Source organism: Pelophylax lessonae, assembly GCF_965119305.1.
Source record: "Pelophylax lessonae genome assembly, chromosome: 3".
Classification (NCBI taxonomy): Eukaryota; Metazoa; Chordata; class Amphibia; order Anura; family Ranidae; genus Pelophylax; species Pelophylax lessonae.
The window spans coordinates 594,016,567-594,304,924 of record NC_138770.1 but is presented as its reverse complement, the minus strand read 5'-3'; the positions used below and the strand labels follow the sequence as shown (position 1 = coordinate 594,304,924).

Here is a 288,358-nt window from a genome sequence, read left to right as displayed (position 1 = left end):
ACGTGCCCACAAGGTGGAACTCCACCTTGCACATGCTGCAAAGACTGTGCGAGCAGTAGCAGACCATAGTGGAGTTTCAGCTGCAGCACGCACGCGTGAGTCGCTCTGCGGAACAGCACCACTTCACCACCAATAACTGGGCCTCCATGCGAGACCTGTGTGCCTTGTTACGCTGTTTTGAGTACTCCACCAACATGGCCAGTGGCAATGACGCCGTTCTCAGCTTAACTATCCCACTTCTATGCCTCCTTGAAAAAACAATTCGGGCGATGATGGAAGAGGATGTGGCACAGGATGAGGAGGAGGAGGAGGAGGATGAAGAGGTAACATTTCAAAGGCTTTCAGGGCAGTCATTCGCAAGGGGCTCCGAGGGTGGGTTCCTGCACACACAAATGCCAGGGACACAATTGTCCAGCAGGGGCACAGTTCTGGAGGATGAGGAGGAGGAGGAGCTGGAGGAGGAGCTGGAGGAGGAGCTGGAGGAGGAGATGGAACCATGTTCACAGCAGGGTGGCACCCAGGCCAGCTCATGGCCATCACTGGTGCGTGGCTGGGGGGATACAGAGGACACGGACGATACACCTCCCACAGAGGACAGCCTTTCGTCGCCTCTGGGCAGCCTGGCACACATGAGCGATTACATGCTGCAGTGTCTCCACAACGACCGCCGAGTTGCCCACATTCTAACTTGTGCTGATTACTGGGTGGCCACGCTGCTGGATCCCCGTTACAAGGACAACGTACCGTCCTTAATTCACTCACTGGAGCGCGATCGCAAGATGCGCGAGTACAAGCGCACGCTGGTAGATGCGATGCTGCTGGCATTCCCATCTGACAGCGGGGCCACAGTGGAAGCACAAGGCAGAGAAGGAGGAGGAGGAGGAGGAGGAGGTCGCCAACGCAACCAGGGCACCGCCAGCACCTCAGAAGGCAGGGTTAGCATGGCCGAAATGTGGAAATGCTTTGTCAGCACGCCACAACAAACAGCAGCACCAGCAGCTCAGATGGAACGTCTTAGCAGGAGGCAGCATTTTACCAACATGGTGGAGCAGTATGTGTGCACACGCCTACATGTAGTGAATGAGGGGTCTGCCCCCTTCAACTTCTGGGTCTCCAAATTGGGCATATGGCCTGAGCTTGCCCTTTACGCCTTGGAGGTGCTGGCGTGCCCTGCAGCCAGTGTATTATCTGAACGGGTATTTAGCACGGCTGGGGGTGTTATAACAGACAAGCGCAGCCGCCTGTCCAGAGACAATGTGGACAAGCTCACGTTCATTAAAATGAACCAGGCATGGATCCCACGGGACTTTTCCGTACCTTGTGCAGAATAGCAATGGATACCGACCTTACCCACCCATTGTTCCATTTTTGCTCTTTCTCACTCTTTTGGGGTGTACCCTCATTTAAAATTTGTGAAAAGAAGCAGTGTTGGCTACCTCGTCCTCCTCCTCAGGGCCAGATTAACGTAGGGGCTATTGGAGCTGCAGCTCCAGGCCCCTACCTTTTATATAGGCCCCGGGTTGGCCATATTCACTGTGACCGCTCTTCTGTCACTTGTAAACACAGAAGTCTGGCTTCTATGCTCGCTTCCCCAGGCAGCACCCTCAGAACCACCCCACACAGCGCAAAGGCCTGACAAGGAGGGACAGTTGCCGATGCATGGATGTGTTTATGGGCTTCAGAGACAGCATCCCATGTTGAATTAGGCATGCATGGCTGCACCCTTCCTCCTCTGGGTGCATGCCAAGGCACGGCCCTTAAGGCCCTTCAAAATCCTCAGCACCAAGACCATGATGCTCTTAATCCGGCCCTGGTCCTCCTCCACCGCCGCTTCCACCTACACCGCCCATAGGTGTGCGCAGCCTATTGCATTAGGGTGTGCACCCCAAAGTTGAAATACACATGCATGTGTTTGCCTACATGTACATGGCCCCGATACATTACTCTCCCTGCTGGCAAAGAGAAATAGAGCAGAGCAGGTCCGAGGGAGATCTTTCCCATCTCCTCAGTGGCAAACAGAGCGATAATGCTATGTGCCCTAGGTGATTAGGGTGTGCCCAGGTCCACCCGGCACACCCTGTGCGACGCCTATGACACCGCCACATCCACCACCACCTCAACCTCCCTCCTACTCCATATGGGCCTCGTCCTTCAGAGATGAAGAACATTGTTTTATTTTTCTGTTTTTTTTTTGTTGTTTTAAGTTATTTCCCTATCCACATTTGTTTGCAGAGCACTTGCCATGCTCTTAACTACATTTTGCTGCCATTTGCAGCACTCTAGCCCTTTCCATTGGTGTTTTAGAGCCATTTTAGTGCCTTAAAGTTCAGGTCCCCATTGACTTCAATGGGGTTCGGTGTCCGGGAAAAGTTCGGTAAAAGTCCGGGACACGGACCCGGACTTTTTTTTAAAGTTCGGCCGAACCCGTCGAACACGGACATCTAGGTGTCCGCTCAACCCTAACCCCTACCCATTCACAAAAAAGTGTAGTTTTACAAAAAACAAGAGACCATTTTTGACAAGTCCTTTATTAAAAATTGTGTCCTCTCCCTTCAGGGTTTCTTCTCCTTCTTCTCTTTCTGCTGTCTTCTCTCATCGGTGGTTTAGTCTCCCTCCTCTGGTTTCTTCTCCCTCTTAGCTCTCCAGTGATTTCCTCTTTGTCCGCCGCCACTGACACGCTAAAAATAAAAAAAAAAACATGGTCTTCCTCCGATGCTGGCTGCCTACGTTGTGTCGGCTCCCGCTGCCTGCCATTTCTTTTATAGCCATGGGGTGTGGCCAGGTTTTCCAGGTGGAGAAGAAACACCGGAGGGAGAAGACACAAGAGGGAGAAGACCGGAGGAAGACACGATATTTAATAAACGATTTGTCAAAAAACATTTCTTGTTTTTTGTAACACCACTTTTTTTTTTTTTTGTGAATGGGAAAGGGTACAATGTATCCTATACTCTATCACATGAGGGGTCTGGGTTCAAAGGGGATTTCCAGATTCCAATAAGCCCCCTGCCCACAGAACGCCACAACCACCACCCAGGGTTGTCGTGAAGAGGCCCTTGTCCCCATCATCATAAAGACAAGGTGCTTCCCCTGTCCCAAAGCACTCCCCTATGTTGAATGCATGCGGCCTGGTATGGTTCAGGGGGGCTCATCCCCTCCCATCCCCTCCCTTTCCTGACCAGCTGGGCTGCATACTTGAATAAGGGTCTTAACATTCAGCTGTCAGCGGGGGACAGTTGATGACTCATTGGTTATTAAGGCTTCCCCGCCCACTCCTTAGCAACCAGCTATATACAGTGTGTTTACAGTGTGTAAAGAGAAGAGAAAAAAATGTAAAACAGAAAATGCATTAAAACTGCATGCAAAAACGCATACAAAAAGAGACTTAAAAAATGTAAAATGCACCGCAAAACGTGCCTGAAAAATGTGTCAAGTGCAGCCCACATAGATGTGAACCTAGACTGAAGGAATCCTCCTACAACCAAAGCCTATTCCATTTCTTTCTACAGAACTTACACTGATCAAGTGGTGATAATGAAGCCAGATCCTATCATTTAGCAGCCAGTTTGAGAATTGAGGGTAAGACTTTGCAAAAGTTTGCTAAAATCAAGCATGTATAGCAGGGATCTTCAATTTATGGCCCTCCAGCTGTTGTGGAACTACACGCCCCATGAGGCATGGGCGAGAAACACATTAACCTTTCAATTTATCGTCCGTTCAGCAGGAGTTTTCCAAACTCTTCCTTCGATTTTTTGGCTCAAAAACGTCACAGCCGTTTTCCATTTGTGCCCATTAACTGGACGAAAAAATGAACGAACTGTCCAAATAACAGATTTTTGTATAGTGTATGGCTAGCATTAGAAGCTGATTGGTTACCATGCACAGCTGCACCAGATTATGGACTCTCCAGTTTTAGTAAATCCACCCCATTGCATCATATGATCTTAAAGCTGGCCATAGATGGATCAAAATTCAACCAGTTCAACAAAATTCAACAGGCCAAATTTTGAACCAACTCCTCTTAAACCTGACTGCTGGTAAATTTTTATTTGATGAGCACCTGCAGCCAATCGGTTGCAGCACTGATCAGTGTAGTCGGACAGCAGAGGAGTCCCCGCTGTCAAAATACAATAGGACAGCGGAGAGGACGACTCCACTTGTATGGATAGGAGAATCTGTTCAGCCAGTGAGCCAATCAAAAAAAATAAAAATGGAGCCATCTCAATGCCCACTGCATACAAGTTAAGCCCCACTTCTATGCTGCACCCCACATACACACTGAAATCTTCATCACTTATTTCCCATAAACTGCTCCTACACAGCATTATGTTTATCACCACAGTTCACTCGTTTTACCATCCCTAACCTACCTATTCACATGTAATCCCTTTAATACACATATGATTTAAAGTAATGCAATCCTTTGCTCTTAGACTAGTGGAGCATTCCCAATAACTAATGAAAATGTACTTTTCATCCAAACATCCAAAACACAGAATTGTAAATTATTACCATTTGGGGCAACATCCATCATTTCTGATTTACAAGAAAATGTAGCAGACAAATATGCGCGTGGATTTGTGATATTCCGCAAAAAAGGCTGCCAGAGGGTTACACTTAATGTTCTCGACTATTCTGCTTTGCTGTTTGGTTCTTTAGCAACCCTGCATGTTTAAAGTATGTGTCAGTAGGGTTTCAAAATGTTATTTTTGGATGATGCAAACAATACGATACAGAAATAAAGGCCAACTGTCATTTCTGATTGGAAACAATAAATGTAATTTCGGAAGGCAGGAATAATAAAAAACATACACGAATTGTTATTGTGGGTCTCTGATCTTTGTTTTTTCTTTTTTCTTTTCCAGTTGTTAAATAAATCAAAACCCTCTTGTGGATTTGACCCGTAATCTAAGATCTCCAAAACACTCAATTCCACTTTCGGTAATCATTCATAATAATGTGTTAAAAATGATGGCCAAAGTCTTGGATACACCGGTGTAGAGGATTAGCAGCCACATTTGCTCTAAAGTAAATTTGTTCTGCATGAATAAAGTCAGCCAATATACAGACTGATGCTTGGGCTTTAGTAAAGTAATATTTATGAGTTGGGACCAGGTCCGGACTGGCAAGGTGGCTTCTCTGGTATTTAAAGCCAAAGTTCAGTAAAAATTAAAAAAAAATCAGCACAAGGGGCATTACTTACTATCAATATGATGTGCCCCTTGTGCTGCCAGCAGCTGCTTTCATTGAAATTTTCTATCCTCCAATGCTACCCCTACCTCTGCTGCTTTAATCTTCAAGTGTGGTGGGGGTTAACAGAGCCGAGGGACCTGTCATATGTACTCATCAAGGATGGTGATTATGCCTATCCTTCTGCCCACCTCCTCTATTCATAGAAGCTGTACTATATCTTCTATGAATAAAAAAAAATGATCTAAGAAATGAAGAATGGGAAGTCTGCCTCCTCCATTCATAGATCGTTTTGTATTCATAGTACAGCTTCTTAGAATGGAGGGGGCGAGAGGAAAGGGAAAAAATAGTGATCTCTATCTGCGTATTTATCTGTTTGCCTGGAGACAAACTTTAAAAAATTAATTTAGGGCAATATTCATTATTCACATCTGTAAGGTGAAGACAGAAAAAAAAGTAGCTTATGGAAGACAGCTACAGCAGTTTATACTATTTTGAATTAGAGATGTATAGAACTGTTCGCCGGCGAACAGTTCCCGGCGAACTTAGCATGTTCGCGTTCGCCGCTGCCGGCGAACATATGCGATGTTCGGTCCGCCCCCCATAAGACATCATTGAGGCAAACTTTGACCCTGAACTTTACAGTCAGCAGACACATTTCCAGCCAATCAGCGTACCTCCCTCCCACACCCTCCCACCTCCTATAAATAAGCAAGGGCAGCATCCATCTTAGATCATTCTGAAGCAGTGTGTGTAGTGAGAGTAGGGAGAGCTGCTGCTGCTGCTGCTGCTGCTGTTAAGCTAGGGACAGTTAGTCAGTGTTCCTGGTCTTGCAGTGTTCTTGGTCCACTACTGCTGTAATATCAGCACCCCAAAAAGCCCTTCTAAGGGCTGGTATTTGTGGGTTTTTTTTTTATATATATATATATATATATATATATATATACCTAGCGTCCCCAAAAGCCCTTTTAAGGGCTGGTAATTGAGTTGTTTCTTCTTATATATATATATATATATCTATATCTATCTAGTGTCCCCAAAAGCCCTTTTAAGGGCTGGTAATTGAGGATTTTTTTTATTTATATATATACATATATATATATATATATATAGTGTCCCCAAAAGCCCTTTTAAGGGCTGGTAAGGTAATAGAGTTTTTTCTTTATATATATATCTATATATATCTATTGTACACTGCAGTTGCCTGCCCGCTGTGTGTGAGAGGCCACAGACCTACCACAGACTGTACTGTGTGCACACCACACTCATTTCGGGTGGCACAGGCACAGTACCTTGCATTTTAAAAAATATTTTTTTTTTCCTCTGTCATAATTGCAGTGAGTGCTGTGTCAGGTCCACAGAGTGCACTGTACCCACTGCAGTGCACTGCCCACCACTGATATATATATACGGTGGCACAGCATCTTGTTGCAATAAATTGAAAAAAAAAAATATTTTTTATTATTGCAGTTGCCTGGGCTGCCAGTTACTGTCAGGTCCACAGAGTGTACTGTGCCCACTGCAGTGCCACTGTGTGCCCACCCACCACTGATATATAAGGTGGCACAGCAGCTTGCAAAGTAAAAAAAAATATATATCTTTTTTAATTGCAGTTGCCTGGGTGCCAGTGACTGCTGTCAGGTCCACAGAGAGTGTACTGTGCCACTGCCCACCCACCACTGATATATAAAGTGGCACAGCAGCTTGCAAAGTAAAAAAATATATATATATTTTTTAAATTGCAGTTGCCTGGGTGCCAGTGACTGCTGTCAGGTCCACAGAGAGTGTACTGTGCCACTGCCCACCCACCACTGATATATAAGGTGGCACAGCAGCTTGCAAAGTAAAAAAAAATATATATTTTTTTAAATTGCAGTTGCCTGGGTGCCAGTGACTGCTGTCAGGTCCACAGAGAGTGTACTGTGCCACTGCCCACCCACCACTGATGTATATGCCTGCAAGAGAAAAAGCCAGCCGCAGAGAAGCCGTATTCCTGAAAATATAAGAAAAATGCTGTTTTTTAGGGGTTCTGGACATGCTACAGAGCTGAAACTTGACAGGTACACTTTTTAGACCCCCCAGACACTGAATACAAAAAAATGACATGCCTGCCTAAAAAAATGCCCGCTAAATGCCTGCAAGAAAAAAAGCCAGCCGCAGAGAAGCCGTATTCCTGAAAATATAAGAAAAATGCTGTTTTTTAGGGGTTCTGGACATGCTACAGAGCTGAAACTTGACAGGTACACTTTTTAGACCCCCCAGACACTGAATACAAAAATGACATGCCTGCCTAAAAAAATGCCCGCTAAATGCCTGCAAGAAAAAAAGCCAGCCGCAGAGAAGCCGTATTCCTGAAAATATAAGAAAAATGCTGTTTTTTAGGGGTTCTGGACATGCTACAGAGCTGAAACTTGACAGGTACACTTTTTAGACCCCCCAGACACTGAATACAAAAAATGACATGCCTGCCTAAAAAAATGCCCGCTAAATGCCTGCAAGAAAAAAAGCCAGCCGCAGAGAAGCCGTATTCCTGAAAATATAAGAAAAATGCTGTTTTTTAGGGGTTCTGGACATGCTACAGAGCTGAAACTTGACAGGTACACTTTTTAGACCCCCCAGACACTAAATACAAAAAATGACATGCCTGCCTAAAAAAATGCCCGCTAAATGCCTGCAAGAAAAAAAGCCAGCCGCAGAGAAGCCGTATTCCTGAAAATATAAGAAAAATGCTGTTTTTTAGGGGTTCTGGACATGCTACAGAGCTGAAACTTGACAGGTACACTTTTTAGACCCCCCAGACACTGAATACAAAAAATGACATGCCTGCCTAAAAAAATGCCCGCTAAATGCCTGCAAGAAAAAAAGCCAGCCGCAGAGAAGCCGTATTCCTGAAAATATAAGAAAAATGCTGTTTTTTAGGGGTTCTGGACATGCTACAGAGCTGAAACTTGACAGGTACACTTTTTAGACCCCCCAGACACTAAATACAAAAAATGACATGCCTGCCTAAAAAAATGCCCGATAAATGCCTGCAAGAGAAAAAGCCAGCCGCAGAGAAGCCATATTCCTGAAAATATAAGACAAATGCTGTTTTTTAGGGGTTCTGGACATGCTACAGAGCTGAAACTTCACAGGTACACTTTTTAGACCCCCCAGATGCTAAATCCAAAGAAATTTTTTATTTTTATTTTTTTTTAATTTTTCCAATAATTGGCTCTCTATCAAAAAATTATAATTTTTAAGAACTTTTTTTTGCGTGATCCCTCTCCGGCATGCCACAGTCCAGGTGTTAGTCCCCTTGAAACAATTTTTCCATCACTATTGTGGCCAGAAAGAGTCCCTGTGTGTTTTAAAATTCGCCTGCCTATTGAAGTCTATGGCGGTTCGCCCGGTTCGCCGGTTCGCGAACATTTGCCGATGTTCGCGTTCGCCGTTCGCGAACGGCGAATTTTAGGTTCGCGACATCACTATTTTGAATGGGAAATCACCGTTGAATTTAGAAATACGTGGGCACCTCCAGTAAGGCAAACCTAACATAAGATTCTGTATATTCAGAAAAGTTAGTACCAATTCTACTCATATATGTTCAAGCCCACTCACAACTACTAGTTTAATTTTGGCTGAATTATGATGTGCTGGTCTGTTCTTTGTATGCCTCTACAAAATTCTTACCACAAGATATGCCCACTTGTGAAGTGTCCACCATTTCCATTCTGAGGATAGTTATGGAAGCATTCATTTTCTTACAGTTTAAAGACAAACTTGAGATATATTTTTGTTTTTTAAAAGTCTTTCAAAAATCAGGTACTTACCAGTACCAGTTCTTCTTACCGCTGCAGGTCCCCAGCACCGCCATCTTGGATATGGGAGCTAGCTGTGGCTTCCTGACAAACCACAGCCAGCTCCACATTGAGCATGCATAAGCTTGCATGGCACTTTCTTTTCCAATAGTTTTTTATTGAAGACAATCGAAAAGTACATACAAGAGAGAAGCATATTAAGCACCTGCATTTTGTGCCCTAAAGTATAAAACTATACATACATATATTATGATGATGAAGCTAAATGAGGAGTCAGCTTGGCCATCAATGGAATGTCCAGTCCTTGATAAAGTGAGAGTTAGAGTTGCTGAAACTCAATTGTCAATACCCTATTCATAGTAAAATTTCTGTAGCCAAAGAAGGGAAAGTCTGCTATGCATACCAAATGCTCCCAAAGTACTTAGAAAAACCATTCAATGACAAATATCTGCAGTACGGTATCATGACTGTAGTATCTGGAATGATCGTCCCTCTTAGGTGCCATTGGGCAATTACATAGAACAATGGCGTGGCACTTTCTGAATGGTCCTGCAGCCTCCTGGGACATGTGATGTGTCCCAGGAGGCAGCAGGAGAGGAGGGGGCTGGGCAAAGTGTGCCATCCTTGCCTAGGCTTGGATTACAGAAATGGGAACAGTACAAGTAGAATTCAGTACTTGCCCCCCTCCCCCAAAACAACCTGTAACTCAGTTCGCTCAGAAGGGAGCAAACTAGTGGGAATTCACTTTTTGAGTAAAATTCCATTTTAATATTAAAAAAACTATTGGATGAACCAATGAGACAAGATATTCTTGTCATGACAACCATATCCAGTGCACAGATCGTACCTGCAGTTCGTAAAAGACTATAAAAACCTGTGGACAGGTCATCCTGCAGACACCAACTATAATATTACAACATAGCTATAACAGCACTCTGATTTATAATAATTTAACTGCCTATTTACATTGGAAAATCTAAGACAGCACTCTCTGTTTCTGGTGGAAAGTACAAGTCAAGAGATTTAAGTAATGTTTGTTATAGTCATAAAGAGTGTAATGTATATTATAATAGCAAAGAGCTTTACAGAATGTTCACTTTGATCCGGGTTCTTTCCATTTCCGACTCATTAACAGTATAGTTAGACTGCCGAGTGTTCAGTTAAGTGTTACATTTGTCGCCATATTTCTGATGACTTTGTAGTCTGGTAGATTGCATTCTTCAGACACATAAGGAAAGGTCTAGGAAAACATAATTTTAGGAGGAAAAATGTGTTATATGCATAAGTATTTATAAATAGCAAGTGTGTGGCCATTCCTTTGATTGGTAATTAAGATTGGTGCACAGTAATATAATCACTTCCTGTGGCAAGGTAAGATGAAGAGAAAAGAAGCACTTAGATAGTAAAGAGCAATAATAATGCCATAAGTGTAGTACTCCAGAGCAACCAGGAAAAAAATGTCATTAGGCACCAGAAGCCGAAATCTGATTGGTTGCTATGGATGTCCTTCTTTTACACAACTATGCTGCTATTTGTACTATTAAAAACAGAACTCCAGCCAAGATAAAAAAATGAATAGTCCATTAAAAGATGAAATAACAAAACTGCAGTATATTTTTTCTGCCACTAGATGTCCTCACTCTGGTGGCCAACATCATTTAACCAACTTTCCTGACGCCAACATGGCAGCTAACATATGATATAGTTCCCCCCTATATCCACCCACAGGACCTGTTTAAATCTATAAAAGTCTAACTGAGAGCAACTTCCCCCATTCTCCTTTTTGTCCTCAAAGATACAACACCTACAGACCGTTCAGGATAAGCTCTTACCTGCTGACTATGTCAGAGTCCATCCAGCTTCAACCTCTCCCAGACGCAGTCCCACTTCTTCGGCTGCTAAATGCACCAACAAGGTGGGGAGCCCCTTCTGGTGGCCTTTTGGGGCCAAGGTGTTCTCTATTCAGTGACGGCAACCCTCTTGTGGCATGCCTGCTGTGGGGTCCGGATATAGCGGCCGGGACTGCATGGCATCTTTGTTTATCTTGGAGTTTTGTCTTTGTAAATTTTCTTTATGTTTTAACTTCCCTCACTCCTTTAGATTCTGTTTTTTTTTTTTTTTGTTTGTTATTGTGCTTTCTTTCTGGGGGTATTTGGATTGGGCTTTTGGGCTAGCCTTGCTCCTTCCCCTCATTCTTGATAGCTTGCAGGGATGCGTCCGGCTCTCCTGTCCTTTTTGGGCTGGCCGAAGCTGCCTCAGACGTGCATGTGCAGTGGTCTCAGGTGGCCATGTTTTTGAGGCCTAGAGATGCCGGCGCATGAGCGATGCGCCAGGAGGATGCGGCAGCCATCTTTGTCTAGGGAAAAGGCTTCCCTCCTTTGACATAGACCTCCTGGGTAGGAGGATGGGAGGAGGGGGGCAGAGTCTCTAATAAGGGCGCCCTATTTAAATGGCAGACACATTTAATAATGGATGCCTCTTAATTTAGGAGCAGCAGCAACAGCTTGCAGGAGTAGCCAAATCCAGGTAAGAAAGTCCTACCTCGCGGCAGGTAGTGCCTGTAAGCCAGTCATGGCATTAACATCCGTAGCAAGCGCCATGCGAGTATGGATGCAAAACTTGGAATGTGCGATAAAAAACCAGCTGCCTAAAGAGCAAATTATCAAGGCTCTTGATGAGATAAAACTCTCTGTGGACTTTGTAGGGGAGGCAGCTATAGACATCATTCAATGGTCCTCTTGAGCAATGCTTAGCTCAGTCATAGCCAAAAGAGCTTTGTGGCTAAAACCCTGGGCGGCGGACCCATCCTCAAAGCAGAATTTCTGCAAATTGCTTTTTGATGGAAAAGCCCTGTTTGGCCAAAAACAGACGGCAATCTCCAGGGTTACAGGAGGATGATCAGATCTAAGATCGAAGGGCCAGACGTTCAGAGAGGGCGACCAACCAGAGGGGTGCCAAACAGGTACTGGAATTTCTGAGGTTTCCGCTCATTCAAGGACTCCAGAAGGAATTGGGGGTACATAATAAACCTTCCTAAGGTCACAGAGAGCTAAGGCTCCTGCAGCTCCCTCAGGTACCCAGAAGTCTTTTTGATGCCAGGCCCGCCCAAGCTGCTCAAATTTGCCCAGTTTTGGCAAGATCACTGCCAAGATCGTTGGGGTCGGTCCTCAGTTGCGCAAGGCCATTATTGGCTGTTCAAACAACAGCCTCAGAATACTCCTTTACCCCCACCAAGACAACACAGTCGGTCCTGAAGTAAGCTGCTCTTCAGGAGTACATCAACATCTTGCTGGGTCAAGGGGCGATTATAGCAATTCTGGCCTGTCAAAAGTTTACAGGCTTCTACTCGCCACTGTTTCTGGTCCAGAAAAAGACAGGGGGCTTCAGACCAGTAATCGACCTCAAGAAATTGAATCGATTTATCCGGATAGAGAGATTCAAGGTGGAGTCTCTCAATAACATAATCTAAGTAATTCAACCGAGGGACTGGATGGTTTCGGTATACTTGCATGAGGCCTACCTGCATGTCCCGATCCATCAGTCATACCAGAGGTTCCTCAGATTTGCATTGGGGGACAGACATTACCAATTTTTCGGCCTATACACTTCTCCTCGCACCTTCGCCAAGGTTCTGATTGCGGTATTGACTCCACTGATGGAGAAGGGGTTCAGAGTCCATCATTTCTTAGATGATATCATCCTTATGGCCCAGAACCATGACCTCATGTAGAGACAGAGGGAGCTCCTGCTGTCCACCTTATGGACTTTCGGCTGGATAATCAATTAACAAAAGAGCCAGGTGGAGCCAACTCAGAGTATGGTCTATCTAGGGGACCTGTTCAGTATTCGGGAGGCCACAGTTTTCTTGCCTCTTCTTGCTCCCCAAGACCAGGGAGAAATTCCAGCAAGCATTGGCGGTGCCAGTAATGTCAGCATCCCAGTGCATAAGTCTTCTTGGGACGATGGCTTCATGTATCCCGATGATCCCTGGGTGCAATAAAAACTCAGAGTTTTCCAACAAGGCTTCCTGAGGCAGTGGAAGAACCAGAGTTTCTGGCGGTGGATACGACAAAAAACCCTACTGCAGCATCATCCATTAGGGCCACAACAATGGATCATTGTTACCACAGACGCTAGCGCAGTGGGGTGGAGTGCCACCTGCAAACAACGCAAGATCCCAGGCAGATGGGAATTTTCTTCTCAGAACCTAGTTTCCGACTGTAACGCTCCTGCGTTTTACGTATGATGTGGATTTTCAGCTGCAGAAATATTCCACTTCAGTAGTCATGTAGAGAAACGCTGAGACACCATTCCCAACTCTCAATGACTCATCATGTGTGGATGATCTCAATTCAGCAAGTAAATACACACACACACTCAATAAGATGTTTCCTAGAGTGACTTATGTATATAGTAACACAGTGATGATAGGCTGAAGAGACAGGTTGGGTAGAGATGGTAGATGACAGACACTTGAAAGGAAATGTTCTTGAAGTAAGATAGTAGCAGATGGGATGCAGATAGGTTTAGCAATCATGTATGGTAGTAGATGACAGAGTAGCAGGTGGACATACAAGAGAGATCAACCCAGTGCAAGAACAGGTGGTAGTAGGCTCAAGAGCTAGCAATCTTAGATAATGCAGATGTAGTAATAGTCCTTAGTATGCAGAGCTAGATAGTGTAAGCTTTAGTATAAAGGTTATAGAGGTTTCCCCTGTGGGGTACTTATCACTAATAACAATGTAGCAGAGGAGAGGTTCGGCAAGAGCGGATGATCCGGTAGCGGAATACAGGGATCCGCGCAGCGTGGTTCCGACAGCGAGGTATGCTTGCAAGCATGTGAGCTTCAAGACAGGTTAGCATCAAGGCACAAAGCAGTTTGAACGAACACATGTGAGTGAGAGCCGGCGATCTAAATAGCCATCCAGTCCGGCGCTCAGTGATGACAGCATCAGTCTTAAAGGTGTATGCGCACCTTACCAAAAGAGAATGGTGGGGCGCATACACTTATGAAAGAGAAATTAGGGTACCCAAAGGTACCAGAACATTACAGTACCCCCCCCCCCTTAAGGCCGGCTCCTGAAGGCCTCTGGAGCTGGTTTGTCTGGGTACTTCGCATGAAAATTGCAGATTAATCTAGAGGCATGTATGTCAGAGGTGTTTAGCCAGGTGTCGTCTTGGGGCCCATAGTTCTTCCATCGAACCAAGTACTGAAGTCTTCCTCTGTGGATACGAGAATCCAGAATCTCTTTTATCTCGTATTCTTCTCCACCTTCAACTTGTACAGGAGGAGGAGGTGGGATAGTAGGCCTTATTCCTTGGTCAGGAACATGGGGCTTCAGTAGCGACACATGGAAAATGGGATGTATTTTGAGGTCTATTGGCAATGTAAGCTGTACTGCAGCTTTTCCAATAAGTTTCTTGATTGGGAAAGGTCCCAAGAACAGAGGTCCAAGCTTTTTGCTAGGGATTTTCAGTCTTAAATTTTTTGTTGAGAGCCAAACGAGGTCCCCGATAGCGTACTGAGGAGAAGGTCTTCTGCGAAGATCATAGTACTTCTTTTGTTGACTATGAGCGTGTGCAATGGTAGTATTAAGCAAACCCAGAGAGTCCTTTATTTGGGTAAGATAGTCTGAAGCTACTGGGTTATTTGAAGGAAGGATGCGTGGTGGAAGAATAGAGGGATGAAACCCATAGTTCAAGTAGAATGGACTCTGCTTGGTCGTACTGTGGGTTGCGTTGTTGTAGGCAAATTCTGCCAGAGGGAGAAGATCCACCCAATCATCCTGTTGATAAGAAGTGTAACAACGTAAATATTGCTCGATGCATTGGTTGACTCTTTCAGTCTGTCCGTTGGTCTGCGGATGGTAAGGAGAAGTGAGCTTCCGCTTGATCCGTAGTATGTGACATAGTTCTTGCCAGAACTTGGAAATAAATTGTGATCCACGGTCAGACAGAAGAGTTTTTGGGATACCATGTAACTTAAAGACATGTTTCATCAGGAGTTCTGCCGTTTGTTTGGACAAAGGTAGTCTGCGAATAGCAATGAAATGTGCCATTTTTGTCAAATGGTCCACTGACATTAAGATGGTATTAAATCCTTTGGAAGGAGGCAATTCCACTATAAAGTCCAAGGACACAACTTCCCATGGAGTTTGGGGTATTGGTAGACTGCATAGTAGACCGGATGGTCTCGTAGTGTCAATTTTGGACCTGGCACAGACATTGCATGAAGAGACGAATTTTTGTATAGATGTTTTCATGTCAGGCCACCAGAATTGCCTGGTAATCAGATTAAGAGTCTTTGTCATACCCATATGTCCTGCCATAGGCACATCATGCGATAATTCCAAGATCTTGGTGCGTATGGTAGGTGGTATGTAAAGTTTGTCGTTGTAGTAGAGGAAGCCTTCTGCATCAGTATTTAGTTGTGGTGGGGGTGAATCCAAACTTATACCATGCAAAACCTCTTCCTTCAAGGAACGGACAACTCCAATAATGCGTTTGTGAGGTATTATAGGAACGGAAGGGATTTCGAAGTAGTTTTCTTCAGTTAGTCGTGATAGTGCATCCGCCTTTTTGTTCTTATCTGCAGGTGTGTAGGTCACTAGGAAGTTAAACCTTAAAAAGAATAGTGACCATCGTACCTGTCTGTGCGAGAGAGTTTTGTTAGTCTGAAGATATTGGAGATTTTTATGGTCCGTGTATATAAGTATTGGTAATTGGGTGCCTTCGAGTAGATGTCGCCAATTCTCCAGAGCCAATTTTATAGCAAGCAGTTCCTTTTCACCCACGGGGTAATTTATCTCGGGACTGCTTAGGGATTTAGAAAAAAAGGCGACTGGATGAAGTCGTGAAGTGTGAGTTGGTCGTTGGGAGAGTATTGCTCCTACTGCCATGTTTGACGCATCTACTTCCAGAATGTATTGGAGGGATGGGTCTGGATGGCGTAATATGGGAGCAGAAGTAAACCTTGTCTTTAACAGGTGAAAAGCTTTATTTGCTTCATCTGACCATTTGAATGGTTTTTTAATGCTAGTGAGCTGTGTGAGGGGTCTCACAATGGCAGAGAAGTTTCTAATGAACTTCCTGTAGAAATTCGAAAATCCAAGGAATCGCTGTAGCGCCTTGCGTGTGGTTGGTGTAGGCCAATCCTGAATGCAGGATATCTTACTCATGTCCATCTCGATTCCTGTTTTGGATATGATGTAGCCTAGAAAGAGTACCTCTTCTTTATGAAACAAGCATTTTTTCAGTTTCACATAAAGGTTGTGTGCAAGCAATCTCGATAATACTAGTCTTACATGTCTTATGTGTTCAGACAGGGATCGTGAATATATAAGTATATCGTCCAGATATACCACAACACAGACATCCAGTAAGTCTCTGAAAATATCGTTTATAAATCGTTGAAAAACTGCAGGGGCGTTGCATAGCCCGAATGGCATTACAAGATATTCGAACAATCCGTATCTGGTTCTGAATGCAGTCTTCCACTCGTGTCCATCACGGATTCGAATGAGATTGTATGCTCCTTTCAGGTCCAATTTTGAAAAATAGGTAGCTCCACCCACCTGCTCAATGAGCTCAGGGATAAGCGGTAGAGGATAGCGATCTTTTATTGTAATAGCATTCAATTGCCTATAGTCGATGATAGGCCTGAGACTTGAGTCCTTATTGCGGACAAAAAAGAGTCCTGCTGCTGTGGAAGAAGTGGAAGGTCTAATAAAACCTTTTTCCAAATTCTCATCCAAATAGTCTTTGAGATGGGAAAGTTCATCCTGTGAAAGAGGATAAACATGACCAAACGGCAATTTGCTATTTGGGAGTAGATCAATGCTACAATCATAGTCTCGATGGGGAGGTAGTGCTTGAGCATTTTTCTCAAGAAAAACCTCAGAGAGATCCTGATAACATAGTGGTGCAATCTCATCTGTCACCACAGACAGGATCTTCCCGAAAGACGGGAGGTTACACGTACCCTCGCAATAGCAAGAGAGGAAGGCCAGGGTCCGTTCCTTCCAATCTATGGTTGGTTGATGTGTGTGCAACCAATGAAGTCCCAACACAATGGGAAAGTGGGGTGAAGGTATTAGATCGAAGGTAGTGGTCTCCATATGAGACCCGTTAGTAGTGACTAGGAGTGCCTGTGTCTGATCAGTGATCGGACCAGAGGATAAAGGAACACCGTTAATAAGACTTACTGAGACAGGTTTAAGTTTAGAAACAATAGGAACTTTATTTAAAGCAGCAAAACGTATGTCAATATAATTTCCACAAGATCCTGTGTCAATCATGGCCTTAGTAGTAATCCTGTTCTGGTCCCACTGTAATGTTAAGCAAACAGAAAGGTAAGGGTTAGTGATTGAAGTTGTCAATCCCCCTAGGAGGACATGTGAACACTCACCCTTCTTTTTGTAGACTAGGGGACAGACGTTTATCTTGTGATCCGGGGATGCACAGTACAAGCAGAGATTACCAGATCGTCTTTTGGCTCTTTCCATAGTTGATAGAGGTGGGCGTATGGTTCCTACCTCCATAGGAACGGGGTCAACGGCCGAAATCCGAGAAGAACTGGATGATGGCATTCCCATTTTCTCAGCCTTTCTTTCTCGTAGTCTTCTATCTATGGTGATACTGAGTTGTATCAATGCATCCAGGGTTTTTGGCAGATCCGCTCGGGCGAGCTCGTCTTTAACGGCCTCTGATAGGCCAAGCCTAAATTGGGTTTTCAGAGATGCATCATTCCATTCTGAATCAAGGGTCCATCTCTTGAATTCTGCGACAAAGTTTTCTACAGGTCTCCTACCTTGTTTCAAGGATCTTAATTGAAGATCGGCAGTACTCTGCCTATTGGGATCATCATATAGGCTAGTGAGTTCTGCTAGGAACAAGGCATAGGAGTTGAGAAGCTGGTCGTTTTTCTCAAAAAGAGAGTCTGCCCAGGCCCGAGGATCGCCTGTTAGGTAAGAAATAATAGTACAAACCTTAATGTGATCAGTAAGGTAGGTACGGGGTTTTAGCAAGAAAAGTAACTCACATGCATTTTTAAATTCGCGATTTTTTTTGCGATCGCCTGTAAATACCAAAGGAGGATTTATTTTGGGTTCAGGGGACTGAGCAGAGGTAAGTTGTGTCAGTCTAATTACCTGCTGCGACAGAGCCTGATTGTCTTCTTTTAATTCAGCAAGTGCGTGTATTAACGCAGTTACTTGCTGTTTTAATTGTGTCATCTGAGTGGTTATTTCTGCTGAATCCATTTGTGGTTCGTTCAATCTGTAACGCTCCTGCGTTTTACGTATGATGTGGATTTTCAGCTGCAGAAATATTCCACTTCAGTAGTCATGTAGAGAAACGCTGAGACACCATTCCCAACTCTCAATGACTCATCATGTGTGGATGATCTCAATTCAGCAAGTAAATACACACACTCAATAAGATGTTTCCTAGAGTGACTTATGTATATAGTAACACAGTGATGATAGGCTGAAGAGACAGGTTGGGTAGAGATGGTAGATGACAGACACTTGAAAGGAAATGTTCTTGAAGTAAGATAGTAGCAGATGGGATGCAGATAGGTTTAGCAATCATGTATGGTAGTAGATGACAGAGTAGCAGGTGGACATACAAGAGAGATCAACCCAGTGCAAGAACTGGTGGTAGTAGGCTCAAGAGCTAGCAATCTTAGATAATGCAGATGTAGTAATAGTCCTTAGTATGCAGAGCTAGATAGTGTAAGCTTTAGTATAAAGGTTATAGAGGTTTCCCCTGTGGGGTACTTATCACTAATAGCAATGTAGCAGAGGAGAGGTTTGGCAAGAGCGGATGATCCGGTAGCGGGATACAGGGATCAGCGCAGCGTGGTTCCGACAGCGAGGTATGCTTGCAAGCATGTGAGCTTCAAGACAGGTTAGCATCAAGGCACAAAGCAGTTTGAACGAACACATGTGAGTGAGAGCCGGCGATCTAAATAGCCATCCAGTCCGGCGCTCAGTGATGACAGCATCAGTCTTAAAGGTGTATGCGCACCTTACCAAAAGAGAATGGTGGGGCGCATACACTTATGAAAGAGTAATTAGGGTACCCAAAGGTACCAGAACATTACACCGACATTCTGGAACTTTGAGCAATTTTCATGGCATTAGCCACCTTATTGCCTTACATACAGGATCAACCTGTACTGCTCCGTCTGGACAACACGGCAGCAGTGTCTTAAATACAGCGACAAGGGGGGGACACACAGCCAATCGCTTTGAGAGGGATGGAGCCAATCATGTCATTGGCACAACAACATCTCCCAGATTTGAGGGCCATATATCTCCCAGGCCGTCAGAACCTGAAAGCAGATCGGATATCCAGACAATTCAAGAATCCCAACGAGTGGGCCCTTCACCCCGAAATGTTCAATCAGATTACCCACGTCTAGGGACAATCAACTGGATCTTTTTGCCTCATCAACCAACTACAAGGTGAGCCACTTCCTCTCACGCTATCCACATCCATTGGCAGGGGGGACAGATGCCTTGACCCATCCTTGGGTTGCGCAACTGGCCTATGCCTTTCCTCTAATTTCTCTTATTTTGAACTTTCTAAAGATATTATTTGCAGAGAGTCTGACAGTCACTGCAATATTACCCTACTGGCCTCGCAGACCATGGTTCTCGCTGGCAATGGATCTCATCGTGTGCCCACCGATCACTCTGCTAGTGACTCCTCATCTTCTGTTTCAGGGAGAAATCATGCATCCACCACGACTGGCCATAGCGGCCTAGAGATTGAAAGGCAGGGGTTACAAGAATTAGGATGTTCTTCAGAGGTTATTAGAACTTTAAAGAGTTCCAGGAAAGGGTCAAACAATTCCATATACACCAGAATATGGGATAGATTCACAAGCTTTGCAGCCGGACGTCAGTTTGACCCCAGTGACCCAAATGTGTCTCAAGTCTTGTCTTTCCTGCAATCCAGATTGGATTTAGGGCTCAGCCTGAGTTCGTTTAAGGTGAAGGTTACAGCCATCTCGGCTTTTACCCAAAGGAAATGGGCAGCAAGCCAGGTAGTGGAGGGCTCCATGAGAGCTGTGCTCAGACTACGCCCTCCCTAAAGAAATAGGTTCCCTCAATGGGACCTGGCAATAGTCCTCGATTTTTAGGCAAGCCCTCATTGTGCTCTTATGGAGGATTTTTGGTTATGGGACATTACCTTCAAAATGGCTTTTGCCATAACCTCAGGGGGAAGAGGGTCGGAACTCCAAGCACTGGGGGCTATTGAATCTTATACCATGTTCTTCCCAGACAGGCTTGTGCTGAGGCCATTGGATCACTTTGTCCCAAAAGTGGCTTCAATATTTCACCTCTATAGCGAATGGGTGCTTCCAGCCTTCCCAGAAGAATCAGGCACTGACCTGCATGAACTGGCCATTCCAAAAGTCCTCAAATCCTATCTCCTGCTGCATTCAGACATTCTGACAGACTTTTCATCCTACTTTCCTGAAAATTTAATGGAAGGAAGCTTCGGCCAGAACCATCTTGTCCTGGATAGTTAAACATTTAATTGAGCATATAAAGCGGCCGGGAAGGACCTTCCGGAGGTGGTTAGAGTTCACTCAACCAGGGTGATGTCTTCTTCTTGAGCGGCACGTGCAGGAGTGTCTCTGGAAACAGTCTGCAGAGCGGCTAGCTGGTCAGCACATCATATGTTCTTAAGACACTACAGGGTGGATCCAGCAGCTCTTACTACAGAAGAGTTTGGGAGGAAAACAATTCAAGCTTCTATGTCTATTGAGTAAGAAAACCCCCCGGCTAAAAGGGATAATATAGCGCTTGCTGGTAAATGCAAATAAATATAAAATATCAATCTAAAAGCATACGATAAAATATATGCCCTTAAAATGCACAGTAAGACAGTATAATGAATATAAATATAAATAATAACAGTGGTGCCAGGTGAAGTCCAAAATAGTGCAATAGTGACTATATAATAAAAAGTCCAGAGAAAGTGCCAGGAAAAAGTGCGCGGGCTTGAGGCTGAATCGTCCAGTGATCCAGGAGATCCAATCACAAAGGTGACTTTCAAGGGAGAAATAGGATGTAAACTCACCAGATGTGATGGGTCTCAAATGTCATATGACAAAGAGACCAGTATTGCTTTAAGACCATCCAGGTCAGGGATAAGGTGACTGCTGGGCTCAGGTCCCCCTAGACCGGGATACTCCAGTTGTATGGATCGGGTTCCCGAGGTCCTCCAATTTGGATAGGGAGAGGAAAGAAAGAGGCTCCGGATGGGGCAATACCCACCTGACGCGCGTTTTGTCAGAGCGTATGAGGTTACACCTCTGTCTCTGGCTCGCTTTCTGACTTTAACCTCGGCTTCTTTAACGGATCTCTTCTGCCTGCTACCTGTCCAGACTTTGGCTACCACTTGACCTTGTCTTCTCTGCTACCCACCTGACACATAACCTTGGCTTGAATCATCTACCCTCTGTCTCAGCGATCCTAAGTACCTGCTTCATCTCACAGGTGTCACCTGCCTGCAGTAACCCCGCAGCAAACCAGCGGTATCTCTGAACCCTTTCTGCAAGCAACTCTGCAGGCGACCTGTGCGACTTTTGGCCTAACTCCTCCTGTCTCACCTCCAGGGGAGTTTGGAACTTAGCTGCAAGGGAAGCCCTTTCTCCATTGGCCTCCAGCACTTGATATCTGATAGTACCAAATACTAGTGTTTAGCAAGCTTTAGGGATTCTCTGTGTAATGGCTCTTGTAAAAGGACTGCTAGATAACTCAAGATGCATCAGTTGGCGTTAAGTAATACCTTAAAGTGAGTGTCTGATCTGTGGATTAGGATGCTCTGTTCTCCCCAGCATAAATTGGGTGTACCCTATTCCCTGTGGCAATATCATAGATAGTAGGAAGTGAATGCGGGTGAAGGGATGGAAGTTGGCTGGAGTTGGATTGAAGTTGGAAGTGACTCATCTTCATGGGCTTGTCTTTCAAGAACATTGTTTTTGTACTTATCATCTTCCCATCTGCGGAGGACATCTGCCTTTGCTAATAACACCACTGGCTAAGGCATTTCTGCTTTGGCTTACAAAGCAGGCATCTCTACTGCAAGCATTCATTTCACAATATTTGAAAGAATAGAATTCTTGGAGTTGTTTTGTAGGCCTAACATTTCAAGCACTGAACAGCTACGCAGGCCGAGACCACGTTTTCTAACATAGTCCTCCTGGGCTTTAAGAACCTTTTCAACCTCAGCGATTGCGCCTTATATTAAATATTCAACTTTATTCCTGCTGCAGGTGGAAACTATTTGACATCTGCAAACGTTTGAGTCTCAATGCAGCAGCTAATAAAGTTTCTGCAGATACTTTCTTGTCATATTTTACAGGTAAGCCGCCACAATGGCAGCTGTAATCTGTCACATCGTTGTCTAAAGTTCTATGCTAAAATGCAAATATCCCTAATGTAGAAATAATGGAGAACAGACTGAGCCTAGCAAAAGGTTAACTATTTGATATTAATGCTACCATTAGGCTCCAGATGAATATAATTTATGATATAATGATGATTCATGAGATTCTCATCTAACAGACATCCTAATCTGCTGCAATTGTTCGCTTTCGTCTTTTTCTTATGGAGCTGCATACTTTGTTACTTCCTGAGCTTGGATGTGGAAGAAACATTCACATCTAAGAAATACATTTTGTCTGATCTCATTCCTGTATTATTTCAATCTGTACATGATTCATGCAACATGCGAATAACCTCGATGCAGTGCAGGTGCTGATAATTCTGATAATCCAGTTGAGCTGTTCTTTAACCCACTGCCCAGATATAACGCAAGAGATGAGACAAAGGTTAAATGGTTGAGGTAAAGGAAAGGTGTTCATAAGGCAGGAGCTTCATTTGGCCTGTATTGGAAGGTTTTTCCTTGAATGTTTTCTGTTTTTTGGTCAGTTACAATATAATTAGGAATAGTAGAGTGACCTTTTCTTTGCCAATGCAAGATAACGGAAATGGGTCTCTTAACTTCTCTTCTTCCCAACAGCACATACTCCCCTCTCCTTGCATCGCTCTGTTTGGCCTCCAAGACTGGCAAAATGAAGTCCTGTGTAAACTCTAAACTGACTTGACAGAGTGTACACAGGGATATGAACTCATTACCCTGTCTCATGGTACAGTGGACCAACGAAGAAGCGCCTAGTACTCTTGTAAGGAAGAGGGCTGGGTATTTTTTCCTCACTTCATATCATTTAATGGAGCAGCATGGGAATGAGGAAGAATGACTGCTAGGGATGGGGAAGTTAAAGAGGAAGTAAACCCCCCTATCCTTTACAGTAAAGGAAGCTGGCATCTTAGCCTCTGTTTGAACACCAGTTGCAATGGTGCTGCACGTGTGATAAACTTTGACACAAACCATTTGATGGCTTGACAGCAACTAATTACATTAGTATCTGTAACAGTTATCATCCAAAGCATGTCTGTCAGCAGAAGGGATTAATTTTTGGTTGTTAAGGAGCCGGAACCCCACTCCAAACAAAAGAGCCAAAAATAAAAAACAAAAGGCATGAGGGCCCCCCACTCATACCAGTCCCTTGGGGTCTGCTATGGATTGGCAGGGGGGAGCTCACACCAAAAAAATGAAAATCCATACTTGACCTTCATCCGAGCAGCCTGGCAGGCCAGGAAAGGAGGGGGGGGGAGTGGTGTTCGCCATACCAAATGCCCTCAACATAGGGAAGTACTTTGCTGGGGGGGTGCCAAGGCACCTTGTCCTCATGTTGATGAAAATCATCAACACGAGGACAAGGGACTCTTCCCCACAATCCTGGCTTGGTGGTTGTGGGGGTGTGGGGAGTTACTTATAAGAATCTGGAAGCCCTCTTTAACAAGGAAGACCCCAGTTCCTGCCCTCTCCATGTAAATGAAAATTAGGTACATAGTACCCCTACTTATTCACCAAGAAAAGTCAAGCAAAATCAACACACAACACAGTTTTTGACAAGTCCTTTAAAAAAAAAAAAAGTCCCCTGGTTTACATCCATTATCGATCAAGTTGTCCAGGGATGTGGGTCGACATCAGTCATGAAGAATGATGACCACCAACCCACACGAAAAAAACACCACCCGCCCAATGTCATAAGGGTGCGGAGTCATCCGATGTCAGTGATGTCTTTGGGCGGAGACATCATTGAGTAACCCTGCCCCTTTGTTTACTTTAGCTGCAGAGGGAAGCGGATCTGTCATTCAGCCCCTTTGCTGATGTAAACAAAGCTAACATGATTTGTGGATGGGGGAGAGATTGATGAGTCACAGGATTCTCGCCCCCATTCAAAGAATCATGTTACAAACAATGTAATCAATGAAAGAGCATTTCTCAATGAAGAATGCAGAAGAATGGGGGTGTGTCCCTGTCAGACCATTGGTACTGCTGCCCTGCCTGAAGACCCAAAGCTGTTAACCATTGCAGTGCCAGAAATTCTGAGACAGGAAGAGAAAAGGCATTCCTGCAGTGAAGATTTCCCCAGGAGCCATTTGTCTGCACACCTTTGAACAAATGTCATTACCATACTTGCCAACTGTACCTTTTTTCCAGGGACAGTCCTGGCAAAAAGGAGCCTGTCCCGGCTAATTTACATGGTCCCTGGAAGCGACTGTTAATTGGGCAGAAGCAGTGCAGCTGAATGGGAGACTTATTCCAACTCTGCTACTTTGGCCTTAAGTTTGAAATTCCCTTTTTAATTTCCTGTAATTCTCTCTATATTGAGCAGACCCTATAATCTGATAAGTAGGCGTAGTGGGCGGAGCTTCATGGAAGTGGGTGCAAAGTGTCCCAGGAAATTTTTTTCAAATGTTGGCAACTATGCATTACAGGTAAAGTGATGTGACTAAAGGTGTAGGAATTTTTTTTAGTTCTAAACTTCAGCTTTATTGTAGTTTCACTCAGCTAGCAAGCTGAATTAAAGTGTTATTAAAGGCTATGTTTTTTTTTTGTTTGTTTAAAATTAACCACATAACGACCGCCAACCGCAGATATACTGCGGCATGCAGTCGCTACTGGGCAAAGTGACATAGGGGTACGTCACTCGCTCAGCCGCCTGGGGGGGGGGGGGGTGAGCGCGTGCCGCCTCCGGCGCGCTCCTACCCCCGCTCGTTCCCTGGGGAGCTAGCGTGAGTGACCGGCGGCTCCGATGGCCGCCGGTCACTTGCGATCACGAGGGGGTGGGGGTTTTTGATCCTTAGAGTGGTATGAGAATACGTTTTTGCCTCTGTCCCTATGTCTAAGAAAGCAAGGGGGTTTTTTGGTGTCTCACGCCAAGGTAATGGGACTTTATGGGCAAGTAGCATTAATACAAAAAAGAAGTAAAGATATAAATAAAAAGTTTGAATTTATTTACAATCTTTGTAGAAAACAAGAGAAATAGTATTGCATCTCAAGATGTGAGCATTGGTGTTGGGTATAGGCCCAATGTGATAAGAGTAGAAAGAGAGGATTCTGAGTGAATCCGTGACAATTGTGATAACTTGTGACATTCAATATGGATTCTTGTCTCTGTGCGTCCCAAATGTTCAGGAACCATTTAACAGAGTTTCGGCTATGTCAGCCTTTTTCAAAGGTTTCTGTCACCCAGCTAAAAAGTATAAATAGTGATATTGAATACTTCCTTTGGAAATATGCATAATTATAAATGTATCAAAGTGCTAAATAGTACATACTTGTTTTTTAATCCTGTTTCTGCAAACCAAAGAATTCAAAGAAGTTCTCTCTGCATCCTCCAAGCCTGCAGCAAGGAGTCGTAAGGTACCGCAGTCTGGAAGGATATATTTATTGTTTAATGGGAGTAATGTATATAATAAATTAAGATAACTATTGCCATTATAACGCTCACCTCCAATTCAAGAGGTGTTCATGAATCTCTGATTAGAGTTCCAATGGTGTCTTGAAAGGATCCTGGAATAATATATGTGTATATGTGTATAAGTAGGGTCATCTCCCAAATCGATAATTGTATAATTGTATATATAAGTATCCAAATCCAAACACTTACAATTGCAGGGTTTGGGTGGAGATAAGAGGGATGTGTCTCTCCGCTGCTTCAATCAAGGGATGAGCTGTTACCCCGTTCTGAAAAGTACCATTGTTTGTGTCCATGAAGTAATTCGGAACAGTAGTAGTTTGTGAGTAAAATCTTTTATTTTGGTGACTTCAAGGAAAAAAGGATAAGCACTTACATTTTGGGGAAGGTCTGAAAAAGAAATGGAAGTCCTTCACAGCGTGCAGCTCCACGTCCGTCCTGTTCCCTCTGCAGGAGGGAAGTGAGGAGGGACGCCGGCTCCCCGGCCTTATAAAGCCGTTCGTGCATGCGCCGGAGGCGCCGCGCTTGATCGGCTTTTTCCGTCAGTGACTCGGAGGCCTCGTACTGCGCATGCGCCTGGGTGATGCGCGCGCAGTACGAGCCAGTCCTGACAGTTTGGCCGCCGACACGGGATGACGAGATCAGGAAGGCAATCTGCCGTGATCGACAGGTGCGGGGGGGAGATCTTGTAGGTCCCCTTTCCTGTCTCAGTAAGACCCCTGTCACTGGAGGTGGCAGGGGTTTACCCTGCCAGGTGCAGGTTGGAAAAAATACAGGATGGTTTGCCAATGAAGCAGGATGTACATATAGATATACAAAAAAACATTTTCCATCATACCAATACGAAAAATAAGGAAAGAATAATAAAAAAGTAGTTATCCATATATATAATATTATTCTTGAGTTAGTTTTAACAGCAGTAAAAATATATATGATGCCCAGAAGGATATCCCCAAGGGGGGATGTTTGGTAAACATTTACAGGTCTGGTACACCAAAGAGAGGGGGAGGGAGGGGGGGGGGAGAAGGGGGGATGGTTTGGGCAGGAAAATAAGGACGTTTTTAATGTATTTTGATCACTGGTAATGGGTATTGCCATATTTTACCCCATTCTGAAAAGTACCATTGTTTGTGTCCATGAAGTAATTCGGAACAGTAGTAGTTTGTGAGTAAAATCTTTTATTTTGGTGACTTCAAGGAAAAAAGGATAAGCACTTACATTTTGGGGAAGGTCTGAAAAAGAAATAGAAGTCCTTCACAGCGTGCAGCTCCACGTCCGTCCTGTTCCCTCTGCAGGAGGGAAGTGAGGAGGGACACCGGCTCCCCGGCCTTATAAAGCCGTTCGCGCATGCGCCGGAGGCGCCGCGCTTGATCGGCTTTTTCCGTCAGTGACTCGGAGGCCTCGTACTGCGCATGCGCCTGGGTGATGCGCGCGCAGTACGAGCCGGTCCTGACAGTTTGGCCGCTGACACGGGATGACGAGATCAGGAAGGCAATCTGCCGTGATCGGCAGGTGCGGGGGGGAGATCTTGTAGGTCCCCTTTCCCGTCTCAGTAAGACCCCTGTCACTGGAGGTGGCAGGGGTTTACCGTGCCAGGTGCAGGTTGGAAAAAATACAGGATGGTTTGCCAATGAAGCAGGATGTACATATAGATATACAAAAAAACATTTTCCATCATACCAATACGAAAAATAAGGAAAGAATAATAAAAAAAGTAGTTATCCATATATATAATATTATTCTTGAGTTAGTTTTAACAGCAGTAAAAATATATATGATGCCCAGAAGGATATCCCCAAGGGGGGATGTTTGGTAAACATTTACAGGTCTGGTACACCAAAGAGAGGGGGAGGGAGGGGGGGGGGAGAAGGGGGGATGGCTTGGGCAGGAAAATAAGGACGTTTTTAATGTATTTTGATCACTGGTAATGGGTATTGCCATATTTTATTAATCTGTTTTGCCAGAGGCAAAACCTTCCAAAAATGGTCTGAAACTTTCTGTTTCATTGAGTCCTGGATATTTTGTAGCATTATCCAAAGTATGATCATCTGCAATTTCCATCTACCACTTGGCAAACATGTTAAAAACATACATAACAATAAAATGCCAAAAGTAACTTTTCTTGCCCTTGAGAGAATGCATATACCTCAACGTGGGGGCGATTGGAACAAGAAACTTTTGCAAATGGAGATGCGATGGATCAGACGTCTCAATGCTACAAAATATCCAGGACTCAATGAAACAGAAAGTTTCAGACCATTTTTGGAAGGTTTTGCCTCTGGCAAAACAGATTAATAAAATATGGCAATACCCATTACCAGTGATCAAAATACATTAAAAACGTCCTTATTTTCCTGCCCAAACCATCCCCCCTTCTATCCCCCCCTCCCTCCCCCTCTCTTTGGTGTACCAGACCTGTAAATGTTTACCAAACATCCCCCCTTGGGGATATCCTTCTGGGCATCATATATATTTTTACTGCTGTTAAAACTAACTCAAGAATAATATTATATATATGGATAACTACTTTTTTATTATTCTTTCCTTATTTTTCGTATTGATATGATGGAAAATGTTTTTTTGTATATCTATATGTACATCCTGCTTCATTGGCAAACCATCCTGTATTTTTTCCAACCTGCACCTGGCACGGTAAACCCCTGCCACCTCCAGTGACAGGGGTCTTACTGAGACGGGAAAGGGGACCTACAAGATCTCCCCCCGCACCTGTCGATCACGGCAGATTGCCTTCCTTATCTCGTCATCCCGTGTCGGCGGCCAAACTGTCAGGACCGGCTCGTACTGTGCGCGCATCACCCAGGCGCATGCGCAGTACGAGGCCTCCGAGTCACTGACGGAAAAAGCCGATCAAGCGCGGCGCCTCCGGCGCATGCGCGAACGGCTTTATAAGGCCGGGGAGCCGGCGTCCCTCCTCACTTCCCTCCTGCAGAGGGAACAGGACGGACGTGGAGCTGCACGCTGTGAAGGACTTCCATTTCTTTTTCAGACCTTCCCCAAAATGTAAGTGCTTATCCTTTTTTCCTTGAAGTCACCAAAATAAAAGATTTTACTCACAAACTACTACTGTTCCGAATTACTTCATGGACACAAACAATGGTACTTTTCAGAACGGGGTAACAGCTCATCCCTTGATTGAAGCAGCGGAGAGACACATCCCTCTTATCTCCACCCAAACCCTGCAATTGTAAGTGTTTGGATTTGGATACTTATATATACAATTATACAATTATCGATTTGGGAGATGACCCTACTTATACACATATACACATATATTATTCCAGGATCCTTTCAAGACACCATTGGAACTCTAATCAGAGATTCATGAACACCTCTTAAATTGGAGGTGAGCGTTATACTGGCAATAGTTATCTTAATTTATTATATACATTACTCCCATTAAACAATAAATATATCCTTCCAGACTGCAGTACCTTACGACTCCTTGCTGCAGACTTGGAGGATGCAGAGAGAACTTCTTTGAATTCTTTGGTTTGCAGAAACAGGATTAAAAAACAAGTATGTACTATTTAGCACTTTGATACATTTATAATTATGCATATTTCCAAAGGAAGTATTCAATATCACTATTTATACTTTTTAACTGGGTGACAGAAACCTTTAAAAAAGGCTGACATAGCCGAAACGCGTCAGAGAATTATGGATGAAACTCTGTTAAATGGTTCCTGAACATTTGGGACGCACAGAGACAAGAATCCATATTGACTGTCACAAGTTATCACAATTGTCACGGATTCACTCAGAATCCTCTCTTTCTACTCTTATCACATTGGGCCTATACCCAACACCAATGCTCACATCTTGAGATGCAATACTATTTCTCTTGTTTTCTACAAAGATTGTAAATAAATTCAAACTTTTTATTTATATCTTTACTTCTTTTTTGTATTAATGCTACTTGCCCATAAAGTCCCATTACCTTGGCGTGAGACACCAAAAAACCCCCTTGCTTTCTTGGTCACTTGCGATCTCCCGCAGCAGAGGGACAAAAGACAGACGACTGATGTAAACACAGCCGTCTGTCATTCTCCCTTAGATCATCACAGAGGCTATGCGATCCTGCTGTGACTTCATGACCATAAGGGTTAAAACAAGCTTGTTTCAAGTGTAAATAATGGCCAGTCTGCAAAATATACAGATGAATCAGACAACAGCAACCTAATCACTTCTATAAAGACCAACATGGGCATGCTCTCCATTTTTGCTAGGTCTAGTTTCCTGTCCCCAGAAGGCTTCATGGCTTGCATAGCCAGGAAGGCAAGCTGAGAGATGTGTAAACATGAGTTTATGTTCTTCAGGAGAGATTATATGCCTAGGCCCAGGCTTTTAGTCAGATGACCAACACAGAAAGCATCCCAGAGCAGTGTACTATATAGGGAAGTTTGACAGTTCTGACCTTCTATTACTATTTATCCATTCCAATTATGTTAGCACTGCTGTGGACATTTGAGAATAGCATTGTATATTGTAATTAATTTCCTTGGTTAATTTTGTATTTTCAAGTCTATTGCTTGGGCCCCAAATGAAATCGAACAGTGCGATTAATGATACAATATTTGGGTAAAAGTCCATTTTAAAGTGCAAGTCCTCGTGCACACAGGGTGTTTGAAAAAACAAGCTGCAAAGCCAGTTCTGACCTAAGGAAAAAGCAGCTGTAAAAACACGCTTTTAGAAGCGTTTTGCATTGGCGTTAATGTGCGTTTAGCAGCCTTTCTCTGCCCTCTTCTTTTTTCTACTCTCTTATCCAACTACTACAGCCTAAAAATGCTTGACGTGGCTTAACGCGCGTTTAGGCACGTCAGGCGTCTTTACAGCCTAACGCTGGTGCTCCAGAACGCGCTGGCCCTGGGGTTTTTTTTTTACAGCTTGAAAACACCTATGCCACGTACAGCTCCTTAAAACCTGTGTGTGCATGGACACATAGCATAACATGGAGAGGCGTTTTTAAGCAGTAAAAAAAAAAAAACGCCTGACGCTGCTAAAGTCGGCTGTAAAAACGCCTTTAGCCTAATGCACACAGGGCGTTTTTGCAGCCGCTTTTACCAGCATCAGACGTCCATGCACACACAGGATTTTAAGAGCTGTAAGTGGCATAAGCATTTTCAAGCTGTAAAAAAAAAACAGGGCCAGCGCGTTCTGGAGCAGCAGCGTTAGGCTGTAAAAACGCCTGACGCGCCTAAACGCTTGTTAACGCTGTATACAGCGTTAAGCCATATCCAGCATTTTTAAGCTGTAGTAGTTGGATTTGAGAGAAAACAGAAGAGAGCACAGAAAGGCTGCTAAACGCTAACACTGCTAAACGTGCATTAACACCAATGCAAAAACGCTTCCAAAAGCTTTTTTTTTACAGCTGCTTTTTCCTGGTGTCAGAACTGCCTTTGCAGCTAATTTTTTCAAATGCCCTGTGTGCATGAGGACTTTGAATTATGCAGCCCTGTAATCACTAATACATCATTAAATGTATTTTCTAATGCAAGTATTTACCTAAATTTGACTCAAAATAAGCCTCCTGCAGTCCCTGTACAGCGGAACTGAAGTGTAAGAGGAAGCAGCGAGGAGCCAATCAGTTGGCTTGCAAGGAGCATGTGGTTAGGAAGAGAAAGCAGTGTGACCAATGAGCTTAACACTGCACTGCTTCTCCTTTCACTGTCCAGTCACAGGCTAAGGGGTGGGTCTAGGACAACCTGGACTCAGGAAGTAGGTTGAATGATGCTGGCCATTTAGAGAACATTTAGCAGCAGAAAAAAAGTACTGAGGGGAAATTTCCTGAGTAAAAAAGAATATGGCAGCAAAAGCTGTTTTTATTTTATTTTTTTAATGGACTATTCTTTTATATCTTTTTTCTTTTTACTGGATGGCTATTTCTTACTGTGTGTATTAAATGTAGTTCATGTATCTATCTGGATTTTACTTGATTTAAGCCTCTTATAATTACCTGTACAGCAGCCCTCCATAGAAGAGGGAGGGGCAGCACTAGGAGGCGGAGCCATGTGTGTGTTGCATTTACATCTACTTCTAAGGAACATGGTAACAGCTGTAAAAGCAGAGGAATGACATCATCAGTCTGTTGTTGGCCCATCCCTGTCCAGTGTAGGGAAATGTTGCTTAATTTTAGTATGAAGTCCCGTCAACAGGCTGGTTGTTTGTCTGGCAGAACTTAGGACTGGATGGACAGCAATATAAATCCTTTGGTATGTTATATGGCCCCCATATATGTACCTCTATGGTGTATTGGTATATTGGGCTGTTTGCATGGATTCTAAAATTAACATCCCATTTCATTGTGCTGCCATTCTTGATTTATTGGAACTACCAAGCATATTTTAAGGTTCTGTGCTATAGAGATTTCAGACAGATTTCCCTAAATCCTCATTTCCCTGCTCTTGTAATTGGCTTACGTCCTCATTTTTAAAACCGTGTAGGAAGCCTGAGATCAGTTTCCATGCAACCCTTTGTGAGCTATGGATTTCTGGACAGGCCTTTAAACCAATTTATGTCCAACATATTTTGATTCACCAGAGAATGTATTCATTTTGGAGGATGTTTATTACAGCTGAAAACAAGAAATAGGAACAGACAATTAAAAAGTTATTTTAAATAGCCCCTTTCTCACCAATACTCTCTGGCACATTTGTATAAAAGTCATTATGCTGCATATTAAAAGTGCTTTGAGACTCCATAGAACCCTTCCTCAACCTTTTTTTTTTTTTTTTTTTTTTTTTACCAAGAACCCTCTAAATACTTTTCAGATATCAAGTAATCCCTGCTAAACAATACTATTATCTGCAGCTCTCAGTACATTAGCATGATCAGTAGGTTGTAGAAAGTGGTAATTAAAATAAGGAATGTGGCATACCTAGAGTATCTGGATGGATATGCTGCTCAAACATTTTCAGAAGTAATCAAAAAATGTAACAATAACTTCCTGTATATAAATGCAGAGTGTACAGAGTACTCTTAATAGGAAACAGACCCATTTACACTGCTAATGATCACTTTAGATTGGATTATGATTTTTGGCCTGGACCTGTTGATCGGTTCTGACCAAAGGCAGAACATCCGTTGCCTGTGTAATGTAAACACAGGCACAGGATATGATGTCATCTCCTCTCCTGGAGTCCTTTTCGGTTCCAGGGTGAGAGGAGAGAACATCTACCGTGAGTACAGAAGCAGCATATTGACACCAGTACACATAGGCACACATTTAACCCCCTGATCACCCCCTAATTAACCCTTTCACTCCCTGTTACAGTGAACACTATATACAGTACAGATAAAATGTACTGATCACTGTATTAGTGTCACTTGTGACTTCAGATAGTGTGAGAGGCAGTTAGTGGTAGTGTTAGTCCCAAATAGATTTAGGGTTCCCGCAATATATCCCCCAATAAAGATTTAACCCCCTGATCAAACCCCGTTAACCCTTTCACTCCCTGTCACAGTGTACACTAATTACAGTATATAGACAATTTACTGATCACTCTATTAGTGTCACTTGTGACGCACGTTAGTGTGAGAGGCAGCTAATGGTAGTTAGAGGCAGTCCCAGATATGTTTAGGGTCCCCACCATATATCCCCTAATAAAGATTGAACCCCCTCATCACCCCCCAGTTAACCCCTTCATTGCCCTGTCACAGTGTCACTATTATAGTGTACAGATCTTTTTTCTGATCACTGTATTAGTGTCACAGGTGATATCAGTTAGTTAGCATCAATTCAAGACAGCGTCAGATTGCCCGCCACATATATCTGTAGCACCCTCGAAGGTAGGTACTAGTGAGAGAGTATCGTTTTTGGCTGTTTGCCTATCAAAGGAGCAGCAGGGAAATCTATATTGCTTTCTGCCTACCGGAGAGCAGGATCTGTAAGTTAGGTCTGCTCAGTATGCTCAGTGTGTGATTAATTGATTCTAGATAGCGTTTCCACACTGGTCCAATAGGGAAGCATGTTGGACAGTGGGCAGAAACCTGACCAATGAGTACACAGGCCTTGATACAGTCCCAGTGATTGGTAGAGACAAGCTGTATCGGTGCATTATGGGATACTGTATAAAAGCCAGTAGCACATGTGCTGCAGGGTCTTTGGCTGGTGAGCAGATTCCCGGAGGGAGGGTGTCGGCTGCCTCCTCCTCTGTAGCAGTGGCACGCGGTTACAGGCAGTCGGCCTGGGGACCAGAGGAAAGGAGGTCCAGGAGAACTGACTGGAGAGGTAGAGACACTGGAGACCCTCAAAAAACAGTACAGTGAGTACAGGGGATCGTGTTTAGGGGCCTGACCTGAGGGGGGCCACCCCGGTATAGGATAGTCAGAGGACAGGTGTCAGTGTGATGAGTGAAAGTGGATACTAGGCAGGTATATTGAAGATAATGTACCTAACTAAGTTGTCTGAACAGAGACTTGACCTAAATTCATCTAACGGCAAGGTGAATCTGCAGCCTGGCTGCATCTCCAGATAGGAGTCCTCATCCATTTTGAATAGTTCAATTTGGAGTATCCCACTATTCCCTTCTCCTATCCCTATTTAAAATAAAACACCAAAAACAACTACATATCCCTGGACTGGTCATTGACTGATCCAAAGAAGTAAACTATTAATCTGTGAATGCTAATGTTGCTAACGATAACCCAGGGGGACCCGAAGGTGTGTTATCCAGCAGCCCTCAAGGGGGCAGTGCTACATATAGTAATACATTTTAACCCTTTGATTGCCAGTAACATATACACACTAAACACCTACATTACTAGTATAGTGTCTGAACGGATCAATATCTTTAACCTGATCAGAACTATACTAGCATCCCCAATAGTTTAGTGTTCCCAAAACGCAGCATTAGCAGGATCGTTCCAGACACCTGCCAGCACCTGCGTTTAGCCCCTCTGCCCCCCCCCCCCCCAAGAACCAAGAAGTACAGAATCAGCAGATTAGTGTCACTTCCAATACACGGCACACTAAACCACAGCATTAGCAGAGTCAGGCCTGATCTCTGCTATCACTAGCAGTTACATTTTTTGGTAACGGTTCAAACAGTCCTTGACAACCAGGTGCTTTTTTATCTGTGAGTCACACTATAAATTTATTGGCCAAAATGTCCAAACAGAGATACACTAGTGAAGAAGCCTACACAATACTGATCATGACAGATGAGAGCGATGGGGAAGCCTCACTGTCAGAATCAGGCTCAGTATTCGAACCTGTAGACAGCAGCCGCACACTGACAGATAGCTCTGATGATGGAGTAGTGGCCCCTGCTAAGGTCAGGCATACCTGACCCCGTCCTTCTGTTACTGAGGTGCAACAACCGCAAGGTTCTCGTATGCAACGGAGTGTCGATACTAGTGCCAACCAACCTTCTGGTGAACTGGCAAGCACCAGCGGCCTAGTACATCCTGGTCATAATGTAAAAAACTAGAAATAGCGCTTCCCTATGGTTAGTGAAACATGAATATTAAATATTAAATGAAAAGTAAAGATGCTGCAACCATCAATTTTTGGATAACCAAAAAAACTTCCTGATGCCGCGCTACCGCGTAAAGCATTGAGGTTGGTTCGGTGATCACTTCCGGTTCGTCATGTCCGCCCGTTGTTGGAATGCATTGAGGAACGCACACTGCTACCGAGCGGCGTTCACACACATCTGCTCTTTGCTAATTGAAGGTTCCGTTACTGGCACAGGAAATGTGAGTGTACGGTCCTTTGCTAAAAATTGTGTGTTTGATAAACCTTTTAAAACGTTATTGCGCAATCCTATATTTTATTCTTTTTGGGAAAATGGCAACAATATCCTGAATGAGAGGAAAAGTGTGCAGCAATCCACAGTGAACACAGGGTGACTATCAATCCACTATACATCTAAGGAGCCTGTTACAAAAGGCCTGGAGGCCCTTTGATTTCTGGTGTGCTACATTCACATTAATGGGTGAAGTAATGTCTTAAGCACAAGCACTTTTTCTTAAATAAGAAGACCTGCTCAGCAACTTATGTCACTTTTTTTTGGTGGACTTTTTGCACTTTTTTACTGCTGCACTTTATGAATTTATGGATTGGATGTATTTGTATATGTAGTTTTTTTAATTGAGCGATTGTTTGCACTTTATGAATTATTGGAATCCACATATTTATTTATTAACACTATTTATTCACTTAGCACTTATCACTTTTTGATTTGGCGCCTCATATTATTATTATTTACATCCTGGTCATAGTCAAACCAGCACTGCAGTAACACTTGGTGACATGGCGAGACCCATAAGAGCAGTTCAAGCTGGTGCAGTGGCTAGCACAAGTAGTGTCCTGCAGCGACCAAGAATTCGAAAACAGGCTGTAGAGCCCATAGTGTCCTTCCTGATGCGCTTGCAAATCCTGATTGGGAGCCCACCACTTCTGCAGCGCCCGGACTTCCCCCATTCACTGGCCAACCCGGAATTTAGGTGTAAACAGCCAATTTTACTTCCCTTGATTTTTTTTTAGCTGTTTTTCACAGAAGATCTGTACAGATCTATTGTGGACCAAAGCAATTTATATGCAGATCAATTAATCGCCGCAAATCCAAATTTGACCCTTTCCAGAGAATTTGCATGGAAATGTATCACGGTTTCCGAATTTAAAACCTTTCTGGGCCTATCCCTCCTCATGGGCATTCTTAAAAAGAGTGAGTTGTGGTCATATTGCTTCCCTGACCCAATTCACCATATGTCCGTGTTCTCTGCTGACATGGCCAGGACTAGATACGAGCAGAGTTGTATAAAGTACTCGAAACCCATACTTGAGTAAAAGTACAAGTGCTCGATCAAAAAGGGACTTGAGTAGAAGTGGAAGTGCTCTGTCAAAAAGTGACTTGAGTAGAAGTACTAAAGTATTCAACATTTTTTGTACTCAAGTATTGCAAGTAGTTTTTTAAAAAAATTTGCTACTCAAGTACTGAAAGTAAAAGTACCAGTACTGTGTTATGTAGTTATTAAAGAAGTCAAAAGTTTTAACATCATATTGTTTTTTATTATTTCAAATGCAGCTTTTATTTATACATACAGTAGCATTTATTTTCGTATGCGCTGATAATACACATGTTTTGAGCTTCATGAAACCTGCCATCTACTTTTCTGGCAGTGGTAATTTTTATAATTGTAACGAGTAACTATGCAGCACAAAAAAAAAATATTGGAGTAGAAGTATTAAATCATTGAAAAAATGTAGTGAAGTAAAAGTGGAAGTAGGAGAAAAAAATTCTACTCTAGGAAAGTACAGATACCTTTGGGTACATAAATACAGTAGTGAAGTAGTTCTACTTAGTTACTATACATCTCTGGATACGAGCAAATCTTGTGGTTCATGTACTTCAGTGACAATGAACTTTGTCATCCTCTGGGTGACACGGGATATGATCGGCTCCACAAAATTCAGCCCCTCATAAACCACTTCAACTCAGAATTTCACAGCAACCTGATTACATTTTCTGCCCGCCTTGCTTTCAAACAGTTTCTCCCCAGCAAGTGTGCCAGATATGGGGGTCAAGATGTATAACCTCTGTGACAGGGCAAAAGGCTATACATGTAGTTTCTTGGTTTACGAGGGAAAATATAGCAATGTGGTGCCCCCCAACTGCCCAGACTACATGAGGAGCAGTGGCAAGATTGTTTGGGACTTGGTGTCACCCTTATTCTGAAAGGGGTACAATTTATACATGGACAACTTCTATACAAGCGTGCCACTTTTTAGACACTTTTTTGATGTTGGAATTGGCACATGTGGCACCTTGCGACCTTATCGCTGGGGCTTCCCCCAACAGCTTGTAGATTCTCGACTTAGATGGGGGGGGAGAGAGCCTGCTTGAAGTCTGATAAATTGCTTGCAGTGAAGTGGAGGGACACACGGAATGTTTTTGTTCTTTCCTCCATTCACGCAGATACAACAGTCCAAATTGCAACAGCTACTGATGTTGTTAAGAAGCCCCTCTGTGCCCACGAATACAACCTTAACATGGGAGGGGTGGACTTCAGTGACCAGATTATGGTGCCATACTGAGTTGCCCCTAAGGCCAGACGCTGGTACAAAAAGTGTCTGTATACTTATTTCAATTGGCTCTGCTGAACGCTTATGTGCTATGCAAAACATCAGGAAGAAGTGGATCCTTCCTAAAATTCCAGGAAGAGATCATCACAGCCCTTCTGTATCCAGGAAGTGCTTTGGCCCAAATTCACATTCCAGATGCAGTGACCCGGAGAGGCATTTTCCGGATGTCCTCCCTTGTACCCCTACCCAAAGAACACCCCAGAGAAGATGTCGTGTCTGTAGCGATTGCGGATTTAGGCGTGACCAGGGCTGGCCCAAGACATTGTGCTGCCTGGGTCCGAGAATGAAATGCTGCCCCCCCCCCCAAAAAAAATAAAAAATTCACGCCCTCCAAGAGGCCCCCACATTCTATAGGACTATGAAAGCAGTCAGAGGAGTGTGAGTGTGTATGGAGTGACAGCAAGAGCAGGACAGAGCAGTAGACACTGGGCAGATGAGAACACCAGGCTTTCTACTGTGTATAGTGCCACAGTGCCCTGCAGGGCTGCGAGCATGGTACAGGAGAATGCAGTGCTGTGGGCATGGTACAGGAGAATGCAGTGCTGTGGGCATGGTACAGGAGAATGCAGGGCTGCGGGCATGGTACAGGAGAATGCAGTGCTGCGGACATGGTACAGGAGAATGTAGGGCTGCGGGCATGGTACAGGAGAATGCACTGCTGCGGGCATAATACAGAAGAATGCAGGGCTGTAGGCATGGTACAGGAGAAAACAGGGCTGTAGGCATGGTACAGGAGAATGCAGGGCTGCGGGCATGGTACAGGAGAATGCAGGGCTGCGGACATGGTACAGGAGAATGCAGGGATGCGGGCATGGTACAGGAGAATGCGGGGCTGCGGGCATGGTACAGAAGAATGCGGGCCGTGGGCATGGTACAGGAGAATGCGGGGCTGTGGGCATGGTGCAGGAGAATGCGGGGCTGCGGGCATGGTGCATGAGAATGCGGGGCTGCGGGCATGGTAGAGGAGAATGCGGGTCCATGCCCGCAGCACTGCATCTTCTGTAGTATGCCTGCAGCCCCGCATAATGGCAGGTAGTGTGGCTGTGTGTGGAGCAGTCTCACTTACCTGTTCCTAAAAGGCGCCTTAGGATTTAAAAATGGCGCTGCCCGGCGCCAAAAAAAGGACCGCGGCCGGCGTGACATGCACACTGCGCATGCGCCGCCGCCGCTCGGTAAAGTCTGTACATGTTCGGCTATTCCCGGAAATAGCCGAACGTTTTTGGGCTTTTGTGAGCGGCGGCGGCGCATGCGCAGTGTGCATGTCAAGCCGGCCGCGGACCTTTTTTTTTTTTTTTTTAGCTAGCCGAAGAAAAGAGGCGGCCAGGGGCCGCTCCTCTCTAAGTGCCGCCTGGGTCTCATGGTCCCACCGGGACCCATGGTAGGGCCAGCCCTGGGCGTGACACCCATTATTCTTGTCCCTCCTGTCCTAGCCAACCTGGTCCCTGCATCGGGGACTGTTTCCGTCGCTACCACACACTAGTAGATTATTAGTATAGGGTACAGTCTAGGGCACACTTTTTCACACAGGGTCTCGAAAGATGTTGGCTATTGCATTCTGAGAGACCCTAGCCTGAAACAGTTATTTTACAGTTACAAAAAATAAAAATAAAAAAGCCAAAAACAGTTGTCGTTTTGTTGAGTTAATTTTCTGTTCTTACTCTACTTTTCTACTCTTTCTACTTTTACTGTACTTTATAATATACTCTTATACTGTAATGTTTTATTGTTACTGTGTTTTATTGTTAACGATTGTTTGCTTTGCAGGTACGCCCATCAGCTGCAGCACTGATTTGTTTATCCTGACAGCAACAGTGTTTGCTCTCACCATATACATAATCAATGATTGTAGCGCTGTAGGAGGTGATTTCACCACCACAGTTAAAAAAAGAGCATATATGGCGAAGCAAAGGGAATCGGGTGGACACAGAGGGCAGATCTCCCCTATGATTCGCTATATATTTTCTAACACTTTTCTTGGCAAATATTTCTTTATCCACATCGATCAATGTAAATTTGAGGAATCTGCTATATTATTTTTTTTCGTTCAGCTCATGGGCTGAACGAAAACAAAGAACATTGCATGTATGCCCATCATTAGAAGTTAGTGGATGCTGGAAGGTCTAATGGTGGGCATACCACATACTTTCTGGTATTGTTTTTTTTTTTACAGCCAGCGGTAAGCTTTCATGTAAAAGCAATCCTAGCAGATAATTAGCCGCTAGACTGCTTTTACAAGCAGGGGGCAGGGACTCTCCTCCACCTCTCCTGTCCCACCGGGTAACCGGAGACATGCAGCCAGTGGTTCCATCAGCTGATTGGAGACCAGAATGGCTCCAATAATCTCTATGGCCTAAGATACAGAAAGCTACGAGCATTGCATGACTTTGGTTTCATCAGATATAAACATCGCCGTTGGGAAATTGGGAAAGCATCATATCACACCAATCTTGGTGTAGTCAAATGCTTTAAGGGCAGAGGAGAGACCTAAAGTCCAATTGACTCCAATTTTTTGAAAAAAGAGTACCTGTCACTACTTATTGCTATCATAAGTATTCCCTGTGATAACAATAAAAATGATTAAAAAAAATGAAAGGGGAGGTGTCAAAATAAAAAAATAAATAAAAAACAAATAAATAAAATAAAAATAAAACAAAATAAAAAAAAAAAAAATTCAAGCACCCCTGTCCCCCCTCATTTGCCCATAAAGGGGAATGCAAGGATCGGTCTGGTGTCATATGTAAACAGAAATTGCGCCATGCATTTGAGGTATCGCCGCGAACTTCAGATCGAGGGCAGTAATTCTTCCAGTAGACCTCCTCTATAAATCTAAAGTGGTAACCTGTAACAGCTTTTAAAAATGTATGTTGTTTGTTGCCGCAGCACGGGCATACGCAATTTTAAAGCATATCATATTTGGTATCTATTTACTCGGCATAAGATCATCTTTTATATTTTACCAATTAGGCAATATAGATTGAATTTGGGGATTAAATTTAAAAAAAGTTTGTTTTTTTTTCGCAGAAAAATTGCGTTTGGAAAATCTCTGCGCAAATACATACAAATATATAATGTTTTGGGGTTCAAAGTAATTTCTAGTAAAAAAAATAATTTTTTTCATGTAAACAAAAAGTGTCAGAAAGGCTTGGTCTTCAAGTGGTTAGAAGAGTGGGTGATGTGTGACATAAGCTTCTAATATTGGGCATAAAAAGCCAGGACAGTTCAAACACCCCCCCCTTTTCAGATACTTCCTCACTACCTATCACAGTTTTGGAGGCCCTGAAATAATCCCAAATAACCCCATTTTGGAAAGTAGACACTCCAAGCTATTTGCTGAGAGGCATGTTGAGTCCATGGAATATTTTATATTTTGCCACAAGTATCGGGAAAATGCCAACATTTTTTTTTTTTTTTTTTACGCAAAGTTGTCACTTAAATTATATATTTCTCAAACATGCCATGGCTATATGTGAAATGACACCCCAAAATACATTCTGCTGCTTCTCCTATGTACGGGGATACCACACGTGTGAGACTTATTGGCAGTCTAGCTGCATACATGACCCCTGAAAACCAATCACTGAATTCAGGCTTTCTAAGGGTGTAAATTGTTGATTTCACTCCTCACTACCTATCACAGTTTCGGAGGCCATGAAATGCCAAGATAGCACAAACCCCCCCCCCCCCCCCCCAAATTACCCCTTTTCAGGAAGGAGACACCCAAGGTATTTGCTAAGAGGCATGGTGAGAAATGAAGAAAGAAAAGGAAAATTTATTTAATTTTTTCTTTTTTCAATTTTTAAAACTTTGTGATGAAAAGTGAGATCTGCAAAATACTTAAAATGCCTCTCAGCAAATAGCTTAGGGTGTCTACTTTACGAAAAGGTGTAAATTGGGGGGATTTTGTGTGGTCTTGGTATTTCATGGCCTCCGAAACTGTGATAGGTAGTGAGTGAAATCAACTATTTCCACCCTTAGAAAGCCTGAAGGCGGTGATTGGTTTTCGGGGTCCTGTACACAGATAGATTGCCAAAAAGTCTCACATGTGGTATCTCTGTACTCAGGGGAAGCAGCAAAATGTATTTTGGGGTGTCATTTCACATATACCCATGAAATGCAATGTATCATTTAAATGGCACGTTTGTGTAAAAAAAAAGAAAATGTCATATTCCCAAAACTTGTGGCAAAATATAAAATATTCCACTGACTTAACACGCCTCCCAGCAAATAGCTTAGGGTGTCTTTTTTGCGAAAAGGGGTAATTTGGGGGGGTTTGTGCTATCTTGGCATTTCATGGCCTCCGAAACTGTGATAAGAAGTGAGGAGTGACATCAACAATTTATGCCCTTAGAAAAAAAATTGTTCAAACACCCGTGACAAAAAAATAAAATATTCAATGGGCTCAACATGCCTCTCAGAAAATTCCTTGGGGTGTCTACTTTCCAAAAAGGGGTAATTGTGTGTGTGTTGGGGGGGGGGGGGGTTGGGTTTGTACTGCCCTGCCACTTTAGCACTTCAAGAAATGAGATTGGCAGTCAGAAAGCAAAAGCTGTGTAAATTTGCATATATACACCATAGTTTGTAGACGCTATAACTTTTGCGCAAACCAATATAAATATATATATATATATATATATATATATATATATATATATATATATATATATATATATATATATATATATATATATATATATATGTACGCTTATTGAGATTTAGTTTTTTAAGAAATATAGCTAAATACATTTTGGCCTAAATGTATGACAAACATTGAGTAGATTGAAGGTTTATTTTAAGAGAAATTAGAAAATGGCATTTTTTTCTCAAAATGTTTGCTCTTTTTTTGGCTATGTTGCAAAAAATTAAAAACTGCAGAGGTAATCAAATACCACCAAAGGAAAGCTCTATTTTTGGGAAAAATAGAACATAAATTTAATTTGGGTACTGCATTGAATGACCGCACAATTGTCAGTTATAGTCACGAAGTGCCAAATTGCAAAAAATGGCCTGGTCATTAAGGGGGTAAATCTTTCCGGTCCAGAAGTGGTTAAGCTGGTTGTAGTATAAATGTACAGGTGCATCTCATTAAATTAGAATATCATCATAAAGTTAATTTATTTCAGTAATTCAAAGTGAAACGTTACACACAGTGAGATATTTCAAGCATTTTTCTTTTAATTTTGATGATTATGGCTTACAGCTAGTGAAAACCTAAAATTCAGTTTTTCAGAAAAGTAGAATATTACTTAAGACCAATAAAAAAAAAAAGGATTTTTAATACAGAAATGTTGGCTTATTGAAAAGTATTCAACACAGACTAATACCTGAGGTTTAGCAAAAAAATACCATACTAGCAACAAACTGAAGCTACACTGAACGAAGGATGCATTCCCTTAAGCACCATAAACCATAGGTATTTATAATTTAACTTTTAGTCATTCCTATAAAATGTTGTCTAGGACTGTATATATGTACATAAAGGGAGGGTGCGTTTATTGGTTGACCAATGGTGTACTCTTGATTGAGTGCACACAATGATGAATAATCAAATCAAAAGAGAAGATAGATGAGAAAAGAGAAAAAAAAAAAACAATTACTCTCTCCTTTGGGGTCTCAAATTGTGCCTGTATAGACAAGATGGTCTATAAAAATCTAGGTAGCCACACACCACTAGTTATGCTTACTCCTCTTACTCATCAAGTCAATCCGAAAGCTGCAAGGCTCCATCTCTCTGGCTCATATCCATCCTAAATATCTTCTCTTGTAGCAAGGCTATCCACTGAAGCTAGTATCTGTATGTTCACTGCTCACAAAGCTTAATGGCTGTCTGACATTTGAAGCAGCAAATATTACCTCTTTGGTCTGAATCTGAAGGCTAGAAAAGCTGTTCATACCTGCCTCATAGGGAATCTATCTCTCATAAGCTCTCTTGTCAAGCTTATCGCAGAAAATATAGCCTGTCAGAATCTGGATAGATACACACTATTAAATTGGCAGGCTACTTTTGCTTGTCAAGCCTTTCTAATATCTACTGCTCTCAAAGTAGGATGGCTGGCTAACAATTAAACTGACAAGCGTTATCCTGCCTAGTCTAATTTTGAAGGCTAGAAAAGCTGATCAAGCCTGCATCATCAAAAAACTAAACGCTATTAGCACTGGTTAAGCCTGCCAACCCTAAAGAAACACCCTCCCCACAAACCATGCTGTACCCCAAATCATGAGTGCTCCCAAAAAACTAAAACTCGACATGTTTCGCTTAGTAAATAAGCTTAGTCAGGAGTGAAAAATAAATGCACCAAAGAAAAAGATAAAGAAAAAAAAGGGAGGGGACCAAACTATCCCCACATGGTTGGAGTCAAAATGGAGGCATCCCCCTTCTTCCCTCTATTTATAGGGTATTCCCATGTTATTTCTGCATTTGCGTCATCACGTGCATCCCGTAATATGACGTCACCACGGAATCGCATCATGACGCAAAATTTCAGTGGGGAATATCACCATCTAGTGGGGAGTAACCAGAAAACAATCTCCCAATCTGGGAAAATGTCAAAAATTCCCCCAAATCTCCAAGAGACCTCTTTAAAAGTCAATATAAGAAGGCATAGAGACAATTGAGTAAGGACATATTAATATTCTTATGTCAATCTCTAAATACCCCTTCTTTGTATTCCCAGTATTCTCTAACCATTTTTAACAGTCCAGAACTTTATAGGCTTATATTCAGTTTAAAGGGGAACTCAGAATGCACAGTGCAAAACCTAATAATTTCTTGATAAATGGCAGATAAGTGAAACCCTTATTTAAACCTGTTGGCGCATGCGAGTTCAACTGGAAAATCCACCTTGCCTTTGTTTTTAATAAATATTTATCCAAATTTCCTTCTCTTACACCCAGTTTTGGTTGTTCAATGACCCAGAACTTGAGTTGGTTATGGTTCCTTACTATGCACCTACTGATATGTCTAGCCAAGGTTCTATCTCTATTAAGTGTTATATCCCCAATGTGCTCCAAAACCCGTCGCCGTAGCTGGCGAATGGTTATATATAATTTGGGACACTTGGCTGCATAGATCACTCCTTCTGAGCTGCAATTGTTAAATGATTTCAATTGGATAATTGTATCGAGCTTTGGATTTACAAATTCCTAAATTGTCAGGATGTATGTACATGCCTTGCAATGACCGCATTTAAAGCAGCCAATAAGTTGTAGAAGTGGAAGTAGATGGTTGTACTGGAATTCTGTCGAGATGGCTATGTACTAGCATATCTTTTCAATTTTCCCCCCTCCTATATGTGATTAAAAGGACACCATGTAGATTCTTGTCGTCATGTAAGATATTCCAATATTGTTTTATGATATTGAAAATCTTGCCTGACTAATTGGAATATGAGCCAATGATTCGAAGACCTGCCTGTGTGTCTCTCCTATCTTCCATTTGTCAACCAATAAACTTTCTCTGGGATGTCTTTTACCTTCTGATATGATCTTTTAAGGTCATGCATTTTATAATCCAGTGAAAACCGTTTCATTAGCAATGTACAATATAGTATGCACTCAATACTTGGTCAGGGCTCCTTTTGTGTGAATTACTGCATCAATGCGGCGTGGTATGGAGGTGATCAGCCTGTGGCACTGTTGAGGTGTTATGAAAGCCCAGGTTGTTTTGATAGTGGCCTTCAGCTCATCTGCATTGTTGGTTCTGGTGTCTCTCATTCTCCTCTTGACAATACCCCACAGATTCTATATGGGGTTTAGGTCAGTCAAATTTGCTGGCCAATCAAGCACAGGGATACCATGACCATTAAACCAGGTATTGGTACTTTTGGCAGTGTGGGCAGGTGCCATGTCCTGCTGGAAAATTAAATCAGCATCTCCTTAAAGTTTGTAAGCAGAGGGAAGCATGAAGTGCTGACTTTGGACTTGATAAAACACAGTGGACCAACACCAGATGACATGGCTCCCCAAATCATCATGGACTGTGGAAAATTTAGGATTCCACGGTCTGGGGGAAGAGTGGAGGGGCACAGAATCCAAGTTGCATGAGGTCCAGTGTGAAGTTTCCACAGTCAGTGATGATTTGGAGAGCCATGTCATCTGCTGGTGTTGGTCTACTGTGTTTTATCAAGTCCAAAGTCAGCACAGCCCTCTACCAGAAAACTCTAGAGCACTTCATGCCTCCCTCTGCTGACCAGCTTTATGGAGATGCTGATTTCATTTTCCAGCAGGGCTTGGCACCTGCCCACACTGCCAAAAGTACCAATACCTGGTTGAATGATCATGGTATTGCTGTGTTTGACTTGCCAGCAAACTCTCCTGACCTAATCCCCATAGAGAATCTGTGGGGTATTGTCAAGAGGAAGATGAGACACACCAGACCCAACAATGCAGACAAGCTGAAGGCCGCTATCAAAGAATCCTGGGCTTCCATAACACTTCAGCCATGCCACAGGCTGATCGCCCTAATACCACATCACATTAATGCAGTAATTCATGCAAAAGGAGCCCTGACCAAGTATTGAGTGCATACTAATATATTGTACATGGACATACTTTTCAATAAGCCAAAATTTCTGTAATAAAACTGCTTTTTTTTTTAAAGTCTTATGTAATATTCACATTTTCTGAGAAACGGAATTCTGGGTTTTCACTAACTGCCATAATCATCAAAATTAAAAACCATAATCATCAAAATTAAAAAAGAAATGCTTGAAATATATCACTCTGTAAGTTATGCATCTTTATAAAATATATGAGTTTCACTTTTTGAATGGAATTACTGCAATAAATCCCCTTTTTGATGATATTCTAATTTTATGAGATCCAGCTGTAAATGCATTGATTTGAAAAGGAGCTGTAGTAGCAGTGAACTCTGTGTTTGATTGTCTCCTAAAGAATGCCTCAGTCGCCAACAGCTCTTCTGTCATGTCTTTGTATCAGACAGCTTTCTGTAGCAGTACATTTACTAAATATAATGCATGGCTCTTTGGTAATGTTAGGAGTTGCAGTTGAGGCCCTTTAAATCAAGAAATATGACAGTTACTGGTCTAATAATATATTCATTTTTTTGTGTTTACATAGCACTTTTACTGTGTTCGCTCCTAAACTGTGCCTAGAGTGCATGGAAACTTCCATATACAAACGACTGCAGTGATTGATGGTACCTCACGCAGAATGCTTAATGCATGAAGCTTCACACAACATATCACTCTTGGGAAAAACAGAATAAAACACAATCCATATACAGTACAACAAATGCAAGTGTTTATAAGCCAAGAGGTGTGTGACTAGGACTTTAAAAGGATTTTATGTTGAGTATAAAAATCCTTTTTTCTTTCTCATTCATTTAGGGACAATGGAAGTCGTATACTGTCTTTATGTCCAAAAGCAGTCCAATTGAGGGGTTGAGAAACAGCAACACAGAACAGGCCCAATGAAAACTGAACTAGGGATTGCACCTCAAGGCCTAATTATGACACTGGATGAGGCTGATAACCCTGCATAACAGAGGAACCTGGCAACAGTCAACGGTGACAGATTTCTGGCATTAAGGCTCTTGTGGATTCAGACTCTTGCCTGAACAAGCCTGAGCTCATCCCTGCCCTAGACTAATATGAAAATGGTTACTATTAGAGAATAATTCCCAACTGCCATGGATCAAGTAAAACTGATCAATCAGAACCCATCAAACCGAGTTGGTCAAATAAAATTCCCATGTAGGAAACAAACAACCCACAACCTAATGTGGTCAACAAAGAACTGGGTAAGGCTCTAGTACAAACAGAAAAAGAGAGGATGAAAGAAGGTTCTAGAAAGGGACAGACCAGCTGGTCTAAATAAAAAGGCCCTGAGCCTTACCAGACTCCAAGGGATCAAAAAAGGCAAACCCTTTATCTATAGAGGTTGTTAAGACAGACAACTGTCTCCCTAGAAGAGACTTACTAAGGTACATTTACAGCACTGGACAGAACAACCACCTTCTAAACATAGTAGCAAATCCTGATTCACAAATCCACAAAGTAAAAGAGAAGCTCATAATATGGGTATCTAGAAGGTTAGTAAATGTATAGCGGAAAGGATCATCACTACTCCTGACCAGACCGGATGATTAAATGATAAATCATAGTGGGCAGGGCAAAATGCATTAGGGTGTGTGGTTTGGAGGAGACATGTAGGCTGAGGCCGCTCTGTATCATTTATTCACCTGGGCTGCTCAGGAGTAGCAGTGATCCTTTTCTCATTATATTTACTGATCCCCTGGACTGGTATCAAGAGAAGTCTGCACCCCATGTTTTGGGACACAGGGAAATGCTTTCTCTACTTTGAGTGAAACCATAAGCAATGAAACAGGTCACAGGGGTAGGCAGGAGTTGGGGTAGTCCCTTCCTAACTGGGAAGATGGATGTGACCCAGGTAAGGATGAGTGCTAAACTGTAAAAAGCCACATACAGTATCTCACAAAACTAAGTACACCCATAATATTTTTGTAAATATTTTAGTATATCTTTTCATGTAAGAACACTGAAGAAATGAAACTTTGCTACAAAGTAAAGTAGTGAGGGTACAGCTTGTATAACAGTGTAAATTTGCTGTGCCCTCAAAATAAATCAAAACACAGCCATTAATGTCTAAACCGCTGGCAACAAAAGTGAGTACACCACTAAGTGATAAAGTGCAAATTGGGCCCAATTAGCCATTTCCCCTCCCCAGTGTCATGTGGCTCGTTAGTGTTACAAGGTCTCAGGTGTGAATGGGGAGCAGGTGTGTTAAATGTGGTGTTATCGCTTTAACTCTCTCATACTGGTCACTGGAAGTTCAACATGGCACCTCATGGCAAAGAACTCTCTGAGGATCTCAAAAAAAGAATTGTTGCTCTACATAAAGATGGCCTAGGCTATAAGAAGATTGCCAATACCCTGAAACTGGGCTGCAGCACGGTGACCAAGACCATACAGCAGTTTAACAGGACAGGTTCCAGTCAGAACAGGCCTCGCCATGGTCGACCAAAGAAGTTGAGTGCATGTGCTCAGCATCATATCCAGAGGTTGTCTTTAGACAAATTACTGCTGCCAGCATTGCTGCAGAGGTTGAAGGGGTGAGGGGGGGTCAGCCTGTCAGTGCTCAGACCATACGCCGCACACTGAATCAAATTGGTCTGCATGGCTGTCGTCCCAGAGAAAGCCTCTTCTAAAGATGATGCACAAGAGAGCCTGCAAATAGTTTGCTGAAGACAATCAGACTAAGGACATGGATTACTGGAACCATGTCCTGTGGTCTGATGAGACCAAGACAAACTTATTGGATTCAGATGGTGTCAAGCGTGTGTGGCAGCAACCAGGTGAGGAGTACAAGGACAAGTGTGTCTTGCCTACAGTTAAGCATGGTTGTGGGAGTGTCATAGTCTGCAGCTGCATGAGCACTGCCGGCACTGGGGAGCTACAATTCATTGAGGGAACCATGAATGCCAACATATACTGTGACATACTGAAGCAGAGCATGATCCCCCTCCCTTTGGTGACTGGGCCACAGTGCAGTATTCCAACATGATAACGACCCCAAACACACCTCCAAGATGACCACTGCCTTGCTAAAGAAGCTGAAGGTAAAGTTGATGGACTGTATAAATACCGTGTAGCACTAAATGGTAATGAATATCAAAGAATATTCTTAAATGAATGTGCACATGAATTAAGAAACTTATTAAAAAGTGAAAAGTCCATATGGAAGTCCATAAATGAGGAAAAAATCCAGTAGTGAAAAAAAACTTTGTGCTGTATAGAAGAACCACAAGTCCCAGCATGCAGGTGGAGATGGTGCTCCTCTCACAGCAAAACAAATAGAAGCCCCCAGTGAAGCATAAAGACAAATGGCTCCTTACCAAATTATGTTGGCTTCCAAACTAATGGAAAAGCCAAATGCGTGTACAGGGGTTAAACCCATCAGGTGCAGATCATCAGAGAGGGCCTTTTGAATTGTGCTCGCAGGAAGGCACATGGGAACCACATAAATGTAAAAGGAACACAGGGCACATAGCGTGATACCATTTATAACAAAATATATTTATTAAAAGCCATTGCACTCACATGTTCATAGAAATACAGGCTGCAGCATACAATCGTCAAAAAGCCGGAACGACACGTCTGGGGGAAACCGGGTAACATGGAGCTCAACTAAGAACTGGAGCTCATCTGAAAAACACCCTCAAAGAGGAAAAACCTCTAAACAGCAGCAAGTAAAACTTTGGCCAAAAGAAGCATCCGCAGATGTCAACAAAACCACTTTGTGCACACATTCACAAAGTTTTATAGACGACCAGGTGGTCGCCTTGCAAACGTGGACCACTGATGACAAAACGGCATAGGAGGCACGAAGTGCCTGAGTAGAATGCGCCCTGACAGGGTAAGGAGGACCCTGACCCAATGGACTAATAGAATAAGCTTGAACCACAGTCTGCTTGATCCATCTGGAAATGGTTGCAGCAGAAGCAGCCAGTCCCTTGCAAGGTCCATCCGTGAGGACAAAGAGTGAGTCTGATTTCCTAAAAGACTCAGTAGCTGCCATGTACACTCTGTTTGCCCAAACCACATCCAGGGAATGCAAGGCAACTTCCTTAGGATGTTTAGGCTTAGGACACAGGGAAGGTAGCACAATGTCTTCATTCAGATGAAATTCTGGATGACCTTCGGAAGGAACGAAGGACATGGTCGAAGAACCGCCTTATCCCTGTGAATAACTAGATAAGGTGAATGGCAAAACAGCGCCGCTAGCTCAGACACCCTGCGCACTGAAGTAATAGCCACCAAAAATGCCACCTTCTGGGACAACGTAACCAGGGGAACCTCCCGAATATTTTCAAAGGGAGGTTGCTCAAGAAATGACAACACCAAATTGAGGTCCCATGGTGGCAATGGAGACCACACCGGGGGGGAGCCAAGTGTCTCACTCCCTGGAGAAATGTACACACCAAGGAGTGTTAGGCCAACGGATGTTGAAAGAAAATCACCAAGGCCGAGACCTGGCCCTTGATGGTACTCAAAGCAAAACATTGCTGGACCCCTTGCTGGAGGAAAGCCAAGACCCGAGTCACCGAAAATAAGCCAGGGTGAACCCCTAGAGACTTGCCACGCAATGTTTGTCTTCCAAGTACGATGGTAAATCTTCCTAGAAGTAGACTTTCTAGCTTTTAAAAGCGTAGGAATCACAGATTAAGAAAACGCTCTATCCTGCAGCACCTGGCTTTCAACAGCCAGGCGGTCAAAGCCAGCGACTGTAAAGCAGGATGGAAGAGCGTCCTTTAAGACAGCAGATCTTACCTGAGAGGGAGTCTCCAAGGAACATCGGCGACCAGCCGTTCCTGATCGGCGTACCAAGACCGGCGAGGCCAGTCTGGAGCCACTAGAATGACCGGAATCCCATCTGCCTCAATCCTGCGCAGAGTCAAGGCAGAAGCTTGAGAGGAGGAAAGGCGTAAATCAGATGATAATTCCAGGGAGCCACCAGGGCACCCGTTGTGTAGGCTAGAGGGTCTCAAAACCATGCCACAAACCTCTGAACTTTCCTATTGAGGCAAGAGGCCAACAGGTCCACCTCGGGAGTCCCCCACCGGAGACACAACTGATGGAACACCTTCGGATGAACTGACCATTCCCCCTGGTCCAACGCCTGTTGACAAAGATAGTCTGCCTGCAAATGTTCCACCCCAGGAATATGTACAGAAGAGAGGGCTGGAATTAACTGTTCTGCCCACCTTAAAATGCAGGCTACATCCGGAGCCGCTTGAACACTTCTAATGCCCCCTTGGTGATTGACATAGGCCACGGCCGTGGCATTGTCCGATTGAATCCGTACCGGAAATCCCTGGAGACGAACTGTCCAATGATCCAGACAAAGCCTGATCACTCAGAGTTCCAGTACATTGATTGGTAGCCTGGACTCCTCCAGAGTCCAGACCCCTATGAGCACAATCTGTGCCTAGGACGCCTCCTCACCCAGATAGGCTGGCATCCGTGGTGAAGAAGTGCCAGAGAGTGAAGCCACCAAACCAGGGACCCCTGGTTCTCTGGCTCTACATGATCAGATTGTCTATAGACTGAGGATCCTTGGTCCACTTCACCAGAAACTCCCTTTGTAGAGATCTTGTGTGAAAATATTCAAAAGGAACCACCTCAAAAGGTAGACACCATCAGGCAAAGCACCCGCATGAAAGTCCAAAGATATGACCGTCTGCTGGACAGCAGAAGCCGAATCGCCTCCTGCAACTTCTGAAGCTTTGCCAGAGGAAGAAACACTCTAGTCCTTTTTGAGGCCTATCGGTAAACACAAATAGTGAGTCTGACTTCCTAAAAGACTTCATAGCTGCCAGGTACACCTGAATAGCCCGAAACACATCAAGGGAAAGCAACACAATGTCCTCATTCAGATGGAGATCAGAGACCACCTTTGGAAGGGACGGACGGACAGGGGCGAAGAACCACCTTATCTTTGTGAAACACCAAATAAGGGGAACGACAAGACAGCACCGCCAATTCCGACACCCTGCACGTAGAGGTGATAGCCACCAAAAAGGCCACCTTCTGGGACAACGTGAGCAGGGGAATCTCCTGAATATTTTCAAAGGGAGGCTTCTGTAGAGCTGAAAGCACGAAGTTGAGATCCCAAGGCGGTAGTGGGGGCTGCACCGGTGGAGTCAAATGTCAAACCCCCTGAATAAAAGTATGCACCAGGGAGTGCATGGCCATGGGTCATTGAAAGAAGACTGCCAAGGCTAACACTTGACCCTTAACTACTTCAGCCCCGGAAAGATTTGCCACCTTAATGACCAGGCCATTTTTTGCAATTCGGCACTGCGTTACCTTAATGGATAATTGCGCGGTTGTGTGACGCTGTACCCAAATAAAATTGATGTCCTTTTTTTCCCAAAAATTAAGTTTTCTTTTGATGGTATTTGATCACCTCTGCGGTTTTTAGATTTTGCACTATGAACAAAAAAAGAGCCACAATTTTGAAAAAAAAAAAAAAAAGCGCCATATTTTTTACTTTCTGCTATAAACCAGTTCCAATAAAAAAAAATATAATTTTTTTTTTTTTTATCAGTTTAGGGCCAATTTGTATTCCGCTACATATTTTTGGTAAAAAAATCCCAAAAAGCGTATTTTAATTGGTCTGCGCAAAAGTTATAGCGTTTACAAACTACGGGATAGATTTTTGGACTTTTTATTTATTTTTTTTATTAGTAATGTGATGGCGGCGATCTGTGATTTTTAGCGGGACTGCGACATTGTGGCGGACAGATCAGACCCCTGACATTTTTTGGGGACCAGTGACACTAATACAGTAATCAGTGCTAAATAATATGCACTGTTACTGTATAAATTACACTGGCAGGGAAGGGGTTAATAATACTGGGGATGATCAAAGGGGTTAAATGTATGCCTGTGTGCTTACTCAATGTGTGTGTGTGTGGGGGTTCTGTGACAGGCACAGACAGATCGCAGTTTCAGCTTAGCTGAAACTGCTGATCTGTCCCTGCCTGTCTGAAAGAAGAGCCGCCTGCTTTGTTTACATAAGCGGGCGGGTCTTCTCTCCGTTTCCTGGATGATCATGGGAGGAAGGCGGTGATCGCCGCCTCTCCTCCCGTGGCCTGCCTCCCACTGGGTTTAGACACACGCCGCCGAAACCGCATGCACTCCAGTCACGTAGTACTATGTGACTGGATGCAGCAGAGCTGTCCTGCCACAATAATATTACGGTGGGCAGTCGGCAAGTGGTTAATGGTACTCAAGGCCAATTTCTGCTCAACCCCCACCCGTTGAAGAAAGCTCAACACCCGAACAACCAAAAAAGAGTAAGGGTGAACAGCAAGTGACTCGCACCATGAAATGTACTTTTCCACGTACAATGGTAAATCTTCCTGGAAGTAGACTTCCTAGTCCTCAGTAGTATGGGAATCACCGACCCAGACAAACCTCTATCAGCACCTGGCTTTCAACAGCCAAGCCGTCAAAGGCAGTGACTATAGCAAGATGGAAGATTGGTCCTTGGGACAGCAGATCCTTCCTGAGAGGTAGTCTCCAAGGGGCGTCGACGACCAACCGCACCAGGCCGGCGTACCAAGACCAGCTAGGCCAATCCGGGGCCACTAGAATGACTGGAATTCCTTCTGCCCCAATCCCACACAAGAGTCTCGGCAGAAGCTTGAGAGAGAAAGCATATATCAGATGATACTGGCCCCAGGGGGCCACCAGCGTGTCTGTGGCGTCTGTTAGCGGATCCCGTGACAATCCCACAAACGCGTGCACCTTCCTGTTGGGCCAAGATGCCAACAGATCCACCTCAGGGGTCCCCACCAGAAACACAGCTGATGAAACACCTCCAGATGACGGGACCAATCCCCTTGGTTAAATGCCTGCCGACTTGAGATAATTCACCGGCCAATTTACACCCCTGGAATGTGTACGGCGGAGAGGGCCGGAACAAAAGGTTCTGACCAATGAAGAATGCTGGCTACCTCCAGAGCTGTCAATACACTTCTTGTTGCACCCTGGTGGTTGACATAAGCCACAGCCATGGCATTGTCAAATTGGATTTGCACCAGTCACCCCCGAAGGTGGCCCGTCCAGTAATTCAGGCACAGCCTGATCGCTCAGAGTTCCAGTGTCCAAACTCCCTGAGCGAAGTGCTGATCCAGGACACCTCCCCACCCGGACAGACTGACATCTGTGGTGACCACTTTCTAATACAGGGGGAGAAAAGATTTTCCTTGGCGAAGAGCTAGACAGCGAAGCCACCAAATCAGAGACCTTTTTGTTTTTCCACTCAGCCGGATCGGATTGTCCAGAGACTTCGGACGCTTGTCCAATTTGGCTAAGATCTCTCTTTGCAGGGCTCTTGTATGGAACTGTGCAAACAGGACAGCCTCGCAGGTAGAAACCATCAGTCCCAGCACCCTCATGCAAGTCCGGAGGGACAACCACCTGCTGGACAGCAAGAGATGAAACGCAGTATGCAACTTCTGGAGTTCGTTCAGAGGAAGGAACACTCTGGCTAGAGCCGAGTCCAGAGTCAAACCCAGATAGTCCAGTTTCGTGGAAGGAACCAGAGCAGACTTCTGAAAATTCAGAGACCAGCCGAATTCCCTCAGAGTCCGCATAGTAATGTCCACGTTGTCCATCAGAGCAGGAGAAGACTCTGCTCGCAAGAGAAGCATCCCAGCACTGCGATTCCTCACTGACGTAGCAACATCAGCACCGGAGCCAACACCTTTGAAGACCAGAGGTGAGACCAAGGGGTAACGCCACAAACTGACCATCCCAGGGAGGGGTCTGCGTGCACCCCAAAACCCTCCAGGGGGAGGGGGATAGCTACTCACCATACCAGGAACCAGGTGGGAACCGCTCCAGACAGAACCTCCTCGCTATAGAAATGGGGGGGCTGTCGGCCAGGAGGAACGCTGCAACGCAGGCTAAGACCAGGATCGTATGCGACCTCGCGAGGCATTTAACTCGCAGGCCAGCCCCTGTCCGGTGGGGCTATGTAACAGTGGACCTAGCAGGGAGCTTAAGTCTGTGTGCGCTCGCTAGCCAAACTGGGGTGACCACTAGATCTCGATTATCTAGCCCGTCACCCAGTCCGGCAGTTGATTGCAGATCTCCCAGGAAAAAATCAGGAGAAAAAAAATCTATTTAAAAAGAAAAAATTGCCAGGACCAGAGATCCCAGCAAGGAACTAGGTAGACCCCTGACTAGGCAGGAAAAAAAAAAAAAAAAAGAGGACCTATAGCAGAGAGGGGAAGTATACCTCCTGGGACTCCCCATAGGCGTAGTCAAGTTCTTTTTCTGCCTAGTGTCCTTCTGTGGGGGGCAGTATGACCCAATGGTCAAGAAAATCATGAGCTGTGTCCGTTAACGAATGAAAAAGAGAAAGAAAAAATTTCCATTGACTCCTTTTAATCAAATGCTGTGGAGGGAGCAGGGGGCAGAGCCATGACACGTTGTGTTTACAGGCGCACATAGCCAGAATTAGGAGCGAGCCTGCAGGTATGCCACTATAGCAAGCGGCTTTCTATGGTGGCGCACAGAGAAGAGAAGGAGCCAAGAGTGCTGGTGGTAGACCCCAGAAGAGGTGATTCAGAGCAAGTATAATCTATTATTTTAACCACTTTAGGACTGCTCACGTTGCTACTACTGCAGCAAGGTGGCAGCCCTGGGTTTAGCAACGTAGACCTACGTCGTTGGATTCCCTGCTGTCTCTTCACTGCCGGAGTCGGGCCAGGGGAGGAGTGACAGCGATCACCGTCTCTCTTCCCCGATCGTCAAAATTGTCGCTCTTTTTTTCAAAAATTAAAAATCGCACAGGTGATCAAATACCACCAAAAGAAAGCTCTATTTGTGGGGAAAAAAAAGAACATAAATGTCATTTGGGTACAGCGTCGCACGACCGCGCAATTGTCTGTTAAAGTAACGCAGTGCCAAATCGCAAAATATGGCCTGGTCAGGAATGGGGTTAAATCTTCCGGTCTTAAAGTGGTTAAAAATACGCTCATTGAGAATTTTTTTGTCAAAGACATGTAGCTAAATACATTTTGGCCTAAATATATGACAAAAATTGAATATATTGGATATTTTTTAACTGTCAAAGTAGAAAAGTAAATTTTTCGCAAAATTTTCGCTCTTTTTTTATTAATAGCGCAAAAAATAAAAAGCGCAGAGGTCATCAATTACCACCAAAAGAAAGCTCTGTTTGTGGGAAAAAAAGGACGTAAATTTAGTTCGGGTACAACATTGCATGACCGCGCAATTGTCAGTTAAATTTGCGCAGTGCCAAGTTGAAAAAAGTGGGCTGGTCATTAAGCAGGAAAATCCTCCGGGGCTAAAGTGGTTAATTAAAAGTTTATCCTTTACAACCATTTTAAAGTCAACTATTAAAGGAGACCGCCCCCTGATATTTCTCTCAGTGCAGTTTCTTTTTTTAAACTTGCTGCTTACACCATAAAAATCTGATTAAGGATTTACTGCAACTCTGATAAATTTCTTTCAGCAAGTTTTCACACCTAAAGGGATGTCATTCCTGCAATAATTCAAACAAGTCTGGGATTAAGGGCATTTATGCAATGCCCACTGCTGTGTCCTATTTTCAGAATGTACAGAATAAAAGTATTTTTGAATGAAAAAAAGTGAATTTATAGTATAAATAGACTCAAACTAACAAAACGTCAGACACATACATTTTAGTAAACATTTTATATTTCATGTTTTAACAGTCTGTGGGGGAGATTTACAAATCACGCATAACACTTTTTTCATGCTATTCCTCTTCTATGTTCCTTAGTGATCATGAAAATATACAGTTGCATTTGTACCTCAGATGCATATAATTTACATAAACAATTGCATTTATTTAAGCAGATAGAACAGATTTTGTGTTGGCATTCCATATGCAACCCACTGCAAATCTCTGAGGTGGCTCTTATGTTAAAACCTTTTTCATTAAGGTGAGTATTGCAGTTATATTTATGTGCTGCTATATACACAAGAAGGTCTGTTTGGACTGTCAGTCTAATCTGCAGCCCCACGCTGTTTCCAGACGCTGAGAGTTATGTATATTGCACAGCTATTTTGTTTTCTGCTTTTTTGAAGCCTGGAATTGCTGGGTTTTGCTCTTGACAGACTTCAGCAGTAAAGAAAGGGATGGGTCTGTTTTTTTCGCAGCAGATGTTCCTGTTTTCTGCACAGTTTCAAGTCCAGTCCAAAGTGTCTTTACTGTCTCCGTGTGGTCTTTCTGCTCCCTCTCTCTTCTTTTAGCTTTTTCTTCCAAAACTCTTTCCATTGCCTTTGTCTTCTTGAAGTTGGGATCTGAAGGATCCAAGTTGTATAAATGAGAGGTGTACATGGCTTGGAATCTTGAATCGTCAACATTAATCTGAAGAAAGAAAAGCCAAGTGTTATCAAAGAACTCTGTAAAGGGTAGTACAGTTTTGCAAGGTGAAAAAAAAATCATCCTTTTTCAGTAAGGATGCAACAGGCTCTGCAGGGGAGTTCAAAACTTTTTATTTTACTAAATATTTCCACAGGAATTTCCGGGTATTAAGAACATACATATACTGACTGTATACATTGCTGAACTGGGTTCAGTGTTGGCCACAGAGCCTCAGCACGTCGTTTTCTGTGCATAGAAAGCCTAATTCAAATTGATGATCTAAATTTTGCTAGTGGCAAACCAGACCAAAGACAAAGCCCGGAAGAAACAACTTGTTTTCTTTGAGGAAGTTTGTCAGTGGATCGATTGTTTCTTTATCAACGAGATACTGACTACCATCCTGCTGGACGCGCAAAATATTTCCCAGATATGAACCCCGTGGATACAATATGCTCATCCCTCACTGTCCATGGAAAGCTATAAGTCATTAAAGTAGTCCAGATTTGGGGTGCCAGTTTTGGGCATTCCCAACGCTCATTCCCCTCCTCCTTGCCCCACTTCTTTCCCATCTTCCTTCTTGAAGATCATGTTTTTATTAAGACTTGATCTGATTATTGTTTCACGGCCTGCGACATATTTACTTGGTTCGTTTGTTACCTACTCTAATTTGCAGGCTACAAGTTTTGTTTATTATTATGCTATTGGATGTTTTTACATTCTCGGCAGCTACGTTTCAGCTGCATTTTTGCATGCAGAACCGATGTCTATGTTGGGCAAGTCTTCTACATAATCAGGACAGGAAAGAGGCAAAACCCCAGACAGCTTTATTTAATCAAAAGGCATGGAGGTGGCCGTTTTCAGCCAGATCAGTCTTATATCTGCCCTCTGTTGGAGAAATAGCCGATTGAGCATGACTGTTCCGGCTTTGTAAATCACAGTGAAGAAAGGATAACAGATAGTCCCACCTTCAAAAAAAAAAAACACCTAGTGGTAACTCGCATATTGTTTTACTGACAAGCTCCTTGTGAAGGCCTTTGTGGACTGCCTTTTGTTTACATTATAACTGCTTCGCTCTCCATACAAATCTATATGAATGCATTTTGAAGCAGGTAAAATGCAGGGTAAAAAGGAGTTTAACTGCAGGTCAAATGCACCTGAATGCACCCCAGAACTCCAGTGTTCAAGAGCTAAGATTCTCAAAGATCTAATAACCGATAAAGTATTAAATAACAATTTGCTAGGTAAAATTATGCTGTCTGTCCCAAACTCCTGGCCTGTAATTGGCTCATCAAAAACAAAAGTTGTGAGAAGATGGCAATATGGAAAACATTACCAAAGTGCGCTAACAAATAATGAACCAAGTGTTCAAAAGGTACATGGATGGTAACCGGATTTAAAAAATCATATGCATTCAGTCCAAAACAAAAGTGCAAAAACTGTGAAAAAGTCTTTCTTTTCAAATTGGAGTGAAGGTAAGGGAGTGTTGGGAGGTGGGTGGGGCCTCGTCCCAAAAGATGATCCAAAGTGATTCTCAGTGGCCTGATATACACATGTGGACACCCAGTGTTAGGAGTGGACTCTTACCACAATGTGGAGAGATGTGAGCATGTACTTGGTTGTATCTAGAAGTCCCCAACTGATCAAGCTGGCAGGGATGGCTCTCGGAATGGACCGGAACAATCAGCTGCTTCCGAAGTGGGGGGGGGATCTGTAGGCTTCCAAGCAGGGGGAGATGCCAAGACAGAGCAACCCAGAGAAAAGAAGAGGACTATAGTGCATTACCTTCAACTTTAATGATAAAACGAATGAGGGTACACTTACACATTCCGGACGAACAAACAGCAAATACAGGGCGGTCGCGGGTGTCTGCAGTACAAACCGGGACCTATGACAGCACGGCTGGCTCCCCCCGACGCGTTTCCACTAACAAGTCGGCTTCTGGGATTGGAGCTCCGGTCCATTCCGAGAGCCATCCCTGCCAGCTTGATCAGTTGGGGACTTCTAGATACAACCAAGTACATGCTCACATCTCTCCACATTGTGGTAAGAGTCCACTCCTAACACTGGGTGTCCACATGTGTATATCAGGCCACTGAGAATCACTTTGGATCATCTTTTGGGACGAGGCCCCACCCACCTCCCAACACTCCCTTACCTTCACTCCAATTTGAAAAGAAAGACTTTTTCACAGTTTTTGCACTTTTGTTTTGGACTGAATGCATATGATTTTTTAAATCCGGTTACCATCCATGTACCTTTTGAACACTTGGTTCATTATTTGTTAGCGCACTTTGGTAATGTTTTCCATATTGCCATCTTCTCACGTTTAATTCAAATTTCAGTGCTGCTTTCACTTCACTTCTCACCACTTCAGGACTGCGCACCTATTTTCTTTCAAAAACAAAAGTTGGCCTGACCTATTCTAGACTACATCTATGCTATAAAACTGGATCTGGATTGTATGCCTGCCCACCGGGGCATTAAGAAATAACTTGCATGGATCTGCCTACTATCCTTATGATATGAAGAAAACTTATTATGAAACACGACATCCTTTTTTTAAGGAAGGCAATGCTGTACTTTGCCTTATTTTAGACCAGAGTTTTGGGTGTGATTGGCTCACCTCACCATACCCTAAGAGATCATACTTTCATTTAAGTGTCCTCTAAAAGAAGGCCTATTTTGGTTTTTCTCATCTGATTGATATTGGATTGAGAGGAGTCCCCAAGTCATGAATAGCATCATGCTGACATTGTTTACCATCTTAAAAACAAATAACTCTGTGGAATCTACTGGCCCAGGATCATACAGATTTTATTTTTAAAAATAACCGGTTAGAGACTCGAGAACTCTATTACTGGATAGGAGCAGACACAAACTGTTGGCACAATGTTTTATAGCATACACAAGCGCCATCAACATTGTAAACCTCCCATAAATACATCTTTTAGGAACTGAACATAGTGATCTCATGTATTCTAATCAAAGACATACCCACTGAGTTCCATGTCCTGAATAAAATGCCTGGAGCCTTACTATGGTCATAGAACACTATTGTTCCATTTGTTAAGGTTGTTTGAGATTTAGATTTAGCCCTCAGCTTATATTTAAATGTTATCATATAAATAGTCAGTTGGTGCTTAAATTGTTCATTTAACTAATATATCAAACTAAATCCCAGCTCTGTCAATCTGCTGTAGAAACTAGCACTATCCCTACAGGAATTTCCATGCATTTAGCAACATGAATGCAAAGGAAAGGGTAGTATGTGGTGCTGGTGAGGAGCGCATTAAAACAAACCTGTTTAGCTCTGCATGGATAAAGCTCACGTTTGCTTTAACACTTTTGTACCCTTACATTCATTTTTACATATAAATCTGTAACAAAGTTAGTAGAATTGTAATTCGTAAAAAAAACAAAACAAAAAAACAAAACAAAAAAACAAAAACAAAAAAAAAAAAAAAACATTGTTTTACATGAACTATATCTTGAATGGAAAAGAAGTTGAAGCCCTCTGGGCAAGAAGAGCACTGATACAATCTTAGAAGAAAAGAAATAGAAACATAGTTTCAATTTTTTTTTTTTTTCTTAGAAAAAAATGACAATGCTGTCTGTAAGCGGTATTTTGTGGGCAGAGGGGCGCAGAACTAAACTAGACAACAAAAGCTGGGTTGTATTAGCGCTTTAGAGAAACACTAGCAAAAAACTTGGGTTGGAAGGATCTTCCCTAAATGCTAACATTGGAGACAAGAATTCATTTACCATTTATACTGAAAGTGTTTTTGGTTTTAAAGTAAAGGTAGAAAGGCAGCAGAGAACAAAAAGATCACCTTAACTTTAAAGTGTTTAATGTTCAGAAATTTTAAGTTGCATATCTAGAAAACGACATTAAAATAAAGAAGATTTCCACTAAAACATTGTCTCCCATTTCATTCTGATCCCTGTGCACAGTCATCAGTCCTCTCAGAGCCCATTTATAGGCCCAATCAGGTCCATTCAGAATTAGTTCTTCTACGATAGCAAGACATATTGTATAGATAAGATGCAACAGAAGATTCTGCCAGCCGGTGACCAGTGAAATTAAAAAAAAAAAAATGGAGGAGTAGTGGGGTTGAAGAGCTTCCTTATTACACAATTTGTGTAACAAGCAAAAGGGGTTTCCAATTTAATAGTTATAAAAACAGTAAGAACTTGAAGAAGAAGCATGCAACATTTTTTTTGTGGCTTTATTAACCATTAGGCACGGGCACCTCCCAGCCCTTTAAGAGTTTTCAGATGCTGGTAGGCTGGGGCAAGGTCTATGATCATGTGGCCATATGATCAGAAGGCAGGGATTGGGAGCTTTTCCTTAGCTGTCAGTAACTGTGCCTAGAGCGCTCAGGGCACAGCTGGTTTTGCAATGTTGCATGCAAATATGCGGCCGCTCTGCGCTAAGACCCACCTGCCGAGAGGAATGCCATCAGCGCCAACATGGTAAAAAGTGATACTGTTTCAAATAATGTAATGTACTTAGTATTACATATTACAACTGATTCCAATCTTCACTCTCTGCAGAGCTGAGGTCATCACTAGAATCTTTAGCACCTAACACATCGAAGGACGACAATAAACCGAAAAGCTCACTGACTCTAGTTAGGTGGTTCACATGAAACCAAGCTTAACCTCTGGAGGGCACCCAAGAACAGCATTTAGAGCTCAAACCCAAAAAAAGGAGCGTCCATCAGTGCAAATTTAAAAAGGAGCTCAAAACAGCATTAATAATTTAGAAGACTGCCAATGTGTTTTGAGGGCAAAACATGATCCTGCTTTATAAGGGTTCAGTAATGTTTGCAAATGTTTTAATGGGCTCAGGGAAGCAGATGCCAGTCAAACAGCTGTTTCACTGGATTAATTCTGCCACATCTGATAACCCCTCTTGTATTGAATTGTATTGTTGCTGTAGTGCCTCCCTTTATATTGTAAAGCACTGCACAAACTGCGCTTTATAAATCCTGAATAGTAATAATAATAATAATCTGATTCCTTTACAATTAGTTGAAGTAGTTGTAACTCTAACATATACCCAGTGAAATGATGGGCTTCAAGTGATATACAGATGAAAAAAATCTTCCTACATAAAGTATCTGTTTATCTACAGTATTCTCTTCTGTACAAGTCCAGAATTTAAAAACCTTGTCTAAGATGTCAGAAAAAATGTGGGCGGACAGCTGAAATTACACACTGCAGAGATCAGTGAGGCGAGCTCTGAAAGCTGATTGGAGAGAAGGGACACACCCCCTTCCATGCAGCTCAAATTAACAGAGCTTAGGCCATCAATCAGCTGGAGGTCCCTCCCCTGTCAACTTTTTTTTCTTGGTGTCAGGAAAACTTGTCAGAAGTGATTCATGCTGATAGTAGAGAAATGCAGCAGCAGACAAAAAAATGACACTTTGTGCTCTTAATTTAGACAAGTACACATTATAGAGGAGTATGCTTTGTTCACATTTCATATCTACGGTTTACAATCACAAAGTTTACGATATCTCTGGCATCCACCTGCTTCCCTGAGTCCTTTCAAATATTTGCAAATATTACTGTCCCCATTGGATGATTTTTGAATCAATATAGCGGTTTTTAACTCCTTTCTGAATATTGTCTTGGTGCTTCTTTTGGTTTAAGCTCTGAGTAGCCTAATGTAGCAGCCGGGAAGAAAAGCCACAGCGAGCAAATGGGAGAGGCAGGGATAAGACACAACTGAAAGTGTTGAACGCTGAAGATTCTAGCGATGTCTAAATCTGCAAAGACTGCAATCAACAGTCAGTAATGACACTAAAGGCCCGTACACACGTACCGATTGTCGGCCGTAAAGATTCGGCCGACGACCGATCGGCCGATTGTAGGCTTGTTAGTATGATGTTTCCGACAGCGCATTTTCGGCCGAACAGAATCTGTCGTGCAAGCATTAAAATTTTTGTTGTCCAACACCAGAACGGCCGATTGTTCGCCAGTCAGTACAGATTTCGGCCGACAGACAGCAGATTTGCAAGACTGGGCATGCTCAGAAAAGAAAAAAGACAAGGAAAGTTAATCATCACATGACATCACTTCTGCAGTCGGCTGTTGTTGGCCGACAAAATTCGTGTGCAGTCTTTTGCACTTTTCAACAGACAAGACAGCCCTTGGACAAAAGACGGCCGATCGTTCGGCCGACGATCGGTACGTGTGTACGGGGCTTTAGAATAGATGTATTTTAATATGCTTTACATTGTTTTTACAAGGACAGTGTCTATTTAATCCTTGCAGTACTCTGGGCTAAGGTGCAGCACGAGGCTGAAAACACAAGCCACATTGTATTTACTCAATGTTTTTTTAAAACTTTTGGAAAAATATTCTGGGGACAAATTCACCTGTGTAATGGCTTCCAAAAAAAAAAAAAAACACGACTACACAACATGCATGTTATTCTTAGACATTTAACAGCTACTGGCACACCTGTTGACTGACAAAGTAGTTTACCACATGGCTCTAAAAATAGAATTTTTGCAGAGCACCATAAAAGTGTAGTCATATACACCAGATGGAGATGACAATATACCTTGAAATTGTCTTCCACCAATTCTTCCTTCTTCTTCAGCCTTTTCTTCTTGCTGCGGCTCAGATTCTGCTGCTCCACAATCTTATCATAGTTGAAATGCTTCCGGTCATCCTCCACATCGTCCATCATGAGTAGTGCCATCTCTGCCTGCAAGATACACAGAAATCATGCATCTCCATATCAAAACTGCAAAAGTATCACAAATTCGTTTGAAAAGAAACTTAAGGTGTTACTGTATGTTTACCAGTAGAATATGCACGGAATTGTAGATAATCCAAAATTCCTTTGATTATGAGAAACACCCTATTCTTTAAAATACTTTGGAGATAGGCATGCAGCAGTATAGTATAGTATATAAAGATGCTTTAATCCCCTTTAACCATTAGTGCCGGTTCACACAAATGCAATGTCAGACATCGCATGGAATTCGCACTACACTGCTGTGCAAATCACATGCGATGTCTGTGCAATGCGAATTGGGACCAAATTCGCACAGGACTCTTTTTTGGTCCACACCAGAATCCGATCAAATGGGTGTTCACAGCTATACGATCCAATTGCACTGTAATATGCAAACTAATCTGGGGGTGTCGTTAACTTTGTATTGACAATCCCAGCAGTTCGCAAATGGCAGTGTGAACTGCCTGCGAGTCGGGTGCGATGCAGGAACCTGCAGTGGATTCACAGGGTTCCCACAACGCACCAATCTGAACCGGCACTTAGTAGGTAGAGATCAAGCAGTACAAAGGATGCTGGAATGTTCAGGAGCAAAATGGTGGCACTTCAACCAATAAACTGAATAAACCCTACTGCTCCGGGGAGCTTTTCTGTGCAACACAGTACTTCTTAAAAGGAAACCTGTCATGAATTTATTTGGAGGTTCAGGCTGCGGACCTCCTTCTGAAAACACTGGCTGCTTGGCTATCAAGCAATCTGTGTTTTGGCTCTGCCTATAATATATTCTGAGTTATTTACCTCGAACTAGTAGGCAGATGAGACATTCTGACATTGATAATTATTTTACCCAGTCAGCAAAACATATTATCCCAGAAAGTCAGAATGATAGCCAGGGAATTAGCATTTGCAGAGAAAGGTCATCAATAGCAGCCTCTGTATTTCTCTGAAAATTTCCCTTTAGTTCTCAGCTACTTATGTTAGTATGAAAATGTATAAAGGGCTAGACTATGCCCTCCAAATTAGAGTGTAGTTAGGACACCATGCTCCCTTACCTGGCTACAAAAGACCCTGCCAGCAAACACTTCCAGTTTGTGGTTTAAATTACCAGCTTTACTTCACTGTCTGTTCGTCATTAACAGAGCAAGGGTAGTCCAAAACGAGTAAATGACTAGTCAACTGATGTCAGACACTAATGGAGCTTTTGTTACCATGTATAATTTTTCTTATTTAGGGTAGGGTCCAAACTAGAATAATATGTAAATCCTGGGTCCAGCAGTATGCCAGTGGACCTCCTGAGCTAGGGAGTGTCTCTACTGACATCTGCCCTGTGCTTTAGTTAGTGATGCTCTGTGGCTAACAGCTATCTGAAAAATGCCTCTGCAAACACTAAACCAGAGCTAAGTTTATGAGCGTTACAAGCTTTGAAAATTCGGTTTCTTCAATATGTGCCTGCTGTACCATGTACTTGTATAAGAAAGTATCCTGTTCTTTTTGTATTACTTCCTTTTTGCGAAATCACAGGTGCTCCTGCCAGTTCCTCTGTTTTCCTATTAAAAACTAACCACACTAAGTAGGAGAGCACAATGTGGTCAGTTCTCCAACTATGCTGGGAACTCAGCCTGCTCTCTTCCAATAACTACTTGTCCTGACACTCACTCCTGTACAGCCTGTCACTGGGAAGCTCAGTATGCTGCTGCTTCTCCTCCCCCAGCTAATATGCAGCTGAAAACAAATTGAATGTAATCACTTATAAAAAAGTGCAAAAAATTGGATTTTTGACTTACCGTAAAATCCATCTCTCTGATGTTCATTGACGGACACAGCTCCTGATCGTCTTAACCATTTGGTTATACTGCCCCCTACAGGATAAGGACACTAAGCAGAAAAAAAAAAAGTCTGGCTACGCTTATGGGCAGTTCCAGGGGGTGTACTCCCGTCTCTCTGCTATAGGTACCCAGTTTTGTTACAAGCAGTGTCAGAAGAATTACAACTCCACAGTGGGGTTGGTGCTGTGTCCGTCAATGAACAGAGAAATGGATTTTACAGTAAGTAAAAAAACCTCATTTTCTCTTTTGTTCGCTGACGGACACAGCTCCTCATCTGCATAACCATTGGGACGTCCCAAATTACTGTTAAACATGAGGGGTGGGAACAGTGAAAAAGAAATTCCCAACGCTAACTATAGCCAACTAGGTAAACAGGAGCTCAACCAAAACAACTGGAGTTCACCTGAAAAAAAAAAAAACAAACAAAAACAAAAAAATACAATATACCTTCAAAGAGGACCAGGTCCTCTAAACAGCAGCCTACAAAACCTTGCGGCCAAAGTAAGCATCCGCAGATGACAACACATCCACTTTATAGAAACTTTGCGAAAGTGTGCACTGACGACCAGGTGGCCACCTTGCAAACCTGCGTCACTGACACCTGATGACGAAAGGGCCAGGAGGCATTAAGCGCCCGAGGAGAGTGCGCCTTGACAGGGAAAGGAGGAACCTGACCCTTGATGGAATAGGCCTGAATCACTGTCTGTCTGATCCATCTGGAAATGGTTGCAGAGGAAGCAGACAACCCTTTCCGAGGCTCATCCATAAGCACAGATAGTGAGTCTGATTTCCTAAAAGTCTCCATAGCTGCTAGGTACACCCTAATCGCCCGGACCACATCCAAGGCATGCAAAGCAATTTCCTTTGGATGTTTTGGCCAGGGACACAGGGAAGGCAACACAATGTCTTCATTCAAATGAAAATCAGAGACAACCTAAGGAACGACGGACTGGGGTGAAAAACCACCTCATCACTGTGAACCACCAAGTAGATTGAACGACAGGGTAATGCCGCCAATTCCGACACCCTGCACGCAGAAGTGAAAGCCCCCAAAAAGACCACCTTCTGGGACAGCGTAAGCAGGGGAATCTCACGAAAATTCTCAAAAGGAGGCTTCTGGAGGACTGAGAGCACTGGAGGGGTCAAGTGCCTAACTCCCTGAAGAAAAGTATGCACCAAGGAGTATGTGGTCAAGGGCCGTTGAAAGAAGGCCACTAAGGCTGACACCTGACCCTTGATAGTACTCAAGGCTAGTTTCTACTAAGATCCAAGCCACCGAAAAAAGATTGAGGATGAACCCTAAAAGACACACACCACACAATGTACGTCTTCCACGTACAATGATAGATCTTCCTAGAAGTAGATTTCCTAGCTTTTAACAGCGTTGGCAACACTGACTCAGACAAACCTCTATCCACCAGCACCTGGCGTTCAACAGCTAAGCCGACAAAGCCATCGTCTGTAAAGCAGGATGGAAGATTGGTCCTTGGGACAGCAGATCCTCCCTGAGAGGAAGCTTCCAAGAAACATCGGCAACAAGCCGCACCAGGTAGCCGTACAAAGCCCAGCAAGGCCAGTCCGGGGGCCACTAAGATGACCGGAATCCCTTCTGCCTCGATCCCGTGTTTTGGCAGAAGCTTGAAAGAAGGGAAGGCATAAATCAGACGATACTGACCCCACGGGGCCACCAGTGCATCCATGGCGTCCGCCAGAGGATCCCGTGACTAAGCCACAAACCTTTGCACCTTTCTGTTGAGTGGGGACCCCAACAAATCCACCTCGGGAATGCCCCACTGGAGACACATCTGATGAAACACCTCCGGATGAAGGGACCACTCCCCTCGATCCACTGCCTGCCAGCTGAGGTAATCCGCCTGTCAGTTTTCCACCCCAGGAATGTGTACGGCGGAGAGGGCTGGAACGAACCGGTATGCCCACCTTAGAATGCCAGCTACCTTCAGAGCCGCCAAGACACTTCTTGCGCCCCTCCCCCCCCCCAGTGATTGACATAAGCTACGGCCATGGAATTGTCTGATTGAATGCACACTGGACATCCCTGAAGACGATCCATCCAATGTTCCAGGCACAGTCTGATCGCTCGGAGTACCAAGGCATTGATCGGTAGTCTGGACTCTTCTGAAGAAGGAAGGATTGGCCCAGCCGAAGCACAAAGCCATCATATCAGGGACTCCTTCATTCCCCGGCTCAACCGGATCGGATTGTCCAGAGACTGAAGATTCTGGTCCCACTTGGCCAGAATCTCCCTTGCAGGGACCTCGTATGGAGCTGTGCAAACGGAACCGCCTTGAAGGTAGACACCTGTATGTAAGTCCAGAGGGATTACCATCTGCTGGACAGCAGGAGACGATTTACAGCTTGCAGTTTCTGAAGTTTGTCCAGAGGAAGGAGCACTCTGGCTAGAGCAGAGTCCAGAGTCTAACCCAGATAGTCCAGCTTTGTGCACGGAACCAGAGCAGACTTTTGAAAATTCAGAATCCAGCCAAACACCCTCGAGCTCATATGGTGATCTCCAGATTTTTCACCAGAGCAGTAGGAGACTCGCCTCGCAGAAGGAGGTCTTCCAGGTAGCCCAGTACCGCGATTCCCCATTGGTGTAACAATACTAGCACCAGGGCCAACACTTTCGTGAAGACCAGAGGAGCAGAAGCGAGACCCAAGGGTAATGCGACAAACTGATAATGCTCCTCTCCCATGACAAAGTGGAGAAAGCGCTGGAGACCGACACACATTGGAATGTCAAGGTAAGCGTCCTTGATGTCGATGGAGGCAAGAAAAATCCACCTGATGCAGGGAAGACACCACCGTGCGAACGGACTCCATTCTGAACTTCTGCATCCGCACAAAGCAGTTCAGCGCCTTGAGGTCCAGAATTGGATGCACCTTGCCTTCCTTCTGGGGACTGTAAACAGGTTTGAGTAACACCCCTGAAAACATTCTGAAGTCGGAACCATCACACTTCAACCTCTTGCCGACCGCCCACCTCAGTATTACTGTGGCAGGATGGCTCGGCTGCGTAAAATCACGTAGATCTATCCGTTTTTGTGCTCGAGGTCTCGGCGGCGCGCACGTGCTACTGGAGCTGCGCTCCTGCTCCGTCTAGACACAGCGGGAGGCGGGCCACGGTAGGAGCAGCGGCGATTGCCGCCAGCCTCCAGCGATCGTCAGAGAAACTGACAGAAGACCCACCTGCTTATGTACACAAAGCAGGCGAGTCTTCTGTCAGAAAGGCAGGGAGAGATCAGGAGTTTCAGCCAAGCTGAAACCCCGATCTCTCTGTGCCTGTCACAGAACCATTCCCCCACACAGTCAGTAATCACATTTAGGCATACAGTAACCCCTTTGATCACCCCCAGTGTTAACCCCTTACCTGCCAGTGTGATTTATAAAGTAACAGTGCATATTATTTAGTACTGATTACTGTATTAATGTCACTGGTCCCCAAAGAGTGTCAAAAATGTCAGTTAGGGGCCCGATCTGTCCGCCGCAACCCCGCTAAAAAAATGCAGATCACCGCCATTACTCAAAAAAAAAAAATTCCATAAATCTATCCCGTAGTTTGTAAACGCTATAACTTTTGCGCAAACCAATTAAAATACTCTTTTTGGGATTTTTTTTTACCAAAAATATGTAGCAGAATACAAATTGGCCTACACTAATAAAAAAAATTAGATTTTTTAAATTTTTTTATTGGGAATGTTTTACAGCAGAAAGTAAAAAATATGGCGTTTTTCAAAATTGTCGCTCTTATTTATTTATAGCGCAAAATCTAAAAGCCGCAGAGGTGATCAAAATACCACCAAAAGAAAGCTCTATTTGTGGGAAAAAAGGACATCAATTGTATTTGGGAACAGCGTCGCACAACCGCGCAATTTTTCGTTAAAGTAACGCATGTGCCGAATCGCAAAAAATGGCCTTGTCATTAACGGGGTAAAACCTTCCGGAGCTGAAGTGGTTTAAGTAAAAGGTCTTGCACCGCCATAAGCAAGCCGGGGACAGTCGCACGTTGGAAGGAAGAACCTTACCAAGAGTAACAAAACTCGATCTTGTAGCCGGACCGAATGACCTCGTGGACCCACCTGATTTGTACCAGGTAAGTCCACAGGTCCGGGAACAAGCTAAGCTGTCCCTCCACCCCAGATATGGGTGAGGGCGCACCTTCATGCTGACGGGGCCTTGTCCATGGGTCTGGAGAAGCCCACTCTTGACTTGCCAGACCGAGTTCCTTCAGAGGAGGCCCGAAGGGTTCCAATCCCTTGTCAGTCGACCCTGAGGGACGAAAAAAATTATGAGCTGAGGAGAGCCCACGTCTAGGACGCGGGTCCTTGCCCTTAGTAGACTGTGGAAGAAAGGTACTCTTCCCCCCCCTGTGAGACCTTTAATGATGTCATCCAGGGTACCGCCAAACAGGCAATCTCCTTGAAAGGGAAGATTAGTCAAGGCTTTTTTAGAAGTCTGGTCCACAGACCAGCATTTGAGCCAAAAGACAAGCCGAAGGACCACTGCCGAAACAGAGCAGAGCCACTAGGGGAGCCGCATCCAAAGAGACATCACAGATAAACTGCAGCCACTGGACCAGCTGGTCCACCTGCTCAGCAAAGGCAGGGGAGCACCACTCCCCCTCCAGGTCATGGTGCAAAAGCCTAGCCAATTCGGTCAGAGTCTGCGACACCAGGGCAATGGTGAAGAGCGGGATCAGTGTCGAACCAGCCAGGGTGTACATATTGCGGGCCACAGCCTCTGTCTTCCTGTCAGCCAGGTCCTTGAAGGCCGGGGACTCTACAACCGGAATCATGGTTGCCTTGTTTATTCTGGAAACCGGAGGGTCCACCACCGGTGGAACAGTCCACTTCTTAAGAAGGGACTCCTCATAGGGGTATCGCCTAGGAAAATCGCTTAGGTCGTCCCCACTATTTAGTTACAATTCTTTCAAAATAGGAGAGGAAAGGGAACACCTTTTACGCTCTGGATGGCTTATGAATGCCAAAGGGAACGTGCGCCTCCGCCGCAGCATCAGCTGCATCCTCCATCTTTAAGGTTTCATGCACAGCTACAATCAGTGCGTCCACCGGTGCCTTTTCGTATGCGGCTGCAGAAGTGCAGGAATCCTCCTCACTATCAGAGGATTCAAGGCGCGTGGTCACAGACCCAGCAGAGTGATCCATGTCCGCGGCAGCCAAATCAGATTCAGGATCCGATTAAACAGATGAGGCACGGAAAGACGGGGGACGCTTTTTGCCAGCCCGTCGCTCCAAAAGACACCTCCAACCGGGACACCAAGGACTCCAGGACCACAATCAGTGCATCAATGGATGGATGGGACCCCGGAGGGCCCCGCAGCCTCAGAAAGGGGATCAGGTGGGGAGATTAACTCCAAAGACTCCATGAGTCATCAGGGGGACCCCAAAAAATAGTGTAAAACACTGCTAAGGGACAACCCCCACCACTCTGGCAGCCCTACCAGTTGCCAGCCACAAAGCACCTATCGATCCTCAGTAGAGAGGGAGAGGACCCCACCAGACTCGCCACCCCACAGAAACCAGGAACTGCAGCTACAAGGAGAATCTGCGCTGCACGAACACCGATCAGGAAATAAAAAGATCCAGGAGTCAGCACCATGGGATGAGGAGGGGCTCCCACTGCCGAAATCGCTGCCCAGGGGGCTCCACTATCATGGCCGTCGCTATTTTCAATGGCAAAACCACAGAAAAATGGCCGCTGGACTACACAAACATGGCCATCGTACATTAAGCACACAGGCTACCAGAAAATGGCGGCATCACGAGGCTCCCAGGAATCCCTAGGCCTCAGAAGATAGTACAGTCAGGAAGGGGGAGGGGGCCCTGGCAGGAGCCCCCAAAAAGTACAGCCCCCTCCACAACCGATTGCCTGGCCGCCGCCGGCGCACCCATCACCAGCACAGCACCCTGCCCCCACCCTAGGCGGTGGACCAGGACACCCCACAGCACCAGCATCAGTGAAGGGGGGGGGGGGGCAAATGAGGGGCGAGATTGCCCAAAGAGACCACCAGACCAATGAGGGGGTTGCCTAACAGGAAGGAAGAGAACCCAGGGGTCCAACCATCCCATAGAGGGGCCCACGTCCACCCCAAAACCCTCCAGAGGGAGACAGTTATTTACTATAACAGGAACCAGGTGGGCACAGCTCCAGACAGAACCTCCTCTCGATCCAAATGGGGGGGGCTGTCGGCCAGGAGGAACGCTGTAACTCTGGCCGAGACCTAGTCGTATGCGACCTCGCGAGACATTTAACTCGCAGGGCCAGCCCCTGTCTGGTGGGGCCAAGTCGCAGCTGACCTAGTGTGGAGCGGAGATCTGCGCGTGCTCGCTGGCCAGACTGGGGTGACTATTGGATCTAGCTTATCCAGCCCGTCACTGGCAGTTGATTGTAGAAATCACAGGAGAAAATCCTATTGAAAAAGAAAAAATTGCCAGGACCAGAGATCCCAGCAATGAACTATGTCCTTACCCCTGACTAGGCAGAAAAAAAACTAAGTACCTATAGCAGAGAAGGAGTATACCCCCTGGGACTGCCCATAGGCGTAGCCAGACTTTTTTTTCTGCCTAGTGTCCCACTCCTGTAGGGAACAGTATAACCCAATGGTTAAGAAGATCAGGATCTGTGTCTGTCAATGAACGTAAGAGAAAGTTATTTTTATTTTTAAATCTATACAAAAACATTTTGCCTTTAATATTGGTTTTAAACGTAATGGGTTGTTTTACATGGTGATCGTTTACAATCACTTTAAGGCACCTTTAAACAGAACCTGCCATATATGAGCATTCATAGGAATGTAAATCTCTTCCCTTTCATTTTGTTATAACAGTATGTGCTTATCTCTTGGGGATTTGTATGTGTAAGCTGTTTTTTTAGTTGTATTTTCTCCTTTTCAGGGCAGAAACCTCACCTCAATGTAATGGAAGCTGACCTTTCTCCTGCTTGAGCTCAGGGTTAATAATTAAAAGGGATGTAAACCTATTCTGTAGGCTTGTACCTATAGGTAAGCCTATAAGGCTTCCCTGTAGGTAATCTGAATATCTTCTAAACCTTTACATTTACGGTGATGTCACCGGCGCGTGCGCACTAAAGGGACATTATACCCATGCCATGCCTTCAGGGCTCAATGCTGCGGCCCGTGACTCCCGTGCGTGCGTAGGCTTGACATCTTTGCAACGCGGCCAATCAGACGGCTGGAGGATGCAAACCCGGAAGGAAGACCTGGTGAAGATGGCCAGCCTCATAGTTGTATGTGTGCAGTGTGATCTCTAAGACATTGCTGCCTCTGGTTGCTATTCTTATTAGATTTAAAGTGAGGTTTGGAGATGTCACTAATGTATGTCTGTGTGGAGGCAGCCATCATAGTAGAGGCAGGGCTTTACTTCCTCATGTTAGAGCCTCCAGGACGAACAATAGGCTCTAACATGAGGAAGTCCTGCCTATACCAAAATGGGCATCTCCACACAGAGGCAAAGTGCAGAACAAGGCATTGTAAGTAAAGGGGAAGGATCAGCTGTAGAGAGACCACAGGTTACACTAATGGCTAATCCTTTGCCCTCTGCCTACTTTTTTTTTTTTTTTGGCACGGTCTGCAGTGTTAAGTTTCCATTAACCTGCTAGTATTAGAATACTTATTAAAATAATTCAAACAAACTAAAATAATCCCCACACAGACACTAAGGATGCGCATTCACGATCCTGAAACTTCAAACTTTTACTACGTCTGGCAGTGTGTGTTTGCATACTTCCACCCAAACTGACTTTGCAGTCCATTATTATGCATGTGTATGGATGATAAAAGTTTCTTTCACAGCCGGTCTGTGTATAGGTCCACAACAACCTTGTATCTTTAACCAAGATAAGTAGAATGATCCACAAAGCTGTAATTCTATCACTTCTATAATACTTAATTCAGCAGTAATACACCATGGCTGATCACTGTCAAGACCAGTACCCCTTCCTCCAAGCCGGTAATTTAGTTTGCATTCAATGTAAACATTCTCTGGCAAATGGGGAAACAAAAAAACGCAACCAGTGCAGACACAAAAGGTGTCTGACAGAACACAGCGAGAGAACATAGAAACTCTGTGTCACGTGTTTACCCAGATGAAACAAACCATGAAATGTATCATTACACACTGCGGTGGTTTTGTGATCCGCCTGCCAGTCCACAGGCATTTCACTTAATCTGAGGAAAAATAACTTTCATTTTTCTTTCCAGCATTACGCAGCAGGGTTTTTTTTTTCCCTTAACTAGCCATAAAATCCAACATACTTCACTATTTCCAGTCTAGGTTTTACACCATTATACCCTAACAAAGAGCGACACAATCAATACAAAAGTAATTCTGTAACCGGTGAGGCCCTGAACGAAGAAGAGTGGATCAGAATGGGAAACGGTCACCTACAACAGTGAATGCGCCTAAGCCATGAAGGATGAAATCTTATTGGTTCCTATGGACCCTGGATTTGCTCTGGTTGTCTTTGATTCGGTTTTTATAAATATGCCCTGTTGCTGTAGAGCCGAGGTTACAAGGTAGAAATCTCAATTACTTGGTAAATGATTTATTGAATAATCAGCATCGTAAACCAGACGTTTTTGGGATCTACTAATTTATGAGAATCTTTGCCCATTCAGGGGACAAGTGTCTCTTATGTCACCCACTCATACTCCCTTTCCTATGCTGTGCCACTACTCTGTTCATCTGTCATAGGCCTAAATCTAAACCTTGTGTCCATTTGTAATGGAGATTACACAGGGTTCATTATTTCTTCTACCCCCAAATATCAGTGTTTGGGCATGGTGATTGGTCACATAGACCATATCATTGCATTCTGGAAGTGGAGATTGTCACGTGCTCCTCCAAACCCAGAGGTACTGGGTAATTCCAATGTGTCCTATCAGCCAAGGTGGCCTGGGGAGAGCACCTGTCATGCTGCTCTGAATGACAGAATCTTTTAAAGAGTACAATTTAAATTTTGCTGAAGAAATTAACACAATTCAAGCAATTTTTTTTTTTATGGGAAACTTTCAGTAGCAAACTTTCAAGTATCCATACCCCCAAAAATCTTCTGTAGTGTTTGATATTAAAGCAGAGCTCCACCTGAAAGGGGAAATTCCGCTTTAAGCTTTAATTTTTTTTGGGGGGGGGGGGGGGGCGGGGAGGGAGCAGTTACTTAGTTCCCACTTCTCTCCCTCCCTGCAGTCTTGTGGGACATGTGACAGGTCCCAGAGGATTGCGGAACCATTCCGCTGGCAAAGTGTGACTTGCGCATGCGCAGTGCGCACCCAGCTGTGGAGCCGCAAGCTGTCACAGCCAGGTGCCCACAGTTGAAATGTTGGCACCAGGGAGAGGAGAGGGACGTGATGGTCTGGGTGACCACATCGCTGGATCCTGGGCCAGGTGAGTGTGTATTTATTAAAAGTCAGCAGGTACACGTTTTGTAGCTGCTGACTTTTAATAAACATAGAAATGACTGGAGCTCTGCTTTAAAGCATAGCTCTTGCTAAAACAAGATAACAATGAATATCCTATTAAAAGATTAAAAAATATGACCAGCTTTTTTTTTTGCAATATTCTGCTTTAATCAAGAGATTTCCTCCAAAGTACTTTTTTTTTTTCTAGATGTCCATGTTCAGTCTGATTGCCAGCATCATTCACCCCACTTCCTCTGAGCCCATCCTGGACCCACCCACCCTGGGGCTGGACAGTGAAAGGAGAAACAGGACAGAGATGAGCTGTATGTTACTCCGCTTTCTCCTCTTATTAGCCTGCTCCTTGTTAGCACATAGACCGACTGACTCCTTGTTCTACTTCTTCCTCTTACATTCCAGCTCTTCTTTACAGAAATTCCAACATGCACTATTATTAGGAAATACATTTAAGGATGTATTCACGATTACAGAGCTGCATTAATTTGTGTTACTTTTAGCTGCCTAGAGTTCAGCTTTAAGATTGATTTAGATATTTTGGAAAACTTTTCAATCCTATATAAATAAGCCTCAAACTGACAATGGACTTATTCTGAAGGGATCAGCTCATTAATAAATCTGCAGATAAGCCTAATGTTTAGTATCTGATATGCAAGGACACGTGTTTAAAACAAAATATACTGTGATTAATGTAGATATAAATGCTAATAGTAGGACATTTCGTTTTCTAAAGCACTGTGCACTAAATAGATGCTAGTTTTCTTTTCACCACTATTTCCATGTTTTTTTTTTGCTTCTCGGTGCTTCCGATTTCTACCAATCTCTTTCAACCACTTCCTGTCTACATGCAGTTGCTCCAATGCTGGTTGTACATTTTTGATCTTGTCTAGCTACCTAGTAGCAATGACAGAGGACCATGTATGCTAAGTATCCACATACACACACAGCTGATTGTAGTCTACATCAGGGATGCAAGGGGCAGGGTGACAACACAAGAACAGTCAGGAGACAGTTGTCACCCAATTACAAGTAGTGCCTTGAAAAAAGACCTTCATTACAGAATCATTATTAATTAATTATCAAATTATTTTAATAAAAGTGGCATATTTAAATTGTATGTTAACGCAATTTCAAGTTTCAAAGATTGGGTTTAGATATACTTTAAAGCACAACTTAAACACGTTTTTTTTTAATTTTTGAACATAGTGGCCGAGGATTATAACCTCCATCAGATCTCTATTGCAGTGTCCCTGCTGGAAGGGGGGGGGGGGGGTTCCATTTTACAGGGGCAGGAAGCGAGGGGTACTCTCTTCAAAGCAGACAGCAAAAAAAAAAAAAAAAAAAATTCTAAAAAACGAAAGCGCCACTTTTACAGGGGCAAACGCTAAACCATTATACTCACTCTCTGCTTCTCTTTTTCTTCCTCATCTTCAGAAGATGTCTGTTCATTCTTGCCAGCTGTCAAGTTTTTCTTTATACCTATGATAGATTCCAAAATCAAATGTGTTGACATTAGTAATAATTTTGTGCCATTTGTAATGCCAAAAACATGAGTTTATTAGCATAAATGGTTTTGAATTTTTTTTAAATTTAAAACATACATCTCAATATAGTCACATGATTGACAAAGGAGGGGACACTGAATGAAAATGCAGGTGGTTTATCACATACCTGGCTCTGGAGGAAGCACTAAATGAATATGTGGGCTTTTAGTCACATACCTGGCATTAAAAGGAGCACTAAATTCATAGGTAGGTTTTTGGTCAAAAGATTGGCATTGGAAAGATATTGGGAGCAAGGTTCTCCCATTTATAGTAGAACTAAAAGCAAAACGTTTTTTTTTTTTTTTATTTTGGATAGCATAACGGAGGACTGTATCAGGTTTTTTTTTTTTTGCCAGCTGTCTCTATTGGGGAGATTTCCTTTCACTTCCTGTCACATAGTCAAAACAGGACAAGAGGAACCTCCATGAAAAGTGAGGGAATTCTTGGTGGTCACCAGAACTAGTTTGCCCCTTTGAGGATTTTTCCATTATTCCTGTTCTGATGACAACCCAATTTCACATTCCCTCTCAGTGAGAACAATACACAGGACACTAAAGCCCCGTACACACGCAACAAATTTCCGCCGACCGGTCGTCCATCTTTTGTCCAGAGTGGTGTTTTGTTGGTTGGAATGTGCCTAGACTGCACGCGAATTTTCCCCCACGACAAAATTCTACTTCAGAAGTGATGTCATGTGTTGGTTTGCTTTCTTTGTGTTATTTCTTCTCTGAGCATGCCCAGACTTGCTCATTAGATTTTTCCCTGACGAAATCTATACTGACTGCACGAAAATCGGACGTGTTTTGACGGAGGACAAAAATTTTATAGCCTGCACACCAGATTTTTTTCGGCCGAAAAGTCAGAGTCGGTTGTCGGAAGCATCATACTAACAAGCCGAAAATCGGCAGATCGGTCGTCAGACGAAAATTCCCGGCCGAATTTCGACTCGTGTGTACGGGGCTTTAGAAAGGGTGAATCTCTTGAATGGGACACAGACCGCAGAAAAAGCCAGGTGTTTTGAATCCCTTTCCACTTCATCCAAAACCAAGTTTTGCCTTTAGGTGTAATTCAAGTCTTATATTTCAGATGTTCCAGCAAATCATTTAAGAAAAAAAAAAATCATCCCATGAAGACTGTTAAAATAGTGCTAATTGAATATTTGAGTCAGTCAGCATTAAAGAGAATCTGTTAACTTGCCTAAAGTGACAAACTCTCTTGTGAGAAAACCCCTTTTCCAACAGATAGCGACCTTTCCCATGTTGGCCCCCATGGCTCTCAGTTGGAGCCCCTAGTAATAACTCAGTTCTTTCAGATATCATGGCACATCAGATGCAATACTTGGGCATGAATGACCAAATCACCAAGCCCAAACACTGGAGGAGGAGAAAGTAAACTCTGTATAGGCTCTGAAACCAAATAACAGAAAGTTAAACAAGGCTTCGAACTCCCAACTTTGACTTGGGACACAGGGAAGCCAATTATCCCTGAATAGGCAAAGTAACAGACTCCGTAACAGTTTAAAAAAAAGTATAAGGGTGGCCATCCAAAGGGAAAGATTATCCTTCAACAATAAATCATTAAAGTGGTGGTTGTAAAGACAATTTTTTTAATTAAAAAAAAAAAAGAAAAAAAAAAAAGGGGTTATCCTTACCTGCTCTGTACAATACTATTGCACAAACCAGTTTCTTACCTCCTCTTCTGGAATCCTCCGCTGGCGCTCTCCACTCCTATTTCCTGTGTGTGCCCCCATAGCAAGCTGTGTGCTATGGAGGCTAATGTGTGGGTGCTCCTGAGCAGCGCTGTGTGCATTCATGGACAAACCCCGAGGCTCAGCCTTGCCCCCGGCTTCCTCCTCACAGGATTTGATTGACAACAGCAGGAGCCAATAGCCCCTGCTGCTGCCTGAGTCTCATGTGAGAGCAGGAAGTGAAGGGAATAGACCTGCAGACAGGCACAGAGCTGGATCGCTGACAGGCTCAGCTTTTGGCGGGGGAGGGAGGAAAGGAGGAACAGTTAGTGGTGAGGTTTTTTTTTTTACCTTAAAGTGGTTGTAAAGACTTCAGGTTTTTTTACCTTAATGCATTCTCTTCATTAAGAGTAAACCCCCCCCCCCCCCCAGTCAGTGAGCAGCGGGAGTCACTGGCTCCTGCTACTGTCAATTAAATACAGTGACAGGGGAGCAGGGGGCAGGGCTGAGAAACACAGCAGAGCTTGGGATTGAGCCCACACATGTGCCACCATAGGAAGCAGCCCAGAGCACCAGCGGGAGACCAGAGAAGAGGAGGTCAGGGGCTGCTATGTGCAAAACCATTGCACAGAGCAGGTAGGTATAACATGTTTATTTAAAAAAAAAAGGAAAAAAAAAAAAAAAAAAAGGAAAAAAAAAAAAAACATTTACAATCATGTTAATGCAGGGAATAAGGTTAAAAAAAACAAAACAAAAAAAAAAACCTGACTTAAAAAACACTTTAAATCCCCCATATTTGCTGACCTCATACTGAAAACACTAGTTAGTTGTTTGCCACAGAACTTTCTCAAACAAAACACGCAGTAAGTAAAAAGGCAAAATTCCTAATCTGCATGCTTTATCTGGTCACAGACAGATGGTATTGAAGACAAGAAGTCGTTATGACAGCCACAGTTTTTGAGAAAGGTAAGTGGTTGCAGCTTTTCTCAACAGACGTGTCCCTTAAGACAATGCAGGAATAACAGATTGTTCCAATAGTTCCAATTCTCTGATTACCTGGTTTCTTCAATTCCTCAGAAAAGTAAGGATCACTGAAATCAACATCAGATGGTATCTCTTCTTCTTTATCTTTTTCTTCTATGCTCTCCTGCAAAACATATGGTGGTAGACACACTGCATGAACACACAGGAAGCTACAGGCTGACTTTATTAAATGGTGCAAAAGAAAAAACTACACAACTAAAACAGCAGCTCAAGAACTTATGAAAGTTTTCATATAGAATGAAGGAATTTGGCAAATATAAAACATAACAAACTGTTAAAATAAATAAATATCCTGATAACCTGAGATAACAGTACCCCCCCCCCCCCAAAAAATATAATATGCTGTAAAGGAGCAAAGATTACCTAAAGAACAGAAAACCTACTAAGGTATCATATGAAAGATCAGGTCTTCTTTTACCTAATTCAGACCTGCCAAGTTGTGCAGAAGACACACACAAATCAAAGATTGCAACCCCTGTATGTATAGAAGGCTGAACTATGTTCTGGCTTGTGTGATACGTGTGCAAAACCATCAACCTGGCCTGTGTAGATCATGTAAGTTTACCTTCACAGAAAAAAATGTAAACATGGACATCAATCCCCCACGCTGTACTTCTGTACTTAACTTCGGGGTTGCCGCACAAGTGGTACAGTGATTTGAAATCCCCACTTACAGGACAGACCAAATTAATTCTGGATTCTGATTGGTCAGCACTGTCACAATGATGGTGCAGACCAATCAAAATCCTTCTGGTCTTTGCAAGTGATGCAGCTTCAGACCACATGCATCTCTGCCTAAGTGCCATTTTTTCGAAGAGCATAGCAATCTTATGTATACGGTTTAGTTTCAATTAATAGTATTGATAGATAGATAGTATTTTTTCATTCTTATATTTTTTATTGTTTTCCTTCAATAACCAAAAATATCACATACAGGGATAGTAATAATCATTCAATAACACTTTCCTTTAAATCCTCCTTCCTTAAATTGTGTGGTCAACACGTCTCAATTGTAAATACCTGTAAAACTCCATTTAAGAGCCCAAATTCCTCTTCCAGTTCTTGGAATGTCCTCAAAATCCCTGCTTCATATATTTGGGATAGTCTACGTACTCCCTTCTGTTTCCAATTACTGAAATTCTCCAATTCCATGAGCTCAATTAACCGGTTCCGGACCGCCCACCGCATATATACTGCAGCAGGCTGGCCCTCCTGCGCGAACCAATGTAGGGCTAAGTTGGTCGCGCGCAGGCAGCTAGGGACTCGATGTATGGGGCAGGCGGCTCCAATTGCCGCTCGACACCCACGATCGTTCCCCATTGAAAGAGAAGAACGGTCAGGTATTGTAAACACAGCTGACTATTGTTCTCTCTGGAATGATCACAGAGCTCCTGTGATCCTTCTATATAGGATCACAGGTCTCTATGGTCATTACATAAGCCCCACCCCCATGCAATTAGAATCACTCCCCTAGGCTCACATTTAACCCATTGATCACCCACAGTGTTTACCCCTTCCCTGCTAGTGTCATTATTACAGTAACAGTGCATATTTTTAGCACCGATTACATTAGTAATGTCAATGGTCCCCCCAAAAGTGTAAAAAATATCAGTTAGGGGTCCGATCCGTCCGCCGCAATGTCGCAGTCCCACAAAAAAAAAAAAAAAAAATTGCAGATCGCCACCATTACTAGTAAAAAAACCAAAAAAATATATATATATATAAATCTTTCCCGTAGTTAGTAGACGCAATAACTTTTGCGCAAACCAATCAAAATACGCTTACTGCGATTTTTTTTTTTTACCAAAAATATGTAGCAGAAAACAAATTGGCCTAAAATGTTAAAACATTTTGATTTTTACATTTTTTTTGGAATGTTATATAGCAGAAAGTGAAAAATAGTTGTTTTTTTTTCAGAAATGTCGCTCTTTTTTTGTTTATAGTGCAAAAAATAAAAAAAAATTGCAGAGGTAATCAAATACCACCAAAAAAAAGCTCTATTTGTGGAAAAAAAAGGACATCAATTTTATTTGGTACAGCTTCGCACGACTGCGCAATTGTCCGTTAAAGTAACGCAGTGCCAAATTTCAAAATATGGCCTGGTCATTAAAGGGGAAAATCTTCCGGTCCATAAGTGGTTAAACATCTATTATCCCAGATAGGTGTATACTCTAAGTCCTGTGTACCAATCTATTGACCTTCCATACAGCCTTGCCGACGGACACTGACCCCCCCCCCCCCCCCAAAGAGTTTGCTTCCAAGGTTTCTATAAGCGATATATGTAGGGTACATGCCAACAAGGCTCGTGAGCTATAGTAGGTGGTGTTACCCATTTCCCAGCCCCCTATTTGTTGTAGCTGGGCTGCCAGAAAAAAAGCTCCATGGATGGGGAACGGCCAAACTCCCCTTGTTTCTCAGTTACTGTAGTACTCACAGATGAACTCTAGCCTGCCCATTCCTCCAAATCAATTTACTAAAAAGACTTTCTTAAACCAAATTCCAACAGATTTCGTCCAGTTGATGGAGAGTCCCGAGAAAGAACCACATCTTTTCTCCATATCCATCACTGTGCTCAGTGAATGGTTCACATCCTCTTAAAAAAAAGAAGGACATCATCTGCATAAAGCAAAATCTTTTCTACCTCCTTCCCTCTTCTAAAACCTCTTATATCCTCTGCTGGTCTAATGGCCAAAGGCTCCATCGCCATAGCAAAAAGCAGGGGCGACAATCGGCACCCCTGTCTTGTCCCTCGGAACAGCGGAAAGTACTCAGAGGTTCTTCCATTCATTTTCACTTCCGCCCTTGGGCCAGCGTACAACAGTTTGATCCAATTTATAGAAATGGGACCAACATTAAATACCGACGGCACCAACCACAAATAGTTCCACTCAATGCTATCAAATTCCTTGACCGCGTCGAGGGACAATATGGCTCTTGATCCCAACTCTTCTGATGGAATTTGTAAACTTAAAAATAATCTCCTAATATTTAACGATGTTGATCTGCCAGGAATAAATCCACATTGGTCTGGGTAATTATAGTATGGATTATTTTAGTTAACCTAGTACTTTCGCCAATATTTTAACGTCTGCACAAAGCAAAGAGATTGGTCTATATGATGCAGGATGGGTTAGATCCTTCCCTTCCTTTTGCAATACTATGATTGTAGCCTCTATCTTTGACCCAGGTAGTTCTCCCTTCTCCAATAACTCATTCAGCACCTGCAGCAGCTCCGGTAACATTATCTCTCCATATTCCTTATAAACCTAATTTGGCAGACCATCTGGCTCTGGTGCTTTGTGGTTTGTTGATTCCCTTACTGCCTCTCGTAGTTCTTCAATGGTAATAGGCATTTCCAAAAATGCCCTATATTCCTCTGTGAGATGTGGGATAGGCAGGCCCTGTAAAAAATCCCGCATTTCTCAATTTTTCTCCCCTACCTTAGACCTTTATCGATCCGAGTAATAATTCTTAAAAATATTCACCACTTCTACTGGACACATGGTCGCCTCTCCAGTCTCAACAGACATAGTAGGCATACTTATGTTCTGGGGCCAGCATGTGTCCAGTATTTTTCTCCCTCTTCGTAATGGGCCTGTTATGAAAAAAAAAAACATTTCTATTCTCAGACTTTTTCAAGGACATTGTTGGGTATAACTGTTGTATTTCTGTCTATTTAGCCAAGTTGTCTGGTGATGGATCCTCTACATATATTTTATCCATCTCAGTCACTTTCCCCATTATACTCAACTCCCAATCCCTAGTGGCTTTCGTCCTTTGAGATATTTGCTGAATTAGGATTCCCCTTAAATAGGCTTTGAGGGTATCCCATACTATACCATGTGTTGTTCTATTGTGCCCCAAAAACTCCCTAAGTATTTCTATCATGTGGTCTTTAGGGGAAATTAACTGTAGCCAGAAAGGATTAACTTTCCACTCTCCCCTGTCCCGTCGCCACCCCAACTTTAATGCTAGGACTAGAGGGGAGTCGTCAGACAATCCCCTAGCCTCATAGAGAATGTTTGTTACTAATGGAATAAGAGTGTCATTCCCTATTGTCCTATCTATTCTAGAAAGTGATAAATGCGTACTGGAATAGCATGAAAAGGTTTGGGGCTGTTGGATATGGTTCATGCCAAATATCCCTCAATCCACTCTCTTAAACATCCTGTATAGTGGCTCTGTTCTGGTCTCCTTCCTGAGGGAAATCTATCCACCTAAATGTTCATCACCATATTAAAATCTCCTACTATTAGAACTGGCACCCTTGGTTTATCAACTATAAATTCCAACAGGTGATTAATAATTTTTTTTTTTTTTTAAAGGAGGGGGAATGTACACATTTACATGTACACATGGCATCTCAGTCAGCACACAATATATAAATATGTACCTTCCTCCCCCATCTATTTAAACCCGTCTACAAGAGGACTCCACTGATCTGTGTATTAAAATACTTGTTCCTCTTGAGTATAATGTATACACTGAGTGGTATTGATAAGGAAATGCTTTATATCTTAAACGTGACACTGCTTGCAGGAGACACATTTAACTAAAGAAACAAAGTACAGATGCTCTAAGAATTGATAGTGTCTTAAAGAGGGCTATCTTTTTCAGTGGGTCTCCCAGTCCCCTCAAATTCCATGAGCAATCCATCACCTCACCTCCCATCCTACTTCTAAATAATAAAGATATTTTCTATGTGCATAGCATGTGAACCCATCTATACATATGGGGGAAAGAGAAAAAAACAAAACACCAAAATCTTGTGATTAGATTCCAATGTAACAGGCTCATGTCCATCTTCCTTTCTATACCCAATACGTGCGTCTATTTTTTTTATTCTAATCCCCCCCCCCCCCCCCCAAAAAAAGAACCCCCCCCCCCTTTCCCCAAAATCCCCTTAGGGAAATAATTGTGGTCCCATACACCACTCGTGTGAATATCAGAATTCCTTCTTATAATAAATACCTTGTGTCAGTGTAAAAACACCTGTGACTTTCTAAACAACTACACTCTTAAATGATAACTCAATTCCAGTGCTCCTTTACATAAAAAAAGTGTTACTAGACCGATAAAGACCCTTTTGCCCCATCATGAAATTTATACCTCTTGCCTCAAAACTCACATAGGCCGCTCATTTCTTTCTAACCAAGTTCGGCTGCGGCGGGTGTGTCAAAGAAATGAACCACTCCTTGTGCTGTGACTCAGTCCAACCGGATTTGCATGGCATATTGCATATTTAACCGCCGCCTCTTGAGATCCATGAACCTCACCCTTCTCTGTACTTCCTCAGAGAAATATGGGAAAAAATTAGATTTTAACCCCATTAAACCTAATTTCTTTCATTTCTCTTGCTTTTCGCAATATTATTTCTCTGTCTTTAAAGAAAAGGAGTTTCATGATCACTGGTCTTGGTATCCCTTCCAAGACAGGGGTTCTTATCGGGACTCCATGAGCCCTTCTATGGCAAAAAAAGGGGACAGTTCTTCCTTCCCAAACGCCTCCAGAAGCCAATTTTTCAAAAGGTTTCTTATGTTGTTCCTTTCACTTTTCTCTGGCAGTCCCATTACAGTCAGGTCCATAAATATTGAGACATTGACACAATTCTAATCTTTTTGGCTTTATACACCACCACAATGGATTTGAAATGAAACAAACAAGATGTGCTTTAACTGCAGACTTTCAGCTTTAATTTGAGTGTATTTACATCCAAATCAGGTGAACAGTGTAGAAATTACAAAAGGTGGTATATGTGCCTCCCATTTTTTTTTAAGGGACCAAAAGTAATGGGACAGATTAACGATCATAAATCAAACTCACTTTTAATACTTGGTTGCAACTCCTTTGCAGTCAATTACAGCCTGAAGTCTGGAACGCATAGACGTCACCAGACGCTGGGTTTCATCCCTGGCGATGCTCTGCCAAGCCTCTACTGCAACTGTCTTCAGTTCCTGCTTGTTCTTGGGGCATTTTCCCTTTCCCTTCAGTTAAAGCACATCTTGTTTGTTTCATTTCAAATCCATTGTGGTGGTGTATAGAGCCAAAAAGATTAGAATTGTGTCGATGTCCCAATATTTATGGACCTGACTGTATGTGTATATTGTTCCTCCTCAATCTATTTTCCAAATATTCTAATTTATCACTCTGTTTCTTGACTGTTCATGGAAATATTTAATCTTCAACTCTACTGACTCTGCCTTTCAGCTCTGTAGAGCGCTCCCCTACTTTTTGTAAATCATGTCTAAAGAATGACATTTCCTCTTTTATACCTTTCAGCTGTTCAATCATTTCAGACAAGGCAGATTTGCATCCATTTACCGCCATTATTACCTCTGTTAGGGATAGCTCCTCAGTCAGTGAGGCCTCTAAAGCAGAAAGGTCAAGTGATCCCCCTGCGATTGGGGTAGAGGGCACTGAAGTTTTGGAGGGTTTGCTATTCAGACTGAACTCCTTAGGAGCGGAGAAAGGTGACAAGGATATCTTGGATTGTGACCCTTTCAGGTTTCTTTGGGAAGGCTTTGTGCAACCCGTTCCTATTTCATTGCTGTTTCCTTACTTTTTTCCTTTACTGTTCGCTGGGGCTGTGAGCTGAGGGCCTCCTGTAGCCCTGATGTATTTCCTATTTTCCTTGTCATTTCTTTTAACTGTATGTTCCAGATATATACCAGATAAGGGACTTGTTGCTAAACGTGTTGTCCCACTCCAAACAATATAAAAAAAAATCAAAAAAAAAAAAAATCGAATATTTTAAAAGTCACTTAAGGACATTTCCAAATCTGAATATGCTGAAAAACTAACAGCATCTGTGATTCTCACATTTCTTAGGCAAAAAACTTTCATGGGAATATTTATCATGCACGGGCTGTACATTTTTTTTCTACAGTCAGGTAAACAGACAAAACTACATCGTTTTAGTGCCAGTTCACACCACCGTGACACTGAAGCCAACATCCCTGCGCGACTTTATCGCGGCTTGCATACGACTTCTTGAACAGAAGTCAACGCAAGTCGTGCTGAAGTTGCCCCAAAGTAGTGCAGGAACCTTTTTCCAAGTTGGAGTGACTCAAGTTGCACAGATTAGAATGGCGTCTTCGCTATTAATAGAGTACGACTTTGTTGCATGTCAATTTGCATCAGTTTAAACCGGGCCTAAATAAAGCCTTGATGATTGGTTTCTTTGTTAAACAAAAAGGAGGGCATTTTATATAAAACTTAAAGAAAAAATATTTTTTTTTTTTTCTATATAGGGACCTGTTACATCTTCTCTGCTATACCACCCACAATCTAAGAGCTGAAGAACAGCAATTTGAAAATGTAACACAGCAAAGACAGAAATACTGTATGTGCAAGGTAAAGACTGTGAGACTTGGTGGGGATTGATACCATAACTGCTACGGTATCATGTTTGAGATTTATGAGAAAAGTAAAATAAAAAGGACTAGGTCATTCAAAGTGATTGTGCAGGTTTTTTTTTTTTTTGCGCAGTGCGTTTCTCTGCCTGCGTCTGTGCGACGACAGTCTGAGATCTTTCGATATGTTCGCAGGCACGAATGAGCTTTCTGAGGCCACTTCAACATTCCAAAACACAACGAAAACAAAGATCAAAGCCCATGCACAGCTACAGCAGTAACAAGCTTATTTTTCTCTCTGTCACATATGTTTGTGATTGATGTGCAAGGCGAGCGCCAGGCCGACATTAAAACACGTGGCAGGCGGTAGAAATGTACACAGCTTCAGCAATATGGGTTATATCTTATGCTGCATGAGACTGGGACCTGGCAATTCATAGTAACCTTTCCCAAACAAAGGCAAGTGTAAAAACATTAAATAAAAAAAAAAAAACACATTCCCAATGGATTCTCACTGATGGACAACTTTAGCTGCATCCCAAAAGTAAAATATTTGGTAGTGAAATTAAAAGAGAAGTTCGGATTTCTTCAAAAGAAAAAATAATAAATACTCACCTAGGTGGATGCAGCTTCTGTCCCCATGCCGCTTCGAAGGCTGAGAACTGAGCAATCAAAGACCTCCTGTACATAAATACATATACGTGTATATATACCTGCGCTAATGGATGTGGTAAGAAATAATAAACTACGTGAAATAATGAAAAGGTATAGGTGAGGTTGCTGCTCCTTTAATGGTGTAGTGCCTTGAATCATATATATGTGTAAAAAGGGCGCTCCCACTATGAAAACCTAATATGTGTAAACGGTAGCATAAACTCATATACACTGAACAAAATTATAAAAAACGCAAAACTTGTTTTTGCCCCCATTTTTTAATGAGCTGAACTCAAAGATCTAAGGCTTTTTCTATGTATACAAAAGGTCTATTTCTCTCAAATACTGTTCACAAATCTGTCTAAATCTGTGTTAGTGAGCACTTCTCCTTTGCCGAGATAATCCATCCGCCACACAGGTGTGGCATATCAAGATGCTGATTAGACAGCATGATTATGGCACAGGTGTGCCTTAGGCTGGCCACAATAAAAGGCCACTCTTAAATGTTCAGTTTTATCACACAGCACAATGCCACAAATGTCTCAAGTTTTGAGGGAGCGTGCAATTGGCATCCTGACTGCAGGAATGTCCACCCGAGCTGTCGACCGTGACTTAAATGTTCATTTCTCTACCATAAGCCATCTCCAAAGGCGTTTCAGAGAATTTGGCAGTACATCCAACTGGCCTCACAACCGCAGACCACGTGTAACCACACCAGCCCAGGACCTCCACATCCAGCATCTTCAAACGGTCAGAAACCGTCTCAGGGAAGCTCATCTGCATGCTCGTCATCCTCATCGGGGTCTCGACCAAACTGCAGTTCATGGTCGTAACCGACTTGAGTGGGCAAATGCTCTTGGCAAAGGAGAAGTGCTCATGAACACAGATTCGAACAATATTTGAGAGAAATAGGCCTTTTGTTTACATAGAAAAAGTCTTAGTTCATTCGAGTTCAGCTCATGAAAAATGGGGCAAAAACAAAAGTGTTGCGCTTATAATTTTGTTCAGTGTATATGCACACAATATCAAAGCTCAAAAATCTATAGAAATCAAAATCAATAAAAGTCCATCATATAGGTGAAAATTATTGCAGTTCCATCATAATTAAACTGCTGAGGTGCCAAATGCTGTAAACATAATTGGTGCAGTCCGTGCTCCCCTCCTGTGTGTCCACTCACTCACCAGCTGCCATAGATTCCCATAACAGAAGTCATGTGCGCTTTGCTAAAACATCTCAGATGCTGGGATTAGTAGTCCTCCAATGGAGCTCCTTCTTTGTGGATGCAGATTCCCTTTGTGTATAGTAAAGCGCCAGAAGGGAGGAGGAATATATAGCGTGATTCCATTTATTAAAATGATACTAAAAACACAGTATTGCACTCACTTTTGTACAAGGTAAAACAAGCATAAAAACCGGAAACTGGAAGTACGCCGCCACTTGCTGGTCACCAGCCAGACTGAAGCGTTTCGTCCCTCCCACAGGACGTTATCAAAGGCTATCTGATATGTTTAGCAAAGTGCATGATTTCTGTTATGGGAGTCTATGGCAGCTAGTGAGTGAGTGAGTACCCAGGAGGGGAGCATGGACTGCACCAATTTGGTTAAAGCATTTGGCACCATAGTACATTCATTCGGATGAAACTGCAATAATTTTCACCTATATGATGGACGTTTATTGATTTTGAGGTCTATTGATTTTTTAAGTTTGATATTGTGGTTTAAATATAAGTTTATGCTACTGGTTTACACATAGTGGGTTTTATAGTGGGAGTGCCCTTTTTCACACATATATTATTAAAGATCTCTGATCGCTCGATTCTCAGTGCTCACTGAGCAGGGAGCTGGTGACAGTTAGTCACTGGCTCTCTGCTCTGGCTCTCCAGCGCTCCCTGTCCCCTCTGGGAAGAGACAGTGATTATTGCTAGTGGCTATAACAGCCCCTAGCGATAATCACACGCAAAATTCGGCAGGCTGGTTGTACCCAAGTTGATCAATCAACTTGGTACATTCAGCCTGCCCATGCATGGTTCGAATCTCGGCCAGTTCCTGCTGAACTGGCCTTAATGCTTCAAATGCCAACCTGCTCATGGCTTCTGGAGTTCATCCACACATTAATGTAGTGAACCAGCCTACCCACTGCCTTCTGTTTGTAATCAAGTCTTCAGGAAACCAGCTTTGGAGACAGGTGAAGATTTGAATACAAGAACCTGTCCCCTATTCGGGAACCAGAATTCGATCTTGTACCCAGAGCAAATCAGTTTGCGAACCCACTCGTCCTAAATTAAGGAAGTCCAGGGTTTCTGAAAGAAGTGCAGACATCCCCCCACCCCTGAGGGGTAGAGGGGCCCCTTCATGCTGAAGAGGACTTGTCAGCAGCACGGACTGACCGGCCTTGGGCTTGCCCCAACGCTTTTTAGCTCCTCCAGAAGCTCTGAACAGCTTAATTTTTTCTTGCTCCCAGGAGGAACAAAAAAAACGCTTATGAGCAGAAAAAGAGGGACCCCGCTTAGTACGGGGTGTCTTACCCTTGAGGGATTGAGGAAGAAGAGTACCTTTCCCGCCATTTAGGCCCTTGATCAACTCATCCAATGAGTCGCCAAACGCTCTCCCGGAAAGGGGAGATCAGCTAGGGCTTTCTTAGAAGCTTGGTCAGCCGACCAGCTCTTCAGCAAAACCATGCGCCTTAAAACAATGCCAACGGTCGAAAACAATGGCCACCAGGGGAGCCGCATCCATAGTTGCATCACACAGGAACACTAGAGCCTGGATCACCTGGTTCAACAGTTCCAGCTGTTCCAGAGGAACAGTCATGGGGTCCAAAGACTCCCGCAAACCCCTAATCCATTCCGTCACCGTCTGTGAGACTAACACAGACACAAAAACCGGTTTTGAAAATGGAACCCGCCAGCACGTTAAGATGGCAGGAAAGGGATTCCACCTGCCTGTCCACTGGATCTGCAAAGACTGGGGAATCCTCCACAGGCAAAACGTTAGATTTGTTTAATCTGGAAACAGGATGGTCCACTTTAGGTGGCACCGTCCAACGGTTGGAAACCTTTTCAGCAAAAGGGTACCAGCGTTTAAAGTGTTTTGGCACCACTAACATGTGCTTAAATGCGCCGCCATTGGTCATTCACAATATCATGAAAAATGTCGGGACAAGGGAAAACCCTGTCAGTCTTTGGAGACTTCTGGGAGCCAAAAGCCACCCGCATCCCTGCCGGCGTGGGTTCATCAGCCAATTTTACAGTATCCCGTAGTGAAATAATCATGGCTTTCACCAAAGCGCGTTTCCGGGTCCTCTTCACCATCTGACTGAGAGGACAGCGACCCCTGAGGTAGGAGAGAGTCCGGGGGGTTCACATCAGTCTCTGATTCAGAGGACACCTCTATAGATGGAGAAGGCAGCGGCCGTTTTCGGCTATCTACCTTTTTCATGACTAAATTTAACTTTTATCGCCAGGCTTTCCAGCACTGCTGAAATTGCAGCAATGCGACTGTGATCCGGACTGTCCGGGAGTCGCACAGAGTGGGTCTGAGTGCACAGTTTGGGACTCCATATTGCAAGTAGCAAAAAACTGAGTAGTGTCGCCTTAAGATAGCTAATCGTGGCACTCACCACCGATTGCAGCGGTCTGCAGGGAACCCCCTTTTAACTAAACCAACAGCAGAATGTGCAGGAGTATGCCCGCAGGGACCCCCAAGTACTGTACCACCTCAGACAAACCATCCTCCTGATTCTTCCAGCAGCATGGAGAGAAAGACAGGAAACAAAAGCACAGGAAGTGATGCTGCCTGAGAAAGGTCACGCTGCTCAGCATAGCACAGGGGCTACACAAAGATGGATTCCCATACATATCAATAGGAAGCTTCAGTGAAAATGGCTGTCCCATACAAGTATATGGGGAAAAATGCACATTGCACACACTTAAGATGGCGGCGCCCATGGCCAGAACTGACACATGAAGGCCTCAGGAACCACAACAGGGACCAGCAAGCCCAAGGTACCATGTCACCCCCCCCCCCCCCAGGGTGCCAGGTGCTCCAGACACACAGCCACCGCAGGGACACACAGACCGGGCACCGGGCAGGCCAGAGGGATATCTTGGGAGGCACAAATCCCATTATCCCCAGGAGAGGGCCCACATCCCCCCAAGGCCAGTATGGGCAAGGGGGGCACATTTACTCACCATACCATGGACCGGGTGGGCTCTGCTCCGGGTAGACTGCCTTCCACCCAAAGTGGGGGTGCTGCCAGCCGAGGGGTGCGCTGCGACTCAGGGCGTTCCAGGTCATCGCGTCCCGGCATCCGCTCACAGGCTTGTCCCTTTTCAGAAAAGGGGCACCGTCGTGGCTAGGCCTAGGTCGGGACTATAACCTGCTTAGGCTCATAGGCCAGACTGGGGGGACCATAAGGATCTAGATTATCCAGTGCGAAGCCCCAGCCGGCATCGATGCTTGTAGATCACCAGGAAACTTCTTCCCTGAACACTAGCTAGCAAGTGAGTATAGAGAAATAAAAGAAAATATGCTGAAGAGATTAAAAAACACTGAGACCGGAGTCCCAGCAGGAAACCTAGGTCCTACTCCTCCTCTCGGCAGAAACAAACTGATGTGCTGGGCTGTGGCAGTGGGGGGTTATGCCTGAAGGGACAGCCAGATGGGTGTGTACATGTTAAAAGTTTTCTACTAATGTACTGCCTAGACTACTCCTGCAGGCGGCAGCATACCCCACTCAACTCATGGAGATGAGGCTGCGTCTGTCGATGGACGATAGACAAACATACTTTCCCAAGGCTAAATGTAGCCAACCAGGTAGCTTGGAGCTCAACTATTAACAGCTGGAGCTCACCTAAAAAACACCCTCAAAGAGGACAAGTCCTTTAAATAGCAGCCTGCAAAACTTTGCGGCCAAAAGAAGCAAATCTTGTAGCCGGAGCGAATTAGTTTGCGGACCCACTTGTCCTGGATTAGGAAGGACTACAGATCTGGAAAACATCGAAGACGCCCCCCCCACGATACGGGTGGGGGCGCCCCTTCACGTTGAGGAAATTTCATCCGCAGGTCTAACAGAACCCACTCTCGGTTTGCCCGGCCAAGACTTCTTGGAACCTTCAGTGAAGGCCCTGAAGGGTTTAGATCCCTTGTCTTGAGACTATGAGGGAGGAAAAGGCCACTTGTGAGCCGAAAAGGAAGGACTCCTTTCCCTTGAAAGCCTGAGGAAGAAGAGTACCCTTTCCCCCTGTGAGACCTTTAAGGATGTCATCCAAGGATGCTCCAAACAAGCGATTCCACATGAATGGAAGATCGGACAAAGCCTTCTTAGAAGCCTGGTCCATTTCAGCCTGATAATGTGCCGCAGAACCACTGCTGAAGCAGACAGTCTAGAAATTAGGGGAGCGGCATCCAAAGAGGCATCACAGACGAACTGTAGCCCTTGGACCAACTGATTCACCAGCTCCACAAAAGCAGGAAGGAGCCGTTTCTTTTCCAGGTCCCAGCATAAAATTTTGGTCCAGTCAGTCATAGCTTGTGACACCAGGGTGATGGTAAACACCGGCCTAAGTGACGACCCAGCCACAGTGAACATATGGAGGGTCAAGGCCTCGGACCTCCTATCAGCCAGGTCTGAGAAGATCGGGGACTCTTCATCGGGTATTACAGTGGCTTTATTCAACCTGGAAAAACAGGGGTCCACTACAGGAGGTACCGTCCATTTTTTAAGGAGGGACTCTTTATAAGGGTACTGCATTGCAAAATGCTTAGGAATTGCAAAGGTGTGTTGTGGGGACCCCCACTGTTTTGAGAAATGTAAGGAGTATGGCGCCTCCCCTAACGGAATAGCAATATATTGTGTAGAGCTGCCTTCAATTTAAGTGGTAATACCTAAATAAGAAGTGAGGTATATTTTCAGGCGCTGCTACTAATTACTACAAGGAAATGCGTATTATTATTATAGAGAATAAACACTTCATGCAGTCTTAATTGGATGTGACTACAACTCTGAATGTGGTTTGTCCATTCAAATGTGACATAGATATACAGCAATTATGATAAATAAATAATTGAAAATATTAAAGTGCTTGTGACAATCTGTGCTGAGATCTTCAATGATTATAATAAATAATTAAAAATATTAAAGTGCCTGTGACAATTGGAGGACCAGTGGGTGCCAAAGGTGACCCGCGCCTTCTATGCTGGATTAGTCGCATATTCCATATGTAAGGTTTCCCCGCACAGATGAAATCAGTGCATCCAATAGCGCCTTTTCATGTGCGTCTAGAGGACCGGAGGAATCATCCTCACTATCCGAGCACGCAGGGTGCATGGACGCAGACCCCGAAGGATAACTTGCGTCCACAGCGGTCGAATCAGACTCTGGATCTGAGGAGACAGAAGAAGCAGGTGAAGGCGGGGGGTGATTTTTGCAATCCCGTTTTCCCAAAACCAAATTTACTTTGGACACCAAGGACTCCGCCGTCAGTGCAGATAGTTGTTGGGCACTGCCGCCTCTGAGAGGGGGTCAGGGGGTGAAACATGTTCCATGGACTCCATGAATGAAGAGGGGAACCCACAAAAAGAAGTGTAAAACACTGCAAAAGGGACACCCCACCGTGATGTGGCACTACAAGGCCCAGCTCAGTACTAACGCTGCCAACAGCAGGAAGAGGGAGAGAAAGCCCCACAAAAGGCATTCACCACACCCATCAGGTAATAACTGCCCAAACTATATGCACAATATGCGGCTATCAGTAAAAGGAACATCGCCGTATCAGCACTTGATGCCGCCTGCTGAATCACCACCCATCTGACTCCAAAAACATGGCTGCCACTATTTGCAATAGGAAACCATAGGAAAATGGCTGCCGATATGTAGGGTATAAGGCTACAAGAAAATGGTGGCCCAGTGCAGCACCACATGGCTCCCAGAACACAAAAAAACAACCCCAACAGGAAGGGGGGCCCTGGCATGCACCCCCACCAGGCCCATCCGTCTTCAAAGGAACAATTGTTTGGTCGCCAGCGGCACGCTCCCCCCCCACCCCCAGTGCACCACCCCATGTAACCTAAAAAGGTATGTCCGCCCGGGGGGGGGGGGGGGGGTTGGGGCACAGGCCACAATAGACCACCAAGATGGGGGGGTGTAAACTGGGAGGGAGGGGAGCCCGGGGGTTCGATCATCCCAAGGAGGGGCCCACGTCCACCCCAAAACCCGCCAGGAGTAGAGGGTGGACAACTACTTACCACACCAGGAACAGGGTGAGCACTGCTGTCGACCAGAAGGAAACGCTGTGATAGTGACTCAGGCCAAACCAGTGCGGAGCTGGGGTCTGCACGTGCTCACTGGCCGGTCTGGGGGGACCCCAAGGATCTAGATTATCCAGTGCGTCGCCCAATCCGGCACTTGATTGTAGATTCTGACAGGAACAAAATAATAAAAAGAAAAATATTTGTCAGTACCAGAGATCCCAGCAAGGAACTAGGTCCTTACTCCTGACTAGGCAGAAATAAAACTGAATACCTATAGCAGGAAGTGGGAGTAAACCCCCAGGGACTGCCCCATAGGCGTGCTCAAGCTTTTTTCTCTGCCTAGTGTCTTACTACTGTAGGGGGCAGTATAATCCTAAGGTCATGATGATGACGAGCTGTGTCCGTCAATGAACTTAAGAGAAAAAAGTCAGATACCAGTTTCAATTACTTTCTTTTAATGGTTTAATACTGTCTGATCAGCAGTTTTCTGTCACATCATTCATGTCTGGTAAGTCACAAACCTTTCCGCTATCAAACATACGTGTTGCATCTCTACAGTCACAGATGGGTGAAAAGTAATGAGCTGAATCGTAGGGTAGCAGCTAATGGCTTGGTAATTTATCAATTGCAAATGGATTTATATTAAAGAACTTCAAAGGCATTCAAAGATTGAAATGTTGTATTTATATCACTGAAAGTGTAATCAATCCTTACATGATATTGTTTGGAGAACAGAGAGGCAGATCAGTTACAAATCTGAATGAATTGCCACTGAAAATTGTACTTGTAATTGTAAACAGCTCAAAATACAGAAGCCATTAGAGCCCATTCAGACTAGCGCGACTTGTCAGGCGACTTGTCAGCCTGACAAGTCGCGGTAGGTCGCGGTCCATTGAGTAGTACAGGACCCGTTCTAATAGGAGCGACACAAGTCGCTCCAACTTACAAAAAAGGGTCCTGTACTACTTTGGGGCGACCTGGGAGCGACTTGCATAGACTTCCATTATGTGAAGTCTCTGCAAGTCGCGGTGAACGCGACTTCACAGGTCGCCCCCCAAAGTCGGATCGCCTCAGTGTGAACCGGCTCTTAAAGTACAAAGCTGAAATGGACCTTGAAGCTGTTGGATGCAGCCGTTGCCATATTCTTATAGTGCAGCTACAAACAGGACATCGGTGAAAACAAAACTTATAGGAAGGACCTCTTAAAATGTTTCCTCTACCTCCTCAGATTAGCCTTCTGTTTGTTTGAAGTCTAAAGGACAGCTAATCTGCCTACATCAAGGATGTTCTCTCAGTAACATAATTAGCTGTTCTGAACACGCTTAATAGCTTGGTTCTCATGTTTGTTAAAGAACAGTCTCAAACAGAATTTCAGCTTTCTGTGGAATTTTAAGCATAGATGTAAGCTAACTTCCTGCACCTTTAGGCATTCTTAAAGTGGACCTTCACTTGTTAAATTGGACTTCCTCTCATCTGCCCCTCCCTTTCTTTTATGCAATAGCATATCTTTTAATCTTCCGTATGGCTCTCCTGGAATAGGGCTGAGGCAACAACCAGCCCCCACAGCCTTCTGGAGCGTCCACATCACACGCCCCAGGAGGCAGTGCTTCACTTAGAGGTGATGTTTGGCAGGAACTGGCAGACCTCCGGTATGTCTGTGTAGGCACATCATCTCACGCATAATAGGTCTGCTAGGTCCCAAGTACATGAAGGAGATCACACATGTGCAAACACACCACACACCAGGTCCCAAACACATGTTCTTAGTGCTGCACCAGGTCTTCAACTGGATGCATGACCAGATTTTTTATGCTCTTCAATGAATGACCCATTCACAGCTCATCTAGCTGTTCACAAATTCTCCTATTAAAGAGAAATTTCAGTTTTTTTTTCACATTTTTTGTCTACAAACACTGTAACTGCTGATTTTCAACAAACCAGGCATGTGCCAGTGCCTGGGGTCCAGCTCTGCCTTCCTGCAGCTAGTTCTTCCTAATGCTGTGGGTCCCCTGTGCTTTCATCCTGGATAGGAGTGCCAGTTGTGGCTGCCTGAGAAACCATAGCAAGGTCCCCACTGTATGCAAACTCATAAGCTGCATCGTGAATGGTTCTTCAGCCTCTTGAAACATGTGAAGTGTCCTGGGAAGAGGCAGGGCAAAGCACATCATCATTCCTAGGGGGGCATTGTGGAAGCAGGAGCACTACTCATTTCCCTGACCCCCCCCCCCCCCCCCAAAAAAAAAACATAAAAAAAAGAAGAAAAACTGTAAATCAGTTGAAGGCTGGGGGGGAGGCACTGACCCAGGATGACTTCACTTTTTCAGTAAACTTCTGTTTTAAGATGTATAATGTAGCTCAAGCCGCATATAGCCAAGAAGCGTAGGAATGAGAAGATTCTGAAGAGATGCTGGGCTACACATTGAAGGTTGCAGGGAGTTGCACATAAGGCAAGTTTACTTATAATGCAGGTGGGAGGAGGGAGCGAGTCTAAAAAGGATGTGTGTACTAAAAGTGCACTTATTCTTTCGTCTGTGGTTCTCAGTATTACTACAGTTATAACAACTTTTACACCCTTTTCTGAATGTTATTACTCAGTATTTTCGATAAGCCAACTAGTGACTAGTGTTTTTACATTTACTGGTCTTTACTCATGCCCAAAGAGTACTGTGGAAAGGATGCAGAGTATTTTGAGTATTAATGTGATGATAAAGGCTCAGATAAAAAAAAACCCCTAAAGAAAAAAATGAACATGTTATACTTACCTGCTCTGTGCAACGATTCCCCACTGGCGCTTCTGGCTCCTCCCCCTTGCCTAGTGGTCCCACAGAAAGTCACTTGCTTTAGGGGCACTCGTGCGTGCTCGCTCCCGAGCCTTGCTCTGTTTCCATAAAGCAGACAGTGGGACTGGGGGGTGGGGGAGGGGATGCCCCCCCTCACTGGCTGTGAATAACAGCAGCGGGAGCCAAAGGGAAATTATTCATACTTAAAAAACTGTGCATGACAACCAATCAGCTTCTAACTTTCAGAGTTTATACTAAACAAGCTGAAGATAGAAGCGGATTTGTTTCCATGCACATCTTCTCCAAATTCTGTCTACTTTAGTTTTAATAAATGTCCCCCATTGTGGTTTAGTCTGTATCCTACTGAAAGACTGGCAGACAGATTCAGACTAAATGACCGTGTGATAGGGACTTAGAGCACCCAAAAACCAAATTTTGTTTTACATGGAGTCTATTGGACTGAAATACCTGCTGGTTTCTTATATGCAGTATATAGAAAAAATATGTGCGCAACCAATTATGATATAATGGTAAATGACATTCAGTAATAAATCCTCTAAATATCAGATGGGTGAAAAAAAAATCAATAAAAAAAAACGTACTTCAGGCCACAGTGATAAAAGAAAAAGTCCAATTATTTGTGCTCTATTGGTGAAAGGGGATTCACAGACAGGTGCTTCAGCCAAGTGCCTTCCTGGCATAACAGAGGCTCCTTCCTCAGTCGATACCGCTTACGAAGAAACAAACTGTATGGCTGAAATCGCATCGCATTCGCACCAAAATTGTGTGCAACTCTTTTTTTGGTCTGGAATGGAATAGGATCACATAGGTGTTCACACCTATGCGATCCGGTTCCTGCACCATTTGACAGTTCGCACTGCGATCTGGGAACCGATCTGGGGGGTGTCATTAACCTTACATCAACACCCCCTGCAGTTGGCAGATGTCAGTGTGAACCAGTGTGTGATTCAGGTGCGATGTGGGAACCCGCACTGAATCAAAGGGTTTCCTCTGTCGCACCAGTGTGAACCGGGACTAAGTGCGATGATGCTTTTAAATAAATAATGATTTTACGTACTACACCATGAAGCCTCTTCCGTCACCGTTTATGTTTGAGAAAATTTACAGCGGCACGCTCTACATGGATCCAGCGGGATACATAGTAACAAGCGGAGCTGTAATCTTACTTAGGAGGAGCACACTTAAAGTGGCTAATGAGTGGAATATCTCTGGTGGCTGGATTTTGTTGGAGCGATTTAGATCTCTATCATTTAACATCCAATCCTTATGGTAAGAGGCAATCATTTATGTGGGGAAGGCACTTTGCTGAAGCACCAGTCTGTCAATCACCTTTCACCAATAGAGCACAAATAATTAGACTTTTTCTTTTATCACCGTGGACTAAAACACGTTTTTATTGATTTTTTTCCACCCATCTGATATTTTGAGGATTTATTACTGAATGTCGTTTAACATTATATGATAATTGGTTGCGCACTAATTTTTTCTATCTATTGGCAGTCGTGTATTCAGGCTTATATAATTTGCAGCACCGTTTATACTTTTTTTTTTTATACTTTAAAATATACGTGAAAATGTAAAGTGTAAACTTTATTCACACGGTTTGGGTAAGCACAGAATATTTAGCTACTTCTTATATCCACTGGCAGCCCAAGCGGTGTGATTCCACTGCTGCATTTTAGGTTTCTACCATTAACCCCTCCATAGATTTATGGGTGCTCCCACACACTGAGGTGTTCCTGCTCCAACTGTTGCATCTTGCATGAGAGAGAGAGAGAGAGGAGAGATATCCCCTATGTAATGGGCCTGAGATCTTAAAGGAGAAGTTCACCCACCTTTTGGAACATGTTCTCTCTGTATTTAGGGTGAAACATGTAACATGTTACAGCAGCTGCAGCCTCTTCCCTCTTCTTGTGACAGCAAGCGGGGATCTTCTCCCCGCGCCCTCCGTCACAATTTTAAAATATTGCGGCCATGCTGGGCTACGCCCAGACGGCCACGTCATCCTTTAAAGTGGACCTTTGGAGTGCAGGGTAAAGTTCCACTTTAAGGGCAAAATGTCTTTCTCCACTTCTAGGTTAAAATGGGTTCAATTTTGGAAATCCCTAAATATGTGTTTATTCTACACTATGGGCCAAACGCCAAGGAAGCGCAACATCCTCATTTGGCTTGTAATGGATGTGTCAGAACTGGGAATACACCCCACCACTGTAATTCACTGATACAAAAGCACCAATACAACACATAATTACCTTTTTCCTCTTCATTTTCCTTTTCACTTTTTGTTTCTGCAGGTATTTTTCCCATGGAGTTAGCTGATCATTGCCCTCTAGTTTGTTTTTAACCATCTGTTCAGCGCTTTCCTTGAGGCCTAGGGAAAAAATCAGAAGCCAAATGTTAGCTTGGAGCCAAATAAAATGCCAGTGCCTTCACTAACAAACACTGTCACCTACTGGCTGTAACTCTTTCTGCAAAAGAATTAGGCCACTCCTGAGTTAATGTAGTCAAGAGTCAAATAAGAGGTCTCATTTAAAGGTCAACTCTAGACAAACAGCTATACATATGAGAAGGCTTCTTTACTTAGCAAGCATTTGTCTTTCTGTTCTTACAGCTCTGAGACTTAAACAGCGCTGCAACAATGCACAGCCCTGTCTGGAATGGAAGGAGACTGGATTTATTTCGGCTGCAGTTGACCAATAAAAATAGGCAATGTTACTCTCCAAGCATGTGACTAGCCAAAAAAAAAAAGAAGCATTAGCTCCACTCTGTCACACAGCAGCACACGTGACTGGCTGCTTCTCCCAATCTGAGCTCTGCAATAGTAAAGACTTGGGAAGGTTGGTGAGGTCATTTTTCTTCCCTCTCCTCCAATCAGCATGTTCCTTGTTAGCATGTGTCAATGCAGGACACTTATTTGACCCCAGCTGCTTCCTCTCCCTTCCCCATTCAGAGTGATGCTGTACAGAGAATTATAAAAGGCTGAAACTAAGTCAAATGCAGACATTTGTACTTGATGAATATAAAATTATATTTAATATGCTTGGGAACAATACATATTTACATGTACATGGTATTGTTTATCTGCCTAGAGTTAAACCTTAAAATGCAGCCATCTTTTATAGTTTTGGAAATAGTAGGATAGATTTGAACAGCTCTACTTGTTCTGATGGCCGCTGTCAATGGGACAGAAAGAGTGAAGATCCAACAATGTGCAGCTGTAAGGTGACTGCTATTCAAGAGGTAAATTACTCTCAGGCCGGGTTCATATATGTGTGGCCACAGGTTTGTGCCTGGGGTCTAGTTTGTGTGTCTGTTCACCAGTTTAGGTGCGATTCAGGTCCAAATTATTATTTTTTTTAATTCACACCTAAACCGGGCCTAAAGACGCACAGGGCGACCTTGGACTTATGTAAACTGGCTTCATTGAGAGGGTGACCCTCTCAATCCGAATCGCATATATGTGAGCCTCGGTTTGTAGAGATTTCTGCTCACTTCCTGTTGAGACTCTGAAACAGGAAGTGAAGGGGAACTTCCCCAATGTGCTACAGACAGCAATAGATTGACAGGGGTTCTAAAACCCTTCCATACTCCATCCAAAACTAAAAATAAAAAATGATTTAGTCTCACTAACACTTTAAATACAGCCCAGGCTGGCAGTGGAAGACCGCACTTTATTAGACATTTAAATAATAATTGAAGCGCTAGGAAATCTGTAGCTTGAGCAGAAAAAACAAGCTAGGGGAATGACCTAAATGTATCAAAATGGCCTGGGGTGGGGGGGTTAGTCCAGGAGTCCTAGATTGTAGTGCACTTGTTAGGCAACGAGCTATAGAGCATAAGGCACTCCTAACACTGGAAAAGAAGTAGAGAGGAGCAGCGCCAATCTAAGTGCAGCAATGGTACAACAAATGTTTTGAAGAAAGTAATGCACTCCCTAGAAAGCGGATATCATGGGCACATCAGAAAGTAGCAGCCTTGTGGTGGACAGAGATCCGGAGGAGCAGCTGGAATGCGCAGTGTCTCGTTAATGGCGGCGCCGGTGGTTCCTGGGGTCCCAGGTCGGAAGGAGAGTCGCAGGAGGAAGTGGTCAGGCTGGTGTCCGGATTTAAAATGAGGCTGTGTCCATGCATGCATTCGGAGCATGCATGCTCCTTCGTTAGGCAATCTTTTTCCACCACAAGGCTGCTACTTTCTGATGTGCCCATGATATCCACTTTCTAGTAAGTGCATTACGTTCTTCAATAAATTTGTTGTACCATTGCTGCACTTAGATTGGCGCTGCTCCTCTCTTTCCCTTCATGTCACATTAACTGACGCATTGCATTACTTTCCTACATCTTCTAGCTGCCGCTGCCTGAGTGTTAAGGGACATACTGCAAAAGGAGACTTGGAAGAATGCAGTTTTAGCACAAAATAAAAAGCATGTTGGTCCAGTGGGTTAAAGAAAAAAAACATCAGAGCAAACAGAAAATGCAACCAAACTTTTTGTAGGACAGAACTAAAAAGTAAAACATACCACCAATCAGCTGCTTTGGGATACACCTTTAATTTTTTCATAAATGTATTTTCCTACAAGGCCCTACATGAACTTCAGCAAGTACAAAAAGTTCCAACAACCAACACCACAATAATATCATCATCAGCTCAAATATGACTGGTGGTTACCATGATTTATAATTGTAATTTGGAATGGTTTATGGGTCATTTAATAGGAATACACATTTCCTTTGCATCTGGTATCTTAAAAGAAACAATAAAAAACACTAGAACATAAATCAGAATTATTTTTGCTATGTTGCAATATCAGCTTAAATAGCCTTTGAAAAAGCCGGTGATCATGTATTTAATTGCATGATCTTTCGCAATGCCTCATTTAGCATCAGAGCTGGGAACATATAGCACCAGGCAAGGAAAATAAATTGAACTCTGATTACCTGTTTCAGACAGGGAAACTGGACAGAGCCAAGTGCTATATTTAGTGTTAATGAACCAATTCTTGTAAGTAACTATAGTCCTTTTAGCCAAAACAAGGTAACGGGTCTTGAGAGTAACCATACACCTTTATGTACTGGATTATAATGACTGCTACATAGCTCAGTAATTCAAACTGAGCAAATGATGAAGAGACACACACTTCATTCAAAACTAACAGAAGATGCATTCACTGGCTATTCTGTAAATTCCTAACCAGGCACCACCACCCTCCATCTCATTAACATCTATACTGACATTTTAAAGTAGATGCAAACCCAACTGAATACTATTTCAGTCTGATAATGCAGTGTATATTAAATGACTGCCAATATAAAAAAAAAAAACGGAATTTTTGTAAAATCTTACCTGTAAAATTCCTTTCTCTGAGTCCTCCGACAGTCGCCGCCTCTTCATATTCGTCACATATGGGGGTATTAGACTTTGCTCCGAAGGAGTAGCTAGGCAACAGAATATGTTAACATTAAAGCTTTTAACATATCCCACCCTCAAGGGGTGGTCCCCTCAGTCAATACCCTCCTACTTCCTGCAACCATATCTCAGTTTCAGTGGAATAGCAGTAGAGTATACAACCAAACCCCAAAAGAGGGGCGGGGGCGGCGACTGTTGGAGGACTCAGAGAAAGGAATTTTACAGGTAAGATTTTACAAAAATTCCGTTTTCTCTTACGTCCTCCGACAGTCGCCGCCTCTTCATATTCGTCACATATGGGGACGTCCCAAAGCAGTGCAAACATGAGGGGTGGGAAACGCATCCGCGCCGAAAGGCAACGCAGTCTCCGCATCAAAGAAAGGAACCTTACCAAAGGAAGGAAACCAGCTGGGCTACAGGAAAAAATAATTGCTCACCAGGAGCAACAACCCAGGAAAAGACAAAAAACCAGGGGATAAAAAACTTATCCCAACAGCCAGAGGTCCCCAACAAGGGACCCTAGGGAATTGCCGCACTAAGAACCTTGCGGCCAAAGGAAGCATCCGCCGATGCCTGAACATCTACTTTGTAGAATTTTGTGAAAGTGTGTACCGTCGACCAGGTCGCCGCCTTACACACCTGGGCTACAGAAGCCCCATGACGACAGGCCCAAGACGTACTCAGAGATCTAGTCGAGTGCGCCTTCACAGGCACAGGGGGAACCTTCCCCTGCAAAGCATAGGCCTGTGCAATGGTCTGCCTGATCCATTTGGCGATGGTAGAGGCCGACGCCGCCATGCCCTTCCGAGGACCCTCTGGAAGAACAAACAAGGAATCCGTCTTTCGAAAAGACTCAGTCGATTTAAGGTAAACCCTTATCGCCCGAACAACATCCAAAGAATGTAGTCTCACCTCTTTCGGATGTTTAGGCTTCGAGCACAGCGAAGGCAAGACAATATCCTCATTAAGATGGAATTCCGAAACTCGGAAGAGAAGGATTAGGTCGCAAGACCACCTTATCCAAATGAACAACCAGATACGGAGACTTGCAGGGCAAAGCCGCCAGCTCCGACACTCTGCGAGCCGAAGTGATCGCAACCAAAAGGCGACCTTTTTGGACAACATAGACAACGAGATCTCCCTGATCTGTTCAAAAGGAGCACGTTGTAACACAGATAAAACGAGATTCAAGTCCCAAGGGGGCAGAGGATCCCTCCTAGGAGGAACCAGATGCCGCACTCCCTGAACAAAAGTGCCAACCAAGGAGTTGGAAGCCACGGGACGTTGAAACAGAACGGCCAGCGCAGACACCTGACCCTTTATCGTAGCCAGCGCCAAACGCTGATCGACACCTGTTTGAAGGAAGGACAGCACTCGGGAAACCGAGTACGTGCGGGGTGAAAACCCCCTGGACTCACACCAGGCAAAATAGGCCTTCCAAGTACGGTAGTAAACCTTCCCCGAGGAAGACTTCCTCGCGTTGATCAAGGTATGAACGACCTCCGGGGAGAGACCCTTCTCCTTCAGGACCTCGGTCTCAACAGCCAGGCCGTCAAAGCCAGCGACTGTAAAGCAGGATGGTATATCGGCCCTTGAGACAGGAGATCGTCTCGAAGAGGTAGACGCCACGGGGCGTCGACCGCCAGATTCACAAGGTCTGCGTACCAGGACCGGCGAGGCCAGTCCGGCGCCACAAGAATCACCGTGCTGCGTTCCGATTGTAACCTGCGAAGGAACCTGGACAGCAACTGAATCGGTGGAAACGCGTACATCACAGCTTGTACTGATGCCACGGGGCCACTAATGCGTCCGACGCGTCTGCCCGAGGGTCGCGCGTCCTTGCCACGAACCTACTCACCTTGTTGACGAGACGCGAACAGGTCCACATCTGGAAGACCCCACTTCGCGCACAACATCTGGAAGACAGCCGGGTGGAGAGACCATTCCCCCTGATCCAGGGTCTGGCGACTCAGATAGTCCGCCTGCCAGTTCTCCACCCCCGGAATGTGCACCGCCGTTATCGTCGGGACATGAGTCTCGGCCCAAGTCAGAATGTCGGCCACTTCTCGAGCCGCTCGGGCACTCCTGGTGCCCCCTTGGTGGTTGATGTAGGCCACCGCCGTGGCATTGTCCGTCTGCACCCGAACCGGGCAGCCCTGCAGCCGGTCCGTCCAGCGATGAAGACAGAGATTTATCGCACGCAATTCTAGAATGTTGATCGGAAGGGAGGACTCCCCCTCCGACCAAGTTCCCTGGGCGGACAGAACGCCCAGAACACCACCCCAGCCCGACAGGCTGGCATCCGCGGTGATCACCGTCCACGAGATAGGACGAAACGACTTGCCCCCGGACACCATCGGGGACTGGAGCCACCACAGAAGGTCTCTTCTGGTGCAATGACTCAACGAGATTTGAAGATCCAGAGATTGAGGTCGCCCGTCCCACATGGACAGGATCTCCGCTTGGAGACCCCGCGTGTGAAACTGGGCGAAGGGAATCGCCTCGAAGGCCGAGACCATCAATCCCAGACATCTCATGCACGTCCGCAGAGACGAGAGCGGAACGTCCCGGAGGGACCTGACTTCCTCCTGGAGAGTCCTGAGTTTGTCCTCCGGCAGGAAGACCTTCGCCTGCACCGAGTCCAGGATCATTCCCAGGTAGGGAAGACGAACCGACGGACTCAGTGTCGACTTTGGAAAATTTATCGTCCAACCAAACTCCTGCAGAGTTTGTATCGTGACAGACAGGTCCTCCTCCAGACCCTGGCTGGTCGCAGACCGAACCAGAATGTCGTCCAGATACCCCAGGACAGAAATGCCCTGGGCCCTCAATAATGCCAGAACCGGTGCAAGCACCTTGGTGAAAACCCGCGGAGCCGAGGCGAGGCCAAAAGGCAACGCCACGAACTGGTAGTGATCCTCCGCAATGGCGAATCGAAGGTACCTCTGGTGACCCTCGAAAATGGGGATGTGAAGATACGCATCCTTCAAATCGATGGAGGCCATGAATTCCCCCGGAACCAGGGCAGCCACCACCGACCGCAGGGATTCCATGCGGAACTTGCGAACCCGCACAGAGCGGTTCAGAGCCTTCAAGTCCAGAATTGGACGAACCTTGCCCTCCTTCCTGGGCACGGTGAACAGATTGGAATAAAACCCCCGAAATCTGTCCCGATGAGACACCGGAACCACCACTCCCTGAGCCCTCAGGTCCCGCACCGCCAGGTGCAGGTCCCGTAAACAACTGAAGATTTGAGGGAAAAAATCTGCTCTCCGGCCGAGAGAGAAACTCGATCCTGTAACCAGATCGAACGATCTCCTGAACCTATCTGTCCCGCACACGGGCCAACCAGGGTTGAAGAAAACCGAGCAAGCGTCCCCCCACCCCAAAACTGGGTGAGGGCGCCCCTTCAGGCCGCACTGTTATGGGCTGCGGATCGGGACTGACCGGACTTATGTTTCCCAGACCAGGGCTTCTTTTGAGAGCCTTGACCTATGAACGGTTTGCCCTTGTAGTGCGACCGAAAGGCACGAAAGGACCCCTGAGGGGGCCGAAAAGTAGCATGCTTCTTCCCAGAAGCCCCTTTAGCCTTGGGGAAATGGGGCAAGAGAGTGCTCTTACCTCCGGTGATCCCCTTAATCAACACATCCAAGGACTCCCCAAAAAGGCGAGACCCATCAAAAGGCAGATTGGCTAAGGTCTTACGTGAAGATTGGTCCACCGACCAACATTTCAACCAAACAAGGCGGCGAGACAACACCGCCACGCTGTGCACACGTGCAGCCAACGGGACTAAGTCCAAGTCCGCATCACACAGATACATGACACCCTGGTGGATTTGATCCACCATATCCAGGGTCGCCGGCGAGGCCGAATCGGCCACTAGGACGCGCCTAAGCATCTGCGTCCAACTTGCGACAGCCTGGGCCGCCATGAGAGAGGCAAACAGAGCCTTAAGCATAGAACCAGTAATAGAGTAAGTATGACGGGCAAGAGACTCCAATCTCCTATCCGTGGCATCACGGAACACGGGGGAATCCTTTGCAGGAATCGCAGTAGATTTGTTTAAAACCGCAATTGCGTGATCCACCGGGGGTGGCACACACCACCGTTCATCAGTGGAAGGTGAGAAAGGATAACGCAGCTTGAACCTACTTGGCACAGCAAAAGGTTTGCGTAGATTGCGCCATTGTTCCTTAACAGCGCGCTGAAAATCATCATTGCAGGGAAAAACCTGCGGCGTCCTGCGTTTTCTCTGCGTCCCATAAGCCGCCAAGGCAGCTGGGGGACACACTTCATCCTGCAAACGCAGCGTTTGTTTTATGGAAGCAATCAATTCATCCATGATTGCAAGCTCTTCAGGCGAGCCAGGGGGAGAATTATCAACCCCTTCAACTTCAGCCTCCACCTCGGACCCCACTAGATCCAGGGAGGAGCGGGACCCCGATAAGGAGACTCCCGCCATAACAGCCCCATCACCTTCACCCTCAGAATCAGAGGAAAGAGAAACTCTGGGTCTCTTGGTAGACTGAGCAGCCACCAGCATCTGCACCTGAGCAGCAAGGCCAGCCACAATAGTGGCTAAATCCCCCCCTGGGGGGGAAACAGCGGTCCCCTGGCTATCCACCAAGGCGGTAGGAAATTTGCCCTCCTGAGAATCCATTGCCCCAATATCAAAATGCCAGATAATAAAGGGTTAACTGCCCCTTTAACAAGAGCGGCGAGCGCAGCCCACCGCACCACACACAAGCACAATGAGACCCCCACAGGGACAATAAAACTGACACAGGCAATGGATAAGAAGGATATAACCTGAGGAGACCCTCGCCGCTGCTGCTGCCTCGATCGGTGTACCCAGGATAAGAAGAAGTGAGGTGACCAGGGCGCTCTATTAAAGCCTATGGGAGGCTACAAGAAAATGGCCGCCATGCATGTAGAACATGCGGCCGGAGCGAGTGTAGGCAAAATGGCGCCGTTTGGCGCCGAAACCGCCGCTCCATATTACAGTAATGCACACATTTAGCCATATATAAAAAAACATGGTAGATTGCCGCAGCGATCGCTGTATAGTGCCCAAACATGCCACAAAACATGCCCCACAGCACACAGCTTCTCACACTGACAAAGCTGACACACATAGTGTCACACAGCTCCCCCCCCCTTGCAGCCCACAGCATGCAGCCGAGTGATAGGGAGACAAACAGTGTGAACAGAGGCAGGTTACACAGTCCCAGACTGACACCCCCCCCAGACAGACAGGTCCCCACATAGATACACTTACCTCATAATGGCGTGGGGGTCCCGCACAGGCGAACAAGCCGCTGCACATGAGGCAGGGAGAGTCGCATACAAGACGCACAAAATGGGGGTTAAGAAACCGCACAGCGTCCAGTGAGGTAGCCACCTCACCAATCATCCCTGCACCGAACAGGGATGGGTCGTTCACTGTGCCAGGAGCGTTACCTGGCTGAACGCTCGATGGCAGGCTGGGAAGCCACTGACCCACGACCTGCGACCAGGGGGATCAGCCCGAGACCCAGCCCGCATGATCCTCTTCATCCGAAGAACTAACTAATGCTGACAAAAAGAACAGCTAAGTAAAGGTAGAGAGAAAACTCAAACAAAAATTCAAAAAAGAAGAAAGAGTCTGGGGCACAAAGCCCCAGCACAGAGAGAGCCAGCCACTCCTGACAAGCTAGACATTGAAACTGAGATATGGTTGCAGGAAGTAGGAGGGTATTGACTGAGGGGACCACCCCTTGAGGGTGGGATATGTTAAAAGCTTTAATGTTAACATATTCTGTTGCCTAGCTACTCCTTCGGAGCAAAGTCTAATACCCCCATATGTGACGAATATGAAGAGGCGGCGACTGTCGGAGGACGTAAGAGAAAACCAGTTTTCACCTTTTTTCCATTTTTGGTTGTTTCTCAATGCTAATTGATCTCCTTCATGTCTACATATTGTATATGCATCCCTGCAATGGCTGCATGGCATGTCCCAAGGCAGGTTTCCCACTGGTGACAACAGTGGGGTATACCTGCATGAGTGTTGAAGTGGCCACTAGTCTACACTGGAAGCCCAAGATAGGATGATTAATGCAGGAGGACAACTGGGAGACAGGCACAAAATGTTGTCGCCCTTTAAAAAAAGAGCCTGCACAGGGAATCTCATGTCATGACATATTTACCAGGTATTAGGTGATGGCCCCCACTCTATTGTTGGTTGCTAGGATGCTGGCACCTAGGTCACAAAGCATGATTGGCTGCAAGGAGGCCAGATGGCACAGTATCATTAATTGTTATGTTCCAGGTGGCCCCTGTTAGACCCTCAACATGCACTCCACTATGAACAGTTAAGCTAGCCATTAGCGGTTCTTTTTTTCCAAACAGCCAACAGATTCCTCCATCCACACCCTTCAGGACATTGCATCCTATTGACCCAGCAAAATTTCGGTCAGGGTATGGCCAACTTCAGGCCCCAGAGCCGTGCCATTCTGTGCCTACAGTACATGACCATTTTCTTAAACGGCTGCCTCAAGTTGTCTTGTGGGCAGCAAAATCCTGACAGGGGTGAACTCATGACTGTTCAGGAGGAGCTAGGAAGTTAGACTTAATGCACTTCACATTAAAGCACAGTTATTCCTTAAGGCTCCATGCACACTAGAGGCTAAAAAAAAAAAAACAACAAATGGCAGTAAAACGCTGGATGAAAAATGCCTATAATCACGTTTTTGTGCCAGCTTTTAGCAGCAGTTAGGAGCTTTCAGCTTTTTTTCTGCTGGCAAATCGTTGCAAAAAAAAAAAAAAAAAGTTTTCCTGCTCCTAGAAGCTGAACCATCAAAAACGCTTGTAGACTAAATAGTGTGCATGGACACATAGGATAACACTATTTGCATTTTGTTTAAGTTAGTGTGCATGGAGCCTTAAGTGTTTTTTCCACCATTAAAAACTGAATTGGGTTGGGTTATCCTACAGATATGATGTAAATACTGCCAAGAGCATATCTTCTTCAATAGCTACCTTTTATGGTGAGCTGCCTATAAGGATGCTGTTGTGGTCTTGTGACTAACTAGCCTTCTGCACGAGCACATCCAAAATACGCTAGCAGCAATCCAGAAAATGTGCAAGGGGATCAAAGGACACACTTTCCTTTTATCTCTACAAACATCAATTAAAAATAACTTCTATTGTAGTATTTTAATCACTTGACCTCCAGGAGGTTTACCAGCCTTTATAACAAGGCCACTTTTTGCGATACGGCACTGCGTTATTTTAACTGACAATTGCGTGGTCATGCAAAGCTGTACACAAATAAAATATATGTAATTTTTTTCCCAAAAAGTAGAGCTTTCCTTTCCTTTATTCAGAAGTTTAGGCCAATACGTATTCTGCTACATATTTTCAGTAAAAAAAAAACCAAAAAAAAAACCCCAATAGGCGTATATTGATAGGTTTACGCGAATGTTATAGCGTCTACAAATTATGAGCTATATACAGGAATTTTTATTTATTTTTCCACTAGTAATAGCGGCGATCAAAGACTTAAAGCGAGACTGCAATACGGAACCAGTGGTAGTAATACAGTGCTAAAAATATGCACTATCACTGTACTAATGACACAAGCTGGGAAATGGTTAAACATCTAGGGAGATAAAAGGGTTTAATGTGTGCCTAGCCAGTGTTTGTGTGCTGCTTTTACTAGGGGAAGGGATGGATTTGAGTCCCTGCTTTGCCGAAACACAAAATCTATCCCACCTGTCAGAACGGAACTCTGCCTTGTTTACATAAGCAGAACTCAGTTTCGAGTCTCTGCCAGAAAATCAGTGGGTGCCAGTGGGCATAGAGTGCCCGGCATCAGCAGATCAGCTTCTGCTGTGAATAATCAGAGCAAAGCAGCACACGCCTCCTGTAGGCGGAACTGCAGGATCAGGCACACAGCTGCTGTCCTGTAGCAGTAAATCTGCTATAGAGCGGTCAGCAAGTGGTTAATCTGGAGTCAGCTTTGCAAAAGGAAGTGGACTGTTTTTGTGCACAAGTGGATTAAATCAGGCACCATGTATTCTACCGATTCTAGAAATATGTGCTTCTGTTATCTTTTTGGTCATCTGCAAGGAGGGCGTTCTTCCCACTGGTCACCAATGTAAGGTACATTCTTCCTACTAATTACCAATGCTGGGGCTCCTTTACCACTGATCACTAGAGTAAGAGGGCATTTTTCCTACTGCCCACCAGTGTATGAGATTTCATTGACCATCAATGTAAAAATGGCCCTTTAAATGACCAACAGTGTAAGGAGGCACTTATCCAATGATTTTCAATACAAGCAATCACTCCATTTACCACCGGGGAACTTAACGATCTTCATTTTTATATAATTCTTCCTAGACACTCCTCTGTTAAAAGGGAGCAGTTACTGTCATTGATTTACTAAAACTTGACAGTTCAAAATCTGGTGCAGCTGTGCATGGTAGCCAATCATGTTAATGTATTACAACAAGCCATGCCAATATGAAGGTATCAAGGGCTGAGCATTACGTTAAATTCAAGGAAATGTTTTTTCTTTAATATTGCAATAGGGGAACTTCTTCTGTAACTGAAAATCCAGAACCTCTTATGTGCCTTGTCCCCGGATTCATCTTTCAACAGACTGACAACAATTCAGCCAAATGGATTCCACCCATTACTTCAAATCAAGGGAGACTTAATAGCATGTTTGCAGAATATGTAAACTGAACAGTTTTCAATGTATTTGCTCAGTGTTATCATATTACTTGGATTTTTTTCATTTTACATTTAGCAGCCGATGCACAGTGACAGATCAAAGTACTCGAGGGGACCTTTTCCCCCCCCCACTGGGAGGTATAATTACCAGACCATGACTTAAATCCCCGTCCTTTTATCTGTGCACTAGGAAAAAAGTGATTAAATTAGCATTTCCTGCACTGTCAACAGTGGGGAAAGGTTTGATCGCAGGCAAGACGCAATGCAAAGAACAAAATAATACAGCTTTGCTTCTCTTGTAGAATTTCACAAAGCACATCTCTCCCCGGACAATAAAGCAACTGAAAAGTCTAATAGATTTTAAATATGTACTGCATGTTAAAATAACTAGCTAGATGATCTACACATTCTGTTCAGGGAAATTAAAGCTAAAACCACTTGTACAAAAAAATGTAATTTCCAGTACACATGGGATCCCTCCATGTGGAGACAAACATTTCCCTGTACCATAACTCCTGGGCTTTATCAGAAGAGGCAACTAAAAGGTTTTACATGTAGCAATACCTGCTGGTCACATCTGACACTTTGTCAGGCCTCATTCTAGAAGTAATCTAGTGAATGGAGGCATGGGGATATCACTTTTAATGGGGCTGACCCAAGTCAAAGTGGGAGGGTGAGGGGTAAAATTTTGTTGGAAATTCACCCTAAAATATCGATATACTTGGACCATTAAAAATGAACGCGAAACTCTGTCCAGATTGTGCACACTAAAGTATTTACATATTCTACACAAGTAGTAAAAGGACTTTATAAGTCTCAGTTATATCTGTATCAATGTGAAAAAATTCATTTTCAAATTTCACAATATGGGGTAAAGGGTTATTCTATGAGAACAGAATACTGCCAGTAAAATGTTTGGTATCGCAGTGCAGTACACATGGTAAGGCTTTACTGTGTCTTGTGGTGCATTGAAACTACACTGCCTTAGTGCAACAGGTTACCTTTCAAAATGAATAGCACCACAACGTACTGCTGCAGAAAATACGGTTTTGGCCGATACACTAAGCTACAAACAGAACTAAAAAAGTGACCTTCACACAAGATAAAGTTGTGTGTTACAGTTTGGAAGGAAGAGGAGAAAGTCGCAAGGACCTGCATACCTTGAAGTACCAGAGTCTTCACAGGGTGGGGTGGGGGAAGCAAGCATTAGAATTGGAGGGGCTCAGCTATCAAGATAACCTACTACTGTTCTCTGAATGGGATTCACAATGAAGTGATATTAAACCCTCATTCTATTTTTTTTTTTTTTTTTAAGAACTTTAAGAAGCCGATTAAGTTACTTACCGAGGGGGCGTGGCCGGCTACTGATGTGAGAGCAGCGCGGTCCCGGAGCTCTCTCCTGCTTGCCCTGATCCTTCAGTGATCCTGTGGAACCCCGAGCCGCTACTCACCTGATTCCGACGCCCGTGTACTCCTGATCCCTCGGTGCATCAGCGGAGATGGTGAAGATCGGTCCCCCTGGTCCGGAGGCGCCTGGATCCCGGCCCTCGGCCTCCCTCCTCGAGCGGTCCCAAGATGGCGCCGGCCCGCCACGGAGCTCGAGCCAGCCAGCTGCTGCTGCACGATCCTCGCAGCCATCCGCCTCTCTCTCCCACGGTGGTGGTTCGGAGCCTGACGACTCTTCTTCCCTGCATCGGCTTGAGACTGTGAGTGACCTTCTTCTTTCCTCCCCCCTGGACCCCACTGCTGAGGCAGGGGTGGGGGTAGATAGGCCTGAGCCATCCCTTGCTGCCATCATGGATGCCATCCGCCACTGTCAGGCCTCTCTCACTACTCAAATTGAGTCTGTGAGGATGGAGATGTCATTCCTGAAGCAGGATGTCCATAATCTCCGCCATAGGGTGGGCAACGCGGAACAACGCATTGGCGACCTGGAGGATGCCCACCGCCCCTTGCAGGCCTCTGTGTCTGATTTACAGAGGGGTCACACGGCCACCATTGATAAGATCACTGACATGGAGGATCGCCTCCGACGTAATAACCTCCGCTTTCTGGGATTCCCTGAGGGGGCGGAGGGAAAGACCCCCGAATCATTTATGGAAAAGTGGCTCCTTGACACCTTTGGGAAGAATGTTTTTTCTCCGTTATTCGCCATTGAACGGGCGCACAGGGTGCCGTTGCGCCCCCTGCCACCAGGGGCGCCACCTCGTCCTCTTCTCATTAAACTTCTGCATTTCCGGGACAGGGAGGCTGTGCTACGGGCCTCCAGGGAGAAGGGCCGTGTCTCCTACAATAATAATGCTATCTCCATCTTTCCTGACTTCTCTGCAGCCACCCAAAAGCAGCGGGCCTCCTTTATGGCAGTTAAGAGGCGGCTGCGTGATCTCCAGTTACCATATAGTATGCTTTATCCTGCCCGTCTCCGGATCATCTCTCAAGGCAAGGCTCATTTTTTCCAGGATCCTTGGGAGGCCGCGCACTGGGTGGACTCCTTGGGCCGTGGCTCTCCCGGCCGCCAGGACCGGCGGTCTCCTCCTAGATGAAAGACTGTCTATCTGCTGATAGTCTGGTTGGGCTCTGGGTTCGTCCTGGTGCTCTTCATGGACCCTCTCTCGCTTGATTGATTTTTTGGGACAGATGGCTATTCCCCTTTTTCTGAGGGTCGGGGTTCCTATTTTTCTGCTGGGCATTTTTGGGGTGGGGGGGCTCCCCCCTCATCTCTTTCCTTTTTATTGTTTTTTCTCGTTTGTCTACTACAGGACGAGCAGATCCACGTTTCCCTGCATTTGACTTCCTTTTGTTGTTATGGGCTACAAAGCTCTCAATTGTTGGGGTTTGAGGGCCGGGTGGGCTAGGGTGGGGGGAGGGGGTGTTTGTTACTATTGCCATCCGCAACCTGCGGGTCTTGGGGGTTTTTTTCTTTTTGGTTTGTTTGTTTGCACCATTTTGATCCACAGGGTCGGTACAGTTTTTCCTTTTTTTGTTTCTGGGGTCATGCTCTCTCCTTATGCGATACAGTTGATTTTGTTTACTATGTTCCTGTGGTCACTTTTTTTGTGTCTTATGTGTACTCCTTTTTCTGGGCTCCTCCCAGATGCTGGTTGTGCCTTGGCCCTTCGGGGTTTGCCTGTTTTTGGGCTGACCTACGGGGCGCTAACGCTGATTGTTGGTATATTTCTATGTCTACTCTACGTATAATCTCATGGAACGTCAGGGGGCTAAATTCTAAAGTAAAACGGTCTCTGATGTTTGACTATTTAAAACGCCATAGTCCTCACGTTGTTTTGTTACAGGAGACACACCTCCAGGGGTCCAGGGTTATGGCCCTTAAGCGGGCACACGTGGCGTATGCGCTACACTCTACCTACTCTTCCTATGCCCGAGGCACGTCCATTTTAATTGCCAAATCCGCTCCAGTCACTATTAAACATTTAAAGACGGACCCCTCGGGGTGCTTTGTTATCCTTGTTATTGAATATTTAGGTAAACCTTATACCCTGGTGAATGTTTATGTCCCCCCGCCGTTTACTAAGTCATTCTTTGACCGTGTTCTGGGTTTGGTTTTGGAAATGGCGGAGGGCCCTCTTATTATGGCGGGTGACTTTAACACGGTCCTCGACAATGCTTTGGACCGCTCTGGGGCTGCTTCTTCCCAACATACCCCCCTGCGCTCCTACTTAGACAAATTGGACCTCACGGACGCCTGGAGGTGGAAACATGGGGGGATTGCTGAGTTTTCTTGTTATTCGAGCTCACACCACACTCTATCTAGGATTGACCTCTGTTTGCTCTCTCGGGAACTGCTGGGTCCGCTCTCGGGGATCAGGTACCTCCCGCGGGCGGTATCTGACCACTCCCCTTTGCTGGTGGACCTTGCTTTGGGGTCCCCACCTAACTATAAATTGTGGCGACTGAGCCCTCTGTGGCTGGCGGACCCCGCGGTGACTGATCAGGGGCTCACGGAATTGAATTCTTTCTGGGCACTCAATGGACGGGAGGGGTCGGCACTGCTGACCTGGGACGCCTTCAAGGCCACTATGCGGGGCACCTTCTCGTCTGCCATAGGCCATGCTCGGAAGGCGCGTCAGACCAAGTTGGTTGACGCCGAACGGGCATTGCATACGGCTGAACGGCAATACTCTGACGACCCCTCCCCTCAGAATCACGCCGCTTGGCGGGCCAGAGCCCGTGATTTGGATCTCGTCCTTATTGAGCGCACCCAGAAAAAACTGTTATATCAGAATCAAAGAATTTTTGAACTGGGGGACAAAAACAGTCGTTTGTTGGCCTACTTAGCTAGGCCGGATTTTCAACCTTGTATCATTCCCCGGGTCACCAGCCAGGCCGGTGTCATTGTAGAACAAACTCCTGATATTCTTCATAGTTTTGTTGAATTTTATTCCTCTTTATACCGCACCCAGGCCCATTACACTATTATCGAACTTGATGATTTTCTATATGATATTGAATTGCCCGCATTGTCGGTCGACCAATCTCGCTTCTTAGATTCCCCTTTGACCACAGATGAGATTGACAAGGCCGTAGCTACGTTTGCACATAATAAGACGCCTGGCTTGGATGGTTTCCCCATTGAATGGTATCTTCACTATAGGGAATTGCTGGTCCCCCATTTGTTGAAAGTGTTTACTTGTGCTCTGAAGGAGGGACGTCTGCCACCCTCCATGACGGAAGCCCTTATAGTACTCATCCCGAAGCCGTGCAAGGACCCTCTTCTCTGTGAATCGTACCGTCCGATCTCACTCATTAATACAGATGTGAAGATTTTGGCCAAGGTCCTGGCGAGACGGCTGAATACGGTTGTCACGGACTTGGTCGGGGCGGACCAGTCGGGGTTTATTCCTGGCCGGTCTACCTCGATCAACTTGCGTAGACTTTTTACCAACCTTCAGACGACTCATGATTCTGTGGGGGCCAGGGTTGTGGTAGCCCTGGACACTCACAAGGCTTTTGATTCAGTGGAGTGGCCTTATCTCTTGGAGGTATTGGCGAAATTTGGATTCAGATCGGGGTTCATAAAATGGGTACAACTTCTATATTATCTCCCTCGCGCCCGTATCAGGGTCAATAATTCCGTGTCTGACTCCTTTCCCATTTTTCGGGGTACTAGGCAGGGGTGCCCGTTGTCCCCGTTACTTTTCGCCCTGGCCATTGAGCCTTTGGCTGCGCAGATCCGCCAGTGTGCGGCTGTTGCGGGCTTTGTGATCAATGGCTTGGAGGAAAAGGTTTCCTTGTATGCGGATGATATGTTGATATATCTAGCGGATCCATATCAATCCCTCCCCACTCTATTGTCCATTATTGATCGCTTCGGTCACTTCTCGGGTTTCCGGGTGAACTGGAGTAAATCTACTCTGTTCCCCCTGGATCCCCAGGTTCTGCCCCCTTCTCTCGCATCATGCCCTCTCCAGGTGGTAGATCGGTTTCGATACTTGGGGGTTGACATTCAACTCCCCTTGTCTCGTTTCCTCCCCAATAATTTAGATCCCTTGGTTGCCGACTTAAATCTTCGCTACAGCTCTGGTCCCAGCTTCCTCTCACGGTTTTGGGTATGTCTCGCTGGAGCCATCCCCCTTGGAATATCTCCTCTCTGACTCTTCACATGAGAAACTGGTCTCCACATATTATCGTAGGCTTTTGCATTCTAAGTCTAAGCGCTTGGCGGTGGTTGAGTCCCAGTGGCGTGAGAATGTCCCGGACTTGACGGAGGAGGTATGGCATGACGTCCTTCCTGAACAAATCCCGGTCGTAATTTCCTCCAGGGATAGAGTCATACAATTAAAATTCCTGTATAGGGCTTACTACACTCCCCTGTTCCTTCATAAAATTGGTACATTATCCTCCCCTCTCTGCTCTAAGTGCTCTGATGGTGTGGGATCCTTCTTTCACATGTTTTGGGAATGTCCCCCTATCCGTGCCTTTTGGTCAGGGGTGACGGCCTTTATAACTGATATCTCTCAATTGTCCAATGTCTGTGGCCCCCTTCGTTGTCTCCTAGGGTATGTGGATGATGAGGATGCTCCGGCCCGCACGAAACTATTTCTGCGTTTGCTCTTTTTCTATGCTAGGAAAGCTATTGCTCTCCGTTGGAAATCTTCCACACCCCCTGACGTTCCATTTTGGATCTCTATTGTTAATCAGGCTCTGCCTTTGTATAAACTGACGTATGAGGCCAGAGGATGTCCGAAGAAATTCAATAAAATCTGGTCCTTCTGGGTAGACTCTGATCTTACTGCCTCCTCGGTGTCTGACGCCTCCTAGGCGATGTCTAAAGTGCCTTCTTTTGCTCCGCATGTGTCGTTATGTATTGCTTATAATAATGTGTTACCCCCCCCTTTTTACCACGATTACTGGGTATTCTCTGTACTGTGGTTCTATTTTGTTAGATGATTGGAGAGGATGCTTTGTATGTTCTGTATCCTCTCTTTTATGTTGCAATGCCATTTTTCATTTGGTGTACTGTGTTTTGTTTGTTTAATAAAAACCTTTAAAAAAAAAAAAAAAAAAGTTACTTACCGAGTATGCAAATTCTTTATCTCCTAATTATTGCCTTTGTTCAACTTTATGCTGGCGCCATGAAAACTGGCCCAAGTTTCCAGTTTCAGGGTGGCTCCTCTCTTGCAGCATGCTATGGAGCCACCTTTGTGTGCAGGAATTAAGTTGTGTCTCCCTACACTGTGTGCATCAATAGAAAAATACAGAATCTGATAGCAAGGCATTCCCCTGCTCCTCCCCTTCCCCAAGCTAACAAGACTGTCCACTGTAAATGCTTTAATGTGAAGACCAAACGTTCAAGGAAGCAGCACTCAGATAGCGAGAGCAAGCAGCACTGAAAGCTGTAAAGTGCACATGCCTGCAGAAATGTAAAGGTTTAGTGGAGGTTTAGTTTAGTGTGTTCAACAGGTTATTCTTCCACATACAGTATAACCATTACAATATCTACATGTTTAAAACTCAACAGTCCAAATGTGTGGCGACTGCATGGATTTTCTTTTTTCCCTGCATTTTTCCCCCCCATTATTTTCAGCCAGTAATTCTACGAATAACACACTTCCTATTCTGGGCTAGCTACAGTATGCTCATTTATTTCACTGTCTACAGGGAAAGCCATGCTATTCATCCAAATCTGGGTCAAACAGGTCTTCCTCTTTTCATCTCCATTTTAAAGAAGGTGAGGGATTACAGAAGAAGAAAACATTTTCTGCACTTGCTGGAAATGTGCTTAGCCTGAAAAAAGGTAATGAATGCAGCCAGCATATCTAGGAACTGGTAAGCTGATCAATATATATCATTTTTGTTCTTAGGTTTGGTTAACCTTTACGCACAGAGACCATAGTTTTCCTATTACAGGTCTTAACTACTTGCTGCCCACCTGCCTACAATGTACTGTAGACTAGCAATGGCTGTAGGCAAAGGAACATACCCAAATGCCGCTGCCTACTCCCGGGTTTAGGGCGCACGCATGCATGACTGGTGCCCGTCTCCCGCTGTGATTATACAAAGTGGGAACCTATCAACAAGTCCCTGGCCAATCATTCACTGGGACCTGCTGATCAGCGGTGTGCAATCACATCCCAGGGCTCTGTGTTGGTAAACAACAAAGAGCTCTGTACAAAGGGAATGATCGGTCAGTTTCTCATCCCATGCTTTGCAGGGATGAGAAACAAAATTCTTTAGTAAAAAGCAGCACACTTTACACATAGTTAGGCACACTTTCAAGCCCTTGGTGGCCCCCAAATGTTAACCTATTCCCAGCCAGTGTCATTAGTACAATGACAGTATATAGTATTATTACTGATCACTGTATTAAAGTCAATGATTAAGTTAGTGGCATTTAGTCAGTTACCCCCAGCGTCAGTTAGTGTCAGATTGACTGCCGCAGTATTGCAGTTCCATTATAAGTCGCTGGTCGCAGCCATTAGTAGTATAAAGAAAATAAAAAATCCACTATATATCCCATAGTTTGTAGGTGCTAGAACTTACAAGAAATCCAATCGATATACACTTATTAGGATTTTTTTTTTTTTTTCAAAAACGTAGCAGAATACATTTTGGCAAAATTATTATTTTTTTTTTTTATTGGATATGTTTAATGGCAGAAAGTAAAAAATATTGTTTTTTTTTCAAAATTTTCAGCTATTTTTTAGTTCGGAATGCAAAAAATTAAAAACTCAGTGGTGATCAAATATCACCTAAATAAAGCTGACTTTTTAATCTGTTCTCACACTAAGTGCCTGGCTAAGAAGCCTCAGATAGAAGCTGCCATTCTTGGACTTTTCACTGTGTACCTGTTCAAAGGGGAGTAAAGCACACGTTCAGTTTTACAACTAGTAAAATGACCAACCTACAACTAGTATATAAAACCGAGGTATTTGCTGTGTGATTCTTTGACCCCAACAGCTAATAATCAGTGTTTTGCCTGCCTAAGCACCTACTCGGGTCAATACGTTTTCAGACTCCACTCCCGCAAGAGCGGCAGTTTGTTGGTGTCTGGGGTTGAATGTAAACCCCCCTATATGAAGAAAGCTATGTGTGTTAAGTTCCTTCTATTAAAGGGCAAGCAGCCCATAAACAGGTCAAGGGATCAGATTACTAGGAATCCAACAGTGAAATGTGCAATTCATTGGTTTATCTAGACTTCTCTTTAATACATCATACATACACACACATATATATATATATATATATATATATATATATATATATATAAATATAAATAAAGAAACATGGCATCACTTAACATATTTTCATGTTCACATACACTACACAATATCAGTGTCATTCAATAAGTCATTATGCAATGATGTAGGTTAGCTTTCTGATGAAATTGCACTTCTTGTTTTCAATCATCCATGTAGATGTTCCTATATATTGTATGTTGGGAGTTTAAAATATTTGGCTTCCATTTGCCATCAAGAGGAATGTATCACTTTGTATTATACTATTAATCATTTTAGGTTATATCATTTTAACCAGAGGGTGCCTTAAGATAATCATTAAAGGGGATTACTGGACAGAAGTCAGGTATATGCATGAACATTTCTCCCCCTGCTCAGACTATTTTGAAATTTTCTTCCGTATTGATAATCTCTTAATACTACCATTAAGCCTTTACTTAACTATGTGCATATGAAATTATTTTTCAACCTAGGATTAACATTCAGTTGATGATTTTTCAACATTGAACAACAGTTAAGAATATCTAGAGGGTTTCAGGACCTCATCCTGGGTAATGCAACAGTGCCTCTTAGTGGTCATTCATTGTATTACCACAAAAATAATCACATCTTCCTTTCTAAACTCCCTATGAAAAGTACTGTGCTGTTCTGGCATTTTGACCTCATCAGCATGGTGTGGCTTGTTCTGGCCAGAACATAAAATGGTACTAAATAGGGATGCCCTGAAATGAAAATTCTGGGCAGAAACAGAAACCGAAAATTCAGGATGCCCTTGGCCGAAAATTACTTTTTTCCCCCAAATGATTTTAAAATCGTTACAGCCTGTATATACATGCACCTGCCAATACCTGTCCCATAGCTGTATTACACAGGTATAGTGCCAGGGGGTAGCCAAGTATAGGGAAACAATGATGCACATCATAACACATAATATGTTGTCACTCACTGCTCCCCACAGATAGCAGGTTGACTCTTGTTCTGCTCCTGTCCTTCCTAAACGCAGCGGCCATACAGTAGAAGATGGAGGGAGGAGGTGGGTGGAGCCAGAGAATCAGTAATAGGCGTGGACAATGACGAGGAAGATCTTCCTCCGCTTTGCATGCTGGGTCCTCTTCTCGGCCTCGCTTTTCTCTCGGGACAGTGACGTCACTGGTTGCTAGACGCGAGGCGACTGGCGATTCTAGCAACCAGGCTAGCACAGGGCGGGCGAGGAGGTACAAAATGCGGGTCTCAGGAGCAGGCCGCGGCTGGTCTCGCACCATACTAGTTAAAGCTGCTGCTGCGGCGGCCTTTAATTTTTGGCATATATGACAGGCACAAAGATACATTTATCATAGAATTGTTAAATAATTATAATAGAATGTTTATTATGCTCCTCCTTTTTCTTCGTATAAAGCAATTAGAAAAAATGGATTTTTGTAAGATCTTACCGTAAAATCCTTTTCTCTTAAGCTCATTGACAGACGTAGTCTTCTTGATTCTCAAGAGCTGGGTTATGTTGTCTCCGCAGGAGTAGGACTAGGCAGAAAGACAAAACGTTCTGGCTCCACCTTAGGGGCAGTCCCTGAGGGTATATCCTCCCTCTCTCTGCTACAGGGAATCAGTTCTGTTTTAAAGCAGTACAGAGAATTTAACCCAACCCAACTCAATGATAGAGGGGCGGGTACTACGTCTGTCAATGAGCTTAAGAGAAAAGGATTTTACGGTAAGATCTTACAAAAATCCATTTTTCTCTATCGCTCATTGACAGACGTAGTCTTCTTGATTCTCAAGAGCTGGGACATCCAGAAGCAGTGCCACAAATGAGGGGTGGGATTGACAAATCAAATCCAATCTAGAAGGCCCAACCGGTGCCAAACTAGAAGTTTTAAAGGCTCATTATAAACAAAGAATGAGACTAAAGAAAAATTTTCCAACAGAAAAAACCCTCGAGGTAGACCACTGGTCTCCTCAAATTGCGGCCTGCAAAACCTTGCGGCCAAACGAGGCATCAGACGATGCCATTACATCAACTTTATAATGTTTAGTAAAGGTATGCACCGACGACCAGGTAGCCGCCTTGCACACCTGGACCACTGACGCCTGATGGCGAAAGGCCCATGACGCACTAAGTGCCCGAGTGGAGTGCGCCTTAACAGGGAACGGGGGCTCCCGACCCTTAATAGAATAAGCCTGTACTACCGTCTGTCTGATCCATCTGGAAATGGTCGCGGCAGATGCAGGCAACCCCTTTTTGGGTCCATCTGGGATCACAAAAAGTGAATCCGTCTTGCGAAACGAGTCTGTCGTTTTCAAGTATACCCTGATCGCCCGGACCACATCCAAGGAGTGTAAAGCAAACTCCCGAGGATGACTGGGCTTAGGACACAGGGAAGGTAATACAATTTCTTCATTCAGATGAAATTCTGAAACCACTTTGGTAGGAAGGATGGATTCGGACGAAGAACCACCTTATCTCTATGAACCACCAGATATGGTGAACGACAAGATAATGCGGCCAGTTCTGACACCCTGCGTGCAGAAGTAATAGCCACCAAGAAGGCCACCTTCTGGGACAACGTGGGTAGAGGAATCTCCCTAATATCTTCAAAGGGAGGTTTCTGAAGAACCGACAACACTAAATTAAGATCCCAGGGGGGTAACGGCGCGTGCACTGGCGGAGCCAGATGTCGCACCCCCTGGATGAAGTTCCGCACCAAGGAATGAGTAGCCAAAGGCTTCTGAAAGAAGATGGCTAATGCTGAGACCTGACCCTTGATAGTACTCAAGGCCAGTTTCTGCTCAACCCCTTGTTGCAGAAAAGCCAATATTCGACTAATCGAATAAGACCGAGGACGGAGCCCCAAAGGTTCACACCATGCAATGTAGGACTTCCATGTGCGATGATAAATCTTTCTGGAAGTCGCTTTCCTTGCTTCAACTAGAGTAGGAATAACTGAAGCTGACAAACCTTTGTCCTTCAGGACCTGGGTCTCAATAGCCAGGCCGTTAAAGCCAGCGATCGTAAAGCAGGATGGAAGATCGGTCCCTGAGACAGTAGATCCTCCCTGAGAGGAAGTCTCCACGGGACGTCCGCCACCAGTCTGACCATGTCGGCGTACCAAGCTCGACGAGGCCAGTCCGGAGCTACCAGGATTACTGGGATTCCTTCCTCCTCTATCCTGCGAAGAAGTCTTGGTAGTAACGCAAGAGGAGGGAAGGCATATATTAGCTGGTATTGCCCCCACGGGGCGATCAGCGCGTCTGCGGTTTCTGCTAGAGGATCGCGGGAGCGAGCCACGAATCTCTGAACTTCCCTGTTGAATCGTGATGCCAACAGATCCACATCCGGGGTGCCCCACCGTAGGCACAACTGGTGGAAAACGTCTGGATGGAGGGACCATTCCCCCTGATCCAGGGTCTGACGGCTGAGATAATCTGCCTGCCAATTCTCCACCCCCGGAATGAACACCGCAGAGATTGCTGGAACAAATCGTTCCGCCCAGCGAAGAATGCAAGCCACTTCTTTGGCCGCTCGGACACTCTTGGTGCCCCCCTGGTGATTGACATAAGCCACGGCCGTGGCATTGTCCGACTGGATCCGAACCGGGCTGCCCTGGAGCTGCTCGGTCCAGTGAATCAGACAAAGTCTGATCGCTCTCAGTTCCAATACATTTATCGGTAACCTGGATTCTTCCGGGGACCAAAGTCCCTGGACAGATAACTGACCGAGAATTCCTCCCCATCCGGATAGACTGGCATCCGTGGTCACTATCGTCCAATATATTGGCAGAAATGACTTTCCCTGGCTGAGCATCGGAGACCGAAGCCACCAGACCAGAGACTCTCTGGTCTGTTTGCTCAATCGGATCTGATTGTCCAGGGATTCCGGATTCCGATTCCATCGGAGAAGAATCTCTTGCTGAAGAATTCGGGTATGGGACTGGGCAAATGGGACTGCTTCGAATGAAGCCACCATCAACCCCAGAACCCTCATGCAAGTCCGAAGGGAAGACCAGCTGTTGGACAGTAACAACTGGACTGCTGATTGAATCTTTCGGAGTTTCCCTACCGGAAGAAAAACTCTTGTCCTGACTGTGTCTAGAATTAGACCCAGATATTCGAGCCTCTGGGTGGGAACCAGAAATGACTTTTGCTGGTTCACCAGCCACCCGAATTCCTGTAAAGAAATCATAGTAATTTCTATGTTTTGTAGCAAGGTCTGAGGAGACTCTGCGTGAAGCAGAAGATCGTCTAGGTAACCAAGGATCGATATACCTCTTTGGCGCAGAAGTGCCAACATTGGGGCCAACACCTTTGTGAAGACCCGCGGAGCCGTGGCGAGACCGAAAGGTAACGCCACAAACTGATAGTGGTTCTCCTCTACGGAAAAGCGTAGAAACCGCTGATGTCCTGCGAAAATGGGAATGTGAAGATAGGCGTCCTTGATGTCTATGGACGCTAGGACATCCCCTGGATGCAGGAAGGCTGCTACCGTGCGAATGGACTCCATTCTGAATCTTCTTATGTTGACGAAAGAATTGAGTGCTCTTAAGTCCAGAATTGGACGCACTTTGCCCTCTTTCCTGGGTATTGTAAACAGGTTTGAATAAAACCCTTGAAACCGTTCTGTCCAAGGAACGTGGACTACCACTCCTTGTTGTAGTAAATCTGTGACTGCTCTCCGCAGATCTTCTAAACGATCTGAGGATAGTCGGATATTGGAAGGGAAGAATCGCGCCGGTGGGAGAGATCGAAACTCGATCTTGTACCCTGACCTTATGACTTCGCAAACCCATTTGTCCGGGATTCTGGAAAGCCATGGATCCGGGAACCGGCGAAGACGTCCCCCCACCCCAGTTATGGGTGGGGGCGCACCTTCAGGCTTTGGATGGTTTATCTTCAGGTCTGGAGGGGGCGGGCTTTTGCTTGCCCGACCAACGACCCCTGACGCCTCCTGCAGGAGCTTTGGAGGACTTAGTTTTTTCACCCGCGGGACGAAAAAACCTCTTGTGAGCAGAAAAAGAAGGCCCTCGTCTTTGACGAGTTCCTCTACCTTTAAAATTTTGCGGTAAAAAGGTGCTCTTTCCACCCGTGACATCTTTAATGATCTCATCTAAGTTGGCTCCAAATAGACGCTCTCCTGAAAAGGGGATATTAGCCAATGCTTTTTTGGAACCTTGGTCGGCTAACCAACCTTTTAGCCACAGTGTACGCCTGAGAACCACTGCTGAGACTGATGCCCGCGCCAATAATGGAGTGGCGTCTAACGCCGCATCACACACAAACTGTAACCCCTGTATCATTTGTTCCAACAAATCTGATACCGCCTGAGGGACCTCTTCTAAGTCCCGGCGTAACCACTTGGTCCATTCAGTTACAGCCTGCGAAACCAGACCAATAGCTATTATAGGTCTGAAAGCTGATCCAATCAAGGAAAACATGGTGCGAGACATAGCTTCTATCTTGCGATCCACTGGATCTTTAAAAGACGGAGCGTCTTCTAAAGGAATAACCGTGGCTTTATTCAGTCTAGCAATTGGTGAATCCACCACAGGTGGTTCTGTCCATTTCTTAATAAGGGTTTCCTCAAACGGATAACGCCTGTCAATGCGTTTAGAAATAGTAAAAGTGCGTTTTGGCAGACGCCATTCTTCTTCGATTGGATTGCCAAAACATTTGGGCAATGGAAAAACCTTCGCCACTTTAATGCGTTTTTTAGTCCCAAAAGGGATTTCAGTTTCAGCTATTTCCGATGGAATACCCTGTAACCTTAAGGTCTCTTGAACAGATACAATGAGTGCGTTTACCAACGCTTCCTCTCGGGCTATGGCGGATGCCGAAACATCCTCCTCACTGTCTGAAGAGACAGGACCCGAGACACCAATCCCAGATGAAGTACCTGCAACTGCAGAAATGGGTTCAGAATCTGAATCCGAGGTTTCAGATAATATGGGGTTAGGCGGGGGTCGCTTTCTTGCGCCCTGTCCCTGACAAGCCACTTCCACCCGGGACACAAAAGTTTCCATAATAGCTGACAATGATTCAATTGTCAATGGGGTGCTGGAGGATCCCGCAGACCCCTCGAGGGGATCCGGAGGAGATACATGAGTGGCAGGGTCCATGTTAATACAGGACACCTTTGCCAGCAAAACAAAAAACTTTTTCTTTTTTTTTTTTTTTTTTTTGTGTGTCTCCCCCTAGCGCAATAGCGCCCCTCAGAGTACCTGCTTCTCGATCCCACAGAGAGAGAGAGGGACCCCCAAGGCTCACCAACCGATGCAGTGCAGTTTCCAACCAACTGCAGTCAGCGTCTGTCTTACACAGACTGGAAGGAGCTGTTTGCTTTTTCCCGGGTAGAAGGCGTGGCTCCGCCCCCTGTGTACGCCTTCCGGCGTTCCCAGCTCTCCACGAGGTAGCTGGGCTCACAAAACATGGCCGCCTCCATAGAAGAGACATAAGACTCCAAAAACATGGCGGCCGGCGTGACCTGAGGACATACATGCATTCGGTCTACGGCAAAATGGCGGCGGACCGCCAAAATCGTTTTCCCAGCACATCCACCTGCATCTCTGCTAAGAGGCGATATATGGATCTACAGAGGATACACTACACATAAGGTAGGATTATACCTCCTATGTCTGCTGTAATGTTACAGTCTGCTGGGTAGAGTGTTAGCTCTTAAACCAAGTCCACTTCCCACAAACACATGCTGTATTACAAGGGGGACTTGTAAGTATCAGATATATACTGACCATATATAGAGGGGCCCATAATACATACTGCCTCATAACGAGGAAAAAAGGGAACGTTTACTCACCATACCGAACCGACAGGCACCCTCTCTTCACAATACCCTCTCCACCGGGGTGGGGGTTTGTGGACCACTCCGGACGCCTCGACTCTCTGGTACCTGGCGTCCAAGCGAGACTTTTAACTCGCAAGATCAGTCCCTCCACTGGGACTCCGTCGCGGCCGACCCAGCGCGGAGCTCTGGTCTGCACGCGCTCGTAGGCAGAAACCGGGGTGACCACTGGATCTCAACATCCAGCCCGTCGCCCGGCCCCGCATACTTACTTGAATATGTCGCGGCCGACCAAGCGCAATGCCATGGTCTGCGCGCGCTCGTAGGCCGGCTGGGGTGACCACAAGTGTCGCCCAGTCCGGCATTTTTGCTTGAAGATCTCACAGGAAAAAAACACTGGAGAAAACTACCTAAAAAATGTCTTTTTCTTAAAGAAAAAAAGTCTTGCCAGGACCAAAAGATCCCAGCAAGGAACTTAGGTCCTTACTCCTGACTAGACAGAAAAAAACTGATTCCCTGTAGCAGAGAGAGGGAGGATATACCCTCAGGGACTGCCCCTAAGGTGGAGCCAGAACGTTTTGTCTTTCTGCCTAGTCCTACTCCTGCGGAGACAACATAACCCAGCTCTTGAGAATCAAGAAGACTACGTCTGTCAATGAGCGATAGAGAAAATGTATCTAATACAGTTGCTTTCTGTCACTTTTCAACTTCCCCTGATCATCTTTTATGGGGCAGATATTAATAGTAAAAAGGTGAGGTCAGAACATAAGTAATTTCTGTTTCACAAGTAATCATAAACTTATAGGTAAAATAGTCAACGACTCCGTGACAGCAGCCAGTGAATCACGGCCTGTAGTTCCTTAAGAGGAAGGACCACCTTGGTCAGAATTAAAATCAGACCTAGGTAAATCGGGGGGGGTCCTTAGGTAGTAGTTCGGACATCATCTGAACCTTTGCAGGAATTAAATGCGCACAAGAAGACTCTGAAACCTGAAAAAGACAAGCTATGTCCCCCTTTCTGGGTACCCCCAAAATAATAATTTTGTAGATCCCCTTGATGCTCATGAAGGAGGTCCATGAGGCCAGAAACCAGCAAAGATGTCCCCCCACCCCAATAATGGGTGAGGGCAGACCTTAATGCTGAAGGGGTCTTGTCTGCGGGTCTGGAGAAGCTAGCTTTAGGCTTACCAGACCAAGGATGCTTGGAACCTCCTGGGAAAGATTTGAAAGATCTATTTCCCTTATTCTCCATCCCAGAAGCATGAAATAATTTGCTAAGAAGGAGGGCCCCCATCTGCAACGAGGCTCCTTCCCTTTCCTAGAATATGGAAGGAAGGTACTCTTTCCCCCCCGTGATACCCTTAATGATGTCATCCAGGATAGCCCCAAACAGGCGATCGCCTTGAAAGGGCAGATCAGTGTGAACTTTCTTAGGGGCTTAATCTGCGAACCAATTCTTAAGCCACAGCACGTGTCTAAACACCATCGCTGAAACAGAAAGTTTGGACAGCACAGAAGCTGCATCACAAATAAACTGCAGTCCATGGACCTACTTGTTTCCTAATTCAACATAAGCAGCGGGGGACCTGCTCAGCCCCCAGGCCCTGGCACAAAAGCTTGGCCCATTCAGTTAGGGTCTGAGACACCAGAGCTGAGGCAAAGACTGACCGCAATGTCAACCTGGCCATAGTAAACATGCTGCGTGCCACAGCCTCCGCTTTCCTGTCAGCCGGGTCCTTAAAGGATGGGGATTCCTCTACTGTGATCATGGTAGCTTTGTTAAACCTGGAAACAGGAGGGTTCACCCACTGGTGGACTAGTCCACTTTTTTGAAAGGGACTCCTCAAAAGGTAACGTACAGCAAAGCGTTTGGGGACCACAAAGGGTAATTTTGGTTGTTCCCATTTCGCACAGGAAAACCTGTCAAATTGAGGCACATAAGAAAACACCTTTGGAGTATGAGGCGACTTATGCTTACCAAACGACAAAGCGACGTCCGTGGCTGCATCCTCCATGTTTAAAGTCTCACGCACTGCAGTGCCAAGTGCATCTACCAGCGCTTTTAATTCGCTACTGCGACCATGGAGGAATCCTCCTTACTACCGGACGGATCTGAGGGTGTAATATTAAGCCCCCCTGGACGGGTCGCGTCCACGGAGGCATCAGGCTCAGAATCAGGTGAGACAGACTGAGCAGGGAAAGCTTCCTCCCGGGCCTTTGCCCATACACCACTTCCACTCGGGGCACTAAGGACTGCAGGACCACCATCGGTGCAACCGTGGGAAGCTGGGGTTCCGAGGGTCCTGCCACCTCCATGAGGGGGTCAGTGGGGGAGATATATATATATATATATATTTATACTCTTATTTATTGGCGTATAAAATGCGTCGGCGTATAGCACGCACCTAAATTTTAGGAGAGAAATTTCAGGAAAAAAGCTGAAATTTAAAATAAACAGCTTTGAACTCAGAACATTGTCCAGTGCCCATAATTGCAGCCTCGCCAGCGCAGTGCCAGTAGTTGCAGCCTAGCCAGCGCAGTGCCAGTAGTTGCAGCCTAGCCAGCGCAGTGCCAGTAGTTGCAGCCTCGCCAGCGCCATTGATTCTATCTGGACACTTTTTAAAAAGTCCAGGAAGCAGCGCCGAGAGGTAGAAGGCGGCGGGCGGGGCAGAGGAGAAGGAAGGACGCACGCGCGGTCATCGGAAGTCCCGGCGCCTATGATAGACGTCGTCATAGGAGGCGGGACTTCCGATGACAGTGCGTCCTTCCTTCTCCTCGGCCCCGCCAGCCCCCTTCTACCTCTTGGCGCTGCCTTCTGGACTTTTTTTTTTCATATCGGTGTATAACACGCACTGCTGCTTTTTCCTCCATTTTTAGGAGGAAAAAGTGCGTGTTATACGCCGATAGATACGGTATATTATATATATATATATATATATATATATATATATATATATATATATATGCAAAGTTTTAGTATCAGGTTACCTTTTTTGTTTTTAAAAGTGAAAAAAAGTAAAAAATTACCTGGGACGGCCTGTGCCCCTCGGCTTTCGAGTGGTGGACAAACAAAGGCCTCCTTCGGCTGGCTGATCTGTGTGATCACCGCGGATTGCTCACCAGGGACCAACTGGAGGAAAAATACTCCCTCCCGAGCGGTGAATGTTACCGCTATACCCAAATTTCTCATTATGTGACCTCCCTAAAGAACAAGAGCGACATCACTACCTCCACGCAAATGGAATTTTGATGTCGCATGGTGGACAAGCAAAAGAGTTACATATCCTCGATCTATAACATGTTACATGATGACGAAACTAAACTACCGTACATGCTCCGCTGGGAGGAAGATCTAAATGATGAGTTAGACCGAGCTGAATGGAATACCCTAGCTCAATCCAACTTCAAATCCATCCTCAACACCTCTTTGATTGAGGCTAACTACAAGGTGTTCCTTCGCTGGTACATGGTCCCGGTCAGGTTGGCGGCGGCAGTTCGTACAGCATCCCCCGACTGTTTCCGGGGATGCGGGCAGGCGGGCACGGTATTCCACACTTGGTGGACTTGCCCAAAGGTAAGACGCTTTTGGATTCGCACATACAATTTGATCTACTCATTATTGGGAGGGCGGATCGAGGGGGGGGGGGGGGTAGTCTAAACCCGCTAAGTGCCTTATAGCTTTTATATTTACAGCGGCTAAAATTGCGATAGCCCGCTCCTGGCGCTCGCCGGTTATACCGCTGGAGCTGCTCAAAGCCAAGCTGACATGGATCATGACAAACGAACGGATGGTGGCGCTGCTCAACGATAAAATGCGCCAATTTGATAAGACGTGGGATCCTTGGCTCAGATATTTGGCAGGCCCCCATTAAGGGGGAGTGCTATTGGCCCACACGGGAGCTGGGGTAGGCGAGGTTACCCACTGAGGGCGGACGGGCCTGGGCGCGGACACCCCCCTACCTTTTTGACCCACCGCTACTAATTCTCCTTCCGTCTCTTTCATTACAATTGCTTGGTCCCTAGTGGACCGCTTAACCCCCCTTCTCTCTTCCCCTTCTTTCACCCTTTGCTTCTTCTCTTTGCTCACTTCTACCTTTTCTATTTTTGTCTTGTTCCCCCTTTTTTTTTCTCTTCTCTCTCCCTGCTTTATCGTTTTTACTCATTACAGTGCACAGCCGGAGAGCCGGTGCCCCCCCTCAGTTTAGGGAGGGGGGCCAGGGCCGGGGGTCTGGGGCCTCCTCCCTCCTAGAGCGCAGCGTGTTCCCTTGTGGGGCGCCGGAGGGAGGGGCTCGGGCCCCTGGCCAACCTGGCGGCCGATTCAGGCTGCCATTCCTAGTATTATTCTGTTGCATTCTTTTTTGTTTTTTTTTTTATTTTACACCGGCCATATTTGTGTCAATTGTGCCTTGATTTATATTATGGGACAGTGGTGTCCAAACTTTTTTCAAAGAGGCCCAGACTTGATGAAGTGAACATGTGTGAGGGCCGACCATACATATATATTATGAAATAAAAATCATCAGTGCTTTACGAATAAAATCACACTTACATAAACAGGCAGTAGAATTGTAGAGATTACACCTCCTCGGTCAGCTCCACAAGATCCTCGGTCAGCTTGTACAGGTGGCTATGTGCGGTGAAGGAGAGAAGGAATGCAGTTTTCACATTAATTCTGCACTCCCGCACAGTCGTGGGCGGCGCCAGACAGATAGAGAAGAGCGGGGGCGGAACGGGACTCGGGAGCAGCAGAGCTGCCGGGGGAGGCCAGAGGCCCCGCCCCCAAGCCATCGCATCGGCATCGGGGCGGGGATGTGAGATGTCTCAGAGAGAGATATTGACAAAAGTCAGCAGTGTCTCTGGGGGCCGTATGGAACTAAAGGACGGGCCGCAACTGGCCCGCGGGCCGGACTTTGGACATGACTGTTATGGGATGTTATGCTATCTTTGAGATATATGATTAAGCCTTATGGGTGTAAATTGCACTGTTGTTCACTTTGTTTACTTTTTGCAAAACTTTAATAAAAATATTGGAAATTAAAAATTACCTGGGACCCATTTTACTTCCATTTCCACATCCTTGTCCTCCTGCTTCTTCTCCTTTTCCTGGATGCCCTTAAGCAACTCTCTGTAACGAGCTATCTGGTCTTCATCATCCTTTGACCCTTTTTTAGACTTCACATCTTCTATCTCCACATTTTCTACAAAAGGTAAAACCATTTTTACAATCCAGTGTAAAAATAATCAATGAAGCATAAAGCAGCAATAACAAACACATTACCAAATACATTTCCCCTAAATTAAAAGCAAATCATAAAGCAATTTATATATTTTTCCAAATGTAGTGCGGTGCGGAGGATGGTCTATGTGGACAGCTTTTTGAATCATCAACCCTGTGAGTTGCTAAATGTTCTAACTTCATTAAATGTAACCATATTGCTACACTTAGAGGCGCCTCTCTTCTCCTTTATACTCTGTAGCTCCTGCTGGATTTTGCTTCTAATCCCCTTGCGGAGGCGCCATTTGTGGACGGACATTTTATGGTTACACAACTTATCACATTGCTTTAATCATTTTATATGGACTATAAACTGAAAGACTTAAGAAAAAATGGTTGTGGAATGGATCATCTGGAGTTTCCATTATTTCTTATGGGGAAATTTGCTTTGATATAAGAGTGCTTTGGATTAAAAGCATGTTTCCGGAACAAATCCAAGGTTTTATTGTATACCAAACATTAGATGTGGTGGCTGCATTAGTTTTCTTCTTTCTGACTTTTTTTCCCCTGGTGATCCTGCCAGTAACACACCTCCTATATTAGAGTGCCTCCACTGAATGAATGAGCAACAGAGACACCTTTAGACAGCAGCACTGTCAGTCGCATTGTCAGTCTGGGGGGAGGGGAGTGTTACATGCACTAGCAGATTTAGATAGACCAACAAAATGAAGCCAAACTCCAGCTAACACTTTATAAGCAGTTAGAGCAAACAGCGGTTTTTCTTTTGGCTAAAGTTTTTATATAAATAAATAAAAAATGGATCATTGTAATCACCCCTGTCAGTGTTAAATTGCTTGTCCCAGCCCTCTAACTGCTACATCTGCAAGGTGGCTTCTATTGTTGAAAAACAACAGACTTACTGGACAGATCACCAGGTGAAAGTGAAAGAAAGAAAGCCTAAAAAGAAAAAACAGATACAGCTATCACGTCACAAGAATTGGTAAGCTGCAATAAAATAAATGTTTGCTTTTGGATTTAATACCACTTCAACGTGACATGAGAAGTATGAGGGCCGTCATTGCTGTCGTCCTCCCAAAAGTGCTTGGAGCATGAATTTCTCTGGTTTCTATACATCCTGAGTGACTGACTTGGAACAACCATGCAACTAGTGAAACCCAAAGAAAATAAAAACTCCTTATCTGCATACTCAATGTAAGAATATGGATACATGCCACAGCCAGGTAAATAACATTTTCTGTAACCTACATATATTTTCTCAGTGCAGGTTTGACCAAGGCCACAGACGGAGGCATTGGCTACACCTCTACATGAGGTCTTTTAACATAGGAATGGGTGGATTCAATAAACCAACCTGCCAAGAGTTCCTCATCCTCTTCTTCACTAGAGGATGCTAAATATGCCTGAAAATCCAGGTCAAGGATCTCATTTTTTTTGAACGGTCTGTTTAAAGTGGTAACCCTTTCCTGGTCAGTCTCGTCCCAAGTCAGGTCTACCTAAAATAAAATAAAAAATATAGGAGTTAAACAAAAGTGACCACTTGTAATAATAAACCCAAAAGACTAACACTAGTGCACACATGTAATAAAAGTATAAATTCTAGTGGTATTAAAACCAAAAAAAATGTTATATATTGAAGCTTACCAATCCTTAGATGTGGTACATGCATTTGTTTTCTTTTTTAGGTATTTTCTCCCTTTGTTTTCACTAGTGATGCACTGAAATGAAAATTCTGGTACCGAACCCAAAAATTCAGGGTGCACTTGGCGGAAACTGGAGGTTTTTAAAAAAATATACATATATTTTTATAAATAGTTATATTATTTTTGACTTTTTAATGAATATCATGAATTTAAATGAATAAGAGTTTATTGTCTGACATTTTCAGCACCTTTTAAAGCGGTGTTAAAAATCCTGCTTGCTGCATTTTTGGTGCATATTTGGTCAGTGAAAAAAAAAAAAAAAAAAAAAAAGAAGACGCAACTCCCTATTGAAATGCATGGAAAACACAGCAAGAACGTATCAAAAATGCAATTGTGTTGGGTTTTTTATGCATTTTTGTAAAATCTTGGCCAAATCTTGGGCGTTTTCGGCACCTTTTTTTTCTTAAGTTCCATAATCTTCGGCGGCAGACATATCAGTGCATCACTAGTTTGCACCTGGCAACCTGGCCAGTAACACACCTCCTGTGTTAGAGATCCCCCACCTCAGATGAAGGAGAAACCGAGACACCTTTGGACAGCAGCATTGTTAACCACTTTATGACTGCTTTCATTCACAGCGGGAGTCGGGCCAGGGGAGGAGCAGCGGCGATCGCCGCTGCTCTTACCCGATCGGCGGGGATCGAGTCTGGAGATCCGCCCGCTGTGTGTAAACACAGCGGGTGGATCTCCATAGTGACAGGGAGTGACAGATCGGACTGTTCAGCATAGCTGGACATCCGATCTGTCCATGACTCACTCAGTCACCTCCCCCCCTACACGTCAGTAAGCACCAGGCATACATTAACCCCTCCCTCTCCAATAAAATTAACCCCTTCCCTGCCAGTGTCATTTTTACAGTAACAGTGCATATATATAGCACTGATTACTGCAGTAATGTCACTGGTACCCCCAAAAGTGTCAAAAATGTCAGTCAAGGGTCCGATCTGTCCTCCACAATGTCGCAGTCCCGCAAAAAAAAATCGCAGATCGCCGCCATTACGCGTTAAAATAAAAAACACCAAAAATTACAGAAATCTTTCCCTTTGTTAGTAAACGCAATAACTTTTGCGCAAACCAATCAAAATACGCTTATTGCGATTTTTTTTACCAAACATAGGTAGCAGAAAACAAATTGGCCAAAAATTTTTTAAAAAATTGGTTTTTACATCTTTTTTGGGGGGAATTTCATATAAAAAAATGTTAAAAATATTGTTATTTTTTCAAAATAAACGCTCTTTTTTTGTTTATAGCGCAAAAAGTAAAAATCGCACAGGTGATCAAATACCACCAAAAGAAAGCTCTGTTTGTAGGAAAAAAAGGACGTAAATTTTGTTTGGGTATGGCGTCGCATGACCGCGTAATTGTCAGTTGAAGTCGCACAGCGCCGAATCGCAAAAAGTGGCCTGGACGGAAGACAGCAAAATCCTCCGGTGGTAAAGTGGTTAAAGAGGAACTCCACTTTTGTTGAGAAAAAACATTTCCCTCTGGGTGATCTCTGTACATTACAAGGATTTTAACAAACTTTATTGCAGATTCCTACCCTTTGTTATTCTGAAGAAATCCCTGTGTGTCTGTATCCATGTGAGAAAGTGAGTCTAATGGGAGTGGTTTCTTAATTATCAATCAGCTGTGCACCTGCAGGGCTCTAATGAGGAAAGCTGCTGCTCCTGCTTCCCTTTAGACGTGATTTCCTATTGGGAGTACCTCACCAAATGAGATATTTTTGCTGCAGGGGATGCCTAAAATCTGACTTGTATCTTAGTGCAGACTTCTGGTAATTTGGTGAGCCAATCACACAAGCAGGGCATTCTGTGTACAGAACAGCTCCAGGTAGCCATATTGCATTGCATTTTACAGAAAATTACAGAGCTGCAGATTGAAAAGGAAAGGTAAATTTATAATAACATTCAATTACAATATGATTTGTATAGCAATTGTATACACTATATTTTTTATTTGCCATTCCCCCCCCCCCCCCCCACGAAAGTGGAGTCACCCTTTAATCAGGGGGAGCGGATTTTTAGATATACTAGCAGATTTAGATTTACTAACAGACTGAAGCCAAACTTCATATTTACACTTTAAAAGCGGTTACAACTGTTTTTTTTCCCTTTTGGCATAAAGATTTTACATAAAGCACCGTTGTCAGATGTAAATGGTTTGTCTCACCCCTATAATTGCTACATCTGCCAGACAGCTTATTCTTTTGAAAAACAACAGACTGCCTGGCCAGATCATTAGGTGAAAAAGTATAAAGAAAGGAAATGAATGCAGCCACCACATCTAAGAATTGGTAAGCTGTAATATAACATTTTTCCTTTTGCATTTACCACTTGCCGCCAAATCACATAACTGTACGTCATTTGGCTTCAAGTGGTTGTACTGGAGTCATGCCTGCAGCTGCAGGCATCACCCCGGTACGTTTTTTCCTCTTGTAATGACAACAGATGCAGCTAAGTGGCCGCCCCTCCTCCCCCCGCCCAGGCTCTCCGGTCCCACCCGAGCAACTAGCCGGCACCTCACCTGGCTGCCCGGAGACCCGAAAAAAGCCGGAATCTGCTTTGATCGGGTCTCAGCTTTGGTAACCTGGAAGCAACGTCATGACATCACTTATGATATACTTGGGAACCAATGGCGTCAGTTTTCAAAAATCAAAACGTATTCAAAAAGTTGATGTTTTGAATACTTTTAAGTGCAGAGGAGGGGTTTGGGGTCTTCGATACCCCAGATCCCTCCATAAAAAGAGTACTTGTCACATGCCCATTGCTGTCACAGGGATGTTTATATTCCTTGTGACAGCAATAAAAGTGATAAAAAAATAAAAGATAAAAAAAGGACAATGTAAAAACGAAAATAAATAAGAAAAAAAAAAAAAAAAAAAAAAAAGCGCCTCATCCCTTTGTGCTCGCGCACAGAAGTGAACGCATAAGTAAGTCGCGCCTGCATATGTAAACAGTGTTCAAACCACACGTGAGGTATTGTCACAATCAGAGTGGGAGCAATAATTTTAGCACCTCTCTAACTCTAAACAGGTAACCGGTAAAATTTTTTAAAGCGTTGCCTAATCAGATTTGTAAGTACTGTACTTTTGTTGCCATTCCACGAGTGTGTGCAATTTTAAAGCAGGACATGTTGGGTATCTATTTACTCAGCGTATTCATATTATACAAAAAAATTGGGCTAACTACATTTTTTTTTTTTATTTATTAAAGCATATTTTTTCCCAAAAAACTGCATTTGAAAAGACCGCTGTGCAAATACAGTGTGACATGAATTATTGCAATGACCACCATTTTATTCTGTAGGGTCTCTGCTAAAAAATATATATATAATGTTTGGGAGTTTTAAGTAATTTTCTAGCAAAAAAATACTGATTTTAACTTCTGAGCAACAAATGTCAGAAAAAAGTCTGGACTTCAAAACAGTAAGTCCCGGTTCACACTGAGGCGAACTTGTGAGGCGACCTGGTCGCCTCACAGGTCGCCGTAGGTCGCCTCCCATAGGGAAGCTGCGGACCCGTTCTAATAGGAGCGACACAAGTCGCTCAGACTTAGAAAAAGGGTCCGGAGCTTCTTTGGGGCGACCAGGAGGCGACCGCCATAGACTTCAATGTTATGAAGTCCGTGGCGGCCGCTCCAAGGTCGTGGCGCGCTGCTCGCACCGCGACCTCGGAGGTCGTGGTGCAAAGTAGCGTCGCTCGTATGTGAACGGGCACTAAAACCTCCAACTGTTGCCCCTTATAAATTGGCTGATTCAGTACCATCAACCGTAATCACTATTTTTATATCGCTTATACCATTACAACAGGAAATGTATTGATAGCAGGGAAGGAGAGATCAATCATATCTTTTAGTCCTTTATGAAATATGGCATACTGAAACTAGATGTGTATGTCCTTTTCCCATCTCTCAGGGCCAAATATATAATCTCGGGAGCCTATAGGCAGAGAATTCTAAAGCACGCCCCCCCCCCAAAAAAAAACAAAAAAACACTCGCCCCAAAGCATAAATTCCTTCTGCAAGTTAAAATTCTCCCCAAACAAAAATGCAAACATTCCCCATCTTCACAGTCCCAATTCCCCTCCCAGCATGTATCCTTGCCCCCCAACCCCACCTTCCAGCTCAAATCCCACCCAATTGCCCACAAATCACCCTTCCTAGCACACATCCCCAGCATAAATTCTCCCCCCAAATCCCCCTCCTAGCAAAAATCCTCTCCCACAAATTCTCCCTCCTAGCACAGGATCCTCTTATATCAGACAGTACATGACTTGATTACCCGTCCCCTACCTCCTTCAAAGATTGCTCAGCTCCCGGAAATGTGGGTAGGGGGTGGGTAATCAAGCCATGTAACATGCGATCTAAGCAGATCCTGTGTAATAAACTGTGTAGAGAAGTGCTCCACTGACCAGAGCAGGGAAAGCACAGAAACCCACCCCTCCTTCCAGCTCCCTCCTAGCTGACAATTCTCCTGTCCGAAGCTCACCCCAGCATCCCACCCCCCCAGATCCGGCCATGTACAGACGGTGGGCACCCCTTTCAGGAGGGCGCCTGTAGGCACATGCCTACAGTGCCTAATGGAAAATCCAGCCCTGCCATCCCTACAAGCCAATGATGAGCTTGCCAAGGAGCATCAACATAAAGCAGGGCTCGACAAATCCCAGGTGACTAGAAATTGCATCTTAGCCCCTGGGCTTAGTCAGCCCATTCACTGTTGTAGGGGTGCACAATTTTTAATCACTCGGCGCACAGGACATGCAGTGCTGGGCCCGGCCAGATCGTTTTTCTACATTCAGCCCTGCTGCGGGAAAGCATTTTTCAGGTGGAAGCATTTCGGTGACTGCACTGCTGCCCCAATTGCTTCCACACACACACACACAGGTAAAGTGCCCCCCCCCCATGCAGCCCCCCCGCTATGTATCCTGGGCTTCGCTTGCCCATCTGCGGGCCTGAAACTGGCATAGTGGGCACCGCAGGGTAGAGGGGAGGGAGGGAGGAGAGCAGACACACATCCGCTCTCCTTCCCATCTTGTTCCTGACCCTGAAACGACGTGTAGGTTGTCACTTTCGGGTACCGGTTGACCGTTTCCTCAGCCAGCAAGCCCAGGTAAGATTGTAATGCAGTGCGATCTGCATTGCATTACATTTAGTGGAGCACAAGGGAGACATGCAAGGTCTCTTAGACCCTGCATGTCTCATTAAAGAGAACGTCACCAAAAAAAAAAAATCACATAGGGACTTTTTGTAAAGAGAAAGTTACACCCAAGCACATAATTCTGTGCCCCCCCCCCCCAAAAAAAAAAATTGACGCTCTCTAACCCCCACATATACACACGCGTTGGGGCGCCTACACATAACACTTGTTGCATATCGCCACACATGTACACAAATTGGCTCCTAGCTTTTTTTTTTTTGTTAGCTGGCTCTTAGATTCAAAGCAAATTTGCTAAGCCCTGACCTAAAGGGATGCTTTCTTTCATGAGATAAGAACAAGTTTGCTTTAAGTATCACAGGTTCTGTTGCTATAGCTCTATGTAAGGCTCTTGCTGTCTTTGTGGACCCAGGGCAAATTTTCTACTTTGCTTACACCAGGCCCTACCTGTATGAATTGTAGCGAGAAACAAGGGGCTCTCATGTCAGAGAGATAGGTCAAATAAAATATTCACATGAGTTGTCCATACCTTGGATGTTACATTGGCTGCAGAGGTAAATAACTTGGGTTTGTAAGCAGAAAGATCCACATCTACAGCTGAGTCCTTGGGATCTTCTTCATCAAACTGTACATCATCAGGAATAAACCTGTCGAGTGCAGCAGATACACACATTTAAAAACGCAATATAAATATAAATTACGATGTGCAATATGCACTGTAGTCAGATCTGTTGAGAGATCATTTCTGATAGGATGCTATGTACTCCAGTTTACAATAAGCTTGTAAAATGTAAGCACATTATACACAAAGGAGTTAACAGAACGTCGCCATGCAAAGAGTGTAGTACATAAGCACTTGGCTGCTATTTAACACTAGACAGCTTTAATTCAGGAGAACGGTTTTTAGAGGCAATATTTACTGATAATAGCCGAGCATTATGTATAACACGAGCAACAATCCCTAGGGTCAAATTCAAGCATGATAAATACTTTTGTTCACACTTCAGTTACCGTCTTTTTTTTTTTACAAGAAAGGGTTTAGAAGACAAATACAATAATCTTATTTGTTCTGTGCTTCATACCTCCAAGGGCCTGTAACATTTACCTAGCAATATGACAGTGCCACTGCTCTATAGTGAAGCATAGAATAAATGCACATAAAAGGTTTTGGCTCAGAAAATATGCCCTGCAGAAAACCTGTGAGCCATTTTAAGAGTACAGGATGGCTGCTATTACCTTTTAAAACCCTCATCGGTGCATCTGTCTGATTTAGCTTCCCTTGCTACTGGGGAGCGGACTCCAGGCTAAGCTTTGCCTATCTGTTATTCTCCATTCTGACCTTCAGTGTTTTCTTCTGCCCAATAAAGATATCAGCGGACACATTGTTATAATACTTTTAATATTAAGCATTTGAAATAGCTGACATTTTCCGTTTACGGTACATTAAAGCCAGGGTAAGACAGATGTGATAAGACAATTCATTTGGAATTTGTGAAACTGGGAATTTCTCTCTAATAGTTAAAGCTGAACCACACCGCAGCTGAGCCCCATAAACCGAAGGACACTATGTAATTCATTTTTAATATTCAGAGCAAACTCCCCCCATCCATCCATGTCTCCATGCTTTATTTTGATGTGAAATAACGTTGAAAAACATCCCCTAGCATATCTGGCCATGTCCATTTTGAGTAAGAGAAAAATGATTCAAGTAACATTTACTTCCTGGAATCCATCTGCCCTTATCTCAGACATGTAGGCAACCCTCTCCTCCTGAAGACTCCTGGGATGTATGACATAATTTGCCTAGGCCCTGAAACCAGGAAGTAACTGAAGAAGTGTAAAATAAAATTTGAAACAAGTAAAATATGATATACATTTATATGTATTTACTAATGCTAGCAGCATAAGGAGTAAAAATAGTTCATGTTCATTGAAAGAGTGAGGTTCTGCTTTAGAATTGAGTCAATTGGTTAAATAAGAAAATCTTTAATAAAAATGTATTTGGGGAAAAAAAAAAGAATATATCAAGGAATCTTTCACATGTGCAAGCATTCTAAACACACTTGTAAAAAGCGATCTTTGGTAAGTTGATTTTCCGAGGCCGTCTAAAATTTTCAGGAGGCGATGTTGCTGCCTCCTGACTGCAGCTACCTGCATACCTGCTTTTTTAATGATTCCAAGAGAGATTTTTTTAGCAGGACCCAGATCTGTTTTTTCTGAGCAGAGGAGTCGTCCGCTGATCTCCCGCTAAGCAGAGCAGGCCGATGTTAGGTCCGTGTCTGCTCAGTTTATACAGAGAGGACACGGACACATCCTGCTCTGCTCTATGAGCCGTCATAAGTAAACAGACTGCCTGTCCGTTTACACCCGACTTCCCTCTGATCCGATCTAGTGAACAAAAAAGGGAATGGATTCCCTTCCGTTTTTTTGCAAGATCACATCAGAGGTAGTTGTGTGTACATAGACACAAGTCCGCATACATCTGACTGACCATAGAGGAGAATGGAGGGACCGATCGGGTCTGCCTTAAAAAAACGGACAGGCAGACCCGACCAAACCTCTCGTAGGAAGGGGCCTAAAATACCTTAATTGCCAGCAGAGCGTTTTTTTTTTTAAATTTTGTAATTCTAAGAACTCAATAGGACCCAGCAGACCTAGCCAAGCGTGTTGTGTTGGAGAACCCTTGACATCATGCTAAAAGAGTATGTGCTTCCAGTAAATCTGTAACTGTGGGCAGGAACAGAGCAGATGGAAAAAGGAGCAAGGGATCCCTTGACACTTGGGGTATAATGGGTTATACGGTGGTTTATATCTTGTCAAATAGGAGCAATGAAGTATAAACAGAAGGGTGAATGGATCAGTAAACTGATAAGAGAATAATTGGTGGCGGATTGGAAACCTCTTCCAAGGTCTCATTATCAATTGGACCCAAATCGGTCTCCTCCAAAACTTTCTAAGTCCGGGCTCATGCCATGGGGTCCTGAAAAGTGGAAAAAGATAGAATTTGGCAAATTTAATTCCTTTTTAAGATACAAAAAAACTGAGTTGCTCACCAGGTAAGATCGGAGCTAAAAAAAAGTTTTTTTTTTTTTTGGGGGGGGGGGGGGGGATCCTTTTTACTTTATTTGGCCGTAGCTGGAATTGCCTTTTATAAGATGCATATCCTAGGACAACAGAATGCATTTTTTTTTACCTTTCGAATAAAAACTGCCTGCACCAATCACTTCAATGCTTTGTGAGAGAGCCATCTGAAACAAGTGGACAAAAACAACCAGGTTGTGTTTAACCACTTCAATACTGGACACTTTTATCCCCTTCCTGCCAAGGCCAATTTTCAGCTTTAAGCGCAGTCACACTTTGAATGACAATTGCGCAGTCATGCAACATTGTAGCAATATGACATTTTCATAATTTTTTCACCCAAATACAGCTTCCTTTAGGTGGTATTTAATCACCACTGGGTTTTTTAATTTTTGCTAAATAAAAATGAAAAATACCCAAAATATTGGGAAAAAAAAAACAAATTTTGCTTTGTTTCTGTTATAAAATTTTGCAAATAATCTCTCTTTTTTTAAATGTAGGCCAAAATGTATTCGGCTACATTCTTTGGCGAAAATAACCCAAATCAGTGTATATTATTCAGTCTGCAGGAAAGTTATAGGGAAAAAAAAAAAAAGCATTGCGCTATTAAAGTGAAAGAAAAAAAAACAAAAAACATATGCATAGATAAGTCTAAATAGTCAAAATATACCGTATATATTACTCGAGTATAAGCCGACACCCCTAATTTTACCTAATTTAAAAAAGTGGGAAAACTTATTGACTCGAGTATAAGCCTAGGGTGGGAAATGCAGCAGCTGCTGGACCCAACTGGACCACTACAAGATACAAAACAGGGGCTGCGGGCATAGTACAGGAGATGGCGCAGGTCATAGTATAGGCATTGCACAGGTCATGGTAAGGGCATGGCACAGGTCAGGGCACAGGTGATGGTATAGGCATGGCACAGGTGATGGTATAGGCATAGCACAGGTGATGGTATAGGCATGGCACAGTATGTACAGGCATGGCACAGTAGGTATAGTCATGGCACAGGAGATGCAGTGATGTGGGCATGGTACAGGAGAATGTCCTGTACCATTCCCACAGCACCGCATGAGGAAATGCAGGGCCTGCGGAGGAGTCTCACTTACCTGTCGGTGAGCCGCTTTCGATTTAAAAATCGCGCCGCCCAGCGCCAATACTACTTCACCGCAAATGCGCCGCCGATGCTCGGAAAAACCCGAACACGTTCGGCTATTCCCGGGCATGCCGCACATGCGCAGTGACACGTCGGCGCCAAGCGGTGCCATTTTTAAAAACACAGTGAAGCCAGTGACTCGAGTATAAGCCGAGGGGAGCACTTTCAGCATAAAAAACATGCTGAAAAACTCGGCTTATACTAGTGTATATACGGTAATGAAGACAAACACGTGCCCCAGAGAAAGTCCTATCATGACGAAACACATAAGGCAGAGTTACTAGTCTTGTCATTGTGCTACCCGGTAGTTGAGGCGGACACCATTTTACCTGCGCGGATGTGCAAGGTTTATGCTTATATCTCGTCCGATTTGGAGAGGGTTACTCTTTTTTAATAAAATATAATTTCTTAAGGTTTTACACTATGTAGGGTTTTATTCATTTACATTACGCTGTGGGAGTTTTTGGTCCTCACTATGGGTTGCATCGGGAGATGACACTTCTGCTGTATCTGCGATACTTGCTGGAACATGCACACTAGAGTTAAAACCCCAAAGCATACTTGACCTTCCTGATAGCGGGTCCGGTTTTTTCTGGAAAGAATATACCTTATCTGTTTGGCGGTGGTCGACCTCTGGAGGTGGAGGAGGAGTGCTTAATTTCTGACCCCTGGCTACAAAATTCTCCAATTCATGTTTTCTCATAATTTTTTTCTTCTTCATATTTTGTCATCACTATTTTTGGGATTGATAGCAATTTGAGACTTATTCAATATTGAACACTTTTTTGCAAATGTTTTACTTTCATAGCACACTTTATTTTTTCTTTTTTCTATTTTCATTTGTGACAAATTTCTCAGTTGGGTCTGCAGCTTTTCATTATATGATGTTGACGCAAGCGCAGTCAAACTATTGATATGTATATCTGAAAATTGAACTATCCTGATGTACTGAAGACCTCTCTCATTTCTTGAGGCCCAAAAACACCAGGAAAGTACAAATACCCCTAAATGACCCATTTTTGCAAAGTAGACAGTCCAATGTATTTAGGAAGAGGCATGGCAAGTTTTTTGGCAAAGTTTTTAAAAAAAATTATGAAAAAATAAATAAAAATGGCGAAGGTGACATGTCGTCGTTTGGAAAGCAGAGGGAGCGCAATCGGAGTCCCTCTGTATCCTTAAGAGTTCTTATCTACTTGCAAGATTGTAAGTGTTTTTAATCCTTTATTTTGCAAATAAATGTTATGTTATTACACCATGGAAGCCTCTCTTTCTCGTCTCCCTTGGCTGTGAATCCTTGAGGTGATGCGGATGGAGACTTAGCATACCTGCCCCCCCTTTTGTGTGAATAACTACCTCTGATGTGGCTTAACGTTGTGGTGGAGATATGTTAAATTTTGGATTAACTCTATTTGTGAGTTATATACTTACCTCTGGTAAGTAGGCATTGCTACTGGTGGTGGATTTAGATACATTATTAATTTTGTGGGAGTCCCTCTGAAGAGCGATCCACAAGTTTTTCACGTGTGAATCACTTTGAGGATTATGGACAAATGTGTTAAATATATGCACAATATGGACAATATATGTTTTATGTAGTGCACAGCAATTGTTTTGCACTCATTAATTACATTGGCGATTTATGGACATTATTTTTTCAGCACTATACGCAGTTATTTATATATTGAATCATGATTTATATTTATGCATTTTGATGAATATTTTTATGCATTTTTTATCTATTATATATATCCTCCTCCGTGATGTTGTCATGGAGGAGTGGAAGAGGACTCCAGTGGAAACCTGTGAAGCTCTGGTGAACTCCATGCCCAAGAGGGTTAAGGCAGTGCTGGAAAAAAATGGTGGCCACACAAAATATTGGACACTTTGGGCCAATTTGGACATTTTAACTTAGGGGTGTACTAACTTTTGTTGTAACTTTTTGTGTCAGCAGTTTAGACATTAATGGCTGTGTGTTGAGTTATTTTTTAATGGGACAGCAACTTTACACTGTTATACAAGCTGTACACTCACTACTTTACATTGTAGCAAAGTGTTATTTCTTCAGTGTTGTCACATGAAAAGATATAATAAAATATTTACAAAACTTTGAGGGGTGTACTCACTTTTGTGAGATACTGTATAAACAATGCTTATATATATATATATATATATATACACACATACATATATACACACACATACACACAATCTTTTCAGCACATTCCATATCAGTGCTACTAGATGTAGCACATCAAAATGGCCCCAAGTGCTGCCCCTCTGTTTCCTAGTTGGAGAGCTGCTGTACTCGAAACACAAGAGTCTGGATTCAAGTCAAATTCTGGTATTTATGGTAGTTGCATTTAAATTAGGTTTCATGATTTTGTAAGAACATCTTAACTCCATTTATAGCTCTTTTAAAAATCTGCTTAAAGGCCAAGTTCACCTTTTTTTTTTTCTAAATTCCAGCTGTACCAATGTTCCTCTGTTGCAGAAAGGTCTCTCTATTTTCTAAAGCAGGATTCACCTCAACCTCCAGCTTGTTCTATACAAATCTCCTGCATTATTTCCTATTATTCTTCCTTTGAGACATGAAAACCTTTATAGTATGGATAGACCGATTATTGGCAAGGCCGATATATCGGTGGCCGATATGCACTTTCCCCCGATATATCGGTATCGGCCCTGGAACTGGCCAATATTTTTGTGACGTCACTCTGCCTTCTTAGGCCACCTCCCTCACCTTGGACAGCCTCATCTGGAGTGAAGACTAGTCTTGCGTGAGTGTATCACAGCCATACACCCACCCACAGCAGCCCGGTGCCAGCCACCCACAGCCACAGGCCCTGTACCAGACAGCCAGCTACAGCCACTGTACAAGCCAGCCACCCACAGGCCCTGTACCAGCCAGCCACCCACAGGCCCTGTACCAGCCAGCCACCCACAGGCCCTGTACCAGCCAGCCAACTACCACAGGGTGCCAGACAGCCAGCCACCCACAAACAGGGTGCCAGACAGCCAGCCACCCATGGGCCCTGTACCAGCCAGCCACCCACAGGCCCTGTACCAGCCAGCCACCCACCACAGGGTGCCAGCCACCCACCTTCAACAGGGTGCCAGACAGCCAGCCACCCACCACAGGGTGCCAGCCACCCACCTTCAACAGGGTGCCAGACAGCCAGCCACCCACCACAGGGTGCCAGCAAGCCAGCCATTAAGCATTAAACAAAAATTAACATGTTCAGTACCAGATTTGTGTCAAAAATTGTCTTTATTTTTCAAAACATTACATGTACAAAATATCGGCCCATATCCGCCGATAACGATACGTTGTGACCAAAATATTGGTATCGACCTTGAAAAATCCATATCGGTCTATCCATACTTTATAGTGAGGAAGTAGTTTGGCAGCTGACCTCATTAACACACACCCTACACCTGCCCTTCAGTTCTGTTAGATTTCTCCTGCCCACCTCTGTACTTACATGCAGATATTGTCACTGAGCACCCTTCTCCTTGAATACAGTCTCTTCCTCTGATGATGTATCATTTTGTACCTTTGTACTTTCCCTTCTTCTTGAATAGATTGTTCATTTGACAGAGTGTGCAGGAGCAATCACATAACAGCCTATGTGGAGCAGAGCTGCAGTATTGAAAACACAAGAAGTCTGTAAAGCTCATCATACAATGTTATTGTACAATCTTCTTTGGATCTACCATCAACTATATAGTGCAAGGGCCTGCCAGACTGGATACAGAGTTACTGGATAGATAGGCGTGTTCTTCTATTGTATAGTTTTGATAAATCTAAAGGAAATTGTACAATTAGATTGTATAGTGTATGGCCCCTTTATAAGCCTAAAATTAACTAGTTGTGGTTTTGGTGCCATTAGTTGTTAAATGCATTTTTCAACTCTGAAAAAAAAAAAAAACGTACTACAAAACACAAAGTAAAAAAACGTGCATATCATAACATGCCATGAGCAACTTTGCCGTGTGTAGGTCAGCCTATTGAAAAATCAATGGGCTGCCCTATGCGTGCTGCGGGAAAAAACATGCCAATAAATGTGCACTCCCACTACACTGTGTTAATGGGGCCTAAATGTAAAATGAGTGTGTTTACACAAAAATGACTCCCTCTCATGTACTTGTATAAAGCTGGCCATAAACTATGCAATCTGATTGTACAATCTCTACAATTTCCTTAGATTTACCAAAAATATGGAATAAGATGACCCACCTCATCAATCAATTCAATTTGTCTCATAACAGACAGATCCTTGCACTACATAGCTGATGGTAGATGTAAATCAGACTGTACAGTGTATGGTAAGACGTAGGAAAATGTATGGAAATAAAAAAAAGAGGTCTTATAGTAATGAGGGAGGTCTGGTCCAAAGAGGTAAACATGCCCTGTTCAGTGATGCAGTAAGGGCAGTGCATGATGCGATATAAAGTTTCCTGGATGGTCACATGATGCTACAGGAAGTGATGGGCTCGGATATATTCTTTTTAGATTTTGAACAGAGAGGTGCAGATTCAAAGCTGCCATTGAGGTAAGTGGGAGATAAGCAAATTGGGATGGCTTGGCCAGAAAAGACATTAGAACAGGCTTCTAATTATTATAAAAAGTGAAACTCTGCCTGAAAAGGTGAACTTAGCCTTTAAAGTTGAGCTTTACGAGAGCCATAGCATGACACACAATTAAAATATTCACAAGATGTCCCAGATTGTGCGAGGACAGGAATATACTCAGCTATTTTATCACTCGGTTTTACCTGAGATCCACAAAAGAGCAGCTACTTTCAAATTCCAAGCCATCGCAATCCTCGTAGATTTTATTGGCTGTCTCTGGGGAGTCACATTCTACCACGGCATAAAAGTACTTCAGCCGACTAAATTGATATTCACGCAACTTCTCCTTATAAATGCTGAAATAAACATAAAAAAAAAACATCAATCTAATAAAGCTTGTGCCTTTTCTGAATACAAAAACAGACAACTTTATTTTTAATGCAACCGAAAATTACACAGTTCCATAAAAATACAGCTCTCCCCATTTCTGCCAGATATAAAAATACAGCCCTCCCCATTTCTGCCAGATATATTCTTACAAAGGTGAGGCAAAGGAAACTTCTACTGAGAGAGGTATGCAGAGTTGCCATTACAAACCTAAGACTACTAGTTGTGACCTCAGACCTCCTGATCTGTGTGCCTGAACTGCATCTACGCCTCAGACACTGGTAAAGCCACTGGACTAGCAAACTTAAATTTAACAAGGCAAGTCAACAATGTCCACCTCCATATTCTCTCAGTACAGGTGTTCTATAACCCATAACAGAAGCATGCAGCCATTGCTCAAGAAAAGCTAGTTTCTTGGACTTGATGTTCCTCCGGTTTAAAAATTTAGTGGACCTAAAACAAGTGTACTGATCGCAGGTTCTGATGTCACTTTCCAAGTCAATGACTGAGTGTTAAAGCCAATACACCAGCGTGGAAGCCAACCAACATTACATCAGCAAATGCATTGCACTAGAGTTCAGCTTAACCCTCTTCCCCCACTACAGATTCCCGCTCTACCACACTGCCATCTCCAACACATAAAGGGGAAAAAAAAATCAGTGCAAGACGTAAAACCAATTTGTTTTGACCATGGCAAGCAGGTTAGCTTGATAACAGCAGAGATCTTGCTATCGATTTATCCAGCCAAATTGGCCCAAAATCCAGTCAAATTAGCCAAAGCTGAACTCCAGAAATTACACAAAAAGCAGCCATGCAATGTGCACTATCCACCTACCCTGCAAGGGTTAGATGCTCATTGGGTTTAGGTGTAGAGGAATAGCTTGAATTCTTAACCTATTCCTCACTCCAGCAGGCTTCAAGTGCTCACCTTTTCTCTCCAACACTCCAGGTTGTGGGCAAGCCCTCACCATCCTTACATAAAATGCAGGAATTTTGGTCCTGTAGTGTACATGATTACATCAGGATTCAACCGCTGGCTGCAGCGCCTCAGAGAAGAGGCCTCATTGAACCAGTCGCACAGTGTAGAGGAAGACTGCCACAGCGAAGAATGGCTTAATAGGGTATAAAAAATACTCAGGTGGATGCCGTATTATACCAATGCTGCACTGGTTCCCCCACCCCCGCACTGAGAACACAGCTGATCACTAAGTTCTCCCATCTGCTCAGAGTAGAGAGCCGTGACTGTCAGTCACCAGCACTCTGCCTCGCCAGCACTCACTGGAACGCTGGGCTGCAGAGGGAGCAGCTGGCTCAGGCTCCCAGCAGCGCAAGCCCAGGTATCTGGGTGGATCCTGACTGGAAAATCGGGAGCTTTCCCAGGCCCAGACTAGCTGAGTGACATCAGCCTACGGCGGGCTTTAGCCCCCTGTCGGCTGAAAACAGGTCACAGGAGTGCAGAATGAAATTCCCTCCTTTGATCCAAAAGGAGAAGTAGGGCCAAAATAGCTTTAGGTATGTATAAGTTACTCCTTTACCCCTAAAAATAATAAACATTTATAACGGGGAAGGGCCGTCCGCAAGGGTGTTATTTGTGCAACTGTCGGAGTTCCATAATAATGGAAGGCAGAACCATTAACCCTATTTACTACCAATGTGATCAACACAGAAGTGAAGCATAGTGATCACAGGTTAGTTTACAAAAGCTTTAGAAGTTTAATACATTTGACAACTTCTAACAAAACATGAGCATGAAATTGCATTGAAACAGTAAAAATCTTAACATTTTTTACAAATATATATATATATATATTTTTTTTAAGAAATTCTAAGTAGGCAAATTAGTCCCTGAATCAAATTAACTGACACATTTCAACGCTTGCAAATTTGGTCTAAGCATTGAGGCTTTAATGACCCCTGGTCAAGAAGGGGTAAATCAATAGCTTTCACCATGTTCTATACTTAAAGAACTTCTACAAAAGCGAGTTAGGATTTTTGTTCAGAACATCAAGAGTTACTGGCTACCATTGCTCTTTCATACTATGAGGATGACTGAACATTAAACTGGTTTGAGAGGCAGATGGTCAGCATCATTAAAAATGATGATTAATAGCTGGCTAGACAAATAGTACATAAAATGTGTACATAAAACTTCATGTAATTTACAAGTCTTACAAAATACAGCAACATTAAGCTCCATATTTCTGTCGGCAGCACCCCACTGTGCTAATTACTGGGGTACAGCTGCTTTCTATTACAGGCAGAAGGTTTCCTCTACGTGCAGTGTTAAAGCCGGCTTGTACTTAAGTTGCAAACAAATGCTGTAAATGAGGCGGGAGAGCAGCTATGGATCATAATTGTTCTTTCCAGGACCAATGTATTAGTCTAACCTATAGGTCCCTGTGCTTGTCCTGTATGCCTCTATACCCTTTACTTATCATAGCAAAGCAACAAGATAAGGATGTACAAGTGTCGGCAAGCGTTGGAAGTGGTGGCAAGTCACCAGCAACAGGAATAATAGAGGGGGAAGAAAACACTCGCTTTTTACTATGGCATTGTTCCCTCACTGGCTAAACCAGTGTTTCTCAACTCCGGCCCTCAGGGCCCACTAACAGGCCGGATTTTAAGTATTACCTTGGGGAGATGCAGACTAGAAAACTGCAATAACTGAGCAGCAAATATTATCACCTGGGATGTATTTCAGTTTTCTTGCAAACCTGGCCTGTTCTTGTGCCCCAAGAACCGGAGTTGAGAAACACTGGGCTAGACTAAGAAAACTTTGCTCTTTGCTAGTGAGAGAGATTATGAAGTTTCAGTCAGAAGCCGGTCGTGTTGAATGAAAATGCTGGAAAACCACCATCTGATCAGCGCTGGCAGCCAAAGGGGGGGGGGGGGGGGGGCAGTCCTGCTTTCAGAACTCGAAAGCTCAGCGGGGAAGATCGCAGCACTGATGTCACTAAGAACAGCAACCTCTCGCTTTTTTTTTTTTCCTTCAGCCCACTTGGTTGAAAAAAAAAAAAATAATAATTTTTGTGTCTACCTAGCTTAAAGTACAACTGTAGGCAACACTTTTTTTTTCCAGTTTGGATAGAGTGAGGGAGGGTTATAACCCATGTAAGATTTTTTTTCTGCCATCTGTGCTCCATTGAGGAGATTTCCCTTCACTGCCTGTCTCATAGTGAAACAGGAAATCCCTGCAAATTAAGGGAATTCCTTGTGGACTGGACTCACAGGTCATCAGTGCCCCCATTGGAAGATTTCTCCTCTATTACTTTTCTGGGGACAACCCAAACTTTGGGATTTTCTTTTACTTTCACTGATAATGGTAAACCTGACAAATAGGAGGAATCCCCCTACTGGGGGCACGGACAAGCAGAAACAAGAAAAACTGACAGCTGTTCTAGACCCTCTTCACTCTATCCAAAACTAAGAAAAAAAAAAAAAAGTTTTGCCTTTAGGTATAATTTAAGGCTAGACAGACTTAGCTGTCATCACTAAATCATCACTGCAGACCTATCAAGAGATGAGCTGTCCAATAAGGGATCAGTATGAATTAGTCAAGCTAACCTGCATGGGCATTGGGGCTTTATATCCTCCTTCCAAAATACTCTTAAAATGCAATTGTCAGGATGGAAGAATAAAGAAGCTGCTGTAGCTGACTTGTTTTTTAAAGTGCAGTATCCAGGGCTGTCATCCTTAGAACCAGACCAAGATTCACGCACTTGACCTGTTGTACACAATCTTGATTCAAATAGGTAAAAACTTATTGCACAATTCAATGCACCACTTAAAAGTCAGCAAAGGCAACTCCCATAAGCCTATCCTGGCAGGTTCCTTTGAAAATAAGATATCTGAAAAAAAGAATAAGTGTATTGCCTACCTTCCCTAGCCACTTTCTTTGCAGTATTCTGCTTTCCTTAGCTCTACAGGTGCCCTTTAAGAAGTAGATCACATACCCCTGATCTTCTGCAACATCTTCTGAAACATTCTTCAATTCCGAGGGTCCGTGAAGTTCTTCTTCCTTCAGTCTTTTCTTTCCAAACTCTGAAGGATAAATCTGAGGGATTCGACAAATTGGTTACTGAAAACTGAAGTTCACTTTTTAGTGCAATACATGCACATGCATTCTTCATGTACAGTATCAATGCAGTTTGTAGTGTATTTATAGCCAAAAACTTTCCAGTTTGGGGTATGGTACGAAACCATTAAAACCCTTGTTTGTTCATTGTGGTTTGTATAGGCATTTAGAAGACATGACAACATTTTACAGCTGGCAATGGAACAAGAGGATGAGGGGAAATCTTATGAGGATACCTCTTCTGCATAGTGCAGCTCACAGCAACCTTAAATGCAAAGCAGCATGCAAGAAAATCTCAAGTAGATTTTTTAGGTTATGCCCTGACAAAAAAAAAAAAAAAAAACATTTCTATGTAGAGAGGAGTAGCATAAACTTACCTGTACATTTTAGAATGTTTACAAAGTTAAAAAAAACCATGAAAGACAACAACCCTCCAAATCAGGCACAAATATTAAATTACTCAGTGTGCCTGGCCAGGGTTGAATTATCACTGAGGCAAAGATGTAGGTGCCAAGGCAATGTTGCATTGTGGGAACACAAGCTGCAAGACCACATGAATCTAAATGTTCTCAGTTCTGGCTATGTGAGGAACCTTACCATCGCTTATGTAGAAACAATGAAGCTAGCTTAAAAACGGACCACCTGGTTAGATAGGTTATACATAAACTTCCAATTGAAGGCAAATGTCTTACTATAGTAAATGTTTATATTATCCTGAATCACTACACTAGGGATTTTATTCATGAAATTACCCTGCTTGCTTTGGAACTGACTCAGACTGACCGCTTGAGGGGGCTGGCTAATTCAACCCCTGGCTCATAGAATGGCAACTTCGTTTGATCGAATTGAATTGTAGAGATGGAAAAATCTGACAGCTCTTACCTACTCCTCACACTCTGACTCTCATGGTATTTCTTCTCTTTTAGGGTATGGATTTTGCCAGCACCGACCTAATATCTAGGGTGGCGAGGTGGAATACTTACCTAGAGGAATTTCAAACCGTACTCCACTGTCCATAGACCTTTGTGGTCCCTGTATGGAAGGTATATAGCTGTAAAGATTGAATCCCTACTGGTTGGATGACGAAATTGTGATTAACTCCTGCTCCATAGCCATTTCTCACTTTTGGCTGGACAATGCATAAACCTCCTATTCCTTTGAGTGGGATGTCTTTAAGGCCATATTATATGGCTCCTTAATGCCCAGGACAGGGACCATCCTTGAGAAAATACTAAGTACGTAAGCAAGGTCCTGTTTCAGGGATATCAACCCCCCCCCAATAGGTAGATATTTTTGGTCTAGTTGCTACACTTGTATTATATGCAGGAAAAACGTTGTTCTTGATTATAGTTTCTGATTGTACAGTGTTAAAGGTTGTACCTCTGAGTATTGTACCAATAGTCCCTTTTTTTAAGATACACAATAAAAGTTTAAACTTAAAAAAAAAAAACACACAAAACAAAAACATAAGGGGGCTTGGTGTGATCCCATCAGGCGGAGTTTGTCCCAAATAAGCCTACTTACCTTAAATATCTACATCTTACAGGCCAAGCTATCATTTAACTAGAAACACAGAAAGCATTCGACAGTGTTTAGTGGTCATATCTTCTACGGGTCCTCTGCAAATTTGGATTTAGGCAGAATTTCCCTAAATGGGTGACTATTTTATATACGAGAATAAGGATGAATACCACCATCTGTGATCCATTTCATATTTTCAGAGGCAGGGCTGCCCCCTTTCATCAGCTTTGTTTGCATTAGCTATGGAATCTCTCATGTTGATGCTAAGAGCCTCCGCAACAATTAAGGGTTTCAAAATCAACACACTAGAGCAGGGATAGGCAAACTGTGGCCCTCCAGCTGTTGCAAAACCACAAGTCCAATCATGCCTCTGGTGTCATGCTTGTGGCTGTCAGAGTCTTGCTATGACTCATGGGACTTGTAGCTCTTCAACAGCTGGAGGGCCATAGTTTGCGTAACCCTGCACTAGAGGAACATATATTCCTTTATGCGGACGATACCCTGATATATTTAGAGAATGCCAATCAGTCCCTCTTGCATTTTTTTGGAACCTTTTTAGGTGAATTCGGAATATTCTCTGGCTTCAGGGTTAATTGGGAAAGTCCCTACTATTTCCCCTAGATTCAGAGACCAGTATTAATATACTTCCTGAAGTTGATACAGCAATTTAAGGTGGTATTAAAATGGTACAAATATTTTTGCAAAAAAAATAACAAACCTGTCATACCTACCTGCTCTGTTTAATGGTTTTGCACAGAGCAGCCCCTCCTCTCAGGTCCCCCACTGGTGCTCCTAGCTCCTCCTCTTCTCTGAACTATACTTTTATGGCAAAAAGTTTAATTTTAAACACCTGGAAGATGCCCCATCTACCAACCCTCTCAGAGTGGTAACAACTGCTAAACACAGCTCTCCTGGTTTATCAACTTACATACACTATTATGGGGGGTCTCCAAAAAGCGTTACAAAAAAATAAATTGAGGACCTTGGACGAATTCTCCTCTTACTATTTAACCTCACTGGGTCCCTGCTAGACCATCCCTCGCTGTGTATACTTTCTTCAGACATTTCTGACTTTGTATTGTGAAATTGGCTTTTTATGTGATGGATGTGCACTTTGAGCTACACAGGACTTGGCATCTGAAGGGTTATAAAAGTATTTTTTTCTTGTTTTGTTACTGTATTCATACTTTGTACTACTAGAAAACACAACAAATAACATCCTAAGAGCCCATTCACATTAGCGTGACTTGTCAGGCGACTTGTCAGCCTGACAAGTCGCAGTATGTCGCGGTCCATTGAGTAGTACAGGACCCGTTCTAATAGGAGCGACACAAGTCGCTCTGACTTAGAAAAAGGGTCCTGTACTACTTTGGGGCGACCTCGGGGAGACTTGAATAGACTTCCATTATGTGAAGTCTCTGCAAGTCGCGCCGAAGTCGCAGTGCACAGCGGTGCACGCGACTTCACAGGTCGCCCCCCGAAGTTGTGTCGCCTCAATGTGAATGGGCTCTAAAAGAAACACAACGAAAAAGGTCTGCAGAACAGACTTATGTGACCGATGATGTGGTATGGCCCAAAACACCAGCATGGCAAAACTGAAGCCTTCTCTGCCTAACATTAGCACTCACTGATTTTTTGGACAACAGCTTTACAGGTGAAATCAAAGCTAAACAAATGTTGTTAAAGTACAAGAGCCATATGCATTGGTATTTAAATATAGATGTCATTTGTTTCAGATCAGTGCAGCATTCCAGTTTGTGGCTGGAGTTCAGCTTTAATGAACAATTCCATGCAGTAAGACTGTGTTAAAATCAGAAAGTTTGCTCAATTTCTCCAGGGATTGTTGTGGTGCCCCAGTTCTGTCTCCCGACTTCAACAATAAAACAACGAGTGAACACTGCCAATCGCTCAGTTCTCACAGCTCTGTGAGTAGAGAGCTGTTGACTGTCAATCACTGACTCTCTGCTCTCCCCCCCTGATGGGCTGTTGAGGGGGAGGGAGCCGCCGGCTCAGGCTCACGGCAGCTCTCTGAGAGGCTGAGCCAGATAACGGTCCACCAGGCATGTGGGCAGATCTTGACCATATGGTTACGATCCTTCCCGAGCCTGGACTGCCTTATGTGCCCACTGTCTGCTGAAAATGGGTCACAGGAGTGTTAAATGAACTGCACTACTATGATGATCCACAGGAGATGTACAGCCAAAGAGCGTTGGCTGTACTTCTACTTTAAATAGTTTGCAGCCTTTGGCAGTCTAGTAATCATAAAACCCATTTGTTAAAGGGTACGTAAAATCCCAACAATGAACATTTTATTTACTTTCTTTAGAAAAACTACTTGTTAAACATGCAAGAAATTCAGTGAGCAGATAACTTGGCACTGTCTGCCTGCACTCTTATAGTTACATTTACATAGGTTAAAAGAAAAAAGTCCATTGAGTTCAACCAATAATAGAAAACCTCAGTAAACAGATGCCCATAGCCACAGCTGTTCTAGGGGGAAGACAAAAAAGAGAAGTTATCCTTAGATATCAGAAGAGAAATTGGGGGGGGGGGGGGTATTTTGTAGTCCTAGCACACTTCCTGTTCTAAGGGTGACAACACTGCTACTTCATAAAAACAGTACAATGAGTGAACATTCTCACCCTAGAACAGGAAGGGTTTTGCTGGCAAAGTCATCAGTTAAAAACAAAGCATTTAATCATAAATTATAAAATTCTTATTGCCTTACCTTTACAGAGAAAACAATTCCTCCTTTGGGCTTAAAGGAGTTAAAGAGTGCAAGTAGGTCTTTAGCCTTCAGCCTGTCCCAGTCCATATTGCACACAGCCAGCCTTCTGGTTATCTATTGCATTGAATAAAAATATGGATAATAAATTACCAAGTCGGAATATAAATACAAGGGGTCAATTAACAGATTAAATGTAACACTGCTAGGTGCTTCTGCTAACACAAGCAAAATGACTATACTCTGTGACAAATAACCAGGGATATGGCCGATTATGCTTCTTCCTTCTATAGGTTAGAATTTGAACTTCAGTGCTTTCCAAAGAACAATTCATTCACATCTCGTTTATCTCCAAAAAAGGAGCTTACTATAGAATGCCTGTAACATCACTGTACATATGAGCACATACTTGGAATAATTTGTGTAAAAGATTAAACTTTTTGTATGTTTTTTTTTTTTAATCCAAAAAAGTACTTCTAGGTAAAAACACACAAGTATGAAAAAAAATAATCAAGCTCCATGCAAATAGGGTCCTTGGTGGGAACAGAACCCAGGACACAGTGCTACAAGGTAAGAGTGCTAAACACTTAGGCTCCGTTCACATGTTAGCATATGGATCACGGGCAGAACCGCCACGGTTCCGCCCGCGATCCGGAGATTATTGCAAATCGCGGGACGCCTGTGCGTTGCCCGTTGATTTGCAATAGACCCCCAAACGCTGAGCGATGTTGCCGCGATTTCCGCCTGCCGAATCGCGGTAACATCGCGCCAAAAAAATCGCGGGACGCATTGGGACTAAAAAAAGAGCTTCTTTGGATCGTATTGCGTCCCGCGATTTTTTTTGCGCGATGTTACCACGATTCGGCAGGCAGAAATCGCGGCAACAACGCTCAGCGTTTGGGGGTCTATTGCAAATCAATGGGCAACGCACAGGCGTCCCGCGATTTGCAATAATCTCCGGATCGCGGGCGGAACCGCGGCGGTTCTGCCCGTGATCCATACGCTAACATGTGAATGGAGCCTTACAGCTGAACTCCAGCTCTCTTTTCACTTGAACTGAATGAAATGATCAATTCCAGCATAGATCATACCTCTGTGCCATGTTGGTCTGTTGTTCTGGGTTTAGATGTGGCCTTATGTCATGCAACAGATAGAGTCTATGATACACCCCTCTGAAGTCTTTCAGATTCTGCAAACAATGTAACTTCCTTTACAGCTCTGATGGTGGGTGGGATGGACAATACTAATTAGCATTCAATTCCGTCCAGTCACACCTACAGGAAGAGTCCAAACCTCCCAAGTCTCGGCTCACAGATCACAGCATTATTCAAGAAGGAAACCACTTCATACACAGCCTGTTGTAAAAGCTAGCTGGGCTTCTGCTGGGCAGGATCGAATAAATCACAATTAGAACTCAATCCGTCCAGTAAAATATGCCAACCAGTGTGATTTTGTCTGTAGAGGTGGAAATACACTTTAAGAGGTGACAGTAATATAATAAAAAAAGTAACAAGCTTAACCACTTCCCACCCAAGGACGTTCCCGTATGTTCTTGGGTTTCAGTGGTTATACGGGGAAGATGCCTACACCTGCAGGCGTCCTTTCCGGTACCATTATTTTCAGCTGGCGATTCTGTAGAAGGCATAAGTGATCTGAGAGGCTAATTAGCCACTTAATCACTTCTGCGGGTGGCGGAAAGTGGTCCCACCCCCCTCCCGTCGCCGCCTCTCTCTGGCTCTCCGGGCCACGGCGATGGCTGCCTGGAACAGAGAGAGAGGAACTGATGTCATTCCCCTCTCTCTGTAACCCTGGAAACCAGGAGTGACCAGTAATCGTCACTTCTGTTTCCCTGGCCACCAGCGGCCAGAGAAGGAGCCGATCGAACCAATCTCATTCCGATCGGCTGCTTTGGGGGGGGGGGGGGGGGTAGAGGAAAGATTTGGGGTTTAATAGACCCCCAAATCTCTCCATAAAGAGGACCTGTCACAGCCAATGCTATCACAAGGGATGTGGTTCATCTCTTGTGATAGCAAAGTTTGCACAGAAAAAAAAATAAAATAAAAAATTTTGTATATAAAAAAAATAAAAAATTTAAAGCACCACTGTCCCACCGCGCTTACACGCAAGTGGGAACGCATACGTTACTCCGGCACGCATATATAAACAATGGTTGCACCACACGAGGTATTGTCGCGAACGTCAGAGTGAGAGCAATAATTCTAGAACCAGACCTCCTGTGCAACTCTAAACTGGTAACCTGTAAAGGCGCTTAAAGTGTCGCCTATGGAGAATTTTAAGCACCGTAGTTTGCCGCCATTTTACGGGCAGACAATTTTGAAAAGCTTCATGAGTTAGGTATCCATTTATTCGACGTAACATTATATTTCACATTATACAAACAAATTGGGCTAACTTTACGGTTTTATTTTTTATTCATGAATGTGTTTTTTTTTTTTTTCACAAAAATATTGTGTTTGAAAAAAACGCTGCTCAAAAACTGTGTGACATAAAAAATTGCAACACACACCATTTTATTCTATAGGGTCTCTGCTAAAAAAAAAAGAAAATATATAATGTTTGAGGGTTCAGTAATTTCTAGCAAAAAAAGTAGATTTTTACATGTAGGAGCGAAGTGTCAAAATAGGCTTGGGAAGGAGGTGGTTAAGTGCTTCTTCTGCAAGAAGTAACACCATTAGATCAGATGCCATGAGCGTGAACCCATCAATCTCTAGTAAGATTGAAACAAACACATTATTCCCTGTGATTTAAAAATATAAACAAATCATAAAATTACAGCAAACGGATTGTCAATGTATTCATGTGCATATTTTTTTCTTTTTTTTAAGCATTGAATAGAATATGGAAGGATTAAAATCCCTTCCTGAGATGGAACAGGAAATCTCAGTAAACTGACAGTAGTCCCCTTCTTAGACAGTTGTTACCAGTTGCCACCACTAGAAAATTTGCCCTCATCTTTCGTTCTGGTAACAACTGTAAAATTTTGGATTAGTCATTACTTACTGTTTACATCACAATGATTGTCAGGACAAATAGAAAAGGGTGAATCTTGCCAATGGGGACAAATACAGAAATAAAAAAAAACTTAACAGAGGGCCCGATCCTTCCCCACATTAGTCAAAAATATAGAGAATATTTTTATTTTAAGTAAATTCTAATTTTCTCACGTGCAGATTACATGCTGATAGAAAACAGCAAGCAGGGGTTAGGTTTATTTTAATGCAGAGGAGACATGCAATAAAGATCCTGCCTGCTCGCCGTTTGTGACAGCAGAACTTTAGTTCCGCTTTAAGTCTCCAATAGCCTTGGAAAATTCAGGATTATACAAAAATGATAATCTTATCACAGGGAAACAGAGTGCCATGTGTCTTATACCTGGTCTCCTCGAGGCGCATCTTTGTCCATTTCTCTCCAGTCATGTTCGATTTCTGTATCTTTATGTGCTGTGTCAGCCATATCATCATCATCATCATCCTCATCTTCAGAACTTGTTTCAATGTTCCCTTTTCCTCTGGCCAAATCTGGACCACTGTCACTATCCTCTTCCTCCCCTGAGCTTGCATCATTCTCTTCCGAGTCGTCACCTTGTGATTCATCCTCCTCACTATCATCTTCACTCTCCTCCTCATCTTCCAGGTCAATGTTACTAATTTCAGAATCCTCTTCACCAGAAGGAATTTCATTTGTGCTGTCCTCATCACTCTCAACATCAAGTCCTGCAAACCAAGGATTTTTAAAACATGGTTAATAACAGATCAACCCACACAGACTCATATGATCATTGAAGAGTAGGTAAATCCAAAATGTGATATTTCTGATGTGTCTGCTGTATCATGTACTTGTATGAAAAAGTATCATGTTCTCTTTGTACTGCTTCCTTTGTTAAAATTCCTGGTGTTCCTGCCAGTCCCTCTGCTTTCCTAATAAAAGCTGACCACACAAAGCAAACCACACAAAGCAAAACACATTGTGGGCAGTCCTCTAGTTGTGCTGGGAAGTCAGCCTGCTCTCCTCCAATGATCAGACTTGCCCCGACACACTCCAGCTCTCCCCCCCCCCCGCCCCTCACACACAGCCTTTCACTGGAAGATCGGTGTACTGCCGTTTCTCCTCCCCTAGCTCTTATGCAGCTGAGAACAGAGTAAGTGATCATTTATAAAAATAAATAAATGGATTTTATGGTAAGTCAAAAATCCCATCTCTGATGTTCATTGACGGAAACAGCTCCTGATATTCATAACCATTAGGTGATACTGCCCCCTACAGGAGTAGGACACTAGGCAGAAAAGAATTCTAGCTACACCCATGGGCAGTCCCAGGAGGTATACTCCCTCTCTCTGCTATAGCCACACAGTTTTGTTACAAGCAGTGTCAGGAGAATTTTAACTCCACAGAGGGGTGGGTGCTGTGTCCGTCAATGAACATCAGAGAAATGGATTTTACGGTCAGTCAAAAATACAATTTTCTCTTTCGTCCATTGACGGACACAGCTCCTGAAATTCATAGCCACTGGGACGTCCCAAAGCAGTGTTAACCACTAAGCCCCGGAAGATTTTACCCCCTTCCTGACCAGGGCCTATTTTGCGATTCGGCACTGCGTGACTTTAACGGACAATTGCGCGGTCGTGCGACGCTGTACCTAAACTAATTTGACGTCCTTTTTTTCCCCCACAAACAGAGCTTTCTTTAGGTGGTATTTGATCACCTGTGCAATTTGTTGATCATGCGCTATAAACAAAAAAAAAGAGCGTGAATTTTGCAAAAATAGCAATATTTTTCACATTTTTTTTATATGAAATTTCCAAAAAAAATTTGTTTTATGCTACATATGTTTGGAAAAAAAATTGCAAAAAGCGTATTTTGATTGGTTTGCGCAAAAGTTATCGCGTTTACTAACAAAAGCGAAAGATTTTTGTTGTTTTTTTTTAACGCGTAATGGCGGCGATGTGCGATTTTATTTGCGGTACTGCGACATTGCGGTGGAGAGATCGGACTCTTGACTGACATTTTTGACACTTTTGGGGTTACCAGTGACATTTCTACAGTAATCAGTGCTATACATATGCACTGTTACTGTAAAATTACACTGGCAGTGAAGGGGTTAACTTTTTTTGAGAGGGAGGGGTTGTGTGTGTCCCTAGGGGCGTGATTCTAACTGCGATTGGCTGTGGCTTGAGCTGTAGAAACAGTGATCAATGGTCCTACATAGTAGAACCGTATTATCACTGTTTCTACACAGGGAAGAATGACAGGCGGCTTGTTTACATCAGCCGCCTGCCTTTCTCCCTCTGCAGCGACGATCGCTGAGTGACCGGGGGACATCGCGCGCAGGGGGGTCCGTGACCACGCGGGAGCGTGCCTCCGGGGGCGCGCGCTTGCTCCCTAGACCCTCGCAGGCTAGCGACGTAGATCTACCTCACTCTGCCTGTGAGGGGCTGACTGCCGACGTAAATAGTCGTGCGGCAGTCGGCAAGCGGTTAAACATGAGTGGTGGAAACAAAAAAAAAATAAATAAAATTCCCAAGGATAAACATTAAACAACCAGGCAACAGGAGCTCATCCAAACAACTGGAGCCCACCTGGAAAAAAACAACACCCCCTCAAAGGAGTATCCGGTCCTCTTAAACAGCAGCCTGCAAAACATTGCAGCCAAAAGAATCATCCACAGATGCCAAAACATCCACTTAATAAAACTTTGTAAAAAGTGTGCAACGACGACCAGGTGGCCGCCTTGCAAACCTGCGTCACTGACGCCTGATGACGCAAAGCCCAGGAGGCACTAAGCGCCCTAGTAGAGTGCGCCTTGACAGGGAAAGGAGGAATCTGACCCCCGATGGAATAGGCCTGAACCACCATCTGTCTGATCCATCTTGGAATAGTCGCAGAGGAAGCAGACAACCCTTTCAAAAGGTCCATCTATGAGCACAAAGAGAGAGTCTGACTTCCTGAAAGACTCCGTTGCTGCCAGGTACACCCCAATTGCCCGGGCCACATCCAAGGCATACAAGGCAATTTCCTTTGGATGTTTAGGACTAGGACACAGGGAAGGCAACACAATGTCTTCAATCAAATGAAAATCATACAAGGGGTGAGACAGGGGTGAAGAACCACCTAATCCCTGTGAATCACCAGGTGATGTGGACAGGATAACGCCGCCAGTTCCGATATCCTGCGCAGAGGTGATTGCCACTAAAAAAGCCACCTTCTAGGACAGTGTAAGCAGGGATATCTCCCGAATATTTTCAAAGGGAGGCTTCTGTAGAGCTGACAGCACCAAATTAAGATCCCAAGGCAGCAACCGAGCCCACAACGGAGGAACCAAATGTCAGACACCCTGAAGACACAGGGAGTGTGTGGTAAACGTCATTGGAAGAAGACTGCTAAAGTCAACACCTGGCCCTTGATGGTACTCAAGGTCAGTTTCTGTTCAACCCCCCCGTTGAACGAAGGTCAAGATCCGAGCCACCAAGAAGGAGCGAGGAAGAACCCCAAGAGACTCACACCACGCAAGGTACGTCTTCCACGTACGATGGTAGATCTTCCTAGAGGTGGATTTTCTAGCTTTCAACAGTGTAGGAATCAACAACTCAGATAAACCCCTATCCTTCAGCACCTGGCGTTTAACAGCCAAGCTGTCTTAGCCAGCGACTGAAAGGCAGGATGGAAGATCAATCCCTCGGATAGAAGATCCTCCCTGAGAGGAAGCTGCCAAGGACGTCGGCAACCAGCTGCACCAGATCGGCGTACCAAGCCTGGCGAGGCCAGTCTGAAGCCACTAAGATGACCCGAATCCCTTCTGCCTCCATCCTGTGTAAAAGCCCGGGCAGAAGCTTGAGAAGAGGGAAGCCGTAAATCAGATGATACTGACCCCAACGGGGCCACCAGCGCGTCTGTGGTGTCCGCCAAAGGATCCCTTGTCCGAGCCACAAACCTCTGCGCCTTTCTGTTGAGCCGAGACACCAACAGATCCACCTCGGGGGTGCCCCACAGGAGACACAGCTGATGAAACACCTCCGGATGAAGGGACCACTCCCCATGGTCCAACGCCTGCCGACTGAGGTAACCTGCCTGACAATTTTCCACCCCGGCAAGGTGTATGGTGGAGAGGGCTGGAACGAACCGTTCAGCCCACCTTAGAATGTTGGCTACCTCCAAAGCAGCCAGGGCACTTCCTGTGCCCTCTTGGTGATTGACATAAGCCACAGCCATGGCATTGTCTGAGTAAATGCGCACTGGACAACCCTGAAGAAGATCCATCCAATGATCCAGACATAGTCTGATCGCTCGAAGTTCCAAGACATTGATTGGGAGGCTGAACTCTTCCAGCGTCCAGATCCCCTGAGCAGAATGCTTGCCGAGGATGTCTCCCCAGCTGGACAGGCTGGCATCCGTCAGGGACTTCTTCATGCCCAACTGAGCCGGATCTGATTTCCAGAGACTGCAGAGTCTTGTCCCATTTAGTCAGAATTCCTCTTTGCAGGGATATCATATGGAACTGTGCAAACAGAACTGCCTCGAAGGTAGACCCCATCAGGCCTAGCATCCGCATGAAAGTCTGAAGGGTTGACCATTTGTTGAACGGCAGGAGGCGAATTGCTTCCTGCAATTTCTGGAGTATGTCCAAAGAAGGAGCACTCTGGCTAAGGCCGAGTCCAGAGTAAGGCCCAGATAGTCCAGCTTTGTGGAGGGAACCAGAGCAGACATCTGAAAATTCATAATCCAGCCGAACTCCCGCAGAGTTCGTATTGTGATCTCCAGGTTCTCCACCAGAGCAGAGGGAGACTACGCTCACAGAAGGAGATCGTCCAAGTAGCCCCTTACCGCAATCCCCCATTGGCGTAGCAAAGCTAGCACCAGGCCAACACTTTTGTGAAGACCCGAGGAGCAGAGGCAGGAGCAAAGGGTAACGACACAAACTGATAATATTTCTCTCCCACAGCAAAGCGGAGAAAACGCTGGTGATTGGCACATACTGGAATGTGAAGGTAGGCATCCTTGATATCGATAGAGGCGAGGAATTCCTCCTGATGCAGGGATGCCACCATGATTCAAATGGACTCCATTCTGAACTTCTGTTCATCGCCTTGAGGGCCAGGATTGGATGCACTTTGCCTTCCTTCCTGGGAACTGTGAACAGGTTTGAGTAAAACCCTGAAAACATTCCAAGGTCGGAACTGGTACAATCACCCCTTAAAGGAACAGGCCCTGTAAGCGATCTGGGGACAAGCTCAAGTTGGAAGGAAAAACCTTGCCTGGGGAAAAGAGCAAAACTCCATCTTGTAGCCGGACCGAATGAATTTGTGGACGTACTTGTCTTGCACCCGGGAAGTCCACGGGTCCGGAAACCAGCAAAGATGTCCCCCCACCCCCAATACGGGTGAGAGCACACCTTCATGCAGAAGGAGCCTTGTCCACGGGTCTGGAGAAGCCCGATCTTGGCCTGCCAGACAAGATAATTTGGATCCTCCAGAAAAGGCCCTGAAAGGCTTCGAGCCCTTGTTAGTCGACCCCGAGGGACGAAAAAACTTCTTATGAGCTGAGAAGGAAGGCCAATGTCTACGACAAGCTTCCTTGCCCTTAATAGCCTGTAAAGAAAAAAAGTACTATTTCCCCGCTGTGAGACCTTTAATGATGTCATCCAGGGTAGCTCCAAACAGGCGATGGAAGATCAGTCAAGGCCTTTTTTGAAGTCTGATCCGCAGACCAGCACTTGAGTCAAAAGACACGCTGAAGGACCACTGCTAAAAGCAGAGAGGCGAGCCATAAGGGGAGCTGCATCCAAAGAGGCATCACAGATAAACTGCAGCCCCTGGACCAGCTAGTCCGCCAGCTCGGCAAAGGCAGGGGGAGCTGTTCACCCCACAGGTCACGATGTAGGAGCTTAGCCCACTTGGTCAGAGTTTGCGACACTAGGGCAATGATGAATACCGGCCTCAGTGAACCAGCCTGAGTGTACATAGTGAGGGCCACAGCCTCCGCCTTTCGTTCAGTCAGATCCTTAAAGGCCGGGGACTCAACCGTAATCACGGTTGCTTTGTTTAATCTGGAAACCGGAGGGTCCACCACTGGTGGCACAGTCCAATCCTTAAGAAGGGACTCCTCATAGAGGAATGCCTAGTAAAGAGCTTAAGGACCCCACAGGGACGCTTCGGTCATCCCCACTCCTTAGGGACAATTCTGTCAAAATAGGCAGGGAAAGGAAACATCTTTCCCGCTTTGGATAGCTTTTGAGTGCCAAAGGCCACCTGCTCCTCCGTCGCGGCTTCAGCTGCATCCTCCATCTGCAGGGTCTCACACACAGATACAATCAGTGCATCCACCAGCGCCTTTTCGTGTGTGGTCGCAGACGTGGAGGAATTATCCTCACTATCAGACCCAGCAGGGTGACCCGCGGTAGCCAAATCAGATTTAGGATGTGATGAGACAGATGAGGCAGGGGATGCTTTTTGCTAGCCTGTCACCGGTAAGCCACCTCCACCTGGGAAACAAGGGACTCCAGGACCACTGTCAGTGCATCAATGGATGGTTGTGACCCGGAGGGCCCCACAACCTCAGAGAGGGGATCAGGTGGGGAAACGTGCTCCAAAAGACTCCATGAGTCACCAGTGGGACCCCACAGAAAATGTAAAAAAACACAGCTAAGGAACAACCCCCACCGCCCTGGCAGCCCCACCCGGTCACCAGGCACAAAGCACCAAGTGATCCTCAGCAGAGAGGGAAGAGGACCCCACCAGACTCACCACCCACATAAACAGGCACCTGCAGCAACCAGGGTAATCTGCACTACACGTGGAAGTAAAATGATCCAGGAGTCAGCACCAGGGGAAGAGGAGGAGCTCCCGTCGTCTAAATCACCGCCCACAGGGCTCCACTGTCATGGCCTCCGCTATTGCCAAGCGCAAACCACAACAAAATGGCCCCTGGACTACACAAACATGGCCGCCGTGTATAGACACTCACCAGGGCTACAACAAAATAGCGTCACCACAAAGCTTGATCTAAAAAATGTTGTCAGGACCAAAGATCCCAGCAAGGAAATAGGTCCTTACTCCTGACTAGGCAGAAAAAAAAAAAAACCTGAGTCGCTATAGCAGAGACTGCCCATAGGTGTAGCCAGAATTATTTTATGCCTAGTGTCCTACTCCTGTAGGGGGCAGTATAACCCAATGGTTAGTAATATCAGGAGCTGTGTCCGTCAATAAACGAAAGAGAAAAGGAATCAATAATGTTTTTTATATCTATACACAAAAATGTTTTGCCTTTCATTTCTACTTTAAACTGAATGGGGTTTTTACAAGGTGAGAGTATACAATCACTTTAAAGTATATAAACCCGATTACTAAAATCTCATTAGTTTTCAGCCAGAACGGTCTTGTGTGTAAAATGAGCAGTTAACCTATGCAGTTTGGGCATGGCACGGGAAAATGTTTTCTTCCCAGAGTTCAGTGTTAATGTAATCATAAAATTAATTTAAAAAAAAAATAAAAAAATCTGGAGATTCTGCTACGAATGCAGACATTTTCTGTTATAGGGTGACAACTCTCTCCCAAATGTTCCTATGTGTGTTGTCCTTCCACATGTTCTCCAAATGGAGTCTACAAATGGTCATGCAGACACACACTGCACAGGCATGGCTCACTTTTGTCACCATCAGCAAACCCTCCCTGAAAATGCAGTGCAGCATTCACTGTAATACATGTAGACATTAAGTGCATGCAAAAAGACAGCAGGAGATAAGCAGCACTGACATGCAACAAATAATAAAAGGTTGAAGTGAAAACAGCATAGAAAATTGCAAAGAACTATCCCCCTAATCTATTCTAGACTGATGATCCTTAGCTTCCAATATATTGCTGTATTGATCACCTCCAAAACTCCCCATCCACAAACTGAGGTTACATGCAACCAACGAAAATAACTAACACAAAAAGGAGAAAAAACGGAATCATATTTATTACAAAAATGTAAAAATCTTAAAAATACGAAGCATACACTATCCTGAACGATAAAGTCAATTACACAAATTGGTAACTTTGCTTTGCATACATATCTATAAACAATTGTAACATCACATCATTTCTTGGGTATTGCAAGCTTCTACAGAACATAGTATGCTGGTTTCCCTTCTCCTGAAAACATGTAGATATATGGGATTCCTTGTTAGAATTATGCATAACATGTATGGTGTATATTTTCTGATTTGTATGCGACATCCTTAATACCATCCTTTATTCGATGTGCAGTTACAATTGTTGGTAGACATGTATCCAAAACAAAGTCAACAATTTGTGCTACCGATTTGATCCCTCAGGGTAGTGTATACAGGGCCGCCGCCAATAAGGCATTTCCACCGGGCCATCTGTAGGGGGCCCGAGCACACAGAGGTGCCCAGACAGCAGTGGGGTCAATGCGGCGGGGCAGGAGGACAATTAAGGAACAATGCACTGTGTTTGTGGGTCTTCCTCCAGCAGTTGAAAGCTTTCAGCTACTGAAGGGAGAGACACAGAGCATCATTCTGTAATTGTCCTCCAATCCTGCCATAATTACCCCCCTCCCTGTGCTGCCCACATCCGATTCCCCCCCCCCCCCCCCATGTGCTTGGGTCTCCCTCAGCCTGTCCGGTAGGCTATAGAGTGCCCCGTGATTTCTAACAGCAGCCCTGAATGTATACGCCACATTTTTAAGATTTTTACATATTTGTAATAAAATGGATTTTTCTACTTTCGTTTTATTTATTTTGAATGTGCTTGACAACCTCAATTTGTGGAAAGGGAACTGGCTCCATATAAAAATGAAGCTGTATTAAAGTTTTAAATTTCATTCACTTTGGATTTCTATAAAAACATAACCTCAAATTGCTGCCTTGCTATTGCCCCGCACACAAAATTTCAGCATAGATCAAAATTTAAATACCATTTGTTTACAATACAATTATTTTTAAAACTTATGTCATCATGTGACTGCAAAGCTCTGGCTTCTTAGTGCAAATGTGCGACCAACGCCGAGGATGAATTCCTTGGAAAAGTGATGTCACCTGCAAGCATCCAGTGCTGAAGGAGGGGGGGGAGGGGGGTTCCTTTTAGATTTCTGCACAAATGAATGCAGGGTAATGGGAAGGCAGCATTTTAACCACTTAAGCCCCGGAAGATTTTACCCCCATTCCGACCAGGGGGTATTTTGCGATTCGGCACTGCGTGACTTTAACGGACAATTGCGCGGTTGTGCGACACTGTACCTAAACAAATTTGGCGTCCTTTTTTTCCCACAAACAGAGCTTTCTTTTGGTGGTATTTGATCACCTGTGCGATTTTTTGATCACGCGCTATAAACAAAAAAAGAGCGTCAATTTTGCAAAAATAGCAATATTTTTTCACATTTTTTTTATATGAAATTTCCCCCCAAAAAATGTAAAAATCAAAATTTTTTAACATTTTCGGCCAATTTGTTTTATGCTACATATGTTTGGTAAAAAAAAAAATAAAAAAAAAAAAAAATCGCAAAAAGCGTATTTTGATTGGTTTGCGCAAAAGTTATCGCGTTTACTAACAAAGGGAAAGATTTTTGTCATTTTTGTTGTTTTTTTTTTTAACGCGTTATGGCGGCGATCTGCGATTTTTTTTGCGGTACTGCGACATTGGGGCGGACAGATCGGACCCTTGACTGACATTTGTGACACTTTTGGGGTTACCAGTGACATTTCTACAGTAATCAGTGCTATATATATGCACTGTTACTGTAAAAATACACTGGTAGTGAAGGGGTTAACTTTATTTGGGAGGGAGGGGCTGTGTGTATCCCTAGGGGCGTGCTTTCTACTGTGATTGGCTGTGGCTTGAGCTGTAAGGACACTGATCAACGGATCTACATACTAGATCCGTGTGATCAGTGTCTTTACAGCGAGGAGAATGACAGGTGGCTTGTTTACACAAGCTGCCTGACATTCTCCCTCTCCCCCGCCGATCGCCGAGTGACCGGCGGACATCGGGTCCGCTGGTCACACGCGCGGGGGGTCCGTGACCACGCGGGAGCTCGCTCCCTAGACCCTCACAAGCTAGTGACGTAGCCCTACGTCACTTTGCCTGTGAGGGGCTGACTGCCGACGTAGATCGGCGTTAGGCAGTCGGCAAGTGGTTAAAGTAGTTAAAGTAGTTTTATTGTTTAGCTATCCATTCTACTTTAAGTACCAACTGGCTAGGATTCAATCGCATGCTTCCAATGTTAGAGCTGAACTTTTTTTTCCCCTGGTAACCAATAGGTAACTGTAATGAGGTGTATGCCACATTCTGGATTGCAGATCAGCTCTTGCTATAATTCCAGTGCTGCAGTAGGAGAGCTGTGGCTCACCTACAGTATCTAACAAAAGTGAGTACACCCCCTCACATTTTTGTACATTTTTTTATTATATCTTTTCATGTGACAAAACTGAAGAAATTACACTTTGCTACAATGTAAAGTAGTAAGTGTACAGTTTGTATAACCGTGTAAAATTTGCTGTCCCCTCAAAATAACTCAACACACAGCCATTAATGTCTAAACTGCTGGCAACAAAAGTGAGTACACCCCTAAGTGAAAAAGTCCAAATTGGGCCCAATTAGCCATTTTCCCTCCCCGGTGTCATGTGACTTGTTAGTGTTACAAGGTCTCAGGTGTGAATGGGGAGCAGGTGTGTTAAATTTGGTGTTATCACTCTCACTCTCTCACACTGGTCACTGGAAGTTTAACATGGCACCCCATGGCAAAGAACTCTGAGGATCTGAATAAAAGAATTGTTGCTCTACATAAAGATGGCCTAGGCTATAAGAAGATTGCCAAGACTCTGAAACTGAGCTGCAGCCAAGATCATACAGTGGTTTAACAGGACAAGTTCCATTCAGAACAGGCCTCGCCATGGTCGACCAAAGAAGTTGAGTGCACGTGCTCAGTGTCATATCCAAAGGTTGTCTTTGGGAAATAGATGTACGAGTGCTGCCAGCATTGCTGCAGAGGTTGAAGGGGTGGGGGGTAAGCTTGTCAGTGCTCAGACCATACACCACACCAAATTGCTCTGCATGGCTGTCGTCCCAGAAGGAAGTCTCTACCAAAGATGATGTCCAAGAAAGCCCGCAAACAGTTTGCTGAAGACAAGCAGACTAAGAACATGGATTACTGGAACCATGTCCTGTGGTCTAATGAGACCAAAATAAACTTTTTTGGTTCAAATGGTGTCAAGCGTGTGTGGCGGCAACCAGATGAGGAGTACAAAGACAAGTGTGTCTTGCCTACATTCAAGCATGGTGGTGGGAGTGTCATGGTCTGGGGCTGCATGAGTGCTGCCAACACTGGGGTGCTACAGTTCATTGAAGGAACCATGAATGCCAACATTTACTGTGACATACTGAAGCAGAGCATGATCCCCTCTCTTCAGAGACTGGGCCGCAGGGCAGTATTCCAACATAACAAACCCAAACACACCTCCACGATGACCACTGCCTTGCTAAAGAAGCTGAGGGTAAAGGTTATGGCCAAGCATGTCTCCAGACCTAAATGCTGTTGAACATCTTTGGGGCATCCTCAAACAGAAGGTGAAGGAGTGCAAGGTCTCTAACATCCACCAGCTTCATGATGTCGTCAGGGAGGAGTGGAAAAGGACTCCAGTGGCAACCTGTGAAGCTCTGGTGAACTCCATGCCCAAGAGGGTTAGGGCAGTGCTGGAAAATGATGGTGGCCACACAAAATATTTCCACACACTTTTGTTGCCAGCAGTTTAGACAATAAATGGCTGTGTGTTGGGTTATTTTGAGGGGACAGCAAATTTACACTGTTATACAAGCTGTACACTCACTACTTTACAAAGTGTAATTTCTTTAGTGTCGTCACATGAAAAGTTACAGTAAAATATTTACAAAAATGTGAGGGGTGTACTCACTTTTTGAGATACTGTACATAGCAGTTAATGAAGAATAAAAAAAAAAAGTCCCAGCAGCCGCACATCACACAAAACACTCATGTCAAGATAGGAAACAAACAGTCTCAGCCTAGACTCTGTCCAGGCCATGCCCCTGACATGTTTTGTCCTGCCCACGGGACTTAGTCATTATTGCCAAAACTAAGCCCCGTGAGCAGCGTTTAACATGTCTTTATTTTCTTGTCTATTTCGGGCATTTCCCAAAATCGGGGATCCTTTATGACTCGGCTGAACCACTGGTCAGTTGAGAGTTCTTTCTTGGTTGACATTTTGCCAAATATTATAATAACATACAAATCTAGGCTAGAAGTCTAGGCTGAGCCCATTCTTTTCATACGGGTTTTGTGTGATGTGCTGCTCCTGGGACTTCTATGGAGCAGAGACAAGCTCTTTCCCTGCCTACACTCCCAGCGGTTGACAGCATAAAAAGGACCTACTAGAGCCTGAAGTGACACCCTCAGTTTTTTTGTATGAAGTCTCCTACACAGCAGCCATCTGGTCATTTGTCAAAGCCAGAGGTGTAGCAAAAGCTATGCTATCTGGCATCAGGTAAAACATAAACGGGTGGCATACAATCTTTTGTGGTTAACTATTTGTTAAAAAAAAAAAAACAAAAAAAAAAAAAAACTATTTGTTACCTAGCACAGTAGAGAGAGAAAAATAAAAGGATTTCTAGAGTTCTGCTTTAGCGTTCGTTCAAACTTTCTGCAAGGGCACACAGAAAACAATGAGTTCTATGTACCCTGCTAACATTGGAATACAGGCAACTGCTGCAGAGAGATACTATGATGAAAAATGCAACGTCTTTTTTCCGCACCGCTCGGAGCAGCAGCGCATATACTGTAAAGAAATGAAATACCACCCTATAACAGTTCAACAGTTTAAAAAAATAAAAAGTAACCCTGCTCCAAGTTCGTTCAGCGCAAACAGCAGCTCATACAGGAAGCTAATGTGAACTCGCCCTAAATGTTAGTAGTGCATTGTATTGATTTTACTTTGAAAGCACAATGGTATTGGTTGCTGCCAGTTTGAACTCAGCAGTCTGGGCTCTGGCTTCCAGCACAAAGAGCTCTCACATGAGGCTGACTTCTGCAAGACACAGTGGGGGAGATGTACTAAAACTGTAAAGTGCAAAATCTAGTGCAGCTGTGCTGGAAGCCAGTTAATAACGTCAGCTTGTTCAATTAAGCTTTGCACGCTCCAGTTTTAGTAAATCAACCCCAGTGAAACAAAGTTGCTGTCATTACAGATGTATACAATATGGTCATAAACAAATTTATGCAGCGCTAGCATCCATATTAAAAAAATATATATAATATACAGTTGAAAATTTCAAAATATTGTGTACATAAAGTGCTTGGGTGTTGAATTAAATATATCCAAATAAGCAATAAATACTGGATATCAAGTGCTAATAACGAAAGTCCTTGTGCTATATTCCAAATAAAGTGCTCAGATGAATCATAAACCTTAAAATATCAAGTGCATAAAAAACAGTCTTTGTGCAGTGATCCAGATAAAGTGCCAACGTGCCAAATAATTAAAAGGTGCTTGCAACGTGATAAGGTGCCCCTCTCGGTTCCCCACTCACCAAATTGCCACTGTAAAAAGACCTTTAGAAAAATGATTGCACAGTCGCCCAGGATCTTTATAGACTCTTCTCCAATGAGACCTCCAATAATATAAGGGTTCGCTTCCGCTTCCACCATTAAATGAAAAGAAGGCCGTAATGGTGAAGTACGTTTAAACTCTTTTATTTCTCAAATAGGTCAATTGAATACTTACAAGCGTAGAAAGTATTAAAGCATGTAACAGTATGCTCGTGTGGCGCCGCTCTCGGCGTGCGTTCCACACACAGGAAGTTCCTGACTGGAAGTGACGTTCCGTATGGTGCGCAACCCGGTTGGAGGTCTCATTGGAGAAGAGTCTATAAAGATCCTGGGCGACTGTGCAATCATTTTTCTAAAGGTCTTTTTACAGTGGCAATTTGGTGAGTGGGGAACCGAGAGGGGCACCGTATCACGTTGCAAGCACCTTTAATTATTTGGCACGTTGGCACTTTATCTGGATCACTGCACAAAGACTGTTTTTTATGCACTTGATATTTTAAGGTTTATGATTCATCTGAGCACTTTATTTGGAATATAGCACAAGGACTTTCGTTATTAGCACTTGATATCCAGTATTTATTGCTTATTTGGATATATTTAATTCAACACTCAAGCACTTTATGTACACAATATTTTGAAATTTTCAACTGTATATTATATATATTTTTTTAATATGGATGCTAGCGCTGCATAAATTTGTTTATGACCATTCTTCCTAAGATTTTCTTAGTGTTTGCAGCAGCTGCACATACTACTTTTTTCACATATATTTAGTTCACACAATGTGTAGCGCGGGTTAAATTTGTTTTTTCATTCAGATGTATACAATATACCTGATTCTTCAGATTCCTCTATCTCTGTAACAGATTTCTTGGCTGGTGCAATATTCTTTGTCGTTTTCTGTTCAGTCTCAAGGCATTCAGGCTTTTTCTTGTTTTTCCCTTCACATAACTTATTCTCTTTGACTTTTTTACTGCCAGCACTGTTACCTGGCTCATTGCTCATCTTCACTTTTGACTTTTCTTTTTGGCCTTTTTCAGACGTCTTGCTGCATTCTGCACTGGGTTTCTCTTTTAGCTTAGCCTTTTGTTTCCGTTTCTTGGTTCCAGCTTCTTCTTCAGAAGATTCTTCACTCGATTCTGAGAGATCATAGAAGCGCTTTAGGTCCTCTTTGGTATTGTGGTGAATAGGCCGTCCTCGTTTATCCACTGTATAGTTTAGACTGAACCTTTTGTCGTGGAACATCCCCCGAAAGCGCTTGTCAATTTTTATTTTCTTCTCCTTTTCGGGCATCTCCCAAAATCTGGGATCCTTCATGACCCGGCTGAACCGCTGGTCAGTTGTGAGCTCTTTCTTTGACGACATTTTGACAAATATTAAAATACCAGATGACTAAGCTAATAATTTATTCTTCCCACAGACCTTCAAATGATAAAAACACAAAACAAAAATAAAAATAGCTTTAATAAATAAGACATATTAATGCAGGAAAATATACATTCCATCAAAACAAACCTGTTTACCCCCTTCATGACCAGGACATTAATTGCTGATCAGCACTGTGCTAATTTAACTGGGAATTGTACGGTCATGCAATGCTGTACACAAATTAAATTTCTAACCTTTATTTCACACAAATAGAGCTTTCTTTTAGTGGTATTTGGTGAACTGTGTGCCTAATAATGTGTAATGGGTGCTGCCTTTTAGAGAGAAGAAACAACCAGATAGCTGTGCCTATGCACACAGAGTTCACAGCGTTTCTAAACAGGACTCTGTGTGAGATTGGACACAGCCTATGAGCTGTTTCAGCCAAATGCGTGCTGTGTTCAGTCACAGTGTGGGTTGGCAGGGGGCACAAAGCCTGGAAGAAAGGCAGTGACGTACAGGTAAGTGATTGTGCCTGCACCTGCCGCCTGCTCAAAGTATATTTGCTCTGAACAGTCGGCAGGTGTTAATAGACAAGCCTACTATGTATTTAGCTTTTGGACCACTTCCCAGTGAAATGCCCTCCTGGGTGGGGAGCACTTGGGGATATGCAATAAAGTGAACCTTAAAGTGATTGTAAAGTCTTTTTTTTTTTTTTAATAACAAACATGTTATACACACCTGCTCTGTGCAGTTGGTTTTGCAGATTGGCCCGGATCCCCCTCTTCTCGGGTCCCTCTTTTATGCTCCTGACCCCTCCCTCCTGTTGAGTGCCCCCACAGCAACCAGCTTGCTATGGGGGCACCCGAGCCGAGTAACAGCTTCCTGTGTCCATTCAGACATAGAGCCATGACCCGACCCCGCCCCCTCACTCTTATGATTGGCTGACTTTGATTGACAGCAGTGGGAGCCAATTGCATTGCGCTGCTATCTCAGCCAATAAGGAGGGGAGTCCCAGGCAGCTGAGACACTCCTGCAACATCACTTGATAAAGATGGGCTCAGGTAAGTATGCTGCACACAAAGTTTTTTATCCCTTTTTGTTTTTTAAACCTTCTGCCTTTACAATTATTTTAAAGGAGATCTATGATCACAGCATACACTTCAATTTTATAACATCAAGCATTGTAATATTAATAATAATAATAATGAGAAAAGAAAAATATCCTTTGTCCTCTGCTTGCCATTTTGGTCTCAGTGTCTACAGTACAGGTCCTCTTTGAAGTCACTGTAGGGATTGGCAAGATGCAACTTGCTGAAACTTTAACAGGAGTTTAGTGGTATTAAAAGCAAGCCCCGCATTTGTTTCTTCTGACTACGCTGCATTGATGCAGTAATTCATGCAAAAGGAGCCACAACCAAGTATTGAGTGCATACTATACTGTACAAGGACATAATTTCCAATAAGCCAACATTTCTTATTAAAAATCCTTTTTTTTTATTTTTATTTATTTTTTATTAGTTTTATGTAATATTACAATTTTCTGAGATACGGAATTTGGGGTTTTCATTAGCTGTAAGCCATAACAATTAAAATTAAAATAAAGAAATGCTTCAAATATATCACAGTGTATAACTAATTTATATAAACATATGAGTTTCACTTTTTGAATTGAAAATAAATTAACTTTCTGAAGATATTCTAATTTTATGAGATGCACCTGTAGGTGTGTGCAGGGAGTAGCGCTTGTGAGTCAGTTAAGTAGGGGGTGGGGTTTGGGAAATGTGACCATCCTAAATATGGACAATACCAGCAGATGACACGGCTCCCCAAATCATCACAGACTGTGGAAACTTCACACTGGACTGCATGTGACTTGGATTCTGTGCCTCTTCACTCTTCCCCCAGACTCTGGGTCCTTCATTTCCAAATGAAATGCAACATTTTTCACAGTCTGATGATTTGGGGAGCCATGTCATCTGCTGGTGTTGGTCCACTGTGTTTTATCAAGTCCAAAATCAGCGCAGCCTTCTACCAGGAAACTCTAGAGTACTTCATGCTTCCCTCTGCTGACGAGCTTTATGGAGATGCTGATTTCATTTTCCAGCAGGACATGCCACCTGCCCACACTGCCAAAAGAATCAATACCTGGTTTAATTATCATGGTATCACTGTGCTTAATTGGCTAGCAAACTCGTCTGACCTAAACCCCATAGAGAATCTGTGGGGTATTGTCAAGAGGAAGATGCGACACCAGACCCAACAATGCAGACGAGCTGAAGGCCACTATCAAAGCAACCTGGGCTTCCTTAACACCTCAGCAGTGCCACAGGCTGATCGTCTCCATGCCACGCCACGTTGAGGCAGTAATTGAGCAAAAGGAGCCCTGACCAAGTATTGAGTGCTTACTATACTGTACATGGACATACTTTCCAATAAGCCAACATTTCTGTATTAAAAATCCTTGATCCTTTGGTCTTTGGAATTCATTCAAAAAATACAAAGGCCTCTGTGAATAGGCAGCAGAGGGGAGGGGAGCATAGCTACTCTATGTGTTTCTCTCCTCTCGTAGCTGGAGTATATTCTCCAGGTGTGCAAAACCTTGTCACATATAAGTAGCACAGATAAATCCAGAAGGTGACATGCACCTCATTGGACCCAACTCATAGTGTGCATGCACTTTTGGCAAAGTTGCTGAATTCCTGGAATAAAATAAAAAAAAAGCCCACGTTTAAATATTTCTAAAAACGTTTGCTCCCCCCACCTACTGCTTATCCTACCTAACCTATATAAAAACCTGTGTACTTACCCATTGGTAATCTGCTCAGGTCCAGTCACGTGATCCCGCAGTTTAGGTTCAGCGAGTGCTTGTCAACAGCTGGGAATTCTGGTAGCTGTGATTACATCCATAGGCTCCCGTAGCGCAGTCATTGTCAGTGCTCCCCTCTCCACTGCAGCAGCTGCTCACAGACAGTGCTGGAGGATCATAAGACCAGACTCTGGGTCCTTTCACACGGTCCGTTCAGTTTTTTCCTCCGCACAGTGGCTTATTTTTTTTTTTTTAAACGGACACCGATGACACTTTGGAGTGTCTGTTCAGTTTGTCTGTTTATCATCCCATCCATTTGCGGATGATAAACAGGGATAATGTATGCCAATGGGATTGCGGATGTAATCGGATGACACCGCTGACACCCGTTTTTGCGTCCATTCCGTTTTTTAAACGGAAGAAAAATAGGGTTCTCTTCCGTTCCAACGTAAAGGACGCAAATCGGATGTCAGCAGATGGTCATCTGCTGACATCCGCAATCCCATTGACGTACATTATCTCCATTTTTCATCCGCAAACGGATGGGAGGAAAAACGGACATACGGACCGCCCGTGTGAAGGGACCCTAAAAATAGGTAGGTACACTGATTTTTTTTTTAATACAGGGTAGGTAGTAGAAACGGGGGGGCATTTTTAAAAAAAGACAGTGTTAGGCATCATTCAGATGGAGTGGTACATCCACGGAGAGAGGTGTCCTACCAGCACAGAAGCAAGCAACACCTGTGCATTCGCATAGTGGTAAAACACGGCCCTACGAGGGGCATGGATGCAATTGGCCCATGTGAACGAAGCTTTAGGGGTTTCTTTCAGACCCAGGAAAATGGACACCCAGCATCATCTAACCCCTTTTAAGTGAAGTCAGGGCAATGGTGGGGGGAGGGGGGGGGGAGGTGTCCCTGCCCTGACCAGGGTTTGCAGTACCTCCGCCGCACAGATAAGCTCTCATACTTCACTACCTGAGCCCAGATTTTAGGACCACCCAATACAAGGACAAAAGACCCTAGGACCCAATTATCACATGACCAGACACATAACAGATGGAAAATACCTATACTACATATATACTAGCTGGAAAATACATATACTACATATATACTAGATGGAAAATACCTATACTACATATATACTAGATGGGAAATACCTATACTACACATATACTAGATGGAATATACCTATACTACACATATACTAGCTGGAAAATACCTATAATTCATATATACTAGATGGAAAATACCTATACTACATATATACTAGATGGGAAATACCTATACTACACATATACTAGCTGGGAAATACCTATACTACATATATATACTAGCTGGAAAATACCTATACTACATATATACTAGATGGAAAATACCTATACTACACATATACTAGATGGAAAATACCTATACTACACATATACTAGCTGGGAAATACCTATACTACATATATACTAGCTGGAAAATACCTATACTACACATATACTAGATGGAAAATACCTATACTACACATATACTAGCTGGAAAATACCTATACTACACATATACTAGATGGAAAATACCTATACTACATATATACTAGCTGGAAAATACCTATACTACACATATACTAGATGGGAAATACCTATACTACACATATACTAGATGGGAAATACCTATACTACACATATACTAGATGGAAAATACCTATACTACACATATACTAGATGGAAAATACCTATACTACACATATACTAGATGGAAAATACCTATACTACATATATACTAGCTGGAAAATACATATACTACACATATATACTAGATGGAAAATACCTATACTACATATATACTAGATGGGAAATACCTATACTACACATATACTAGCTGGGAAATACCTATACTACATATATACTAGCTGGAAAATACCTATACTACATATATACTAGCTGGAAAATAAATATACTACATATATACTAGATGGAAAATACCTATACTACATATATACTAGATGGAAAATACCTATACTACACATATACTAGCTGGGAAATACCTATACTACATATATACTAGCTGGAAAATACCTATACTACACATATACTAGATGGAAAATACCTATACTACACATATACTAGCTGGAAAATACCTATACTACACATATACTAGATGGAAAATACCTATACTACATATATACTAGCTGGAAAATACCTATACTACACATATACTAGATGGGAAATACCTATACTACACATATACTAGATGGGAAATACCTATACTACACATATACTAGATGGAAAATACCTATACTACACATATACTAGATGGAAAATACCTATACTACACATATACTAGATGGAAAATACCTATACTACATATATACTAGCTGGAAAATACATATACTACACATATATACTAGATGGAAAATACCTATACTACATATATACTAGATGGGAAATACCTATACTACACATATACTAGCTGGGAAATACCTATACTACACATATACTAGCTGGGAAATACCTATACTACACATATACTAGCTGGGAAATACCTATACTACATATATACTAGCTGGAAAATACCTATACTACATATATACTAGCTGGAAAATAAATATACTACATATATACTAGATGGAAAATACCTATACTACATATATACTAGATGGAAAATACCTATACTACACATATACTAGCTGGGAAATACCTATACTACATATATACTAGCTGGAAAATACCTATACTACACATATACTAGATGGAAAATACCTATACTACACATATACTAGCTGGAAAATACCTATACTACACATATACTAGATGGAATATACCTATACTACACATATACTAGCTGGAAAATACCTATAATTCATATATACTAGATGGAAAATACCTATACTACACATATACTAGCTGGAAAATACCTATACTACATATATACTAGCTGGAAAATACCTATACTACACATATACTAGCTGGAAAATACCTATACTACATATATACTAGATGGAAAATACCTATACTACACATATACTAGCTGGAAAATACCTATAATTCATATATACTAGATGGAAAATACCTATACTACACATATACTAGCTGGAAAATACCTACAATTCATATATACTAGCTGGAAAATACCTATACTACACATATACTAGCTGGAAAATACCTATACTACACATATACTAGCTGGAAAATACCTATACTACATATATACTAGATGGAAAATACCTATACTACACATATACTAGATGGAAAATACCTATACTACACATATACTAGCTGGAAAATACCTATACTACATATATACTAGCTGGGAAATACCTATACTACACATATACTAGATGGAAAATACCTATACTACACATATACTAGATGGAATATACCTATACTACATATATACTAGATGGGAAATACCTATACTACATATATACTAGATGGAAAATACCTATACTACATATATACTAGATGGAAAATACCTATACTACACATATACTAGCTGGAAAATACCTATACTACACATATACTAGATGGAAAATACCTATACTACATATATACTAGCTGGAAAATACCTATACTACACATATACTAGATGGGAAATACCTATACTACACATATACTAGATGGGAAATACCTATACTACACATATACTAGATGGAAAATACCTATACTACACATATACTAGATGGAAAATACCTATACTACACATATACTAGATGGAAAATACCTATACTACATATATACTAGCTGGAAAATACATATACTACACATATATACTAGATGGAAAATACCTATACTACATATATACTAGATGGGAAATACCTATACTACACATATACTAGCTGGGAAATACCTATACTACACATATACTAGCTGGGAAATACCTATACTACACATATACTAGCTGGGAAATACCTATACTACATATATACTAGCTGGAAAATACCTATACTACATATATACTAGCTGGAAAATAAATATACTACATATATACTAGATGGAAAATACCTATACTACATATATACTAGATGGAAAATACCTATACTACACATATACTAGCTGGGAAATACCTATACTACATATATACTAGCTGGAAAATACCTATACTACACATATACTAGATGGAAAATACCTATACTACACATATACTAGCTGGAAAATACCTATACTACACATATACTAGATGGAAAATACCTATACTACATATATACTAGCTGGAAAATACCTATACTACACATATACTAGATGGGAAATACCTATACTACACATATACTAGATGGGAAATACCTATACTACACATATACTAGATGGAAAATACCTATACTACACATATACTAGATGGAAAATACCTATACTACACATATACTAGATGGAAAATACCTATACTACATATATACTAGCTGGAAAATACATATACTACACATATATACTAGATGGAAAATACCTATACTACATATATACTAGATGGGAAATACCTATACTACACATATACTAGCTGGGAAATACCTATACTACACATATACTAGCTGGGAAATACCTATACTACACATATACTAGCTGGGAAATACCTATACTACATATATACTAGCTGGAAAATACCTATACTACATATATACTAGCTGGAAAATAAATATACTACATATATACTAGATGGAAAATACCTATACTACATATATACTAGATGGAAAATACCTATACTACACATATACTAGCTGGGAAATACCTATACTACATATATACTAGCTGGAAAATACCTATACTACACATATACTAGATGGAAAATACCTATACTACACATATACTAGCTGGAAAATACCTATACTACACATATACTAGATGGAATATACCTATACTACACATATACTAGCTGGAAAATACCTATAATTCATATATACTAGATGGAAAATACCTATACTACACATATACTAGCTGGAAAATACCTATACTACATATATACTAGCTGGAAAATACCTATACTACACATATACTAGCTGGAAAATACCTATAATTCATATATACTAGATGGAAAATACCTATACTACACATATACTAGCTGGAAAATACCTATACTACATATATACTAGATGGAAAATACCTATACTACACATATACTAGCTGGAAAATACCTATAATTCATATATACTAGATGGAAAATACCTATACTACACATATACTAGCTGGAAAATACCTACAATTCATATATACTAGCTGGAAAATACCTATACTACACATATACTAGCTGGAAAATACCTATACTACACATATACTAGCTGGAAAATACCTATACTACATATATACTAGATGGAAAATACCTATACTACACATATACTAGATGGAAAATACCTATACTACACATATACTAGCTGGAAAATACCTATACTACATATATACTAGCTGGGAAATACCTATACTACACATATACTAGATGGAAAATACCTATACTACACATATACTAGATGGAATATACCTATACTACATATATACTAGATGGGAAATACCTATACTACATATATACTAGATGGAAAATACCTATACTACATATATACTAGATGGGAAATACCTATACTACATATATACTAGCTGGGAAATACCTACTACACATATACTAGATGGAAAATACCTATACTACATATATACTAGATGGAAAATACCTATACTACATATATACTAGATGGAATATACCTATACTACACATATACTAGATGGAATATACCTATACTACATATATACTAGATGGGAAATACCTATACTACATATATACTAGCTGGGAAATACCTATACTACACATATACTAGATGGAAAATACCTATACTACATATATACTAGATGGAAAATACCTATACTACATATATACTAGCTGGGAAATACCTATACTACACATATACTAGATGGAAAATACCTATACTACACATATACTAGCTGGAAAATACCTATACTACACATATACTAGCTGGAAAATACCTATAATTCATATATACTAGATGGAAAATACCTATACTACACATATACTAGCTGGGAAATACCTATACTACACATATACTAGATGGGAAATACCTATACTACACATATACTAGATGGAAAATACCTATACTACATATATACTAGATGGAAAATACCTATACTACATATATACTAGATGGAAAATACCTATACTACATATATACTAGCTGGAAAATACCTATACTACATATATACTAGATGGGAAATACCTATACTACACATATACTAGATGGAAAATACCTATACTACACATATACTAGATGGGAAATACCTATACTACATATATACTAGATGGAAAATACCTATACTACATATATACTAGCTGGAATATACCTATACTACACATATACTAGCTGGAAAATACCTATACTACACATATACTAGATGGAAAATACCTATACTACATATATACTAGATGGAAAATACCTATACTACATATATACTAGATGGAAAATACCTATACTACATATATACTAGCTGGAAAATACCTATACTACATATATACTAGATGGGAAATACCTATACTACACATATACTAGATGGGAAATACCTATACTACACATATACTAGATGGGAAATACCTATACTACACATATACTAGATGGAAAATACCTATACTACACATATACTAGATGGAAAATACCTATACTACACATATACTAGCTGGAAAATACCTATAATTCATATATACTAGATGGAAAATACCTATACTACACATATACTAGCTGGGAAATACCTATACTACACATATACTAGATGGGAAATACCTATACTACACATATACTAGATGGAAAATACCTATACTACATATATACTAGATGGAAAATACCTATACTACATATATACTAGATGGAAAATACCTATACTACATATATACTAGCTGGAAAATACCTATACTACATATATACTAGATGGGAAATACCTATACTACACATATACTAGATGGAAAATACCTATACTACACGTCATATACTAGATGGGAAATACCTATACTACATATATACTAGATGGAAAATACCTATACTACATATATACTAGATGGAAAATACCTATACTACACATATACTAGCTGGAAAATACCTATACTACACATATACTAGATGGAAAATACCTATACTACATATATACTAGATGGAAAATACCTATACTACATATATACTAGATGGAAAATACCTATACTACATATATACTAGATGGAAAATACCTATACTACACATATACTAGCTGGAAAATACCTATACTACACATATACTAGATGGGAAATACCTATACTACATATATACTAGATGGAAAATACCTATACTACACATATACTAGCTGGAAAATACCTATACTACACATATACTAGATGGAAAATACCTATACTACATATATACTAGATGGAAAATACCTATACTACATATATACTAGATGGAAAATACCTATACTACATATATACTAGCTGGAAAATACCTATACTACATATATACTAGATGGGAAATACCTATACTACACATATACTAGATGGGAAATACCTATACTACACATATACTAGATGGGAAATACCTATACTACACATATGTTGTTGCTGAAACGTAGGAAGGAGAGGAGTGGAGCTCAGTCACCCAGAAAAGGAGGAAATCTATAATGTCCACCATGTCATCTCGTTCCATAGGACAGGTTCTCTTGTCATACACACAGGCACTGAGAGACATGGAGGAACTACAGCACTCTCATACTACCGCCACACTTGGCTATTATGGACCACAAGTCCCAGAATTCCCTAAACGTGTGTGTGTGTGTGTGTGTGTGTTTCAGTACACTTTATACATAAAAAGCTTGCAGTCTCACCTCTCCCCGCACCGCTCCCACCAATACCTAGTTATAGGCAGCAGCACCGACCATGTGTTTATCTCCCACAATGCCTCGCTCCACTCTGACCTTTCACCCCCGACTACGGCGGCCGCCTGTGACCACACCTCTTCACTGCGCCTGTCTGCCTGTGTCCTTGTCTGCGGGAGATGACATGTTCTCATTCCTATCACACTGAGACTCAGCCGGCCACCGACCTGTTTGTACTTCTCTCTACATACTATACATACATATGTCACTGATCTCTTCTCTATACATACATACATGTGTTACTGATCTCCTCTTTATACATACATGTGTCACTGATCTCTTCTCTATACATACATACATGTGTTACTGATCTCCTCTTTATACATACATGTGTCACTGATCTCTTCTCTATACATACATACATGTGTTACTGATCTCTTCTCTATACATACATACATGTGTTACTGATCTCCTCTTTATACATACATGTATCACTGATCTCTTCTCTATACATACATACATACATGTGTTACTGATCTCTTCTCTATACATACATACATGTGTCACTGATCTCCTCTTTATACATACATGTATCACTGATCTCCTCTCTATACATACATGTGTCACTGATCTCTTCTCTATACATACATGTGTCACTGATCTCCTCTCTATATACATACATGTGTCACTGATCTCCTCTCTATACATACATGTATCACTGATCTCCTCTCTATACATACATGTATCACTGATCTCTTCTCTATACATACATACATGTGTTACTGATCTCTTCTCTATACATACATACATGTGTTACTGATCTCCTCTTTATACATACATGTATCACTGATCTCCTCTCTATACATACATGTGTCACTGATCTCTTCTCTATACATACATACATGTGTCACTGATCTCTTCTCTATACATACATACATGTGTCACTGATCTCTTCTCTATACATACATGTGTCACTGATCTCCTCTTTATACATACATGTATCACTGATCTCCTCTCTATACATACATGTGTCACTGATCTCTTCTCTATACATACATACATGTGTCACTGATCTCTTCTCTATACATACATACATGTGTCACTGATCTCTTCTCTATACATACATGTGTCACTGATCTCCTCTCTATATACATACATGTGTCACTGATCTCCTCTCTATACATACATGTATCACTGATCTCCTCTCTATACATACATGTATCACTGATCTCTCTATACATACGTGTATCACTGATCTCCTCTCTATACATACATGTGTCACTGATCTCTTCTCTATACATACATGTATCACTGATCTCCTCTCTATACATACATGTATCACTGATCTCCTCTCTATACATACATGTATCACTGATCTCTTCTCTATACATACATGTGTCACTGATCTCTTCTCTATACATACATGTGTCACTGATCTCTTCTCTATACATACATGTGTCACTGATCTCTTCTCTATACATACATGTGTCACTGATCTCCTCTCTATACATACATGTGTCACTGATCTCCTCTCTATATACATACATGTGTCACTGATCTCCTCTCTATACATACATGTGTCACTGATCTCCTCTCTATACATACATGTATCACTGATCTCCTCTCTATACATACATGTATCACTGATCTCTTCTCTATACATACATGTGTCACTGATCTCCTCTCTATACATACATGTGTCACTGATCTCTTCTCTATACATACATGTATCACTGATCTCTTCTCTATACATACATGTGTCACTGATCTCCTCTCTATATACATACATGTGTCACTGATCTCTTCTCTATACATACATGTATCACTGATATCCTCTCTATACATACGTGTATCACTGATCTCTTCTCTATACATACGTGTATCACTGATCTCTTCTCTATACATACGTGTATCACTGATCTCTTCTCTATACATACATGTGTCACTGATCTCTTCTCTATACATACGTGTGTCACTGATCTCTTCTCTATACATACGTGTGTCACTGATCTCACTACACATACATGTGTCACTGATCTCCTCACTAGACATACATGTGTCACTGATCTCTTCTCTATACATAAGTGGGTCACTGATCTCACTACACATACATGTATCACTGATCTCCTCTCTCTACATACATGTGTCACTGATGATCTCTCTATACATACATGCATGTATAACTTCATACATACATCCATACATAGAGTGTTTGACTATTCTTCCAGAAGCGCATTTGTGAGGTCAGGCACTGATGTTGGATGAGAAGGCCTGGCTCGCAGTCTTCGCTCTAATTCATCCCAAAGATGTTCTATCAGGTTGAGGTCAGGAATCTGTGCAGGCCAGTCAAGTTCCTCCACCCCAAACTCACTCATCCATGTCTTTATGGACCTTGCTTTGTGCACTAGTCCAAATCATTTGGTGGAGGGGGAATTATGGTGTGGGGTTGTTTTTCAGGGGTTGGGCTTGGCCCCTTAGTTCCAGTGAAGGGAACTCTTAAGGCGTTAGCATACCAAGACATTTTGTGCAATTTAATGCTCCCAACTTTCTGGGAACAGTTTGGGGATGGCCCCTTCCTGTTCCAACACGACTGCGCACCAGTGCACAAAGCAAGGTCCATAAAGACATGGATGAGGGAGTTTGGGGTGGAGGAACTTGGCTGGCCTGCACAGAGTCCTGACCTCAACCCGATAGAACAACTTTGCGATTATTTAGCAGAGACTGCGAACCAGGCCTTCTCTCCAACATCAGTGCCTGACCTCAAAAATGCGCTAATGGAAGAATAGTCAATCGTTTCCATAGACACACTCCTAAACCTTGTGGGCAGCCTTCCCAGACGAGACCCTATGGGATGCCATTAAAATACATGTGCATGTAAAGGCAGGCGTCCCAATACTTTTGATAATCTAGTATAGATGTATCACTGATTCCTATACATACATGTGTCACCGACCTCCTTTATATATTCTACATACATGTATGACTGAGCTTTTCCTTTAGCTCCATACATCACAAAGCTCTTCCCTATCCCATGCATTATACACACAGGAGTATAGCTCTTTCCTATGTATCAGTGAGTTCTGTACATACATACATACATACATACATACATACATACATACATGTTTTACTAATTTATGGTCTACTGAACATAGTTGGATTGCTGAGCAATTCCTTTCTGTGTGTGTTTCTCTCTCTTTCTCTCTCTCATTATATATATATATAATTTTTTTTCTTCCTAGGGTTTTTTGGAGGGTGGATTATCCCGAATCCCTGTGTGACGGCACATAGTAATACAAGCGGTACAATATGAAGTGTGTGTACACTGTATGATTAGAGGTGACAGAAGAGGAGGAATCCAGCTTTGTCACCCAATTAATCATGGTCCCAGGCACAGTGGTGGGATTCTTACTCTGCAAGCGCTGCTCCCTTCTGCTTTCCCGAGGTGCCCATAGAGGGTTTGGTGCCAGCAGATGGCACCGCTCTGTTCCTAACCTGGTAAAGAGTCACTATATGACCGTGAGAGCGGTGACCACCTCCAGGACAGAGAGCGTCTTCAATGTGTTTGACAGAACTATGAAAAGGAAGCAGAAGAATTGGGCATCATCACTGGATAACACTCAGGAGTATGACTACCTCAAGGAAGAAGTAAGTACCACCTTTCTGACCCGTCTGCAGCTCTCTCTTTTAATTAGAGGTGTAAGCAATTGTTGATCATCTGTGTATATAAAGAGAAAGCCCCGCGCTATGAAATTACAAGGAAAGAAAGAGCTGCAGCCTTCCTAAAATATAGCAAGGCGCTATATCTAGATAATAGATGTATAGGGGTAGGGAAATGGCGCTGCCCAATGGGGTTTAGATATAGTAAGGATGCACTTTAGCGGGTGTCACAGGTGAAATGGATGTATATATATAACCCATCCGCAAAAAAAATAGGCAGTATATTCAAGTATTATATAGAGCTAATCAATGACCACAATACATAAATAAAGTGCTTAGTATAGTGATCTATTCAAATAAAGTGACTATGTGACATAAAGTGCAAACCATGAGGTGATAAAGGTGACTTGTGGGAGGTAAACCTCAATAAATATTTTTATAAAAATACTGATAATAAATAACCGGTAAATGATGGTGTTTTAATACAATAAAACTGGTGGCAATGTGAAAAAATGTATATATAAATGTATAATATAGTAGTGAGTGCAACAGTGTACTACCTAAAGTAGGTGTATACACTGAAAAGATGCAGGGTGAATGGTAAGTGTGAAGGTAGGTATCCAAATGACTCCTAGTATATCAAGCAAGGTGCAGGTTAAAATATGCACTGTGACATCTCCTGGATTTTAAGTGCATAAATCATGAAAATAAAGTTCATAGGTGAAAGTGCTTGATCTTCAGGTGGCAATCCCAAAACTCTTTGTGTACAAAGGAAGGGTGCCCAGGGTAGTTGTTAAAAAGATTGCACTCACCAGAGTGCCTAACCCCACACAGGGGTATTAGACAGGGTATATTAAAGCTGTATACCACAGCGTGGAGGTAAATGCTCCTGTCAGTCCTCTACTTCCATACTTCTCAGTGTTGGGGGGGGGGGGGAACAGTGCTGTTCCTCAATATTCCACTTGCTCCCAGGTTAGGCCCCAGTGGTGATGTGTATAAAATTAACAAGGGGGGGCCATATAGTGTGACACCGTAATATACTTTATTAAAGTTCATAAGATAGAGTACTCACATTTGCATGGTACAGAATCAGCGTAAAACTGTATCCCTATACAGGGAGAAAGCATGCAGGCAGTCGGCCGAATTGAATGTAGTTCGGGAACGCAATGCGTTCAACGACCACTCCGGATCAGGAAGTGACGCAACTACGCTGTACGCGTTTCGTCATAGGCATCCTCAGCAGCGACGCTGTCATGATCGGCTTTGAAAGCTGTGTACTAACAATCAGATTATTGGTCGATCGCTTAAATTGCGGTATTTTTCATTTGATTTTCTGATCGTGTGTACTAGTATTTTCTCATCTGAATTTTCATAGGGTAGCTTCCCTTCCAATCAAATGGTCAGAGGACATTTGCTTTTCTGATCATATGGTCTTAGGCAGGGGCCAGTATACTATCCTTTTAGGATTTAGGACTTTAGAGAGGCCAGACTGTGGCTAGTGGGAGTAGAAAATGTCATGATGGCAGTAACAACACTCAATCCTTGGTATCAGTGAGAGGAATAGTTCCATCGCTGATATCAGTGACAGGAATAGTGTCACATTTTTGGTGTCAGTGGGAGAAATAGTCCCCCATCTTTGGTGTCAGTGGGAGGAATAGTTCCTCAGCATTGGTGTCAGTGGGAGGAATAGTGCCCCATCGTTTGTGTCAGTGGGAGAAATAGTCCCCCATCTTTGGTGTCAGTGGGAGGAATAGTTCCTCAGCATTGGTGTCAGTGGGAGGAATAGTGCCCCATCGTTTGTGTCAGTGGGAGGAATAAAGTCCCACTGTTGGTGTCAGTGGCAGCAATTATGCCCTATTGTTAATTGTCTTTGGTGAAATAGTGCTCCAAGCGCTGAATAAAGGCAAGCAAAGGGCCGCAGTTTGGAGAACACTGGTTTTAGGGTATTGTCTTTTCCAGTTGAATATTCTTTTAGGGTAGCTTCTCTTCTAACTAAATAGTCTTCACTTACAGTATCTCACAAAAGTGAGTACACCCCTCACATTTTTGTAAATATTTTACTGTATCTTTTCATTTGACAACACTGAAGAAATGACACTTGTCGATGTAAAGTAGTGAGTGTACAGCTTGTATAACAGTGTAAATTTGCTGTCCCCTCAAAATAACTCAACACACAGCCATGAATGTCTAAACTTCTGGCAACAAAAGTGAGTACACCCCTAAGTGAAAATGTCCAAATTGGGCCCAATTAGTCATTTTCCCTTCCCAATGTCATGTGAATCATTAGTGTTACAAGGTCTCGGGTGTGAATGGGGAGCAGGTGTGTTAAATTTGGTGTTATCGCTCTAACTTTCTCATACTGATCACTGGAAGTTCAACATGGCACCTCATTGCAAAGGACTCTCTGAAGAGCTGAATAAAAGAATTGTTGCTCTACATAAAGATAGCCTAGGCTATAAGAAGAATGAATATAAAAATATTTCCGCGCTAATAATAATGAATAAAAGGAAATGATAAATATCAGCAGCCAACACAAAATCAACCAACAGTGATTCAAATTGCAATATAACATAAAAGTGTAGCGCTACAAAAAAATGATAACCATAAAACTAATAGTAAATAAGTGTCCAAATGAATGAGTTCCTAATAATCACGATAGTGTATGAAAAAATGTCCAACTGAATTAATCTTCAATAAAAGTGAAGAAGACATAAATCCACAAGTGCAATGGTCCAAAAGAAAAGGGAGGAATTCTTCCCAGGGCACCAGGAGTGTATGAAGGAAAGGGGACACCTCTGTGATGGGATATGATAAGCAGCTTACCAAATTTCCATGGCTGCTCAGATTAGTGAGCTAGCCTCTCCCAGCTGTTAAATCCAAACCACTGAAGGTTGAAAGGTACTTTTTTAGCTCCAAGGAATCGCCACTTGAGATGTAGTAGGATCGGTATGGGATTGGCACTCATCAATAAATATCGTCAATCATACATGAATATGTGAAGAGAGGAGAGAGGCAACACACATAGCGTAATCCCATTTAAAACTTGTAGTCTTGTTTATTTAAAAGTTATACTCACAGTGTATCTTAACAAACAGGCATATCAATAGCGTTATCAGGGATGAGGATGCGGCGTCCCGCAAAACAGTCCCAGATGGTAGGTGATGGAGGCCGGCTAGTTTCAAGGGGCGTGTGGACGTTGCGTCTGGAGTCGCCAACGTTTCGTCTCAATAGACTTCGTCTGGGCGTGACCCCAGACGCAACTAACACGCCTATGTACCCCCGCATCTCCGCTCACTGGTCACGAACTCCCGCCGTTGCACACCGACTAATTGTGTGTATTACGATCGTCAGCCAATCCGCTCTCGGCGGAAGTGACGACCTTCATCCAATCATATGATAGCGGAAGTACGATGTGCAAATGCGATGATCGTCCACCTATCCGCAGTCGGCGGAAGTGACGATCATCCGCCAATCAGATGCCAGCGGAAGTGACGCACCTCCACTCATCATCTAGTGCGCACGTCAGTGGAGGTCACCTGACCAGAAGCGGAGACATAGAGCTGATCGCTCATTACATTACAAATCAAAATACAGTATCTCATATGGACAATCCGTTACAAACATCCAGTATTCCCGTATGATATGAACAGATATGTGTTATGCAAATAGAAAACACCTAAGCATCTTCCGGTGACTAGAAAGGCTCAGATGTTAATATCCACCAGCATAACAATACATGGAATAACGGTCCATTCATTAGTTTAAAAAACGGGACAATTGGATTATTATACACCATTACAACTTAATAAAAGATTAAAAAAGTTTTGGATATGTTTAAGATTGTGCGTATATTTCATCCTGCCCAACAGTATATAAGAAGTGATGACGCCATCTAGTGGCCAAAAAGGTGTAGCATTTAAACACCTATAATATATATGTGAACCACACAAAAAAAACATGAGAAAAAGGAGGAAAATATGTGAAAAATTCAAATATATTTAAAGTGACCTCATGTGCTGAGGATAAAATGTGGTGTATACCAAAAAAATCAATAATAATCATACTAAAAACATATATAGTGTTGAAACTAAAAAGTGAATTTTCTTTGCAAAAAATTCAAGTAACAAAATTTGGACCAATAATAATCATCTCTAAACGTGCTAATAAATCAAATTATGTGCAGCAGGATGTGTATAACAATGAACGTGATACATAGACGCACAACCCTAAAAATCCCACGATAACAAATTTCATACCTCAAAGTCATCATTAAAAAAATATATTAAAAATATGTTAAAATCAACTATTATTGATAAAAGCATTTACATCCCATTCCACATTTAACCCGTAGGGAGTGTAGGTTATTGAAGATTAATTCAGTTGGACATTTTTTCATACACTATCGTGATTATTAGGAACTCATTCATTTGGACACTTATTTACTATTAGTTTTATGGTTATCATTTTTTTGTAGCGCTACACTTTTATGTTATATTGCAATTTGAATCACTGTTGGTTGATTTTGTGTTGGCTGCTGATATTTATCATTTCCTTTTATTCATTATTATTAGCGCGGAAATATTTTTATATTTTTTCTTATATTTTGGTATTTACTAACACCATTTCTGCTGCTTATCATTTATTATCTCCTTTATAATGGCTGTTGATTCAGACATTTTTGAATATAGGAGTAAGTTCGTTTTAGATGTGGGTGACGTATTCGACGGCAGCGGGGTTGTTTCAGATGACCTTGCTGGACGTTTTTTACGTCTAAAAAATCTGATGACTGCAGAAACCCACACTAATTGGGATATCGCATTTCTAGAAAAGTACGTGGTGGACAAGATGGTCCCCCGTAGCCTCAGATGGGAGGTCAACCCCCAAAGCGATGAGCCAGACCTAGATGGCTGGTTCCAATACTTTAATGAGGCAGGAGTCAGATTTATTCAGTTCCTCATCAGTAGAAAGAAATGCAAATTAGTTAAGATCAACGAGGAAATAGAGACCTTAAAAACGTCCCTTGCTGATCTTAAAACTGATGATGAATATAAGAAGAGATCTGAAACTCTTAAAAAACATCTAGAAAAAGAAACGATTGAACAAAAAAACAAAAAGAAAAGAAAATATAATAGGGACTTACAGGATTATAAAAATAATACTGTTTTTAAGTGGCAAACACTAAGAAACCCTGAGGGTTCTGGGAATATTAATTCCCCAGAGGAAGAAATGGAGACACAAACACAGTCCTCCAATTTCTTAGTACCCCCTCCTCTTCCTCCTAGACCACAACAAGGGGGTAGAGGACGGAAGCCTCCCCCAATTAAACAAGGGCCCCAAAAACAAAGAGGGAATAATTCAAATAATTTCCAACAACCTTATAGAAATCCACCCTATAATAGGGGAGGTAATAGCAACTATAGAGGACCTAATGGGGATTTTGCAACTCCTAGAAACCCACCCTATAATAGGGAGGGTAATAGTAATAACAACTACTATAGAGGTTCCAACGTGGACTATATAACACCTAGAAGGTCCGATATTCCCCTCCATAATCGGTTTATTCCGTTAGAAAATGGAGGTTGGGATTCTCCTGCTAATACAGGAGAGAGGATCATTACCCGCCACCCCAATGAAACCCCCAACAATGGGTGGTCTGATAGAAGATCTACCAATGGATATTATCCACTGAGGAATACCCCTCGCTCTAATTATCCTTCCTTTGATTCTCCACGGGAAGATAACTACCAGCAAGGGGATTTTCACAGGGGAGGTGGAAACAAGAGACATATAGATCAAAGAGAGGGACCAGAGGGGGGAGGCGGTCAAGGAAGAAAAAGAAGGAGAGTATAAAAGACTCAGGTATATTCAATTTGTCTAAGGTTCAGTTCTCTGACAATGAAAAAGCCGTCCTCCATCGCGGACTAAAATTTGCACCTCCTAAGGCGCTAAATAAATTTGGCGTCTTTATGGACGTGCAAAAATATGTCAGAAAACTGAACATTCAGAGATACATTATCTCTAACCCTACTCGTACTATAAACAACACTGACCATAGATATGTTCACACATCCCTGGCTAATGCTTCCTTGTTCAACCCCCCTGGAAAAATTGCCCCCTCGGTACAGGTCTTCAAAGACCTAGTCTCTAGAGATATAGAAAAAATTAAAATAAAAAGACCTCCTAATAGGGATGAATTACATATAGGACTTCAAAATCTCTGTAATAATAAAGACATTGTCATCCGCCCCGCTGATAAGGGGGGCGGCATAGTCGTCTTGGATAAAGAGGACTACATATCTGAGATGAATAAGATCTTAGATGACAAAGATACATATAAGGTCCTTGCTTCTAACCCCACCGTGAGATATAAGAAAGAATTACAATCTCTGGTAAATAAAGCTCACGAAGATGGTATTCTAAATAAAAAAGAGAAATTATTTTTAGTTCCCTCAGCTCCTCGTTTGCCTGTAATTTATTTTTTACCCAAGGTACACAAAAACCCCGTTAAGCCCCCAGGACGCCCGATAATCAGTGGGATCGATTCCCTGTGCTCACGGATCGGTAAATATGCGGATGAGTTCTTACAGCCCTTAGTTAAACAAATCCCTTCTTATCTCAAGGACACTACCCATGTCCTCAATATTCTACAAGAAATCTCCTGGAAAGAAGGATATATTATGGCTACAGCTGACGTAACGTCACTGTACACAATAATAGACCATGTACAGGGATTAGAAGCTGTAAGATATTATTTAGATCTTTGGAGCCCCTTACTTCAGGAGCAAAAGAGTTTTATTTTAAACATTATTAAATTTGCTATGTCACATAATCTTTTTTGGTTCAATAACACCTTCTATCTGCAGAATAGGGGAGTCGCGATGGGGGCCAAATTTGCCCCCAGCTTGGCCAACTTGTTTATGGCCAAGTGGGAGGAGGATGTCGTCCTTGCCAGCTGCCCCCCGCAGTTAATCCTGTGGCGGAGATATATTGACGACATCCTCCTCCTATGGGATGGCAGTGCCCTTTCGCTTGATTCCTTTATTTCTGGCTTAAATGATAACAATAGAGGCATCAAATTGGATCATACCAGTAGCTCTACTAATATCACTTTTCTTGATCTAAATTTGGTGGTACAGGGTGATAAAATCATAACCACCACTTATTTCAAGAAAACAGATCGGAACAGCTTCATTCCACGTGACAGCTGTCACCACCAATCATGGCTAAATGCCATTCCAAAAGGTCAGTTTCTGCGTTTACGCAGAAACTGTACCCAACAGGAAGATTTTCTAATACAGGCCAATACCCTTAAGGCTAAATTTATTGAAAAAGGGTATGATGCTAATCAATTAGATGTTACCATCAAAGACATAATTGACGTAGATAGGTCATCCCTTTTGCGTCCAAAGTTGAAGGGAAGTGACAACGAAGGGTTTAAAAACTCGTTTGTCACTTCCTATTCGACTCAACATTTTCTGATTAAGAAAATTATTAAAAAACATTGGCCGGTCTTAAAAAATGACCGAATTCTGGGCCCTCTGCTATCTGAACATCCTAAGATTATTTTTAGGGGTGTGCCCTCCTTGAGACATAAAATAGCCCAAAATGTTATCGAAAGACCCCTCCAACCTACTTTCTTTGGCGATTTTAAAGGTTTTTACCCATGCCATAGATGTAAAATCTGCGCTCTCAATTCCTTCAAGGGAAGGAAAATTGAGAAATTTACGTCCTCTGCAACTGGACGAGAATACAAGATCGATTCTCTTATCACTTGCTCGTCCACTAATGTTGTATACATGCTTCAATGCAAGTGCGGACAACAATATGTGGGCCGCACAACGAGGAAATTGCAGGTTAGGTTGGGAGAACATGCTGGTAATATTAGGAAGGGCTTCCCAGGCCACAGTGTGTCAAAACACTATGACCAGTGTCATCACAATAACCCTAAGAATACATTATTTGTAGGGATAGACAAGTTTTCACCACACTGGAGGGGATCCAACGTTAGACGTGAAATATCAAAAATGGAAACTCGCTGGATCTATATCCTCAAAACCTACACTCCCTACGGGTTAAATGTGGAATGGGATGTAAATGCTTTTATCAATAATAGTTGATTTTAACATATTTTTAATATATTTTTTTAATGATGACTTTGAGGTATGAAATTTGTTATCGTGGGATTTTTAGGGTTGTGCGTCTATGTATCACGTTCATTGTTATACACATCCTGCTGCACATAATTTGATTTATTAGCACGTTTAGAGATGATTATTATTGGTCCAAATTTTGTTACTTGAATTTTTTGCAAAGAAAATTCACTTTTTAGTTTCAACACTATATATGTTTTTAGTATGATTATTATTGATTTTTTTGGTATACACCACATTTTATCCTCAGCACATGAGGTCACTTTAAATATATTTGAATTTTTCACATATTTTCCTCCTTTTTCTCATGTTTTTTTTGTGTGGTTCACATATATATTATAGGTGTTTAAATGCTACACCTTTTTGGCCACTAGATGGCGTCATCACTTCTTATATACTGTTGGGCAGGATGAAATATACGCACAATCTTAAACATATCCAAAACTTTTTTAATCTTTTATTAAGTTGTAATGGTGTATAATAATCCAATTGTCCCGTTTTTTAAACTAATGAATGGACCGTTATTCCATGTATTGTTATGCTGGTGGATATTAACATCTGAGCCTTTCTAGTCACCGGAAGATGCTTAGGTGTTTTCTATTTGCATAACACATATCTGTTCATATCATACGGGAATACTGGATGTTTGTAACGGATTGTCCATATGAGATACTGTATTTTGATTTGTAATGTAATGAGCGATCAGCTCTATGTCTCCGCTTCTGGTCAGGTGACCTCCACTGACGTGCGCACTAGATGATGAGTGGAGGTGCGTCACTTCCGCTGGCATCTGATTGGCGGATGATCGTCACTTCCGCCGACTGCGGATAGGTGGACGATCATCGCATTTGCACATCGTACTTCCGCTATCATATGATTGGATGAAGGTCGTCACTTCCGCCGAGAGCGGATTGGCTGACGATCGTAATACACACAATTAGTCGGTGTGCAACGGCGGGAGTTCGTGACCAGTGAGCGGAGATGCGGGGGTACATAGGCGTGTTAGTTGCGTCTGGGGTCACGCCCAGACGAAGTCTATTGAGACGAAACGTTGGCGACTCCAGACGCAACGTCCACACGCCCCTTGAAACTAGCCGGCCTCCATCACCTACCATCTGGGACTGTTTTGCGGGACGCCGCATCCTCATCCCTGATAACGCTATTGATATGCCTGTTTGTTAAGATACACTGTGAGTATAACTTTTAAATAAACAAGACTACAAGTTTTAAATGGGATTACGCTATGTGTGTTGCCTCTCTCCTCTCTTCACATATTCATGTATGATTGACGATATTTATTGATGAGTGCCAATCCCATACCGATCCTACTACATCTCAAGTGGCGATTCCTTGGAGCTAAAAAAGTACCTTTCAACCTTCAGTGGTTTGGATTTAACAGCTGGGAGAGGCTAGCTCACTAATCTGAGCAGCCATGGAAATTTGGTAAGCTGCTTATCATATCCCATCACAGAGGTGTCCCCTTTCCTTCATACACTCCTGGTGCCCTGGGAAGAATTCCTCCCTTTTCTTTTGGACCATTGCACTTGTGGATTTATGTCTTCTTCACTTTTATTGAAGATTAATTCAGTTGGACATTTTTTCATACACTATCGTGATTATTAGGAACTCATTCATTTGGACACTTATTTACTATTAGTTTTATGGTTATCATTTTTTTGTAGCGCTACACTTTTATGTTATATAAGAAGAATGCCAAGATCCAGAAACTGAGCTGCCGCACAGTGGCCAAGACCATACAGGGGTTTAACAGGACAGGTTCCACTCAGACCAGGCCTCGCCATGGTCAACCAAAACAGTTGAGTGCACATGCTCAGAGTCATATCCAGAGGTTGTCTTTGGGAAATAGATGTATGAGTGCTGCCAGCATTGCTGCAGAGATTGAAGGGGTGGGGGGTCAGCCTGTCAGTGCTCAGACCATACGCCGCACACTGCATCAAATTGGTCTGCATGGCTGTTGTCCCAGAAGGAAGCCTCTTCTAAAGATTATTCACAAGAAGCCCGCAAACAGTTTGCTGAACACAAGCAGACTAAGGACATGGATTACTGGAACCATGTCCTGTGGTTTGATAAGACCAAGATAAACTTATTTGGTTCAGATGGTGTCAAGCGTGTGTGGCGGCAACCAGGTGAGGAGTACAAAGACAAGTGTGTCTTACCTACAGTCAAGCACGGTGATGAGAATGTCATGGTCTGGTGCTGCATAATTGCTGCTGGCATTGGGGAGCTACAGTTCATTGAGGGAACCATTAATGCCAACATGTTCTGTGACATACAGAAGCAGAACATGACCCCCTCCCTTCAGAGACTGGGTATTCCAACATGATAACAACCCCAAACATACCACCAAGATGACCACTGCCTTGCTAAATAAGCTGAGGGTAAAGGTCATGGACTGGCCAAGCATTTCTCCAGACCTAAACCTTATTAAGCATCTGTGGGGCATCCTCAAAAGGAAGGTGGAGGAGCACAAGGTCTCTAACATCCACCAGCTCCGTGATGTCGTCATGGAGGACTGGAAGGACTCCAGTGGCAACCTGTGAAACTGGTGAACTCCATGCCCAAGAGGGTTAAGGCAGTGCTGGGAAATAATGGTGGCCACACAAAATATTAACACTTTGGGCCCAATTTGGATATATTGACTTAGGGGTGTACTCACTTTTGTTGACAGCGGTTTAGACATTAATGGCTGTGTGTTGAGTTATTTTGAGGGGACAGCAAATTTACACTGTTACACAAGCTGGACACTCACTACTTTACATTGTAGCAAAGTGTCATTTCTTCAGTGTTGTCACATGAAAAGATATAATAAAATATTCACAAAAATGGGAGGGGTGTACTCACTATTGTGAGATATTGTATTTTTCCTTCTGATTGAATGTTCTTGGGTATTAGCTATTCCAATTGTATGGTATTTTCTACTGGTTTAATATTCTCAGGGTATTTTCTCATCTGAGTAATGGTAGTTTCTCTTCTGATTGAATGTTTCTTGGGTATTTTTTCTTCTGATGAAAAATCCTTAGGATTTTTCTCTTCTGATCGAATGTGTTTAGGGTAGTTTCTCTTTTGTTCAAATATTGTTATAAATGGTCTTAGGGTATTTTCTCTTCAAGTCCAATTTTATTAGGGTCACAGGCATACCTAGAACCTCTGGGGCCAGGTGCAAGAAGACATGAAGGGCCCCCCTGACCCACAGCTTGGGCCCTTCCCACCAAGCCCAGGGATCTTTCCACTTATATTGAGGCCCTTTACTATGGTCTCGCACATGTTCTGCAGTGGGCCCCCTCCCTGCCGTGTTGTGGCCGCCCCCCACCCACGGTGGCAAACGCAAGGGCCAGTTGCAAGTGTAACCTTTGCGACCCTGGTAGTTTCACCATTGGTGTGAATAGAACTGTAAATGGTGTCGGTCAGCAGAGCAGAGGACAGTGTCAGTATGGCGGTGGACTTTGTCAGTAGGGCAGTGAATGAGTTCGGTAGATTTTTTTTATTAATATTATTTTTTACAATGGGAGTTTTTTTTGATTTTTTTACAATTTTATAGGCGCTCTGTTGGGGGACTTTGATCTAAATAGATGTTTCACCTTTGAGACAGAGAAAGGTGATTGAGGACACAGCCCTCAATCTCCATTTCTGCACATAATGCATTGAAAGGAATAGCTCTGTACAGAGCTTCCCATTCATTCACAAACTGTAGCAGAGGGAACACAATTTACTATGGTTCAGTTACGAATGGACAAAGGGGTGAACGGTACCGATCACTCACTGTGTCCATTTAGAAAAGGAAGGGGCCAGTAAACTACATCTTTACCAGCCCCTTTCCCCCACTCTCCATCCTGAAAGCATCCTCCGCAGCAGCTGGCAGGGTGGGGACCAGGGGAGAACACAGGGGCCTAAGGGCAGCAGTGAAAAAGTTACCTGCGTAGGAGGTCCGGCATATGGGTGTACCTATGCCCTCCATTTTCCTTTTTCCTTTGTCCTGCAGCCAGTAAATGCTTGCGGGAGGGAGAGGAGGAGAAGCAGGCTTTCAGCGGCTGCAGGAGGAAAATGGAGGGCATGGGTTTCTCTATATGCAGCCCTATATATATATATATATATATATATATATATATATAACATTTATTTGTGTCTCTTATTGATTTTTATTTTACTCGTTATAGGTGGGAGCTCGAATTGCTGACCGTGTCTTTGATGTAGCAAGGTGAGCATTAAAGTAGAACTATAACCTCTCATTAAAAAATACGATACTTAAGCATCAGTACATCTAGTTTTCTTTTAGTCCTCACTGATACCTGTAGGTCCTTCCAGTAAATTCCACCTAGTGCAGCTTCCTGTGATGGCGTAACTACAATTCTGCACTGCTCCTGCATTCACAGCAGAGTTGCCATTCTCATGTAGGCTGTGCCTGCACTACAGTAGAATGGGAAGATGCTGTAGGGCAGAGATCCTCAAACTACGGCCCTCCAGCTTTTGCAGAACTACACATCCCATGAGGCATTGTAAAACTCTGACATTCACAGACATGACTAAGCATGATGGGAATTGTAGTTTCTGAACAACTGGAGGGCCAATGTTTTGAAGATCCCTGCTGTAGGGGGTGTGACTATGAACATTGTCACTGCTGATTCACAAGCCTGTAGCTGAATCCCTCCCGCTGTGAGCTGCGATGGGTAGCACCTGAAGAACAGATAAAGAATTTGGCTCAGTCTGGGAGATAAGGGAAGTTTTTTGTTTACTGTTTGAGGCTCGAGCATCACATAGTAACCGGATTTTGTACTGGTTTAGACTTTCAGGCAGAAGCCTATAGCCAATAAAACACACCTAGCACCTGGACTCCTACTCCAGGAGATTACAACCTTTGCAGTTCCATACAGCCATTATCAGTGAGCACAGTTCTCCCTGAATACCTAGCCAGAGTCCTCCTCTGCTGATATGTTGTTTTGTACCTTACGTTCTTCTTGCATAGATTGTTCATTTGGCAGAGTGTGCAGAAGCTGAGCGATCTCATTACAGCCTATGCAAAGCAGAGCTGTCGAATTGAAAACCGGGGAAGTGTGTCCCTTTGAGTCTGTAAAGCTCACCATACACTACACAATGCGATTTGTACAATCTCCTTCAGATCTACTATCAACTACTGTATGTAGTGCAAGGGCCTGTCTGATTGGATAGACACACTGTATTTCCAAAAGTATTAGGACGCCTGCCTTTACACGCACATAAACGTTAACCACTTAAGGACCAAAAGGTTTTTCCCCCTTAATGACCAGGCCAACGCATACAGCACTGCGTTATTTTAACTGACAGTTGCGCGGCCGTGCAATGCTGTACCCAAATAAAATTGATGTCTTTTTTTTTCCCACAGATAGAGCTTTCTTTTGGTGGTATTTGATCACCTCTGCGGTTTTTATTTTTTGCGCTATGAACAAAAAAATAGCGACAATTCTGAAAAAAAACCTATATTTTTTACTTTCTGTTATAAAACATTCCCAATAAAAAAAAAAACAATTTTTTTATTTTTTTTATCTATTTGGGCCATTATGTATTCTGCCACATATTTATGGTAAAAAAATCCCAATAAGTGTATATTGATTGGTTTGCGCAAACTAGGGGATAGATTTATGTAATTTCTATCTATTTATTTTTTACTAGTAATGGCGGTAATCAGGGATTTTTCACGTGACTGCGACATTGCGGCGGACAGATCGGACATCTAACTGATACTTTTGAGGGGACCAGTGACATTACTACAGTAATCAGTGCTAAAAATACGCACTGTTAATGTACTAATGACACGGGAAGGGGTTAACACCAGAGGTGATCAAAGGGTTAAGTGTGTCACTAGGGGATGCTTTCTAACTGTGTGGGGGTTGTACTCATTTGAGGAACACAGGGCCCCTGTGTTCATCACTGACAGAACAGCAGTCTGCCTTGTTTACATCGGCAGACCGCCATTCTGTCTCCATGGGGAGCGATTGCGGGTGCCTGGCAGACATTGCGTTCGCCGGACCCGCTGAATGGCTCCCCCTCTAGCCTTTGGCGGAGCATGCGCACCCCCTCACTATCTGTTACACCTGCTGTAGTAAAACTGTGGTGTCTGGTCAGCAATTGGCATTCCAGTCTTAGTCCATAGGGTTCAATATTGCGTTGGCTCACCCTTTGCAGCTTTAACAGCTTCAACTCTTCTGGGAAGGCTGTCCACAAGATTTAGGAGTGTGTCAATGGAAATGTTTGACCATTCTTCCAGAAGCGCATTTGTGAGGTCAGGTACTGATGTTGGATGAGAAGGCCCAGCTTGCAGACTCCGCTTAAATTCATCCCAAAGGTGTTCTATCGGGTTGAGGTCAGGATACTGTTTAGGATGGCTTGGGCAGAAAAGATTTCAGAAATAGCTTCTATTTATTATGAAAAGTAAAATTCTGCCTGAAAAGGGGAACCTAGCCTTTAAACTGACCACAGACCTAAAAGTTTTCCATTCATAGATTCTTTATCCACACTAAATCATGTGGATGAATGAATATTTCACTATTTAGGTAGTTAGTGTTTAAACAGAGGTAAGACTGCATATACTTCTGCGCATTCTGGGAGCTTATGTTTCTGAAGCACGTGCATTGCGATGTCTTTAATTCTAAATAACACTCCAATCGCATCCAGCAAACACACATTTAAAAACCGCATGAAGCTCTATGCCCAGAAAGGTGCAGGAACCTCCTTGGCACGTTTATTTGCATTAAAGCAAATAGGCTGCTCTAAAAAAAAAAAGTGCAAAAACACGTGTTCAGGGTACTCTCGGTGTAATTGGCCTAATAACTAATTTACTGTTCGTTTTTTTTTGCAGAATGTTTTCTTTTGGTTTGGATCTGGGCAGTGGAAGAGGTTATATATCACACAATTTAACAAAGGTACGTGTCTTTATTTAAAAAAAAAAAAAAAAAAAGCTTCATATTATTTCTTAAAAAAAAATGTATCCAAGGATAAATATAGATACAGTATCTCACAAAAGTGAGTACACCCCTCACATTTTTGTAAATATTTTATTATATCTTTTCATGTGACAACACTGAAGAAATTACACTTTGCTACAATGTAAAGTAGTGAGTGTACAGCTTGTATAACAGCGTAAATTTGCTGTCCCCTCAAAATAACTCAACACACAGCCATTAATGTCTAAACCTCTGGCAACAAAAGTGAGTACACCCCTAAAGTAAAATGTCCAAATTGGGCCCAAAGTGTCAATATTTTGTGTGGCCACCATTATTTTCCAGCACTGCCTTAACCCTCTTGGGCATGGAGTTCACCAGAGCTTCACAGGTTGCCACTGGAGTCCTCTTCCACTCCTCCATGATGACATCACGGAGCTTGTGGATGTTAGAGACCTTGTGCTCCTCCACCTTCCGTTTGAGGGTGCCCCACAGATGTCCAATAGGGTTTAGGTCTTTAAACATGCTTGACCAGTACTTTACCTTTACCCTCAGCTTCTTTAGCAAGGCAGTAGTCCTCTTGGAGTTGTGTTTGGGGTCGTTATCATGTTGGAATGCTGCCCTGCGGCCCAGTCTCTGAAGGGAGGGGATCATGCTCTGCTTCAGTTTGTCACAGTACATGTTGGCATTCATGGTTCCCTCAATGAACTGTAGCTCCCCAGTACTGGCAGCACTCATGCAGCCCCAGACCATGACACTGCCACCACCATGCTTGACTGTAGGCAAGACACACTTGTCTTTTTACTCCTCACCTGGCTGCCACCACACACACTTGTCTTTGTATTCCTTACCTTGTTGCCGCGACACACTCTTGACACCATCTGAACCAAATAGGTTTATCTTGGTCTCATCAGACCACAGGACATGGTTCCAGTAATCAATGCCCTTGGTCTACTTGTCTTCAGCAAACTGTTTGCGGGCTTTGTGCATCATCTTTAGAAGAGGCTTCTTTCTGGGACTACAGCCATGCAAACCAACTTGATGCAGTGTGTAGCGTATGGTCTGAGTACTGACAGGCTGACCCCCCATCTCTTTAACCTCTGCAGCAATGTTGGCGGCACTCATTCGTCTATTTCCCAAAGACAACCTCTGGATATGACGCTGAGCACGTGCACTTAACTCCTTTAGTCGACCATGGCGAGGCCTGTTCTTAGTGGACTCTATCCTGTTAAACTGCTGTATGGTCTTGGCCACCGTGCTGCAGCTCAGTTTCAGGGTCTTGGCAATCTTCTTATAGCCTAGGCCATCTTTATGTAGAGCAACAATTCTTTTTTTCAGATCCTCAGAGAGTTCTTTATCATGAGTTGCAATGTTGAACTTCCAGTGACCAGGATGCGAGAGTGAGCGATAACACAAAATTGAACACACCTGCTCCCCATTCAGACCTGAGACCTTGTAACACTAACGAGTCACATGACACTGGTGAGGGAAAATGGCTAATTGGCCCAATTTGAACATTTTCTCTCACTTTTTTGTTACCAGTGGTTTAGACATTAATGGCTGTGTCTTGAGTTATTTTGAGGGGACAGCAAATTGACACTGTTATACAAGCTGTACACTCACTACTTTATATTGTAGCAAAGTGTCATTTCTTCAGTGTTGTCACATGAAAAGCTATAATAAAATATTTACAAAACTGTGAGGGGTGTACTCACTTTTGTGAGATACTGTAAATAATAAAAAAATGAAAATGTTGCAAAGCTATACAATGGAAAAATGAGCATTTAAGCCTTTAAAATTAGGACTTTCGATTTTTCATGTTTGTGTCCCATAGACTTTTATGGAGTTTGCATGTTCGCTAGAACATTTCCCCTGTTCGAGATGTTGTATTGCAAACCGAAAAGGGGGGTGTTCAGCTCATTACTAACCAGAAATAAGAAATGCAAATTCAACCAACCCATGGTTGAACAGTCTGATCTTATACTGTAGAGTTGACCATACATAAGATCTGTATACCAAATTAAAAACATTTTGGCTTGAGTTGGGCTTTAAAAGAAACAAAAAGTAAAAAAAAAAACTTACAACTTTAGGTTTGCCTGCCCTTACCCAGCCCTTCTTTCGGTTCTATTAAAAAATAATTCACAAATAAGTGTGCCATAGATCAGTCCGAGAGCCAGAAGCATTGTGTAGGGGTTGACATCATCGGTTTAAAGGTAAGTATAGCAGTAAAAGATAGATTTTTGGGCAAGTGTTGGGAAAATAATTTTTATTGTTTGTGGAAAAGTGGAGTTGGGCTTTAACTCAGTCCTGGCCATAGACACTGGCCCATCTTTGTATACATTACTACATATTTTCATCCGTGATGAAGAAAGATGTATTAAATAGTGACCACTGTGGATTGCTTTTCTGAGGGCGGTAGAAACAGCTGCATATATGAACCTAGCCGAAGAGAGGACATCGGAGTACCAGGAGACAGCAATGAGCAAGTATGGTTTCTGTGCCCAGCAAACGTATGGTATGAGCATAGTCAATGATAAAATGATCAGGTTGCACCAACATCATTGCATGTTTCACCAGTTAAAGGGAACTTGTCAGGGTTTTTTTTTTTTTTTTGCCACAACTCAGTCTTTGCTTCAATGCTGGAAGCTAATGCTGTGTCCTTTCAGGAAGCAGTGTTGCTTTAAAGGCAGAGCACTCATTGGCATAATCATGTGGCAGCCTCTAGTTCTAAAAGTGAGTTTTGACAAACCTACGAGGAACCTACAAGGTTCACTTTAAACTAATCTATAGGCAAAACTTTTTTCACTTTGGATAGAGTAAGGTTTTTTTTTTTTTTTTGCCACCTGTGTCCCATTTGAGAGATTTCCTTTACTTCCTGTCCCATAGCCAAACAGGAAATGAGAGGAAATCCATGCAAATTAAGGGAATCCCTTGGGTGCCTTCCTAGGTCTCCATTGGAAGATTTTCCCGCTATTACTGTTTTGGGGACAAAACAAAATTTGGGATTTTCTTTTACTGTCCACTGTCAATGATAATGGTAAACAGGAGAAATACAGAGGGTGAATCTCCCTAACAGGGACACAAACAGCGATGAAAGCTGACAGGGGTTCTAATTAGGGATTGATCGATTATCGGCAAAGCCGATATATCAAGGGCCGATCTGCACTTTCCCCGAAATATTGGAATCGGCCCCTGAGGTTACCGATATTGCCGATATTTCGGGAAAGTGCTTGTACCGGAGTGATGCCTGCAGCTAGAGGCATCACCCCGGTAACTGCGTCCATAGCCGACGGTCATTTGTCTTGTAATGACAACTGATGCGGCTGAAAAGCTACTCGGCTGTCATTACAAGGAGTGGGAGGGGACGTCCCCCCTCCTCTCCCGCTGCCTTCCGCGTCTCGCCCCGGGACTCCCGGTGGGACGTCTACCTGCATGGCCACCAAAGACCTGATCAAAGCCACTTTCAGTTCTGATCGGGTCTCCATGTAAAAACTGGAAGTGATGTTATGACATCACTTCAGGGTACTCAGCGCCAAATTAAAAAAAATGACAGCATTTAAAACAGACAAACTTGGAATTTTGAATGCTTTTAAGTGCAGAGGTGGGTTTTTTTAAATGTTCGAAAATATCGGCAGATATCGGCCAATACCGATATGCGATGCCCAAAATATCAGTATAGGTATCGGCAATAAAAAACAATATCGGTCGATCACTAGTTCTAATCTATCTGCACTCTGTCTAAAATTAAAAAAAAAAAAAAAGAATTGCTTTTGCGTTGTAGTTATATTGTGGTAATAGCATTTAGTATGTGGCAATAATAAGCCTGTTTGTGGAATCCTTCACATTTAGCTTGCTTTGCTCATGTTCAGCTTATATTGCTCCTGGGTAAACAGATGGGAAAGCTTAGTTTTTTTATTGAACTTTGTTTTTGCAGTAAATACATATATTGATCTGAACTCCAAATAGGAACAATAAGTCGTGCCTTGTCACTGGCAGAACCAGCAGGTGTCACTGTTGCTGTATGGAAAGTATTTTGGAAAGTTCTGCTGTTATAAGAAGCATTGAAAGCCGTCTCTAAAAGTGACCACACATGAATTCATAGGATCATTCAATCGATTATTCTAAAATATTCAAATTAAATACAAATTCTAAAGCCCAGACCCTCCATTTAAATGATTTAGTGAGATTTTAATTGATTTTGGTACTGGCAAGTCAATGGGTTGAGTCCAATTTTTTTCAGTCATTGTTAACTGACTGTGTGAATATCTGCAAATATGCCTGACAGCCAATCATAACACAGAGTGTTTTTTAAATGGTTGTTTTTATTAGGTTGTTTCTGATAGATCGTATTTTTAGAATGATAACAATTGCTTTGCATTGTTCAAAATGTTAATCAATGATGAATTACCTGTTTGTAATCATAAATTTATATTTGTATGGCCATCATTAGATGTTTTTTGGTTGGTTTCATCACCTCTCCCTGTTTTTTTTTTTAAATCCATAATTCACTTAAATCAACTGGATTTAAAGCGTAACTCCACTTATAAGAAAAAAAAAAAAAACATTGCCCTCTGGGTGATCTCTGTGCATTGCAAGGATTTTAACAAACGTTGTTGCATATTCCTACTATTTGTTATTCTAATGAAATCCCTGTTTGTTACTCTGTGCCTCTGTGCTGAGTGGGTCTAATGGGGTTTCATAAATATCAACCAGCTGCTGCAGAATCAGGGCTCTAATGATGAAAGTTGCAGGGCTTGCATCCCTTTAGACATTATTTCCTATTGGGAGTATCTCCCCAAAAATTACATTTTTGTTGCCAGGGACTCAAAAATCTGAATTGTATCTTGGTGCAGACTTCTGGGAAAATCAGTGAGCCAATCACACAAGCAGGAAATTTTTCTGGGTGGACGTTCTGTACACACTCTGTGTACAGAACAGCTCCATGTAGCCATATTACATTGCACTTATATATGACTTGTGTCACAATTGTATATGCTATATTATTATTTTTTTTTTATTATTCGCAATATTTTTTCCCAAGTGGAGTTACCCTTTGAAGTAGAATTATAGGTAAAACTTTTTTTTTTTTTTTTTTTCATTTTGAATAGATTAATGGAGAGTTATAATCCATGTTGTATTTTTTGCCACATGTGTCCCATTGGGGAGATTTCTCTTCATTTCCTGTCCCATAGCCAAGACAGGAAACGAGAGGAAATCCCTCCAAAGTGAGGGAATCCCAGGTTGCCCCCTGTGGAAGATTTCCCCTCAATTACTAATCTGAGGACAACCCAAGATTTTCTTTTGCATTCGGTGATAACCGTAAACTGGACATATAGAGGATGAATCTCCCTAATGGGGGCACAGGCAGAAATAAAAACCTGACGTGTTTGAATCCCTCTCCACTCTGTCCAAAATGAAAAAAGAAAAGTTTTAGTTGTATTATAGTACAGTCTTTTTCAACCAGGGTGCCTTGAGGTTTCTTCAGGGGTGCCTTGGCAGAATGTCTAAAAATTGCCCCAAAATGATATACAAGCCGGTGGGTGGATAAAACCTGCCTTTCAGTTACACAAAGCCAACTTCCTAACGACCAATGACATCATTAGTTGCTAAGGAGAGTGTCAGTTTCCTACATTCTCCTTGTTTGACCCACCCTTGCCTCTCTCCATCAGCTTTGGGGTCTCATTAGCTAAGTAATGGAGAGAAACTGAGGGAGAAGAGAAACACTGGAATACTAGTCAGTACATGTTTTCGAAAGTATATTTGCTTTGGAAGAATAGAGAAGAAACCGAGCGCCAATCTAAGTGTAGCAGTAGAAATTATTTAATGGCAAAATAAAACACTATTACTCACAAGAGTGTGGTAAAAACAGGCATCACAAGTATGATGGTGGTTCTGGGCGTTTGTCATCCAGGGGGTCCCTCTAGATGTCCTGGCGGAGCTGGCGCTTGGAGGATGAGCCGGCGATCACCTGTGGGATGGCAGGAGATGTGCTGATCCCTCGGCGGCAGCGGGTGGCGTGGGTCCGCGGGTAGAAGGGCCGTGACGTCACTTCCTGGAGACAAGGTGCAGAACAAACGGCGATGCATTGCGGAGCATGCGCTCCTTCTTCAGGCCGTGCAGGGGCCATTTTGGATAAGGGCTTATATGCCCACAGTTCGTGGAGCAAATTACGGTGGCACAGCAGGGACAAACAGAGTAGTTGAATGTTATGTGAGGGGCGGGGAGCGCATGCGAGGGCTGAAAATGGACTGATTCATACTGTGATGAGGACATATGGAGGGGAAGGAGACTTAAAAGAATATGTTTAAAAGAATATATTAAAAGCCAATTAAAATGGGCATAACAATAAAATAGAGAATCAAATTAAAATTAAAATAGATGGTGGGTGTATATTATGTTGTATATAAGCCAAACGCATGTGGGGACATATTAAAACCTATATAGTGGGTACTTACTTTTTGAAGTTACGAACTGATAAAGAAGTAGTTATCGAGGAGGGTGAGGGGGACCACTGGAAGATAGGATGATGGACCTGGGCAAAGAATGATCAGGTTAATAAATAAAATAACCAAATAGTATAGGTACAGTTCAGGAAACGGAAGATGGGCTACAGCAGCACGTTCACCTCAATTTCCTCGTTCAGGCCTCCGGGGGTGAGCGTGTCAAGGGAATAGATCCAGAAGGTTTTCTCTCTGGCAAAGCCGCTTGAAACGCTCCGTCCTGGGCAATGAGTCCGGAATGGACTCAGTTACCCATACCCTGAGGCCCAAAGAGGATTTATTGTGGGATTTGGCAAAGTGTCTAGGGACACTGTTTCTTTCCCTTTCTCAACAAGGCTGCGGTGTTCGCCAAAGCGTTTCCTGAGTGGCCTAATGGTTCGTTCCACGTAGAATAGTCCACAGGGGCAGGTTAGGCAGTAAATTACATACCCGGATGAACAATTGTGGAATTGTTTGATTTGGATATGTGTTTCCTTTTGACAGTGAACTCAGTTTGACCATGTTGGATATGAGAGCAAGTAAGGCACAAAGTTTTAGGGCATTGAAACATCCCTATGAGGGGGATGAGGCATGGGGTTTTGGTAGAGTTAGTGGGGACAGACTTGAGTTTGCTAGGGGCAATCAGATTTTTAATATTGGAGGATCTTCTATAAGAAACCTTAGGTATGGGAGGGATGGTTGATTTTAGGTGTAGATCTTCTAACAGAATGGACCAATGTTTTTGGAGGATTTTTTCCATTTTCCTGTATTTGGTGTGGAATTGTGTAGTAAAACGTAGGGGTTGGGGCGGTGGACTCGGTAAGTGGGAGGAGGCTTGGGATATGTTCGAATCATACTGTTGGAGGTAATGTGAGTGCGCTTGTTGGACTAGGGGTGGGGGATAGCCTTTATCTAAGAATTTTTGGATCAAATGGGCACTTTGTTCGCAATAGTCTTGCTGTTTGGTACAGTTGCGCTTCAGGCGGCAAAGCTGGCATTTTGGAATATTAGATATCCATCTTGGGTGGTGACAGCTCTGGTAGTATAAGAAAGAATTCCCGGCAGTGGGTTTTTTTCCCGGCAGTGGGTAATTTTTGGCTAGAAATTTACCATCTTGGTGGTAAAGTGTGAGGTCCAGGAATGCCAATTCAGCCGAGTCGCACACGGAGGTGAATGATAAGTTGAAGGGGTTTTGGTTGGATTATTGGACGAACTGGGTGAAAGTGGATTGGGGGCCATCCCAGATGACAATGATATCATCTATGTAGCGGGCATAGAATATGATGTTGGGAGTGAAAGGGTTGTTATGCCAAATATGGTTGGCTTCCCAAAAACCCATGGTGAGGTTGGCATAGCTGGGGGCGAAATTCGCCCCCATAGCTGTGCCAGTGACTTGGAGATAAAAGTCTCCATTGAATTCAAAATAATTTCGGGTGAGGCAAAAATTGGTGGCATCCAGAATAAATTGGGCTTGTTTGGGGTTGATGGTAGGATCCTCAGACAGGAAATGTGTGACTGCTCTGAGCCCAACCTGATGGGGAATGGAGGTGTACAGGGAATTAACATCAAGGGAAGCCCACATGTAGGTGGATTCCCAGGAGTAATGGCTTAGGAGGTCAAGCAAGTAGACGCCATCTCTGATGAGGGGAGGTTTTGTGCTAAGGGTTGTAAAAATTGATCAATGTACTGTGAAAATGGGCTAGTGATACTGTCCATGGCGGCTACAATAGGGCGACCTGGGGGATTGTTACTGTTTTTTGTGGATTTTGGGTATATGGTAGAAATATGGGGTGGAAAAGAAGTTTCTGGAGGCTGCCATTTTGCTGAAGCCCAGAGCCCCCAAACAGCAGTAAATCACAAAGCTTAGAACTAGAACTAAACCCATTGATTTAATGGTTTCAAAAACAATTAACCACTTTACCACTAAGCCTTTTTTTGACACTTTTTGTTTACAAGATTAAATCAGTATTTTTTGCTAGAAAACGACTTAAAACCCCCAAACATTATATATGTATATATATATATATATATATATATTTTTTTTTTTTACCAAAGACTCTGGAGAATAAAATGGCGGTCATTGCAATATTTTTTGTCACGCGTTTTTTGCGCAGCGGTCTTTCAAACGCCATTTTTTTGGAAAAATTACGGAAAATCACATTTCACTGCATTTGAAAAATACTTAACAGTAAAGTTAGCCCATTTTTTTGTATATTGTGAAAGATGATGTCACGCCGAGTAAATAGATACCCAACATGTTACAGTTTAAAATTGCGCACACCCGCGGAATGGCAACAAACTACGGTCAATAAAAATCTCCATAGGCGGCGCTTTAAACATTTTTAAGGGTTACCAGGTTAGAGTTAGAGTGTAGCTCTTTTTTTAAAATTATTTTTAATTATTGCTCATGCTCTAGCGATCGTGGCAATAACTCACGTGTGGTTTGAACAGCAATTTCATTTGCGGCGCGACTTCCATATACGTTTTCTTTCGTGCGCGAGCTAACGGCGACGGGGGGCGGCTACATTTTTTATTTTTTTTCCTATTTATTTTATTTTTTTTAATTTTAACACAGGTTATTGCTGTCACAAGCAATGTAAACATCCCTTGTGACAGAAATATGCAGTGACAGGTACTCATTATGGAGGGATCGAGGGTCGAAAAGAACTTTGAAAGTAGGGGACTAAGCCCCCGTTCACACTGGGGCGACCTGGTCGCCTGACAGGTCGCCGTAGGTCGCCTTCCATAGAGAAGCTGTGGACCCGTTCTAATAGGAGCGACACAAGTCGCTCCGACTTAGAAAAAGGGTCCGGAGCTTCTTTGGGGCGACCTGGAGCGACCTGCATTGACTTCAATGTTATGAAGTCTGTGCCGGCCGCTCCGAGGTCGCGGTGCGAGTAGCGCGCCGCGACCTGTGAGGTCGCCCCGGGAAGTAGCGTCGCCCCAGTGTGAACGGGGCCTTACTGTACATTGTTTCTTTTTCTCCTTCCTAGAGGAGAAGTTTGTAAACAAAAAAAGTTGTAAATCATGTATATTAAATAGGGATAAAATAGCTCGGAAAGGGTTTGAGGGCAATTTTACACCACATCTGCATCAAAAACTCATGGAAGTTCACGCCACTGCGATCGAATCCAGGGTGTTCCAGTTCCAGAAAAGAAAGGTAGAACATGGTGCATTTTTCCTGCACTGGACTGTACTGGAACGCGGAAAAAACAGGAAAAAGTAGTAAAAAAGCATCTGAAATGCATACAGAAACATATCAAAATCACACCAAAAACAAATTAAAAATGGGCAAGCACAAACGCACCCGGAACGGACCTTGAGTGCGTTCTTGTGGTGTGAACCAGCTCTTAGCCAGGTCAGAGTTGGGGTCAAAGGTCATAGTTTGTTTTATAGCCTAAATTGTGCAGCGTTCAAAAATATATAAGGTGAGTACAAATGAATACACACTTCAAATCCAAAAATAAAGTCCAATAATCAAAAATTGAACACAATTAAGGTGACCAGTCCCACACGGAAAAGTGGCTGCCTAGTGATAATATCAATCCTACACCAAAAGAGAATATAATTCGCTCACCAGATGGCATGGACCCAAAGTACCTTATCCCACATACACTTTTCTGAGTGGGGGATTTCCAGATATCTGTACGTGGACTATCCTTGAGGGACCTCTCAACATTCGCCATCTGGAGAATCCGTGGAAGCCATTGCCATTCTGTTCCAGGGAGATCATCACTTTCAGCCTGCATGACCCAATTGCTATAAGGTACTTTGGGTCCATGCCATCTGGTGAGCGAATTATATTCTCTTTTGGTGTAGGATTGATATTATCACTAGGAAGCCACTTTTCCGTGTGGGACTGGTCCCCTTAATTGTGTTACATTTTTGATTATTGGACTTTATTTTTGGATTTGAAGTGTGTATTCATTTGTACTCACCTTATATATTTTTGAGCGCTGCGCAATTTAGGTTATATTTGGATGCCATCACAGTCTGTTGGAGTGTCAGCAGATGTTTGTTCACTACTTTTTGTTAGCGCAGTTTTTTTCACTATAATTCTACTATCATAGTTTGTTTTAGGTAGGATTCAAAAAATAGAAAAACATTTTTTTTATTTAGTATTAATGTTAGTTAGGGTCAGTGCCTTTTTAGGTAGGATAAAAAAAAAAAAAGCAAAATACGCACCATTTATTTCTGGGCTTGGTATAAACAACAAATAGCACACACATATGTGGTATCGCTGTGATCTTCAGGGGTGGGACAGTTTGTTTGGGTTATTCTTTGGAGGTGGGTCATGGTAATGGCAAACAAAATACAGCTACCTTTTTAAAAAAAACTTAAAAAAAAAAAAAAATTTTTGTTTAACCACTTTACCACCGGAGCATTTTGCTGTCTTACGTCCAGGCCACTTTTTGCGATTCGGCACTGTGCGACTTTAACTGACAATTGTGCGGTCATGCAACGCCGTACCCAAACAAAATTTACGCCCTTTTTTTCTCACAAACAGAGCTTTCTTTTGGTGGTATTTGATCACCTGTGCGATTTTTACTTTTTGCGCTATAAACAAAAAAAGAGCGTTTATTTTGAAAAAATAACAATATTTTTAACATTTTTTTATATGAAATTCCCCGCAAAAAAGATGTAAAAACCAATTTTTTTTTAAATTTTTGGCCAATTTGTTTTCTGCTACCCATGTTTGGTAAAAAAAATCGCAATAAGCGTATTTTGATTGGTTTGCGCAAAAGTTATTGTGTTTACTAACTATGGGAAAGATTTCTGTCATTTTTGGTGTTTTTTTTTTTTTTTAACGCGTAATGGCGGCGATCTGCAATTTTTTTGCGGGACTGCGACATTGCGGCGGACAGATCGGACCCTTGACTGACATTTTTGACACTTTTGGGGGTACCAGTGACATTACTGCAGTAATCAGTGCTATAAATATGCACTGTTACTGTAAAAATGACACTGGCAGGGAAGGGGTTAATTTTATTGGAGAGGGAGGGGTTAATGTATGCCTGGTGCTTACTGACGTGTGTGGGGGGAGGTGACTGAGTGAGCCAGGGACAGATCGCATGTTCAGCTGTGCTGAACATCCAATCTGTCACTCCCTGTCACTTAGGAGATCCGCCCGCTCTGTTTACACAGGCGGGCGGATCTCCAAACTGGATTCCCCGACGATCGGGGCAGAGCAGCGAATGAAAACAGCGGGAGCACCGCCTACAGGGGGAGGAGTCTGGCGACGTAGGTCTACGTCGTCAGAGGATAACGAGCCACTTTGCCGCAGTAGTACTCCGGTACTCAGTGGTAAAGTGGTTAATATTTTGTGCCAGTTTTTCCATCCTAATATAAAGGAATTAGAAGATTTTATTACCATATACCATCAAATGAAGGCCCAATTTGTGGTTTAAAAAAAAACGGTATATTTTACCTGGATATACTAGTTGTGATAATATGTACAGTTTTACTAATGGGCCATACACACTATAAGATTTCCTGAAGACTTTTTCCTTTTAGATTTACCAAAACCATGTAATATGAGGTCAAACCTAAACACTTTCAATTTGTATGCAATCTGGCAGGCCCCTGCACTACATAGAAAAGGTAAATCTGAAGGAAAAGGTCTTCAGAAAATCTTATAGCGTGTATGGCTCTTAAGGCCCATTTCATACTTGGGACTGCAAAGTCGCATAACAAGTCATACTCCATAAGTTCCAATGACTAGCGGTCATATCTGTGCGACTTCAAAGTAGTCCCAGCACTACTTTGGTCTGACTTTGAGGTTCATGGACCTCAAGATTACACAAGCATTGCTTCAAGTCGCGTGACTGTCAGGTCGCACAAGTATGAAAGGGGCCTAATACATGCTGTAAAAGTGGTTTCAGGTGTTAAGATTTGTCTCACCTTCGTCACGAAAGGGTTAAGAATGTGTAAACAGTACAGGCTTAGGAGGCCGAATGTTCCCCTACCTGCCATTATAATCTATATCTCTGCTTGGAACTAGCTGCGGATTCTGTCACAGATGTCGAATGAATATACACCCACTCGCTGGCTGCTGTGGATGGTCTAATCCATCCCTAAATGCCGGAGACAAGCTGTTCTCAGAAACCCTTGACGTTTTTACTGGCGTTATAAACGAGAGGGATTGCATTTGGCGTGTAAGAGACGCGCTAGTCACCCGCAGAGTTCAGAGCAGATTCATGGCATGACTGGCAAATTTTACCTGAAAACAAGGAGAATGATATCACCTTGCTATTCACGCAATAGAGTTCCACATTTATTTATGGAAACCATTTTGCCGTAGCAGTTCAGTGCAGACGCCAAGTCATCCCCGTCACGGATGCTAAACAGCTCCACCACAGAGCTTCAATTTCACTGTGTTGACACAGCAGTTATGAAGCATAGTAAGATTTTTGTGTTTTAAGGGCTGACATAATTTACTGCTGAATTTCAGCCCTGGCACGTACTTTATAAACATGCCATTTCTTGTTTTACATTTAGATTTTATTTTTCCTTGGGTGCCCCCCCCCCCCCCCCACCCCCGTGATTTACTTTTGGAATCCTTTTTGCGTTGCCTCGGAGCTCCAGCGGCCCATAGTAATACTGGTGTGCATAGCTTTGCATTAATGTCTGTTGCATATCATTTACCATCTGCTGGCCTTCTTTCCATACATCAAATTGTTGTTGTAGTTTAGTGGTGAATAAACAGCACTGTTTAATGTCGGCACGCCATCTAGCTATTCCCGAATAACAGGACTGAGCGGCGAGGCAAAAATATGCTTCCTGTCATTTTCATATTTTAATACAGCATTTTTCTTTGTAATACATGTTAGGTAGAAGAAGCAAGTGTCAGGAGGCAATTGAGGGCTTTGAAAAGCAGTTTGGGCTTTGATTTGCTCGGAGCGCGGCGATGCGTTTTTATGTTAACCGCTTGCCTACCAGGCCAATTCTAACATTTCTCCCATACAAGTTAAAATCTGCTAATTTTTTTTTTTTTGCTAGAAAATTACTTGGAGCCCCCTAAACATTATAGATTTTCTGAAAGCTAAGGCCCCAGAGAATAAAATAGTGGTTGCTGAAATTTTTTTATGTCACACGAGATTTGCACAGCCGTTTATCAATTTGCTAATTTTTTAGGAAAAAATACACTTCAAGCATTTCAGTACAGCCTCACTCCAATATTCTGCATTCTGAATGTTAAGCCTGGTATCACTAATTTCCAACAAGTAGGTATATGTACATACTTTGGTCAAGAAGCAGTTAAAGATAATGTAGACCCAACATTTCATTTTCCTGATACCGGTATGTGTCTGCTGTACCATGTACCTGTATGAGAAAGTATGTTGTTCTCTTTGTATTGCTTTCTTTGTGAAATCCATGGTATTCATGCCAGTCCCCCTGTTTTCCTATTAAAACGGACCACACTAGGCATGAGAGCACATCGTGGTTGGTTTTCTGGCTGTGCTGGAAGCTAATGAAATGACAAGACAGGTGTTGACATGCCCCCCCCCCCCCCCCCGTGCAACCATTCACTGGCAGCCCCCCTGCTTTTCTAGTAAAAACTGAACACATTAGGCATGCGCAAACATTGTGGTCAGTTTTCTGGCTGTGCCACAAGGCTAATCCGATCATCAGACAGGTGCTGACATGCCCCCCTGCACAGCCGTTCACTGGGAAATTTAGTGTACTGCTGTTTCTCTTTCCCCCCACCTCTCTGCTGCAGCTGAGAACAGAGGATATGTAGTCAGTTATAAAAGAGAGGAAAAAAAGATATTCATAATTTTTTTATACATACCTACACAAATATACATACAGCTTTCATTTCTGTATTTAAACCGAATAGGTTGTTTTTCAAGGTGAGGGATATACTTAAACCACTTCCATACCGGGCCATAGTCAAATGACGCCGGCAGGAAGTGCTCCTCGATCCGGGAGGCCGTCGTATGACGTCCGCCTGCTCTCGCCGGGGGCGCACAGCGCGGTGATTAGGGACGAGGCTCGTCCCTCGGACAGGGCCCATCCCCGATCAAGGTAAATTGGCTTTTTACTACGTAATCGGCTGTGTCCAATCGCAGCTGATCACATGAGCGAACCGCTCATTCTCCCTGCAATGCGTGCCCCCGGGGGCGTGCAGCGAAGCGATCCTGGGCGAGGCTCGTCCCCGATCTAGGTAAAGAGCCAATGAAATTGACTTTTTACCATGTGACCGGCTGTCAATCACAGCCGGTCACAGAATGTCAACCGAGACAATGGTAACTAGCTGTTACCGTGTTCTCCTCCTCACACACTGATCCTGTGTGAGGAGGAGATTGTGGTAACAGCTAGTTACCCATCATCGTGCACCCCAAAACACACTGATTGCCCCCCCCCCCCAATAAAGAGGACCTGTGACTAGCCCATCAAAGTACCTGTCACCAGCCCATCAGAGTACCCGAGTACCTGTGACCAGCCCATCGGGTACTCTGATGACAGGTACTCGGGTACTCTGATGGGCTGGTGACAGGTACTTGGGTACTCCAATGACAGGTACTTGGGTACTCCGATGGCAGGTACTCGGGTACTCTGATGACAGGTACTCGGGTACTCTGATGGGCTGGTGACAGGTACTCGGGTACACTGATGACAGGTATTCAGGTACTTTTGAGTACCTGTCATCGGAGTACCTGAGTACCTGTCATCAGAGTACCTGAGTACCTGTCATCAGAGTACCCAAGTACCTGTCTCCAGCCCATTAGAGTACCCAAATACCTCTCTGCAGCCCATCATAGTATCCAAGTACCTCTCTGTAGCCCATCAGAGTACCCCGAGTACCTGTCTCCTGCCCAGCGTACCCGAGTACCTGTCTCCTGCCCAGCGTACCCGAGTACCTGTCTCCAGCCCAGAGTACCCAAGTACCTGTCTCCAGCCCAGAGTACCCGAGTACCTGTCTCCAGCCCAGAATACCAGAGTACCTGTCTCCAGCCCAGAGTACCCGAGTACCTGTCTCCAGCCCAGAGTGCCCGAATACCTGTCTGCACCCCATCAGATTACCCGAGTACCTGTCTCTAGCCCATCAGAATACCCAAGTACCTCTCTGAAGCTCATCAGAGTACCCGAGTACCTTTCTGAAGCCGATCAATGTACCTATCTGCAGCCCATGACTCCTAGATTATGTGTTGGGGTGTTTGCTTTCCAAAATGGGGTCATTTTGGGGGGGGGTTTCCATTGCCCTGGTGCTCCAGGGCCTTCAAAAGTGTGATAGGTTGTTATGAAATTATATGTGTAATTTATGCTCCTAGAACACCTGACGGTGCTCCTTGCATGTTGGGCCTCTGTATGTGGCTATACTGTGACAAAGTCCCACATATGTGGTATCGCCATACTCAGGAGGGGTAGCAGAATGTATTTTGGGGTGTAATTTTTGCTTTGTACATGCAATGTTTTTGAAATTTCTTATAAATTGCCAACTTTGTGTAAAAAAAAAAAAAAAAATGCGTTTTCATTTTCTTTCCACATTTTCCAAAAACTTGTGAAAAAAAATGACATGTTCAAAAGACTCATTATGCCTCATAGAATATACGTTGGGATGTTTTCTTTTCAAAATGGGGTCATTTTGTGGGTAATTCCATTGTCTTTGTGCTCCCGGGCCTTCAAAAGTGTGATTGGTCGTTAGGAAATGATATGTATAATTTATGCTCCTAGAACACCTAACGGCTCTCCTGGAATGTTGGGCCTCTGTATGTGGCCAGGCTGTGTAAAAGTTTTACACGTGGTATCGCCGTACTCAGGAGTAGCAGAATGTATTTTTGGGTGTAATTGCAAGTATGCATATACTGTGTGTGAGAAATAACTTGTTATTATGACAGTTTTGTGTAAAAAAAAAAAAAATATTAATTTCTTCATTTTCCCAAGAATTGTGGGAAAGAATTACAACTTCAAAAAACTCACCATGCCTCTTACTAAATACCCTGGAATGTCTACTTTCCAAAAAAGGGGTCATATGGGGGGGGGGGGGTTATTTGTACTGTCCTGACATTTCAGGGCCTCAAGAAATTAGCCGTCGGTACATCAGGTGTGATCAATTTTCAATGATTGGCACCATAGCTTGTAGACTCTATAACTTTCACACAAACTAAATAATAACCACTAATTTGGGTTATTTTTACCAAAGATATGTAGAAGTATAAATTTTGGCCCAAATTTATGAAAAAAAATTACTTATTTGCAAAATTGTATAATAGAAACTAAAACAAAATGTGTTTTTTTTTCAAAATTTTTGCTCTTTTTTTCACTTATATCGCAAAAAATAAAGAACCCAGTGGTGATTAAATGCTACCAAAAGAAAGCTCTATTTGTGTGAAAAAAATGATAAAATTTGATTGGGTACAGCGTTGTATGACTGAGTAATTATCATTCAAAGTGTGAGAGCGTTGAAAGCTGAAAATTGGTCTGGGCAGGAAAGGGGTGTAACTGCTCTGTATGGAAGTGGTTAAAAAGGAACTGAACTCTGAAAGCTGTGCCCTAGAAAAGGCAGGCAAGGAGCAAATTATTAGTCACAGTATTCCCTGTGGTCTTCTTGCAGCTGATGGTGTCCCATTACTATCTTATCATATACTGTTCTCCCCTGTGTTTCTGTATGGAGGTGGCCATCTTGGTAAAGGCAGGCCTTTGCTTCCTCGTGTGAGAGCCTCCGGCAAAGAAAACAAGTGAGCAGCACAGTAGTGACATCACCAAATCTCTTGAGACCACCAATCAGAGGCAGCAGTGACTTGGATCTCACACAGCAGATATATAACTGTGAGACTGTAGATATTCGAGTGCCTAGGAACATTCCCATATCAGGAAAGGCACTGCTATTTTTCAGGAGGAATTTCAGACAAAAAGTAAATTTTTCTGGAAACTGCTTAGGCACAATTAACTTTTCTTAATGTTCCCTATAACTTTTCAAATCTTCACTTTCGAAGTCCAATCCCACTTTAAAAGTATCTAAGGGCAGCTGGACAGTAGATGTTTAACCACTTCTGGACCGGAAAATTTTCCCCCTTAATGACCAGGCCATTTTTTAAAATTTGGTACTGGGTTACTTTAACTGACAATTGCGCGGTTTGTGCGACGCCGTACCCAAATAAAAGTGATGTCCTTTTTTTCCCCCCACAAATAGCTTTCTTTTGGGGATTTTGGATCACCTCTGCCATTTTTTTTGTGCTATAAACCAAAAAAGGGACAATTCTGAAACAAAATATAAATATTTTTAACTTTCTGTTAAAAAACATTCCCAATAAAAAAAAATTTAAAATCAAATGTTTTCATTATTTTAGGCCAACTTGTATTCTGCTACATATTTTTGGTAAAAAAAAATCCCAATAAGCGTATTTTGATTGGTTTGCACAAAAGTTATCACGTCTACAAACTAGGGGAAATATTTGTCATTTTTACTTTTTTTTTATACTAGTAATGGCAGCGATCTGCGATTTTTAGCGGGACTGCGACATTGCGGCGGACAGATTGGACCCCTAACTGACATTTTTGACACTTTTGGGGGGACCAGTGACATTACTACAGTAATCAGTGCTAAAAATATGCACTGTTACTGTAATAATGACACTGGCAGGGCATGGGGTTAACCCAGGGGCGATTAAAAGGTTAAATGTGAGCCTAGGGGGTGTTTTCTAACTGTGGGGGGGTGGGTGGGCTTATGGAATCAACACAGAGACCTGTTTTCCTAAATAGAAGGAAGGAACACAGGACCTCTGTGTTGATTGCTGAGAGAACAACTGTCTGCTGTGTTTACAACAGCAGACCATTGTTCTCTCTCCACCGGGAGTGATCGTGAGTGCCTGGCGGCAATTGCTTTCCCACTGGCGAATGGGTGCGCCCGTGTGCCCCCAGGATCGCTCCTGTGAACTGCCATACAGGTACGGCGCAATTCGCGGGGACCTGCCGCCAGATATCTTCACTTGCTGCCCCAGACTTCTGTTGCACCCTTGTTCCTAAACTATATTGTTTATATATATATATATATATATATATATATATATATATATATATATATATATATATATATAGTCTAACTAAAGGCAAAACTTTTTTTTTTTTTTTTAGTTTTGGATACAGTGGAAAGAGATTAGAACACCTATTTTTATTGCTACCTGTGTCCCCTTTAGGGAGATTGACCCTCACAATTTGTCCTGTTTACCATTATCATTAAAAGTGAAAGAAATAGAAAATCCCAAATGTTGGGTTGTCCCCAGAAAAATAATAGAGGGGGCAATCTTCCAATGGGAAAACTAGTTCAGCATGTATTTAAAGTGTAGGGGGAAACCTGAGTACCTGGAGGTAATCTATGCAAGCAAGTTAAGAACCTGAAAATTCAATGCAGATCGTGTCCTGGTTGGGTGTCGCATCAAGGACCCAACTACTGCAAATCATAATTGATAACCACTAAGCCACTGTTTTGCCCAAGCGGATTGTATTTTGGTAGAGTGTCGGTAATATTACCAAGAAAGGTCCTACATCCAAGCTGTGGTGTCCTTCCATTAGCTATTTGAGATACTCCTCTATTATGTGGGCAGGTAATATTGCAGCTAGGTGACGTTTCAGAAGGTACGGTAAATCAATTTGCTGCCAGTAGGTCTAAACTCAATATTCCCAATGCACATGTTCCTGAGAAATGGCTGTTAGATGTTAGTGAGTGCTGCAGCGACCACCAGCTGGAAACCATTGACGTTCAAAGTGGAAAGAAAATATGTCACCAGCAAACAAGGGATCTTTAAACTGGTCCAAAGTTTTATTCAGCAATCAAATCATATTTACAGTGATATATTCATATTCTGCTTGTAGTAGCTTTTCTATATACTGTATTTCCTAGGAGAACCCCCCCCCCTGCCCTCCCTGTACCCCTGGTACACCCCCTCCCCTCTATGCTATCTATTGGATCTCCGAACAGAATCTGTTTTACAGGTAGTGGCAACACCAGTACTCCTAGTTTGCAACCGGTGGAATCCGACCCCTCACAGTTAGTACCCAGTTGGGGTGAGGGCTCGGACAGCCACAGTCCGTCGCAGTCCAATTTTCTGAGAAAGGTCACCAGCTTTGTTAGGTGATTACGCATTTGTAGATATAATACTCTATCTTCTACATGTAAGGACAGCAACTTGAGGTTGAACTCTTATTAGTTATATGAGCGGCATAACAGTTGTTTGCTTAAAGCGGAGTTCCACCCTAAAATTAAACTTACCTCCATCTTCTCGCTCCGGGTCACCTGAAAAACAAATGGATAATCGCAATTTTTTTTTTTTTTTTTTACTTACCTGGTTTAGAAGAAAATATACTTGCCTTACTTCCTCTTCCTCCCCTCGGCGGCCACGGCGATTCGTCACTTCCTGGCTTGCAATGATTCCTGGGAGCTGAACGTCATCGCTCCCAGGAATCAATGCGCCTGCACCGGCCCCGACGTCAGTTCCGGTGCTGGCGCCATCATACCTTGCTAAACAGCTTCTGGGCATGCCCAGAAGCTGTGCAGGGATGATTCTGCGGCACCGGAAGTGACAGCGGGGCCGGTGCAGTGCATCGTGGGACCGAAGAAGACGGAAGAGGACACAGAAGAGGATCGCGCTGGCTTCAAGCTGCCCACACCTGAGATGGCAGCGCTGGAGAATACATTTTCAAGGTAAGTATTTCTTCTTGCAGGTAAGTGTGACTGGGCACAGATCAGAGGCTAGCCATTGTGGAATGCACTAGCCCTGACTGTCCCGGGGGTATTTTTATTAAAAAAAAATGTCCCAGGGTGGAACTCCGCTTTAATATGCCCTTCTTGTTGTTCACATGGAACTTTACGTGTATTATTGTTGTGGTTCTTCTTGCCTGTAATGTTATTATGTTATCTTGTTTTCCTTTTTATTGAATAAAAATTTATTTTTTTTTTTCCAAAACAGTGAGGTTTATTGAAATTTTTGGTACAATACAAAAATAAACCGTGCATTGAAACTGCAATCAGGTTCATAACACATTGGGGTACAAAAAATACAAATATACAAAATGATCAGCACCGAGAGACAGAACAGACATAGTAAAAAACAAAACAGTAGTCAGTGGCTCTCCGTCGATCCAACCCTCGAACAGAAAATATTGATTTACCAGGGGCGGTCAACATAAAATAGTTACCCACTTCATTACCGAGCCGTATCAGGGCACTGCACCCATTTGTCCCAAATCTTGTTGAACTTCTGAGGGCACCCCCTATGTTTATATAAAAGTTTATGAAATGGGATGACACTATTAACCTCCTTAATCCACAAACCTAGAGTAGGAGGAGTAGGTCTCATCCACCTCCTGGCTATCAGTTTACGTACTATAAACAAAGTTTCCTGAAGAAATATGACAGTGGATTTGGGCATCTCTCCATCTGGGTAAACCCCCAGGAGACACTCCTTAGGGGAGAGTTGCAGAGGAGACCCCATCTTGTCATGGAGGAATGTGACTACTTGTTGCCATAGAGTCTGTAATTGGGGACAGCTCCACAAGAGATGAAAGAAGGAGGCGTCAGGGTCTCCACACATAGGACAAGAAGGGACCAAGTCAGGGTGATATTTGGACAGTCTAAGTGGGGTGAGATAAGCCTGGTGTATTATAAAGGTCTGAGTTAGGCGATCCGACAGTTTTGGCGACACTCTGCGGCACGTCTCCAGGGCATCCTCCCATTCCTCATCCTCCATGGCCCCCACACTGCGCTCCCAGCGGGTCTTAAGTGCAAAAGCCAAGGTGGTCGAGGAAGGTGTGTGAAGTTCAGAGTAGAACATGGAAATAAGGTGACTGGGTGCTGTACTTTTAACAATCTCAAGGGTGGTAACCGATTCTAGCTCAGGAGGGCCATCAGGGAATTGAGATCTATAGGCATGGGAGAGCTGTAAGTATCTGTAGTGCATGGGGCCCTGGATCGCAAACTGATCCTGCAAGGCCTCGTAAGACCGCAGACCAGTGGTCGTGGAGATATGGCTAAGGAGAAGAATACCCCTCCCGCTCCATATCGACAGGTCAGGGATGGAAAGGAACTCGCGTAATGCGCTGTTATGCCACAGAGGGGTGAATGTGTGAAATGGAGGGCACCGAAGCCTGGACGCTACCACCTCCCAGATCCGACAATAGTGGTATAGAAGAGATCTGGGGCACAAGGGCTCCGGCGAGCCCCTGACACCCCTAAGGATAACTAGGAGGGGGTCCCCGAGGGGATGAGCCCACCCAGGGCAGAGCAGGGTCAAAAAACGTTCTCTATCTGTTTTATCTATGTGAAAGAACTGGGACAACTGAGCTGCCAGATAGTACAGATTAAAATCCGGCAGGGCCAATCCCCCTAGGTTTGTAGGATTCTTGAGTTTGCGCCAGGAGATCTTGTGCCGGTTAGCACCCCAAACAAAGGTCTTGAGGAGTGATTCCATCTGCTTAAACAGCTTGAGTGGCAGGTAAATAGGAGAGTGCCATACAACATAAAGTATTTTGGGAAGGAGAATCATTTTAATTAAATTGACTCTACCCATCACTCCCAGAGGTAATTTGGACCATACTTGAATTTTAGCCTTAAGCAGAGGGAACAGGGGTTGAACGTTATCCGGGACATAATCTGCTGAGTTAGCTGTCACTTGAATCCCTAAGTATTTAATGCGGGATACACATTGTAGGGCTGGGCTTGCGGGGGTGATTGCCTGTGGGCTCTCGTCAAGCGGGAGAATTTGTGACTTATCCCAGTTTATCTGAAAACCGGAGAATCGTCCATACCGTTCAATTAAAGAAAGGGCCGTGAGTAGGGATTCCCGAGAGTCTTCCAAATATAACAAAGTGTCATCTGCATACATGCTGATCTTCTCCTCCAACGGTCCCCTACGTAGGCCTCGAATCCCGGGATGTGCTCTAATGGCCATCGCCAGAGGTTCCGCGGCCAGGGCATACAGCAGGGGGGAGAGGGGGCACCCCTGTCGAGTGCCACAGGATAAAGGGAAGGCGGTCGACTGCCAGCCATTTGCCAGGACCCTAGCTACCGGGGCGCTATATAGAAGTTTGACCCACTTAATAAAATTAGGTCCAAAGCCGTACCGGTCCAGACAGGTCCACAGAAACGGCCACTCTACCGAGTCAAATGCTTTAGCCGTGTCCAATGAGACCACCACCCTGCCACCCATTCCGTCGTGCCGTGCCTGGAGATTCATAAATAACCGGCGAAGGTTAAATGAGGTGTTCCTCCCAGGCATGAACCCGGCCTGGTCCGAGTGTACGAGTGAAAGGATCACCTTGTTAAGGCGGAGGGATAAAATTTTCGCAAGGATTTTAGTGTCTACTGGGAGCAAAGAGATGGGACGGTAAGACTCTGGGGCGTGTACATCCTTGCCCGGCTTGGGAATGAGCACAATTAGCGCCTCCCGCATAGAAGGGGGTAGGGTTGCATCTTTGAATAGAGATTGAAACAAAGCCAATAATTTAGGAGAAAGGAGTTCCGAATATTGGGAGAAAAATTCAATCGGGAGGCCGTCCAGGCCGGGGGCCTTAGATCTAGGGAACTTGGACACGGCTGCTGCAATCTCTTCCACAGAGATGGGTGCCTCGAGGGTCGCCAACTGGTCGGGTGTCAAAGTGGGAAAGTCAATAGAGTCCAAAAAGTCATGCATGTCAGTGCAGTCAGCGGGAGCCCTAGAGGTGTAAAGAGTACTAAAAAATGAGCGGAAGCACTGTGTCACCGCAGCAGGATCAGCGATCTCATTACCCAGGTCATCCTTCAAAGTAATAACTACCGGGGGCCTATCCTCACAATGAACTAAGTATGCGAGGAGTTTCCCCGCCCGCTCACCATGTGCAAACAGATTCTGCTTCTGAAAAAACATCTTAGATTTTGCCCTCTCGTAGTCAAGTTGGGAAAGGACTTTAGAGGTCAATTTATACTGAGATTCATGTGCCGGAGTCGGGTCCCCCATAAAGGCCTGTTCAGCTTCAATTAGATTTGTCGTTGCCCTGGAGATCTCCTCGGCAGCCCGCGCTCTAACAGCCTTGATTTTGGAAATCATAGTGGATCTGGCGAACAGTTTAAACGCCTCCCACACCGCAGCCGGGGAGGCAGTGCCCTCATTGTCAGAAAAGAATTGTGTCCAGGTCCCCTCAATGTCGTTCCCATCCGACACCAAGGGGAGCCAGGCGGGATTCAGGCGCCAGGCCGGGGGAGGTCTATTGCAGGGCAAGGACAACAGTATCCAATAAGGGCAGTGATCAGACAGAGTCCGTGGGGCGAAGCCTGCCGTCAGTAACCTGGGGAGCAGGGTTCGAGACAGCAATATCAGATCAATGCGTGACATAGAGTGGTGTGCAGCCGAAAAACAGGAGTACGCGCGCTGCGCGGGGTATTTGCTGCGCCAAGAGTCGGCCAAACCAAAGCTCTCCAACAATCGGGAGAACCTGGTCGGGGACGACCCCGGCGGCACCTGGGAGGCGCCACCGGACCTATCCAGACCCGAGTCCATCACATTGTTAAAGTCACCCAGCCAGATCACCGGGGCCCCTGGGCTCTGTGCCATAAACGCCAGTCCCTCCATAATAATCACAGCAGAGTAAGGGGGGGGCACATAGAAAGCCATCAGTAGCATCAATTCCCCATAGACTGACGTTTTGAGAAAAACATATCTACCCATTGGGTCGACCTGAGATCCTAGGAGCTGGAAATGTACCGATTTGGCCACCAGTAGCGCCACACCCCTGGAGTGTGAGCTATAAGCAGAGTGCTGCACCCAACCAACCCAGGGACGTTTGAGGGACTGTTGTACACGGCCCTCCAAATGTGTCTCCACCAGAACTATAATATCAGCCCGTACACGGCGTAGGACATTAAAGACAGCCGTTCGTTTAATCTTATCACGCATACCCCTGACATTCCACGTCAACAATTTCAATGCGGCCATGGCAGGGGTAGTACAGAGCGCGGAGCGGAGGCTCCCAGGATCTCAGGCAGTAAGGCCACGGAACCAACAAGTCCACGGTCACACACCAGCGGCGATAAACGGCAGCAAAAGAGCAAATAATTATTACTTGAGGTCAATGTGCATAAAACAGAAACAGTATAGAGATTGTACCAAATATAAACCATAAACAATGGTAACACCCCAATCCCCCCTCCCTGCCCTGCACCAACCCCAACTTGTGCGGGCATGTTCCCAAACAAGTGCCTCAACCAGAACAGGCCCACATGCGACTGGGAAAGAGCAAGATCAGGAGGCCAGGGACCCCCAAGGTATGCAGCAAAAATACAACAAAATACAAATAGAATAAACAAGGGGGCCCGGGGGCCCAGGTCCAGCAGAAGTCGCAGGGGGCAACAGGGGAGTTGGGCACAAACACACGCCTTAGCGGGTGTAGGGGGCGAAAACCAACAGGTGTATCGCTGGGTAGCAAAGCCTATGGGCAGGTGGAAGTCCATAGGAAGAGAACAGAGAAATCAGTTCCATCTGTGGAGCTAGGGCGCTCCGCCGGTCAAACACAGGAGCAATAGTGCAGGAAAATGAGGGGGGAGGGGGGGGGGAAGGGGGATGCAAAGTCTTGAGTTCCACAGGATCTACAAAACCCCTCCTCCACCCTTGCAGCAGCTTAAGGTATAGGCCATCAGGGAGAAAGTATCATGAAGTCGCCAGGGCAAGGTGGTCAGGCTCTAGCTTCCAGTCCTTCTAGCCAGGAGATGGCGGCTTCCGGATCCTCAAAGAAGTGGGCTCGGTCCTCGCCCTCCACTCTAAGACGGGCCGGATACAACATGGAGTATTTGATATTCTTGATACGCAGTCTGCGTTTGACCTCCAAAAAGCTCTTGCGGCGCCTCTGGACCTCAGCAGAGAAGTCGGGGAAAATCGCTATTTTGTGATTTCCAAATGGAATGTTCCCCTTAACCCTGGCCAGGCGCAATATGGCATCTCGGTCCCGATAGTTCAGGAATTTAGCGATGAACGTGCGGGGGGGTGCACCCTGAGGGGGGGGGCGCCCTGAGAGGCGATGTGCACGTTCCACAACAAAAGTGGGTGAAAAGGATTCTCTGCCATAAGTCTGAGTGAGCAATTGTTCCAAATATGATGAGGGGTCAGCACCTTCAGAGCCCTCCGGGAGGCCAATGAACCGCAGGTTACAGCGGCGCAGCCTATTCTCCATGTCATCTTGTTTTTGGAGGATAAGGTGTACTTGTTGCTGCAGCCTGTCTGAGGAGCTTTGCAATGGGGGGAGGGAGTCTTCCACCTCACTAATTCTGTGTTCAGCCTCACCAACTCTGTCCCTCAGCTTCTGCATATCCTGACGCATCAAAGATATATCTACCTTCACCTCCTCGATTTTAGTTGTCAGCATGGTCTGGCAAGTAGCAATCGCTTCCAAAACCTTGGATGTAGCAGGGCTCTCAGGCTCCTCCACCACGAGCGACGGGCCGGCGCCATCTTGGATCGGGGCCTCCTTCTCCAGCCTCCGGAATGCAGCCAGTTTTGCCGCAGCTTCAGAGCCTTTCTTCGGCGGAGACATGCGGAGGTCGGTGCCGCGGGTGTGCGGGAGGTGAAGGAAGGATTATCGTGCCCGAAGGGCTGCAGGATTAGCGGTGAAGGATATCGGTCCGGCGGAGCTCCTCTCACACACGTCCTCTCACATGCTGCGCCAGGCCACGCCCCCAATAAAAATTTATTTACAAAAAATAAAATCATATTTACAGAGGCAATGGTTCACGCAGAGCCCCTTCATCAGGCGTTTGAGGTCACTGCCTGATGAAGGGGCCCTGCGTGGCTTGAAACGTTGCATCTGTAAATATGTTGTGATTGCTGAATAAATCTTTGGACCAGTTTGGAGATCCTTGGTGTGCTGGTGACATATTTTCCGGCTTGCTGCCAGTAGGGTAGAAGTGTAGAAGATGACCATATGACAAGAAGAACATCTGCTGCTATTGTATAACAGTGAAGGCGTCAGGCCAAGTGACTAATCCCCAGTTTCTGCAGTTTGTAAGGCGTAAGGTACAGTCTGTGAGTAAAACTGGATTGGGGAAGTAGCTCACATGTGCTAATAATTGTAGAGACAAATAAAGTTGCCTCCATTTCCTTAAAGTCCTTCTTGGTTAAGCATGGGAAGTATAAAAGCAAATGTTAACCAAGTACCATGGCTGTGTGTCACCCTATCCCAAGTCCTTCTTCATATGTACATAAATATTGCTGTAAACTGTAAATTAAAACCCGTGCTTATGGTATAGAGCAATGATGGTGAACCTTGGCACCCCAGATGTTTTGGAACTACATTTCCCATGATGCTTAACTACACTGCAGAGTGCATGAGCATCATGGGACATGAAGTTCCAAAACATCTGGGGTGCCAAGGTTTGCCATCACTGGTATAGAGTGAATCAAGGTGAATATTAATTTCGTGCAAATAAAATAAAATTGTAAAAATGTATGTGTATAATGAATTGAAAATATTAAAATAAAATGATGCAGCTGCTGTATTTCTAAGTAAAGCTTAGATAGAAGTATATGGTCAAATTTAAACCAGCGCTAGCATATAAAAATTGCAAACAGTGAATATAAATAATTGTGAACAAATTAGCATAGATAACATATATAAAAATATAAATGATGAGTCCTTTTTTAAAAGTGATAAAATCCAAAAGGTGCTCCAGTGCAGATAAAACTATACAAAGTGCTCCAAGGTGACAGGTGACCCCTCTCAGTTCCCTACTCACCGCAACAGGAGATATATATAGCTTGACATTTCAATTGAGGTGTTACACCAAGCCTCCTTCTATGGGATATCACAAGACAGCTAGTATCTCCTTTGGTAGAACTGGTCCGAGTCTCCTCCGTGGACCCCAAGTGGAAAAACAAAAGGACCGCATATAGTGTACTAGTATGCCCCAATTTTATTGCCCCAAAAAGATTAAAAACATACTCACAAACATCAGTATAAAAATCGCAGTGTGTTTAAGATAACAGATGGTGGTGGACGCCGCTGGTGACGTGCGTTTCACTGCCGATCCAGGAAGTGTAGCCGAAAGTGACGATGCGTCAGAGCTGTACCGGAAGTGCGTCAACGCATTTCGCCCGCCTATTGGGCGTTTTCAAATATTGCTAGCATCCCCAAACTTTACGTAAATGTTTCCAGAGAAATATTTTATATTCGCTATTCCAGCCAGAAATACCTGCTCTTACACCACATGCAGTTGTTTCTCCACTGGCACTTACATCACTACATGACAGTGGGAAAAAACACAGCATTTGGCAGGGGTGGGGGACATGTATTCTACCCACTTAGAGAGTCAAATACTTGCAGCAGCCGGTGAGCAGCAAGTGGAAGAATTTCAACACCCATGCGTCTGCAAAGTATGGTTTGGATACTAATGACCCTGAGCTGGCAGGTTCACTTTGAAGAATATGTAAAACCAACATTTCATATTACTGATATGTGCCTGCTGTACCATGTACTTGTATGAAAAAGTATTGTGTTCTCTTTGTGTTGCTTCCTTCTGTGAAATACCTGGTGTTCCTACCAGTCCCTCTGCTTTATTATCAAAAGCTGACCACACTAGGCAGCGGGGATGCCGAAGAACGGGGCTGGCGGCTGCAATTGCCGCTGGAACACCGCGATCGCTCCCCGCTGAGAGGGGAGGACGGTCAGCTGTTGTAAACGCAGCCGACCGTTCTTCTCTCTAAAATGATTACAGAGCGCCCTTGATCCTTCTATATAGGATCACAGGTCTCTATAGTAATTTCAGAAGCCCCTCCCTCCACAGTTAGAATCACTCTCCTAGGCTCACATTTAACCCTTTGATCACCCACTAGGTTAACCCCTTCCCCGCCAGTGTCATTATTACAGTAACGGTGCATATTTTTAGCACTGATTACTGTAGTAATGTCACTGGTCTCCCCAAAAGTTTCAAATATGTCAGTTAGGTGTCTGATCTGTCTGCTGCAATGTGGCAGTACCGCTAAAAATTGCAGATCGCCACCATTACTAGTAAAAAATAAATAAAAATGACAGATCTTTCCCCTAGTTTGTAGATGTGATAACGTTTGTGCAAACCAATCAAAATACGCTTATTGCGATTTTTTTTTTTTTTTTTACCAAAAATATGTAATGGAATACAAATTGGCCTAAAAGGTTAAAAAATTTAGATTTTTCAATTTTTTGTGGGGGGGGGGGGGGGGGGGGGAATGTTATATAGCACAATTTGAAAAATATTTTTTTTTTTTTTTTTTTTTCTTTCAGCATTTTCGCTCTTAAAATCATACAGGTGATCAAATACCACCAAAAGAAAGCTCTATTTATGGGAAAAAAAGACATCAATTTTATTTGGGTACAGTGTCGCACGACTGCGCAATTTTATTTTAAAGTAACGCAGTGCCGAATCGCAAAAAATGGCCTGGTCATTAAGGGGGCAAATCTTCTGGTTTGGAACTGGTTAAATAATTTGCTGAAAAAGCCTGTTTACAATTCTTCTAGTTGCTCTATATGTCACTGCTCATGCACAGGAGTTTGCAATGGCTTCTAAGTAAGTCCATATATTGTTAGAGCTGTGATATCTCATCAAATCCTAACAAAAGATTTCCTTTTTTCCTTTTTCATGTCTAGGAAACGGTGGAAAGATTTGTTCAAGCAGATGTGAGCGAGGTGGCCCTGGTAAGATGTATGTCTAGTCTGTGTACTGTAATAGAACCCACACAGGTTACTTTTATATGCAATAAACTCTTATTTGTGCGATTCTTCTCTTTATCTCTAGAAAGGATCTGCAGTTTCTGAAATTCCAACAATCAAAGTTGTTGCAGACGAGGAATTTCTGCCATTTCAGGATAACACATTTGACCTTGTTGTCAGCAGTTTAAGGTTTGCTGTTTTTATATTTCTCAATGACCCATGTCATCAAATCTGATCATCAGTAAGTGAAAATGCTCCCTTGCAGTGGGGCGGCACCCGCACTCCAAGGGTTAAATGCTTGGTTATGTCTAGGGGACCTGGTAAAGCACTTTTTTACATACCCAATCCTTCACTCCATCAGGCTCATCTGTGCTGCTAAATTGACTTTGACAGCCAATTCTCCCCTGCACTCCAACAGTCCTCTGACATAATCAAGACCAATGCAGGGACCATAGCCTTGCACTGGAAGTGAGGATGCTGAGGAACAATCCACTAACGGAGCATGGTGGAGCGCTGTCTGCCAGGGGAGCGGAGAATTCAGTAAGGGCTCTTTTACATGTGCAGCAGCCCTTGCCACCCCTCTGAAAAGAAATCTGTGGTCACCTCCTTACTGCCTGATTTAACCCTGTAAATGCTGCACCACCCTTCTGCAGTTGCGTGCAAAGGATGCAGTTGTAGGGTGGTTGTGGCACAGCCCCGTAGTCTTGCAATGATCGCGTTTGGCAGCACTATTGCCCGCTAAATGCGCCTTACGGTTTAATTTTTGCTGAGTGGCTGCAAGTCTGGTTGTGTTGGGTGGTGTGGGGCATAAAACTGTGGCTTAAATGCTTGGTTTTTACTGCCCTCTGGCCACATAAACCCTAAAAGTGCTTTTTAGTCCCCTAGAAACGATAATTTAATCCTAGCAGTGGGGATCCAGCCCCACTGCAAGGGAGAGTTTTACTTTCCCCGGAGTTGGCTTCATTTTTTAAAAATTGAAACCGTATCTGATTGTGTCGTCTATAGCAACCAGATTTCTTTTTTTAATTTGTGTCCCAGTACTGCACTGGGAGAATGGAAGATGGAGAATCTGCTTGCTGTGGACAACACAGTCAGTTCATCTTTCAGGAAGTTTAAGGCCCCTTTCACACATACGGTCCATTCAGTTCATCAGTTCAGTCACGTCAAAGGCTCCTTTCACACAGTAAGTCCGTCAAACGGAGTCCGCTTTTCTCAGTGGAGGATTGATCCGCCGATCCCCCGCTGAGCAGGAGAATGACAGCTGTTCTCCGCACTGTGTGCGGAGACACAGCTGTCACAGTCCCATACATCTCTATGGGGGATTCGGATGAGAACGGACCGTCGGTCCTTTCTCATCCGATCCCATCCGATCCGCTAGGGTTTCCATCCGTCCAGATTTGACGGATCGGGTGTCAGCGGACATGTCTCCGCTGCCATCCGATGCCCCATAGAGATGCATGGGGGGACCGCTCAGATCCGCCAAAAAAACGGACAGGCGGATCTGAACGGTCCGCCTGTGTGAAAGGGGCCAAAATGTATCAGTTTTTCATCTGTTTTTCATCCATTGTCATCCGTTTTCATCCGTTTTCATCCGTTGTCATCCGTTTTCATCCGTTGTCATCCGTTTTCATCCGTTGTCATCCGTTTTTCTTCCGATGCGTTTTTTTGACGGATGAAAAAATAGGGCATTCATCCGTTCAAAAAAAACAGACATTGACGGAAGCGGATGAAAACGGATGTTAACTGATGATCATCCGTTGTCATCCGTTTTTACATAGAGATACATTAATGTCCGTTTTTCATCCGTCAACAGATGGATGAAAAACGGACAGCATGTGTGAAAGGGGCCTAATAAATGATTTCTGGAGCTACGTATGTCCACCTGTGCATTGTATAAGTATCACTGTTCTGTTTTCCAGCTTGCACTGGGTGAACGATTTACCGAGAGCCTTTCATGAGGTAAGAAATACGGTCTGATATTCATACAGATTCCCAAAAAATTAACATTTTACCATTGAAGATATCTTCTAAATGTGCACTTAGTTGGACTCAAGCCAGAACATTTTTTTTCTGCCTCAGAGAAGGCAGGGAAGGCTCAGAACTTCTGTTAAATTTTTACTGCTTTCTGGGACCTAATTGGTTAGATTTTCCCCTCACTTCTTGTGGCCTTGACCACCTGTGTGTCACATCCATCCAAAATTGTTTGCGAGTATCTCTTGTTAATCAAAAAGGTGCTCTGTGTTACAGTTCAATTCCTATATGGAAAGCTTTTCCTTGTATCCTTAGTGCTGATTCACCAGTGCGTGGGAAAATTGGAGTGTGACCTTCACCAGGTGTCCTTCACCAGACCCTCAAACCTGCTTACCAGATCACATTGACCCCTATTACAAGTGGTCAAAATGGGCATCAGTAACCAGGAACAGCAATCGTATAGATTTGAGCCCCATTTCTATCCAGCGATGTCCACGAGTCCCTCAGCCGTCTGAGACTCTCCCTTCTAAATTGGCTGAGACATTGGCTCCTGCAGCTGTCAATCAAAGTCAATTAGCCAACCAGGGGAGAGAGGGGGCGAGACCGAACTGCTGCTCAGCGTCTGAATGGACACACGGACAGTTTGGCACATTTATTTGAGCACATTCTTACCCCCTTATTTGATTTGCGGGTGAAAAAGAAATGGGGGGCAGGTTTAGAACTTCTTTAAAGCAGAGCTCCACCCTTGTTTGCCACTTGTTTGCACCCTCCACTGCCACATTTGTCACTTTTTGGGGGAGTGCAGGTACCTGTTTTACCCAAACTCCCCCCCCCCATCCCCTGCAGTCTTATGGGATACATCACAGGTCCTAGAAGACTACAGGACCATTCAAAAGGCGCAGCACATCTCACGCATGCGCAGTAGGAAACCGGCTGTAAAGCTGCAAGGCTTCACTTCTTGTTTCCCTTACTTCAGATTCCTCGGCTTAGTGAGGACATCGCTGGATCCAGGGGCAGGTAAGTGTCCATATGCTAAAAGTCAGCAGCTACAGTATTTGTAGCTGCTGACTTTTAATTTTTATTTTGGGGGGGAGCCTGGAGCTTCGTAGTAGATTTTTTTTTTTTAAATAAAAAAAAAATATATATATATATATATAGGGTACATGAAGGTGAAGTGGGAAATTAGCTTTAAAGTGATCATAAAATCAAACGTTTTTTTACCTTAATGCATTCTATAGTAAAAAAAAAAACTTTAAGTAGCTGTTCCACCAACACCCCTCCCTAAACTCTAGATTGATTGAGTCCTAGATTGATCCAGCTCTTCCCTCCCTTCTCCCCTCTCTCACAGGCTTTGGCCCCTGCTGCTGTCCATCAACTCCTGTGAGGAGGTATTGGGATGCAGGTTCGAGCCAGCCTGTGTCTGTCTATGGATGCACACAGCCTGGCCTGGGAACGAGCCTGCATGCGCGCCACCATATGAAGTGGCTTCCTGTGGTTGTGGTTGAAGAAGAGGAGGAGCTGAGAGCGCCGTCGGGGGAATAGTGACAATCCAGAAGAGGAGAGTTGGGACCACTCTGTGCACAGAGCAGAAAAGTATACCCTCTTGTATACACTGCTCAAAAAAATTAAAGGAAAATTTTTTATCAGAGTATAGCATCAAGTCAACTAAACTCTTGGGAAATTGATCGGGTCAGTTAAGTAGCAGAGGGGGTTGTTAATCAGCTGCTTTGGTGTTAATGAAATAACAACAGGTGCACTAGATGGGCAACAATGAAACAACCTCCAAAACAGAAATAGTTTTACAGGTGGAGGCACTGACATTTTTTTTTCTACTCATCTTTTCTGACTGTTTTCACTAGTTTTGCATTTGGCCAGGGTCAGTGTCACTACTGGTATAATGAGGTAATACCTGGACCCTATAGAGATTGCACAGGCAGTCCAACTCTTCCAGGATGGCACATCAATATGTGCCATTGTCAGAAGGTTTGCTGTGTCTCCCAGCACAGTCTCAAGAGCATGGAGGAGATTCCAGGAGACAGGCAGTTACTCTAGGAGAGCTGGACAGGGCTGTAGAAGGTCCTTATCTCACCTCAGTCTGTTGATGAGCTCAGTGATGCCCTTGTCCAGGACTGGGAGGCAATACCCCAAGACACCCTCCCAGGAGCATGCCCTGACATTGCCAGGCATGCATACATGCATGTGGGGGCCATACAAACTACTGAGTACCATTTTGAGTGGTTGCAATGAAATTTCAGCAAAATTGATTAGCCTGCTGCATAATTTTTTCACTTTGATTTTCGAGGTGTCTTTGAATTCAGCCATCTGTAGGTTGATCATTTTAATTTCCACCAAACGATGTGGCACCCTTTCGTTCCTAACACATTACCCAGTCCAAATCAGTGTAGATATGCAGCATGATATTTTTCCCCATTGAGATCTGATGTGATTTCAAAGTGTTTCGTTTTTTTTAGCTCCTCCTGTGATGGATTTTAGTAAAATAACAAATTACACTTACAACCACTTTAATAAAATGCTTTTACATAAAATTAATTTGTTGCAAACCATTTTTGGCTATAAGAAATAGACTGAATAAAGTGTAAAGATGTTTGAAAAATAACTTTTTAATTAATTACCTAATTCATTAATTAATGAATTAGTTTAGGGAACTTCCCAGATATGTAATTTCCTTCTTGTGTCGTTGGCTCGCTGATTTTCCCAGAGATCTGCACTAACATACCTTACATGTAAAATTTCAGGCATCCTCTGGAATAGCAAATGTTTTCTTCATAAGCTACTCCTTTAATAGTTAACCACTTGCCGACCGCCCCACGACTATTTACTGCGGCGGTTAGCCCCGTACAGGCAAAGTGACGTAGTACTACGTCGCTCGCCTGAGAGCCTCTAGGGGGCGAGCGCGCGCCGCCGGAGGCGCGCTCCCACCCCCGCTCGTTTCCTAACATGTCCGCGATCTCCCGGTGCAAACAAAGCCGCCTGTCATTCTCCCTGATCTAACTGCAGAGATCATACGATCCTGCTATGTAGGATCGTATGTCTCAGTGGTAACATCACTAGCCACACCCCTTTACAGTAAGAAGCACGCCCCTAGGGACACACTTAACCCCTGCATCACCAATACAGTTAACCCCTTCCCTGCCAGTGTCATTTTTACAGTAACGGTGCATATGTATAGCACTGATTACTGTAGTAATGTCACTGGTACCCCCAAAAGTGTAAAAAATGTCAGTCAAGGGTCCAATCTGTCCGCCGCAATGTCGCAGTCCCGCAAAAAAATAAATCGCAGATCGCCGCCATTACTCGTTAAAAAAAAACACCAAAAATGACAAAAATCTTTCCCTTAGTTAGTAAACGCAATAATGTTTGCGCAAACCAATCAAAATACGCTTATTGCGATTTTATTTTACCAAACCTATGTAGCAGAAAACAAATTGGCCTAAAATGTTAAAAAAAATTTAGATTTTTCCATTTTTTTTTTTTGGGGAATTTCAAAAAAATTTGAAAATTATTGTTATTTTTTCAAAATTGTCGCTCTTTTTTTGTTTATAGCGCAAAAAGTAAAAATCGCACAGGTGATCAAATACCACCAAAAGAAAGCTCTGTTTGTGGGAAAAAAAAGGACGTCAATTTCATTTGGGTACAGCGTCGCACGACCGCACAATTGACCATTAAAGTCACGCAGTGCCGAATCGCAAAATAGGGCCTTGTCAGGAAGGGGGTAAAATCTTCCGGGGCTTAAGTGGTTAATTACATCTAAAGGGTTGCAGACACTGCAATTTTCCTCATTTGAAGACTTCCAAGGACATCGTAGAACATCCAGCTTTTGCTTATAGACACAAACCGGTAGAATTCTGCTACAAAGTTTGTTATGATCCTTGCAATGTATATAGATCACCCAGAGGGTGAAACCCAGCCCATGTGGTTGCCAGGAGTCCTAAATATGACAACACATAATAATAATAATAGTAATATTAATGTTTTAGGACTTCAGTATTTCTTATGCCTACATTCCATGAGATAACTCATTCATGTTTTGTCCACATGGCAGTAGCATTTTGTCATGGATAAGCTTCATTCCTCCAAGGCTCTGGAACTATTTTCTTCCAAACTGCATTCAAAAGTAAAAAGCAGTTCCCTCTTTAAAAATAGAAGAGTAGTCATTTGTAATGTAGAAAACATGTTATTATATAGTGTGGAATATGTAATAAACTCTTTGTTCTTAGATCCATCGAGTACTCAAAGAAGATGGAGTGTTCATTGGCGCCATGTTTGGTGGAGAAACACTTTATGAACTCCGCTGCTCCTTACAGCTGGCTGAGTTGGAGAGGGAAGGAGGCTTTTCACCGCACGTATCTCCATTTACTGCCGTTAATGACCTAGGCAATCTGCTGGGAAGAGCTGGTTTTAACATGTTGACCGTGGTAAGTTAAAGTGATATTAAAGGTAGTTAAAAAAATAAAATAAAAAACAACAAACATGTCATACTCCTTTTCTCCAAGTGCCCCCATAGCAAGCCACTCATACATGCTCACTCCTGAGCCCTGCTCTGCGTCCATAAGACACACAACGGGATTTGGCCCTGCCCATGCTTCCTCCTCACCAGCTGTGATTGACAGCAGCGGGAGCATCCCGCTGCTCTCTCTGTCAGTGAGTAGGAAGACAACGTGGAGAGCAGCCGCTCTAGTGCACATCGCTGGATCAAAGTAAATATTAGGGGGAGCTTCATACCAAAGGTTCATTCTGTGCATGAAGGTAGAGAACCTTCAGTCTTTAGAACCACTTTAAGGGAAAACATGGGTGTATAATATTTAAAATATATGAAATGGTGCTCAATTGGTTTCTAAATAAAACCAATATTAGGGTGTTTGTATACAAAGATATAAAAAAGATGGTATATCTAAAATAAACAGAAGTAATCAATGTCACTTACAGGTGACCCGAATGAGCGGTATTAGCCCAACATCCAGTGAAAAGACATGTAAAACACAATACATAAGTGCCAAATATTCATCAAACGTGCCCACAATGTGTGGGAGATGAAAAAGTCTTGTGCAGAAAAGGTGATTTAAAAAAAAAACAGTTCTTAAATTAAAGTGCTGAATTGTTGCTTAAATATCCAGTGAAAAATAGTTGCTTATGCAGTCCGGTGCTTAATCCAGGGTAATAAATACACTCCACCAATAAGAGTTATATATTGTGTTTTTTTGCATTAAAGCTTATTTTTCCCAAAAAATTGCGTTTCAAAAACCGCTGTGCAAATACCGTGTGACGTAAACATTTTTTACAATCACCATTTTATTCTGTAGGGCCTCTGCTAAAAGAATATAATGTTTGGGCATTCTTATTAATTTTCTAACAAAAAAATGCTGATTATTACTGAAAAAATTCAGAAAATTACTATTATTTAAAAAAAAAAGTGTCAGAATAGGCTTGGTCTTCAAGTGGTTAGCATAATTAACCCTGTCTGTACTGAGATCCATCACAGGAGTGAGCTCTCAAATGCTGAGCTCATAGCTACTGAATCAGGGAAGAGAAAGAACGTGAAAGAGCTCCTCCTGTGATGGTGGAGGTGAGCAGTAATGACTAGGTCTCACTTAGCAATATCCAGTATTCCAGTCAGGATGCACACATCTCAGAAGGGATTTTGGTTGTGTTTGGAGGAAGAAAAATGCTGACTACGACCCTAAGAGCATCATCCATACAGTCAAGTGCGGAGGTGGAAATGTGATGCTTTGGGGCTGTTTCTCTGCTAAAGGTATAGGTTGACTTTGCCGAATTGAGGGGCCAATGGCCGGGGCCATGTATTTTAAAATCTTGGATGACAATCTTCTTCCTTCAGCCAGAACACTGAAGATGGGTCGTGAATGGGTCTTCAACAAAGGAGTGGCTCAAGTAAAAGCACATTGAGGTCATAGAGTGGCTTAGTTAGTTTCCAGACCTTAATCCTATAGAAAATGTATGGTAGAAGCTGAAACTTCGAGTTGCTAAGCGACAGCCAAAAAACCTTAGGATTTAGAGAAGATCTGTCAGGAAGAGTGGACAAAAATCCCTCCTGAGATGTGTGCAAACCTGGACACTAACTACCAGAAACATCTTACCTCTGTGTTTGCCAACAAGGGTTTCTCCACCAAGTACTAAGTCATGTTTTGCTTGGGGATCAAAAACATATTTCACTCATTTAACTGAAACTTAGTGTACAACATTTGTATCATGTGTTTTCTCTAGATTTTGTGTTGATATGCTGTCTTTATCATTTACAATACACCTATGATAAAAATCATAGACCCTTCATTTCTTTGTAATTGGGCAAACTTACAAAATCTGCAGGGGATCAAATAATTATTTTCCCCACTGTAAATAGTGCTGTCAATTTACTCAGCACTTTACATTTATATTGTACATTAACATTGGTCCCTGCCCTCAAGGAGCTTAGAATCTAACTCACATTCTTATACACATACTAGGACCAATTTAAACATGAGCCAATTCACTTACTGGAGGAAACCGGAGTACCTGGAAGAAACCTACGCAGGCACACCATAAAGTAATTTGCAACGAGCGATTGGTTGCTAAACACCTTATAATTGTCTGCAAAAGAAAACATGTATGCATATAAAAAGCATCTGAATGCCTTCCACGAGAATTCCACTTGTCTAGAAGGCAGAACCCCCCCGGTGAGAAAGGAATTAAGAGGAGTTAGATAGTTGTGTTACCTCATCAGGTTCTTTATTGAATAAGCTCTCTCACATAACATCATGTTTGTAGTATAGATTTTATTTTAAGATGCATTAAGCAGGATCTTCCTGAGCATAAGGCTGTCTATCACTTGCATTTCCACACATAAAAGACAGGTGGTGCTATCGGCTTGCAATAGAAGTATGAAGACTAGTATGTTTGCAGTCTTCGGAGTGTTTTATATTATACCAGTTATTGTCTGCCTGCTGGGAATATAGATAAAATGCAGGAATTTTATAATTTCTTTGTCAACCGCTGCAATTTTCATTGTTGCTGGAAACAGTGCATATGACTCTAGGGGACGAAGCTAATAAAATTATCAGAAAGACGATGAGAAGGGTGTTTCCCAGACCCTGTGGAAAGCAGGTTGTAGACATACCATGGAGGTTTTTTTTTTTAAGACATCAGGAAATTATCAGACACCTTGTCCAGGCTCTCACTGTTCTCATTTAGATGCACAAAGATAGTGGAGTGCCCACTAATGCACCTAATGCGTTAAAGCAGTATTAAACCCAAAACCAAAAATGTAATATATTGTAGCTTACCAATCAGTAGATGTGGCGGCTGCAGAGTCTCTGCCTGTGCCTCTGCTCCCCTTAACCACTTAACGACCGCCTACCGCAGATTTACTGCGGCAGGCAGCCGCTCCTGGGCAAAGGGACGTAGGTCTACGTCGCTCGCTCTCAGGAGGCTAGGGGGCAATCGCGTGGCATGCTAAAGATAAAAAGACAAGGCGCCTCTAAGTGCAGTAGGCTCTGAGTATTTATTAGGTTAAAAGTATAAAAGCACTCACATTTGGTAAATATGACATGGGCATAGCAAAGATCTGTCTGGAGTCTTCCTATCCGCTGTGCTGAGTGGTTGCAATGGGGACATCCGGTGATCCGCTTCCTGTAGATGCGTCCTTTCATCTGTGTCTCAGCCTGGTCGGCATGAGGTTTCCTGAAGGCAGGGTGTGGACGCCGCGGCTGGTGTCCAATAGAGCGGGTGGTGGGCGGTTACATGTTTCGGAGCTCAGCTCCTTCGTCAGACCTCCCTGTGGCATGCTCCCACTCGTCAGCAGGGAAGCCGATGTGTCAGGTGGCTCCGATTGCCGCCTGACACCCACGATCATTCCCCGCTGAGAGAGGACAGCCGGCTGTTGTAAAAACAGCTGACCGTTCTTCTCCCTGAAATGATCATAGAGCCCATGTGATCCTTCTATATAGGATCACGTCTCTATGATCATTCCAGAAGCCACGCCCCCCCCCACAGTTAGAATCACTCCCCTAGGCTCACATTTAACCCCTTGATCACCCATAGTGTTAACCCCTTCCCTACCAGTGTCATTATTACAGTAACAGTGCATTTTTTTTTAGCACTGATTACTGTAGTAATGTCACTGGTCCCCCCAAAAGTGTCAAAAATGTCAGTCAGGGGTTCGATCTGTCCGCCGCAAAAAATCGCAGATTGCCGCCATTACTAGTAAAAAAAAAAAAAACAATAAAAATGATAAATCTTTCCCGTAGTTAGCAGACACGCTAACTTTTGTGCAAACCAATCAAAATACGCTTATTGCGACTTTTTTTTTTTTTTTACCAAAAATATGTAGCAGAGAACAAATTGGCCTAAAATGTTAAAAATTTAGATTTTTAAATTTTCTTTCTTGAGAATGTCATAGCACAATGTGAAATATAGATTTTTTTTTTTTCAAAATTATCGCTCTTTTTTTTGTTTATAGTGCAAAAAAAAAAAATCACACAGGTGATCAAATATCACCAAAAGAAAGCTCTATTTGTGGGAAAAAAAGGACACAATTGTCCGTTAAAATAACGTAGTGCCGAATCGCAAAATAGGGCCTGGTCCATTAAGGGGGCAAATCCTTCCAGGGCTAAAGTGGTTAAGGGATCTTTCACATGGGAAGCTAAGCCGTTACTGCTATCCCTGGCTGCCCACCCAAAACAGATCATCACCTGTCAAACTCCCCATTGTGCTCAGTGGGGTTGCTCTGCAACTTTAAGCCAAACGCTTGGCTCACAGTTGTAGTGCGGTCTCAAAATTTAAAATTTCCATTCTGCAATTCAAATAGGTAAAAAAAAAAAAAAAGCAGATGTCAGGAGGTGGCAATAGCAAAGCTATAATTTCTGTCATGGCTGCAAAGCATATCATTGCGACCATGGCACTTTAGCGATTCAATATTTCCAGGAGGGGCCTGTCTGGTAGGTTGTACGGGGCCCTGTGATTTCTAATTGCAGCCCTGGGAGTAGGGGATGTTTAAAAACCCTGCCAGTGTCCCATTAGAGGCAATCGCATTATTTCCAGTCTAATCCAACAGAAATTGAGAGGAAATTTCACTAAGGGTGACGTTACACTAAACAATCTGATGGTACAATCTACTTTAGGTCTGCTATCAACTAAATTGTACAAAGTTTGACCTAATTTAATAAAACTGTAAACCAAGTACCATATTTATCGGCGTATAACACACACTTTTTTCCCCTGAAAATATAGTTCAAACAGTGGGTGCGCGTTATACGCCAATATTTTTTTTTACCAACGTGGGGGGGGGGGGGTAGGGATTGGCTGTCCGGTGGAGGGGTGTCAGGCTGGCCGCCCCGCTTCTCCTGGCCCTGGGACAGCCCTGCCAGCGTACTCTGCAGTTAAGAAAAAATCACCGCCAGCCTCTTTTTATAGATTCTTCCTACATTATGTCACTGTCATTTAAAAACGGCTCCTTTTATCTGGCTGCTATCCTCCTCCCGCTCCTCCTCCTCTGAGTGTAGATTCAGATTGGTGGAGGAGAGCGATCACATGACCAGCCATTAAACGTCACAGGAGAGTGGTCACATGATCGCCCATGAAAGAACGGTGCTAACAAGGTATTTAGAGGCACTGATTTACAATGACACACACAATGCAGGAAGCATCTATGAAAAGGGGCTGGCAGTGATTTTTTTTTTTTTACTTTAGAGTACGCTGGCAGGGCTGTCCCAGGAGACTGGGGGTCTCCTAGGAGTGCATGAGGGCTGTGCAGTGTAAAGGGAGATTGTAATAAAAGGGGGTATGTATTGTGCAGTGGGGGAACTGTGAAATGTAAAGGGGGGCTGTATAATGAAAGGGGCTGTGTACTGTTATTTTTAATTGTTTAAAATATTTATTTCCTCAAACGTCCTTCTTAAAATGAAGGTGCGTGTTATACGCCGATAAATACGGTATTTAGCCACTTCAATACAGGCCACTTTCACCCCCTTCCTGTCCAGGCCAATTTTCAGCTTTCATTGCTGTTGCACTTTCGAATGACAATTGCGTGGTCATGAAACACTGTACCCAAATTCAACTTTTCTCAAATTTTTTTTACACAGATACAGGGAGTGCAGAATTATTAGGCAAATGTGTATTTTTGAGGATTAATTTTATTATTGAACAACAACCATGTTCTCAATGAACCCAAAAAACTCATTAATATCAAAGCTGACTATTTTTGGAAGTAGTTTTTAGTTTGTTTTTAGTTTTAGCTATTTTAGGGGGATATCTGTGTGTGCAGGTGACTATTACTGTGCATAATTATTAGGCAACTTAACAAAAATCAAATATACAGTATACCAATTTCAATTATTTATTTTTACCATTGAAACCAATATAACATCTCAACATTCACAAATATGCATTTCTGACATTCAAAAACAAAACAAAAACAAATCAGTGACCAATATAGCCACCTTTCTTTGCAAGGACACTCAAAAGCCTGCCATCCATGGATTCTGTCAGTGTTTTGATCTGTTCACCATCAACATTGCGTGCAGCAGCAACCACAGCCTCCCAGACACAAGGAGGTCATGTCATTAGCTTTTCTTCTTTTATACCCTTTCTTGCCAGGCACGCTGTGGAGTACTTGGACGCGTGTGATGGAGCATTGTCCTGCATGAAAATCATGTTTTTCTTGAAGGATGCCGACTTCTTCCTGTACCACTGCTTGAAGAAGGTGTCTTCCAGAAACTGGCAGTAGGACTGGGAGTTGAGCTTGACTCCATCCTCAACCCGAAAAGGCCCCACAAGCTCATCTTTGATGATACCAGCCCAAACCAGTACTCCACCTCCACCTTGCTGGCGTCTGAGTCGGACTGGAGCTCTCTGCCCTTTACCAATCCAGCCACGGGCCCATCCATCTGGCCCATCAAGACTCACTCTCATTTCATCAGTCCATAAAACCTTTGAAAAATCAGTCTTGAGATATTTCTTGGCCCAGTCTTGACGTTTCAGCTTGTGTGTCTTGTTCAGTGGTGGTCGTCTTTCAGCCTTTCTTACCTTGGCCATGTCTCTGAGTTTTGCACACCTTGTGCTTTTGGGCACTCCAGTGATGTTGCAGCTCTGAAATATGGCCAAACTGGTGGCAAGTGGCATCTTGGCAGCTGCACGCTTGACTTTTCTCAGTTCATGGGCTGTTATTTTGCGCCTTGGTTTTTCCACACGCTTCTTGCGACCCTGTTGACTATTTTGAATGAAATGCTTGATTGTTCGATGATCACGCTTGAGAAGCTTTGCAATTTTAAGAGTGCTGCATCCCTCTGCAAGATATCTCACTATTTTTGACTTTTCTGAGCCTGTCAAGTCCTTCTTTTGACCCATTTTGCCCAAAGAAAGGAAGTTGCCAAATAATTATGCACACCTGATATAGGGTGTTGATGTCATTAGACCACACCCCTTCTCATTACAGAGATGCACATCACCTAATATGCTTAATTGGTAGTAGGCTTACGAGCCTATACAGCTTGGAGTAAGACAACATGCATAAAGAGGATGATGTGGTCAAAATACTAATTTGCCTAATAATTCTGCACTCCCTGTAGAGCTTTCCTTTAGTAGAATTTAATCACCACTGGGTTTTAAATTTTTTTGCTAAACGAAAAAAGACTGAAAATTTTGAAAAATAAATTTGTTTTCTTCATTTCTGTTATAAGATTTTGTAAATAAATAATTTCTTCTTCACTGATGGGCGCTGGTGAGGCTGCACTGATGGGCACTGGTTAGGCTGCACTGATGGGCACTGGTGAGGCTGCACTATTAAAGCTGAACTGATAGGCACTGATGAGCACTGAGAGGTGGCACTGGTGAGTACTGTTAGGCAGAACTGATATTCAGGCCACTGATACTCATTGCCCTGATTAGCAGTGTAAATGTGCCCCATCATGCTTGCCGCTTATCGGCGCTCCTCTCCTCATCCAGTGACAGCGCGTATAGAAAGGAATGCCAATAACCGGCAAGTTTGTTTACATGTGATCAGCTGTAATCTGCTCTTTACCTCAATTTGTCATCAGCTGTGTCCAAAGGACACAGCAGTCACAGAGCACACCCAATGCGTACCCCAGGGGGCGTACGGGAGGGTTGTTCTGGAAGGATGTCCATGGACACCCTTTCAGAACTAGAGAGCCGCGTGCGTGTTATCCGTCTTTCGACTATGGCGCAGTACTAAGGTGGTTAAGTATGTTCTCATATCACATAGCTTTGGTGACTCTAATGCTAGATACACATGGGCCAAAATCGGTCAGTTCTGCAGTTACCAGCCAGCTTTCAGGCAGCTCCTCATCCAATAGAAGCCAGTCTCATGACATGCTTCTGTCAAACAAGCATGCTGGAAAACCGGTATCAGACTGGCATCCTATCAGCAGTGTGTACTGGCATGGGCGGCCCCTCCTGCCAGAATGCAGTAGTACTAGCATTGCATAGTTAGTACAGCAAGCTCCTTCATTTTTGTTTGGCCCGATGTGTTAAATGAAAATAAACTACCTGTGTGTACCAGGCTTAAAGTGGTTGTAAATCCTTACATATAACCAGTGAAGTGACTGGCCTCAGGTGATACACAGAGCTAAAACAAATCCTCCTACAGAAGTTGTACCTGTTTATCTGCAGCGCGTTATTCTCTACATCCATTTAAAGTGCTGAATTTTAAAGCTTGTGTGAGAGTTCTGAGAGCTGGTTTTACACTCTGCAGAACTCAGTGAGAAGTCTGAAAGCTGATTAGAGGGAAGGGACACCCCCCCCCCCCTCCTTCACACAGGAACAGAGTCTGTCAATCAGCTGGTGGTCCCTCCCCTGTCACCATTTTTCTGTTGGTGTCAGGAAAACTTGTCAGAAGTGATTCATACTGATAAGCAGAGGAATGAAGTAGCAGACAAAAGTGACACTTAGTGCTCTTAATTGAGACAATTACACACTATAGAGGGATATGCTTGATTCGTATTTCATGTCTGATGTTTACAATCACTTTAATGGACATTGTACAATCAGCTTGTATAGTGTATGATCAGCTTTGGTGTGCACATCAATGGGGGTTCCACTCAAATGCTGTATTTTCCATTTGAATGCTTTCATCTGCCTTTGAATGGAAAATGCACTGTAAGACAATACTAGGCTGTGATTGGTCTACTTTCTCTGCAGTTTAAAATCGTCTGCAAGTTTAATGCTGCATCTTTAGAAACTCTGCTTCTGACTTGCCATTTGTACTGCTCAGGTAAAGTCAGTGGACCTGCGTTTGATGCACACACTGAATGCAGGAAATTGATGCCTGTTGACATGAGCCCTAAAAAGATACATGCTCCACTTGAAATTTCAAATTCGACTCAACATTTTAGATTTCTCTATCGTTCATTGACAGATGCAGCCCCATATTCTTCTTAACCGTTGGGTATGCTTCCCCCTACAGGAGTAGGACACAAGGCAGGAAAAATCTTTACCAGGCCTTTGGGGCAGTCCCTGGGGATATACACCCACTCACTCTGCTATAGGCATTCAGATTTTTTTCTGCCTAGTCAGGAGTAGGAACTTAGTTACCTGCTAGGATTTCGGTCCTAGCATGTTTTTTTATATAAAAAAGTGAACCTTTTGTCTAAGTTTTTTTTTTAGCAAATTACGTTCTTTTCTGTGTTTTCCCACTCCTCATATTAATACTGCTTTGGGACGTCCAAATGGTTAAGAAGAACATGGAGCTGCGTCTGTCAATGAACGATAGAGAAAACTGGATTTTTGACTTACCGTAAAATCCTTTTCTCTGAAGTTCATTGACAGACGCAGCGCCCGCCCCTCTATATATAAGTTGGGTTGAGGTTTTTTCTTCTGACACTGCTTGCAACAAACCTGAATGCCTATAGCAGAGTGAGTGGGCGTATACCCCCAGGGACTGTCCCATAGGCGTGATAAAGATTTTTCCTGTCTAGTGTCCTACTCCTGTAGGGGGCAGCATATCCAATGGTTAAGAAGAATATGGAGCTGCGTCTGCCAATGAACTTCAGACAAAATAATTTTACGGTAAGTCAAAAATCCAGTTTTTCCCCTCACTTTTTTTTTGATCTAGTGTCAGTGGTCTACAGGAAAAATATGATGAATCAGCAAGTTGAATGAAAAGAAAAAAAAGTGCCGCCGTGGAAATCCTTCCCACAGTGCTATTGTGTTCTGCCGGCGGAGGGAGCTTTCCACCAGCAGAATACAATGATTACTGTGGTTTGGGAAAAACCTGACAGGCTGGTTGTACATACAGTAAGTCAATCAATAGATAGATTGACTTATATACAACTAGCCTGTTGGGTTTTTCCCAAACAATAATTGCTGCTGGCCATATCCAGGAACACAAATCATTGTATATGATACAATAGCTCAGTGGGAGTGATTCCCCCATCCACATTAAATGTGTGGATGGGGGAATCAGTTATTTTTTCATTTAATTCAATCTGCTGGTTGAACGAAAAAAAAAAAAAAAAAAAAAGAATAATGTATGGCCTCTGCCTTATCAAATTATTGGGCTGCAGTATGCCTAAAGCTGAACTCCAGTTATTTTTTTTATTTTATATGTAGACACAGGTTAAAGTGGTTGTAAACCTCAGACATGAAATATGAACAAATCCTATCCCTCAATACTGTGTACTTGTCCCAATCCAGAGCACTAAGTGTGATTTCTGTCTGCTGTCTCGTTCCTCTATCAGCATGAGTCACTTCTGACTAATTTTCTTGACACCAAGAGAAAAATGGTAACCTGGGAGGGACCTCCAGCAGATTGACAGCCTCAGCTCTGTTCCTGTGTGCTGTATGGGGGGGGGGGGGGGTGTCTCTTCCCTCCAATCAGCTCTTAGAACTGATGTAACATAATTTTCCTGCCCCCTTCTTTTCAGAGCTGCGAGATCCTGTGTCGATTATGAACTTTGAATCAATGTAGGTGAAAGACAGCTGTAGATAAACAGGTACAACATATGTAGGAAGATTTGTTTAATCTCTTTGTATCACCTGAGGCCAGTCACTTCACTGGGTTATATTTAAGGGTTTACACCACTTTAAGTAAGTTACCTCTAAGTAAGAGAGTTTTAGGTCTGGATTGATGCTGATTACTGCAAAAATCATAGCTATTCTGATGCCAGATCTTTGATACAACACTACAGTGCTATACCTTCAGCGGTGCATGGATGAAGAGCTGCAGCTCTGAGAATAATTCACCTTCCCTTTCCATTCGCAAAAAGCCTTCTATTCTTTTCACAGAATACAAGGTGTTCTGTGAATGGACAAGGGGAGATCCAGTTGTTCATCCTCCTCTCTTCTCCCTAAGTCCATTCACAAAGGCTTTGTGTTCTTTAAAAAAAAAAAAAATACAACATTTTTTGTGAATGGATGAGATGAAAGTAGAGAGAGGGTGCACAACAAAAGCTCTTATTGGTCACAGCTGCAGTACTTCATCCCTGAATTGACAGACATACTTGTATTTGTAAACTCTGGCTTCAGATCAGGTATGATTTATGCAGTAAGTAGCAGCCATCTGGAACAACCATAGCCTTAATTAGGCCTAGTTTACATTTTCATTTGGGTGGTAGTAAAAATATCACCCCCCTTATAATACAAAGGCTGCTGGACAAAGTTGTACATGTGCCTCTGCAACGGTGCTTTGCATTGCAGCATGACAATCAATATACCCCATCATGTTTGGTGGGCAGTAAAGCTGCTAAATGCAACCCATTCAAGTGAATGAGGCTGCATCACAACTATGAGCCAAACACATGGCCTCGTGGTGCATTATTGCCATTCAGAAATCCCCTTTTAGCTGTTAAAAAATGTCATTCAGAAGGTCGCAGTATCACCTTTTGAATGCCAGCTGCTCCTGTGCCGCACTTTAAAAGTGATTCATAGTGGATCACTTTTCACAGATCAACACAGGTGTAAACAAGCCCTTAGAGTTTTGAAAAAAAAAAAAAAAAAAAAGATTCCTATCTTTTGGAAGACATTTGTGGATTTTTACTGTCTGGTTATCAAAGAGCAATCTGGCCTGCTGGCGGTCGTCTTGGAATACCAGAATTAGTTTACCCAGCAGGATGTGTATAACAGAAGAGTGCATGTCAGGATTCTTCATCTGGAAGAGGATTCATGCGCACCCCTTGGTGGTGGGGTATGGGAATAAAAGGCCTCACCTTATGCCTCGTACACACGCAACGATTATCGGCCGACCGATCGGCCGACTTTTGTCCAGAGTGGTGTTTTGTTGGTTGGAATGTGCCTAGACTGCACACGAATTTTCTCGGGCAACAAAAATCTACTTCAGAAGTGATGTCATGTGCTGGTTTACTTTCCGTGTGTTTTTTCTTCTCTGAGCATGCCCAGTCTTGCTCATCAGATTTTTGTCTGCCGAAATCTGTACTGACTGACGGAAAATCGGCCGTTGTGTTGACGGCCAACAAAAATTTTATAGCATGCACACCAGATTTTTTTCGGCCAAAAAGTCGGAGTCGGTTGTTGGAAGCATCATACTAACAAGCCGAAAATCGGCCAATTGGACGTTGGCCGAAAATTCCCGGCCAATAATCGATGCGTGTGTACGAGGCATTAGAATGGCTGATTTACTGGCCTGCAACAAGATCACAGATATGGACTGGAATGTTGACCTGGATCAAGGCAATTGCTCACTGTGAAACAACGCCACCTGGTGGAGGACAGCACTATTCCTGGAGGATGTTCAGGGTAATACTATACATCCTGATGATTAGAAAGGACAGCTCTTTATAGTTAAGAAATTGTCTCATTGGACAGAGGAATATACAGGGCGGGCAAAAGGGCGTCAGAATGGGTGGTGTTTATGAGTGCTTTAAGAATGCGAGGGTCAGCGATAAATGGCTATTTTTCCCTTTAGCCCAGCCAGGAAACAGAACATTGAGGACGGACTTACATAACATATCATAACTGCTCTTTTATTTCTATGTGCTCTGTAATATTCTTTTAGATTTTTATGTTAGTGTTCTACTTTCTTTGTAAATAAATATGACCTTTGCTTCTTTAAGCATTGTGTTTATTTTTATAGCTAATCTTGTTATTATAGTATCACCATTAATATTATCAGAGCTTTGATGGACTAGCTGATTATAGGGACAGAAAAGATAGTACATATGTAAAAACCTAAAGTGTTACTAAACCCACAACAGTAAAATCAGTGTGTATATGCAGTAAATCATGCTTGTTATACTCACTGGGGATCCTAAGGGGTTAATCCTCTGCATTGTGTATAAAGTACTCACTGGGGATCCTAAGGGGTTAATCCTCTGCATTGTGTATTAAGGCTGTTTGATCCTGTCTCTCTGATCCTCCTCTTCTTTCACTGTCTCCAAAAAATAACCTGATATTTACAGAGCCAGGGGACAGGCTGCACATCCTCAGTTTGGTGTGTATTCCTAGAGAGTTTTTTTTTCTTGGGAGAGTGCATGTGATCAGCACAGGGCCAATCAGCACTGTCCAGACAGAGGATAAGGGGGGAATGAAAACTCTTACTACGAGCTTTAACTAGCAACTGATAGATGTCACAAGGCTGCTATATACTACTGATGAGAAAAGGTATTTAGCAGTTTGTTTACTAAAATAATTGCATTTCCATGTTCTGTGTACTGTGGGAGACCAGATATAGATAATGCAGGTTCTGGGTTTAGTAACCCTTTTAAGTAGGGGGAATCACTAGTCACTGGACTTCAGTGAAATGTTACTAAACCCAAGACTCTGCGTTCTCTATATCTGGTCTCACTCAGTACACAGAACATGGAAATGCAATAGTTATAGTAAATATAAACTGCTAAATATCTTTTTTTTTTTTTTTCTTGTTATTAGCAATGCATAGCAGTCTTGTGTGTCAGTGTCCAGCCAAGCACTGGTTAAAGCTTGTAGGAGGAGTTTTCATTCTCCTCTGGCTGTCCTATAAGGCTGCATGACCCCTGGCTTTCTTTCTGAACAGTGCTTATTGACCCTGTGCTGATCACATGCACCCCCCAAAAAAACTAAAAAAAACTTGCAATACACACCAAACTGAGCATGTGCAGAGTGCCCCCAAGGCTCTGTATTATCAGGAGATGGATTGGGGACTGTGGAAGAAGGGCAGGATCAGAGAAGACAGGATCAAACAGCCTTTTTACACAATACAAGAGATTAACCCCTTTGGTTCCACAGTGAGTATAACGAGCATCCTTTACTGCATATACAGACTGATTTTACTGTTATGGGTTTAGTAACACTAAGTGTTCTTTTTAGTGGGACATTCCTTTTAAAACTGGAATTTAATATTTCTTTTTAACTTCTCTTTGCTTTTTTTTTTTTTTTTATGGGGTAAAATGATTTTGATGGCACATCTATAGATTTATATAGCCGCCCATCTCTTATCATCTGCAATCTGCAAAGCCCAGATTGTAAATCCTAAGAACAGAGCAGCAGAAAATTGTTTTCCTCTTACTGCTATGATGTGACATGGAATACAATAGAGCCACATATTCAGCTATTCAGTTTGTAGTTATGTGATCCTTCCTTGTTTTCTTATTTCTGTAGGATACGGATGAAATTCAGGTTCACTATCCTGGGATGTTTGAACTAATGAAAGATTTGCAAGGCAAGTACAGTATATATTTATTTTATGGTAAATGCCTGCTTTCCTTTTTGTGTAAATGACACCGTACATGGGTACATGGGGATATAATTAGATCAGTGCAGTGAATGTCTGGCTGCACTGGCGTAGCAGGGTTTTCCCGTGGATGAGTGACCTGCATGCAGCAGCTCCTGAAGTCTGGAGACATTTCTCCTGACAATAGAGCAGATTTGAAGGCCAGATGCCACAGAGTCTGCTGCCCAAAACTTTGTTACTCGCATACAAGTAGGAGAAATCCTGGACCAGTATTTGAAAGTGAATGCATTGTGCTTCCATTTATTTAGTTATTTTTATTTATATATATATTTTGTGCATTATTACAAAAAAAACATTAATAAAAAACACACTTTCTTTCTTTTTTGGTCCCGTATAAATGACATTTTTGCATATAAGTTAGGCCTCATTTGGTTGTGTGGTTGGAGGGCAGTAAAAATGTTTTTGCCTCCCCCCCCTTAAGCTGCAATAGGCAGTGGTGTTTACATGCTGTGATTGCGATGCTTCGCACTGCACCAGCAGCAAAATCTACCTGACATGTAGTAAGCAAGCGGCACACCTAAATCTACCCTTACAGTTATGCCAATCTGCATTGTATTTGTGTGTTTTAGGTATGGGAGAGAGTAATTGCGCTTTCAACAGAAGGTGCTTGCTGCACAGGGATTCAATGATAGCAGCTGCCGCCATATACCGAGGTAACATGATATCGTTGTAGAAGTGTTTTCCTTTACAGGTCCCCCCCCCCCCCCCCGTCACACTGATGACACTACCTTTTGACATCATTGGTGAAACTAAGCAGTGCATGGCTTGTTAATCAATCAGATCCTTAATTAGCTTGCTGGTAAGCATTAAACTATGCTGCAGTGGAAGGGCTACTCCACCAAATGATAAGAGTCCAAATGAATTTTTCGGTTTACACCAGTGGTCTCTAAACTTTGACCCAGAGGCTGGATGAGGCCCTTTGCTTAACTTTATCTGGCCCTTGGGTCACTATTTGTGCCACTGACACCATTGATGGGGCACTATTCCTTCCACTGACGCCGTTGATGGGGCACTATCCTATCCACTAACACCATTAATAGAGCACTATTCCTCCCACAGATGACTTTGATTGGGCACTGTTCCTTCTACTGACGCCATCGATGGGGCACTAATTCTTCCAGTGACGCCATCGATGGAGCACTATTCCTTCCAGTGACGCCATCGATGGGGCACTATTCCTTCCACTGACGCCATCGATGGGGCACTATTCCTTCCACTGACGCCATCAATGGGGCACTATTCCTCCCACTGATGCCACTGGCACTATTCCTCCCACTGACACCATTGATGGGGCACTATCCCTCCCACTGACACCCTTAACAGGGAACTATTCCTTCCACTGACACTTTTAATGGGGCACTATTCCCCCCCACTGACACCATTGATGGGGCACTATTCCCACCCACTGACGCTTTTGATGGGGCACTATTCCCCCCACTGACGCTTTTGATGGGGCACTATTCCCCCCACTGACACCATTGATGGGGCACTATTCCCCCCACTGACACCATTGATGGGGCACTATTCCCCCCACTGTCACCATTGATGGGGCACTATTCCCCCCACTAACGCCATTGATGGGGCACTATTCCCCCTCACTGACACCATTGACGGGGCGCTATTCCCACCCACTGACGCTTTTGATGGGGTACTATTCATCCCAATAACGCCATTGATGTGGCACTATTCCTCCCTCTAATGCCTTTGATGGGGCACTATTCCTCTCACTAAGGCAATAGTTGGGGCACTATTCCTTCCGCTGGCGCCATTGATGGGGCACTATTCCTCCCACTGACGCTATCCATGGGGCACTGTTCCTCCCAGTGACACCTCATTGTGGGGCTCGATTTATTCCACTGATACTAAAAATGGGGCATTGTTTACTCCCACTGACACCAGGGCATGTTCTACTCCCACAAAATACAGTCTGGCCCCCTAAAGCCTGAAGGACAGTAAACTGTCCCTTTGTTTAGAAAGTTTAGAGACCTCAGGGGCCAACTCCTTCTTCATTAGTGGGGAAGTTAATTGCTGGTCTAATAGAGTCACTACCCAGCAGCATCTGGGTGAGTTGTATTGTTGATTGTTTACACGGATACTGCTGGCTAGTAACTCTCCTAGTCCAACAATTAGTGTCCTTCCATATCCCTGATGAAGGGGGAATTTCTTCTGGCAACCAAAACGCATTAGTTGTTTTTGTTTCATGTAAACCAGTAAATTGGTTTGAACTCTTTTATTATTGGGTCTGGCCCTCTTTTCATTGGTACATGTTTTTTTCTGGTAACCCCCCACCCCCACAGGAAAATGAAAATGTTATTGTCTTCTCACCAAAGCACCTCCTGGATGCTTTTTTCTTCATTGGAAGCATTGAAAAATGACTGCTTTAGACTTTAGCCTGATGTCTCTTGAGCCATCAGAAGATGGAAGGAGCCATCAGAAGATGGGTAGACTGTAGCCATAAAGGGATGGACATGGTCAGCAACAATACTCAGGTAGGCCGTGGCATTTAAATTAGAGATCGACTGATTATCAGCAAAGCCGATATTTCGAAGGCCGATATGCACTTTCCCCGATATATCGGAATCGGCCCCTGAGGTTTCCCATATTGCCGATATTTCAGGAAAGTGCTTGTACCGGAGTGATGCCTGCAGCTAGAGGCATCACCCCTGTACTGGCGTCCAAAGCCGACGGTCGGCTGTCTTGTAAGGACAACCGATGCGGCTGAGAAGCCGCTCGGCTATCATTACAAGGAGCGAAGGAGCGGGAGGGGACGCCCCCCCCCCCCGCGCTGACTTGGCGTTTTGAATGCTTTTAAGTGCAGAGGAGGGGTTTGGGATCCCTCCACAAGAGTACCTGTAAATTAAAAAAAAAAATTACTATACATGTACAAAAATATCGGCCGATACCGATATGCATTGACCAAAATATCGGCAACGAAAAACAGATATCGGTCGATCACTAGTTTAAATGATGCTCATTTGGTACTAAGGGTCCAAAGTGTGCCAAGAATATATCTCCACCACCAGCCTGAGCTGTTGGTACAAGGCAGCATGGATCCATGCTTTCATGTAGTTTATGCCAAATTCTGACCCTACCATCTGAATGTTGCAGCTGAAATCGAGACTCATCAGACAAGGCAAGGTTTTTCCAATCTTCTGTTATCCAATTTTGGTGAGCCTGTGCGAATTGTAGCCTCAGTTTCCTGTTCTATCTGCTTTAAGGTTCGATGTTTTGTGCATTCAGAGATGGTATTCTACATACTTTGGATGTAACGAGTGGTTATTTGAGTTACTGTTGCCTTTATCATCTCAAACCAGTCTGCCCATTCTCCTCTGACATCATCAAAGCATTTTCGTCCACACAACTGCCATTCACTGGATATTTTCTCTTTTTCTGACAATTCCCTGTAAACCCTAGAGATAGTTGTGCGTGAAAATCCCAGTAGATCAGCAGTTTTTTAAATACTCAAACCGGCTCATCTGGCACCAACAACCATGCCACATTCAAAGTCACTTAAATCCCCTTTCTACCCCATTCTGATGCTCTGTTTGAACTTCAGCAAGTCGTTTTCACCATGTCTAGATGCCTGAATGTTGCTGCCATGTGATTGGCTGATTATCAATTTGTGTTACCAAGCAATTGAACATGTGTACCCAATAAAGTTGCCGGTGTGGAGTGTAGAATATAACCACATTCTGAAAATGTAAAACATGGAATGAAAATCATGGCCATCTTTGTGTCTCCCTGCAGAACAGACCTAATCATTTATGCCTCAGCCCAGATGTTTTGACTTTTATAGCAGCTGATCAGTTTGTTTTCTATTGTGGTTTGGAATCCTTCTCACATCAGTCCCTAAAACACATTTCATCTTTCCATAGAGATGTACGGGGTGGAGGATGGCTCTGTTCCAGCCACGTTCCAGATATACTATATGATCGGGTGGAAACCTCATGAATCGCAGGTAATCACTGAGGCTTCTTGTGCAGAGCGTGGATCATAAAGAAGCTCCCAGACTGACTTCTTCTACTGAACAGCTGCTCATATAACCCTAATAATATACAATGACAATAGAATGGAGGAGGTTATGTGATTCTGGGAATTGTGTTTGCATAGTTTATTAAAGCGGAACTTTAGTCTGAAAATGAAGTCCTGCTAAATGACTTCAGGCAGGCCCCTCATGCAGGTATAGCTATGGAAAACATTAGAAATAAGTGTATATACTGTTTAAAATCCAGTAATACACTGTCTCACCCTGATCATTTATGACACCAGCCATTTGATGGTCTGACAGTTTGGTTGAGGACACAAGCAAAGTGACAGCATTCCAGGAATGTGACTGTTTTTTGAAACCGTTAAATCGATGGGTTTAATTCCATTTTATGATTTACTGCTGTTCAGGGACTCTTGGCTTCAGCAAAATGGCAGCCTCCAGCAAGAAGAAACAGGAACAATGCTGGAGGCAATTTATAGCACACACTCATTTTGGTAGCATAATTAATAATGTGGAATGTGTTTTCCTTGCTTAAGAACATTTTGTTTCAGGTTGTTATGGGTAATGTTCCACTTTAAAGTAGAACTATAGGCTAAACTTTTATTTTTTGGATTTAGTAAAGGCAGGTTATAACCCCTGTCTGTTGTTTTTTTCCTTTTGCCATCTGTGTCCCATTAGGGAGATTAACTTTCACTTCCTGTCCCATAGCCAAAACAGGAAGTGAGAGGAAATCCCTGCGATAAAGGGAATCCCATGGGGTCACCACACAGTGTATGGATGGATTAGAACACCTGTGTTTTTTTTGCTGTCTATGCCCCCGTTAGGGAGATTCACCCTCTTCATTTGTCATATTTACCATTATCATCAAAACTGAAAATAAAGGCAAATCCTACACTTTGGGTTGTCCCCAGAACAGCAAATAGAGGTGATTTCTTCCAATGGGGACACTAGTTCTGGTAACCCTGGTAACAATCAGGGATACCCTCATTTTGGAGGGTATCCCTCACTTCCCGTTTTGGCTATGAGACGGAATGTAAAGGGAAATCTCCTCAATGGGACACAGATAGCATTCTGTCCAAACGGAAAGAAAGAATATAGTTCTATTTAAAATAAAATTCCCTCTAATACCCACCTGTGCAGCAGAAAATGCTGATCAATACTTTTCACAAAAAGGTGCTTTATTGAAGTAATGAAATTTAACAATCATGTGACATAAAATATATGGATAAGCATATCAGATCAATAGTTTTAACCACTTATTGACCACCCCACGCAGATATACTGCGGCAGGGCGGCCTTCCTGCACGAAACCACGTACCTGTACGTGATTTCGTGCACAGGACCTGGGGCGCGTGCGTCACCAGCGACCCGCTCTTGCTGTTATTGGAAATAGCGGAAGCCAATTAGCGGGTTCTACTGATCGTTCACAGGACAACAGGGCAGACCGCTGTTGTGTTGGAGAGGAAGATGGAGATCTTGTGTTTCTGCTAAGCAGAAACATGGATCTCTGTTTTCTTCCAGTTAAGCCATCCCCCACATAGAAAGCACTCCCTTCTCTACCAGTGTCAGTACAGTGACAGTGCATATTTTTTAGCACTGATCACTGTATTAGTGTCACTGGTCCCCAAAACAGTGTCAGTTAGGTGTCCAATTTGTCCCCCTTAATGTCGCAGTCCCGCTAAAAATCCCTGATCATGCCATTACTAGTAAAAAAAATAAAACAAATTAAAATTGCATAAAAATATTCCATAGTTTGTAGAGCTATAACTTTTGTGCAAACCAATCAATATACGCTTATTGAGATTTTTTTTACCAAAATATGTAGCAGAATGTGGCTGCGCAGGATCTAGTGGAATGTTTCTGTCATCCTCTCTCTGTTGTCGACTGCTGAGACAAGGTAGGGGCAGAGATGAGTGGGGTGATGCAGCTGGAGGAGAGTAGCTGGGGCCACATGAAATGGCCTGGTGGGCTGGATTCGGCCCGTGGGCTTTGTGTTTGTCACACATGCCCTAGAAAATCAAGCAAATTATTAAGTCTCATTTTGATATGCATTCACTTCCTACATGAAATGCTGTATATTTGCTCCAGATTAATGTGTTGACAGTAAGAACCTGCAATGTATCATGTAGTAAACTGTCACTATTACATCAAGCAATAAATGAGTGTTGGGTCAGGTTAGGCTTGCTTTTATGCTCACCATTATTAAACAAGCCAAACATTTATTGTACTTTATGTTTAAATGAATTCATTGGGTTTCATTACATAAAGCAGCATCAGATCCAATACACGTAGCGGCTAGAATAGGATTGCGTAGTGATTCAATTTAGCTTTAGAGCTGCACTAGAAAATTGCAAACAGACCTGAAATATTTTCTTTCTCTCATTTTGTACTTTCAGGCAAAGCCAGCCAAGAGAGGTTCTGCAACGGCGTCATTTGGAGATCTTGGAAAAGTAAATGAAATTGTATCAAAGTCTAAGAAAGATGAAAGCTAAACAGACCGCTTTTCCCAATATCATTTCTGAGCTGGATAATAGAAAAGGCTTTTACAATAAATGTTTTGTGAAACTCGTTCTCCTAAATATTTGAGTTTTATTGTTGCGTGAGAAATTGTTTTATTATGATTTCTTCTTAAAGGGTATCTAAGCCCAAAAACAAAAATGTAATATATTGCAGCTTACCAGTCCGTAGTTGTGGTGGCTGCATTCATTTTCTTTCTAAGAACACTTTTAGCAAGTACAGAAAATATTGGTTGATCTTTACTGGAATTAAGTTTTCTTGCAACTTTGTATCTTTTAAAAATGACAAATTCCCCCACCCTCATGTAATAGACATTAAAAGAGGAAGAAGTGTTTGTATTCTAAATCAGGATACCATCCTACTGTGACAGCTATGGCTCCCTTCATAGATGTAGTGAAGTACGTAAGCATAGCCACCCTAGGGTAGGAAGTGTGTTTATTCACAGGATTACCAGGTGACACTATACAAAAATGAGACAGAAAAAGAAACTTGTGCAGCAACCACATCTAAGGCTGGTAAGGTGAATGTTATGCTTTTGATTTTAGATGCACTTTAAAGTGTCACTAAACCCACATCATAAAACAACTATCAATAATGGTGTATTACATGTTGTTCATACTCACTGAGTCACAATGAGATACATTTTCTGTATTCTGCAAAAAAACTGGTTGATCCTGCTGCTCTCTATCTCCACCTTCATGTCCCCAATTCAGCTAGGGATTTTGCAGCTGTGGTGGCAAATCCGCACATGCTCAGTTTTCAGTGAGTTTCTATACTTAGCATTTCCTCTCTATCACATTTGAGCAGCCCATGCGCATAGAGTCACTCATGCCTACTAGCCAGCTAAACACAATGGGGAGCAAATCATAAGACAATCCTAGAGTATAGATGTTAAAAATAAGACAATCCTATAATATTAAAAATGATTACAAAATTATTAAAGTGCATGTAGTTGTGCAAAGAACCACGTGAACAAGTATAGGTGATATACAAAAACAAAATAGCTCATTCAAAGGATTCACACTAAAAAGTAAAATATATAAAGTCTTATGAATATATAACGGAAAAAATCAAGTTCATAGGTAGTGCATGAGATATATAAATACTCTCATAAATTCTCCATACAGTTCATGTGCAAAAAGTGACTTCTTGTGGTAAAAGTTCAATTGTATTAAAAAAATACAGTGCACAGTGAAGGTGCTCAGTGATAGGTTTTCCAATCAATCCCTGGTGTCACTCCTTATTTTCCACCGTGGCTAGTAGTAAACTTTCTCACTCACCAGACCTAGTGAATCTTGTATGCCTTATGGCACTAAGACCACATGAGCTTTAGTGACCCCCAGGGCCGGGATAGATTCCCTCTGAATGGATGCCTTCTCCAATGTATCACTCCTCCGCTGCCCTCCTCCGGCCAGGAATTTTATTCTCTGAAGACGTCTAGCCAGTGAGGAAACGCGTTAGGTGGAACGCACGTAGTGACGTCACATGAGCTGGGTGGAACACAAGCCGGAAGTACCGCTCTCCACACCATAGCATGCTTATGTGATGGCGTTTTTATCTCTATTTGTCTCGTTCCTGCATTTTGGACCCTGTAAATGTTTTTTTGGATTCTGTGCAATAAAATGATCTGTTTAAACAATACTGCACTATTTGGACCTTCCCATCTTTTATATACATTCCTGGCCGGAGGAGGGCAGCGGAGGAGTGATACCACTGGAGAAGGCATCCATTCGGAGGGAATCTATCCCGGCCCTGGGGGTCACTAAAGCTCATGTGGTCTTAGTGCCATAAGGCATATAAGACTCACTAGGTCTGGTGAGTGAGAAATTTTACTACTAGCCACGGTGGAAAATAAGGAGTGACACCAGGGATTGATTGGAAAACCTATCACTGAGCACCTTCACTGTGCACTGTATTTATTTAATACAATTGAACTTTTACCACAAGAAGTCACTTTCTGCACATGAACTGTATGGAGAATTTATGAAAGTATTTATATATCTCATGCACTACCTATGAACTTGATTTTTTCCATTATATATTCATAAGAATTTATATATAATTAACTTTTTAGTGTGAATTCTTTGAATGAGCTATTTTGTTTTTGTATATCACCTATAATTGTTCACGTGGTTCTTTGCAACTCTACATGCACTTTAATAATTTTGTAATAGTTTTTAATACTATAGGATTGTCTTATCATTTATAACATCTATACTCTAGGATTGTCTTATGATTTATCACTAAGCAAGCGCTATAGGTAATCCTCTACAAAGGTTACTTTACACACAATCACTAGCACTTTACTATAGCAGCTGCATTTCACCACTATATTTATTTATTTATACATCCACATAATTATTTATTTGGCTAATTGTAGTTTATAGTTTTATCCATTGGCGCGGGAGATATACTTTATTCAGTATGTTGTACCTCTACAATGGGGGGCAGGAAATTACATGTAGATTTATAGAGGCTTCACCTCCCAGTTATTCTAAGACACAGGCTGGAGGGGCGTGACAAAGCTAGTGACTGGAAGAAATCCGCCCACATTGTGTTTTTGCAAAAAAATAATAAAGATTTGATTTCAAATATGGGTATATATCTGTATGACAATTTCAAACATTTTATTGATATTCATTTTTTATTTTTACATTGTATTCCAAAGGCTGTTTTTATTTTGAAAATGTGACCAGCACCAGAGGACTAGAAGCTCCTCCTGCTTATGTTTGCCTGCAGACAGGCTGGGAAAGAGCTGGGTCAAGTGACAGCTGTATATCAATTAGGAAAAAGCTATTGAGGGTTTTTTTTTTATTTAAAATAATTACAAAACCATAATCCACATACAGAAATAGAAGGGACAATCTAAATTCATCAGTGTGTGTTAAGTATCATTGTAATGTCTCAAAGAGCTGTGCATCATTTTGAAGTTAGTTTGTGTGTAGAAAGCTGGTAGTCTCTCTTAAGAGGTAAATGGGAGATTTCCCTGATAGCTAATCCTTTAGCATCCGTTTACTTGGACAGGGCGCACCAGTCCTAGGTACCTTGTTTGGAAAGTGCTGTAAAACATATGTCTACCCTGGCAACATGCCCATAATGTGATAGTGTTGCCTAGTTTGCATTTGGCTCAAAGTACTTCATTAGAATACGAGCAAAGTGTTTCTCAATAACTTTAGCCTGGATACTTGACTACACCTATCTGCCACCTGCCTTAAGCCTTCTACCTAATTCCCTGACTGCCTCTGTCAGACAACAAAACTTAAAGCGGAACTTTACCCATACCAACTTGATAAAATATAATGTTCTTTAGCAAGGAACATACATTCCACATATATAGTTATGCCACTAAAATTAGTGTGTGCTGTAAATTGCCTCCAGCATTGCTCTTGTTTTACTTCTTGCTGGAGGCGGCCATTTTGCTGAAGCCCAGAGCCCTTGAACAGCAGTAAATCATAAAGCAGGACTAAACCCATCAATTTAAAGATTTTAAAAAACATTGCGAACTGTCACATTTTCTTGTCTTCTCAACCAAACTGTCAAACCATCAAATGGCTGGTGTCATACCTGAACACCATGGCTGTTGCAGATCAAACAGAAGCAACTTCCCTGGTTGTAAAGAATAGGAGGGTTTAATTCCGCTTTAAGACTTTCAGCAGATTGGCCTTTACAAATTCAACAGTGCCTAAAAATGGAGAGCAACTGAGCATGTCCGGAGCAGGGTGAGACAGTGCATTTCTGAATTTTAAAACAGTATAGACACTTATTTTTAATGTTTTCCATAGCTATACATGCAAAAGGGGCCAACCTGAAGTCATCTAGCAGGACTTAATTTTGTGACTAAAGTTCCACTTTAAGTATTTCCCCAAATCAAATAAAACTCATGTTAGTTTTGCCTATTAAGTCTGTTCATACAAGCAAATGCTCCCAAAATAGGTTGCTAACTACCATTTTTTTTTTCAAAGACCCACCAGCTTTCCGTCTGCTTTAGACAATCTCTCAGCTTTTCTTGTTGGCACAATGAAGAGATACATATGACACGATAAAGTATTGTCACTTTCAGGTATTTTGAGGAGAGTCCGGGGAATTGTCCTTTGGCAGACAGCCAGGCAGTATGGGCAGTGATGTACACTGAGCTACATCATGACTGAGGACGCTCATGATCCTGTCCAACCCACACGTTAACATGCCTGAAAAAAAATTTGCTAGATCCAATCAGAAAATGTTACTTTCTAGTTTTACCTCCATAGAATTCACTCTAAATGTTTTATTTTTAGCATCCATCCTCATAAATGTCTCCAACTATAAGTATATTATTTCTAAAAATAGACTGATAAAAAGTATTCCACACTATTTTAAAATTGCATTATAAGCCAATTTATGCATCACTTAAGCATCACATTCAATTTTATGATGACCCTTTAGAAATTCTAGATGCTACAAGAGTAAAATGCTGCAATTTACTGTAACTAGGCAGTTTTTTTTATATTTATTGAACAGCACATGCCTGAATTGAGTAACAGAAAGAGTTATTCTACAACCATGTTCGCAAACTGCTTTCCAGAGTTTTAGGCCCTTAAAATTTATTGCTTTGCTGCAACACAGCAGGAGGTTACTGTTGGCTCACATAAATTCTGATAAAGGCTCCAAGGAGGGCTTTTGGTTTGTGTTATACAGTATATGTCATTAGGTGCCTTCACTCTTTTTTTCATGGCCCAATGGACTAAAACTACTGAACATTTTGTGAAGGCTTTTTTAATCATATCCTCTCTTGAACTTCATGTGCATTGTCCTCTTTATTCCCTTTTGTATTTGACTAGCCTAGGGCAGGCATATCGGGATCCATCTCTGGTAGAGAAATGGAAGTAGGAGAAGACATAGGTACCAACAGGATTATACATTAGACTTCAACCCAGCTATTGTCCATATAACATAGGGATGAGAATAAGGAGCCCGATCAGACCCCAGGGCCCATCAAGGAAAGGCATAGCAAGTCACATATGGAATTTTTAAAGCGAAACTGAAGGCATTTTATTTTTAAATAAACATGTCATGCTTACCTGCTCTGTGCAGTGGTTTTGCATAAAGCAGCCCTGATCCTCTCTTCTCATATCCACAGCCTGCTCTCCTGGCCCCTCCCTCCCGCGGAGTGCCCCCAGGGCAAGCAGCTTGCAATGGGGGCACCCAAGCAGACTCACTCTGGAGCGCTGCTCTGCGTGTCCACACACACACAGAACCGCAGCTCCGCCCTGCTTCCCCTCTCACCTCATTTTCTCACTGGCTGTGATTGACCGCAGCGGGAGCCAATGACTCCCTATTCTGTTTAAACCAATGAGGATTGGGAGTTCCCGGGAGTGGAGGCTCTCCTGCACATCTTTGGATCGTGATGGGGCTCAGATATGAATTAGGGGTGGCTGCTGCACAGAGAAGGTTTTCTTTACCTTCATGCATAGAATACATGGAAGTAAAAACCTTGAGGCCTTTACAACCACTTTAAACCCTGGGCAAAGCTGGCTGTCACAAGTTATTTTTCTTAGGAATTGTGAGATAGATGCAGAAAATTCTGCTTTTGTCAGGTAGTCTTCTTGTTGCTTGCCTGAAATAGAGATAGAATCAGATGCAGAGATTGGCGTTGGAGCCAGGTTCTTACGACTGGTCTCTGCCATAAATACGTATAAGGGTGTGACATTTGTGGTGTACTTACAAGGTAGGGTGCAGAATTCTTAGTAAGTGTTTGCTTGCTGCAAAAGGGCAGGAGGAAGCAACCGAGTACCATATAGAAGGGAGTGGAGCTGAAATGTACCACCTGCAACTAAGCTCTGAGTATTTAAAGTTTAGTGTCAAATTTAATTTACACTGTAGAAAGTACAGTTCAAATGTAGCTCCTGTTTTTTACAGAAGTGTTTCTCAACCTTTTTTATCCCCATTTTAAAATGTAAAGAACTAAACTAATAGTTTTACATAGCATAACATCCACACATGTAGGACACCTAACATTATAGGTGATTTATTCTTACTTTTATGCACAGGTACTGACCAGTATTCCAGCATTCCTCTTTTCGCTCACTTGGCTAAAGTGACACCAGTACAGATGGTGAGTGGCAAACAAGGATGCAGGTGCCTGACATCCTCCCTTTCAACCAGTTACATAATCAGTTGTTAGGATACCAGCACCTGGCCCTCACAGTGCCCAATGGTGTAATGCTCCACAATAAAAACCTGTGGTTTATGTAACAAAAAAGCAGGCTTGATCCACTTGCTGGCTTGTTGACAATTTGGGGGCAATTTTTAGGCATTTAGCCAAGTCGCCCTGGTTGAAAAATGTTTTTCAGTTACAGTCACAGATACAGGATGTCCTTGTCTTTACTTGTCCATGACCCTGGACTTCTAGATAAAGTTTAAGCTTCACCCAGCTTGGTGGGTATACTCCTGAAGGGGTCTTCAGGGACTGGGTTCCATAGGAATGGACAATGGCCCTAGACCAGTGATGGCGAACCTTGGCACTCCAGATGATGTTTTGGAACTACATTTCCCATGATGCTCAACTACACTGCAGAGTGCAGGAGCATCATGGGAAATGTACTTCCAAAACATCTGGGGTGCAAAGGTTTGTCATCACTGCCCTAGACCTATGCAGCACCTTGCTGCTGACTACATACATTACTCTAAGTGCCAAGGTGAGTGCACATGCACGATCCAGCCCCCAGAGCAGCATTACAGACTGCGCCCATGGGGTCCAGGTTGGGCTCGCATGGTTTACTGAATCTGAATTGACCTGGGTACACTGCTTATATTTGTGGCTTAGAAAGACAGCGAGGAGTTGAATGGAGAATCCAAACATAAAATAATAAATAAAAATTAAAAATGAGTTTACGGTAATTTGTCCATGAATGAAAAGAGGTCCCTCACCTTGAGACACTAGCACAAAGCTGAGGGTTCATGGACTGAGTTGGGGTTGTACGAAAGGCTCCTAGTGGGCATGTCCTTGAAAGCTTGCCAGTGTCCAATCACCTGAAGATAAAAGCCTATAACCCAGGGTTTATGAATACTTGACTGTGTGCTCTACTGTAAGATTCGTCTTGGTACAAGCACCTAACTCTTGCAGAACAGGGTCTGCCCCAGAGCAAGAGTAATTGTTTCTGTTTCCTAGATTGCTTTAACCAATCTCTTAGTCCTTTAAGCCTCGTACACACGCGTCGAAAATCGGCAGGGAATTTTCGTCCGACAACCGACCTGCCGATTTTCGGCTTGTATGATGCTTCCGACAACCGACTCCGACTTTTCGGCTGAAAAAAATCTGGTGTGCAGGCTATAAAAGTTTTGTCCGCCGTCAAAACACGGACGATTTTTGTGCAGTCAGTACAGATTTCAACAGGGAAAATTCTTATGAGCAAGTCTGGGCATGCTCAGAGAAGAAAGAACACAAAGCAAACCAACACATGACATCACTTCTGAAGTAGATTTTTGTTGGGCGAGAAAATTTGTGTGCAGTCTAGGCACATTCCAACCAACAAAACATCATTCTGGACAAAAGACAATAATCGTTGCGTGTGTACTAGGCTTTAGTCAGGTTGTGAGTATTTTCAAATGGAGAAGGTAACCACAGCAGCCTCCACTCTTCCTTTTTTACAAGAGGGGGAGATTTACTGTCCTCCATCGGACTGCTAATGGCATTAATGCAAAGCACTGAGTTCTTCATACTAGTAAGCACTTGAGAAGAACTAATTATGAAAATTATCAGTATAAATAAGAAAATTCTGGTGCTAAGTGTCGTTACCTAAAAATATAATCTTAATGAAATTAATATGCAGGCAAATTGAGCTGATGTGTGAGATTTGTTTACTACATAAAATATACATTAACAGCTTGTAAAATATAGAGGCAGTTTCCTCATGTTTATGCTAAAATAATTGCATAATTATTATCACTCATAACGTGTATAAAATTTGTTGAATATGTATTATTCCCTTGTTATGGTGATATCACAATACATTTCTTGGACTGTATTTATGGCAAGCATTATATAACCATAACTTATGTTTAAACAATTGGAATAAAGAGCTAAACACTAATTGCATTTTATGTTTTCCTGGAATGTCAAAAAACATACAGCCATAGAAAAGGAAAAACAATTCTGATGCTAGTAAACACAGTCTTTTACATGATTTATTTCCTAATGTCAGTAATTTATAGATAAGTTCCAGATAGATAACAGTGAATTTGGATGCTGCAGCTCTAATGCCCCATACACACGTGCAGATTATCTGCAGACTTAAGCCCCGTACACACGTACCGATGGTCGGCTTACAAATGTTCCTCTTTTCTCCCCGGGATGTCGGTGTCTGCTGAAAAGTGCAAAGACAGCACAAGGACAGCACAAGAATTTTGTCCGCCGACTGCAGAAGTGATGTCATGTAATGGTTAACTTTCCCTGTGTTTTCTATTTTCTGAGCATGCCCAGTCTTGCAAATCTGCGGTCTGTCGGCCGAATTGTGTACTGACAGGCGAACAATCGTCCGTTCTGGTGTCGGCATACAAATATTTTCATGTTTGCACGAAAGACTTTTGTCCGCGGATTGTGCGCAGACATCTGTCGGAGGCACCATACTAACACGCGTACAATCGGCAGATCCTTCGTCCACCGACGTTTGTATGCCGACGATCGGTACGTGTGTACGGGCCTTTACCAAAACCATATAATATGGGGTCAAACCTAAACACTTTCAATTTGTATGCAATCCGGCAGGCCCTTGCACTACATAGAAAAGGTAAGTCTGCAGACAAAAGTCTGCAGATAATCTGCAGGTGTGTATGGGGCATAAGCCTAAGATCCGCAAGAGAAGTATGATTAAAAAAGCTAAATATCAAGAAATCAACGTGCAACATGGAACATGCTAACAGGAGTAGTGTGCAAAGAGATGACCTCTTCAGCTAGTTGCTACTCCTTAACTGTCTAATAACAGACTGGAGGCAAGGATGTGACTGAGTACAATTGCTTAAAGTGGTTCTAAATTTAAAATCTTTTTTACTTTCATGCATTCTTTGCCTTATCTCCTTCTGTTTCTGCATTCACAGGACACAGAGGCAGCAATGGTAACCATTGGCTCTTGCTGATGTCAATCAGCCTGTGAGGGGGGTAAATGGACATCCACAGCCTGGCTCAGAAGAAAAGCCTGCTGGTGTGCCACCAAAGAAACTAGCCGAGGGTGGGGGGGCAGAAAAGGGTGTTCAGGGCCACTCTGTGCAATACAATTGCACAGAGCAGGTAAGTATAACATGTTTGTTATTTTAACAAAGCCTTTATGACCACTCTAACAGCAGTGGATGAAACTCAGGTTTTTACTTTGCAATGCCTAACTGAGTTTGCGTGCGGATTGCGTAAATCGCAGGACTAGCTAGTGTAGCAGAGTGTCCCTGAGAGAGCCAGGAAAAGTCCTGTTCGGGGTTTATACATCACCCAGGCATCTCTCGTATACCTTTAGGGATCTCTGAGCCATGATCCAGTTCGGATCTTCGTCCTCTTCACCAGGCCAATTTAATCTCACCTGAGACAGACAGCAGTGCTCTCTCAGCCTGGGAACACAGACAACGTTTGTCTAGAAGAGCAGAAGGTTGGTAACACTGTCAGTGTGTGTCTTTGGAAGCTGACAAGCTGTAGGCTTGATCAGCCTGTGTTAGTTAGGGACTGCATTGTGTGTAGTAAGCGCCGGGACACGGCTAGGCTTTCGTTTATTCTTATTATTCCTGCTTGTTTTCCTTAAAGCACTGTACAGCACCTGTTTATAAACTTGTATATAGCACCAATAAACACCGCACTGTTTGTCACTCCCTCAGTGGATTTGGTGTCTGTGCCTGAAAGACTGCTCATCCCAGGGAGCTTTGCACCTGCTACCTGTTCCCCAGCTTACATATGGTGGAGGCCTGCGGGCAGTGGTAGTAAGTTACTACTTAAAGGGCCAGTACCTGGAGTTACTAAACATGGAGGAAATCCTCAAACAGTTGGTGTTATCCAATGCTGCACAGCAGCAAGCGAACTCTGCACAGCAGCAAACTCTTTGATTCAACAACAGATTGGTGCTGTACAAAATCAAACCCAGTTGATGTTTGAAAAACTGGCAAGTGCTGCAGAAGCAGACAGAAAGGTGCTGGTTGAGGTGGTGCAGACACTTGCACAGGAGTCTGCTGTGAAAACAGAAACAGTTAGAGACTGCTCCTCAGCCATCCACGTTGGTCGCTTCCTGTCCAAGATGACTTCTGATGATGACCCAGAGGCCTTTCTGGTTACATTTGAGAGAAGCGCTGAGAGGGAAGGCTGGCCCAAAACCCAGTGGGCAGGATTGATCGCTCCCTTACTTACTGGGCAATCGCAGAAGGCCTATTACGATTTGGAGTCCGTGGATGCAGGAGAGTATGAAAAGGTCAAGCAGAAAATCCTGGCACGTCTCGGTGTCAACTTGGCCGTTTGAGCCCAGCGGGTCAACAGCTGGTCCTTCCGAGATGAGAGGCCCCCAAGATCACAGATGTTTGACCTAATCCACCTGGCGCGAAAATGGCTACAGCCGGAGTCCTTGTCTGGGCCACAAATAGTGGAGCGTGTAGTCATGGATCGGTTCCTGAGGTCATTACCAACTCCTTTGCAGAAGTGGGTGAGTCAAGGAGACCCCAGGTCGGCAGACAACCTGGTGGAGCTTGTTGAGAGGTACTATGCTGCAGAGAACCTGGTCACCACCCCTACAGCCGCACGGACTTTCCACCCAAAGCCACGGTCTCCCCAGACAACCGGTAAGACTGTTCCAGGGGAAGTGGGTGGTCAGCATGACAAGGAGACAGGGGGGAGGATTTTTGGTGCCAGAGCTGAAGTTTGGCGTCCCAAACAAGGGAAGCCACTGCCTGTCAACAAACCTAACTGGGGTAACATCAGGTGTTTCCGTTGCCAGGAACTGGGACATGTTGCCACAAACTGTCCGTTGACAGATGAACCCATGCAGTGTGACATGTCTCTTAGAAGGCAGTCTATGTTTGCTGCTGTTTCATGCGCTGCTGCGCCAGGTGTAGGAAAACACATATGCCAAATGACTGTTAATGATAAGCCTATTGCAGCCTTGCTGGATTCGGGAAGTCTGGTGACTTTGGTTAAAGCAGAAAGGGTTGAAAATGTGAATTTAAATGCAAAAAAAGTTGCTGTGATCTGTGTACATGGTGATACTCGGGAGTATCCTATAGCTACTGTTCGTTTTGAAACTGGTTTAGGTACGGTGACCCATCCGGTCGGACTTGTGCCCCACTTAGTGCATGAGGCCATCATTGGTAGAGACTTCCCTAAGTTTTGGGAACTGTGGGACCGTCCCGACTTGGTCATCAAAACTGACTCAGTGGCGGAGCCAGAACTCCTGGCCTGCACCGACCATATGGGTTCAAGGGATTCCTCTCACGGTTCCCCGGATTTTCCTTTCTCTGTTATGGCAGGAGAACTGGAGGAACCTGAGGAAGTCCCCACAGCCAGTCAAGGTGGACAATCTGCTGCTGACCCTGCGGGTACATTGGAGTTTGCTGATCTTAATGTGCACAAGGAAAACTTTGGTACCGAGCAGAGAAAAGATCCTACCCTTGCCAGGGCCTGGGAGAATGTAGTAATGGTTAATGATGTACCTGTCGAACCCGGGGACAGGCCCTGTTTTCCTTTTTTCAGCAGCAATGAGGATTTATTGTATCATGTATATAAAAAGAACAATGAAATTGTTGAACAGTTGGTGGTCCCTAAGCCTTACAGCCGACTGGTGCTGGAATTGGCTCATGGACACTTACTAGGAGGTCATTTAGGGGTTGAAAAATCCACTGAAAGGGTGTTACGCAGGTTTTACTGGCCTGGGATACAGAAAGATATTGACAATTATTGTCAATCTTGTCCTGTATGTCAGATGTCAGCCCCACTACCCCACTTCCGAAGTCATTTAGTGCCCTTACCCATTATTGAAGTGCCCTTTGAGAGGATCGCCATGGACCTCGTGGGTCCACTTCCCAAGTCTGCCCGGGGTCATCAACACATTCTTGTAATCATGGATTATGCTACCCGTTACCCCGAGGCAGTTCCCTTACGCACTGCATCCGCTAAGAACATTGCTAAAGAGTTGTTCATGGTGTTCAGTCGCGTTGGGATCCCTAAGGAGGTCCTTACGGACTAGGGCACTCCATTTATGTCACAAATAACTAAAGAGTTGTGCAAGTTATTTAAGGTGACTCAGTTGCGAACCTCCGTATACCACCCTCAAACTGATGGCCTTGTAGAACGCTTCAATAAAATATTAAAGAGTATGTTAAAAATGGTTGTGGACAAGGATGGAAAACACTGGGACTTCTTGATTCCGTACTTGATGTTCGCCATCAGGGAAGTACCCCAGTCCTCTACGGGATACTCTCCTTTTGAATTGCTTTATGGGAGACACCCTCGGGGACTCTTAGACATAGCCAAGGAAACCTGGGAGGGGGAGCAGACACCCCACAAAAGTGTCATTGAGCACATCGCTCAAATGCAGGACAGGATTGCAGCGATCATGCCTATGGTAAAGGAACACTTACTGCAAGCCCAGGCAGCCCAACAGAGAATATACAACAGGGGAGCCCAACTCCGTGTCTTCTCACCTGGTGACAGGGTCCTGGTGTTAGTTCCCACTGTCGAGAGCAAGTTCCTAGCAAAGTGGCAGGGTCCCTTCGAAGTATTGGAAAGAGTTGGGGAGGTCAATTATAAAGTGCATCAACCAGGAAAAAGGAAGCCAGAGCAGATTTACCATATTTAATCTGTTAAAGCCCTGGAAGGATAGGCTGGCCTTAACTGCGAGGTCCGTCCCTGTGACATCTAGGGGTACTGAGTCCCCTCTGGTCCCTGAGGTCACGGTTTATTCCCAAAACAAGAAGCTAGAGAGTTCCTGATAAGGAATAGAGAGAAATTTTCGGAGTTACCTGGTACGACTTCAGCAGTTCAGCATGATATTGTTACTGAACCTGGGGTCCGTGTCAAGCTCAAACCGTACCGAATTCCCGAAGCGAGGAGAAAGGACATTAGTGATGAAGTAAAAAGGATGCTGGAGCTAGATGTCATTGAGGAATCCAATAGTGACTGGTCTAGCCCCATTGTTTTAGTCCCAAAACCTGATGGTATTTGGAGATTCTGTAACGACTTCAGAAAACTCAATGCAGTGACAAAGTTTGACACGTACCCAATGCCTAGAGTGGACGAACTTATAGACAGACTTGGCAAAGCCCGCTATCTAACTACTTTAGACTTGACCAAAGGATATTGGCAAATACCTCTGACTGGTAGCGCCAAAGAAAAGACTGCGTTTGTTACCCCAGAGGGTTCATTTCAGTATAAAAGAATGCCTTTTGGGTTGCCTGAGCAGAAAGCTTAATGAACACGAGAGAAAGTATGCAGTCATTGAAAAGGAATGTTTAGCCATAAAGTGGGACTTGGACGCACTAAGGTACTATCTGTTAGGGCGTCCGTTTGATTTGATGACTGACCATGCTCCTCTGAAATGGATGGCCCAAAAGAAGGAGACTAATAGACGGGTGAACCGGGGGTTTTTGGCTCTACAAGATTACTCCTTCAATGTAAAACACAGGCCAGGTGTTGAGATGGGGAATGTAGATGCACTGTCCCGTGTTCACTCCTGTTGGGCCACAGGTGTTCCAACCCTGGGGTTGAAACAGGGGGGGGGGGATATGTAGCAGAGTGTCCCAGAGAGAGCCAGGAAAAGTCCTGTTCGGGGTTTATACATCACCCAGGCATCTCTCGTATACCTTTAGGGATCTATGAGCCATGATCCAGTTCGGATCTTCGTCCTCTTCACCAGGCCAATTTAATCTCACCTGAGACAGACAGCAGTGCTCTCTGAGCCTGGGAACACAGACAACGTTTGTCTAGGAGAGCAGAAGGTTGGTAACACTGTCAGTGTGTGTCTTTGGAAGCTGACAAGCTGTAGGCTTGATCAGCCTGTGTTAGTTAGGGACTGCATTGTGTGTAGTAAGCGCTGGGACACGGCTAGGCTTTTGTTTATTATTATTATTCCTGCTTGTTTTCCTTAAAGCACTGTACAGCACCTGTTTATAAACTTGTATATAGCACCAATAAACACCGCACTGTTTGTCACTCCCTCAGTAGATTTGGTATCTGTGCCTGAAAGACTGCTCATCCCAGGGAGCTTTGCACCTGCTACCTGTTCCCCAGCTTACACTAGACAGAATTACAAATCCTATAATTGGAAAGTCAGCTGCCATATAGGTATTTTGTGTATTTACAAGATGGAAACTGATAATGTAAATATGACTACACTCTCAGCGGATTGTGAAGGTTCCATACTGTAATCACAGTGCATGCTACTTATCATTCGTGTCTCCAAAGCCATTGTTTACCTAGTTCACCATACTTGCCTATTAGTGGCTTATGGCCTGGCAGTTCTGCCACAAACTGTGACACAACATAACAGAAGCAGGGAAGGAAGTGGATTTAAGAAAATGAAGAATGCAGTCTAACAGACGTGAGTCACCCAAAGACAACCATTAATGTAAGAAGTAAAGCGCAGAATACTCCACTCTTTGTTCACTGAATACTTAATGTTCTATTGGTGTACATCAGTACAATGCACTATATTAAAGGCCTATAAAAGGATTTTCTATTATTGTCAATTCTCCTGAATGCTTCCATCTTCAGGCATTAGAATGATATTTCCTGCCAGATAAAGCTTCAGCTGTCTTTTTGTAGTACGTGGGAGAAGAAAAATCTACAGATAATTGTGTCCGGCCAAACATCTACTTATACTTTACAGGAGCTTAACTTTTAAATAGTAACTTTAATCCAGATAGGAAATCCTATTTGTCCTTGCTGGTTCTGCCTTACAAATTGCCATTGCAGCTATGTCCATTTGTTAAATACTGGACTTGCTGGACTTAAAATGTGAATAGAGAACACAGTTCTGTCTTTGAGGACCTTGTTCTGCTAGAACAATTGCAGCTCATGCCTTTGGCCCTATTTTGTGTTCATGCCATAGAGAATGTACTTTTGCCACAACTCTCGGACAGCCTTTTTCAACCAGGGTGCTCAGGTACCCTGAGGTGCCTTGAGGTTTCTTCAGGGGTGCCTTGGCAAAATGCCTAAAAATTGCACAAAATACAAGCCGGCGTGTGGATGAAGGCTGCCTTTTAGTTACAGGTTTTCATTGTGCACCATTATAACCTTCTAGCCGCCGGAGTCCTAATGGCCAATGGTGTCATCGGTTGATAAGAAAGATGTCAAGTCGCCTGAAAAGTATCCTTGTTTGACCCTCCCCTGCCCCTCTCCATCAGTATTATGATCACATTAGCTGAATGATGGAGAAAAATTGAGGGAGAAGATAAACATTGGATTACTAATCAGTATCAGTTTGAAAAACTGTATTTGCTTTGGAAAAATACATCACCTCTAACATTGTGTCCTACTTGGATTTGTGGATGTTGCTGCATTATTTAAAACTATTAGAATAGTTTTTACATTTTAGAATGGGGTGCCTCAAGACTGTGCATAATTTTTAAAGAGTACCTTGACTGAAAAAAGGTTGAGAAACACGGCTCTAGGATGACACTGCTGACTGCATATGCACAGAATTTTGTTGTTAAAGGCTTGGTCGGCTGACACTGCTTGCAAAAGGCATTTTTTACGCATGCATTTTAATGGTGAATGTCTGTTTGGGGAATTCCTTGGTGAATTTATCAAGGAAGCTATGGATGGCAAAGGTACTACCAAGGCTATTACCTTTTTCCATGGAATGGAGTCTTTTCCTAACACTCAAGTATCCTCCTCTAAGTCAAAAGAGTGTCTATTCTTTTATCGCAATCTATAGACCCCCAAGACCGCCCAAGCCTACCAAAAGCCCTGTTCTCAATCAAGAGGTTTTCACTCTCTCCTTAGTGGATTAACATCAGTTTGCACTTGTGCCAGCATGGATCAGAGATGTCCCATACTTCTGGGTTCAATCTGTCATTTCCAACAGCTATAAAATAGATTTTCTGTCCCTGCCTACTCCTTGGTTCTTACCCTCCAATCTGCCAGCTTTGCCTCAAAAACAGGCCAATTTGTGAGAAACCCTGAGTCTACTTCACAGTAGTAATCCCAGAGCCTGCGAGGAAAGATCCAAAGGGTTTTACTCAAAGCCATTCACAGTTCTTAAACTCAGTGGAAGCATTTGCCCCATTTTGGACCTAAAATCCTTAAACAGATACCTGCTTGTCTCAGTATTCTGCATGGAGTCCACAAAAGCTGTAACTTTTTCTCTCAAATCAGGAATTTTGACTTACTAGTAAATTCCAAATATTGGAGTACAGTACAGGACACAGACCCCTCCCTTCTGTCCCTCCCTATTGCTTGTTACAAAGCTGGAGTCTCAAGGAGTGGGTGAGGCTATACAAGGGTGCACTAGGGGCATTCCCAGCAATGCTTTTGTCAGTTTCCTATCACCTAAAGGTAGAAACATAATATAGGCTATGATCTATGAGTACAAGTCCTGTGTTTGCACTTTAATATATATGAAATTTACATTACCTTCTTTTTTTTTTCTTGTTTCATGTCAGTGACACCGAAATACTGAACCGTTGGATCAACATGCTGCAGAAGTCAAGCAACTAGCACTTTTAGGAGCGATCTGCAATGGCAGCTTCCATGTTCCCTCAGGACGGGATGCCTTTAAAGCTGAAATCTGAGAAAAACAAATATTGCCTACATATAGGAGGAATTTATATTCTTACTTGAATCTTGGTTGCTTTGTGTATTATTGATATACAGGATTTATATAGCGCCAACAGTTTGTGCAGCATTTTACAAAATGAAGGCAGACATTACAGTTACAATACATTTTGGTACAGTAGGAATCAGAGGCCCTTTTCATTAGAGCTTACAATCTAATTCTTACAGATCTGTGCAGTAATTCAGAGTAAAACTTTTCCTCTGTGTAGGAAATTCCTGTGATTAAGGACAAAAGAGCTCCCCAATCCTCAGGAGTTGTGCAACGATTTGTAATACAACTAGGATGAAATAATATAGAAAGCCGGAACAGCAGCTGAACTGAGGCTTATGTGTCCTAATGACAGTGTAAAGAGTCGGCTGAGCAATATGATTTGACTACCCAGACCAATGTCCAGAGAGGTAGCAGACTGAGCTCAGAATCGGGTCCTTATCATTACCATCAACTAAACTTCAGCGAGGATTATTCTTTTTTCATGTGAAATAATCTCTACTCACAGTTAAGTGCTGACACAAACCTTTTAGACCCATATTATAGACTAATCACTGCTTTTTTGTTTTCCCCTTGAGACTGGTCTCACCCCCTCCCTCCCCCCCATATATACACTATATTGTCAAAAATATTGGGTATTGGGACACCTGCCTTTACACACACATGAACTTTAATGGTGTCCCAGTCTTAGTCCGTAGGGTTCAATATTGAGTTGGCCCACAATTTGCAGCTATAACAGCTTCAACTCTTCTGAGAAGGCTGTCCACAAGGTTTAGGAGTGTGTCTATGGGAATGTTTGACCATTCTTCCAGAAGATCATTTTTGAGGTCAGGCACTGATGTTGGACGAGAAGGCCTGGCTTGCAGTCTGTGCTCTAATTCAGGTCAGTGCAGGCCAGACAAGTTCCTCCACTCGAAACTTGCTCATCTATTTCTTTATGGACCTTGCTTTGTGCACTGGTGCGCACTTATGTTGGAACAGGAAGGGGCCATCCCCAAACTGTTCCCACAAAGTTGGGAGCATGAAATTGTCCAAATTGTCTTGGTATGCTGACACCTTAAGAGTTCCCTTCACTGGAACTAAGGGGCCAGGCCCAACCTCTGAAAAACAACCCCTCATCATAATCCCCCCTCCACTAAATGATTTGGACCATTGCACAAAGCAAGGTCCATAAAGACATGAATGAGCGAGTTTGGGGTGGAGGAACTTGACTGGCCTGCACACCTCAACCCGATGGAACATCTTTGGGATGAATTTGAGCGCAGACTGCAAGTCAGGCCTTCTCATCAAACATCAGTGCCTACCCTCACAAATGCGCTTCTGGAAGGATGGCCAAACATTCCCATAGACACACTGCTAAACTACGTGGACAGCCTTCCCAGAAGAGTTGAAGCTATTATAGAGGCAAAGGGTGGGCCAACTCAATATGGAACCCTACAGGCTAAGACTGGGATTCCAATGAAGTTCATTGTGTGTGTAAAGGCAGGTGTCCCAATACTTTTGACAATATAGTGAATCTGCAAATATCCTGTGATGAGTGGGTCTGCTTGGTCCCTCCCACAGCTCTGTTCCCAGCATAGCGATGATATCACTGGTAAATTTGCAAGGTCATATCTGGGATTTTAAAGGCGTATGGTGCACACAAAGTGGAATTAAACCTACTATGCTCATTGAGGAATATATTTCAATGAAAGGTTTAATGTCCTGAATTTAACTTTAGGAGTTGCTCGTACTGGAAACATTTAGCCGCATTTTTCTTCCTCGTCACCAGGTGGCACTGTAAGAGTGATAACATTTCATGTGTACTTTAAAATGATGGCAATTCTCTCCAGTGTATAGAAATGTTTAGTTTCTCTCTTCCAACTAAATGTTCAGATTTACACATGCAGAAAAACCTTTCTAAACATATTAGCCAATGCTTGCTTGTTTTCGTAAAATGATGTCTATCCGTAGAGAACTCTTATTACTAAATTATAAATGCTTTTATGGCTTAGAATAAAATACTGCAAAGTCCTAATAGCAAGGCTCCGGGCGCAGATGACTTTACAGCAGAATTTTACAAATTATTCTGCACTGAGTTAAGAGTGCAGTGAAGTAAGATGTTCCCCCTAACATTTTTCTTCTTATTAGATGTATACCACAACATTCATAGGAAAAAAAATCCTCTGGCACAAATTAATGAAGCAGTTGCACTGATAATCCAAGTTTTGTATGTCTTATAATAAACCTGTAGACCTTTTAGGGCTCATGCACACAAGCATAATTTAAATACTCATATCTACCCTGGATCTCGCTGTCAGAAGCTGGAAGAAACATTCTGCGTAAAAAATGCATGTAATGGTGTGTAAACCACTTGGGTTTGTGCACGTTTAGAAGAGTATAATTCTTCATTCATTCAACTTCTTCCACTAGAATACATTTACATGCATTGTGTAGGCATAAAGTACACCATCTCGAATGCAGGATTGGGGCATTTTCTTTTACATCTCTGCTCTAAAGTATGGAGCCAAATGCTACTATGTGCAGGGACATTTTGGCAATAACAGAACGGTGTTCAGATCCATAAGGAAAAAAGACAAAAAACACTGTTCCACTCTAAAAGCGGCATTTTTTGCGCCCATGTGCAATAAAAGTAAAAACTGTTTCATTTGGGAAATAGACAATGAAACATCTACATATTCATTCACAGAGTAAATCTGGAGCCTTGAGACATGGGACTATTATACAGTACATACTTTATCTCTACCAGCTCACCTGGCCACCCTATCATGCCTTTTGCACCTCATTGTTAGTCCATAACTGTGATGAGTGGCCTCATGGACCCTTACTAAGTCCCCAGAGCCAGTCTGTCCATGGATTGCAGGGGCGGCGCTAGGTGCTGGGCTGATCCTGGGCAGGTTCTGGGGCACAGGGGGGGGGGGGGGTGCCAAAGCCAGTGGCATACCAAAGTGGGCAGTACACACACTGGGGGGTGTCAGGCTGGCGTCGCCTATTGTGTCAGCTTTTATTTAAATCACCAGGAGCCTGCCATCACGCAAAGTCCTGCCTCCTGGTTTGGCTCCTTTGATAGACAGCACACTTGTCCAATGCCGGGGCATGTACTGTCTATCATAGGTAGGAGCCATTCCAGGAAGGCAGGACTTATGTGATGGTGGGCACCCGGCAATTTAAATTAAAGCTCACACCACGGGTGATGCCGGCCTGTGTGATAAACCGAATGGCTCTCCTCTTCTCTCTGCATTGGATGATGGGCACTGGTCAGGCTGCATTGCTGGGCACTTGGCAGGCTGCATTGGATGGGCACTGGTCAAGCTGCAATGGATGGGCTCTGGTCAGGCTGCATTGGATGGGCACTGGTCAGGCTGCTTGCTGGGCACTGGTTAGGCTGCATAGATGGGTATTGGCGAAGCTGCATTGGATGATGGGCACTGGTGAAGCTGCATTGCTGAGTACTGGTCAGGCTGCATTGATGGGCACTGGTCAGGCTGCATTGGATGGGCACTGGTCAGGCTGCATTGCTGGGCACAGGTGAGGCTGCATTGATGGGCACTGGTCAGGCTGCATTGGATGATGGGCACTGGTGAGGCTGCACTGCCGGGCACTGGTCAGGCTGCATTGCTGGGCACTGGTCAGGCTGCATTGGATGGGCACTGGTCAGGCTGCACTGAAAGAGCACTAGTGAGAATGCATTGAATGGGCACAAGCCAGGCTGCATTGCTGGGCACTGATCAGACTGCATAGATGGACACTGGTCAGGCTGCATTGGATGATGGGCACTGGTCAGGCTGCATTGCTGGGCACTGGTCAGGCTGCATTGGATGGGCATTGGTGAGGCTGGATTGCTGGGCATTGGTCAGGCTGCATAGATGGGCCCTGCATTTTTTATGTAGCGCACTGCTGAGCCCTGCATTCTTTATGCCGCGCACTCCTGAGCCCTGCATTATTTATGTAGTGCACTCCTGAACCCTGCTTTCTTTACTTAGCACGCTCCTGAATGCTACTTAGCCCTGTATTCTTTATGTAGCACGCTTCTTAGCCCTGCATTCTTTATTTAACACACTCCTGAACTCTGCACTCTATAAGTAGCGCACTCCTAAACCCTATCTTATCTTTATAACATTTTGTAGTCATATCTAAACAAATTCTAAGAATTATCTTTTTTATTTTTTATCTTATGGATGAAATGTGAGAAATAATGTATATATCATAAATCATTCCATAAACACATATCACTGCATATATAATTTAAGGAAAATATGCTTAAAAAATAGTTTACCATCTGCCAATAAAAAAAAATATGTCCCCGGACTCAATTTAAAAAATCTGGTCACTTTACTGTAGTAGTCTCTGCTTATACAGTGATAGCAGCAGTCTTCCGAGTTCAGCACAGAGTGGCTGACCTTCTGCATAGTAACCCCAGGGTATTGATGTCTGGGACTGCCGCCATTCACAGAATGTCTTGTCATTTTTTTTTACCACAATACAAGGTGTTGTTTAATTGGATAAGGTAGAGGGATGGTGACATTACAGTGAGAGAACAATTTGCATTCATTGAAACACGTACAAGACGTTCTCCCAATGGCAGCAGTGCCCAGTGAGCATCCCCCTGTGGTTATCATGCAGAAGGCCAACCACTCAGCACAGGATCCAGAAGACTGCTGCTGCCACTGTAGTAGCAGAAACTACTACAATGAATGGCAGCTTCCACAGGGATCATTTTGGTATGAGGTAAGCATACTTACATTGGTTTAAGCTGGACCAATATAACTATGTATTACAATTCATACTGTAGGGCCTTGCATCAAATATAGAGCGTTTAAAGAATACCGCCATTCGCTTTTCTTCATGTTTATTAAAAGAAAGTTATAGCGTCTGCAAACTATGGTGTAAATACTGGAATTTATGCAGCTTTAATTTCTGACTGCCTATCTCAATTCTTGAAGTGCTAAAATGGCAGGGCAGTACAACCAGGGCCGGCCTTAGGTGTTCAGGCGCCCTGTGCGAGCTAATCCTGTGGCGCCCCCCGCGCGCGCGCATTTTCTTGCACCTTTTTTTGCACTTTGTTTGACTTTTCTTTTTTATGATCACTAATAACTTAGCCCCCCTTACATCGGAGACCCCCCACACATCAGAGACCCCCCACACAAAGTCCCCACACATCAGAGACCCCACACACAGAGCCCCCTTTCATCAGAGACCCCCCACACAAAGCCCCCCTTACATCAGAGACCCCCTTTCATCAGAGACCCCCCCACACAAAGCCCCCCTCACATTAGAGACCCCCCACACAAAGCCCCCCTCACATCAGAGACCCCCCACACAAAGTCCCCCTTACATCAGAGACCCCCCACACAAAGCCCCCCTTACATCAGAGACCCCCCCCTTTCATCAGAGACCCCCCACACAAAGCCCCCCTCACATCAGAGACCCCCCACACAAAGTCCCCCTTACATCAGAGACCCCCCCTCACATCAGAGACCCCCCACACAAACCCCCCTCACATCAGAGACCCCACACACAGAGCCCTTTTTCATCAGAGACCCCCCACACAAAGCCCCCCTTACATCAGAGACCCCCCACACAAAGCCCCCCTTACATCAGAGACCCCCCACACAAAGCCCCCCTTACATCAGAGACCCCCCACACAAAGCCCCCCTCACATCAGAGACCCCCCCACACAAAACCCCCCTCACATCAGAGACCCCCCCCACACAAAACCCCCCTCACATCAGAGACCCCACACACAGAGCCCCCCCTTACATCAGAGAGCCCCCTTACATCACAGAACCCCACACAAAGCCCCCTTACATCAGAGCCCCCCACATCAGAGAGCCCCCCATACATCACAGACCCCCCACAAAAAGCCCCCTTACATCAGAGCCCCCCCCCCACATCAGAGAGCCCTCCATACATCACAGACCCCCCACAAAAAGCCCCCTTACATCAGAGCCCCCCCACATCAGAGACAGCCCCCCACATCAGAGACCCCCTTACATTTTTTTAAGGAGACCTCACTTACTTCACGATGTCTGCTCTGCAGCTTTTTTTTTTTTTTCTTTAAACTTCCCTCCCACACATCCCCGGGGAGTGTGGGCGGGGTAGGAGGAGGAGGAGAAGGGCGGGCGAGGAGGAGCTGACGATCCCTGCAGGGAGGAGGGATATCACCGTGGTGGATCGGAGGCTGAGCTGTGTGTGATACACAGCTCGCCTCAGACTGTCAGCACTGCAGTAGGTGAGGTGACCGAGGCACAACGGGAGGTAAGCGGTGGCCGCGGCCTGTGTTAACCCTGTCCAGGCCGCGGTCGCCGCTTACCTCCCGCTGTGCCTGATCTTCTGCGAGCTGTGATGGCCGCATGGCGCCCTTGTTGCCCATGGCGCCCTGTGCGGCCGCACGGCTCGCACACCCCTAAGGCCTGCCCTGAGTACAACCCCCCCAAATTACCACTTTTTGGAAAGTAGACCTCCTAAGGAATGTCCTGAGACATTTTGTCACATTTTGTGTTTGAAAAATGACTAAAAAAATAAAACATTTTTTTTACAAAAAGTTGTCCATTGAAATGATATATTGCTCATGCATGCCATGGATATATGTGTGATTACACCCCAAAATATATTCTGCTGCTTCTCCTGAGTACAGGGATACCACATGTGTGAGACTTTTTGGGAGCCTATCTGTGTTCGGGACCCCGAAAACCAATCACCACCTTCAGAATTTCAAAGGGTGTAAATTTCTCATTGCACTTTTTCACTGCCTATCATGGTTTTGGAGGCCCTGAAATGTCAAGATAGCACAAACCCCCCCCAAATTACCCCATTTTGGAACCTAGACACACCAAGCTATTTGCTGAGAGGCATTGTGAGTCCATGGAATATTTCATATTTTGCCACATGTTTTGGGAAAATTACTTTTTTTTTTTGTTTTGTTTTTTAACACAAAGTTGTCACTAAAAGATTATTAGCTCCCACATGACATGGGTATATGTGGAATGACACCCCAAAATACATTCCTGTACTCAGGAAAAGCAGCAGAATGTATTTTAGGGTGTCATTTCACATATACCCATGACATGCGTGAGCAATATATCATTTAGTGACAACTTTGTGTAAAAAAAACAAAAAAAAAAAAAACAAAGAAAAAAACTGTCATTTTCCTGAAACTTAGGGCAAAATATAAAATAGTCCATGGACTCAATATGCCTCTCCGCAAATATCTTTGGGTGTCTACTTTCCAAAAAGGGGTCATTTGGGGGATGTTTAAACTGTCCTGGCAGTTTATGCTCAATCTTAGCCACACATCACCCACTCATCTAACAACTTGAAGACCAAGCCTTTTCTGTGACTTTTTGTTTACATAAAAAAATATTTTTTTTTTACTAGAAAATTACTTTGAACCCCCAAACATGCGCCAGCGTGGGGGGACGGGGGGGCCCTAATTTTTTTTTATTTTTTTTTTGCTTTTTTATGTTATTTTGACGCCTTTCTTTTCATTTTTTTTTTAATAATAATTTTTATTGTTATCACAGTGAATTTCATTATCCCCTATGATAGCAATCTGTAGTGACAGGTACTCTCTTTTTTTTAAAATTGGGGTCTTTTAGACTAGATCTCGCGGGAACGCGCCCTGGAGCCCCGAATGCACCCAACGTAGGTCTACGTCGCTGGACACAGGAGAGCCTCAGTGCTGCAGTAGCAGCACAGTGAGCGGTCGGCAAGTGGTTAAGTAAATTGTACAAAATTGCTTGCAGATATGCTTCTATTGCAGATGCTTAGGGTAAATTGATAACCTGCTCCCAGGGGTGGGTTCTTGACACCTTGGACTCACAGGAAGTGGGTTGAATGACAATGAGAATTATGTTTTTAGCCATTGTTTTTTTATTTTATTTACAGTTATTTAAATTTTTTATAAAGTTTGAGAAAAGCTCTGCCGTACGTAACCCAATTCATTGTGCGCATATGAGATTTTTTTCCTATTAAGAGAAAAAAAAATGGCGAGTGACACATATACTCCCAGTACTGATTTTCACCTTCTGGTTGGACCAGGTACAGTAGTTCTTTGCCTATTATGGACACCATTTTTGTGGCTTGGGTGCCAGAGGAAAATTAGACCGATACATTCATTCCCAATGTGTGATTGAAAATCTGATATGCCATTTATCTCTTCTAAGCAGACTTTCCTTTTTAAAGCCCAGTGCTCAGTAAACCATAGTATCGCCCATATTGGCTCTTGCACAGCTGCCTATAAATCATTTTCACAATCTCTCAGTATTAAATTAGGACTGTGATCGCCTGAAAAGATTTTATGGATCAAGAAACTCTAGAAGATAGACTGTTCAGACCTCTTTAAAAACCTTTATTACCTTTCACATGTTAGATAGAAATATATTTGAATACTTAATGTGTTTAAAATATTTACTTATACATTATCTTTAAAGTAAATTTGATAGAAGAGGAATGTGGGATCTGCCATTACCAATTCCTTTTAAGGAGAGTGAGCTCCAGGGCTTTTATCCTTGCTCCACCACTTGGTGATTTCCTTACTGGAACCTGGAAGTATGCAGGTCAAGAGTCCTAACTTTAATGATTAAAACCCGTTAAAAGGAGTTCCTCAAAGAGGCACCGTCACCAATCCATTCATCTCAACAACAATATTCTCATATGATTATAAGTGCGTTTAACATATTATGTGTATGTTCTTTACATGAAAAAAACTCCCTTCTGCAAACATCCAAAGGCCCTGTGTCTCTGTGTCTGCTGTGGGGAATTAGAATCTTGGATGTGATGTCAGCTGTCCTAGCTGCTTTATAGCATATCTACAAAAAAGGACTGAGTGTTCAGAAGAACTGATAACCCAATCACCCAGCGCTTAGGTCAATGGATAAATCTTATGTGCATATAGACCATAAGATAAACAAACAAATGAATTAAAAAGCTGCTGCCTTAAAATAAACAATATAAAATAAGGTGCATATCAATCGAAATTAATAAACACAAGCAGCGCTGATAACTATATAAACATGTCATAAATACATGAATGAACCCTGTATCCACAGAGCTGACGTCATCAATGATTATAGCGTCTAAAGTCCATGAAAGTACAAACAGTCCATCACCAGGTGACCTTTCAGTGAAGGGAAATAACAAACACCAACATCTGTATCAAGCTGCTAGGGATATGCCTCCACCTCACCATGTGTACCCCAATGGTAATGCTCTTACCAGAACTTGCCGTACATCAAGCATGTAAATCCTCCACAGACTCTTATCTTTGCTTCAGACCGCTTCACAATCAGATAAACTCTCAGCCATCAAAGCATATGGGGAGTGAAAACAGATGCACAATAGGGCAATATTGTTTGAAAGAAAATGCACCTTTATTCAAAAACCCTCTCCCATCACACTTACATTGGCAGAAAATAAAAACAGCATTGTATAAAATATCAGCGTAGGGTTACCGTCCAGCCGCTTAACTCCCGCTCACTCAGCGGCGTCCCGGAAGTTCACCGAGGCTAGATGGCGTCCTGTTGCTAGGGTGACCGCGCAAGTCACCGCCCTGACGTACGTTTCGTCAGCAGACTTCAACGGAGGGCGTCAAACAATATTGCCCTATTGTGCATCTGTTTTCACTCCCCATATGCTTTGATGGCTGAGAGTTTATCTGATTGTGAAGCGGTCTGAAGCAAAGATAAGAGTCTGTGGAGGATTTACATGCTTGATGTACGGCAAGTTCTGGTAAGAGCATTACCATTGGGGTACACATGGTGAGGTGGAGGCATATCCCTAGCAGCTTGATACTGATGTTGGTGTTTGTTATTTCCCTTCACTGAAAGGTCACCTGGTGATGGACTGTTTGTACTTTATAGCATATCCCCTAACTGTCCCTGATTTTGAGGAACTGTCCCTAATTTGGAACAAATTCCCTTTGTCCATCTTTCCTTCTCTTCCGTCCCTCATTTTGGTCTGATCTATATAGTTGTATATAAAATTCACTATTTATCTTTCATAAAGTGTTTCCTAGTGCTAAACCTTTCGTTCAATTTCTAAATTGCTGCATTTGTAACTTTCAAAAGCCATTATACAGGTTCAGTAATGGTAAAGAAAAAGAACGAGGACTTGTGGGCTTAACAATATTTCTTTTGTTCCATTATAATTTAAAGGGACGTTGCAGGGGGGTGTCTCCTATGCCTACATACTTTTTCTAATAGGTGTCCCTCATTCCTATCTCAAAGTGTCTATGTTTTAGTATTGCCCTACATACCTCCCCCAGCAGCTACCTACAAAATGATGTAAGGAGGTGAGGGCAGGGACAGAAGAGTTGGGCCACCACAGGAAGATTTTACATGCTCTCAGAAGAAGTAAGGACTATGACATGCAAGGAGGGAGCAGCCTGTACTATAAAAAATGGTCAAATTTTCGAGAAAGTTCAAAGGCACATTGCAATATAATAAATTCATAAAATAGAAAAAACACTGCAAGTAAATATGTAAAATACTTGTTTTGCTGCAACCTTTTAAGTTCGTGATGTGTTCTCTTTAGCGAAACTATGGCATGCCCATGCAGGGCAAAGCAAGAGATTAAA

At 43.4% G+C, this 288,358-nt stretch overlaps 2 protein-coding genes across 2 annotated transcripts; one reads left to right on the top strand and one right to left on the bottom strand.

The window, feature by feature from the left end:
* Positions 1 to 57,517: 57,517 nt before the first annotated feature.
* On the bottom strand, positions 57,518 to 186,092 carry ESF1 (ESF1 nucleolar pre-rRNA processing protein homolog). Its single transcript, XM_082252471.1, has 14 exons — positions 186,003 to 186,092; positions 174,849 to 175,437; positions 160,837 to 161,177; positions 157,447 to 157,560; positions 153,076 to 153,176; positions 148,939 to 149,091; positions 140,453 to 140,570; positions 134,424 to 134,565; positions 132,882 to 133,034; positions 100,485 to 100,603; positions 80,187 to 80,277; positions 77,302 to 77,378; positions 64,428 to 64,574; positions 57,518 to 57,856 (listed from the first exon to the last, which is right to left on the bottom strand). The coding sequence occupies exons 2-14, from the start codon at positions 175,378 to 175,380 to the stop codon at positions 57,548 to 57,550; spliced, it is 2,397 nt and encodes a 798-aa protein (XP_082108597.1). The 5' UTR covers positions 175,381 to 175,437; positions 186,003 to 186,092; the 3' UTR covers positions 57,518 to 57,547.
* Positions 186,093 to 186,114: 22 nt separating this feature from the next.
* NDUFAF5 (NADH:ubiquinone oxidoreductase complex assembly factor 5) lies at positions 186,115 to 261,100 on the top strand. The gene is made up of 12 exons (XM_082252613.1): positions 186,115 to 186,222; positions 189,236 to 189,641; positions 201,979 to 202,019; positions 204,654 to 204,717; positions 233,799 to 233,846; positions 233,947 to 234,050; positions 235,781 to 235,820; positions 240,071 to 240,268; positions 254,388 to 254,448; positions 255,090 to 255,173; positions 258,396 to 258,478; positions 260,905 to 261,100. Exons 2-12 carry the CDS (start codon positions 189,375 to 189,377, stop codon positions 260,998 to 261,000), a joined length of 1,086 nt encoding a protein of 361 aa, XP_082108739.1. The 5' UTR covers positions 186,115 to 186,222; positions 189,236 to 189,374; the 3' UTR covers positions 261,001 to 261,100.
* The last annotated feature ends 27,258 nt before the right edge of the window (positions 261,101 to 288,358 follow it).

What these genes read in the sequence shown, in the direction of transcription:
- ESF1 (XM_082252471.1), bottom strand. Translation starts at nt 175,380, where the DNA reads ATGTCGTCAAAGAAAGAGCTCACAACTGACCAGCGGTTCAGCCGGGTC. An exon ending in GGATGAGGAACTCTTGGCAG is followed by an intron (nt 133,035 to 134,423) that starts GTTGGTTTATTG and finishes TACCTTTTGTAG; the next exon opens with AAAATGTGGAGATAGAAGAT. An exon ending in AAGAAAAAGAGAAGCAGAGA is followed by an intron (nt 64,575 to 77,301) that starts GTGAGTATAATG and finishes TGTATCTTGCAG; the next exon opens with GCAGAGATGGCACTACTCAT.
- NDUFAF5 (XM_082252613.1), top strand. Translation starts at nt 189,375, where the DNA reads ATGGTCCCAGGCACAGTGGTGGGATTCTTACTCTGCAAGCGCTGCTCC. An exon ending in ATGTGAGCGAGGTGGCCCTG is followed by an intron (nt 233,847 to 233,946) that starts GTAAGATGTATG and finishes CTTTATCTCTAG; the next exon opens with AAAGGATCTGCAGTTTCTGA. An exon ending in GGAAACCTCATGAATCGCAG is followed by an intron (nt 258,479 to 260,904) that starts GTAATCACTGAG and finishes TTGTACTTTCAG; the next exon opens with GCAAAGCCAGCCAAGAGAGG.